The sequence below is a fragment of the Acomys russatus genome, chromosome 1, assembly GCF_903995435.1.
Source record: "Acomys russatus chromosome 1, mAcoRus1.1, whole genome shotgun sequence".
NCBI lineage: Eukaryota > Metazoa > Chordata > Mammalia > Rodentia > Muridae > Acomys > Acomys russatus.
Window position 1 is genome coordinate 94,201,576 of NC_067137.1, and position 287,234 is coordinate 94,488,809.

The 287,234-nt window shown below is 44.5% G+C and overlaps 8 protein-coding genes, 1 non-coding gene and 2 pseudogenes across 12 annotated transcripts; 7 read left to right on the top strand and 4 right to left on the bottom strand.

Annotated features, from left to right (window-relative positions):
- Positions 1-9,948: 9,948 nt before the first annotated feature.
- Positions 9,949-42,174, top strand: Bbof1 (basal body orientation factor 1). Its single transcript, XM_051149228.1, has 13 exons — positions 9,949-10,146; positions 12,374-12,391; positions 12,438-12,666; positions 15,077-15,142; positions 17,214-17,357; positions 26,702-26,782; positions 28,568-28,638; positions 30,574-30,718; positions 32,533-33,026; positions 33,960-34,061; positions 36,931-37,005; positions 37,362-37,476; positions 42,036-42,174. Exons 1-13 carry the CDS (start codon positions 10,091-10,093, stop codon positions 42,102-42,104), a joined length of 1,665 nt encoding a protein of 554 aa, XP_051005185.1. The 5' UTR covers positions 9,949-10,090; the 3' UTR covers positions 42,105-42,174.
- LOC127191831 (E3 ubiquitin-protein ligase RNF113A) lies at positions 21,997-23,249 on the top strand. The gene has a single exon (XM_051149166.1). It carries the CDS (start codon positions 21,997-21,999, stop codon positions 23,008-23,010), a length of 1,014 nt encoding a protein of 337 aa, XP_051005123.1. The 3' UTR covers positions 23,011-23,249.
- Positions 39,545-59,938, bottom strand: Aldh6a1 (aldehyde dehydrogenase 6 family member A1). The gene is made up of 12 exons (XM_051149215.1): positions 59,873-59,938; positions 50,727-50,786; positions 49,986-50,060; positions 49,654-49,815; positions 49,097-49,175; positions 48,480-48,782; positions 46,940-47,061; positions 45,534-45,723; positions 44,560-44,741; positions 42,514-42,693; positions 42,169-42,267; positions 39,545-39,767 (listed from the first exon to the last, which is right to left on the bottom strand). Exons 1-12 carry the CDS (start codon positions 59,921-59,923, stop codon positions 39,663-39,665), a joined length of 1,608 nt encoding a protein of 535 aa, XP_051005172.1. The 5' UTR covers positions 59,924-59,938; the 3' UTR covers positions 39,545-39,662.
- LOC127195392 (elongin-B-like) lies at positions 51,509-55,730 on the bottom strand (annotated as a pseudogene).
- A 197-nt stretch (positions 59,939-60,135) lies between the features above and the next one.
- Lin52 (lin-52 DREAM MuvB core complex component) lies at positions 60,136-152,888 on the top strand. 3 transcript variants are annotated; one of them, XM_051149186.1, is made up of 7 exons: positions 60,136-60,209; positions 60,403-60,483; positions 65,501-65,575; positions 67,826-67,863; positions 70,370-70,436; positions 73,861-73,944; positions 152,264-152,888. In XM_051149186.1, exons 2-7 carry the CDS (start codon positions 60,465-60,467, stop codon positions 152,317-152,319), a joined length of 339 nt encoding a protein of 112 aa, XP_051005143.1. In that variant the 5' UTR covers positions 60,136-60,209; positions 60,403-60,464; the 3' UTR covers positions 152,320-152,888. The 3 variants fall into 3 exon arrangements, with proteins under 3 accessions (XP_051005143.1, XP_051005153.1, XP_051005162.1); XM_051149196.1 differs by lacking the exon at positions 60,136-60,209 and having other exon boundaries at positions 60,268-60,483; XM_051149205.1 differs by lacking the exons at positions 60,136-60,209; positions 152,264-152,888 and adding an exon at positions 74,041-75,431 and having other exon boundaries at positions 60,453-60,483.
- LOC127191842 (60S ribosomal protein L27a-like) lies at positions 117,733-118,791 on the top strand (annotated as a pseudogene).
- Positions 152,889-194,078: 41,190 nt separating the features above from the next.
- Vsx2 (visual system homeobox 2) lies at positions 194,079-218,567 on the top strand. Of its 2 annotated transcripts, none has more exons than XM_051154149.1 (5): positions 194,079-194,448; positions 195,702-195,786; positions 199,955-200,078; positions 217,262-217,442; positions 218,185-218,567. In XM_051154149.1, exons 1-5 carry the CDS (start codon positions 194,079-194,081, stop codon positions 218,565-218,567), a joined length of 1,143 nt encoding a protein of 380 aa, XP_051010106.1. The 2 variants fall into 2 exon arrangements, with proteins under 2 accessions (XP_051010106.1, XP_051010115.1); XM_051154158.1 differs by having other exon boundaries at positions 218,242-218,567.
- An 8,870-nt stretch (positions 218,568-227,437) lies between these two features.
- On the bottom strand, positions 227,438-238,790 carry Abcd4 (ATP binding cassette subfamily D member 4). The gene is given in 16 exon segments (XM_051149239.1): positions 227,438-227,527; positions 227,659-227,774; positions 228,354-228,430; positions 228,718-228,770; positions 229,360-229,409; positions 229,687-229,723; positions 230,144-230,235; positions 230,372-230,580; positions 232,411-232,506; positions 232,647-232,738; positions 232,819-232,940; positions 233,183-233,277; positions 236,618-236,668; positions 237,185-237,305; positions 237,655-237,771; positions 238,775-238,790. Coding segments are annotated over 16 exon segments (1,413 nt in total). The 3' UTR covers positions 227,438-227,458.
- An 18,974-nt stretch (positions 238,791-257,764) lies between these two features.
- Positions 257,765-257,871, bottom strand: LOC127197871 (U6 spliceosomal RNA). Its single transcript, XR_007831803.1, has one exon. It is a non-coding gene; the product is annotated as a U6 spliceosomal RNA (small nuclear RNA).
- A 16,785-nt stretch (positions 257,872-274,656) lies between these two features.
- Positions 274,657-275,032, top strand: LOC127196462 (60S ribosomal protein L35a-like). Its single transcript, XM_051154171.1, has one exon. It carries the CDS (start codon positions 274,700-274,702, stop codon positions 275,030-275,032), a length of 333 nt encoding a protein of 110 aa, XP_051010128.1. The 5' UTR covers positions 274,657-274,699.
- A 1,652-nt stretch (positions 275,033-276,684) lies between these two features.
- Vrtn (vertebrae development associated) lies at positions 276,685-278,826 on the top strand. The gene has a single exon (XM_051154187.1). The coding sequence runs from the start codon at positions 276,685-276,687 to the stop codon at positions 278,824-278,826; it is 2,142 nt and encodes a 713-aa protein (XP_051010144.1).
- Positions 278,827-287,234: the final 8,408 nt, after the last annotated feature.

The following is a 287,234-nucleotide window of genomic DNA, read 5'->3' on the forward strand; positions in this document are numbered from 1 at the left end:
GGTACTATATCAAAATGAATCTGGCAGTGAAAGCCTTCATTCTAAAAATGAATTCTCCATTGTTTTAATCTTGCCCTAGTGAGCTACAATGATTCCCTTCCAGAGACAGCTGTTACTATTGCTCCCTCCTCCTTCACAATCACAAGGTCTTTTCTTAGCCATGCATGAAGAAGCAGTCTTTTAGATAAGAACACATTACTAATTGGAGAGCAGTTTATACTGCTCCAGTAAACAGATGTGGTAAAAATATGAAGTGATAAGCTATCTCTACCTCTAAACTATCTACTGTGGGAGGCATTTACAACAGCCCCTTTATCCATGGTTTTGCTTAGCAAAGCTTCAATTATTCAATAGTTGAATGTGGTTGAAAATACTAAAATGGAATATTCTAAAAATGAATATAAGTTTCAAATATCTTTTTATCAAAGCATAGTTATATTTCTTATCATTTATTATTATGAATTTCTTACTCTACCTTACGTATAAAACTGACAAGTACACTCAGGAGGCAGAGGCAGGTGGATCACTGTGAGTTCAAGGCCAGCCTGGTCTACAAAGTGAGTTCAGGACAGCCAAGGCTAACACAGAGAGACCCTGTCTCAAAAAACCAAAACCAAACCAAAACAAAACAAAAACCTTACAAGTAAGAGTTTAGAGGAAGCCATTACATATAGGGCTCAGTGCTTCTTAGGATATAAAGTATAGTGAGAGTTTTCATTTCTTTTGTTTGTTTGTTTGTTTGTTTTGTTTTTTTTTGTTTGTTTGTTTTGTTTTTCGAGACAGGGTTTCTCTATGTAGCCTTGGCTGTCCTGGACTCGCTTTGTAGACCAGGCTGGCCTCGAACTCACAGCGATCCGCCTGCCTCTGCCTCCCGAGTGCTGGGATTAAAGGCGTGCGCCACCACGCCCGGCTGAGTTTTCATTTCTTTAAAAACCCAGTTATCGTATGTGAATATGCTTTTGTTTTCATCCCAAGTGTAGAATATGGGGCTGCTTCAGTTTGTCCACAGCCATTAACTATGATTGTCTCTTGCTCTAGCAAGGGTGTGATCAGGGCCAGCTGCAGATAGTTTAATTCTGAGAACTTATGAGTGAGTATAAATGCCAGAACCCTGGGAGAACCCAAGAGAGCCTGTGGTGCCCGCTGCTGCCCACTGGAGCTGCTGCTGCTGCTGGTTCATCCTGCTGCTGCATTTGCTGCTGCTGGTTTGCTGGGCTGCTGGATAGTCCAACTATAAAGAATGGTCTTGCCCCAAGGAACTATTTCCCTAAACAGCAGGAAGTAGTCTAAAGAGACATACACTGCCCCTTTCCCATCTAACCTTCTTTCTCTCTTACCTAGTGTTGAGGGGCGGAGGTTGGAGAGGAGGTAAAAGTATAAGAACCCAAATAAAATAGATTAAAAATACACGCCTTACAACAAGGGCTCACTATGTAGCCTTGCAAAACAGTAATTACTAAAGATCAGTGTCCCAGTACAGCATATACTAAAATTTGACTGTGAGTGTCCACATGTGTGCACACATCTACATGTGGGTACAGATGGAAACCACAAAGTGACACATTCCACTTTATTGAGACAGGGTCTTTCATTGACTACAGAGCTCACTGTTTCAGGTAGAATGACTGGTAGCAAGTCCCTGTGTCTGCTCCACACCACTTGAAGTCAGAGTTTATCCAAACTCAGATTCTCATGTTTACACAGCAAGCACCAAGTCAGAACCTTATATACCTGAGCTCTACCTTCCAAGCCCTTCAAAGGAGGTTTTCTGACACTTTGTTGACTATAAACACTTCTCTTGGCATCCCTTAGAATCCTAGGATTCTTTAAAAACAATCACAAGATGGAGAGATGACTCAACAAATAAGAACTTTGCAGTTCTTGCAGGGGAAACAAGTGTGAGCTTGTTTCCCAGAGGCTCACAATTGCCTATAACTCCAATTGTAAGGAATTTGACATCCTTAGCTTCCTCAGGCACCTGTACTCATATGCATATGTCCACAGACAGACAGACAGACACACAGACTACACAGACTGACAGAGAGAGAGAGAGAGATCATTAAAAATTAAATTGCATATATCAAAAGATAGTGATTCAAAGCCAGAGATACTTTAAACCAGCACTTCTACAGTAACTCTTCAGCCTGATCTACCTGCACAAAGATATTAAGCAGATTCTTTTACTAATTTCCCACTTTTCCAGTGGCACCACAACGTTCTTCATAAGAAACTCAAAATGCTTATTAGTTTTTAACTTTATTCTCTCTTGCCTTCTATATTCAACATTCTCATCAATCTTCATTTGCAACGTCCTTCCCATCTCTTCCTCTTTTGTCCTAGTTCCACCAATAACTAAATTCTAGACCTTATTACTTCAGGCTTCAACTGCCATGGTCCCTAAATGGGGTCTGTCAGCCACCATTGCTGCTATTCTGAAATCCATGTACTACCATTTTCCTAACATATCCTTCATTATTCTTCCACTAAAATAGTAAACTAGTCACAGCAGGGCTCACCCATTTTTAATACTAATTACTGAGCACTGAACAACTTCACATTTGCTTAATGAACTGTTTATTGAATAAATACATAAAAACATGATTCTCTTTAAAATGTTTATCAATTTATACCTGTCTACAACAGAAGTTATAAACTCAAATACTTATGGAGACCATAAAGGAAATGTAATGAATAAAAGTATCTGTAAAATAAAAGGATGTGATGGGGACTGTGGTAAACTGGAGAGTACATATTCCCTAAAGGGGTGGGTGTTGCTGCTATTCCCGCTCACATGCACAGTAATGGAGTAGAGGCTATCTAATTCTGAGGATAAACGGGGCTGGTGACACGGCTCACTTTAGGGGCATGCTGCCAAGTCTGGCAACCTGAGTTCAATCCTTAGGCCACCCATGGCAGAATGACAGAACTGACTCCCGAAGCAATGCTTCTAACCTCCATACCCAAATCTCCCCTACTAAATGAATAAATGTAGTCTTTTAAGGATAGGCTAAAAGTACAGATTTATAAAACTTGCTGGTTTTAAAATGGTGACAACTTATTCCCCTTAAAATCTAAAAACATTATTATTCCCCTTACCAACCAACCAACAAGATAATATAAGTTAAACACACACATTTATGGACGAGGTCTAGCCCTCAAGTCACAGTTGTTAATTCCAATATGCAGGACAAGAGACAAACTTCTGACATTCTAAGTTCTCCCCCCGCCTTTCATTAATTTTAAATTTTTATTTATTTAATTATTTGAGACAGGGTCTCTACATAGACCAGGCTGGCTTAAACTCATAGAGATCCACCCTCCTCTACCTTTAAGTGCTGGGATTACAGGTGTGTGCCACTGCACCTGGATTAAAATACTCTTAAGTTTTATTTTGTGTGCCCATGTGGAAGGGGCTATGTGTCCCCATCACACAGATAGATGTCTGAGTGTGGAGGTCGAGGATAACTTGTTGGGTCTCTTTACCTGTGAATTGTTTGAAGCAGAGTCTCATGTAGCCTAGGCTGTCCTCAGTTTTCACTGTAATATGTAATTGAAGATAATTCTGAATTGCTTATCCGCCTAAATGCTAGGATTGCCAGAGTGTGACACCATAATCCTAAATCTTTTACTGTGAGTTACCAGGCTACCTTTCTAGAATGTTTTGTGTACTTCCAGACAAAAACCCACTGCTGTACTCCAGTGGCTCTCAAACTTTACCAGGTGGTTATAACTACCTGGCACCTGGGCACCATGGCACATGGCTGTAATTTTAGCACTTGGGAGGCTGAAACAGGAGAACAAAATCTTGAAGGTTCGAGTTGGAGGCAAGTTGGGCATCTCAGGACCCTGTCTCAAACACACACACCATAAACAAAGAAACCCTGAGGGCTCCTTAGTTATAGCTTTGACATTTGTTTTACTTATTTGTGGTGTGTGCGCATGTATGCATGCACCTTTATGGTGGGACTCTCAGTACCCCTCAGTCTAATAGGGAGCTTGGAATGTACTCTGTGCCCAATAAACACTTAGGTTTTTGTTTTTGAAACGAGGTCTCATAGAGCCTTCTTGTTCAGCCTCTCCAGTGCAAGTATTACGTGTATAAGCACTGTGTGAGGTAATATTTCTTTCTTTTTCTTTTTCTCTTTTTCAAGACAGGGTTTCTCTTGTAGTCCTAGTCCTGACTGTCCTGGACTCACTTTGTAGACCAGGCTGTCCTTGAACTCACACAGATCCACTTGCCTCTGCCTCCCGAGTGCTGGGATTAAAGGCATGCGCCCAGCCCAGGTAATATTTCTTAAATGGACGAATATCTTGAAGGATCTGTGACATGAAAGTAGAAACAGATTACCCTAAAATTTGTTCTCCTCCTCTTCCCCACCCCTCCTCCTCCTCCTCTTCTTCTCCATCTTCCCTCACCCCCACTCCTCTCTCTTTTGAAGATATTGTCTCACTATGTATTCCTGGCTAGCCTGAACTCCCTATGTAAACCAGGCTGGGCTTGAACTCACAAAGATCGACCTGCCTCTTCCTCCCTAGTATTGAGATTAGAGATGTGCACTCCCACACCTACCCAGGGTCATTTTTCTTAAAGAACTGACTTTTACTTTAGGTTCATGGATGTGTTGGAAGAAATAATTAATAAAAATATGATATTTTATAAAGAATTAACAGCTAATTAGCTAATAATTATCTATGAGAATGCAATATTTTTGAGACAAGGTAGCTTAGGCTGGCATTTATCCTTGTAGCTAAGGATGGCCCTGAACTTCTGATTTCCCTGCTTCTATTTCCTAAATTCTGGGACTACAGGCATGTATCACTACACCCAGTGCATGCAGTGCTGGAGATCAAAGCCAGGGATTAAAGCATGGGAGCAAGTACTCCACATCTCCCCCCAGACAGGGTCTCTCTGTGTAGCCCTGGCTGTCCTGGACTCACGTTGTAGACCAGGCTCGCCTCGAACTCACAGCAATTCCCCTGCCTCTGCCTCTCAGTGCTGGGATCAAAGGTGTGCGCCACCACACCCAGCTACTACTCTACATCTTATATACAAATAAAGCAGTGAATTTTAATTGATCTAATCAGTAAGAGTAAGTCTTGGCCTCCAGAATTCCCGATAGTGCTCCTTCAGGGAAGTGAACCAATCCCATCATAAAACAATGTCTATTTAATAGAATTCTATACACACATAGACATGAGCCCCATCCCTAGCATCCACAATAGAAGGAGAAAACCAACTCCATGTGACTAAAAAAGTAGGATAACAGAGACTCATTTCTGAGGCCAGGCAGTGGTGGCCCACACCTTTAATCCCAACACTTGGGAGGCAGAAGCAGGTGGATCACTGTGAGTTCGAGGCCAGCCTGGCCTCCAAAGTAAGTCCAGGACAGTCAAGGCTACACAGAGAAACCCTGTCTCGAAAAACCAAAGAGAGAGAGAGAGAGAGAGACTCATTTCTGTAATATTCAGAAATACTGATCAGCCCCTTCAGATATAGTTTCCATAGTAACATACTTACTCAGGATTCTAAAGGCTGCATGAAAACAAAATTAATAGCTGTTTTTAGTGCAAAACTTTCTCTCTAAAGTAAAACCCAGTAAAGTCACAGAGAATTAATGATTAAACAGTTTTGAAAACACGTGGAGAGAAGATTAGGCGTACTATTTTGATACAAAATAATCCTGGGTTAAATTTATACCTGATAATAATACAGTCATTGAGGGAAAAAAATGTATCTTTTGGTAAAAGGTAATCAAATTCAGGAAGGACATAAAACAAACAACTCCTACCCAGAAGTAAAAACATCTGAAGTACAAATTCAGCTTTAAGCTAGCAGAGATGGGGCCTATGTCCAGATAAACAGTCTACTTACCAGGGTCATAATGATCATCTCTGCTTGAAGACTCAGCCAAGATACTCCTCCTCATTTCTGTGTCAACCAAGAACTGGGAGAACTGAACATAAAAAGTCAACAAAACACTAAATGACTTACATCTTTAACATTCCCAACGAGACTAAGTAAATTCATAAAACAAAGCATTTCCCTGAAACTCAACAGTAAAGCTACCCACCATCAATTCTGGAAGGATATGATAACAGACAAGCTTCTGAACAAGAACTCCCTACTGTGTACTCTGTACTATCAGTTGCTTTTGGTCAATAGATGACTGAATAACAATATCCAGTTCTGGGCTGGAGAGATGGCTTAGAGGTTAAGAGCACTGGCTGCTCTTCCAGAGGTCTTGAGTTCAATTCCCAGCAACTACATGGTGGCTCACAACCATCTAGAATGTGATCTAATGTGTGCAGGCGTACATACAAGCAGAGCACTGTATATGTAATAAATCTTAAACACACACACACACACACACACACACACACACACACACACACACAATATCCAGTTCTTTGATGGAAAATGTGGAGGTTCAAAACACTGTAGTCTCTAGAACTACTTCTACCAGAATAAAATATTGTGGCCTTTCTCCTATGATTACTGTCATGATGCTGGCAAGATAGCCCAGTGAATAAGAGTACTCGCCATGTAAACCCCATGACCTAAGTTCAATTCCCAGAACCCAGGAAGAGAACAGACTTCATGCATACGTCATATTCATACACACCTGCACAGACATCATATTTACACACATACACAGAGTGAATTTAAAAGTTTCAAAATGCATGTTCATGTCTGACCACCTGGTACTGAACAACCAATGGAAGAGAGCTCTATCTATATGCAGATAGAGCATTAATATACATTAAATAAATAAAGGTTATTTATGCTTGATAAAGTACAATAAATTATAAAATACTTTAAAGCACTATGCGTAGCCAATGTGGTGGTGTACATCTTTAATTCCAGCACTCTGAAGGCAGAGGCAGGCAGATGAGTCCAAGGCTAGCCTGGACTATATAGTGAGTTTCAGGACAGCCAGAGCTACATATGAGACACTGACTCAAAAAAACAAAAAAACAAAAAACAAATAAAGTACTATGCTTTATATTAAGAAGCTATTTTCTGGGTTCAGTGGCCCCACTTGTAATCAGGGCAGGCAGATCTCTGTGAGTTCAAGGCCAGCCTGGTCTACAAATCCAGTCCAGGACAGCCAAGGCTACACAGAGAAACCCTGTCTTGAAAAACCAAAGAAGCGGCGGAATCACATGGGCCGGCAGGGGAAGAGTGCCGGAAGGGACCTGTGGGGCGTTTAGGGGAAAGGAAAGGAAAAGGAGGGGCAGAGAACCATGGCAGCTATGGCTGCTGTGGGCAGTGGTGTAGGGAGGAGGAGCTTGGCAGCCGCGGCTGTCTGCCTCAAGGATTGCAGAACTCCCGCGGTTACAATTCTGATGGGAAACCCCTATAAGGAGCCTCTTAAGTGTGTCTTGTGTGAGAAACGTGTAGCAGTTCTTGTCCCAGTTTATTTCTCCACTTACCGGATGCATTTACGGAAGACACATAACAGGTCTTTGTGGAAAAAAACAGAAAGAAGTAACAAAAGCCATTAAGAGAGCTCAGAAAATGGGGCTTATGCCAGTTACATACAAGGATCCTGCCTATCTCAAAGAACCTAGAGTTTGTTTTTGTTTTTGTAAAGATTTATTTATTTATTATGTATACAGCATTCTACCTGCAGGCTAGAGGAGAGCACCAGATTTCGTTACAGATGGTTATGAGCCACCCTGTGGTTGCTGGGAATTGAACTCATGACCTTTGGAAGAGCAGTCAGTGCTCTCAACCTCTGTGCCATCTCTCCAGCCCCGAACCTAGAGTTTGTAACGTCAGATACCGGGAATAAATTTTGTAAAGTTACTGTCAATAAACCTGTAAGTGGTTACATAAAAAGAAAAAAAGAAAGAAGAAAGAAAAAGAAAAACCAAAGAAGCAATCTTTCCAGGCATGGTGGTACACTTCTAGTACGTGGGAGGCAAAGAAAGGCATATCTTTGTGAGTTCTAGGCCATGGAAACACACATAGTAAAGCTCTATCTCAAAACGGTGGGAAGTGGGTCTGGAGAGATGGCTATGAGGTTAAGAGCAGGTTTGATTCTCAGTATCCACACGTTGGCTCACAACCATCTGCAATTCTATTTCCAATGACCTCTTCTGAGGCACATAAGACATATACACAAGCAGAACACTCATATACATAAAGTAAAAATAGCTGGGTGTGGTGGTGCCTTTAATCCCAGCACTTGGGAGGCAGAAGCAGGAGGATCTCTGCCTACTGGAGGCCAGCCTGGTCTACAAAATGAGTTCCAGGACAATCAGGGCTACACAGAGAAACACTGTCTCAAACAAAAAAATAGGCAAACAAACAAAAAGAAATGGAATAATAAAAAAATATAAAACAACAAAGAAGCTATCTTTTTAAAATCAGATTTATTTATTTATTTTGTTTTGTTTTGTTTTTCGAGACAGGGTTTCTCTATGTAGCCTTGGCTGTCCTGGACTCGCTTTGTAGACCATGCTGGCCTCGAACTCTGAGCGATCCGCCTGCCTCTGCCTCCCGAGTGCTGGGATTAAAGGCGTGCACCACCATGTCCGGCAAAATCAGATTTTTTTTTTTAATGTTTATGAGAATCTGTAGGCTATGTTCAAATGGTAAATTTGGGACTGGATTTTATTTACAATCAATTTTTGTAACGAAGTCTAAATATACACATGATGACAGATCTCCTATCCTTTCTGCTTTTATCAACAGGGTGGTTTATAGACTGCTTCTCAGAGGCAAGGTAAGGTGATTCTACTCATGGGTTCATTGGTGTGTCACATGTAGAGGGGAAAATGCACCGGAATTATGGTCAAAATAGGCCATAACCATGCTTGCAGAAGGTTCAAACGGTTTTCAAGGCCCCTTACCAAATCTAACTGTAAAATTTACAAACTACATAAGCCACGCCCCCTAGAGATGAGGTGGGGGTGATTAGAGAATTAGAGGTCAAAGACTTCACCTTAGAATTAGGGTGTAGTAACTAAGGCCTCCCTAGAGAAAGGGGGGGAGTGTCTAACAATGATGTTTCAAATAAATGTTAAATGTAATTTGAAATGGAAGATGATGCAGAGCTTCACTCATAAGTCTCCAATTGACTTAGCAGCCACGATACCTGTCTTCAGTAATGACTCACTGTAACTGAATGAAGGCATAATCACAGGGTTCCTCCTCTGAACAAACTAGAATACTGGAGTACTCCTTTTCCGGAGCCGGGATGCGAGGCAAGCACTTGCAACTTTATGCAACTTGCAGCAAAGAGACTAGACTCTAGTTACTAGAGGGTGTGGGCGGTATCAGGAAACAGAAACCCGGGGTCAGCTTGAGCCAAGCACCTGCCACCTCAGACACAGGGACAGACAGTCCACCCTGCCACACCGCTCAAGGCAGGGACTGGAGTCTGAGCGCCCGCCCGAGCCCGCCGACCCGCGGGGCTGACAGCCTCCCTCCAGCCACCGCCTTCGGAGAAGTCAACTGCCTCCCTGAAAGCGTTTGGCCTGGGATGTCCCCGGGTGAGCCGTCTTCTATGGAGCCCACGAGACTTTAGAAGCGAGGACGGAGGGGAGGTAAGCGTGAGTCGGATAGCTCGGACGCCGCCGAGGCAGAAGCAGGGACTCGGGCAGGACCGCCACGGTGGCCGTGCCAGAGGCGTGGAGGATCGGCCGGCCCGACTGGAAGCGCTTCAAGCCCCACAGGCACGGCTCGGACTTGCGCAGCGCGGTCGAGAGCCGCCGGGAATCGAGCCCCCTGAGGCTCTCTCCCGAGGCTAAGACGCCGCGGCCCCGCGCCCGACTGCCTCGCTCCCGTCCCTCCCGAGCTCCGGACCTCCCGCCCGGCCCCAACCCAAGGAGCGCCGCCGACGCTCGTGCACACTCACCGCGCGCGCGCGCCGCCCTGGCGCGGACGCCCGCCGGCCCGCCGCCTCGGATCGCCCTCCGCCCCGCCCCTCGCCGCGGTCACGTCACGCGCGTGCGCCCTCCGCGTGCCCTCAACGGCGCGGAGGACGTTGGCGCTTCGGCGTGGTGGTTTCCTTAGAGACAGAGTCGGCCCAGGTGGCGACCACTAGGACACCAGGACGGTGAGACTCCTGGAGAAGTCAAAATGCCTGCCAAGGACAAGAGGAAAGGCAAGAACAAAGGCAAACAAAAAGACAAAAAGTAAGAGCAGCGGCACAGAGGCCCCCTTTCCGCGCGCCTGCTCGCTCTCGGGGCATTTTGAATCTAGGGGCGTGCTAACTGGACGCCACCGCTTGCCAGGCTTTTGAGGACAGCTCCTGTTCTTTCTTGGCCCTATCCTCTGAGAGAGACTGATTAAGTGCTGTAACTCTATTCTAGCTCTAGTCTGAGTGGTTAAAGTTGTTCCTTGGACCTTTCAGAAATCCTTTTTGGATCAAAGGGACAACGCGCGAGACTTATCAGGTCCCCTTAGCTACACTGGTGCTATTTAGCACTAATACCATGGTGCCTTGGAGTTGCTGCTAGAATGTCAGTAGACCTGCTGGGCTACTGGGTGGTTCCTCAAGACTTTGAAGTTCAACACCACCATATATGGGGCCCGCAAAGGAATCCCTTGAATTTGTGATTGTAAAGTGAATTCTCTGAAGACAGATTCAGTCGCACACACCTGTGATTGCATTGCTTTGGAGGCTGAGGCAGGAAGATTACAAATTCTAGGGCAGCGGGCTACATAGGGAGACCTTGTCTTTAAAAATGAAAAAAAAAAAAAAAGCTAACTTATTTGGTCTGTGAGTGTAGCTCACTGATAGATACATGTGCAAGGTCCCACATACAGTCTCCTAGCAAAGTAACCGAAGAGAGTAATTTCACAGTACAGAAAGCTTTGGAGCTATCGAAAGCACTAAAGGAGAAAATCACCTGCCATCCCACAAACCGTAGTTAACCACTACTATCATTTTTTATATTTTTTTGCTGTGTAAAATGATACATTTGTAGGCTCCCCTACTTCTACCCCAAGAATCAAACTCAGGGCCTCCTGATAGACAAGCATTCTACCACCAACCTCTTGTATTAACATAGAAATATTAGGTGATTGAGAAAATGAAATATAACCAGCACAGCCTACAAATTGCCAAGGGCTTATCATAGTCCTTCAACTCACAGCTGTGTTTTATATTTTTGGCCCCCCATCTTCACTACATATGTGAATAAGGAGGAACAATAATGTACTTTGTATCCCTTAAATGTTCCCTGGGTCATTCCTTGAGAGACCCGACTTGGTTTCTCCAGTAACTCAGAGACATCTATTTGCTTGCATCAAGTATTCTTGATACTGTCAAGTAGCGATTGGAGACTGTAGAAAGCATTCTGTCACTAGTGCCTCAATCACACCGTCAAGGGACAGCAACTGCCAGGTCAGGCTGGAGAACTGGGAATGGAACTGGCCTGAATTTAAAGAGACCAAAAGTAAGTGTGCAAAAGGGGCTAAGAATGAGGAGTTGAGAGGATATATAAGGTGACAGCGGAAGTCAAGATCTACTTACACACTTTCAGGAGACTACTTAGGATTCAAATATAGGTAGAACTTTTAATGCATTATTTATATGGTAAATGCCTACCATAGGGCAGTGTTTTGTTCGTGTTCATACACTATTTATTTTCAAGGATTTAAACTTTTGAATCCATCCTTTTATTATTTTTTATGTTCTGGGGATCAAACCGAGGGCCTGATATATGCTCTTACATTAAAAAAATATTCTCAAAGATTTTTTTTCATCTCTGTATAAATGATTGTACTGTGTGTGACACATGCCTTTAGCCCCCGCACGCAGGAGGCAGAGGCAGTTGGATCGCTATGAGTTCGAGGCCAGCCTGGTCTACAAAGCAAGTCCAGGACTGCCAAGGCTCACAGAGAAACCCTGTCTCAAAAAACTAAAACAACAACAACAACAACAAAACAAAATGAAAAATACCACTGGAAGGCTGTAGAAATGGCTCAGAGGTTAAGAGCCAGTGCTGCTGGCTGCTCTTCTTAAAGCCTGGTATATTGTGGTACCAACAAGTAAAGGATTAAAAAAGACTTGATCCTTTGTCCAAAAAGTAGCTAAAACAAAACGAAATAACAAAAACTGGGGTGGAATGGATGTGTCTTCATGCAAAAATCTAACCATAAGGAGTGGATGGAACCCAGGTTCACAACTGAGTGAAATAATGGGCAAGACTCAGATGTGGGACTGTAGCTAAACAGAAGAATATGGAAGAGCCAAGTCAATGAGACAGAGCTCTAGGAAATGCATTTGGCCTCTTATTTCCTCTTTTGTTTTTCCCATCCTTTAAAGTCATACTTGAAAACCAACCAACCAAACAAACAAACATAGTCATGCTCCAAAGTTAATCTCTTGAGGAAGAAGCACCAATTTAAGTCAAGCAAAACAAAAGAGAAATGGTAACAGGAAGGAAGTCACGTACTGTCAATATGTCCTCTTCTGCAGGAAAGTAGCAACAGCAGAGAACGATGTGGTTGAGCAAGCCAAGGCCAACGCCTCGCTTTGGGAGGCCAGACTGGAAGTCACAGAACTCTCTAGGATTGAGTATCGTGATACTTCCCGAAGACTGGCAAAAAATAACGAAGACTTAAAGAAACAGCAATATAAACTGGAAAAAGATACTATGTCAATATTAAGCTACTTGAAGAAACAGGATCAGGAGAAAGAGAATATGGTAGGTAGATAGACAACTGTGGACCCCACAGTTCCCTCTGTGTTTATGTGACATGGTTATAATTTTGTAAGGTTTTTGTTTGTTTGTTTGAGACAGAGTATGTCCATATAGCCCTGGCTGCCCTTGAACTCACACATATATGACTGCCTCCAAGTGCTGGGATTTTTTTTTTTTTTTTAACTTGAAAGATTGTAAGACCTTGAAATCTCATCACATGGTTAGGACATTGTAGTTAACACTTAGCTATACTTGAAACAAGCTGTTATTTCAGAATGGCTTTGCTATCGTTGCTTTTTCTCTTTCTTTTTTCTTTTTTCTTTTGGTAGTGTTATTCACATTAACCAAGAAGAAAGCAACTTAAAAATATCACTGGAAGCTGGTGGTGGCACATGCCTTTAGTCCCAGCACTCAGGAGGCAGAGGCAGTTGGATCGCTATGAGTTCGAGGCCAGCCTGGTTTACAAAGCAAGTCCAGGACAGCCAAGGCTCACAGAGAAACCCTGTCTCAAAAAACTAAAACAAAAACAAACAAACAAAAAAAAAACCAAACAAACAAACAGAAAACTAAAAACAACAACAACAACAAAACAAAATGAAAAATATCATTGGAGGGCTGTAGAAATGGCTCAGAGGTTAAGAGCACTGGCTGCTCTTCCAAAGGTCATGAGTTCTATCCCCAACAACCACATAATGGCTCAGAACCATCTATACTGAGATATGGTGCCCTCTTCTGGCATGCAGGTGTTACATGCAGGCAGAGGACACTATACATAATAAATAAATCTTAAAAAAGAAAGGATTAAAAAAATATCACTGGGGCTGGAGAGCTAGCTCAGAGGTTATGGGCACTGACTGCTCCTCCAGAGGTCCCAAGTTCAATTCCCAGCAACCACATGGTGGCTCATAACCATCTATAATTGGCTCTGATGTCAGGTGCAGGCAGAGCACTGTATACGTAACAATAAATAAATAAATCTTAAAATATGGCTTAGCAGTTAAGAGTGTGCACTGTTCTTCCAGAGGACCCGAGTTTGGCTCCCAGCACCCATATCACACAGCTCATACTGCCTACAGCTCCAGGGAGAGCTGATGCTTGTTGGCCGCCAAAGGCCACACATGTGGCCATACTTCAGATACAACACATAGTTTTTAAAAAATATGAAAAAACAACTGACAACTTAAAAAAATAAACCTATTGAAAATAAATGGATAGAGAAAATCAAGTGAGGCTTGGTGTGTCTGTATACATTTTAAATCCAGTACTCCCAGGAAGCATGTGCATTCTGTGTGTTAGAGGCTAACCTAGTGTTCTACATATCCAATTCAGGACAGCCAGTGCTACAAAGAGAAACCCTGTCTCTACCCCCCACAACACCCCTCCTCAAAACAAAACAATAATCAGGTACATATATTTATGGACAATTATACAGCCTTCAGTAAGCCATGTAACATGCTCCAGTGTAGCAAACCTCCAGGATATGTTAAGTGAGATAGGCCAGTCACAAGAGGTCAAATGCTGTATGTTCAAGGCCAACTCCCAGAAAGTAGAAAGTGACTGCCAGAGGCAGAGAAGATGAAAAGGAAAATTGCAAAATGAAAAATTCTAGAGCTCTTTTGTATAACAGCATAAATATATTTAACACCACTAACCTGTACACTTAAAAATGGTTGACAGAGCTGGGGATGGTGGCGTGTGCCTGTAATCCGCACTCTGGGAGGCAGAGACAAGAAGATCTCTGTGAGTTCAAGGCCAGCCTGGTCTACAAAGTGAGTCCAGGACAGCCAAGAGTACATAGAAAAACCCTGTCATGAAAAACCAAAAACAAACAAAAATGGTTGACACAGTACATTTATTTATTTATTTATTTTTGGTTTTTCAAGACAGGGTCTTCCTGTGTTAGCCTTGGCTGTCCGGGACTTGCTTTGTAGACCATGCTGGCCTTGAACTCACAGTGAGCTGCCTGCCTCTACCTCCCAAGTGCTGGGATTAAAAGTGTGTGTCTCCACGCCTGGCCTGACAGAGTAAATTTTATGGGAGTGTGTGTGTGTGTGTATGTGTGTGTGTGTGTGTGTGTGTGTGTGTGTGCGCGCGCATCACGTGCGTGCAGGAGCCTGCACAGATATCAGAAGACATCAGATCCCCTAGAATTAGATTTATAAGCAGTGTGAGTGGCCATGTAGGTAGGAATTGAACCTGGGTCCTCTGCAAAGCAGTAAACTGTTGAGCCATCGCTCCAGTCCAATGTTGTATTTTTTACAACAACAAAAATCCTATCCCCTCTTTCTCCTAATTCACTATATTTCCTGGCTCACTTGCTTTAGTAGTATATAAAAGAATAAAGCATATGAATAGAACTAGGACACAGAGAAATTTCTACATCTTCCTTACTCTCAAATTTTATCTTTTACAGATAGAAAAACTGAAACAGCAATTGGTTGAAACAAAGGAAAAAGCCAAAGAAGAGAAGGAAAAATTGGTGAGTATCTGCGTATACTGATAATGTACTTATTAGAGAATCAGATTTCTAGTGAGTTTGGTTATTTTATATCAAATAAAAATAAGTGGAACTTATGGCTCAGAGGTAGAGTGTTGGTTTGCCTAGTATCCAAAAGGCCCTAAGACTGATCCAAGATCCTTAACAAAAAACAAATTACAAACCATGCACTTGTTTGTACAAATGTTCAAAAGTAGCATAGTATGGACGCATGTGACACACACCAGCTACTACAAAGGATAAAGTAGGAGTCCTATTTGACACCTAGAAATTTAGATGTTCTCAAGGCCAGTATTCTGGGCAACACAGCAAGATCTTGTTCCCGAACCCTCCAAAAGATACTGAGTTCCACAATCAATACTACTTGGCGTTCTGACACGGGGGTATAGGATTGGGCTATGTGCTGAAGATCAGACTAGGGCTTCTGCATGTCAGCAGGGTTCTACCTTATGTTACACACTCACACTCAAATCGGGGTTTTTATTTTGATTATAATATACCTTTATCCTTACCAAGAGTCTTGGTTTTAAATGACATCAGTATGATTACCTCATTACTTAGGCTTACTACAGTAACAATCTCAGAATACTGATACCACCATCAGTAGATTACTAGAAAGAGTTCAAAATAATTTGAAAGTTGATTTTCCTCCTAAATACATACTGATAAAGATCTTTGATTAAAATGCAAAAAATCTTTCCTCCCTGTAGTGATGAGGTTGACGGCAGGACTTCAAGCATGCTGCTCCCCAAATCAACACCACAATTTTAAAACTAAGTAAAACCAGATATAGTGGCTCATTCCTGCAATTCTAGCCTTCAGGAGGTTGAGGCAGGAGGATTGCTGAGAGTTCAAGGCCAGCCTAGGCTACATAGTGAGTTCAAGGGCAAGGTAGTAAGAAGTTAAGGAAGTTCAAGGGAAGCTAAGACTCTGTCTTAAAAATAATATGAAACTCCTTTCTATAAGATTATGTTGCCAACTACATACAAAAGCTTTGAAGCCGGGCGTGGTGGCGTACACCTTTAATCCCAGCACTTGGGAGGCAGAGGCAGGCGGATCGCTGTGAGTTTGAGGCCAGCCTGGTCTACAAAGCGAGTCCAGGACAGCCAAGGCTACATAGAGAAACCCTGTCTCGAAAAAAAAAAAAAAAAAAAAAAGGTTTGAGTTTTAGAGGTGTCTTACTTGGTTTGGGTCCTATCTATTTGTTACTAGGCACTGAACCCAGGGAGGGATTCTATACTGACCACACAGTCTACTCACTGAGCCTCACAAACAAAATAACTTCCAGAGTTTGTTTCTTTTTCTTTTTCTTTTTTTAATTTTTTATTATTAATTTATTTTTGTTACATCTCAATGGTTATCCTATCCCTTGTGTCCTCCCAGTCTTCCCTCCCTCCCCTTTTCCCCTTACTCCCCTCCCCTATGACTGTTCCTGAGGGGGATTACCTCCCCCTGTATATGCTCATAGGGTATCAAGTCTCTTCTCCGTAACCTGCTGTCCTTCCTCTGAGTGCCACCAGGTCTCCCCCTCCAGGGGACATGGTCAAATGTGAGGCACCAGAGTACGTGAGAAAGTCATATCCCACTCTCCACTCAACTGTGGAGAATGTTCTGACCATTGGCTAGATCTGGGTAGGGGTTTAAAGTTTACCACCTGTATTGTCCTTGGCTGGTGCCTTAGTTTGAGTGGGACCCCTGGGCCCAAATCTGCCTACCATAATGTTCTACTTGTAGGTTTCTAGGACCCTCTGGATCCTTCTATTTTGCCATTCTCCCATGCGTCTCTCATCTAGAGTCCCAATAGGATGTCCTCCCCTCTGTCCCAGTTTCCTGGTAAGTGAAGGCTTTCGTGGGACACAGAGTTTGTTTCTTATTTAACGCTGTTGGCATAATTTTACAGAAATTAAAATTTTATGCAAAAATTATAGCTTTATGCAAAATAAAGATAGATGCATCTTTCAAGAAGATATACAAATGGCTCAAGCCTCACATAAAGCAACGCTCTTTGGGACACTAGTTTTTCCTAACTCATTTACTTCTTTTTTGAATACAGGAACAAAGGTATACTTTGCAAATAAATGAGTTGGAGGGACAGTTTCATCAAAAAGCCAAAGAAATTGGCATGATACAGACAGAGCTAAAGACAATAAAACAATTCCAGAAGAGAAAAATCCAAGTGGAAAAAGAATTAGAAGATGTAAGTTTCTGTTTCTTTTATTTTTAAAAAAAGATTTATGTGTGTGCATGTTTTGCCTGCATGTATGTAAGTATGCTGTATTGTTTTAAAAATTATCTGTATTACCTATAGGCCCAGCTAGTAATCAATCAAGACAGAGACACTTATTATATTTTAAAACAGTCTTGGTTAACCTGGGGCAGAGCAGATATCAATCCTCTAAACTACTTTCCATAGTAGGGCCTCAGGCACGGGATCCCTGTCTCAATCCCATGCCATCTGCTTCTAATGTCTTCTATCAAGATACCTCCCATCCATAATCCCATATACTTGTTCATATTCTTTATCTGAGCTGGATTCTCCATCCACGCTGCCAGCCATGTGTTTGTCCTCTAGCTATCTCATGGCAGCCTTCCTCTCTTCACTTCAGGTCTCTCTCCTTTCTCCTCCTGGCAGTCCTCCTCCTTCCCAAAATTCCTCTCTCTCCTAGCCCCATCTATCTCCTGCCCTGCCCAGGTGGGATGGCTTTTTATTGAGCAAAAGGTAAGTCACAGGACAGTAAGCAGTAATTAGCATAAAAATACATCAGACCATCCCCCAACATCTCCCCTTTTCTGTCTAAATAAAAAAAGGCCATTTTTAAATATATAGTAAGTACAATTACAAAAAATTATAAAAACCAATAGGTTTACACATATACTTTTACACATATACTTTTTAATCAAACTGTATTTGGCAACCTTGTAGAAAAGATTATCTATTCTATTTTGGTAAATCTAAAGTTTTGAACCTAATTCAACATCTATTAAAGCTCAAATCTATCAACCTAAAAGTATCTATCTAGACTTAAAAGTATCTTTTTAATTTTTAAACAACTAAGCTTAATTTTAAAATTAACTGTCTGGTCTTTAACTCCATCAGAGACTTGAGAAGGAATACATTTAACTACCTGAGTAAAAGGGAAGTGCAGGTTAACAGTTTTAAAATGAAAAAGATGACAGAGACAGTTTACTGCCTGAGCAGTCACCCAGCACTCTTACTACGTTGGAGCATCTTCTTCAGCCTTCTGGCCCAGCCTGACAGACATATTTGTGAGGCAGGAACCATTGAGGACTTGTTTACCCTGACTTGGCAGAATCAGGCCGTCGACTCTGTCTGCATCTAAACTTGTTCATTTTTGGCAGAATTTTGTCTTTGGAAGAAACGAGGACATTTTTGTCCAGTGGCTGTTTTGTTACACTTAAAGCCATCTCTATAAGGAGGTTTTTTAATGTTCATCTTTTTTGTGTTAGGCTGGGTACTGCCAGGAGTTAACTTGTCTTATTGTCAAAGAATCTTTAAAACAATAAAAATATTTTTTAAATGTCGTATTTTGTAGGTCTCTGAGGTTTTTGAAGACTTTATCTAATATTTTATTATATCTCTCTATAGAATCATATCTGTTAAACCTGGCATGTGTATTTTTATACTTAGAGCAACAATTGACTTGTATTATTTAATCATCTTAAACAGCCTATAATAGCATAGCAACCATGTATGAATTTACAATACCTCATATTAGAGTAGAAATATAATGTGTGAAGAACAATACCAAATTTGAATTTTATTTTAATGTATCAAAATTAAACCTACTTTGTATTAATATACAACATTTTATATCAATGATTCAACATTAACTCAATTTATTGAGTAACAATTAAGGCCTCAAGTTGAAGAGTAGAGTCAATAATGATTGATATCTGCCCTGCCCCAGGTTAACCAAGACTATTTTAAAATATAACAAGTGTCTGTGTATTAATTGATTACTAGCTGGGCCTACAATGCTGCATGCATTCCTGGTGCTGAGGAGGGCAGAAAAGGATGCTAGGTCCCTTGGAACTAGATTTGACTGAAGGTTGTGAGCCTCCACATAGTGCTGGGAACTAAACCTGGGTCCTCGGTAAAAGCAGTAAGTGCTTTTAACCTCTAAATCATCTCCCCAGTCTGTCTTTAAAGGAGATTGGATTAACAATTTAACCACTGGAAAAAAAAAAAGTCTTCATGTTTATTCATGTGAGACACCAGGGCATTTTAGAGAGGAGAAAGTAAAATGTCTTGATTTTGTTTTTCAAGACAAGATTTCTCTGTGTAGCCCTGGCTGTCCTGGAACTCTCTCTGTAGATCAGGCTGGCCTCGAACTCAGAGATCTGCCTGTCTCTGCCTCCTCAGAGGGATACCACACCTGGCTGTCTTTTTCTATATGTGTGTGTGGAGTATATCCATGTGTAGATCAGAGAGGACATCTGTAGAGTCAATTCTTTCTTTCTATCATGTTCCAGGTATCAAGATCAGGTGGTCAGGCTTGGAGGCAAACACCCTTTCTGCTGAGCCAGTTCACCTGCCTGAAAATGTTCTTTTTCTAGGCATTGCTTTCTTTGTAAACTTGGCAAAGCTCACCCAGCACACCTCCCCATGTTAGTCAGCAGTTAGACCTTTGATTTGAATAAAAGTGAACAGCAGTTCTTAGCAATTATCAGTGGGAAGATAGGAGAGTTCAACAGGAACTATGTTCAGGATGATGAGCAATTTTAGGAAAATTAGAAGGCTGTCGGGGTGGATGAATGGAGTAAGAAAGACAAGTTTCCAGTAAGGCCTGTCTCCATACTATTTGCAGATTTCCATGGTATAGCTAGTGATTGAGCCATCTGAAAGCTTGATTAAAGCTTAAGATTTGTCACATGTTGTGCAGGTGTTACCAGTGATTGGTGGTAGGCCTCAGCATGATTCACCTGGGATCTCAGTTATTGTATGTCAGTGGATGACGTGGAAACTGAGTATTTCAAGAATTCAAGAGCTGTGCAGAAGCTATCTTTGGGGGCGGATGCGAGGGGAAAGGCTGTCCTCAGGGCTTCAAGCATGCTATGAAATCACTCTTCTAGTGCCCTGTATCTCTATCCCCAGTGGCTTTTTTCATGCAAGTTGCATAGCAACATATCTGCCATTTATTATTTGGAGCCAAGTCTTTAAATTTGGTCCACATTCTAGGGGTGGAAATTAGGTTCCACCATTTGAAGATAGTGTCAAAGAACTGTAAGCATATTTTAAAACCCCACACCCTTATAGCCCTAAGTATACATGGCTGCAGTAGGAATATATGTTTATTTTGGTTGCTTGAGATTCCAGCCTGTTATATAACGGCTGGCCAGGAACTTTCTGTAGACCCAGGCTGACCTCATACTTAAAGCAACACCTCTGCCTCAGTCTCCCAAGTGCTAGGATTATAGGCATAAGCTTCCCTGACTTAACTTTGTTTTTATCCCTTTTTTCCAAAGACTATATTTTTGGTTATGTTTGTTGGCATTAGGGATGGGTATACATGTGTGCATGCACTGGCAGAGGCCAGAATAGGTGTTGGGTCATCTGAAGCTGGAGTGAAAGGCAGTTGTTAGCCAACTAATGTGGGTGCTGGGAACTGAATTCTAGTCCTCTGCAGGAGTGATACATGCTCTTAACTGCTGAACCATCTCTCCAAGCCCCATCTTAATTTTATTTTGAGGAGGGTCTCATGTAGCCCAGGCTAGCTCAGAGCTTCTAATCCTCTTGCTTCTGCCGCCCAAGTGCTGGAGTTATAGGAATGCTTCGACATCCCATTAGGAATCTTTAAAATATCAGTTCTGATGATGTTCTTATCACTTCTCTCAAGAATCTTCTATAATATTTCTCAGCTGTAAACAGCATATTGTTTAGATGGTTTAGTGTATAAGTTAAGACTCTACACACATCAAATTTTAATCTTTTATAACACAACACTTACACCAATACACAGACTTTTATCCCTTTAATCTTAGCTAAATTGGATATTCACCAAACTTTGAAGTCTTCTTTATTTTCTGCGTTGGTGCTTGAACTCAGAGCCCTGAGTATGCTTGACAAGCGATCTAGAACAGAGGAACACTCCCAGCTTTTGTCTTTCTTGCTTTGTTCAGAATATTTCCTTCATCATTTATAAATATCTATCTGATAGATCTCTATCCATTAAAATTTCCCCTAGCAGCTGCGCTTGGTGGTGCATACCCGTAATCTCAGCACTCGGGGAGGGCGAGGCAGGCAGATTTCTGTGTGTTCGAGGCCAGCCTAGTCTACAAAGTCCAGGACAGCCAGAGCTACACAGAGAAAAAAACCCTATCTTGGAAAACACAAACTAATGATACTCTCTCTCTAGTCTCTCTCTCTCTCTCTCTCTCTCTCTCTCTCTCTCTGTCTCTCTCTCTCTCTCTCTTTCTCCCTTCCTTTCCCCCAGCCTTTAAAGGCTTACTTACCTTAAATGCACTTTCTCCTCGAGGCTTTCCCTCAGAGGTCTACTTAACGATTCCTTGTACCTTTCAGTGGAATTTGGTACACAACACATCTTGATTTACCTTCTCTTCCCTACTAGATAGTAAATTCTTTGAGGAGAGAAGTTTGTTTTCGTTGAAATACAAGAACCACACAGCAATACTTTACTAAAGACCTAGAGGGCGTCTTTTTCTTAAACCTTTACGGGCTGAGTGGCGCATGCGCCCTGACGTTCTTGGCGCCAGCAGAGAACACAGAGCCAGCGCCGCTCAGTAGTGACGTAGAATCCCGCGCCACTGTTCACGCCGCAGCTGCTGCCAGCCGTTTTGTCGCTCCGGGGTCGAAGATGGCCGAACAAGTTTCTCAGGGAAAGTCGGCAGACCAGGTGTGTACCTTCCTCTTCAAAAAGCCCGGACGAAAAGGGAATGCTGGCCGCCGGAAGCGTCCAGCGTGCCACCGGGACTCCGGGGAAAGCGGAAGCAGTAGTGACGAGGGCTGCACGGTGGTGCGACCAGAGAAGAAGCGGGCCGCTCACAACCCACTGATCCAAAAGACGAGCGGCAGTGGTAAACAGAAGGCGGCCTACCATGATCTGAGCAGCGAGGAAGAGGAGAAAACGGAGAATGAGAGTTTGGGCGTGGTCTACAAGTCTACGCGCTCGGCGAAACCGGTAGGGCCCGAGGATATGGGAGCGACAGCAGTCTATGAGCTGGACACAGAGAAGGAGCGAGACGCGCAGGCCATCTTTGAGCGCAGCCAGAAAATCCAGGAGGAGCTGAGAGGCAAGGAGGATGACAAAATCTATCGTGGAATTAACAATTATCAGAAATACATGAAGCCCAAGGATACGTCCATGGGCAACGCCTCCTCTGGCATGGTGAGGAAGGGCCCCATCCGAGCCCCCGAACATCTACGTGCCACCGTGCGCTGGGATTACCAGCCTGACATCTGTAAGGACTACAAGGAAACTGGCTTCTGTGGTTTTGGAGACAGCTGCAAATTCCTCCATGACCGTTCAGATTACAAGCACGGATGGCAGATAGAACGGGAGCTTGATGAGGGCCGGTACGGTGTGTATGAAGACGAAAACTACGAGGTAGAAAGTGATGATGAGGAAATACCTTTCAAATGTTTTATCTGTCGCCAAACTTTCAAAAATCCGGTTGTCACCAAGTGTAAACATTATTTCTGCGAGACCTGTGCTCTGCAGCATTTCCGCACCACTCCACGTTGCTATGTTTGTGAACAACAAACCCATGGGGTTTTCAATCCTGCGAAAGAACTGATTGCGAAACTGGAGAAGTATCGAACCGCAGAGGGTGGGGCTTCCAACACCGCAGAAGACCCTGAGGGGGTCTAATTGCCATTAGGTTTTCCATAATTGTCAAAGTACTTTTTGTTTTGGTCACCTCGGAAACCAAAGCAACCATAATTGAAGGGATTACGTTCCTAGGAAGAATATCTAAGTTTGTTTTATATGACAATGCTGCAGATGGAATCAATACAGTTAACTTAAGAAACTCTCAGACTGCCTGCCCATCTGTGTATAGTTAAACGATCTAAGGCAAAATAAAGAACTAGTTCATACTCTAGTACCCTGAGTGATTTTTCTTAAAGAACAATATCGCCACCTATTGGAGAAGTAGATTTCAGACCTTTCAAAGAGGGCTGTGGTGAACACTTCAAGGACAAAGTTACTCCCTTACTAGAAAAGGGGGAGGGGCAGTTCTGTGGAATTTCAAGTATAGAAGAAATGAGGCAGATATGAGGGCCCCGTATTCCTTTTTTTTTTTTTTTTTTTTTTAAATAGTTTTTCGAGACAGGGTTTCTCTGTGTGGCCTTGGCTGTCCTGGACTCACTTTGTGGACCAGGCTGGCCTCGATCCACCTGCCTCTGCCTCCCGAAAGGCGTGCGCCACCACCACCCGGCTGAGGGCCCCATATTCTTAAACTTGTAATGTATACATTAGGTAAGAGGTTATTTGTATAAAATTGTGCAACTTGAGTCTAAATACATTTAGCTTATACAAAGAATTCAAGTCATGAATCTTAAAGGAAAAAAAAATGAAAGCCAGATTATTGTGTGTGTTGTGTGTATGTGTATGATGTGTGTGTAAGCACCCTGCCTTTGTGTATGATGTGTGTGTGAGCACCCTGCCTTTGTGTATGATGTGTGTGTGAGCATCCTGCCTTTGTGTATGATGTGTGTGTGAGCACCCTGCCTTTGTGTATGATGTGTGTGTGAGCACCCTGCCTTTGTGTATGATGTGTGTGTGAGCATCCTGCCTTTGTGTATGATGTGTGTGTGAGCACCCTGCCTTTGTGTATGATGTGTGTGTGAGCACCCTGCCTTTGTGTATGATGTGTGTGTGAGCATCCTGCCTTTGTGTATGATGTGTGTGTGAGCACCCTGCCTTTGTGTATGATGTGTGTGTGAGCACCCTGCCTTTGTGTATGATGTGTGTGTGAGCATCCTGCCTTTGTGTATGATGTGTGTGTGAGCACCCTGCCTTTGTGCAGTTAGGGAGGTCAGGGGACAACTTTGTGGAGTTATCTCTACCCATTTTCACTTATTTATTCATTATTTATGTTATGTTTGAGTGCTTCATGCCCACCAGAAGAGGGAATCAGATTCCATTACAGATGGTTCTGAGCCACCATGTCGTTGCCGGGGTTCTCTAGAAGAGCACCCAGTGCCCTTAACTGTCAACCCATCTCTCCAGCTCCTCCACCTGCCCCTTGTTTGTGTTTTTGAGACAAAGTCTTTCTGTGTCTCAGACTGACCTGCAACACTATGTATTCCAGGCAGGTCTCAAATTTGGGTTTTTTGTTGTTGTTGTTGTTGTTTTGTTTATTTACCTCAAGCTTTCTACTGCTGGGATTATAAGTGTGAGTCACCATTCTCAGCCACTAATTTTCACCTTAACTTACTTGTGTGTGCTGTGTGTGTGTGTGTAGAAGCCAGAAGAGAGTCAGTTTTTCCTTCACTCTGTGGGTCCTGTGTACCGTTATCCATTGAGCCACTAATTATCTTTTGAGTGATTTATTGATAGATAGATTTTGGGGGGAGTCAAATGATATATCAAAAATCTATCTCCAGACACTAGGATGGAGAATATTTGTACCATACATGAACTGATACATTGACATTAATTTTGAGAAGGTGACGAAATATGCCATTTCAAAAATTAAATGTGAACAATGAAAAGAACATCTGAAAGAATAATAAAAATGGCTGGGCTGTGGTGGCGCACACCTTTAATCCCAGCACTCGGGAGACAGATTGCTGTGAGTTGGAGGCCAGCCTGGTCTACAAAGTGAGTCCAGGACAGCCAAGGCTACACAGAGAAACCCTGTCTCAACCCCTACATAATAAAAATGGAGATTTAGTATATTAGAACAGATTGTAATATAGAAAGTTAAATAATAGGTGAAAGTAATGTTATGCTGTTAAATATTTACTATGCTAAACAATTTACCTGTATTGTTTACATCTTATACCTTTCTCATTGTTGTGACAAAATACGTGAGACAAAAGCAACTTAAGGGAAATTTTGGCTCACAGTTTGAGTACAGCCCATCATGATGGGGATGTCATGGCCTCAAGAATGTGAAACAAAGGCTGGGCGTGGTGGCGCACAACTTTAATCCCAGCACTCGGGAGGCAGAGGCAGGCAGATCACTGTGAGTTCGAGGCCAGCCGGTCTACAAAGTGAGTCCAGGATGGCCAAGGCTACACAGAGAAACCCTGTCTCGAAAAACCAAAAAAACAAACAAACAAATAAATAAATGTGAAACAACTGGTCACACACACAACTAGGAAGCAAAGAATGATAAATGCTGACACTCTGTTTGCTTTCCCCTCTTATTCAGTCCTGAGCCCCAAACTATTGAATAGTGCTGCCTACATTCAGGCTGGCTCTTTCCTCTTTAGATGAACCTTTCTATTTTCAAAAGATTATAAAGTATATCTGTGTTTAGAGGCCAGACAAGGATGTGAGATCGCTTGGAGCTGGACTTACAGGCAGTTGTAAGCCGCCAAACATGGGTGCTCAGAATCAAACCACTGGAAGAACATTAAACGTTCTTAACCACTTAGCCACCTTGCCAGTCCCTGAGCTTTTCTAAAAAAATACCTTCATAGACAGTGTTTCCATGTTTTTTGTAGGGGTAGAGTTGGGGGTTTTTGCTTAAAAATTTTTTTCTGTGCACAGGTGTTTTGCCTACATGTATGTCTTTATACCATGTGCATGCCTGGTGCCCTTGGAGGTCAGAAGAGACTGTTAGATCCCTTGGAACTTGAGTTAAGGATGCTTGTGAGCCACCATGTCAGTGCTGAGGAGTGAACTCTGGTCCTTTATGAGAGCAAGAAGTATCCTTAAATGCTGAGCCATCTTCCTGGTCCACTATTCCCTTTTATATTTGGCAGACTGTATAGTCTGGTCCCTAACGTTCCTTCCAATTTAAGAATTTTATTGTTTTGTCATTCCATATTTCATAACACTTAAGAGAATATATCTGCATTACCACGTTACTCAAAAAGACTCTTTAAGAAATTCAGTACCTGTGGGGCACGTTGGTGCACACCTGTAATCCCAGCACTCAGGGAAGCAGAGGCCAGTCTATCCTACAAAGTGAGTTCAGGACAGCCAAGGCTACACAGAGAAACCCTATCTTGAAAAACAAAACAAAAAAAGGATGACTCTGGGCTAGAGAGATGACTCAGTGGTTAAGAGCACTGTCTGTTCTTTGAGATGTCCTAAGTTCAGTTCCCAGCATCCACATGGTGGCTCACAACCATCTATAATCTTCTAGTGTACAGATGTACACGAAGACAGAGCACTCATGTACATAAAATGCTTAAATAAAAATGTTTTTTAAAAAACCCTCAGTACTAAACTAGTAAATGTATAGACAGTTAATGAAAATGTACTATGGAGTGATGACATTGATTTTGTGTTTATTTTCAAGATTATATGATAGAAAATATATCTTCAGAATTGTCTTTCAATTTTTCCTTTAAATTTTTTTTTCTTTTTCTTCTTTTTTTAGCTGAAAGAAAATTTAAGGAACTCAGAGAAAAAACATCAGGAGACTCTTAGAAGACTAGAAGGCAGATTTTTTGAAGAAAAGGTATAGAATATTAGTGTTAAGAAATGACTTGGTTTTTTTGGTTTAGGTTTTGGTTTTTCAACACAGAGTTTCTCTGTGTAGCCTTGGCTGTCCTGGACTCGCTTTGTAGACCAGGCTGGCCTCGAACTCACAGCGATCCGCCTGCCTCTGCCTCCCGAGTGCTGGGATTAAAGGTGTGCGCCACAACTGCCCAGCTAGAAATGCTTTGTTTACTAGAACAAAAGTATGTTTATATGCATTTTGAGTATTCCAGCATTCCATTTGTTATCTTCCTAGAAAATATTATCAAGGGGCTGGAGAGATGGCTCAAAAGTTAAGAGTACTGACTGCTCTTCTAGCGGTCCTGAGTTCAATTCCCACCAACCACATGGTGGCTCACAGCCATCTATAATATGATCTGATGCCCTCTTCTGGCCTTCAGGTGTAATGAAGGTGGAGCACTATATACTTAATAATAAATAAATAAATCTTTAAAAAAAGAAAATGTTATCAAGTAGTCTGCACATTCCCCAATTTTATACAGAGAAACCCTGTCTTGAAAAACCAAAAAACAAACATTCCACAATTTTAAAATGAGTGACTTTCATCTTGTTTCATTTAGCAAAAGCCATGGCTCCAGCTCTGCTTTCCAAGATAGATGTCGCTCTATTTGCTCTACATACATGCCATTGTTCTAGCTTGCTTTTCTGTTGTATTAATCAGCATGACCAAAAGCAGTTGGGGAGGAAAGGGTTTATTTCAGCTTACAATTCCCAGGTCACAATCCAACATTGAGAGAAGTGAGGGCAAGAACCTAGAGTCAGAAACCGAAACAGAGACCATGGAAGACGACTTGCTGCCAGGCTCAGGTTCTGCTACCTTTCTTATTCAGCCCAGCCCCATAGGGAGCTCAGCCTTCCTACATGAGTTAGCAATCAAGAAAATGCCCTACAGACATGAGCACAGGTCAGTCAGTTGGATGGAGGCAGTTTTTCAGTTGATCCCCTGGAACTGGAGTTACAGACTGTTGTGAGCTGTCATGTTGGGTGCTGGGAATTGAACCCCCGTCCTCTGGAGCAGCCAGTGCTCTTAATCACTGAGCCTTCCCTCCAACCACATACTATCCTTTTTGCCAGCTCTTTCCTTCACTAGTACAAAAAGTCTTTGTATGGTCACGTGAAGAGTATTTTTCTTTATTATTTATACAGTATTCTACATACATGTATACCTGCATGCCAAAAGAGGGCACTAGATCTCATTATAGATGGTTGTGAGCCACCATATGGTTGCTGGGAATTGAACTCAGGACATTTGGAAGAGCAGACAGTGCTCTTAGCCTCTGAGTCATCCAGCCCCCAGGAGTACTTTTCAAATCTATGTATTTAATGTTATGTGTGTATGTGTGTGTGCCTGAATATATACATGTGCACCTTGTGCATGCAGGAACCTACGGAAAAGGTGTCAGATCCCCCGGAACTGAGTTATAGATGGGTGTGATGTGGGTGCTGGGAACTGAACCCAGTCCAGTGCAAGAGGCATCTCTCCAGCCCCAGAACCAAGTATTCTGTCTAATGCTGATGTAATTACTCTGTGATATAAATTATTTGTTGTTAGAAGTATAGTTTTGCCCAGCACTTAGGAGGAGAGGCAGGTAGATTGCTGTGAGTTTGAGGCCAGCCTGGTCTACAAAGTGAATCTAGGACAGCCAAGACTACATAGAGAAACCCTGTCTCAAAAATAAAAAAACAAAAACAAAAACAAAAGAAGTATAGCTTTGTATTAAAACATCACGCATTTTATTTTTAGCACCGCCTGGAGCAAGAGGCTGAGAAGAGGATAGTAATCCTGGCCGAGCGAGCCCACCAGGAAGCTGTGGTGTAAGAGACTACAGCCTTTGTCATGTCGTCTTGCTTGTTTGCTGTCTACTTTATTTTTAGCTTATTTTCCTCTGTCTTCTGGCAAGCTTTCTTTAATTCTTGTCTACCCTTATTCTCTCTTGTTCCCTTCCCTTCACCTTCCCCCCTTTCTGTAACAACATGGTATGGTAGCAATATCATACTCTCTGAAGAGGCTACTCTTTGACGTTAGACCCTGGCTACATACATGCATGCTGATTAACCATTAGAAAATTTATTTTTTGCCAGGCATAGTGGTGCACACCCTTAATCCCAGCACGCTGGAGGCAGAGGCAGGTGCATCTCTGTGAGTTTAAGACCAGCCTAGTCTATAAAATGAGTCCAGGACAGCCAGGACTGCAAGAGAAATCTTGTCTCAAAAAACAAAAAATCATGTTTTAATTATTGTATTTAGGTAGGTATGTATATTTGAGAGTACACTAGTGCCACAGTGTGAGTGTAGAGGTCAGATAACTTGCAGGAAGTCAGTTCTCTGTTCTACCATGTGGGTTGCAGGAACAGAACTCAGGTCATTGGGCTTGGTGGCAAGTGCCTTACCCATTGGGCCATCTCACTGGCCCTGTTGGAAGAATTCTTAATTTCCTTGAAAATAAATTTCACGAACAAAACAGGCCATCCAGGCATGGGGATAGACACTTCCTAGTGCTTGAGCTGGAGAGATAGCTCAAAGATTAGGAGCGCTGGGTGCTCTTCCAAAGGGTTCTAAGTTGTATTCCCAAAAACCACATGGTGGCTCACAACCATCAATAATGAGACCTAGTGCCTTCTTCTGGCCTGCAGGTGTACATGCAGGTGGAACACTGTATACATAATAAATAAATATGTTTAAAAAATAAGCCCAGGCCTTAGGAGGCTGAGGGAGCAGGCTCACCAGTTCTAGGCCAACCTAGACTATATAGGACCATAATAGCAACTTTGCAGGATTGTTGGAAGATATATTTGTTAATACAGGAACCCCGGGTCTCAGTGGTTTGTCTCTTGTTAATGTAACAATCTAATCTGGCAGCTTTCCTCAGATGGTGACTCGGGAACTTGGGCTGCTTCCATCTTCTCCCTCTGTCACCTTAGAGTTAGTTCTTTAGGTCCAGGCATACAGCATGAATGGAAGAGGACACGCGGAACTGGTGCCACACATCTGTGTCCGGGTGCTAGAGATTGAGAGCCTAGACTTGCATCTCCATTCCATCGCTGAGCTACACCCCCGGCCCTCTTTTTACTTTTTGAAACCCAAGGCCATTGTACATGCTATGTAGCCCAAGCAGGCCATGAACTTATGAGCCTCCTGCCTCAGTTTCCTGAATAGCTATGATTAAAGGTGTGCCACTATTCCTCGCTTTTTTTTTTTTTTTTTAAGAGAAAGGGTCTTGCTGTATAGCTTAAGTTGGCAACCAATTTGTGCCATCATAAGCAGCTAACTCATAGTTTTTCCACTTTACTGATGAGGAAGAACTTAGTCATAAGGTCTCCATCCACCCATTGAGTAGTTAATTGTATGTTAAATAGTAGTAGTGTCATGTGTTCAGCCCTTCCCCCAACTCTGGGTTCTGGGGGTTAAACCCAGGCACTTGCACATGCTAAGCAAGTATTCTCTCACTGAATTACACACCCAGCCTGGTGGTGGTCAGTGTAATGTTTGGATAAACATTGTTCCTCTTAGAAGTATTTAAAGCGTAGGCATAAGCCAGGCACGGTGATGCCTGCATTTAACTCTAGCACTCCAAAGGCAGCAGGTGGATGGATGTCTGTGATTTTGAGGCCAGTCAGGTTTAGAGTGACCCTGACTTAGACTCCCCCCCACCCCACCAACTCCACCATACCAACTTCCCCACCCAACCCCACCCTTGTCACAAGAAACTTAAAACTTAAATATATATTTAAAAAATATATATCTTTCAGGCAATTGGATACTGCTGGGAGAAATGTTTTTAAAGAGAATGTTTATCTTCACAAGGCACTTGCATACCACCTCAAGGAAGCTGAGGCTCAACAGAAAAACTCCAAGAAGTTGCAAGAAAGTCATTCCTGCCTTTTACATCAAAAGGTTCCCACTCCCGTTTCTCTCTCTCTCTCTCTCTCTCTTTCTAGGATTGTGTTTGGAAATACCAAGAATTGAACATAATTTCCCTCTATCCTGATAATTGTCTTACCTGAAAGACTAATTACTAAATGACTTTAAAGACACATGAGGCATAGCTTTACAAATATATATTTTAAAAAAGAGAGAGGTACCCTGTCTCAAAAAACCAAAACCAAACAAACAAAAAACAAAACCCTGTCTTGAAAAACAAAACAAAACAAAAAAAAGTCATTTTGCTTTGTTTCTTTTTTTTTGTTTTTAGTAAAGATTTATTTATTTATCATACACAGTGTTTTTCCTGCATGTACACCAGAAGAAGGCATCAGATCACACTATAGATGGTTGAGCCACCATGTGGTTGCTGGGAATTGAACTCAGGACCTTTGGAAGAGCAGCCAGTGCTCTTAACCTCTGAGCCATCTCTCCAGCCCCTAATTTTTTTATTTTGTTTTAGAGAGAGGGTTTCTCTGTGTAGCCCTGGCAGTCCTAGACTCACTTTGTAGACCAGGCTGGCCTTGAACTCATAGCCATCCACCTGCCTCTGTCTCCTGAGTGTTGGGATTACAGGCGTGTGCCATTGTGCCAGGCTCACGCCACTGTGCCAGGCTCACGCCACTGTGCCAGGCTCACGCCACTGTGCCAGGCTCACGCCACTGTGCCAGGCTCGCTTTGTTTTTTGTTGGACCCTAAATCATCTAGGAGTTGGTTTGGCTGTAACAGACCTGGCATTAGTGGCATTGAGATATAAATGTTTAGTCTTTTACCTAAAGGATGCTTAAAGGGAAGTAATCCAGATCAGGACTGTTTCATTAATTCTCTGTAACATATAGCTAATATCTTTAACATTTTTTTGAAGGTTTATTTTTTATTTTGTGTGTATGGGTGTTTTGTCTGTATGCATGTCTGTGCACCATGTGCATGCAGTACCTGTGGAGGCTAAAAGAGGATTTCGGATCCCCTGGAACTAGAGTTACAGAGAGTTGAGAGTCATCATGTGGGTGCTGGGATCTAAACCTAGCTCCTCTGTAAGAAAAGCAAGTGCTCTTAACTGCTGAACCATCTCTCCAGCTCTTGCCTTAAACTTTATTTATTATTTTTTTTAACTTTAGTGTTTATATATGGCATCTTATGGCCAGGGTGGCTGATGGAGATCTAAGGGTCTAAGGGTTACTCTGAATAACAGGAAGGAAAGATGAGAAAAAACAAAAACAAAACCCATAGCTCCTTTACAAATCTTCCCAGGTGTTCTGTTTCTATGTACAGCTCAGCTGGGTGGTGGTGGTGGTGGTGGCATACGCCTTTAATCCCACCATTCAGGAGGCAGAGTAGGTGAGTCTTTGAGTTCCACGCCTGCTTAGTCTATAGAGTGAGTGCCAGGACAGCTAGGGCTACACAGAGAAACCCTGTCTCTAAAAACAAATAAACAAACCCACTTATATTACCACCTGACGTTGCTGAACTGCAGGGGATCATTATAGACTTGGTAGTAGATTTTTTTTTAACAGTCTTATTGATTTTGATAATATAAAATATATAACCTTGTAAGAATTATAGAGGAAATTGAACGTTTCCTAATTAATAAAATCAGTGAATTGTCTTCACAAGCCTAGTCAAGGACCCAAAGATGTTTGCTACTTTTTCTGTCCACAGAGATATCAAAATAATTGCTTTAGCCTGACATGAAGCTCAGATCCCCTTAGGTAACAGAAATTATTGAGAGATTTTAAGTTCTAGAATATTTTAAGGGGAAAAAAAATCTCCCTTTCTTGCTTTTTTAGGAAATCAATGAGCTGTTGATTAAGGAAAAGATTATGCAACTCACCCAGCAGAGATCACAAATCCAAACTCTTCAGAAGAAGGTGGTAAACTTGGAGGATGCTCTGACTTACATGACCACAGAGTTTGAGGCTGAAGTTTTGAAACTGCAGCAAAAGGCAACGATAGAGAACCAAGCGGGCCAGGTCGAGATTGACAAGCTGCAGCAGCTTCTTCAGATGAAGGACAGGGAGATGAACCGAGTAAAGAAGCTGGCTAAGAACATACTGGATGAGAGGACAGAAGTGGAACAGTTCTTTCTAGATGCCCTGTACCAAGTGAAGGAACAGATTCTGCTCAGCAGGAAGCATTATAAGAAGATAGCACAAGCTGCTTTCAATTTAAAAATGAGAGCAGCATGTGCGGGAAGAACAGAATACCCCAAAATCAGGACCTTTGATGGCAAAGAACACAGTACCAATAGTGTGAAGCAGGATCTCATGGAGGCTGCGAAATGGTACTAATAACGCTGCGATGTGTTGTTTTTTTGTGTTCTTGCTTTTATATCCTTTAAAAAAATAAGAGCTCAGCAGGTTGTGGTGGCTCAAGCCTGTAGTCCTAGCACAGGACAGACACAAACCTATCTCAACATGTCTTCCTTCCTCTAAAAAAAAAAACATTCAGATTGTCGCATAGATTTCTTAGAGTTTACTTGAGGACAGGACCTGACTCTGTAGCTCCTGTGCATGGCATAGTAAGACTTAGTATGTCCTCTTAGTAGCCGTCTCCACTTATCTCATAAAGGACTTTGTTTAGGTGACTATTTTACCATGAAATGTCATTGTATTGTCTCTTACTTTATCTTAGTTCTTATGAACTGGAAATTTGTTGAAAAGTCTTGATTAGATTCAGGCTAAACATTTTTAAGTATACTTTTTCAGATATTTTATGGTGTCCCTTTACTATTATAAGATAAAATTAACTGGTAACCACAACAAACTATATAATTTTTTAAAACCAATATAATTCTTTATGATTGTCATGCAGAAATGTTCTGAGGGTTGGAAGGCATTCACTAGTGCCCTCTATATCACTGTATCAACCAAAAGTCTCAAAATTTCCAAAATATTTCGAGATTTACTTGTACTATGAAAAAGTGGAATGTCTGTGGCAGTTTAGTCTGTAAGGTTTCTCTGTAGCACTTTGTTGTCAGGAGTCTGCCCACTATAAACTGCAGTTCAGATCATGGTACAGGCTGGTGTTTCTCATTTCATCTTATGAGGACAGAACATTTTGGATTGGCTAGCATGCTGCTGATCTTTTTCAGATTTTATGGTTTTGTAATGTGTGGTTTGCTTTGAAATCATTATATAACATACTTTGTATTTTTAAAAAGAAGATAAGGTTACTTTGCTTACATTTTAAATATTTTTTCTTTGAAATTCTTCAGGCCAGGTACTCAAAAAAATGTGGATATTGGAGATTTGACCTGGGAGCAAAAGGAAAAAGTCTTAAGATTGCTCTTTGCAAAAATGAATGGTTTTGCTGAAAGGTAATTCTCCCCCCCCCCCCTTTTTTTTTGTCATGAAATGTCAGGTTGTCAAACCTAGAAGCCACATAGGAACAATGACTGTATTGTTATTGAGAATTAAAGGAAATACATTAAAGGCCTTAGCTACTTGCTTAGCTGTTGCAACTCTTAGAGACAAAGATTGGGAGAAGAATGAACATGGAAGTAAAAGGAGACCTGGAGGAGGCAGAGGCAGGTGGATCGCTGTGAGTTCGAGGCCAGCCTGGTCTACAAAGCGAGTCCAGGACAACCAAGACTACACAGAGAAACCCTGTCTCGAAAAACCAAAAAAAAAAAAAAAAAAAAAAAGAAAAGAAAAAAGAAAAAAAAGAAAATAAATCTCAGGTGTTTAAGGCGATGCTTCTTAAGGCTCATGATTGGCTGAATGTGCCACCTTCAGGGAAACTTAACAACATTGAGCTTGTGTTGGTTTGCAAAGATGAGCAAATAATTTTAGGCTCATTTATTTTGTAGCAGAGTTCAGATTGGCTTCTAGCCAACTGTCACAGAGGCTAGCCTTGAACTCTTGGTTTGCCTCTACCTCCCAATTAAGAATAATAATTAGGGACTTGGTAAAATTTCACAGCTGACTATATATAACTGTGAATTCAACAGTAGAGTATTTTGTAATTGACCTAAGTCAGACAAGTATAATCAGTAAACAGCTAATATAAATGACTTAGCCATCACCTAGGCACTATTAGTGTTTTACTAAGGATTTTTTCATGTGTAACTATTAGAGTTTTAATGTTTCCATCATTTGAATAGGTTTATACTGATTTCATCAGAGCTTGAAGTCAACGTTAGGAGTGGCATATGTGGCTTTCTTGGGAAGTCAACATGTGATACCATTTTTTTCTTCTTTTTGGGTGTGTGTTTGTTTTTCAAGACAGGGTTTCTCTGTGTAGCCTTGGCTGTCCTGGACTCACTTTGTAGACCAGGCTGGCCTCAAACTCACAGAGATCCTCCTGTCTTTGCTTCCCTGAGTGCTGGGATTACTGGTGTACGCCACTGCGCCTGGCTGATATTCTTTACCTCTATAAACTCATTCAGAAAAGTGAATCAATTACTTTCCTGTGTATAAACCCCATACATTCTGAAGCATACTGGGCCTGTCTCCATTGTTTACCTTTCCTATGTCCTGAGAGCCCTTTATGTGTCTGTGTTACGTGTGCACATGTGCATGTGGTACCTTGCAGATGCCAGAAGATATCTGGAGTCTCCCTCTACAGTGCTCTACCCTCTCTGTTCCTGTGACCTTAGAAATTAGCTCAGCTTTTCCTTTGCCAGAAGTCTACTGACCTTCACAACGAAGGCCTTCACACCTTTATAGAATCCCTCTTATCTCCAGAGAGGGAAGTAGGAGGATCCAGCACACAGGGTCACCCATGGAACTGCAGGCAGCTCTCCCATCTCAGAAGAACCAAAAAGCCACTTCGCTTGACATAAATTCTTTGTGGTTCCTGTTGTTTTAAGTTTAGTGTCCAGGATCTGCCTGTCTCCTCCTCCATGTATTCCTGCTTTCACAGCAAGCACTCTTACCCACTGATTGATGCTCCTAGGTCCATGAGGTTCTTCTGTGGGAAGGGAAGCTCTCTGGGTGTTTTGATCAATTCTCTCATTCAGCCTTACTGTCCACTATTAATAACTGTTCCTGAGTGCTGGGGTGATGTTTTTATACATTGTGTAAAGATCATTCAAATGTTCATTTCTGTACCAGCAGAGAGCTGAGTAACAGGCCAGACTTTGTATTGTTACTCTCTGGCTACATCATATTTTGTAAACATTCCTTTCAAGACACTTTCTGATTGGTACAATAAAGAGCTGAATGGCCAATAGCAAAGGCAAGAAAGGGAGGCAGGACTTCTGGCAGAGATAGGACTCCTGCAAAAAGAAAGAGGCGTGAAAAGATTTGCCTATGAGAGAGGCAGAGGAAGAAACAGGGAGATGGAACTGAGAAGAGATAAGGAATCATGTGGCAAAACAAATTTAAGCATAGGCTATAAGAACTCGTTGGGGGCTGGAGAGATGGCTTAGAGGTTAAGAGCACTGGCTGCTCTTCCAGAGGTCCTGAGTTCAGTTCCCAGCAACCACATGGTAGTTCATCTATAATGTGATCTAATTCCCTCTTCTAGTGTGCAGGCCTACATGTAGGCAGAGCACTGTATACATAATAAATAAATAAATCTTTAAAAAAAAAAAAGCCAGGTGGTGGTGGCACACGTCTTTAATCCCAGGACACACAAATAACTCCAAAAAACCAAAAAACAGTAAGCTAAGGCTTAAAAGTATTATAAATAAATATAGGTCTCCATGTTGTTACTCAGAGCTGGGGCAGACATAGAAAGTCCATATAACTACACTTTGTTTATTGTTGTCTCCATAAATACTTGTTTCTTTTTTTCCTTCTTCTTTTCTTTTTTTTTTTTTTTTTAGTTTTTCAAGACAGGGTCTCTCTGTGTAGTCCTGGCTGTCCTGGACTCACTTTGTAGACCAGGCTGGCCTCAAACTCATAGCGAGCTGCCTGTCTCTGCCTCCCGAGTGCTAGGATTAAAGGCGTGTGTTACCACACCCAGCTCTTTTTGTTTTTTTCAAGACTGGGTTTCTTTGTGTAGCCTTGGCTGTCCTGGATCTCCCTTTGAAATACTTGGTTCTTGAACTAAACATATTTGAGCTTTAAGCAGTTATATTTGATTACTTAGTATATCATATCTATGTGTATATAACTACTTCTGAAATTAGAAACCCTCCCCAGATGAAATTTGACATTTTTTTTATTTGACAACATTTTAAGGGTAGGAAGCACAAAGAGACATTGCCTCATTTGTTTATTGATGTTTATCCACCACAGGAAATATAATCGGAGTTCTAATCCTCCTGTTCCAGACCACATTGTTTCTGGCAGTGAAGAAATGAAAGAAACTGGGTAAGATTTCCCCTGCCGGAGTTATGAATAAGATCCTAATCCCAGCCAGGCATGGTGGCGCACACCTTTAATCCCAACCAGGATGCAGAGGCAGGTAGATCTCTGTGAGTTCGAGGCCAGCCTGGTCTCGACAAAGTAAGTCCAGGACAGCCAAGCCAAAGCTGTTACACAGAAAAATCCTATCTCGAAAAACCAAAAAAAAAAAAAAAAAAAAAAAAAAAAAAAAAAAGCCTGATCCCAGTGTCCTTTGTGGATATTTTATAGCTCAAGTTAAGTGAGAATGATATAACAAGTCTGTTGTTGTGAACCAGATTCCATGCACGGCAGTTGACACGACTATTTTGTTGTTATTGCAGGGATGAAATTAACCTCCAAGATCAAACCTTCATCACCCAGCAAGCTCAAGTATCAGACTCCAATCTAATGGTGTCGCCTGGTATTATTCCTGAAGGACCACAGGATTCTGTAAAAGTAAGGAATCTGCGATGTAATCAATACACCACTGTTAGCTTTCACTGTGCGGCGTCCTGCTAGTTCACAGCTCTCCACTACCCAAGCAGCTCTCAGGGCTGATCACAGAACATTTTATAACAATGTGCACACTGATAAGGCATATTATATATAACTGGAGAACCTATAGATTCCTTTCTGAAATAAGCAGCTTAGTCAAATGTGAATTTTGTTATTACTGTTTTTAGGGCTGGTGATTGAACCTTTTGCATCCTAGGACAAAGGGCCTCACTCAGTCCTCTTATCTTTTATAGAGGCACAAACATAATGTCCTTATAACTCTTGGCTTTGCAAATAGATCAGAAGCACAAATCACTGTAACCTAGAGAACAAAGGAAAGAAAAGACCACTTTTTCAAAACCGTATTTTTTTCCTAAGGGTTTTTTATTTGTACTTGGTTATTCATAATCAGTATAGAATCTGACAAAATTCAAATGAAGGCATATAGGAAAAAAAGAAAAATGCTGGTTTTCTGTTTTAGTGATACTAACCTGAATATAACTATAGATTTGATCTAAGAAACAAATTCTTTTGAGCACAAATAGTTGGCCAAAATCAGTTGATTCTAATTAGAGTAACACAATTCTGATTAGTCGTAATTTTTTAAAGTAACTTCCTTTATATCTAAGGAAAATATTAGGAGTCTTTATGATTAAATCCTACTTGGAAGTTAGATAATAGCCACATTTCAACCCAGCCCAAAGCTGTTGGATTGAATTAAGTATGAACTGTGATTTATGAGAAAACAAAGGGCACAGCAGCCACAAACTGTAAATGTCTACAAATCAGAGTTGTGTTTTGTTAAAGAGACCGAAGGCTCTGACTCCAGCAGCAGTGGGTACTCTAGTATCCTGTGTCCACGGAGTTGGAGTTCTCAAGGGTTTCCACCACCTTTATTCTAGCTAAGCGAATGGACTACAGCATCACTGTCCCCATGGCTGTACAGAACAGTGGAAAATAGATGACCAGTGCCACACCTCTCTAAGCACTCAACATTAAGCAGAGCCTGAAGCCATCTAGTTCAGAAAGCCAGGCTTCAGGCAGATCAAACAGACAAACTATTTTGTTTCACACATCAGCCTCTTCTGACTTAAGCTTTAGATTAGAAGCAAGTTTAAAGGCAGTTGAATAAGTGGTGGCTGAATACTGTCAAAGCATGAAAAATTGAAATTTCTTACAGCTCAATCAGTTATTCTATATGAAGAGTTCTTTTATTAAAAAAATACCAACTAGCTGGGCGCAGTGGTACACACTTATAATCCCAGCACTCAGGGAGGCAGAGGCAGGTGGAACTCTGTGAGGTTGAGACCAGCCTGCTTTATAAAGCAAGTCTAGGACAGCCAATGCTATACAGAGAAACTCTCTCTCAAAAAACCAAAACAAATGAAAAACCCCACCCAAACAACAATAAATCACCTAATGAGAAATGCAGGCAAAAGAAAGAATAACATAAAATTTGGCAAATAGGTAGGCTTACTTAAGGCAAGATTCTTGTTTACTTTCATGATTGGAGATTCTTTGATTTCTGGGTCAAAAATAACCTGTGAAATAATTTTTCTAAGGATTTATTTGCACCTGAATTAATGGCTGGAGTATTGATTTAGTGATTACTAAAGAAAACCACAAAACATGGGACATGTAACAAAAAGCTACCTTATCATTTGCATCCTGAGGTATCCTTGAGAAGTATTTTAAGAAGCAAGAACATAGACAATGATAGAATTAAATAGTGATCATGAAACATATAGAAGAAAGTGGTATTGAGCAGAAAAGCAGTTGTCACAATGTTGGGATCAGTAAAAATAGGTCACAATTGATAGAGGGCTGTGTTTGAGGGTGAAGAGTTTGAATTACTGGAAGATCTGTCCCTACACTGACACACTTCTCCAGGTTACCAGAAGAAGAGCACTCACTCTCGGTAAACCCCTCACGTGGCAGTTACTTCGAAAACAGAAGCATGAAGAACAAGTGAAGGCCTGGTGTTAGTGTTACTTGCAGTCTCCCTATGACTGGGCTGAGAGTTCTCACGAAGAGTTTAGTTGCAACATATTCCATTCTCATGGACCTGATTTGGGCAAAGATGGCAAGTGAAGGTTGCCAAGAATGGTGGGAAACGACTCAGGTTGGATTGAGTCTTGAATTTGTTTCTAACGCCCCATGGTAGGCATGACGACAGCAGGAGAGGAAAGAGTAGCGTCCTCTTCTTTCCACTGAGATGTGATAGTCTTTAGCTGAGTGTAAAACTGGATGCCCTGAAAAACCAAAGACAGAAAAAGAGTCAGCATATACTTCTGGGAATAGGGAATATACAACTTTTTCTTTTTTTGTTTTTGTTTTTCAAGCCTGGGTTTCTCTGTGTAGCCTTGGCTGTCCTGGACTCACTTTGTAGACCAGGCTGGCCTCGAACTCATAGCAATCGCCTGCCTCTGCCGGCTGAGTGCTGGGATTAAAGGCGTGTGCCACCACGCCCGGTGGGAATATACAACTTTTCAATTAGTTTCTGAAGGTGCTGTAAGCAGCACTCATGTTCCTATTTGAGTAATTGGTGCAACAAAATCCAATATTTGTTCATGAGATAGTATACCTGAAACATTTGTGGGGGTGTAGAAAGGTGGCTCACTATTGAGTGCAAGGTTTTATTCCCAGCAGCCACGTGGCATCTCACAACCAAGTGTAACTCCAGTTACAGGGGATCCAATTCCCTCCTATGGTCTCTGAGGGCATCAGTCACACATATGTGCACAGACACACATGTAGGCAAAACATATATAACTCTTCCCCAAAGCTCCCCATATCTGTGGGGCTGGGATATTGTTCAATTGGTAGAATGCTTGTTTAACATGCATGAAGCCCTGGATTCAACCTCCAATATGTCATAAAGCAGGCATGGTAATACATGCCTGTAATTCCAACACTTCAGAGGTAGAGGCAGGAGGATCAAGAGTTCAAGGTCATCCTTGACTACACAGTAAGTTAGAGACCATATTAGGATACTTAAGACATGTCTGCAAAACGTAAGTTCCGGGAGATGTCTTTGTGGGTAAAGTAGTTGCCACATGAACATTAGGACCTGAGTTGAGATTCCCAGGCCCATGTAGAAGTCAGGTGCAGCAGCGGGCTTCAGTAATCCTGACGGTGACATGGGAGGACAGAGTAGGTCTCTGGAAGCTCAAAGCCCAGCTAGTCTGACAAACAACAAGGAGTCCAGACAGAAAGGATCAACAAGGTGTCCTCTGATCTCTACATGGACGCCCCAACCCAATCTCTCACTCAAAGAATTAAATAATTTAGATGCACCAAGATAGAAAAGACATTTTCTTCAAGGCTGCCAAATACAAATAGCCAAAACACTATGAAGAATATAACATTTATATAATTCCTCATTATTTCGTGGTCTCCTTGGTGTAGGTAGTTTATTGTATGTATGTATAATAATATAAATGTATATGTAAAAAAAGATTGTAGAGCTAAAAAAAGAAATAAGTAATAAAAACAGTACAATACTGGCACATACTAAACAGTCAAACCTCAGTTATCATTAATATACTGAAGTTAGAATTTTAAGCATAGCTTATCAAAGGAAAAAAACTGAGCAATTTAATCATGTTAAAATTTCTTGCTGGGCGTGGTAGTACTTGCCTTTAATCATAGCAGTAGGGAGGCAGAGGTAGATGGATGGTTGTGAGTTCAAGGCCAGCCTGGTCTACAAAGTGAGTCCAGGACAGCCAAGGCTACACAGAGAAACCCTGTCTCAAAAAACCAAACCGAAACAAAAAAACAAAAACTAAAATGTCTGGCCACTCTACTTCAGAGCTGACAAAACAGTAAAGTCAAATCCTGCTTCTAACCTTATTTACTATAGCTTAACCTTGAGCCCTGTTTGTTTTATAAACTCATTTTTTATAACAAAGCTGTAAGGAGAAACTGAAATGACATAGCAAAGTAAGTGGTATTCAACAGTTTCTATTTCTGGTAGTCAGTGATATGGGCTGTATTATGTAAAGTGTCAGACCTAAAAGAATGTACAGATCCAATTCTGAATTACCAAAAGCAGTACAGTCAAGGCTTTGTAAGGCCCTATATTCAATTCTACCCCACAAATATATGTATAATATGTATACATACTGAAGTCATTTAAAACCAAGATACAAGATACAATAAATGATAAGAAGTCATTCAAATGAAAGGAGATGACCTATACAAAGATTTGGGTTTCTTTTTCTTTTCTAGGTTTTTTTGTTTGTTTGTTGTTGTTGGGTTTTTTTTTTTTTTTTTTTTTTTTTTTTTTTTTTTTTTTTGAGACAGGGTTTCTCTGTGTAGCCTTGGCTGTCCTGGACTCACTTTTTAGACCACTCACAGAGATCTCCCTGCTTCTGCCACCCGAGTGCTGGGATTAAAGGCGTGTGCCACCACACCCGCTAGATTTTGGGTTTCTTTGTGCTCTTCCCTTTAAACCTATTATCTTGAGTTACTCGAAGAGAGACTTGGAAAATGTTTGTTAACTTTAATATCTTTTGTAGGAGCTTAAGAAATACAGCAGAGCAACAGATGACGCCACAGCAGATACAAGTGGATCCTCTTTTATGTAATCTTGCTCTGAATATGTTCAAGAACATTTCTCAAAGGAAAAGAGAATTCCAACTCAAAAGTTACCTGTTTGCCATAGAAATTGGTGTCTCCTCTGAAGGAAGATCGAGATCCGGTGAAGGAAAACATTGGCAAAGGCACTGGAATGGGGACATTCACACCCACCTGAAGAGACAGATGCACAGCGAAGACTGATTAGGGCTCATACCACAGAGTCCGAGGAGAAGGACAAGGACATCAGACACTTATTTTTTTATTTGGTTTTTTTTTTTAGATTTTGCTTGGTTTGGGCTTTTGGAGATAGCAATTTTAAGTACTCATCTTGCACCCTGTGCTCCACCCTAAGAACTTTTATTCCAGAGAAAGAGATGGGGAATTATGGGCAATTAATAGAGCAGTGTATTCACATACCTGTCCGACATCCACCATGTGAGAGTATTTGCGAGCAGTGGCACCATTGGTGGTGAAGATAGCAGTTCCGTTTCCATATGGATTATCATTTACAATCTTGATGGCTTCATCCAGTGTTTCTGTCTCTAAAACCACAAGAACTGGACCAAAAATCTCCTCTTTGTAACAAGTCATACTTGGCTGTCAGGAGAGATGGATCCAGAAAAGAAGTCAGCTTTTTAAATTATTTTATGCTTCTTTGACACTTTCACTCACTACCCATTGTCTCCACAAGCAACTTTCAAGCTAGTAACCTTTCATCTTCTCTCATTTCTGTTCAAAAGTAGAAACCTTTAGAGCTACAACCATATAAATAACTTGGAATTCTTGCATTCTTTGCTTCTCAGTACTCAATTTCAAGTTCAAGGCCCATTACCAGCACCTGTACAACTTGTTTCATACAATTGTTAATGAAAGTTACGTGAAAAGTCATTTTTATAAATCAAATGTATATAAGTATACCAGAACTTTTCTAGAAACACTTTCCTAAATGGTCTGTAACAAAACATCCCATTCTTATTTATTCATTTGCTTCCAAATAAGTCTCCAATTTTGATAGTGGGTTCTACTGAAACATTCAAAACATCCTTCACCACTGCACCTTCCCTGCTGTGTTTGTTGCCAATAAGTTTTTCCTCTGTATTTCTGTGACAAGAAACTTCAACCCATGATATGTTAGTGAGGACATACAACAAAAAGCCTGCCTCTATCAGTCATGTTAGCTGGGAGACTGTCACACTTTGATAAATAAAAATTGATAGATGATTTTTATTTCTTTTGTTTCATTCTCGTAAAGATGAAATTAAATCTTGGGCATAGGGTAAGGTGTTCAATAAATATTGGGTCATCAATATATTGATTGGGACACTGCCCAAGTAGGAAACAAAAGTGTAAGAAAAGGGTTTTAACTGCTGTCTGTAGACCAAATGTGCTTGTTCTTACACAGCCTACAAGCTAAGAATAATTTCTACCTTTTTTTTTTTTAATGGTTAGGAAAAAAAAATCAGAAGACTATTTCATAACAAAATAACAAAATTTGGCTGGGTGGTGGTGGCGCACGCCTTTAATCCCAGCACTTGGGAGGCAGAGGCAGGCGGATCACTGTGAGTTCGAGGCCAGCCTGGTCTACAATGTGAGCCCAGGACAGCCAAGGCAACACAGAGAAACCCTGTCTCAAAAAACAAACAAACAAATTTACAAAATTCAAATGTACAATTGTACAATTGAAATTGAAAATGTACAATTCAGCTGGCACGGTGGTGCACACCTGTGATCCCAGCACTCAGGGAGGCAGTAGCAGATGGATCTCTGAGTTTGAGGCCACTGTGGTCTACAAAGGGAATACGGACAGCCAGGGCTCTATGTAACAGAGAAACCCTGTTTTGAACCCTCCCCAAACCCCCCCAACCCCCCCCCCCACAAAAAAAAAAAAGATTTTTCACTGGAACATAGCTATGTGCTTGTAGTTGATTTTATACTATACACCAGAGTCAAAGTGACAGAGACTATTTCTGCAAGGCTGAAAATTTAGCCTTCCATGGCCCTGCCTACTATGGGTGGTACCATTCCTGGGCAAGTTTTTCTGGGTTGTGTAAAAAGCAAGGTGAACTGGCCAAAGGGAGCAAGCTAGTAAGCAGCCTTCCCCCATGGTCTCTGCTTTAGTTTATGCCTCCAGGTTCCTGCCCTGACTCCCCTCAGGGATTGACTGTAATCAATTCAAACAAAAACAAAACAAAAACCCAGACACACCTCTTCTCTCCCTCAGTTGCTTTTGGTCATGTTTTATCATAGCAATAGAAAGCAAACCAGGGCATGTGCCATACAGCGAAAAGAGCTCTGGTTGTAAGCCGGGGAGATTTATCTCTTTAGCTTCCAGATAGAATAACTGAGCAATCCTTGCAGGAGTTATGGTCTTAAATATCTTCACTTACAGAGGGATGAGATTTCATAGCCTCTAAGGTGTTTTTTTTAGCTCTTGCATTTGTGAAATAATCCGCAGTTGTTTACCGTGACTTTGGAGATGATGGTTGGTCCAACAAAGTTACCGTTTTCATAGCCTTTGACTTTAATTTTTCGCCCATCTAGAAGGACGGAAGCTCCCTCTTTTGTTCCACTATCAATCAGATTGCAGACTCGCTCTTTGGCCTGAGGGGTGATCAGAGGGCCAAGATCAGCTCCAGGCTGGTCTCCTATAAAACAAGTAGGAGGATCTAAGGGTTTTTGTTTTTGTTTTTTTTTTTTACTTTATATCTTTCTTTCCCCCATCTATTTATTTAATCACTTTACAGTCTGATCGTAGCCCCTTCTCTCCTCCCATTCACACCCTTATCCCCTCACCCCTTCTTCTCAGAGAAGGGGAGCCCCCACCCCCCAGTGGGTACCAACCCACCCTATGACATCAAGTGTCAGCAGGACTAAGCGCATCCTCTCCCACTAAGGCCAGACAAGGCAGCCCAACTGGGGGAAAGGGATCCAAAGGTAGGCAACAGAGTCAGAGACGGCCCCTACTTCCATTGTTAGGGGACCCACATGATGACCAAGCTGAACATCTGCTACATATGTGTAGGGGGCCTAAGTCTAGCCTATGCATGCTCTTCAGTTTGTGGGTCAGTCTCTGTGAGCCCCCATGGGCTCAGGTTAGTTTACATGTGTCTAGGATTTTATTAACATAAAATTTGACTGTTGAAAAAAGTTTGAATGACAAGTAGAGTTAAATAGAGGTAACGGGCTGGAGAGATGGCTCGGGTTAAGAGTACTGACTGCTCTTCCAGAGGACCAGGGTTCAATTCCCAGCACCCACACGGCAGCTCACAACTGTCTGTAACTTCAAGATCTGACACTGACACACATGCAGGCAAAACACAAATGCACATAAAGGAAAGAGAGAGAGAGGGAGGTAACAGTAGGAACATACACAACTGCTCTCCATTGGCAAGACCACAAAAGCAAAGTCTAAAGTTACTTGGCAATTGCTTGATTACCTGCATTGACTCGAAGATTTTTGGCACGCTCCACCAGTTCTGGCAACCACTTCTTAGCTTCTCCTACAAGGATGGCTGTTGAAAGAGCCATGCAGCGTTGACCAGCAGCTCCAAATGCTGCCCCAACCAGCTGGTTGAGGGTACTTTCCTTATTAGCATCTGGCATGACTACCCCATGGTTTTTGGCTCCCTAAAGAAACGCAGAAAGTGCACAGACCTTCCTTCACTAAATTCAGTCAAACCAAAAAAGTAAAAGCAAATAATCTGACATATGAGAGTTCATGGAAAGAAAGAATTCATCTTTTGTTATTTTGAACAAATCTTTAAAAAAATTTTTTTTTTAGTTTTAAAATTTTGTAGTATTGGGAATTGAACCTAGACCTCATGTATGCTACATGTTAGCCTTTTATTTTGAGACAGAGTCTCACTAAGTTGCCAAAGCTAGTATTGAACTCTGTAGCAAAGGACAGAGATTATTTTTAATACTGCTGAAGTCTAAGCAATACTAAACAGGGCTCCATGTTCCTGGCTGTCCTGAAACTCACTCTGTATACCAGGCTGGCCTCAAACTCAGAGATTTGCTTGCCTGAGCCTCAATGGGATTAAAGGCATGTGCCACCCAGCTCTCTGCCATGTGTTTAAACCATAGCATTAGTAGTTAGAGTACACACACTTTTAAAAGAATCAATAAATTAGGTCTATGTGGAAGAATGCTGAGTGAATGTATCAACCGTCAATAAAGCGCTGTTTAGCCAATCAGCTGGGCAGAAGGACAGGAAAAGGGAGGCGGGACTTCCTGGAGGGGGGCAAGAAAGTTGGACAGTTGGAGGGAGACAGGGTTTTTGATGGTTGGAGGAGGACAGTGGGGACTTGACGAGGACTGGCCCAGGGGTCATAGTGTCAAGTGCTTGGAATATATGTGTGTTATAAGGTTTAGAGTAGTTTGTTTAGTTTATGAGTAGATCAGAATCAGTTCAGACTCTGCCCGGTGAAGTGCTGGCCGCTTTAAAGTACATTTATGTCTCCCTGTGTCAGTTATTTACTTTGTAGGCCTAAGGATACAAAATACTGTAACAGGTCTAAAAAAAAATGTGGAAAAAAAAAAAAAGAGAGAGAGAGAGAGAGAGAAAATGTGGCCGTTAATGCTGAAGACTAAAGAACCTGAGTAACATTCTTGAGGAGGAATATGCCCTTTGTCACCAAGATTAATTGTATATGAGAAAAGATGCTCACCATAACGGAATAAAACTTCACAAGGTTCAGAAACTAAGAAGACATTCAAGATGAAATGACAACACTGAGCCGTGAGGCGCCATGGAATGAGTGGTCTGTCTACTGAAGGACCATTCCTAGATCTTACGTATACATATAGCCAAGTTTGAGGAGCAAAAGAAATGAGAAGTCACCATGTTGGCTTGGACCCTCTTGCCATTTCTTGACCCTCTTTCAAAGATGTACTCTCCTGCCTGGTTGGATCCCACAAAGCTGATTGCTTTGATGTCTGGATGATCACAAATAAAATTTACAGCTTTAAAAAAAAAAAAAAAAAAAAAAAAAGGTTACTATGAGGAATGAATAGCCATAGGCTTGTCAACACAGCAAATCTCCCCTTCTCCATATTATAAATGGACATTTATACTTTTCCGCATGGAAGCCTGACTGTGATGTACTCTTATTCCTCCAGCCCCCCACCCCCTGCCCTTTTTTGGTTTTTCAAGACAGGGTTTCTCTCTGTAATCCTGGCTGATATGGACTTGCTTTGTTGACCAGGCTGGCCTCTAACTCACAGAGATCTGCCTGCCTCTGCCTCCCAAATGCTGGGATTAAAGGCGTGTGCCACCACGCCTGGCTCACCACAGCTGTCTAAACTACAAATTCTACTTATTAATTCTCATTAGTATTCCAGAATTTCCACTTCTACTCTCTGAAAGCCATAATTTCTTTAAACTTTATTGTTATTATTATAAGAGAGAGAGAGAGAGAGAGAGAGAGAGAGAGAGAGTGTGTGTGTGTGTGTGTGTGTGTGTGTGTGTGTGTGTGTGTGCAGACATCAGAGGACAGCTTTGTGGAACTGGTTTTTTCCTTCCACCTTTATGTGGGTTTCAGGGACCAGGCTTGTGTGACAAATGCCTTTGTATGGTGATCTATTTAGACAAAGCACAAAGCCTACAATTTTTAGTCTCCTCAAATAAAGTAACATTCCTTCAGAACTTGACCTTTTAATTTTATCCTTTAAGAATATGTCTCAGATTCTCAGATACTTACACCCTCATGCGAGAGGTGATAGGATGCACCATTTAAACATAAGAACCAAAGCTAGCCTTCCTGGATAGATGAACCCCAATTTCCCCAGTTTCTGGTAGTGTTACTTAGAGCAAATGACTTAATTGCACTCCGCCTTTATCTTCTCATCTGTAAGATGAAAAATGGCACCTCCCTTAAAAGGTTGTGGAGATACTAAACAAGAAAGTAAATGTTCTCTTTAGTCTGGTCCTAATCCATTTTCCGGGTGTCCCACAATGTAGCACAGAGTAGGAAACACTGCTACTCCCTAGTTACCTTAGCTCATCCAGGTGACAAGATGGTTAAGACACATGACCTTCAAACCTGAAGGTCACTATTAGTAAATCCTTCCTTGCTAATTTCCTCGTCCTTAAATACCGAATCATAGAGCTGGAGAAACAGCTCAGTGGCTAAGAAGGCTTCTTACTCTCCCAGAGCATATGGACTGAGTTCCCAGCACCCACACTGGGCACCTGGCAACTACCTGCAACCTCAGCCTCAGGAGACCCCAAATGCCCTGTTGTAGCCTCCATGAGTACCTATACATATGTGGCAGACACACAGAGAGTCACACGCACGTTAAATAAACATTAAAATCCCCAATCATTATCGAACACCGAAGTTTCTTTGGAGTCAGATGAAATAGCTATATAAAAAGGGTACCTTCATGCTGTCCGTGAATGATGTTCAGTGTTCCATCAGGGGCGCCAGAATCCTGGAGCAACTTAGCAAGAAGCATAGTTGCTCCAGGTACTCGCTCTGATGGCTTCATTAGGAAAGTATTCCCACAAACCATAGCCATGGGAAACATCCAAAGGGGAATCATGGCAGGAAAATTAAATGGTGCAATGCCTGCACACACCCCCAGTGGCAGACGGTAGGAATAAAGGTCCATGTCTTTGGTGATAGATGGCATGGTCTCTCCCAGCATGAGGGATGTCACACTACAGGCATGCTCGACCACCTCTGGAAGAGAAGAGACATCCGTCAGGTCGCCACCTTTCCATGCCCAATACTACTTAGCTCTATGAGGATAGGGGGTGGGTCAGGCCAGTGACTGGGATTTGTCCTTCTACGTGGGAAATTAGATAAACAGACTCTCTGAGTGGGTAAACAAGATAGTGAGATGCATATATGTTCCAAAATATTTGAGTTTAAAAAACAGAAAAAGCCAGGCGGTGGTGGCGCACGCCTTTAAAGAGTTGGCCTCCCCATTTCCGGGGTTAGCCTCCTGTCTTCTTGATCTCTCCCACAAGTCCCATGAGGGTCCCCCAGCTTACGCAGGCCTCGGAATACATCCCCTTCCGCATCAGCGAGGGTCTTCCCTTGTTCCAGCGTGATTAACCTGGCGATTTCTTTCTAGACAGGAAACATAGAAACAGAAACTAACCCAAGGATGCTCCTTTATCTACTTCCTTGCTAGATGCTGGGGATATAGCTCATGATTTTGCTGTTGCTGCTGCTGTTGATTTGTTGTTGTTATTGGTGTTGTTTTGACACAAGGTTTCATGTAGCTCAGACTAGCCTCAAACTCACTTTGTAGTTGAGTCTGGCCTTGAACTCCTGATCTTCCTGTCTCCATTTCCCAAGTGCTGGGACTAGGCCTGAACCCAGGATCTCGTTCCTGTTCACTAAGCACTAAGCACATACTATACCACTGAGCTCTCCATCCAGCCCCTGTATTTCTCCAAGGAAAAACTAAACCGAAGCAGCACTCAAATGAGGAAAAGGATCACAACCAATGTCCTGTGTTGTAGAGTTAGCACAGCTGACCAAGACTCTGTAGAGGTCACAACATACCTAGGAAACAGGCTAGGAAACTACTCAAATTTCTTACCAGGTTTTCTTTAATAAGTTGTTGATAGCGGAGCAGGACCTGCTGACGGCTTAAAATAGATGTGTCTGCCCATGCAGGGAAAGCACGTTTGCAAGCAGCAACTGCTGCGTCCATTTCAGCTTTGGTGGACTGAGGGACTCGACCAATAACCTCATTGGTGGCCTGAAAAGAAGCCCCCACATTTTGTCAGTGCCTCACTTTCCCCACGTCAACCCGCTCAGAGCAGCAGCCTTGTGCTGTGGTTGAGCTCCAACCTCACCCCACCCCCACCTTGCCCCTTGCTCCCAGATTTCTATGCTAGTAGATTTAAGCCCCAAAAACCTTTTGCTTACTGGGTTATGGATATCAATCCATTTGTCACTTTTGGATTCCACAAATTTCCCATCAATGAAGAGCTGTACGGTTGGCTAGAGAAAACACACATACACAAAGAAACTTACTATTTTGGGTTTTGTTTGTTTGTTTGTTTTTGTTTTAGTTTTTGGAGACAAGGTTTCTCTGTGTAGCCTTAGCTGTCTTGGACTCACTTTGCAGACCAGGCTGGCCTCGAACTCACAGAGATCCACCTGCCTCTGCCTCCCGAGGGCTGGAATTAAAGATGTGCGCCACCACACCCTGCCTATTTTGTTTCTTTTTCTCTTCTGAAGAAGGAATTCTGGTGGATAATTGGATCTGATGGCTGAGCCATCTTTCTAGCCCTTCCTCACCAAAAATTTAAACTTCCAGGACAATGAAAATGTTTATACTGGGGGCTGGAAACATGACTCAGCAGTTAAGAACACTGGGTACTCTTCCAGAGGACCTAGGTTCCATTCCCAGCACCCACTCACAACTGTCTCTATGACTAGTTCTAGGGTGTGAAATGCCCTCTCCTGGCCTCCGTAGGCATGAGGCACACATGATGCACAGGCATACATGCAGGCCAAGTACCGAAGAACACATAAACATTTAAACAAGAAACCATAATACTAAAAGTTACATGCATTTTGATCTCAATAATATAAAAATAGAATGCCTGGAAATTATAATGGATCCCTTCTCAGAAGTTCATCTTTAGGACCAAAATTACTCACCACTGATGATGAAGAGAAGGAGGCTGCTGGGTACCATGTGGAGTTCACTTTAGAAGACACCTATGGGGTTAAACAGCATCTGATGAATGCCAGGTTAGTGGTCCACACTCTTAAGCCCAGCACTCAGGAGGCAGGCAGACAGTCCGTCTCTGTGAGCTGGAAATGAGCTTAGTCTACATAGTGAAGTTTCAGGCCAGTCACAGCTACACACTAAAACTCTATTTCAACAAAACAAAACTTTGATAAATGAACACAGAAAAGTATATAAATCTTGGCAAGAGGGTGTTATAATGCTCTATGCCATATAGCTACCGTGATTACATAAAGGGGTTTGGTCTCAAGAACCATATAGTTTTGTTTTGAGACAGTCCCCACTCTAAGTCCAGGCTTTCCTGGAACTCATCATGTAGCTGAAGCTGGCCTTGAACCCATGATGATCCCCTATTTTAGCCTCCTAAGTATAGGATTATACGTGTAAGCCACCACATAAAGCTTAGGGTCATATGCATTTTTGTTGGTTTTTTTCAGACAAGTTCTCTCAATGTAGTCCTGGATGTCCTGGCACTCAATATGTAGACCAGACTGGCCTTGAACTCAGAGATCCACCTGCCTTTACCTCCCAAGTGCTGGGATTAAAGGTGTGCATCACCGTGAGAGGTTTTGTTTGTTTGTTTGATTTAAGTCTATTTTTAGGAAGAAGTACTTTCCCATTAGCCCCCAGGAGCTGAAGATCAAACTCCGGTCTTTTCTTCTCTCTCTCTCTCTCTCTGGGCCTGGGGCCCTCAGTGCACATCTTGTTCATTGGCACTGCCTCCAGAATCCCGTGGCTTCATCACAGCTGGAAGCTCTGGAGGGCTGGAGGAGGGCTCAATGTGCAGGGCTTTGAAAGCATCATCTGCTCTGAAGGCCAGGCCCCCTGTGACTGGGGCCTGTGGCCGTTCTGTCTGGCTAGTGTAGCCACACTCTCCAGAGATTTTCCGTCATCAAGGAACTAGTCATCCTTGTACAGCTGCTGCTCGTCCAGCGGCCATTTGAGGATGCCCTTGACAATGTGTTTCAGGTTTAACACAGTGCTTGACTCCTTGGCATCTGTAAAGATGGTGGTCTTGTGGAGCCAGATCATGAGAAACATGTCTATCCTGGGCTTCTGGCTCGATGCACCCCAAACCCAGGGTCTTAAGTATGCTAGGTGAGCATTCCATCACTGGGCAACATCCGCAGCTTTGGCTGCATAGTCTTTATAAAAAAGATAGCTAGGCTTGGTGGTGCACTCCTGTAATCCTAGCACTCAGGGTGGCAGAGGCAGGCAGATCTCTGGGAGTTCAAAGCTAGCCTGGTCTATAAAGCAAGCCCAGGACATCCAAGGCTACACAGAGAAACCCTGTGTCGGAAAAAAACAAACAAAACAACAACAACAAAAACAAAAGACAAGGCTGAGTGCTATGGCACACGCCTTTAATCCTAGTATTGGTGAGGCAGAGGCAAGCAGACCTCTGTGAATTCAAGAGTATTCTGATCTAAATGGTGAGTTGCAGGCTAGCAGGGCTATATACTGAGACAATATATATCTCAAAAAATAAAAGTGCGTGTGTGTGGAGGGAGGGAATAGGTAACCACAAACTCAAGGCTGGCTTGGTAGTCTACACAGTAAGGCTAGGAAAAAAAACTGACCAACCAACTAGATGAAAATCCTGACAAGAAACTAGGAGACACAGAAAGTATCCCGGCACTCAGGAAGATTGCTCTGAGTTCAAGGCCAGCCTGGTCTACAAAGTGAGTCTAGGACAGCCATGACTAAACAGAAAAACCCTGCCTTGAAAAAGAAAAAAAAAAAAAGAAAGAAAGAAAGAAAGAAAGGAAACAATAAATCATAAAGATCATGTCCTGGATTTCCAGAAGAGTCTTAACTTAAGGAATATTTTTAGTTATAGTATCATATTTTGTAAAATGCAGTCACCATAAATCTAACAAAAATACTAAATATGATAGCTAAAGTAAGTGTTGAAGACTATAAATCAAGTAACAAGCCATAAATAATATTGTCTACGGTCAACGTGAGTACAGATTAAGTAGTAATAAAACATAAATATATGTTCACACATACTTGAATACAACTGTTCATAGCATTTTTACTTTCATTATCCCCAAACTTGGTAATGACTCAAATGTCCACTATTAGGTAATATGACCAAAGTACATATGTATGCAATATCACAATGGAACTCATTTTTTTATAGGGTTTCTCTGTGTAGCCTTGGCTGTCCTGGACTCACTTTGTAGACCAGGCTGTCCTCAAACTCACAGAGATCCACCTGCCTCTGCCTCCCGAGTGCAGGGATTGAAGGTGTGAGTCACCACTGCCTGGCTTTTTTTTTTGAGACAGGGTTTCTGCTGTGTATTCTTGGCTGTCCTGGACTCGCTTTGTAGACCAGGCTGGCCTCGAACTCACAGCGACCCACCTGTCTCTGCCTCCGAGTGCTGGGATTAAAGGCATGCGCCACCATGCCCAGCCTGGATAAATCTTATAAATGTAATAGTTGAGTATGAAGCTGCACTTCAGGAAGCTGAAGGATCACATGTTCAAGGCCTGTCTGGGCTACCAAGTGAGACTACATTCCAAGTGGGGAAAAAAAATGAGATGAAACATTAGGTGATTTAGTTATATAAAGCGGGAAGTACAAGTTCATATGTAATACCCTCAGATTTGTAGTTACCTGTGAATGAAAGGGGCAGCAGTAAGGAGAGCTAAGAGGGAACTTTTTGGAGTGATGGACATTTTTATTATTTTGTGATACTTTCACAGGCATTAAGTCTTACCAAATTGTATATGTACATATTATTTTTGTGTCAGTTTTACTTTAATGAGGCTATTTTAAAAATGGTACATGCGGAATATGTATACCTGATAGCAGGGGAATACACTGATATTTTATATGGTAAAAAAAATATCAGGGAGTTGCGAGGAGGCTCTTGTACAATAATGTTAAATCTCATATTATATTTCTAAAAAAAATGTTCAATGTGTTACAAAAGTTGACGAGAAATATTCAAGTAAAAGATGTAAAAGAAAGCTGGAATGATGGTTTCTATGCCCACAGTTCACTCTCACCTTTTGGAATGGTGATTTATGACAATGGTTCCAACATTGTGCACGTGTGTCTCCCTTGAATTCTTTTGATGACGATCACAAGGATTGTGGAGCTAAGGGGAGCAAAGCAAAATCCCAGTAACCATTGGGATTTTTTTCTCCCTCACCTTGCGATCTTTGATATCACCAAATGGATTCCTTCCCTTAATTATCTTTACTTCCCTAACTCCCATCCATTCTTTTTTTTTTTTTTTTTTTTTTTTTATGTATTCAGTGCTCTGTTTGCATATACACTAGCAGGCCAGAAAAGGGCATCAGATCACATTATAGATGGTTGTGAGCCACCATGTGGTTTCTTGGGAGTTGAACTTGAAACCTCTGGAAGAACAGTCAGTGCTCTTAACCGCTGAGCCATCTCTTCAGTCCCTCCCGTCCACTCTTTTTTTTTTTTTTTTTTTTTAAGATTTATTTATTATGCTTACAATGTTTTGCCTGCTTGTACACCTGCCCGCTAGAAAAGGGCACCAGATTTCATTATAGATGGTTGTCAGCCACCATGTGGTTGCTGGGAATTGAACTCAGGACCTTTGGAAGAAAAGCCAGTGCTCTTAACCTCTGAGCCATCTCTCCAGCCCCCGTCCACTCTTTAATCTCCTCCAACCCTCATGATTAAGAATCAGTGACTCCTATGTCTTCCTTAGATTTGACCTCACAGGAAAGGCAGCACAGTTAATGATTCTTCCTTGAAGCCCTTTCACTTGTCTCCTATGTTGCCCTGGTGTCTTGTCTACTCCCCTCCCCCCTTTTTTTCTTTGCATCCCCTCCCTATTTGCTGGAGCATTCTCCTCTTCTGGTCATCAGTTGCCCAAGGCTTATTCCTAGGCTTAGCTTCTCACCCTGTATATTCTCCGGAAGTGATCCCATCAACTGGTGGCCTAATTAGATCCTGATGATCCCCAGGCCTGCAGTCCTCAGCCAGAATTTCTCTTCAGGCAACACCCACATAACTATTCTCACCCCTCTGCTTAGAATCATGTTGAAGAGCTGAACTCCTCCCATCAGTCTGCTTTTCTTCCTATAGCCCACCTACTCGGGGTCCCTAGCTACTGGCTGACCAAGGTGAATTCTGTTTGTTTTTTGTTTTTCAAGACATGGTTTCTCTGTGTAGCCTTGGCTATCCTGGACTCGTTCATAGTTTGCAATCTTACATGTCCTAGTTTCTATTCTGTAAACAGAAATAGAATCTTTCTAGGAGGAATTGGGCTAGACCACACCCTATGTAGAACCCTTCCATGGGGCTGGGAGTAGAGCTCAGAGGCAAAGTAACTGCTATGTACAAGTTTGTGGGTTGCATTTTTAGCAAAGAAGAACAAAGCAGTAAAAACCTCTCCAAAGGCTTTCTACTGTCTTTGAAATTAAGATGAACATCCCTGGTGTCCTTCAGATGATTCCACATAGTACTTTTGCTTCTCTGGTTTTATAGTTTGCTTGCTACTTCCTCCTTGCTCTCTGCTCCAGCTGCTCTGGAGTTGGACATTATACTGTTTTGTCCCAAGGTTGGCCCAAGACTTCTGGACATGTTTTGTCTTCTTTGCTTTTGTATATGCTGATCCATCTTGTCTGACACTGTTCCTCCTTTCCTTTTTTTTTTTTTGGTTTTTTGAGACAGAGTTTCTCTGTTACACAGAGCTCTGGCTGTCCTGGACTCACTTTGTGGACCAGGCTGGCCTCAAACTCACAGCGATCCACCTGCCTCCGCCTCCGGAGTCCTGGGATTAAAGGCGTGTGCCACCACACCCGGCTACATGGCTCACTCTTAGCTCCCTCAGGTTTCTAGCTGGCCATCATCCTCTGGGAAGTCCCAGCCTCTGGTATGGGCTCAGCACCTACGTGTGGAGTTCATCAAGCACCCACATTCCTCCGTTTTTCATTCCACATTACAGGATGATAGCTTGCTTAAATATTAAATGTCTCCCTCTTTAGATCACTAGACTATTGTGTCCTTGGCCCCTAGTCTAATCCCTCGAACAGACTGAGGATTTGTTAATATTTTGCAGAATTAAAGGATGAACACTCGCCAAGCAATAAGTTGTTACAAATGTTGTTTCATGTGTTCTCCCTTAAGGATAGAAAGTGCATGGATCAGCTAATTTAAGCATTCTGAGTCAGCGAAGCTTTGTTTTCACTTGCACACAGCCTCCCTCATGTAAAGAAGACAGACAGTACGCCCACTTTAATAGAAATAGGACTAAGTAGTTTTTGCAGAGTCGGATCTCTGATCTGTTTTGCATTTTTTTGTTGTTGTTGTTTTGTTTTGCATTTCTTAAGAAATACTCATTAGTATGATTCCTGAAGAAATTAATTACTTTCACTCTCCAGATCTGTAAATCTCAACCTTCCAAATGATGTGACCCTTTAACACAGTTCCTCATGTTGTCGTGACTCAACCATATTTATTTTTATTGCTACTTCATAACTATAATTTTGCTACTGTTATGAATTTTAACATAACTATCTGTTCAACCCTGAGGTGTCTCAGCTCATAGGCTGAGAACCACTGCTCTAAACATTGACTCCCTACCTGCTGTTTCCTTGGTCTTCTCCTCTTGGCTAATGACCTGATAATCTTGAAACATTCAAACAGAATCAGCCCTTTCAGGAGTGTGTCCTGAATTGGACAGGCTGAGTTTGGGGCTCTTTCCCTATGTCCCTTCAGTATTCTTGACACCCCCAATAGTCTAGCATGTTCATTGCACTTCAGTTGTGAATAAGTTAAAAGTCTAGGACGGTGCAGAGAAAGAAGGCATGCCGAGATCTAAGTCCTCAATTCTCTGCTCCATCAATTACAAACTAGGTGAACTTGGGTCAGGGCCCTGAAGTGTCAGCCAATTCAGTTGACTACATTTTTATTTTTGTTTGGTTGGGTTTTTGTTGTTTTGTTTGTTTTTTGTTTTTGTTTTTTGAGACAGGGTTTTTCTGTGTAGCGTTAACTGTCCTGGACTCACTTTATAGACCAGGCTGGCCTCAAATTCACAGAGATCCACCTGCATCTGCCTCCCAAGTGCTGGGATACATTTTAAAATTCTAATCTTTACAGACATTCTTAAAACTAGAAAGTATTGGAGTTAGGGCTAAATTCACAGATTTGCATTGCATCATCGAGGCAAGTCACTGGGTTTCTTTAATTCTGGCTTTCTTATCTTTGAATGGGAAAGGTTATCATATAAAGCAGAGAGAGAGAGAGAGAGAGGGGCAGAGAGGGAGGAAGAGAGGGTATGCGTGAGTCTAGGATAAATTCTTCCAATCCCAAAACAGAGACGGTAGGCTTTATACCTTAAAAAAAAAAGGGGGGGGGGGTGGTGGTGGTGGTGGAAGAAATGTACTCATTATTTTATATGCTGTCCTAAGAAATACATTAAAAAACTCTGAGCTGGGCGTGGTGGCACACACCTTTAATCCCAGCACTTGGGAGGCAGAGGCAGGTGGATCACTGTGAGTTCGAGGCCAGCCTGGTCTACAAAGTGAGTCCAGGACAGCCAGGGCTACACAGAGAAACCCTGTCTCGAAAAACCAAACCAAACAGAACCAAACCAAACAGAACCAAACAAACACACAAAAAAACCCCTCTGAAAATATGAATTTGATCGTTCATCAGTTCTTCTGATAGTCCTGTAGTATTTGCAGCTGCCAGAGTTTAGACGACTTTCTTTTTTCTATGTATTTGTGTGTACTGTGTGTAAGTGTGTGAGACAGGGGCTTACTATGTTACCCAGGTTTTCTTTTTTCTTGTGGTTTCAACTTTTGTGTATGTGTGAGTGGATGCAGCATTTTTACTGGTGCCCTTGGACACCAGAAGGCATCAGATTCCCTAAAGCTGGACTTAGAGACAGTTGTCAGCTCCCCAGTGTGGTGCTGGGAACTGACCACAGGCCTTCTGAAGAGAGGTAAGCACTCTTAACCTTAAAGCTATTTCTCCAGCTCCCAATTTTATTTTTTTATTTTGGAAACTATTTTTGTTGATTTTTTTTTTTCAGTAACCATTTACTAAGGAATAGGTTTAAGTATTTTCAGGCACGTCATTATACAACGTTGCTTCTCATTCTCCTCTTCAGCTGCCCTCTTCATTGCTCCCTCGTGCTCTCTGGCGGGTTCGCTTCACGGGCTGGTTTTGAATTAGTCTCAAGGCTTCCTGCCTCAGTTTCTCTAAGAGCTGGGCCTATATATGTGCCACCATGCCCATGTAGGCTAGCCTTTATCAAAGTGTCATGTTACACTAACTCCTAATTGTCTAAGAATTATTTCTGGTCTTTTTCCAAGTCAGCTCAGAGGTTTCTACAAAGAAAAAATAAATAAATAAAAAGAGTATTTGTTTAAGAAATAACATACATGGGAAGAGATACTCTGTTCCTTTGTGCAAAGGGCAAAGTACCTTAGGGTTCTCAGGGTAATAGTAATAATGACAAAAGGGGAAGAATTTTTTTGTTTGTTTTTTTAAGACAGAGTTTCTCTGTATAACAGAGCCTTGTCCTGGACTCATTTTATAGACCAGGCTCACCTCAAAATCACAAAGAGCCACCTCTACCTCCCTAGTACTGGGATTGAAGGCATGTGCTACCATGACCTGCCTAGGGAGAACAATTTTTATAAAGGATTTTAAGAGGTTGTTAATGGAAAATGTAAAGTGGAAATGCAGTCCCTGTTACTAGAAAAAGATACCAGAACAGAACTAGGGGAGCGAAGCCATCACACTGACGCACTAAGCCCATTCCCTACACTGTCCCGTTAAACAGCATAGTCAAACCTGAACCTTTGGAGAATACACCAAAAATCTAGCACAGGCACACATTTCTGCAGTAGAATTCCTAGAAACCTAATGAATAGAAATAGAATTTTAAGCCAGGCGTGATGGTGCACACCTTTAGTCCCAGCACCCAGGGTGGCAGAGGCAGGCAGATCAGATCGTCGATGTGAGTTCAAGGCCAGCCTGGTCTACAGTGAGTCCAAGACAGCCAGGACGTACACATAAACCCTGTCTCGAAAAACTAAAATAAATAATAAAATAAAATAAATTATATAAAAGAGCAACAGGAGAGGAGACATTCCTAGGCTGCATGAGTAAGAAAGAGACAGTGTTGCTTAATGCCTGACTATGAGTCTTGCCAGGAACACAGCAAATCTGGCCTCATATTCTAAGTTCTTGATAAGATGCAAACACACCGGAAAGGCTATCAACAAAGCTGGGGATCAAAGACATGCAGCTTCTGTAGTTTAGCAATCACTCTTGGGCTGGCTTCTGTGGGGTTCCAATCCCAGACTGGCGGAGTGCAGGGTGTGTTGGAGCTGACATTGGCCCCCATTTTCTACCACCTGTTTGGGAAATGTTTGGTCCTTTGAATTAAGTAGAATTAGCAAAAACAATGTGCCCTTATTTACCTCCAGAAGTTAACTTCATTTAACTTCGCTGAGAAAGTTTAACTTGGTCCAGAGCTCAGGAAAAACACTAAGAACCAGAATAATTTGCGAAAACAGCTAGCAAATGGTTTCCTTTGATGTGGAACGCAAGGGTACATTTCTAGGAGATTCAAAGTTCCTACGCTGACCCTCCTTCCGCGTCCCTAACGAGCTCCCATCCTCCGCTTACCTCAGATAGAGGCTGGGTGGGGGAAGGGACGGTCCTGGCAAAGGAAAGTACTCTAAGAAAGGTGGCCAATTGGGGGAGTTTCTGGGGAACAGAGGTGGCTGGTACAGAGGTGAAAAGGGAGATCGTGGGAGGAACCAAAGAGAAAGCAAGCCAGCGAGTGACAGGGATAGAGCTGGACTGGAGGTGGGTAGGTCAGAGCCAGAAAAGGAAAGGTTTAGGAGTAGAAGAGGCAGGGCCAGGCGTGACGGACCGGGGCTGGATCGCGGGCACAGACGGTACAGAGTGACGACCGGACGCACGGGTCTGGTAGAACACAAGGGTTTGCAAAGGGCCTGGGCCAAGAAGTCTGTCTGGCAGGAACTTGGCGCAAAGGGCCCATTCCTAACACCATGGTCCCACGTCGCCACCCTCACTCGCCTGAAGGATCCGGGACCGCACTGCTGCCGCTGCCGCCACCACCACCGCCATGGCTCACCACCGACTTTGGCCAGCTCCCTGCACCTTGGCTGCCAGTGCTTCCCCTAGAGCTACACCGCTAGGCCACGCCCTCCACACGGCCGAGCCTTTCTATTGGAGGGGAGAGCCACTTTTAAGAACCAATCATTTGTCAGAACTCTTGACTCCACCCATCACTCCCAGTCCTGGGGATAGGTGATTGGTCAAAAGCGGAAGCGTTCTCGCCCCCTCTCTTGGGTACTGCACATTAAGCATACAGGGAAGACGCCCCCTAACCGGGAACTCCGATTGGCTACAGGTAAGCCACCACCGAGGTCTCGCCCCTTTGCTAAGTAAAGTAAATAAGGCCCTTGGAGAATTTTGGCTACGTTCCACATCAACTACCACGCCACGGGTGGAGCTGTTGTCCAGGGTGGGGCTAGGCAAATATTACCCTATGAGGTAGGGAAACGAGACCGGGCCACGAGTTGAGGATAGGGTATCTCTGCTAGGGGCGTGGCTTGTCGATCTTCGCTTTCCCGCCGACGGTTGGTCACGTGACATGGGCTGAAAGATGGCGTCTCCCACGGACGGTAAGAGCCGGCTTGAAGATTGTTGGCTTGTAGTCTCTTTTATTTGTTTCTCTGGGAACTTTCACTGTGTTCACGCTTACGCCCTTTTCTTGGGCTCCTCTCGTTTCTCTCCCACTTCTGTTCTTTGGGGTATGTCGGATTTTCAGCTAGCAGGATTTTCACAGCGTCTCCGGAGACTGCTGGTTCCAGGTCTCCCCGCTGGGTGTTAGGTGGGTGAAGGCAGCCACCAACCAGAGACACTTTCTGGGAAAAATGACAGGGGCCTCCCGGCCCATCAGTGATACTGACGGCCCAAAAGGACCTGCCAGGGCGGGGGGAGCTTCCTTTCGGACAGGCCCATTGGAATGTTGGTTCTGGTCTCATCTCAGTACAGCTGGAACCAGCCTCCCAAGCCCTAGCTATGACTGATGGCTGACATGAGGTCCGAGGTTCATCCGTGGATCCAGCCGGAAGAGAAACATGCTTGTCTCCTTCTAGTTTAGGACCGTTGCCTTGGCAACAGGAGAAGGAGGACTTGGTTTCCTGACCCTGAGTCCCGAGGGAATGAAAATTATACTTGTTATTGTAGTTTCGCACGCGTCTCAACCCTTAACCCGTTTCTCCTCTGTTATTTCCTTGGCTGAGGGCAGGAACAGTTCTGCTTATATGTGGTCTAAGATGCAGGTCATCTCAGGCGGCAATTAGGTGTTTTTGTTATACTCGGTTCTGCTTTAGTATTTGGTATTTCCTTTCTGTCATAATTCAGTATCTTAGTATATTCGTTGTCAGCATAGTTATTTTGTTAATTTGCCCGGGCCACACCCTGTTATAAATTCCTAGTCTGTTTTATCATAAATTTAATGCCAGCTTTTAGAATGCCTGCAAAGCATTTGGCCTTAAGTTAATATTTATCAAAAAATGAAACTGGCCTTGATATGTGACCTTTAATCAGAGCTACTTGGGAGATTGAGGCAGGAGGATTGTTGCTTCAGGCTTGCCTAGGCTACAGGGGAATGGTAGGCATACTATGTCTCAAATCAAAAGTTGGGCTTTGTTTCTTTTCTAGATAGGGCTTCTCTGGCTGTCCTGGAACTTGCCCTGTAGACCAAGATGGCCTCAAACTCAGAGATCCTCCTACCCCTACCTCCCAAGTGTTGGGATTAAAGGAGCATACCACCAACTCCCAACTTCAAATGAAAGGTTATTTTAAAAAGTGAAGAAGAGGGCCTAGAGAGATGGCTGAGAGGTTAAGATCAGCAACTGTTCTTTCAGATGTCCTGAGTTCAATTCTCAGCAACCACATGGTGGCTCACAGCCATCTATAATGTGATCTGATGTACACTGTATATACATAATAAATAAACAAATCTTTTTTTAAAAAAGTGAGGAAGAGCTGACCTCGGCTGTAATCATTGCACTCAGGGAGACAGAGGCAGGTGGATCTCTGCATTGGAGGTCAGTCTGGTCTACAAATCGAGTCCAGGACAGCCAAGGCTACATAGAGAAACCCTCTCTTGAAAAACCAGAAAAAAAGCCTAGCATGGTGGCACACGCCTTTAATCCTAGCACTCGGGAGGCAGAGGCAGGTGGATTGCTGTGAGTTCGAGGCCAGCCTAGTCTACAAAATGAATCTAGCACAGCCAGAGCTATTACACAGAGAAACCCTGTCTCAAAAATCCAAAATCAAATCAAAACAAAACAAAACAAAAAAACCCTGAGAGATGGCACAGGGCTGGAGAGATGACTCAGTGTTTAAGAACACCTGCTGTTGGGGCTGGAGAGATTGCTTAAAGGTTAAGAGCACTGGCTGCTTTTCCAAAGGTCCTAAGTTCAATTCCCAGCAACCACATGAAGGCTCACAACCATCTATAATGAGTTCTAGTTCCCTCTACTGACCTGCAGGCACACATGCAGGAAGAACACTAAAATAAGTAAATAAATAAAAATAAATAAATAAGTCTTAAAAAAAAAAAAAAAAAAAAAAAAAAGCACCTGCTGCTTTTGCAAAGGACCCAGATTCTATTCCTAGTACCCATCTCACAGCCATCAGCTCTAGTGGATCTGACTTCCATGGGCATCAGGCACACATGTGGTGCACATAACATGCAGACAAAACAGTCATACACCTAAATAAATATAAAAATGAAAAATAAAAAGTGAGGATATAGTTCAGTGGTAGAGAGCTTGCTTATCATAGACAAGGTCCTAGGCTCAGGCTCCAGTACCAAAAAGAATAAATAGATTATGTGCAAAAATAATGTTACCAGATTTTTCTCCTTTCTTCCTTTTCTTTTTTGAGATAGAATCTCACCATGTAGCCTGGGTTGGCTTCAAACTCACCACCCTCCTGCTTTCCTACCTGTGCCTCCACTATGCTGGGATTAAAAGTCTGAGCTATGTCTGACCTCTTAGTTGTTTTGGAAGTTTTAGGTTCATCTGTAACTTTACGTTTTGAGCACATTCACATACCTTAAGAAATTGTGGATGTTCACAACAAAAGAGATTGTTCAGCCTTGGTGGTTTGGCTTTTTGTTGTTATTGTTTTGGTTTTGGTTTTTTGAGACAGAGTTTCTCTGTGTAGCCTTGCCTGTCCTGGACTCACTCCATAGACCAGGCTGGCCTCGAACTCACAGAGATCCACCTGCCTCTGCCTTCCAAGTGCTGGGATTAAAGGCGTGCACCACCATGCCCAGTTCTTGTTTTTTGTTTTTGTTTTTCCCCTAAAACCTCTTTTTCTTACCAGAAAAAAAAAAAAAAAAAGTTAAAAAGGGTAGGGTTTGGGGGTGGGGATGAAGGAAAATAGATTTTTGTTTTTGTTGTTGTTTTTTAAGAATGGGGGTTTATCATGGTGCTTGTGGAGGTCTCCTGGGAACAGGACTTTTAAAAGGCAGTGTTTGCAAGGCTGTGGTGCAAGGCCAATTTTGCTAGATATATGAGGTCTCTGGAACCAAAGAGAACACACAGCTTTTCTTAAAATCAAAGGTGTTCATGCCAAGATGAAACTTAATTCTACTTAGGCAAGAGATATGCTTATGTGTATAAAGTAAAAAAATAAGAGCAGTGACCAGAGTAATCTGAGGAAACATAAATTGGGCCCGTAAAAATGATTGGCAACCATTCTGCAAAGGCCAACAGACAAAGAATTCATGTAATGCTGTACCCACACAAATCTAAACTCATGAAAGGTAAATAATTAAGAAGTTTTTTGTTTTTAAGGAACAGGGGTTCATGATACTGTATTTTCTTGAGATGGAGAGGATTGGGAAGGATGTAGTCGTTTCATAAAAGCAGGGAGGAGGAGCAGAGAGCTCACCTAAGGGAAACAAGTGAGAGGGTTAGCATAGATAACCTTGCTGCAATGTATGCAGGGGCAGAAGATCTTTTCTAGATTTATTTATTTATTATTTGTACAATATTCTGCCTGCATGTGTGCCTGCAGGCCAGAGGAAAGCACCAGATCTCATTATGGATGGTTGTGAGCCACCATGTGGTTGCTGGGAATTGTACTCAGAACTTTTGGAAGAACAGACAGTGCTCTTAACCACTGAGCCATCTCTCCAGCCCCCAGAATTATGATTTTTTTTTTTTTTTAAGCTTAGGGAAAGTGTAGAGCCTGGGGAGAAGACACAGTAGTTGTCTTGCTCTGCAAATACAAGGACCTGAGTTTGAATCTCAAGCATTCACATACAAATCGAGGCATGGTTGCATGTGCTCGTGATGCCAGCATCGTTGGGAGGAGGAGGGACACACAGAAACAGCTGGATCCTGAGAGCTTGCTGGCTCACCAGTCTAGCTAGCTTCTGGTTTCGTGAGAGACTGTCTCAAGACAGTAAACCTGAGAGCGAAGTGAAGACAGTTGGCATCCTTTCTGGCCTTTATAGTCATAACCTGCTCATGCACCCATACAGTGCATGCGTGTATGTGTGTGCGCGCGCGCGCGCACACACACACACACACACACACAAACAGAATATGAAGTGAGAAAATGAGGACAACAGGAGGGAGGTTATGAATTTAAAGGCAGAGTTTGCATGTTTATATGTGTGTGTTTTTGTGTGTGTGTGCACTCAGACATGCATGTGTGTGTACACATGAAGACTTGGTTAACCTTAGATGTAGTTGTCCTGTGTCATCCCCGTCCCCTCCTCCTGCACCCCCAGTTTACTTGTTTTCTGAGACAGGGTTTCATTGTGTAGCTGTGGCTGTCCTAGAACTTACTCTGTAGACCAGGCTGGCCTTGAACTCACAGACCCACCTGCCTTTGCCTTCTGAGTCCTGAGATAAAAGGCATGCACCACCACCACCCAGCTAAGTGTCCTTTTAACAGTCAAAAAGTAGGAAAATCCTAGAGTAGGCTTGCTTGTTGAGTATGAGCCTAAGGCAGAAACTGATGGTACAAGAAGATTGTTTGAGGTGCTTGTCAGAGCAGAAGACAGTGGTCTGCAGTCTTATAGAGATTATCTTTCTTGAGAGCAGTGACACTTAGCTGATTGTACCCAGGGGAAAGGTGAAAAGTAGAAAGAACACAGGTGGATTTGCTGACACTTTTACCCAGGGTTTTGCTGTACCTTCTGGGCTGGCCTGGAACTCTTTAATGTTCCTGTCTTAGTCTGCCAAATGCCGAAATTACAGATATGAGCCATTTTTCTAAACAGTCCTTAGTTTTCTTTTTTAAAAAAATTATGTGTATGGGTATTTTGCTTGCATGTATATCTCTGTACTACATGTGTGCTAACTGGAGTTACAGACAGTTGTGAGCTTCCATGAGGTGCTGAGAATTGAACCTGGGCCCTCTGGAAGAGCAGTCAGTGCTCTTAACCACTGAGCCCTAACTTTCTTAAATACTCTTATTTGATAGAGTGGAAGACTGAGTTTTGGATGAGGAAGAACCAAATTTATTTGTATTACGTCATGCCCCAATAGCATCATTAATTCAGGTTTCTAAACTTCTAATTGAGTGTTTCAGGCTGTGTTCTTTGAGATTGAACTATAATAACATATAAATGAATGTGTTTCTCATCTCATCCTGGTGTTCTAGGGACGGATTTGGAAGCATCTTTGCTAAGTTTTGAGAAACTTGATCGTGCCTCGCCAGATCTTTGGCCGGAACAATGTAAGTTTTTACTTTTCTCGTGTTAGAATTGATGCAGAAGAGTCAGGTCAGCACTCCCTAGGGTGAAATTTTTTTGGTTTTTTTTTTTTTTTTTTTTTTTTTTTTCTTGTTGTTATTGTTGTTGTGTTGTTTTGTTTTGAGACAGGGTTTCTCTGTGTTGCTTTGGCTGTCCAGGATTTGCTTTGTAGCCCAGGCTGGCCTCAAACTTACAAAAATCCACCTGCCTTTGCCTCCCGAGTGCTAGGATTACAGGCATGTGCCACTGCACCCAGTGGCCCTTGGGAGAATTTTGAAGTGTTATCATGTATCTATGATGACTCAAGTTTTCCTTTCATTTCAAAGAGAAGAGGTTGATGTGTAATAAAAATAAGGATTTAGTGGTTTAATTTTTCAGAACATTGGGAGACAAGAAGTAATAAGGAGCTTTTAAACAATTATAATTTTAAAACTCCATCTGTAATAATTTAAGATAATAATTTTGTACAGACTGGTTTGGACTTTTTTATGCTATGTATATCACACAGGAGGTTTTGTTTTTCATAATGATAAAGTCATAGAGCCTACAGCTAAATTTATTTAAGCTAGTAATTTGATAGCTCTTTCCATGTTGATCTTTGTAGGTCTATTTCATTCTTCTGACTATTTTGTAGTGGGTAGGTATAGTCTAGTTTGTATAGTTACACTCTATTTGGACACCTAAGTTAGCTACTTTTTATTTCGCAGGCAGCATATCAATGAGTGCCCTTGCACATATGTCCTGTATGGAGAAGAGAATGGCTGCCCACTTTCTCACTTTTGTCTGTTTGGTTTTGAGACAGGGTTTCTCTGTGTAGCCCTGGCTATCCTGGACACACTCTGTAGACCAGGCTGGCTTCCAGCTCTAGAGATCCTCTTGCCTCTGCATCTCAAGTGCTGGGATTACAGGTGTGGGCCACCACCGCCTAGCTCTTTTTTTTTTTTTTTTTAAGTGTTTCTTTTTCGTTTTTTCGAGACAGGGTTTCTCTGTGTAGCCTTGGCTGTCCTGGACTTGCTTTGTAGACCAGGCTGGCCTCAAACTCACAGCGATCCACCTGCCTCTGTTTCCCGAGTGCTGGGATTAAAGGCGTGCGCTACCGCACCTGGCAAATTTTTAAATTTTTAGTTGTTAATATTTTTTGGTTTTTCGAGATAGCCTTGGCTGTCCTGGACTCACTTTGTAGACCAGGCTGGCCTTGAATTTACAGAGATCCACCTGCCTCTGCCTCTCGAGTGCTGGGATTAAAGATGTGTGCCATCACCACCCAGCTCTTTTAAAAAATTAAATGGTATTTATTTATTGGGCTGAGGGAGGCACCCATATGCCATGATGTACATGTGAAGGTCAGAGGATAGCTTGTAGGCATCAACTCTGTCCTTTTACCATAACCGTGGGAATTCACGATTCTGGTTGTTGGGCTTGCGCCTTTCCTCACTGAGCCCTAGCTCTTTTCTTAATAGAATTGAATGTTATTTCACTTTACAGATGTAATTTTTACTGTTTTGCTTTTCAGTGTAATACTATCTATGAGACGTTTGAGTAAATAATTTGATAAACCAAACAAGACAACTGAAAAGAACATTTGCTTTATTTTTATTATTTAGTTTTTTATTTGGAGCTCCAGGGCATCAAACCCAAGATGTTGGCTAAACAGGGCTAGAGATTTAGACCAATGGTCTAAATCTCGAGCCCTGGAAAGGGAGTTTACATTTTCTGGTGAGAGATAGCTCACTGGTCTGCAGGCCAAATCCTGGTCCTTTAAAGCAGGAGGCATTAGTTTCTCAGAGAAGCTTCTCCTGCCCTGTCATTCTGATTTAGAGTTCTTTTTTTTTTTTTTTTTTGTCTTTCTTTAGCACCTGGTTTATCTGAAATACTTAAAGCAATGCTGTTTATCTGTGCTTTGTCCTCTTTCCAGATTGTAAGCTCCTTGAAGGCAAGACCAGTATTTAAGGTTTTGGTTTGTTTGTTTGCTTTTGTTTTTGTTTTTGATTTTTTGGTTTTCTTTTTGTTTTTTATTTTTTTGAGACAGGGTTTCTCTGTGTAATAGAGCCCTGTCTGTCCTGGACTCCCTCTGCAGACCAGGCTGACCTCAAATTCACATAAACTCTTTGCCACTAGGTTGGTGTGGTATCACCATCCCCTCCCCCCAACAAGACTTTGTTTTTTATTATTTAAATACTCTGTGACTGAACACAAATGTTTTTTGCATGAATAACATTTTTTTTCTTTTCTAGTACCAGGTGTTGCTGAATTTGCAGCTTCTTTCAAAAGTGTAAGTAATAGCTGTGTCTATGGAAGTTTATCCAGAAGTTGCCTTTTGTTACAAAGTGCAAATCTTTATATTCCAGACTAGTGCTGTAATTTTCTAATTATTTTTTGACTGTAGACCTTTAACTATGTTTGAAGTGTCATACTCTTTACTGCTGATAATCCCTTCTTCTGTCAAAATGCTTTGTTTTGACACTCAGACCCTGGTCTGTTCGTCTTTTCTCAGGTGAAAGGGTTTATGGTTAACCCATTGAAATACTTGATATAACATTGTTCATTTTACCCCAACTATAATTTTGAAACTTCCTTTTCTTATTAATGTGGGAGTGGATTCTCTCTTTTTAGCATGTATCTCCTGGAGTTTTAATTCAGGTCATGAGGTTTGGCTGCACGCTCCCTTACCTGTTGAGCCTTCACTTTGGCCCAAGGTTCTAGAATTGAGTTTGTTTTATTCCTTAGCTCTGGTTTTTCGAGACAGGGTTTCTCTGTGTAGCCTTGGCTGTCCTGGACTCGCTCTGTAGACCAGGCTGGCCTTGAACTCACAGTGATCTGCCTGCCTCTGCCTCCCAAGTGCTGGGATTAAAGGCGTGCACCACCATGCCTGGCTAGCTGTTCTTTTTAGTAGTCCCTCTTAATGGGCAGGATTTGACTTTTGCACAGGGGTGAGCAGGGAGATGACCTCACTTGTGTAGCTGTCTCAGTCATTGTTTCACTGTGAAGAGACACCTTGACCAAGGCAACTTATAAAAGAAAGCATTTAATTGGGGGGTTGCCTATCATTCCAGTGGTCATCAAGCGGTGGGGAACATGGTGTCAGGCAGGTAGGCGTGGCACTGTAGCAGTAGTTTAGAGCTTACATCTTATCCACAAGCAGCAAGCAGATGTAGAGTGAGACCTGGTGTGGGCTTTTGAAACCTCAGAGCCCACCCCACTGACACATCTCCTCCAACAAGCCACACTTCCCAGTCCTTCCCAAACAGTCCTACCAACTGGGGACTAAGTTTTCACGTATATATGCTTATAGGGATATTCCCATCAAACCACCACAGGAACCCAGGCTGACCGTGGTTGTCCTTTTACCTCAGTCTTTGCTCAGACTGCAGTTTATCTCACTGTGTTCTTTAATATTTCTTAGAGCTATTTAGGTAATTCTTACATGCAACTAGATTTGAAAGCTATAGCTCTTAAAAATGGGCTTTCAAATTTTTAAGTTTATTTATAGAAATGAGAACATATCTAAAATGCTGAAAATTTTCAAAAACTTTCTACAATACAATTATGAAATCTGGCTGGTGAGGTAGCTGAGCAGGTAAACACAATTATCGTCAAGCCTGATAACCCAAGTTCATTCTCTGGGATCTGCATGATTAAAGGCAAGAACTAACTCCCACAGGTTGTCCTCTGACCTCCACATACCTGATTACGGCACATACATGCTCTATTTACACCCCCCACCCCCCGTCACACAAATAAATAAATGAAAAAAAATTTAATGATGAAATCTCAAGTGATGACCATTTTATTCTTTTCCCACTTGAGTTGAGGTTTCTCTTATCTATCTATCCATCCGTCCATCCATCCATCCATCCATCCATCCGTCTGTTTATTTCAAGACAGGGTTTCTCTGTAGCCTTGGCTGTCCTGGGCTCATTTTGTGTATCAGGCTTGCTTTGAACTTACAGAAAGTCACCTGCAAGTGCTGGGATTACAGGTGTGTGTCTCTACACCTATTGAAGTTTTTCTTTTCTTTTTTTTTTTTAATATTTTTATTTAATTTTTAATTTATGTGTGTTGGTGTGAGGGTGTCAGATCTTGGAGTTACAGACAGTTATGAGCTGCCAGGTGGGTGCTGGGAATTGAACCCGGGTCCTTTGGAAGAGCAGGCAGTGCTCTTAACCACTGAGCCATCTCTCCAGCCCCCCCCCCTTTTTTTAAAATATTTTTATTTAAGTTTTTCTTATTTTTTATTCCTTCTGTCAGAAACTGTTACTGATTATTGTTTCAAACAGTTCAATCGGTGTGTTTCATTAAAATGGAATTTTAAATAATTTCTTTACTGAACTAACTACATCAAAATTAGTCCAAAACTACCTTTCTGAGACCAACTTTATAATTGAGCAACAGCATTTTGTAAAATGACTTTTTGAAATGAAATCTTAACCTTGAAGCCTGTTTTTTAAATTTTATTTATTTACTTATTTCATGTATGTGGGTATTTTTCCTGTATGTATGTCTCTGTACTATATTTGTGCCTAGTGCACAAGATGACGAAAAGAGGACATCAGATCCCTTGTGACTGAGGTTACAGATGGTTGTGGGTGCCGAGAATCAGACTTGGGACCTCTGGAAGGACTGTCAGGCTTCTTGCCCAATGAGCCGTCACCCCAGCTGCAAACCTAGGTTTTTGAGCTTGCAGTTTGCTAGGATTTTCAAGTAATGTGAAGGCTTGTGACAAACTATATTCTCATAAGGAAGCTGTGCCTGAATGGCTGTGTTCTTATCTCTGACAGCCCATCACTAGCTCTCCACCCACGTGGATGGCTGAGATAGAACGCGACGACATCGACATGTTGAAAGGTATGTGAAGCTGGAGTCTACTGTCTTCGTTGTTTGCTTTGGCTTGGCTTGATTTGGCTTGGTTTGGTTTTTTGAGATAGGGTTTCTCTGTGTATCCTTGGCTGTCCTGGAACTCACTCTCTAGACCAAGCTGGCCTTGAACTCACAGCGATCCGCCTGCCTCTGCCTCCCGAGTGCTGGGATTAAAGGTGTGCGCCACCACACCTGGCTTTGTTTTTGTTTTTAATTGTGTCTCATTCTTTGCTCAGTTTGGTGTCTTGAGCTTTTGTGCCCAACTAATCCTCTTGTCTTGGCTCCTGAGTATCTGGGACTGTGAGAGGCCACTAAGCCCGGCTTTTCTTCTAACTCTTACGTTTTCATTTTTACATATACATTTATATTATTACACATATATACAATAGATTACCTATAGCAAGAAGAACCATGACACAATCAGGAGTTATATAAATGTTACATTCTTAGTGTTTTGGCTGTTTGTATTTGACAGCCTTGAAGAAGACATCTTTCCTATCTCGGTGCATCTAAATTTCTGAATGTAAATCAATCTCCATCACATATTGTCATTATCAACTTAGAACACCTATCTAGACCTAGAAACATCTTAACGCCTAAACAATTAAGTTTCATTGTAAAACTAAGCTACCTGGTCTTCAACTCCATCAGAGACTTGAGAAGGAGTAAACTTGATTACCTGAGTATGCTGGGAGTGCAGGTTAGTAGCTTTCCAAATGAGAAGATGACAGAGACAGTTTTCTAACCTGAATAGTCACCCCAAACTCTATAATGCTGGAGCGTCTTCTTCTGGCCCAATATACCTGATAGACATATTTGTGAGGCAGGAACTAATGAGGACTTACTTACCCTGTCTTGGCAAAGTTTGGCCGTTTCTTTAGGCAGAATTTTGTCTGTGGTAGAAATGAGGACCTGTTGGCCAGTGGCTAGTTTGCCACATTGGAAGCCATCTCCATGAGGAGGTTCTTTGTGCTCATCATCCTCTTTGAGGTAGGCTGGGTGTTGTCAGGAGTTAACCTGTCTCATTGTCAATGAATCTTTAAAGTAATAAAACATTTTTAAAATGCCATATTCTGCATGTCTCTGGGGTAAGTTTATAAAATTTTAATTCTGATTTTTTTTTTTTTTAAACTGAGACAGGGTTTCTTTTGTAGTCCTGGCTGTCCCTGTCCTGGACTCCCTTTGTAGACCTGGCTGGCCTTGAACTCACAGAGTTCTGCCTGCCTTTACCTCCCAAGTGCTGGAATTAAAGGTGCGCACCACCACACCCAGCTTAAATTCTGATCTTTTAAAGTCTAGACTCCACTATAATAGAAGTGCCTGAGATTTAAAGCCATATGTTGTCCTTAGTACTATTAAATAACAGCCCCTTCGTGCAATGGTTCTCAACCTGTGGGTTGAGACCCCTTTGGGAGTTGAACTACTCTTTCACAGGGGTCAAATATCAGATATACTGCACATCAGATGTTTATATTACAATTCATAACAGCAAAATTACAGTTATGAAGTAGCAATGAAAATAATTTTATGGTTGGGGATCACCACAACATGAGGGGTTGCAGCATTAGGAAGGTTGAAAACTATTGCCTTAGTGGGTTAAGACTCATCTTTTATTTCTTTTTTTTCAATTTCTTTCATCAAGAATTCTATGAGCAATGAATATTGCTGTTTTGATAAATGATGTGGAGTTCAATCTTAATGGAAATTAAAAAATTTTTAAATAATTAATTTTATGATTTTTCTCTTAAAAAAAAACAGTCTTAAGCTAGGTGTGGTGGCACATGCCTTTGATCTCAGCACTCAAGAGACAGAGGGCAAGCAGATCTCTGTGAGTTCAAGGCTAGCCTGGTCTACAAAGAGAGTCCAGGACAGCCAAGGCTACATAGAGAAACCCTGTCTCAAAAAACAACAACAAAAATCAAACAAATAAATAAAAATCACTCTTCCACTGTTAAGAATCATGATAGTCGGGCTGGAGACATGGCTCAGAGGTTAAGAGCACTGTCTGCTCTTCCAAAGGTCCTGAGTTCAATTCCCAGCAACCATGTGGTGGCTTATAACCATCTATAATGAGATCTGGTGCCCTCTTCTGGCCTGCTGACTCAAATGCAGTCCAAATACTGTATAAATAATAAATAAATCTTAAAAAAAAAAGAATCATGATGGCGGTAAAGTAATAGACTGAAATTAAGGTAAAAGTCAGAGATTCTTGAGCTGTTTAAGCAGCTGAGCCAGTCAAGAAAGTTGCACATGCAGGATGCAGGTAAGACTGCAGAACGGTAGCTGGAAGGCCAGAGCTCTATGTGGTTTCAGTAGTTCATTGTCTGCATGTTTAAATGCAGTTTAAACAAAGAAATAGGTGCTAGATAAATGAAAATCTGGGGAGTAATTGCCCTTCATTTTAAGTAGCTAAAATCTGGGAAGTAAGTATAATTAATTGTAAATAAAATAAGCAAAGCTTGAATTTGAAGGGAAAGTTTGGGTTTATAGTAGTTTTTGTTTTCTCCAGTTGGGGACATGGTGAACAGTATTTTCTTGCTGTTTTTTGCTACTATGTATGGTTGAAGTCGTGGGTCTTATAAATGGAGATATGTTTTACATGGCCAAGATGTGTCTGCAAGGTTTTATCAGTGAAGTGACTTATCATAGTGTAAGGCTGCGCATTTTAGTGTTGTGTTCATTTTGTGTGATGGGCAAAAGTGAATGCTGTAAACAGATCCCTGGACTGAAGCACTTGAGCAGGGGAGATGACTCAGCTATGGGGGCACTTGCCACCAAGCCGCACAACCTGAGTCTGCTCCCTCAAGCCCACAGGGTAAAGGGAGAAGATTGACTCCTTCAGCTTGTTTTCTGACACACATGTAATATGCACATACACACCCTAATACATTTAAAAATAAATGTAAAAAATCCACTTAAGCTGGCCGTGGTGGCCCACACCTTTAATCCCAGCACTCGGGAGGCAGAGGCAGGGAGATCACTGTGAGTTCGAGGCCAGCCTGGTTTACAAAGTGAGTCCAGGACAGTCAAGGCTACACAGAGAAACCCTGTCTCGAAAAACTAAAAAAATTAAAAGTAAAAAATTTAAAAATCCACTTAAGTTGTTAAGTATAATGCTGAGGTGTCTTTGCAGTGACAGAAATCCTCACTTTTTTGCTGAAGGGAATGTAAAATCAGAGAAGAAATACTGTTCTGTCTTGTATATTCAGTAAGGGATTTAAGCTTGAAATCCTCCCCATTCTCTGTGCTGGCCATCAGGTCCCAGGCTTCCTGCGTGCTTGGCCAGTTGTTCTGACATTCAGCTGTACCCCAGCCCAGCCTGAGATAGTTTATTACAAGACCGGCAGTCCAAGTCACTTGTTCCTGGAGACCAGTGGAGAGAAGTGATATTGAAATAAAGCTTTCTTTTCAGAGCTGGGGAGCCTCACCACGGCTAATCTGATGGAGAAGGTACGAGGCCTGCAGAACCTGGCCTATCAGCTGGGGCTGGATGAGTGTGAGTACCCAACTAATTTTATACAGGGTTACATGTGTACATTCCATTATGAGTTCTAGTTATAACTCATGAAAATATAATTTTCCTTTTACTAAGGCAAAAACAAGCCATCTGAAGGTAAGAATTTGGTGTAACTTTGTACCTTTTATGACAGAATGTGCTAGAATATTGACTGGACTTAATAGATAAAAATTCTTTGTGCAATACACATCTTTTGCTTATAAGTGATAGGACGTCAACTAAAACTCACTCAATCTAAAGCAAGACTTCATCAGTTCACTTTACTTTGTTAAAAATCCAGGGGAACAAATAGATCTGTGAGTCTTAATGATGCTATTGAGGTGTATTCTTATTTTCGCTGCTGTCTGTCTAGGCTCACTTTACACATGCCACTAGTCTTAGAGTCTTGCTGTTGCCAGGTAGCATTTTCTCAGCACTAGGGATGGTGAGCAAGAAGAGATGCAGTTAGTGATTTTGAATCTCATGTCCTTCTGGGTGTGCCAAAAGAAAGTTGCTGGAAGAGACTTTTGTGTTTGAGCCAGTCCTTTGGTGGAAGCCGTGGAGGTTCACGTTAAACTGTACACTTTCCATATCTGTGTATCTTTGGTGGTGGGTAGGAGCAAGTGTTTTTAAATTCTTAATTAATATTTATTTCATTGTGCACACATTTGTGCAGCAGTCAGAGAACAACTTGGGAGCGCCGATTCTCTCTCCAGCTTGTGATTCCAGGGAGCTGAAGTCAGGCTATTGGGATCAGCAGTGTGTTCCCTTACCCACTGAGCCATCTTTACTGCCAACTGTTTGTTTTTCTAAGAACAGGAGATGTTGGGACTGGAGTTAGTTGTAGTGAATAATTCAGTCATCCTAATCACTGAGATTTTTACTTTTTTAGTTGAGGTAAGAAAATACTTTTAAGCTAGAAATGGACATGATTACATTGATATTATATTGGACTTCTTGGATACCGTCTCTTTTGTTTTAGTGTGTAGTGTATTTGCATAAAAACATGTTTTTTTGTTCTCTTAGATTATTCATCTACTCTAGGGGTTGTCTTTCATTTGACACCTTAATCTGGTGTTTCGATGTCTCAGTATTCTTTCCTACATTAATTGAAAGGATGACATGTGTGAAAAATAAGCAGTAGGAACTGATAAATCCCTGTGGACCAGTGATACTGTTTTCATGCAAATATCTGCCCTGGTAAAGATGATGAGATGAAAAAAATGCAAAATATATTTAGCTTCAAACCATGATTGTCATTTTGCAGTATTGTTAAATGACAGTATAGGAATAACAAGAACTCTACTGCTGACGCTACCTACATTGCACCTTTTGGAAGGTGAGCCTTGCTTTACCCTTTGATTTGGTACATGCTTGTATGTCAGATAACCCTTTTGGTATACAGATTATAAAACACAAAAACATCCTTTTATAGATTTTTAAGGTACTTTTTCCATTCTTGGGAGATTTGTTATGTTTGTTTTAGTTCTTGGATTAAATGTAACTTTTCAAAATGAAAGTTTTTTGAGGCTGTCTTTGTAGTCTACGGATCAGCTGATATAATAGCAAGTTTGCAGGTGTACCGTTTGCTGGAGGATGAAGGAATGGTTGGTCAGTTATCGTTGCCCTTGGATGCCTAGTGAAGCCTTCAAGCTGAAAGGATGACAGCTTCCGAAAACCTCTAGTTTTACCTAATTGGTATTGTAGTGATGGGAAGGAATGTTTGAAGAGCCTGTGATTATTTTCTTCTCATATAGTAGATGGTTACATAGTACGTATAACACAAAGTGTGGTAATTGTTTGGCTGTATCTACTTGTATCTGCCTCATCATCATTATGTAGTTTGACTTAGTCCTGTAAATTTCAGCAGTAGGGTGTTGCCTTTATTTTTAACACCCATTTAATTGCTGTGAATCCTGCTACTGATTCTCTGCAATTTTTACCCTTTTCTGATTTTTTTCTTGTTTCTGAAGGTTATAAGGCTTTTAGTAATAATACAGTAATGTTTAATTATTATAACACAATACAGTAGTGTAACAATAAGTAATAACTTGTTGGTTAGTTTGGAAATAATTCAAAATGGGTTATAAAAATTTGGAAAACTGAGGACATCTCTTTGTAGCTAAAGCTAAACTGGGACTCTGATGCATTTGGGTTGTTGTTGTTGTAAGAGCTTTATTAAGCTGTAGTTCATATTGCCTGTAATTCACGTATTTGTACTGAACAAGTCTGTCTGCAACACAGTCAATTCCAGGATAGTTTCATCACCGCCCTAAACCCTGCGCCCGTTTGCCCTACTCCTCATTTCTCCTCAAGCTCATAGGGGCTCAGCCACTACTAAGCTGTTTTACATCAGTATGGATGTGCCTGGTTTGGAATCATGTGATATGTAGTGTTCTGTGACCGCAGTCTTGTTTTATTTCTTTCTCCTTTTCTCTCTTTTTTTTTTTTTAATTTACTTATTTATTTATTATGTATACAGTGTTCTGCCTGCATGTACACCTGCATGCCAGAAGAAGGCACCAGATCTCATTACAGATGGCTGTGAGCCACCATGTGGTTGCTGGGAATTGAACTCAGGACCTTTGGAAGAGCAGGCAGCGCTCTTAACCACTGAGCCATCTCTCCAGCCCGCTTTTCTCTTTCTTTTTCATTGTTTCTAATTCAAAGTGCTGGGTTTCAGACTCAGAGCCTGTACATTGCTAGGCAAGTGTTCTACTGCTTAATTACATAGACCTCTCCAGCCCTGAATTCCTATGCCTACATAGTGTTTTCATTGCTCATCTGTGTTATAGCATCTATCAATCCCTTTTGTATGGCTTTGGATCAAGGGGCATTTGATTGTTACTACTATTTGACTGGATGAACAATGCTGCTATGACCAATCATTATGTAAGTTTTAGTGTAGACATTCCCGTTTTGTTTTGATTTTTCAAGACAGGGTTTCTCCATGCAGTCCTGGCTGTCCTGGACTCTCTTTGTAGACCAAGCTGGCCTCAAACTCACAGAGATCCACCTGCCTCTGCCTCCCCAAGTTCTGTGATCATAGATTGTGCCACTGTGCCCGAATAGACATGCATTTTTATTCTCTTGTGTTTATACACAAATACAGTGGTAGCACTGTATTTGACTTTTTGAGGAATTGTCAGACTGTTTTCCAAGCTGGCTGAACCATTTTATACTTCACCAGCAGTAAAGGAGTTTATGCTAATACTCATTATTTCATTATTGTCCTTTAAAAATGGTTACATCTATCCTTGCAGTATAAGGTTCATGTGGTTGGGGTTTGCATTTGCCAAATGATGATGCATGTGTAACATGTTTTCATGCTTACTAGTCAGTTGTACATGCTTAGGCATGCTTAAAATTGTCTGTGTGCAAATTTATCATTTGATAATGGAGAAGACTTTGTTTCTTCCTTTCTGACCTAGATATTTTTTTATTTCATTTTCTTGCCTTAGTTAGAAATGTCACTGCAGTGGTAGACAGAAGCAGTAAGAGTAGATGTCCTTTTTTCCTCACTGATCTAGGGCAGAACGCATCTAGTACTGTGGTGTTTTCATAGATACTCTTTAATGGAAATAAAATTACATTGACTGTATTACCTCTTTAGAAAAATTTAAAGAACTTAGCTTATTTGAATAAAAATGGTTCTTTCTGTTCCTTTTTTAATCTAATCATGCATGTTCATTTAGCAGTTTGAGTAAGATTGTTATTTGGCTAGATTCTTTTTTTTAGACAGAGTTTCTTTGTGTAGCCTTGGCTGTTCTGGACTTTGTAGACTAGGCTGGCCTCAAACTCACAGCAATCCACCTGCCTCTGCCTCCCGAGTGCTGGGATTAAAGGCATGCGCCACCATGCCAGGCTTGATTCTTAGGATTTTTTAAAGCAACATTTCTGTGTAAAAAGCAATAATTGACATTCTCTATTCAAACTCTGTGAAAGATTATTTCATTTTTAATTGCATATGCATGTTTGTGAGTGCCCAAGGTAGGCTAACGGCATCTGATGCCCCAACTGCTGTTACAGGTCATTGTGAGTTACCTTCTGTGGATGCTGGGAACCAAACTCAGATCCTATACAAGAACGGAATGAATTCTTTACTGCTGAGTTCTCTCACCTGCCCACATTTAAACTTGTTACTTCACTCAATTAATTACGTTGTTGAAGTCTGTACCAATACATGGTATAAAGTGGTTGCACCAAAGAAAACACAATGCTTCCAAACATTTCTGTTAGTGCCCTGTAAGCATATGCTTTTGAAAAGTAGCTAATTAAGAAATTATTTTCCTTCCACATTTTTTGTTTATGGGAAATAATGTTGATGTATAGCCCAGGCTGGCTTCGAACTCAGGGCAATCTTCCTACTTCCTCTTCTCAGGTATTGGGATTAGAGGCATGGACCATGATGTCTAGCTCTAAGAATAGTTTGCTCTGTTGAGTTCTAATTTTAGTCTATGATTGAAGGAGAGAATTACTGTGTCTCTACACCTTCTGTCAGAGGTCTAGGGAAGGAGGAGGGAAAAAGGGAGGTACAGGTGAGGGGATAACAATCAGGATGTAATCTAAATAAATTATAAAAAAATTTTAAAAAGATTATTTGTCTGGATTTTATGACAGCCTATTCAGCACTACCTCTGTGTCTGTAACAAATTAGCAAATTTCTCTCCTTCTGTGTACAACCTCTAGATGGCAGCATAAGTCTTACAGTACTTCTGATTGTAGCCATTCTGCTACATTCTGATGTGGGTAAAAGCAATTTTTGTAGTTTTACCGGACTGTTTGCCTAACTTTTTCGCTTTATCTTTTTCTTTTCTATATTTTTTCATTGCTTCATCTTATTTGTAAAGCTCATTTTCTTTTTGAAGCAATGCATAATTTTGATGCTAAGAGCCCTTTAGTTTCTTTATTGTCCACAGTAGTGTTTTGCATTTCGTTATGGGGGTTGGATTTTTAATATTCCAAAAGTGATTGTTACTTCAGTAGCTCCCACACTTGGACATAAGATTCTCAGAATGGGTTTGGCTCTCTAACCCGAGCTATTTCCCTTACGGCAGTTTTTCTCATTCTTTGACTCTGGTGTGTTATCATGCAACATCAGGCAATGGCATATTAAATGAAAACAGGATTTTTATCTAAAACTGATAGAATAAACGTGGGCTAGTAGCCCTTTAAGAAAGATTAACTTAGGGGGCTGGAGAGATGGCTCAACGGTTAACAGCAGTGGCAGCTCTTCCAGACGTCCTCAGTTCAATTCCCGGCAACCACATAGTGGCTCACAACCATTTATAATGTGATATAATGCCCTCTTCTGGCATACAGGTGTACATGCAAATAGAGCACTCATGTACAATAAATAAATAGATTAACTTATTTTAAAATAACGCCTTTAATCCCAGCACTCGGGAGGCAGAGGCAGGTGGATCGCTGTGAGTTCGAGGCCAGCCTGGTCTACAAAGGGAGTCCAGGACAGCCAAGGCTAACATAGAGAAACTGTCTCGGAAAAATAAAATAAAATAAAATAAAGTTTTCAAACATTAGGTCATTTTGAATGATCAGATAAGAAAAGAAAGAAAAAAAAATGTGCCCTGTTCAGCAGCTATTTATCTACTTCTCACAAGGCTCTATATGTGATATGAAGTTAAGTAAATACAATTATTGAATGTACACATTAAAATCTATGAGGAAAGGGAGAGATGATAAGTAAGTAATTCTTAATAGACCGCAGAGAGATACGCTCTTTAAAAATACAAAGTGGCTGGGTATGGTGCACACACTTGTAGTCCCAGCACTCTGGGAGGCAGAGGCAAGCAGATCTCTGTGAGTTCGAAGCCAGCCTGGTCTACAAAGCTAGTCCAGGACACCCAAGGCCAAAGAGAGAAACACTATCTCAAAAATAAATAAATAAATAAGCTGCTACAGAAGAGCAGATAAGCTTCATTTTATATGTCAATATGAATTAATCAGTAAGGCCTGTCTAGAACCACTAAATTGAGAAGGATTCTATTTTCACCAAAGTCAGCTACTCAGTTACTGATGTCTGCCCTAGACAAGGGAAAGAGCATGGTACCAATTTTTGAAACATTAAAAATAACAGACTTACTGGGTGGTGATGGCCCACACCTTTACAGAACTCTGAATTTTAGGCCAGCTTGGTCCAGGACAGCCAGGGCTACACAGCGAAGCTGTTTTGGTGGGGGGTGGGGAGAAGACTTGTGGAGATGGCACAGTGGCTAAGAGCACTCATTGAATAAGCATCCCCAGCTGCGACATAAAAGGCCAGGCTACACAGAGAAAGATCAGGCTCAGCCACAAGTGTCTGTGACACCACTCTACAGTGGTAGAAACAGGAGAATATAGAGAATTCTTTGTACCCTCAATGGCCAGCTTCGTAATCAGTGAATACTGTGTCAAGAGAATAAGGTGGAGAGTGACAGAAGAGGACACCCAAAGTTTTCCCTTGCCTCTGCATGTGCACCTGTAGGTGGACACACAGACACACACACAGACACACACACCACCACCACCACCACCAACAACAACAGCAACAACATGAAGGAGAGAGAAACCTGTTTTCATTACAATTCCAAGTGTGGGATCGGAACGGTCTTGTGAGAGAACAGGTGAGGTTAATCTATTATAAGACCGACCACCTCATGCAGGAGCTTGATTGTTGCCAGCTGAAAAGATCCCGTGAACAGACTCTGGGAGGAGATATATAAATGAGCCAAAACTGGAGGCAGGGCCTTTTGGAGACTCAGGGTAGTTTGGGCTGTTCATTGCTCCACTTTGAGATGCTCCTAGACAGAACCGCTCGAGCGAAGGCTTCAGGGCTCTGGCTTCTGCTGAGGTTCTGGGTTCTGGTTACTCCAGGTTCCAGCAGAAGAAATCCTGCTGATTACGCCAGGAGAATCGTTCCTCGGAACTGATATCCTTATGGTTTTGCTATTGTGTTCCTTAATCCTCGTTTCCTATTGTTTTGGTTAATCAGGTTATAAGTGACGTATGCTCAGCTAATAAGTTCATAATAAAATATATTGGTTAAGGAAATTGAGTCTACAACAACAAGAGTGAAAATGAGCTTTAAAGAGCGTGTAGCGGGGTTGGAGAGATGGCTCAGGTCAAGAGCACTGTGAGTCCTGAGTTCAAATCCCAGCAACCACATGGTGGCTCACAACCATCTATAATGAGATTTGGTATCTTCTGGCCAACAGCATACATGTGGGCAGAACACTGTATAAATAATAAATAAATCTTAAAAAAAAAAAAAGAACATGTAGCATCTTCATGGGTGGAAGTGGGAAGGAAACATATTCCGGGTGATTTGACTATTAGGAGTTAAGTCAAATTTGGAAGCAGCAGCTGTGTTCCAGAAAATAGTATGCGTGATGGAAGCTAGTCCCCGAGGACCCCAGGTGATGTTAGGACCCATAAGAACTAGGGCTGGGAGGGTTAGACTGAGGACGACCTTGAAATCCGGAGGGCGAAGAGTAAGTGCTCTGTAAAAGGGATTATAGTGGTTAGGATGCTAGCTATATATTTATTATAGATGGCTGTAGAGATACTTGATTAAAACAACTCAGCTACATATTTTTAATTATAAAAACAGGAAAGCAAAAGATAACGACCATAGCTCTATCACTAAGCGGTAACTGCTGTAACATTTGATGTTTCTTGGCTTCTTTTATTGCCTTTGTACGTGGATTTGAATATTTGTGTTTATGCTCGTACCCATAATGATACACAGAGATGCCTTCCTAGGTTTTTGTTTGCATCTTTGTTTTGTTTTGGTTTTGATTTTTTGAGACAGGGTTTCTTTGTGTAGCCCTGGCTGTTCTGAACTCACTCTATAGACCAGGTTAGCCTCAAACTCAAAGAGATCCGCTTGCCTGTGCCTCCTGAGCACTGGGATAAAAGACGTGTCCACCTCCAGGCCTGAAATGTTTCCCTAACATAGGTGACACTATGTTTATTTTCCTCTAACTAAAATTTCTACCACTGAAGATCTTTTAATACGACAGTCACATACCTGTAGAGGCGCTGCTTAATGTAGGATAGAATGGATTTGAGACACCAGAGGCAGGAAGCCCACCCGAGAGGATGAGGCTCTGGGGGACTTGGAGGAGGGTGCATTGAGAATAGAGGGAAGTGCACATACAGAGTGTATCTTCAGGCTTTGTGATAGTCAGGAAGGGGCAGTGTTGTCTGGGTTCATGTTAGGAGATATGGTGACATTTTAAGTTATTATGCTAGAGTTTATGTTTGTTTTGTTTGAGGCAGTTTCATGTAGCCAAGGAAGATCTTGACCATCACCCTTCTGCCTCCATGTCTTGAGTACTGGCATTCCATGTGTGCACACCACGCCCGGTTAGTTGGTGTGATGCTGGAGACTGAACCCAAGGCCTTGTGCATGCTGGGCGAATGCTGTGCCAAAGGAGGCTCAGCTGGCTCCCTCCTGCTGCTTTGACTCTTGATGATAGAGAAGTCAGAAAGGGAGATGAGAAACTTTGTCAACAAGAACAAACATTATCCCATTCAGCAGGGCGTGGTGGCGCACACCTGTAATCCCAGCACTCTAGTAGGCAGAGGCAGGTGGATTGCTGTGAGTTCAAAGCCAGCCCGGTCTACAAAGCAAATCCAGGACAGCCAGGGTGACACAGAGAAACCCTGTCTCAAAAAACAAACAAACAAACAAGCAAACAAAACCAACCATCCAACCAAAAAAGTTATCCTATTCTTTTCTGTGTCTTTTTTTTTTTTTCCTTTTTTTTTTTTTCTGTGTCTTTTTATAGCAAAATACCTTTCATCTTTACTTTTTGGAAATAAGTAAAAGTCATTTTTCAGAATGAGTTTTACTTTCAGTATGATAGCAGTGCTCTTGTCTAATTCAGTGACAGAGGATATGGTAAGCTCTTTATATATGATATATATACGATAGCTAATTCTTAGCTAACTAGAAAAGACGTAGAAATTTAAATTTGAAGTAACAATAACTGGTACAGAAAGATGGCTTTTGCAGCATAGCTGTCTTTAGATTGTATTTGCTCCAGGCTAGTTCATCTTAAGAATGAAGACTGCATTTTCTTTGAGGCTGGAGAGAATACGTGGCCATCTCATTTTCCAGAAACACACTTCCCACCACTCCTTTCCTTCTGACACCAAGAATTAGAATTTTTTCATTGTCAATTTGATAGGCAAAAACAATTTCATATGTATTGGGTTTTTGTTGTTGGTTAGTTAGGTTTTTTGTTTTTGTTTTTTTGTTTTTTTTTTTCAGACAGGGTTTCTCTGTGTAGCCTTGGCTGTCCTGGACTCACTGTGTAGACCACATATGTATTGAGATTATCTACTGTTAAGGCTGGAGAATGGGGAAAGCCTAAATTTAGGTCTGGACATGGTAGTGCACATCTCTAATGACTCAAAGGCAGGAGCAGGAAGATGAGGAGTTTAAGAGCAGGCTCTACTGCCTATTGAGTTTCAGATCAGCCTGTGACCCTGTCTTGGGAGAGAAAAAAGGATAAATTTAAATTATTATAACCTAAAAAATAAATCTTGAACTTGATTCAAAGACACTGTAAAAACTACTGATTCTTGCTTTTTTAAAATGCCATTCAAAACTTGACCTGATTTCTTTGTTTAATGCATTATCATAACATCTCCTCATATTCATTATCATGGCATCCTGTTTAGATAATAATACAGTATAAAATCTAGAATCCCCACTTTGAAAGGATCAAGGTTATTTCTCATAATTAGAAATTGTCAATTTAGCTTTCAAGTATTTTGTTTAAAGATTATTATGATAATGGGAAGTAAAGCATGCCGGTATTTCTCATTTTTCTCTTGGTTAACAAATTAGGATACACAAATCCTTAAATTACCTTTAAGGCTTATAAGCATTCATATCTTTTATCCATTAGTCAAGTTATTTTATAAACCCAACATTGCCTCTGAAATGGTTTTACTCACAAAGAGGATTTTACCATAAAATGCTTCTGGTATTTTACTCCCTTCTCATTTGAGGGGCAGGGACAAGATAGAGAGAGCAGACAGCCATAAATCAATTGGGATGAGATTGCTTTCAAAGTATCATTTTGTATAATTCTACAAAATATATACTAGATAAGAAGATGTATATTTAGTTGAACGTGTGTGTATGTGTGTGTGTGTGTGTGTGTGTGTGTGTGTGTGTGTGTGTGTGTGTGTTGTATCTCATGATAGACTATGAGCTCTGGCTTTAGTCACTAGCGCTGTAATCACAGAAAGATCAAATAGGCCCATGGAAACTGGAGGGATAGCCAAGTAAACTATCATATATCTGTAAAGGGTGATGCAGCCATTAAAAACAATGCTAGAGCATTAGAGAACCTCAAATGACAGAAAATGCTCACATGTGAGGACCGTACCAAGCGTGAAAAAGCAGAACATTGGTCAGTGAGGTGGCTCAGTGGGTGTCTGTCTGTCTTTGTTGTCTGCCCTGGAGCCTGCACGGTAGATGAGAGCTGATTCCTGTCCTCTGACCTCCACACATGTATGATACACAAAACACAAAGGAAATAAATATGCCCGTGTGTGTGTGTGTGTGTGTGTGTGTGTGTGTGTGTGTGTGTGTGTAATTTTGGACAGACCTTCTTATGTAGGCCTAACTGACCTGGAATTTCCTATGTAGACCATGCGCTGGCATTGTTTATTGAGCAAACACTGGCCAACTTTGTCAAGATTTATGTGTGTGTCTTACCTATATGTGGAAAATTAAATGTTTAGTATTAACTATACAGTAGAGGCAAAGAGCCACTGAGAATGCCTGTCAGTCTGAGAGATAAAACAAGTAAGAGTTATCAGGTTTTTTAAAAACAATAATTCCAATAGGGTTCATGGATAGTGAACCCTTCCTAGGCTTTGGATTTAGGAATTATTGTGTTCATGAGGAAATAAATAGGCATATTCTGTTTTTTCTTGCTTTTTATACATTTATTTATTGATACTCTAGAGATTTCAACCTAACAGTATTTCCTGTTTTAAATAAAATATTAGTTGCTTTGTTTTACCTACTGATTTGTGTTGAAAATATAGCCTATAAGGAAGTGGCATTGCAAGAGAATGGCATTGTAAGAGGAGAGTGAGACAGACCAGGCTAACCTGGAGGAACTCACTGTAGCCCGAGCTGTCTTTCAACTCATGCAACAATCCCCCTGCCTCAGACTCCTGAGTACTGGTTTACCATGCCCAGCCCAAGAACAGATTCCTGAGAGGTCAGTTGCAAGGAGTTACCTGTATCAAAAGGACCAGAACCTTATTTACTTAGGATGAAAAAGCTTTGAGAGAGCCGGGTGGTGGTGGTGTACACCTTTAATCTCTGCAGAGGCAGGTGGATGGGTGTGAATTCGAGGCCAGCCTGGTCTACAAACCGAGTCCACGACAGCCAAGGCTACACAGAGAAACCCTGTCTCAAAAAAAGAAAGAAAAGACTTTGAAAGGGAGAGCTGTCTTACTGTAATGAGCATCTTCTAGAAATTGCTTCTTCAAAATAGAGTTTTAGAAGTGCCTCTTGGCACTAGAGAGACGACTCAACAGTAAACAGCATTTGCAAAGGACCCAGGTTCTGTTGTTAGTACCCACATCAGGTGCACAACTGCCTGTAACTACAAGTATTGGGGATATGTCGTCTGACTTCTGAGGGCATCTGCACGTATGTGGCAGGCATATGTGCAGTCAAGCACACACACATATACAACAAATAAATAAGTGAATGGGGCTGGAGATGGCTCAGTGGCAAAGAGTACTCACTATTCTTGCAGAAGACCTGGGTTCAGTTCCCAGCACCCACCTTCTAGCTCAAAGCTGTCTATAACTCCAGTTCTATGGGACTCTGTAACCCCCTTTGACTTCCTTAGGCACCAGCCATGCATGTAGTCCACGTATATACATTCATGCATGTTTAAATTTTTTCCCCAATAGATAGATAGATGTGCTTCTGAAAAAACTAAGGTGAGGAGGTCATGATGGCCTGAACGTGATACAAGGGAAGGAACAGTGACTTGGAAATAACTGACAGCCAGGTGAAGTATGGCCAGTAAGGTATATATAGAGTGGTTAAGAATAAGGCTCTAGCCGGGCATGGTGGTGTATGCCTGTAATCCCAGCACTTTAGGAGGCAGAGGCAGAGCTCTGAGTTCCAGGCCAGCCAGGTTCCACAAATTGACTGAGGCCAGGACAGCCAAGGCTAAACAGAGAAACCCTATCTTGGGGGGGGGGGGGCAAAGCAGGCTCTGGAGTCTTAACAGCTTTATTATGAGAATTTCAGTCTAGCTGGGCATGGTGGCACACACCTTTGATCCCAGCACTCAAGAGACAGAGACATTCAGTTCCCTGTGAATTCAAACCCAACCTAGACTATATAAGAAGACCCTGTCTTTAAAAAAAAAAAGGGGGGGGGGAGGAAAGAAAAAGAAAAAAAAAAATATATGGCAATTAAAATCCAAACCATACTTTCATACCTTGATATTGTGGTAAAAATTTAAGGTGAAAAAAAAAAATCTAAGGAGGTAGGGGAGATGAAAAATAACTCAGGTTGTACTGGCTGGTGTTGTGTGTCAACTTGACACAAGCTAGAATCATCAGAGAGAAAGAGCCTTAGTTGAAGAGATCTAACTGTAAGGCATTTTTTCAGTTAGTGATCAGTGAGGAAGGGCCCAGCCTATTGATGGGTGGTGCCATCCTGGGCTGGTGGTCCTGGGTTCTATAAGAAAGCAGGCTGAGCAAGCCATGAAGAACAAGCCAGTAAGTAGCAACCTTCGATGGCCTCTGCATCAGCTCCTGCCTTTGGGTTCCAGCCCTGTTTGAATTCCTGTCCTGACTTTCTCCAATGATGGAGTGGTCTGGAAGAGTAAGCCACCAAATAAACCCTTTCTTCCCCAACCTGTTTTTTGGTCATGGTGTTTCATAAGAACAATAGAAACCCTAACTAAGATAGGGGTATAGGAGTGGGAGCAGCTTCCTCTAATCCTTTGCTAAGAACCGAGTTCAAGGCCAACCTGGGCTATGTGAGAGATTCTGTCTCAAGGGGGGGAAAAAAAGCGGGGTGGTGGTTTTGAATGAATCCCTGCTGTCAGCTTAGAATTGCTAAATGCTATGATGTTTCCAATTGAGATGTCAAAAATAGCTGAGAATAAAATTTACTTGTATATAAGTGATGTTTAAAGATAGTTTTCTGAACTTAAAGTTCTAAGTTGTCTTTTTGTTTGTTTTTTTTATCAAAAGCTGTAAAAATAAGAGATATTACTTGCCTAACTGAAAAGAATTGTTAACATCAGAATCTTTGTAGTACATATTTTTATTAAAGTTAAATTTTTGTCATCATAGTGTGTATACACACACACACGCACACACACACACACACACAAACACACACACACACTAAAATAGTCAAACAAGTCACCATTAACATTTTGGTAAACATCTTGCCAAGCCCTCTAAATGACATCATATTGAAAGGTGTATACGCCAGGCGGTAGTGGTGCATGCCTTCCTTTAATGCCAGCACTGCAGAGGCGGATGAATCTCTGAGTTTGTGGTCAGCCTTTGAGTTCCAAAACAGCCAGGGCTACATAGAAAAACCTTGTCTCAAAACAAACCAAAGAATACAACTCAGCATCAGAAGAAGAAAAGAAAAAGACGTGAGTGCACACATACTCATTCATACGTGTTATTATGCAGATGTGCTGATACATAGTTTTTACATGTCTACTACTATGCTATTCCTATTCTCTCACATGCTTTCTTGATATGATGTGCTATGAACAGGCTCTAGAATAATAGGGAATAACCATTTGCAGTTTATTGGATTATTTCAGTGGTCATTTAGGTCATTTTTAACATCTCACTAATGTAAATCATGCTGCAACAGCCATCCTTTCTTAGATCAAACTAAATGTTAACATTTTTAGATATAGAGGCTGGGGTGTAGCTCTGGGAGAGTGCTCACCTCAGTTACACAAAGCCCTGGGTTTGACCCCTTGCATCGTATACCCAGTGTTGGTAGGGCATGCTTATCATCCCAGCACTTGGGAAGTAGAGGCAGGAGGATCAGAAATTCAAGGTCTTCCTGTCCTACACAGTGAATTTGAAGTCAGCCTGGGATATGTGAGACTCTATTTCTAAATAGACAAATACATAAGAGAGTTTAACCGATTTGCCCAGTGTCATGTAATTATTTGTAAATCTAGAATTAGACTCCACTCTTCGGGAGTAGGCAGGGGTAGCCTTGCCTGTCAGCAAAGGAACAGAGCTTATGTTTCTTGGCTTCACTCTTAATACTCATTTGATAAAATATGATTTCCTTCTTGTCGCTTGTAAATAAAACTGCTTCTATTTAACAGTTGCTGTTGATAGTAGATACTGATTTGATGCTTATGACACTTAGGAGCTCAAGGTACTTTTCATTAAAAAGCAAGAACAGTTCAGAGACCATGCCTTATACTCACTGAATAAATAGACTTGGGATCCATCTACTAGATAGGGCCTAAGGTTTTCTGGTAATGATTGTGTGGATTGAAACTAGTAACAGTTTCTTAGGACTACTTCACTCTAGAGAATAAAATCTTAATATATTAAATGAAAATGACATTTGGGTTCTCTGAAGTGTAAAATGGACTTGAAATCATCAAGAGGTCATATTGGAACAAAATCGAAACCATGTCAATTGCATCCTTCAAATCTTTCTTTAAAAGCCTTTATTTCTTGGTAGGGCTCATAATTCAAATCATATTGGCGTCACTTTGGCCAGCACTTTGTTTTTACGCAGATGCACGGTCTCAGTGTTGACTTGTATGCAGCTTCATTGACAATATGGTTTTTGTTCTTCACATAGAAGTTAGTCGGTAAAATCTGTCTTCTTCTTTCATCTTTTGAGGAGATCCTAATGTTTTTAAAGCCATTGTTTTGCATCTAAATAACTTGGGGGAGGTGAAGAGAGAATGCGAGTGCCAGAATCCTCCTTTTCCCTTCATTCAGGATTTTATAAAAGGCCCTAGAAGACAAAGGACCCAAAGTCAACTCTTCTCGTCTTCAGTGGTGGGGTCTCTTAAGCCTGTTGTGTAAGGAATAGGCACGACTTCCTTGGGTTTCTCTGATTTTCTTTATTGAAACAAGACTTGCACATCAATTAGCACGTCAGTCAGAACATGCAGAGATGGTTGCATAACTGTGAGCCAGAGCCATTAATTGTAGCAAAACAGGTGTCACCAGAGGTGACCCTTCTAGTATCAAACACTACAGTCCTTTAAAAACTGCTTTGGAATGTTGAAAAGAGATAAAATGAGATAAAATGAAAACTTCAGAATGGTTATTTATTGGGGAACAAGAAACCTCCAATTTTATTCACTCATTGTAGCTCTACTTTCTCATTTTAATGCTCAGTCCATGGTCAGGGTGGTAAAAGATGTCCTGCACCTACAGAGATGGCAGTAGAAGAAGGGGCATCACCTTTCTGTTTATTGCTTGTTGCAATTTGGCCTCTTTGCAGACAGAATTGCTCTGTGGGTGCTTCTAGTGGAGAGAAGAGGAAATCAAGAGAGCAACAAGAAATCAGTGTTTGCACATGACCCACGAATTAGCTAATTTTTAACATGCAGTTAGTTAAGAAATGATTGCAGCCCGAGGAGTCATGACCTCAACTTTTCATCAGCTCCATGGGATTGTGCCTCAGTTTGGAAATGAAGAGGTATATGGGAAGTTTTAATTGTACCTGTGTGATTTATCCCTAGTCAGCTCTTTAATTTCTTCTGGCTGTCTGAGGTTTCCGACATGCTGTAAATTTCCCCAACTTTTTCATTATCTGCAATTTCTTTATGACTCGTGAATCGGAGTGGAGAGAGAGTGTGGATTTACAGCAGAGATAAACACGTCCAGAAAGTCTGTATCTGTGTCAGTAATTGTACTGCTGTCAGTGACGGTCCTGTTTTACAGGCCTCTCTGGGGAAAGGCAGAGGCTGCACCAGCAGCAGCACTGAAGTGTTTGCTTTGATTTGCATTAGCTTGCTAGATTAGGTAGGGATGCTTGGCTAAGAATTGATGCTGGACCTTGGCCTCTCTTGTTTGCTCACTTGCTTGCTTGTGGTCAAAGGACTCCCTAGGATAAGGCTGTGCTGAAAATGAAACATGGACAAGTAATATTCATTCTCTAAATGCAGACCTGGCTTAGAGTGGTACTAATTTCACATTGAATGTGAAGAACCCTTCCTAACTTCATTTTATACAGTGTCTTTAAGGTGCACCTCTTACCCTGCCACTGTTGCTAACTAAACTTCCCTGCCCTAATTTTCCTTTTCCTAGCATTCTAAGATGCAGTTTCTCTTTTAGAATATTCATTTCTAGCTAAAGTTAAAATGAAGGCGGTTTCTGCTTTGTCTTCTCAACTGTTTTCCAATTGCCTAAAGTAGGTTTTCTGGCAGCCATTCATGAGAATTGCAGTCTTAAAGAAAATGTCTCAGTATTACTTCCCTTTAAGAAGGCTTTTTAGAGCCTGGTGGGGCGTGGTGAGGTAATGCACACCTGCAATCCCAGCATGTTCTTGGGAGGCAGAGGCAGGCAGATCTCAAAGAGTTAGAGCTGCCCTGGTCTAAACAGCAAATTCCAGGCAGGCTGAGGCTGCATGGTGACATACTTTCTCAAAAAAGGTGTGCTAGGGGCGGGTTCAGAATCTCTTTGGTTTTTCTTTTCTCTTTTTAATAGCGTTTGGGAAGAAACTGCAAATTAAGAGAACTTCCCCTTAAACAGGTGGCTGGAGCCACAGACCAGATGTTTTCCTTCTAGAGCACTTCACAGTTGAGCAGATCCCTTGCGTACACTGAGCCTTCTGTGAGGCTCTTTTGAAAGCCAGTGCAAGAAAGTACAAACAGGAGGTGTGTGGTTCTTGAGTTCTTCAGATCCCCGAACTCTTGGATTAAAAAGCAATTTAAAGAATACTTCCAATTACCAAGTAATTGAGTTAATGTCAGTATTACAAATAAGTCAAGAGAGAAGCCCTAAAGAAATGCCATTAAGACTGCATAAACACCCAGTGAACTGCCTCTATGCCATGCTAGTGTATTCTCTCCCTCCATAATCATTTGGAAATAAAATTTAAACACTAATGCATTTTACCTTTTCATATATATAATATATATATATTGTTGTTTTTTAAGACCGAGTTTCTCTGTGTAGCCTTGGCTGCCCTGGACCAGACTGACCTCAAACTCATATCAACCTACCTGCCTTTGCCTTTGCCTCCCAAGTGCTAGGATTAAAGCTGTGTGCTACTATACCTGGCCTTAAAAATAATTTTTTTTTTTTTAAAATAAGGCATGGGAGCTGGAGAGATGGCTCAGAGGTTAAGAGCACTCATTGACTCTCCTCCAGAGGTCCTGAATTCTATTCCCAGCAGTCACTTGGTGGCTCACAACCATCTATAATGTGATCTGATGCCCTCTTCTGGCCTGCAGGTGTACATGCGGGCAGAGTACTGCATACATAATAAGTAAATAAATAAATATTTAAAAATAAATTAATAAATAAGGCATGGTTCTCCTAAAAATAAAAAATGGTTCTGCATAAACATTATCATATCTAAGAAAAATTATTGTTCTATGTTGACTCTTGATCCTAAAAATCTTGGATTTTTTTCCATTTTTACGTTTTGACTAAGATATAATTATATCGTTTCCCCCTCTTTTTAATCCCTTACATTCTCTTCCCCTTAAATTCATGGCCTCATTATTATTATTATTATTATTATTATCATCATCATCATTATTATTATTATTTAGAAACATAGCTGCAGCCTGCTGGGTATGTTCAATTTTGCTTATATGCATGTTTTTGGGCTGATCACTTGGTATTGAATAAGCATTTAGGCGGCTCATCCCTGGGGGAGACTGATTCTCCCTCATTAATTTCCTGTAGCTCTTCATCTAGGTACGGGGGGAGGGGTCTAGTGAGACTGTGTTGCTTTTTTTTTTTTTTTTTTTTTTGTAAATCCAATATCTTTTGTAAATGCCATTGCATTGTTGATGAAACATTTTAGTACTAAATTCTGAACACCAGCTTTCTTAACTACTTGGCTACTTTTTCCTACAACAAACGTATTCACCCAACTAGCTATCATTTTCCTACAGAATATTGAGTTTCAACTTGTTCCCTGACAGCAAGCTTTATCATGGACTCTTCATTTTGGGTATTCTTCCATTCTAGCCAAATCAGCTGCAAAGGTGATCTTTTCTCCAATACCTACCACACCCTACAATTAGAGTATTTCTGAAACGCAAATGGACAGGCAACCCCATTCCCTCCGTATACGCCCTCAGTGGTTCTCTATGATTAGGATAAGCAAAATCTTTAACTTGGCCTTCTACTCTACTGCCTCTTACCTGTCTCACACCCTGGTTATCTCACACCATACTCTCTACCTCAGCATGTGTTTGCAGGTTCCAAGGGAGGGAGAGTAAGGTAAAGAGTTCAAGAACAGCTCTTGGGAGAGATGAAACTTGAAATGGTACTTGATGGCATTTGTGTATAGGTGGAGTGAGTTCAGACTGGGAAGTAAACTTTTGAAGTACTAAAAAGTGGGTTGAAGCAGCCAGGCTGTGATGGCGCACATCTTTAGTCCCAGCACTCTGGATGCAGAGGCAGGTAGGTTTCTGAGTTTAAGGCCACCCTGGTCTACAGAGCTTGTTCTAGGATAGCCAAGGCTACACAGAGAAATCCTGTCTTGAAACAACATCAGCAGCAATAACAAAAAAAAGGTGTGTTGAGAAAAGCAAGGAGGAGCCAAATTGTGAAGAACTTAAATGGCCAGGTGCTCATGTAAATATGAAAATAAATATTTTTAAAAATCTCAATTCTTTTTAGTTTTTAGGGAGCAAGGCGCTATTCCAGAAATATTCAACTCTTTAAATTACTGGGGAAAAGCCTGTGATAGATATTTCTAGCATGGAAAAGAGAAGTATTTAGTTTTCTGATTTTTGTATATTTGCCAAAGATCCTAAGATAATAGGGGAGAGGGGGTTGGTAATGCTTTGTTTTATACAATACCAGGGATTAGTGAACCAGGGGCTAGATTTTATTTTTATTGTGCTTGGCGTACATAGCCTTGTGTAGGCTTTTAGTATTATTACTGATTGAATGATTATGGAGGGTCTGTGTGAACTTTAGAAGCAGTCTTCACCACTTAACAAAATAAAATGTGATTTGTAGATGATACATTTTAAAAAGCTATCACTTTTAAAACATATAATATACATAACACTATAATATTGTATATTATAATATTAAGCTTTTAAAATAGACTTTTTAATTGCCAATAAAGCTACCAAGAACAGTTTTCAGCAAAACACTCGGAAATAGATAGCTTCACTGAGAAACATAAAAGAAACAAAAAGACAACTTTAAATGCCAAGTGAGTTTTATGTTGCTTGGGGGGGAGGGAGAATATCTTCCTCCTGGTTTTTAAAGGCAACTTCTTACCTTCTTTGTAGCATTCTGCCTGCTACACACTGTGTGTGTTTTTGTCATGCTCACAGTGACTGGATTCTCATCCTCCCAACAGGATCAATATTAAACCAGCCGTCTTTACCTCCCCGATCCATATTAAACCTGTCTTGGAGAGAGTCTGTTTATTGGATAATATAGCTACACGGGCTCTATGACAATATCTTCTGCCGCCTCATTAACTCTTGAGCTTTAGAACAAGATAAAACTGCCTTAAAGCCTCTTATCTGATGTCTGGTGTAACCTGCTGAAAGCAAGAGTGCCATTAGTTTATGTTAGAAATCAAATGGCCCTCTGCAGTGCAGGAAGTCCTGATTAAACCTGAAGTATCCCTGGGGAACGCTACAGCTGTCAGAGGGGTGGTAGCTGTCCCTCATGTAAAGGGAAATCTGGGCCAGAGGTCCCAGTGGGGCGGTGCCCTGAGAGCTGCACGTGGCTGCCCCAGCTGTTCTGCTTTGCCTAATGAATTGTTTTACAAGCAGAGGCTGGGCATTATCATCACAAGCTGCCTTCCTGGGGGACTGGAGCAGGCCACATAATAAGTAATGTTAGTGATGGTAATTGAAATGTGATGGCTCTCCTGAGATCTTCCCAGAACCGGAACTGGTTGGCACTTGTGGATTGTCTTGTCTTACCAGGTCCTATTGGAAGTGTGCCCTCTCTCCCTCCAGTTTCATGATGCTGTTGTGCGATTCATTCCCCCCCCCCCCTTCTCTCTCTCTCTCTCCTGCCCGCTATGGAAATTCATGAAGGAAGGCAGTGTTTAGAATGCTATAATGGCTTCAAGTACAAAAAGAACCACTTTGACTTCTTATTTAAATTCTCGACACTGCAACAGCAAAGAACCACATATTTCTTTTGAAGGAACCACTTTGGAGCTCTGTATGGGCTCTAAAGGGATTATTATCACAAGCTTATATGAGTAATATAAGCTCTCCCTGTGAAAAAATTTACATAGCATCGGAGAATATAAAGTCAAAAACAAAACAAAACCATTATGTGTTGAATTTATCAGAGGTGACCATTATCACCTCATTTTCTCCATGAACACTTCCAGACTCATTCTGTACTTAGTCAAGTTTATATTTGTTACTACACAGCTGTTAAGATCATAAATTATGCACCTGTTGAGACTTTTCACCCTACAGTGTCCAGGAGGGCCTCCCTCACTGTTGGTAATTGCTGCGTGGAATCTCACTGTGACTCTCACCAGGTAATTTGACTTGGACGTTATAAGTTAATGCTTGCTACATTAGGTCATATTCATGCTTTGTGCTCTAGGTTCAAATTGATTTCTCATATGATTTTCCTTTCTTCAGGAGTATTTAATTTAGGATTGTTTTAAAATGGGAAATGCTGAAGACAAAACTTTTAGGGGGTTAGCATGAGTCTTGTCATGCATCATCAGGAAGATATTTGTGTGCTGGTATGTTCCCTGCTGTGTATTTTCCATCCTTTACTTTGGTGAATGAAAAGTGTTCAGTACCAATTAGGTAGGAGAAACAACTTTGAATATAATCCAAGGCGTTGGTAGAGACGTCTTGTAAAATGTTTTCTCTCTTCATTTTCGGCCACAGAAGTCCTGTGAATCAAGTTTCTAGGTGCATTACTGAGCTTGGGAAGTTGTTAACGCATGGAAATGAGGAATTAGGCCTTTTCTGAACTAACAAAGCAAAGTTGTGTCTCACGAACTTTGAGGGCATGCCAGGGTGTGGCAGTTTAATGAGTAAATCAAAGCAAACCAATTTTCTGGGAACATTTCAGGTCAGTGATAGGAGAAATCAGTTATTTTCTTGGACTAACAAACCTAATTTTAGTAGCATATGACTTCAGTAGGAGAATCTACTTACAAATTGAAGAACAGAAAAGTTCACACCAGCTAGGCTCAGTGGCGCGTGCCTGTAATCCCAGCACTTAGCAAGCAGAGGCGGGTGGATCTCTGTGCGTTCAAGGCCAGCCTGGTCTACAAAGTGAGTCCAGGACAGCTAAGGCTACACATCAAAACCCTATCTCAAAAAAAAAAAAAAAAAGAAAGAAAGAAAAGAAAAAAGAAAGGTTCACGCCTATTAAAATTGGGGACATTGCAGATCCGTTTAAACATAAGACCTCTTAAACCCGTTCTCAAATTTCTTGTCTTAACATGACTACTTAATGCTTTTCCTGACCTTGATGCTTGCTACACATTGGAATAGTGTATAGCTTTTAGTTTAATAGTAAGATTTGTTATTTAATCTTGTCTAAGCCTTAAGGCAATTCATGAGTAACAGGTATAGAGATTTCTGAGGTTTTTCTAGGTATTGGAGGGCCTCCAAGCCTGTACTGTTCAAAATAGTCACCCCCCAGCCACATGTCTGTTCCAAGTAATGAATTAAATAAACTTGGAAATCCCCCAGCCACACTAGCAGATGCTCAGTAGCCACATGTAACTAACTAGTCAGCTACTGTATTGGACAGCACTACTTAGGTTAGCAAAATGGTCTACAAGTAGTTTTATTTTCTCTATGAGCAAAGAATGGCTTTTACATTTTTATAAGGGTGAGAAATAGGTGACTTTAACAGTCCTTCATTAAATGTAAGGCTCATAAAAATCTCCCTTTAAAATGAGCATCTGGATCTTTTGGGACAAATTAGAGAATTTACTTGTTGCTTTTTACATGGGACCTTGACATTCATCAGGTGCCTTTATGAATTCCAAAGTTTGTGATAACCCTAAACATAGAATTTTTCCTCTGGAAAAAAAAAAAAGATATAGTTAATGAAAGTTGTACCACTCATTTGGGCTTTTATGAAAATCATTCTATAACTAGAAGTAAATAAAGTGGTTTTCCCACAACTTAAAATAAATGTTTTGATAAAACACGTTGAGCTATTAGTAAAATTTTAACTTGAATTTGCCTGAATTCTTAAACTCAAGAGAGCTAGGAAGGGCTGCTGTAGGTTATCACGAGAACGGAAGAGAAAAAGCCACATCTCAACAGAGCCCAGAGAAAGAGGCAATAGGAAAGGAAGGAAGGACTATGATTGTGAAACAGTATTTCCAGAGCCATCTTCAAGAAAGTAAAAACTTCCTTCAAACAAATCTATGAATTGTAGCAGGGGTTGGTTTATCACTCAAAGCTCTGTTGGTCACAGGTGGTTACCTGTCGGCAGCTGTCATGTTGGATCTTAAACCCCCAAGGTTCTAGTCATCAGCACCACACCTCTGCCGCACTTGCCAACCTCTCAGCCCTTTTCCTGCTAGGTTCTGTCATATCGCCTTTATGTGTGTCCTTTTGCCTCACTTTTGCCTTGTCAGGGTTAAGTGTTCCCACTCAGTGTCTCATTGAGACCCTCCCGCCGTAAGGCACCATGAGTGATTTCCTTTAGATCTCCTGATCTCCAGCAAAGGATCTCATCACTGTAGGACCAGAGATGGACCTTTCCCAGTGTTGTTTACCAGGCTTTGTTCTTAGCATTTAAGGATGCTGGTGAAAAATATGCCAAAGTTGCGTGATCTTAAGTATTTGCTCTCCAGCTGACAGTTTACAAGTATTAAGGAAAAGGAACTTTACCATAGGATTTGGAGCTATAAACTATAGCTTTTAAGAAGACTTTCCCGTTGTTCATGATGGGGAGAACCTGAAATTCAAGCTTTTGAGAAATTAGACTTTTCTCCATTTCAATCTCAAAATACTTACAAAAACTGTAAAAACAAAATAGAAAACCTTGCCCTGGCATGGTGGCATATACCAAAGTCCCAGGACTTGCTTGTGAGAGCCTGGGAGGCAAGAGGTAAATCTGAGCTGGCAAGACCCTTTTTCAAGATAGCAGTGAGAAAGCTAAAGGTGTGTGGAGAGGGGCCTTGCCCTGCATCTGAGACAGTGTTTTCTCCTGAATTGGCCTATTACCTTTTGGAAAGGCATTTGCGTGCGTGTGTGCGTGCGTGCATGTGTATGTCCATACAGACTAGACTGTGTATTGCTTGCGATAGCTTTTCATTGCTGCAGGGAAATATCCCAGAGAACTTACTTAAAGGAAGAAAGTGTTATGGAAAATGATGGCAAAGGAAAGCTGCTTGTGTCGTGACAACCAGAAAGCAGAAAGATGGAGATAGACAGGAAGAATCTGGAAACAACATATCCCCTTCAAAGCCATGCCCTTGCAGACTTGCTTCCTCAGAGCCCTTTGAGCTATGATTTATCAGTATATTAAATCCTCAGTGAAGTTAAGTGCCCTGCAGTGTGGTCTTCTATCATTAGTGTCAGCTAGCTGGAGGCCAAGCTTTTTGTGTATTGGGGAAACAGTATCCAGATCATAATGTTACCACAGTGAGCTGGTTATCTGGGATTTTCACCATTAAGTTGCCAACACTTAGCATAATTGGAACATAATAGGTATCCGTTGTCTGGTACCTGCTTTTTCTCTTTCATGCTTTATGTAAATAAAGGCATTTTCATTTATTATAAGACATATTTGGACTCGGGTATATGCCTTATTAGTGGAGTGCATGTCTAGTGTGACAAAACTCCGGATTTGATCCCTTGCACTGTGCTTCCCCCCAAAAAAGAAAGAAAAGAAGGGTTGAGGGAAGGTCAGTTTTATGTTGTTGGGAAAAGAATATGATTTTTTTTTTCCCATAAATGAGATCTACTGTATTCTCTACTTCTGGTCTTAGAAACTACGTTGGTTTCTGCTTCTGTTGTTTCCTACCATTGTGTGAAATGAGTGTACGCACCATAGGCTGTTACCATCTATATGTGCTTTGGTGTTTTGTTTGATAGGTATAAACAAGAGGGAGATCATAGCAGGTTTGAAAACTGTGGACTGTCTTGTGTAAGCAAATGCCTTGGCCTTTTTGGTGTGTGTGTGTGTGTGTGTGTGTGTGTGTGTGTGTGTGTGTATGTGTAGAGAGAGAGTTACGGCATCCTTGTGGAGGTCAGAGCAATTTAGAGCCTGTTCGTTTGCATCATGTGGGTTCCGGGGACTGAGCTCCAGTCATCAGGCCTGACACAGCAAGCACTTGTACTCACCGAGCCATCTCATTGGCCTTTTTATTTTTATTTTTTATTTTTCTCTGTCCTCTAATTGTATCCAGAATGAAGCTGGTTTTGCAGAAATTGGTATACTAATCCTAGGGGTCACATTCTTATACAGCACACACAGATGGTTAAATTGTCTTACAAAAATATCAAATTGAAAGACTCATAACAAAAAAGAAAGAAAGATTCATAACGTCTAGTTTCACAACTTATTTCAAAGCTGCTGTCAGCAATGGCAAGGACAAAGAAGCACAGTGGCACACCACTCTGCTGTCACCTCCAGCAGCCTGAAGAATTCCCCTAGTCTTTTTGGGGACCTCAACTCAGATAAAAAGTCCTTGGCTTGTAGGCAGAAAAGAATTTCAGGACAAGCCAATATCAAGCAGAGTTGAAGCTTATTAAAAATAGAAAGGTACTCAAGGAAGAATAAGGCACATTCAAGAGCATGGTGTGGGTTGGTTCTCAAAGACGAGTCGCCATTAAGTGCCTTCGCTGTGCACATTATACCATTGCCATTGATGATAGCTTTCAAGTTACACTGCAAAGGGTTGTTTCTCACACATACTTTCAATAGTAATATAGGGTGTCTTCAATGGAGTTGCTTTTTAAAAAAAAAAAAAAAAAAGACAATGTCTCTCTATGTCACTGTGGCTGTCCTGGAACTCACTCTGTAGACCAGACTGGCCTTGAACTCAGAAATCCACCTGCCTCTGCCTTCCAAGTACTGGGATTAAAAGCATGTGACGCCACCTGGCAGTGGGGTTACAATTTGATAAGACTGTGGAGCCTGTAAGGTCGCACAAGGGGTCATGGCATGTCCTTTAGTAAATGGTTTTCCTGAGATTCTTAGAAAATGGTAAGTTTACAGCTTGCTGGGGAAAAAGATCATACACACTTAGCCTTTAAGCGTGGGTCATTCCTGTTAAAACATTCTTTGTGTTTGTTTATTTATTTATTTATGCTTAATTGATTTATTCAGATTCTCAGTTGTTTATCCCTGTCCTGTCTCCTTCCTGTTCTGCCCTCCCTCCCTCTTTCACCCTAGTCCCCTCCCCTAGGTCTGTGACAGGAGGGGACCTCCTCCCATACCATATGGTCACAGCCTATCAGGTCTCATCCTGGTAGTCTGCTTATCCTTTCTCTGAGTGCCACCAGGCCTCCCCACCAAGGGGTAGTGGTCAAATATGGGGCACCAGAGTTCTGTTAAAACATTTTTATATGAACTCTTTCTATATAAAGGAATGCTGTCTTATTTTAGCACTCTTTACAGCAAATATTGTTAGTTGTGTTGCATTTCTTTTTTTTTTTTTAAGATTTTATTTATTTTATGTATATGAGTGATCTAACTGCATGTACACCTGCATGTCTGAAGAGGCCATTAGAGGGTATAGATGGTTGTGAGCCACCATGTGGATGCTGGGAATTGAACTCAGGTTCTCCGGAAGAGCAGACAGTACTCTTAACCTCTGAGCCATCTCTCCAGCCCATGTTGCGTTTCTTTACTCTTGGCTGACAACAGGCTCCAGGATAAAGTATTCATTTTTTTCCTCATGCTCCCATCATTTTCCTTGTCTTTATTTCTGCCTCAGCTATAGCAATCAATGCATGTGAAAGTGGCATGGAGATACCATATAGATCAGTGGAATAGAATTGAAAACCTAGACATCAGTCTTTACACTTAGAGTCATTTCGGTTTTGATAAGACTTCAAAAACTACTTGAGGGCTGGAGAGATGGCTCAGTGGTTAAGAGCACCACCTGCTCTTTCTGAGGTCCTGAATTCAATTCCCAGCAACCGCTTGGTGGCTCACAACCATCTATAATGAGATCTAGTGCCTTCTTCTGCAGATAAAGCAATAAATAAAATAAGTAAATCTTTTTTTTAAAAACTACTTGAAAGGGGATCTATAGTCTCTTTAACAAACGATATAATGACAACTGAATATCCATTAGTAAATTTAGGCCATATCTCACTCCTCCCTCATGATATACAAAAACTAACTGAAAATAAATCATTGTCTATTAAGATCATTGCAATTTAAGAGATAGAACTTTGCTGGGCAGGGGTGGCACATGCCTTTAATCCAGGCACTTGGGAGGCAGAGGCTGGTGGATCTCTGTGAGTTCAAGGCCAGCCTGGTCTACAAAGTGAGTCCAGGACAGCCAAGGCTACACACACATACACGAGAGAGAGAGAGAGACAGAGAGAGTGAGAGAGAGAGCCAGAGAGAGCGAGAGAGAGAGACAGAGAGAGAGAGACAGGAGAGAAAGAACTTTAAAACTCTTTTTAAAAAGAAACCTAAATATTCATGACTTTGAAATTAGTGGTTGCTCCTTAGATGTGATACTGAAAGCATAAAGCGTAGAAATGGGGGACAAAGTTGATGTCCATCAAAGTTCAGAACTTTGTTCTGTAAAAGTACCATTGAGAAAGTGGGAGGAAAACAACAACAGGAAAGTAACCTGCATGCACATCGACAAATAGATGGCTAAACAAGGATTGTAGTGAGCATATACAGTGGACTGTCAGCCAACTGTGAAGAAGGAAAAGCTGACCTGTACTGCACTAACTTGGAAAAAAATAGTCACAATAAGACAAATACCATATGATTCCAGTCACTTGAGGTAATTAAAGTGACCAAATCCATAGAAACAAAAAGCAGACTAGTGGCTGCAAGCTGAGAGGAGAGAGGATGGAAAGTTGTTTTTAATTGTTATTGACTTTCATTTGTGGAGGATGAAAAGTTCTTGAGATTGGCTGTTTGATATGAATTGATCTTAATGATAGCAGATGAATTATGTATTATAAAGTGGTTAAGATGGCAAGTTTTATGTGTAGGTCACTATAACTTTACAAAGAGGGTACTATTTTTATGATATGTGAGTTATGTCTCAATTTTTAAGTTGTATGAGGAAAAAGGAAAAAATTCCTTGTCCAAGAATCACAAGGGATGTGAAGGAGTCTCTCTTATAAGCCCACTTCTAGTTGAAGGGTCTTTTTTCCCCTTTAATATATACTGATTTTATTATTCTTCAAGTCATGAGTAAGTCTCTTTCACTTGTCTTTTTCCTTGTATATGTCTCAATTTGAATTATGTCTGATCTTCCCTGGTATTATTTTAGTATCTGGGATCCTATCAAGGGTTAACATCTATTTCTTAGAATTTATATATTATAATAAGGATAATGAGTAGACTGTTTTGAGAAGCAGTGTGCTAGACCTTGGGTGTCAAACACATAAGGATCTCTCAAAGCTAATGATCTTGTTATAGAAACAAGGCAATTTATAGAAGGTTTGCTCATAGTGAAGGCAGCGTACTAAGTGTGAGCTACTTGACTTAACATAGTTTATAGTCAGAGAGATAGAATATGCCACAGGGAAAGTGAAATAAAAGAAACAAATCCTTATATTGCCAGTGATAAGTTGGTTCCCTCCTCCCTATCTGCTCTATGTAAAATGTATCATTCTGTATAGCAGTTGCTATTGCATTGACCAACTCAAATCCTCGTATTCCTATCCATTTCCCTTGCTGACAATCCAGTAAAAACTATTGCTGGTTTGTCTGTTCTCACTCATATAGGCTAGTAATTAAACAGTTAGAGAAGCAGATCATATGGCATAATTTGGCCACTGAACCTAAAAGTGCTTCTCTGTATTTGTCCTATTAAGCCTGTGAGTGGCAACAAAGGAAAGTGGGAAAGTCGCCACTGTCGTGCATCCCTGGCCTAGTGAATGGGACCTGTACCTTGACAATTATTTTGGTTATTTTTGCTTTCTGTGTAGAGTGGATTTGTCATCTATTGGAGTCTCAAAAACCCTTCTTTTAAAATAAATATTCTTTTTTAAAATGCCTTTTCCATGTCAAATGTTTACTTCTTTATGACATACAATGACGGTTTTAAATATTCATTAAGCATGACTTATTGTTAAAGCCCTGAAGCAGTTAGCTGTAGCAGCCAGTCTTTTTTTTTTTTTTAACTATTCAAGAATCTTTAAAAAAAAAGATTAGCAGGAACAGTGTTAAATTTGTAGCAGCCCTGATATATATCAGTTCTGGCTTGGCAGGTTTTGACCCAGGACTATGTAATGTTTTATTACCCTAAGCTATATAAGGACACATACTTATAGCACCACTTTTGTAGCAGATATGTTCATAACTCTACAAAATGATTAGACTGACGCAAAGCAATTCTCTAAATTCATAGGTATTAAAATATTCTGGCAGCTGTCTCCTTTTTGCCCTTAAGTTGAGACATCATGATGAGATAAGACTGTGCCGGGCCTCTCAGTGCATGAATGAGGTTAGGCACAGCATTCTCACTTTATTGCCACGCATCTCTGTTGTCACGAATAGGAGATCTCTTGTAGAGAGAGGCTCCAGTCATAGTAATTCCATTCAATTCTAGTAATATTCTTGAGTATTTAAAACACATTCCATGCGATCATATGGAATAAGGAGGAAGTTTGAGTATAAAAATGTCTTTGAATGCTAACTGAAATAAGTTACTTGATGTTGAAAACCGTATCTTCTAAATATCTCGATATGATATCTCACACACACATAAACAGCACTGGAAAGGTAGAAACAGGAAAATTATTAGTTTGAGGCCAGCCTGGGCTACCTAATGCATTTGTAGCCAGCCTAAGCTTTATAAAATGACTCTGCCTCAGAAAGCCAAAGGCTAAAGTAGCATAGGGGCTGTTGTCTGTAATCTCAGCATGTGGGAGCCTCTGGCAGGAGACTAGTGCCAGGAGCTTAAGGCCAGCCTGGGCTACATGGTAAGAGACACTGTCTGGAAAAAACAAAACAAAACAAAACAAAAAGAAAGCCAAGGGCAGGGATACACCTTAGTTGGCCTAGCATGTGCCGAGTCCTGACTTCCACCCGGAACCACAAAACAAGAAACAAGATGCACAATCTCCTTAGGAGCCAGAGTCCTGGTAAGGGCTAAGAGAGCTTGAATGGAACTTCAGGTGTGTTGACACAGGCTTTTGGCAATCCCTGGGCTCCAGATCCAGGTGGGAGCGCCAGACTCTGGGAAAGGATGGTGATCTCAGCAGCCTCTGACCTCTCTTTACCTAATCGCTTCCTGCCTGCTTCATATTTCTTCAGACCACTTCAACTTCAAGTAATTTGTAGTTTGAAATACTGTCCCTGAATTAGTAAGTGCTCAGTTACTGTTACAGAACGCTTGATGCTCCATGAACTTATAAACTTAGCTGACAGTTCTGGAGGGTTGAAGTTTAAGTTGGATATTTGCATTTGTTAAGGCCCTCATGCTGCATGATAATACAGCAGAAAAGCAAGTGAGAATGCAGAGGAGGCAAAAAATGGGGGTGGTTTCACTCTGTACCAACCCTTTGCCTTGCTGAGACATGTGAACATTCATATAACCATTTCGGAAAACTGGTAAGCAGACATATGCCCAATGACACAGCGATTCTAGTGCTAGGCGTATAGCCTAAAAATAGAAAAGTATAAATATGTATATGAAAAGACAGATACAGGGTTAGGGAGACTTAAGTGCACTGACTGTAACCTAAGTACTGTAGTGATTTGTGTGCAAGACTGTAATAGAGGATCAAGAGGTGGCTCAGCAGCTGAGCGCTTGCAAGAGACCCAGATTTTTTCCCAACACCCACATGACAGCTCACAACCAACTCTAACTCAGTTCCCAGGAATCCAAAGTCCTCTTCTGACCTTTGTGGACTCCTAAATGCATGCAGTGCACGTACATATACTCTTGAGTACATACACATTTAAACATCTTAGAAGAATGTAGCAGAATATTTATAACTATGAAAATATACAAACTGTTAAATGTATACAGTAGCACAGTCATTGCAGGGCCATTAAGTGTTAGAAAAATACAGAAGAGCCCAGGTTGTACAACCTCACTCACAGAAAGTTCAAAAACACCCTGTCAGACCAGAGTAAGGGTTGCCTTGGGATCATGGTGATGGCTGGGAGGACCCACAGGAGAGAGCTTCTGGGTGACAATACTTGTTCTCTTTATAGTTTGTTGTTTCATGAATATGTGATTTTGTAAAGTTACATATATTTATTTATTTTTCTATATATATGTTTTCCCCCTAAAATTAAAAGTTTTTAAAGACAAGAAGTGCACATTGAAATAAATTGACTGGGGTGCAATAACCAGTTTCTCCTTAGGTTGAAATGTAGCTCTTGCAGCTGGGTTGGGTTTTGAAGCTCATGAAAGAAGGATATTGAACAGCAGTGATTTTCTAGCCAGCTAGGAAGAGAGCTTGAAGACAAAGGGAGCCCATCCTCCAGATTTCAAAGTATTTTCTTAGTAGACTTACATAATGGCATAGGAATCGTGGGAATATTTCCTGGGGTTGTTTTTGTTGCTGGCAGCTATTAATATGTACAATGCTTTTGTGCCTTAAAAATTTGCTTTTGTTTGTATTTGTTTGTTTTGTCTTTTGAGACATGGTCTTGCTGTGTAGATCAGGTTGGTCTTGAACTCACAGAGACCTGCCTATCTGCTTCTCGAGGGCCTGGATTAAAGGTGTGTGTCAACATGCCTGGCTGGCTTTGCTCTTGATGTTGTTGTTGTTGTTTTTTACACAAACAACCTTAATATTAGAATTCTGCTCACAGTGCGTCATTAAGTGAGGTGCCGCTGGGTGACAGGAGGTTGATAATGAATGTGGTTCAGTAGATGGCAGCATTTCCTTTGAAGTTTTTAGTTAGTGGAGTGAATCTTAGCAACTCTTTCACTAGGAGTGAAGGGGATCCCATAAGTGGGACAAGTAAACAAGAATCTTTTTCATTTGCTATATTATTATCTTGAATGAAGCAAGAGGATTTAGAGTTAAGAGACATGTAGAAGATATAGTTTTCTGCATTACATCCTAGACTAGCCCTCAGAAGTTTGTTTACTATGGTATTACTCAGGGAGTGCTGATATATAGGAACATCTGTGTGTTCCAAGATTGAGATCATTGCTACCTGCTGTGGGCACAGATATGGGTGAAATCTACTGATAAGGAGATTGGAGTGTTGTTTGAACAGAATTGAAAGAAAAACTAGTTGATCTGTTTTGCTGTTGGATTTTTATTTTCTGTGTATAGGTATTTTGCCTGCATGTGCATATGCACATCACTTGTATTCCTGGTGCCTGCAAAGGCTAGAAAAGCTTTCCTGAAAGTGAAGCAGCAAATGATTGTGGGCCATCTTGGGGGTGCTGGGAATCAAACCCAGGTTCTCTGGAAGAGCAACAAGTGCTCTGTTTTTGTTTTTGTTTTTCAAGGCAGGGTTTCTCTGTGTAGCCTTGGCTCTCCTGGACTCACTTTGTAGTCTAGGCTGGCCTTGAACTCACAGAGATCCGCCTGCCTCCGCCTCCCGAGTGCTGGGCTTAAAGGCATGCGCTACCACCACCTGGCTCACAACAAGTGCTCTTAACCTCTGAGGCCTTTGCCATTTATATTAATACAAATAAAATGTTATTGAATAGTCTATTTTTATATTAAATTTTATCAGCTAATGACTGCTAGCCTAAACTTTCTTTTTCTTTCTTTTTTTTTAATTAATTAATGTATTTATTATGTATACAGTGTTTTGCCTGCAGGCCAGAAGAGGGCACCAGATCTCATTAGAGATGGTTGTGAGTGACCATGTGGTTGCTAGGAATTGAACTCAGGACCTTTGGAAGAGCAGTCAGTACTCTTAACCTCTGAGCCATCTCTCCAGCCCAAAATTTCTTTTTCTTGTCTATGCAGTCCAGATGGTAAATAATAATGCATTGGTGCATTATCTTTAGGGCATTGTATTGATAATGGGGGGCCCTATGGATGGGTGCTACATTGCTTTTTATACTGTTCAATTGTTTTCTGGAATTTTCCTATAGCAGAAAACTGATATCATAGCTTTAACAGCCATCATTATTTGAGTCTTTTCTAATAGGCATTGCAGGAAGTGCACTCACATGCTTTGTCTCCGAAGACTATTGGCCCCAATTAAAGATGACAAAGGTTTGGACCAGTTCTAGAGCTGTGAATCAAATCTAAGCCACTTGAGTCCATAGCCATTACTTTTAGCATATAATGCTCTGGTTACCATGATGTACTTGAAGAATCTGAGGGATTTTTGTTTGTTTATTTGTTTGTTTGTCAAGATAGGGTTTCTCAGTGTAGAACTGGCTGTCCTGGAACTTGCCAGAGTAGATGGCAAAGGCACGGCCCAGCTAATTAATTGATGGATTTAAATTACATTTTAGTCAGAGAGAGGTTGGAGGTGGGGAGATCGGAGAACAACTTAAAAGGATTCTGTTCTCTTTCCACCATGTGGGTCCTTTCCAGGCTTGGTGGTAGATAACTAACTACCTGCTGACCGGTCTTGCTGGCCCACACCGTACACTTGAGTCTTGGCTGTTCCGTGTGTAGTATTTAGAAGCCAGAGCCAAATATAGTTTTTGTTTTCTGTTTGTTTGTTTGTTTGTTTGAGACAGGGTTTCTCTGTGTAGCCTTGGCTGTCCTGCACTCACATTGTAGACCAGGCTGGCCTCGAACTATCAGTGATCCGCCTGCCTCTGCCTCCTGAGTGCTGGGATTAAAGGCGTGTGCCACCACGCCCGGCTCTAAATGTAGTATTTTTAAATGAAGACATTGGACCTTAAAGGAAAAATGTTTCACTTGGGGATTATTATCAGAATCCTAATGCATGAAGTGACTAATTTGAGAGTATAGGAAATGTATGCTTCTAACTTAAGTAGAAGTGTTTTTGTCCTTAGAGCACAGGCAAATAATTTCTAGAAGATTCAACTTAAGGAGAGGAATAAAGAGGGATATACAGTCTAGTTTAAGCATGCATGTACTATCTTTATTTACAGACACCTTCTAATAGTATGTTAATATTAGAGCTGAGTTTGCTGTCCCTTTCTTCCTACGTATTGTGCACATGCCTTTTTAAAAGCAGTTTTCTGTTTTCTATAATTTATATGATAATGTCTTTTGGGGGGGGATACACTCAAAATTGTAACTAATGTACTTTTTCTATTCCTGTTAGGCAAAAATAAGATTGCATGATTTTTTAAACTTATAAATGTGTTATCTTTTAATATTCTGGAGATAATTTTAAGTAGAAAGTGATTTTTTTTTCAGAAGTATACCTTGTTTTGTAAATACACAAAATTATTATTCATATTTTGGCTGTTTTCTGATCTAGTCTGTAAATTGTTACTATTTGTTTTAAAATAAACATTTTATTATAGTTTTATATGTAAAAGGGAGTTCTCATTCGTGTGGCATATTTGTTGGTAAGATGGCTCAGTTATTAAAACCTTGCCATGTAAGCATGATGATCTGAGTTCAATCCCTGGACCTCAAATAAAAATAGGAAATGAGGACCATCTCCACAAAAGGTATCCAATATGGCACATCTGTGTCTACACACACACAATAATAAATAAACCACTCTTAATTTAAAAATTAATATATCAGCCAGGTGTTGATGGTGTGCATATACCTTCAATCCTAGCACTTGGAAGGCAGAAGCCTTAGGATCTGAGTTCAAGGCCAGCCTGGTCTAAAGAGCAAGTTCTAGGACAGTTAGGCATACACAGAGAAAACCTGTCTGGGGTGGGGATTCGTGGGGCAGTTAATGAGTCAATAAAGTCCATAAAACTTAGGGCTTTGATTTTCTTAGTTTATTCTTAGTTTTTTAAAATATTTATTTATTATTTATACAGTATTCTGCCTGCAGGCACCTGAAGGCCAGAAGAGAGCACCAGATCTCATTATAGATGGTTGTAAGCCACCATGTGGATGCTGGGAATTGATCTCAGGACCTTTGGAAAAACAGCCAGTGCTCTTAACCTCTGAGCCATCTCTCCAGCCCTTCTTAGTTTATTCTTAATGTCAGTTTTCCAAATTACAGTTATAGTCACACCTCTTTAAGCTCTTCTCAAGTTTTCCTTGTTTTTGAAGAATGGATGGTTTTAGACGTCCTGGTCAGGGGTACTGCGGAATGTCGCTCAGCTGGAAGTCAGCTGACATGTATCTCGCTGTGTCATATGGGGGAAGGCAGAGGAGAATTTGAAAATACCAATGGTGGATAAGTAAAAATAAACAACTGTGTTCTTTGTTGACATTGAAATATTGACAATATTCCTTACATTGTTTTTATATTTTTATCATTTATCGTAAAAAATCAGTTGTAATTCTGTTGGAAGCAGAAGTTTGAGTAATAGAATCTCCTTATTCCCTAGAACATTTTCTTCTCTAATTTCACCTATTGGGGGACATTTTGGATGCATTTTGATGTTACTCCTAAGAGCTTTATTTAATCTAAACTGTCCTTTTAATCAGTAATGGGCAATTTTGTGTGAATTGTTAGTTGATTAGAATTGTGGAGATTCTATACAAAGCTATTTTGTCAAGGTAGCCTCCAGCGCTGTAAGATTAAAACAAGATCTGGTTTAGTCACTATTCTAAGATAAATGCTTGGGGAAAGAAAGTATTGTGTTAGTGGTTTTGGTTTGTATTCCAGCCTGGTTTAAACTCTGCTAAGAATTATTGTCTTTTAAATCACTGAGGTCCTCAATTCTACTCCATTAAGGGCCACTTTTCTGCCAATCAAAAAGCAGCATCCCAGAGATTGATTTTTTTTTTTTTTTTTTTTTTTGCACTGGATAGCTATGGCTGCCTAGTGACAGCATTTCCAACTCTTTTATGTAAACAGAAAGCAATCAGATAAGCACTAATCCAAGGATTATGGGGACCCAAATCTGAGGCCAGAAGAATCTCTGCAGTGTATGTCCCTGGCGCTTTGCCTTCTAGTGTCAAGCAATGTCTTTTTCCTGGAAAGCTTGCTTGCTGCTTGTGCTGCCTGTTAGATGTCTGCGCGTTAAACCCAAACACCTCGGCAAGTCCTGAATGGAATTCAAAAAGACACTTACATTTCCATAAATAAATTAGGAATTCAGCGGTTTCTTCGGGCTAATCAGGGCAGGCTGATAAACCTTGCTAGCTGTTTAATAAATGAATTGTGACTGATTACCTATTAATATGGACGCCTCAGGAATTCACCCTGGGGGAAGCAGAGCAGTGAAATAGAGAGGGGCATGGCCCCTTGGGAAATCAGGGCTTCATGTTTGCAGCTTAAATATCTCTGTGAAGTATCAATAAGGAGGTAATTGAATTTTGAACACAAACATGAGTGCTAGATGGATGAAAGGGGGAGGGGGGACCAGATCGGCTCTTCCCTGCCCCTGTGTTCTCCCCTCCCCTGTTCCTTAGAGACCACTCTAGTAAAGATAGATGCTAAATCCATTAAATAAAGATTACACTCTGTCGTTGTAGAAAATGGCAGCTTAGCTGGATCCCTGGGCAAATTGGGGCCTTTTGCAATACAGAAAATTAAAATATACATTTTTAACAAGTATGCTATCCTGCTAGTAATAATGCCAGGCTAGCTTGTGCTCTTCCTTTAGATTGGCTTTTGTTTGGACCCATCGCTTTCTCTTGTATAAATGCCAATCTTTTCTGTATTCTGTGAGCAGAAGGGGCTGGGTTTATTTATTTATTTATTTTTAAAGCTGTTGAGGCCTTTCTCTAGCATCCTGCTTGTTCCTAATCAGAGGAGTGGGAAGGAGATTACTGTCCCATGAATTGACGGTAGATAAATGTTCCCTCCCCTTAACTGGTGAGCCCAACAGAGCCCAATCACTTGTATTTCAGGGATGATTGGACACTGTACAGCTGAGCAAGAAAGCGCTAAAGACTGACATAAACATTGATGTTTGGGGTGTAATTTTACTTGGCTTTATTTCCTCTAGATAAGGTTATTGATTTGTTTTGTCTTGCTAGTTTAAGCCAGATAAAGTCATATTAACATAGAGAAAGAATTGGCATCATCTAGTTGCAGATCATATTTACTCCTTGTTAGCAATAACAAAAGCCAAGCTGTAAGTACTTTTCTTTTTTGTATGACTGGGTTTTAGATTTATGTATTTATTTAACATGTAGGTGTGTGTGCCTGAGTATATGTTTGTGCACCATGTGCTTGCAGAAGCCTGTGGACGTCAGAAGCAGGTGTTAGATCCTTTGGAACTGGAGATACAGACAATTGTAAGACACCATGTGGGTGCTGGGAACTGAACCTGGCTCTGCTGCAAGAGCAGTGGTTGCTTTGAACCCCAGTGCCATCTCTCCAACCCTTAAATACTTTTCTTAAAAAAAAAAAGTTACTACAATTTATTTATTTAGAATGTGTCTGTGTTGTTAGAAAAAACACACTTGGAAGTTGTATCTCTCCTTCCACTTTGTGGGTCCAGGGACTGAACTCAAATTGAAGATTCAGTGCCAAGCCTTTTCCCATCAAGCTGTCTCTCCAGCCTACATACTCTTCCTAATGTGAGTATCAATGTTGGCATTTTGCACTAGGGTTTTAGTTGGCCAGCATTATTACCAGCTATTAATTGAGTGTCTGTTAAGTGGCCTAGGCAATAACGAAAAATGGTCAACTTCTTCAGTCTCAGATGTTTCTTTTGAAAACAAATCATTTCATGCTGTTGCTTATAGAATTCCTTTTTCTCTTTGGATTCTACAAGATGAAATTAGTTCCCTAGGCTATCAAGAAAGTAAAGTGGCTTCTACTTATCTTCCAAAGAATTTCAAGTTTTGTCATTCACTGCAGCTTCTACGCTTGAGACTTTGAGGCCATGGAAGAGAAAATGTGCAGCTTCTTAGTTCTGGTAATCAAGGACATCATTTGCCAGATGGTGTTTTGTTCTTGTTTTGTGAGGAGTTTTGTTTGTTTGTGTTTTATTTTTAAGAGAGAATCTTACTATGGCCCTGGCTAGCCTGCAACTTACTATATAGACAAAGATAGACTCGAGTCGCAGAGGTGTGCCTGCTTTTGCCTCTGCCTCCAAAATGCTGGGATTAAAGGTGTGTACACACACCCCACAGGATCAGGCATGGTGGCACACTCCTGTAATCCCAGCACTCTGGAGGCAGAGACAGGCGGATCACTGTGAGTTTGAGGCCAGCCTGGTCTACAAAGGGAGTACAGGACAACCAGGGCTACATAGAGAAACCCTGTCTAGAAAAACAAACAAACAAAAATATGCCCACCATGCTTTCTCTGGACTTTGTTAATTATCTTTTCCTTGAGCTTCCTGGGGATTTTTAGCATAGGTCTCATTCAATAAGATATCTCTTGGCTTTGTGTATTCATAACCAGAAAACTATTTGCAGTATAATATTGCTTCTTTTTCCTCCTTGTATTGAAAAAAGCTTTTTTGCTCACATAATATATCCTGGTTACTGTTTCCCTTCTCTACTCCTCCTGGCTCCTCCCCACCTCCCATTCCATCCAGATCCACTTCCTTTCTGTCTCATTAGAAAACAAACAGGCCTTGAAGAAATAACAATAAAATAAGGTAAAACAAAATTAATAAATGCATCAGAATAGGACAAAACAAACAGAAGGAAAAGAGCCCAAGAAAAGGCACATGAAATAGATAGATACAGATGTCGAGACCCATTGATTTGTACTCTCTGGAATCCCATAAAAACACTAAGCTGGAAGCCATAATACATCCACAAAGGACACTCTTTCTGATTCCTCTTCTGCAGAGTTCCCTGAACCCTGAAGGGCAGGATTTGGTAGAGACATTCTATTTAAGCTGAATGTTAAAATGTCTCTCATTCTCTGCATGTCTGGCTGTGGGCCTTTGTATTTCTTCCTATCTGCTTCAGGAGAAACTTTCTCTGGTGATGGCTGTGCAAGGCGCAGATCTATGAATATAGCCATATGTCATTAGAAGTAATTTTGTTGCTGTTTTTTGTTTGTTTGTTTTAGAACAGTAGTATTTGGTTTTACCCTAGATCTTTAGGCTATTTAATTGTGGGTTCTTGGTCACCGAAGCAGTGTCAGATATGGGTTCTATCTCCTAGAGTAGGCCTTAAGTAAATCAGATATTGGTTGGTTACTCCCACAAGCTTTGTGCCAGCATTGCACTGACATATCTTGTAGGCAGGACATCACTGTAGATGAAAGAGTTAAAACATAGCTTCTTAAAGTCATTGATTTAAGTTTGGCTGTCTGGATAGTGCTCAAGAGTATCTTGTTTAAGTAATTTCAAAATGATTTAACCTAAAGTGTATGTATGTATTTGTAGGGAATTCATAGCTGTTACCAGGTTCTTAAAAAAGTTACGTTCCCCACAACAGCCTAGTATCTTAGTATGTGTCCTTATTTGGAAATAGAGTCTTTGCAAATATAATCAAATTAAAACAAGGTCTTTAGTGTAAGACCTAATCCAACTCTGTTTATGGAAGGGAAAGTGAACACAGAGGACATGCACTGTAAAAGAGATACAGGGTTATCTGCAAGCCAAGGAGAGAGGCAGGACAGATGCTTCCTTCAAATCCCTCAGGAGAAACCAACCGTGCCAATCTCCTGATCATAGCTTTTGATCTTGGACTTCTAACCTACTGGAAGACTTTGTCAATTATCTTTTTCTTGAGCTTTTGGGGGATTTTAACAAAGCTCTTGTTCAATAAGATATAGCTTGGCTTTGTGTATTCATAACCAGAAAATTATCTGCAGTACAGCGTTGCTATTTTTTTTTTCCTTACATATATATCCTGATTACAGTTTTCCTTCCTTCTACTCTTTCTGGTTCCTCTTCCATCCAGTTCCACCCCCTTTTTGTTCCTTTCCAAAACAAATAAACTTCTAAGAGATAGTATAAGATAAAGTAAAATTAATACATCAGAATAGGACAAATAGAATGAAAAAATAAAAAAATAGAAGTCTCATATTTAATCCACGGACTGTGTTGTTTGTTGTGGTAGCCATAGCTAGTTGATGCAGTCTCTTAGCTGTTAAGGTGCTTATTGCTGCAAATTACAGGCAGCAGCTACTGTTGACTGCAGACTGAAATGTTCCAGGGGACTTCATTTCCAAGACTGGCTCTCAGTACCTCAGCACTGCAGCCTCCTCATGAGTCTCACCTTCAGTGTGCTCAGTTCCTTCTTGGATTGGCTTCTCTCATTTTCTATCATATGCTGACAATAGTACCCTAAGAAGAAAGATGTCTCCTCTCTCGGAATTCTTTTTATCAGTGAAAAAATTCTTATCAGCAAGAGGATATCAGAAGCTTTCAGGCAGATTCTCCTTATATGCCATTGAGCAGTGTTAGTCACATTCCTATGCCCAGATCTTTCCCTGTCAAGGAAGTGAGATGGCCATGATTGACTCAGATGGACAGTAAAAGCCTTCACCCTTGGTATCGGAAGGACCCTCCCCTCCCCTAAGTGTCCCATTACCACACTCTGTATTTGAATAAAACCACAGTTTTGCTGAGGGTGTAGCTTAGATGGGATAGTGCTTGCCTAGCACAGAAAAAAGCCTGGGTTCACTTCCCCAGGCAAAAGGATCAAAACTTCACAAAGTCATCCTTCAATGTATAGCAAGGCCGAAGCATGACACCCTGTCTCAAAATATAAATAAATGAATAAATAAATAAATGTATGCTGGCTGGACAAGATGTGTGGTGGCAGATTTCTGAAATCATAGCACTCAGGGGGCACAGATAGTAAGATCATGAATTAGAGACCTATGTAGACTATATGGCAAAACTTTGTCTATAAAAAAAAACAAAACAAAACAAGAAATAGGAAATGTTGGCTGGAGAGGTGGCCCAGCAGTTAAGAGCATTGCTCTGCCACAGGACCAGGGTTCAATTCCTAGTACCCACATACAAACACACAACTGTCTGTAACTCCAATCTCAAGGGACCTGATGCCCTCTTCTATATTCCTTCGGTACCAGGCAGGCAGGTGGTGCCCAGACAGACATGCAAACAAAACACCCATGAACATAAAATAAAAGGAAATGCTGACATTAATGAGAGCTGTTGTATGCTATAGATGGACATAAGATTATTGGGTTTTTTGCTTTGTTTTTATGTTTTTTGGTTTTGGTTTTTGTTTGTTTGGTTGGTTGTTGTTTTCTTTTTCTTTTTCTTTTTCTTTTTTTTTTTTCTTTTTTTTTTTTTTTTTTTTGAGGCAGAGTTTCTTTGTGCAGCCCTGGCTGTCCTGGAACTCACGCTATAAACCAGGCTGGCCTTGAACTCAGAGAGATTAGACTGCCTTTGCCTCCCAAGTGCTGGATTTTAGACACGTGCTACCACTGCCCAGCACAATTATTGTATTCATTTTTGGTTTTGAAGACTTATTTTTATTTTATTGTATGAAGGGTTTCCCCCAAATAAATATATATCACATGTGAGCCTCATCCCTATAGAGGCCAGAAGAGAGTGTGGAATCCCTGGAATTAGAGTTTCAGATGATTGTGAGCCAGGCAGTGCTGGGAACTGAACCTTCTGGGTCCTCTGCAAGAGCAGTAAGCACTTGCAATCACTGTGCTATCTCTCTAGCCCTGCATAGGACTAATAAAGATCCACACACTCATCATTCTGTTAGTTTATACATTTCTATAATTTGTAAGTATAGATGAAGAGGCATTAGGTTTCCTGGGGTGGCTGATGTGCTTCCCCATCAGCTTTACATGTATATATAGGACTTGGTAAAAATTCACTTTGTATTAATTATTTGTAATAAAAGGAAACAATTTAGCTTTTTAAAGTTTTTTTGCATATATTTTCTACCTTAAAAAATGCTTTATACCATAGGTAATGCTAGTTTTCAGAGATAGCTTCTAGTTAATGTGTACTCAACATTAATTAACTTACTCTTTACTTTCCCAAGCGCTAATGGAAATACTAGATTATAACCAATCTAATACTCTGTGGACATTCTCCCAGACACTTTGCTTAATGTGATTTAAGGCAGTGTGTAATCACTCCTTGCAGTCTTAAGGCCAGTCTTCAATTCATGAGACTCGTATATCCTGTCTGGTTTTAATTAATTTTGCAAGGAAGATGCCAGGAGAAACAGTATTAAGTGCTTTCATATAATCAGGTTATTTCATCTATTGGGTTCTTGTCAGCCACTAATCTTGTAACTTTATCATAACAAAACTTTATCATAAAGGGTTTCTGATATGGTTTGTGGTCTTGTTCCTCAGCTGAGGTGCATGATTAGAATAGCCTTATACTTATGAGTGTCTTATTCGGATACCTGAGAATTTCTTGGAGTAATTGCTGGGTTTGTTTGTTTGGGCTTGGGTGTTTTGTTTGTTTGTTTGTTTGTTTTTAACACTAGGATTTAGAGACCAGCTTTAATTGGCATCAAGTGCACCACAGTGGAGTTGGTAGGACAAGCATAATATATAACAACTGAAGAATACTTAAATGGTTATAAATTAAAAGAAGACAGGAACATGAGAGTTCAAAATAGAAAAAAAAAGTTGGCAGAGAACAACAGTTCAAGAAACATAAAACAGAAGAGAAAACTGTTCACAAAAGAAATTAATACAACTCAATGTACTTAAGGGATTGGGAAAGTCATCATTTGTTATTAACATTTTTTGTTTTGATGCCTTCCAGTTACTATTATATTTTCTTTTTCATTTGTTAAAACCTATTCTTGAAGGCTGGGAAGATAGTTCATTAGTGTTTGTCTTACAAGCACAAGGAGCTGAGTTCAATACCCAGAACTTACATTTAAGGAAAAAAATAAAAAGCCAAGTGTGGTGGCATACCCTATGATTCCAGTCCTGTGGGAAAGGAATCAGGAGGCTGCCATGTCTAGAGCTTGCCTGCCTCAAAAATTAAGGTGGTTGAGCCAATGTGGTGGGTCAGCACAGGCTTATATGCAGGCAAACAGTCATAGACATTAAATAAGTAGATTATTTTTTGAAAGCACTTCTATGGAAACCTGATTACCCAAGCTTGATCTTCAGAACTGTCATAAAGGTGGGAAGAGAGAATAACCTGCACAAAGCCGTCCTTTGACCAAGGCATGCCTGTTTCTGCATACATCACATACCCATCATGATGATGATGATGATGATGATGATTAAGATCTTAAAAGTTGAGACAACCTGATATCAGCCACTAGCCTTCCCATACACAGACATGCACATACATGTGTTAGTACACATGCCAGGACTGGAATCCGTACTGGGATAGTGTAAATTATGCACACTGCATGGGAGTCTTCCCCTGCCCCGGCTAGGATTTACCTGCTTAGAAGAGACTTTCAGGGAATCTGACCAGCCCAAGGACAGTAGTGACTGTCGTTCAAACTTCTCCAACTAACCAATGTAATCACAGTCAACAAACCCAAATCCTATCCTTAAGAGTTTGGAGGTAGTGTCTTGGCTGGTTTGTTTGTCTATTTATTTGTTTTGGATTACAAATAAATTAATTAAACTCCTTAATATAAAAACTAAAGAGCAAAGAAACAACAATGAATAAAAACACCTTGGAGAAAGTAGAGTATGCTTTCGGGAAGGTGACATTAAATTCCATGATACATCTTGATATATTTTAAAGGTTTAGACAGATAGACTTAGATTCCATGAATTAGAAGTAAATATATAACACAACAGAAAGGTGAGCAAAATCCCAGAGAAACATACATATATGTCTGAAAGGAAAAGAAAGTATAGCTTTATTTTACTGTGTGGCATGGCTATGATAGCATTTATATAAAAATGTTCTACCATATGTCAGCCTTTAGGTAGGTCAATAATGTACAGTGTATTCAACTGATTGCATAAGAGTACAGTAGAACTGAAAGTTTCCTATTGCCTAGTTACATGAGCGCTATCGTAATGCCATAATCATATGTGTTGTTCCTGTGCTTACGTGCATGCTGCTATAACAAGTTTGCATGTCCAGTAATGAAAATACAGCAATGAGCAGCCAGCTTGCCAGTTCTGCAAGTAGAAGTGCTTACTGTGCAGGTCTGACTACCTGAGCTCAATCTCTGGAACCCAGGTAAGGAGGGGGAAAAAAAAGAGTGAAGGAGGGAACTGACTCCCCAAAGTTGCCCTCTGACCTCCATATTTGCACCATGGCACATATGCACCCACATACAAACATCATACACACAACAGTAATAATAGTGATTAAGTGTGGTTAAGTGTAGAAATAGTACTGTAACTGTAATAAATGATTATGTTATATATGTATTTACTAAATTAAGTTGATGGTTTAAGAATATGCTCTTATAAGGTATACCATGTTATGCCAGCATTGCCCATATATCTTGTGTTTACTTTGTCTCTGATTATATTTGTGCTTGGTTTAATTGTATTATTTCATTCATCACAGCTGAAAGCAATACCATGCACCATTTAGCCCTAGTATATAGTAGGCTGGATACAATGTTTGTATAACTATACTCTAATAATTACACAAAGACAAAAACCACCCAAATGAAGCATTTCTTTGAATATGTCACTGCCACTAAGTGGCAGAAGGCTGCAGAACTCTAAGAAGACAGAATATTTGCATATATAGTATTGGAATTATAAGTGGGAGAATATGTGGAAAATAGTGAAAATCACCACTGTCTTTATTGTCACCAAATCAATAGGATAGATAAGGTGTCAAATTGACAGGGAAAAAAAAAACCCCAAGAAATAATATAGCATATTATTTATTACTAAGAGACATTGAGGTAATATAAAATAATGCACTGAACAGATGAAAGCAGTTGCCATTGGGAAGTAGTTAATGGGAGCTGTGGTTTTTCTTTTAAAATTATTTAGACTTATTTGACTTTTGAAATATGTACACACGTAACTTTGTGGATGGAAATAGGTGAAATTGCCAGATATGATGGTCCTAGCACTGAGGAGGCAGAGGCAGGCAGATCTCTGGGATTTGAAAGCCAGCTTGGTCTACAGAACAAGTTCCAGGCCAGCCAAAGCTACACAGTAAGACCCTAGCTCAAAAACAAACAAGCTCTTTCCTTTCTGCCGCCACCATGCTATCCAGACTGAGGAAGACCCAGAAACTCGGGCCACGTAAGCCATAGTCATGGCCACATCAGTAAGTGTCACAGGCACCCTGGAGGCCGTGGGAATGCTGGAGGCATGCATCACCACAGGATCAACTTCAACAAATATCATCCAGGTGGCTTTGGGAAAGTTGGTATGAGGCATTACCACTTAAAGAGGAACCAGAGCTTTGCCCAACTGTCAACCTGGATAAGCTGTGGACACTGGTCAGTGAGCAGACCCGGATCAGTGCTGCAAAAACCAAGACTGGAGCTGCTCCCATCATTGATGTTGTGCGATCAGGTTACTACAGAGTTCTGGGGAAGGGCAAGCTCCCCAAATTCTTTAGCAGAAGAACTGAAGAGAAGATTAAGGGTGTTGGAGATGCCTGTGTCCTGGTAGCTTAAAGCTGCCTAGGGAAGTTAATTAAATGCTAACATTTTCCATATGGAAAAAAACCAAATAGGCAAAATTGGCTGTAGGGAGGACAGAGGCTAGATATTATAACATTTAGATATATAGGCTAAGCAACATTTAATAGCAAAAATTGGGAACTAAAATAAGCGAAGAACATATGATTGAGAAAAAAATAAAAGAAGGCCATCTCGTTTTGTTTATGAAAAAGGAGGCTAATTACTTTGAATTAAAATGTGGTTGTTTATGGGGTTTGGCTTTTGTGACCAAATATCACTATAATCCAAAATAAATATTTCACAGTTTCTGGATGAGAGACAACTATTTCCATCCAGGGATGTGGAAATGAAGCTCAAAATTTAAGTCATTGGCAAGATGTTGGTGACAGATTCGAGTAAGACATTTTATTCTTTTCTGTCTTTCCTGCCTTCATGTAAGTGATACTGTCCCATTGTTAGTGCAGTTAGAGAAGTAAAATCATATAATCCCCATTAATACAGTGTTTTAAATGATTTGACCTCTGGGAGCTGATGGGTGCTGATGGGCAGCATCACACTGAATTAAGCATTGGGTCTGGGTGATCTCTCAGGGGAAGGTGAAATTGATGGATCCTTTCTCAGTCCCAGGTGGCTGCTCAGGAGAGCAGGTGTTGCTGGGATGCTGCATGTATTCTGCAGTCAGAGTGCAAGTCTGGTCAAGGCGCAAATTCCCAAAACCACTCAGGCTGCGTCTCCTGGGGAAGAAGCCAACAGTGGCCTCTAGGCTTTTTTGTTTTGTTTTGTTTTTAAGAAAGAAAGAAAAATTAATTATCAGCCAAAGCGTATGTCATTCACTCAAACCCCTGAGGGATAAAGGCATAGGTGACAAATGTTTCTGGAAAGAGGGTTGAACTGTCACTAGTCTTTCTAAGGGTCATCCGTGTTTGGATATAGCATTGCATCCTGTTTGCCCTGCTGTGTTTCCTCTAAAGAAGGACTTAGTGTCTTTAATCATGAAAGACTTGTACAGTTTCTAGAGACCTTTCTGGATTGCAGCAGCATCCTAGCATCGAGTATGAGAAGGGTTGATTTCATTGCTCTTAAAGTGTTGAGGGTTTGCCCATTAGCTTGGCTGTTGCTAAGATTTCACCTATTTCCCTTTGCTTTTGATTAGAGTTCTTACATCCCCTTTCTTTTCCCTCAACTAATTGAGCTTTGATCCGTGCTCTGTCCCAGAGTACAGAATTAGGCACAATGAGAAGTTGTAGAACAGTTGAGTGTTTCCTTTCCTATTTGCCACACCGTTATAAAGAACTTTCAAGCCAGGATTGGTAGTGACTGTCTTAAATCCCAGTACTTGGGAGGGTGAGTGAGGCAAGTGGGATGCTGTAAGTTTGAGGCCAGCCTAGATTGCATAGCAAGTAGCAGGCCAACTAAGGTTACATCGCAAAACCTGTCTCAAAAGGAAAAACAAATTAACTCAGTAGATAGTTGGCCATCCTAATGTATAAAAACTAAATGGGCTTCAAGAAGAACACAGTCCCTCTTCAGTAAATGCTCGGGCGGAACACTGGGACCAGCTGTTAGGATCAGATCAGAGCACAGATGAGCTGGTCGCAAGTACTCTTTATTTATATGTAATCAAAGAATCCATGTTTTTTGCTTTTAAAGATCTTCACAATAAGCTGTCTCTGTTGCATTGCTCCCTTTTTTACAATGTACTGCTTATATCTAATCTTCAGTCCTCTGTGCTACAACAGTTACTTGTTAAGGCCTCTTGTTACTCAGTGTTACTAGCTTTGGGCTTGAATTAGCAGTGTTCTGATCAAAACAAAAATCAGGGAGTATTTTTAAACATCATTTAAAGTAAAAGGAAACATATTTAGTCTGAAGCCTGAATGACTTAGACAATAGTGAAATTTTCTTCTAGATGCAGAAGGCTGTTGTGATTTGGATGAAACTGTAAAATTGCTGCTAAGCTTTTGAAAGGTGTGTGTGTGTGTGTGTGTGTGTGTGTGTGTTTGTACGGACAGTGATCATGGCTAGTGTCCTCAGAGGCCAGATGAGGGTGTCAATACTCTAGAACTGGACGTATGTAGTGTTGTGAGCCACAATGTTGCTAGGAATCGACCCTGGCTCTTCTAGAAGAGCAGACAGTGCTCTTAATCATAGCTGTCTCTCCAGCCTAGCTTTTCTTTTTGAGAGAGAAAAATCTTGCTATGCTTCCCAGGCCAGCCTTGAATTCCTCGGCTCAGTCGACCCCAGTGGCTGCCATACCACCTAGCTTGAATTTGTGAAATCTTTTTATCAGCTGTGCATTCTTTTTTTTTTTTTTTAAAGGTTTATTTTATTGTTATGTATCCAGTGCTCTGCCTTCATGTACACTGGCAGGCCAGAAGAGGGCATCAGATCACATTGCGGATGGTTGTGAGCCACCATGTGGTTGCTGGGGATTGAACTCAGGACCTCTGGAAGAGCAGGCAGTGCTCTTAACCGCTGAGCCATCTCTCCAGCCCCCAGCTATGCATTCTTAAGGTTTTTGTACATGGCCTCAATAATTGTATGATAGCTTGAAATCCCAACATACTTTTAAAAATAGGACTTTGAAGAAACTAGAAGACTTCTTGCTGCCCTCTTGTGAAAAATGAGGTCATATTGCCAGTTCACAATGAACAATTAGGTGATTTCCATCTAAGCTACACTAAGATTGCTCCTCGTCACACTGTTGGTTCTTGGCATCTTCTAAAGCCTCTCAAGCCTCGTTGCTGTGGACATTTCTTCTTAAAGCATTGCTGAACTAAATATACCAGTTGACTTGATTACCTCCTAGAACTTGCTAGGCTGTATTTTACCAAATAACCTTAAAGCAAAAAATATAAAAATATACTTGGTGAGGCGGAACTGTAGTGTCTTACTTTTTAGAAGTTGGCTTAGAGTTTAAGTGCTCCATTTTTATCTCTTAAAAGTAAAAGAAATTGAAATTTACATTTTCCTTCTCAATTTGATACTTGATCATAAAAATAAATGATGCATAGATGGCTCAGTGGTTAAGAGCACTGCCTGCTCTTCCAGAGGTCCTGAGTTCAATTCCCAGCAACCACATGGTGGCTCACAGCCATCTATAATGAGATCTGGTGCCCTCTTCTGCCCAGCGGGTGTACATGCAGACAGAGCACTGTATACATAATAAATAAATGCGTCTTTAAAAAAAAAATAGATGATGCATACTTCATCTCATAGCCTCTCCTCCTCCTCCTCTCAGACTGTGACCGAGTATCATGGTTACTCCTTGGTCTCTTTCCTTTTCTGAAAGTGCACTCTTCCAACTAAAGACTATAGGAAGACTGTTACTAAACTCATAATGGTATACATAAAATCAAAATGAAACTTAGCTTATTTAAAAGTTAATTAGTTGGTTCAACTTGAACCAATGAAATGAATCGCAATGAAAACCATAAAAAACTATCCAAAATAAAGCACAAGAGAATAATACTAAAAATGGAATTAGTAGAGCCTAATAGAGCAACTCAATGCTCTGGAGAAAAGAGGCCTCCCTATAGGGCCTGTCTTCCCACAGGGCATACTTTCACTCAGAGCTAGCATTACCCTTATGTGGAGAAGGCCTCTGCCTCCACCCACAGGGCCCCCCTGCCAGCCTGAGGAGTCCAAGGGTCAGTTGTGATGAGAGCTCTGCAGTCAGCACTGGCCAGCTGCTCTGGCTGGGGCCACAGTAAGGAGGCACAATGGCCAGAACTGCACCTGGAGGCTCTAGTCCACCAAAACCTCAAAATCTAGTGACAGCTAAAGCAGTGGAGGAGGCCTCATGGAGGACATGAGCAAAGTTCTGGTGAAGAGGAAAGAAGCAGCCTCCCATAGGAGCCCCTTGCCAGAAAGAAAGATGAAAGTCAGCCGGGGGTTGTGGTGCTCGCCTTTAATCCTGGCACTCGGGAGGCAGAGGCAGGGGGATTGCTGTTAGAGGCCAGCCTGGTCTACAAAGCGAGTCTACAACAAAGGTTACATAGAGAAACCCTGTCTCAGAAAAAAAAAAGAAAGAAAGAAAGTCAAACATGGCTGCTGCTTGTGCATCCTAGCCTCCGCTCCTAAGAACCCCAAGGATTCTGAAAGTAAAACACATCTGTGAACCTTCAACCTAGGGTGGAGCACTCTTCCTCATGCCCTGTCGTGTCCCGTACACCCCTCCTCCTACACCCCACCTGTGGGGGGGCGGCGTGCCCTTCCTTTTTATCTTCTGAGGAAGGAGTCTTGCTGTTGTTGCCCAGTGTTGTTCCCCTCTCTATGCCTCCATGTGCCACCACACCCCAAGCTTCCTCCTCCTTTTTAATAGACTCTGGTCACGGCTAGCTCTTGTCTGAGCCCTTCTCACTCTAGAACTAGTCTCTAAAACAGGGCGCAGAAGCTCCACATTGGTGCAATGTACCCACATGCTGATGACCCTTATGTGTTTATTATTTTTCAGTGCTTTCCAAATTATCTTAAGTGAGGATGTACTCTAAATAGCTATCCCTGGGTAGGTGGTTCTGGATGCTATCAATGAAGAATGTTATTTCAAAGAGGAAAACCAACCAACCAAATACACAAAATCCCCAAATTGGAACCAGATGATTCAGATGGGCGTTCTCCCACTTCCTGGGTATGACCAATTATGTAACCTCTCTAGAGACAACACCTTACTTGGCTTTCAGTCTCAGGCCACATGACTGACAGGAGGTATGTGAGGAAGCTCTGTCCCAGCCTGAAAGTGACATTGATATGTGGTCACTTCCATACAATGACATAGGCGTACAGTCACTTTCATACAGGAGGGTTTTTAAAAAATAATAATTTAACAACATGAAGGAAACTTCTTACTTTTCAATGACTGTCAATTGATTCATGACAGCTTTTGTTGGTTTTTGTGGGCCCCAGCATGTGTTCATATGATCTATTATTCAACACATTCCTTTCCCTCCTACTAGAGACTTTCCATCACAAGTAGCATGGGTTCCTGACAGATGCTAGACCTGCTCTCAGTGTAGGGGACAGAAATGAGCAAATGTGGCCTTCCCTGAGCTCCTGTTAGGACGGGGGTATAGGCACTGCCCTGGCTAGTTTTTATGTCAACTTGACACAGGCTAGGGTCATTAGAAGGGAAAAAATATGTTTGTTTGTTTTTCCAGACACGGTTTCTCTGTGTAGCCTTGGCTGTCCTGGACTCGCTTTGTAGGCCAGGCTGGCCTTGAACTCATAGCGATCCTCCTGCCTCTGCCTCCCCAAGTGCTGGGATTACAGACGTGTGCCACCATGCCCAGCTAAGAAGAAAGAAATCTTAATCAATAAAGTGTCCCCATAGGATTAGTCCAAAAGCAAGTCTTTGGAGATTTTCATAATTGGTGATTGATGTGGGAGGGCCCAGACTCCTGTGAGTGTTGTCATCACTGGGCAGGTGGTCCTGGGTGCTATAAGATAATAGGCTAATGGGGCTGGGGAGATGGGTCAGTGGTTAAGAGCATTTGCTGTTCTTCCAGAGGAGGTCTACATGGTAGCTCACAACCATTATAACTCCAACCCTAGATCTAATACCCTCTTCTGGCCTCTGTAGGCACTAGGTACACATGAGATACACAGACATAGCAGTCATCTTGGAAAGGTTTGGCAGCTTGTGGCATAAAGTTAGCAAGTGCCACATACCTAAAACTCCTAATTTTTTGTTCAAGATGTGTGAAACATACTTTACACAAAGACATAAAGTAATTGAGACTTCTGTTTATAATAATTTTAAGTTAGAAACATCTCAAATTTGTGGTATAGCCACACAACAGAATGACACAAAAAGGTTATGAACTACTGATACGTGCAATAAAATGGATAAATACTCAAAATGCTATGCTGAAGAGTATGTGCTATGAAGTTATTGTAGAAAGTTCTAGAAAAGACAAATCTGTTGCATAGGCTAGAGATAAAGTGAAATCCATTGCAGAATGACAAAGGGAGTGATTTGGGTTGATAGAATAACTTAAGGCACACAGCTTCTATTAGTGCCACAGGGTACAGCTTGTTTTGAATAAGATATAAGAAGCATAATGTCAAGCCAGCAGCTAAAGAAGATAGCACTTAATGGAACAAGTGAGAATTTTGAGTCATAAATAAGAATGTAAGAATATGGCCAGTTGTCTGCATGCACTAACGTTTGGCCTCTACATGTGCCTTCTCTCATACACACACACACACACACACACACACACACACACACACACACACATACAACACACACACACAGCCACATATGTATACCACATACACACAAAAAAATTTAGTCTATTTTATGGATTTTGATGTTTAGATAAACATATTAAATGTTTTGCATTTAATACATTTGCTTTAATAATAATTTAATCTACTCACATTAAATCTATTTGTGTCCTGATTTTCTAGGCTATATACCTAGCCCTTAAACAGGAAGAACATTTTTCCAGCAATTACTCATAGTATCCAAATAATTGAAATGTTATACTTATTTTAATTTAAAGTATAACGTCTTTTTAAAAAAAAAATGCATCAAGCCGGATATGGTGACACATACCTATTATCACAGTACTCAGGGAGGCAGAAGCAAGTGGATCTCTGTGGGTTCGAGGCCGGCCTGCGAGTCCAGGACAACTAAGACTACACAGAAAAACCCTGTCTTGAAAAACTAAATACAATAATAACAATAATAGTAGTGGTAGTGGTGGTGCTGCTGTGCCATAAGTATAAATTTGATATTGCTTGAATTTAGACAAAATTAAATTAAGTGTCTTCTTTTTTTAATGTGTAAGGGTGTTTTGCCTATGTGTATATATGTGCAGTACATGGATGTCTGGTGCCCTTGGATACCAGAAGGAACCAAATTCTCCTGAAACCATAGTTACAGACCATTGTGAGCCATTGTGTGGGTGCTAGAAATGGAGCCTGAAACAGCAACAAGTGCCATTAACTTAGCAGCTCAGCCATCTCTTCAGCCCCACATATTTATTAGGATATTCTTTTTCTAAACTTAAATATGTATGTATTTTTATTTTATGAGTTTTGTGTGTGTGTGTGTGTGTGTGTGTGTGTGTGTTTATGCCACATGTGTGCCTGCAGAAGTCAGAAGAGGCCATTGGATCCCTTTGAACTGCACTTACTGATGGTTGTGAGCCATCAATTTAGGGCTGAAGACTAAACTTGAGTCTTCTGCAAAGCAGCAGTACTTTTAGCCACCAAGACTCCAGGCCTTGTGTGTGTGTGGCAGTCATGTGACAGCACCCACATTAACACTGATCAGGCTGTGGACTTGCACACATGCACGTATAACACACATACTCTTTCTTTCTTTTTTTACTGAAAAGAAGGAAGAACATTGATTATTTAGACTTGCCAGTCAGTTCTTCAGGCAAGAAGAAATCCTAAACAAACAACAAGCTTTGAGGCCAGGTGCAGCATCACACGCCAGTAATCCCAGCTCCCAGGATGCAGAGGTAGAACGGGTTTGAGGATAGCCCAGACTAGCAAAGCCATGTCTCACAAAACAAAGTATACCTGTTAGTGATGTTTTAGTGTGATCTCAAAAATGTGCAACTATCACCACAGTCTAATTTTGCAACGTTTCCATTATCCCAAAGAAACCCCATACCCATTCATTGTCACTCACTTGCCCTGATTCCTTCTACCCTGGCCTGCCAGCCCTTTCTCTGGATTGTATTTCTTTATATTGCCAAATAACATTGTAGATAATACCACATTTTATTTATTTAGTCATCAGTTGGTGGACATTTGAGTTCTTTCGAAATTTTGGTATCACCATTCTTAACCTTTTTATTTGTTTGTTTTGGTTTTGGTTTGGGTTTGGGTTTTCCAGAGAGGGTTTCGCTGTGTCTCCCTGCCTGTCCTGGACTGGCTGTGTAGACCAAGCTGGCCTCGAACTCACAGAGATCTGCCTGCCTCTGCCCCCAGGAGTGCTGGGATTCAAGGCATGTGCCACTACGCTGGGCTTTAACCTTCTTTTGCCCTGAGGGGTGATGGTTAGTTTTAATTGTCAGGTTAACATACTGAGAATCATCTGGCTTGAGTCTCACTGAGAAACCATCTGCATTTGGTTAGCCTATGGGCATGTCTATGAGACCTTGTCTTGATTTTTGTCCATTGATTTGGGAAAACCTACCCCGAATGTAGGCAGCACAGTTCATGTCAGTATGTTAGAAACTGTTTTGCTTAGAGTGAAACTTCACAAGAAAGAATACTCTTAAAATGATGAACAGTTTCTGACATGAAGAAATAAATTTCTCTATTGATACTAACTTTATCATTGATTGTACTGCCGAATATACCAGTGGCTCAGGTTGAGCTTGTGCAATTTCTAGTTGCTCTTCCAAAGGACCCAGGTTCAATTCCTAGCATCCACCTGTCTGTACTCCAATCCCAGGGGATCCAGAACCCTGTCTCTGGGCGTCATGGGCACCAGGCATGTGCAGGGTACACAGACATACATATAAAGTAACTTCTTTTAATTAAAAGAAGAAGAAAAAAGGCATCCAAACAGAGGTTAATGAACGGAGCTTTTAAGTTTTATTCATCTTGTCTTTGGCTACCAACTTTGGATTTGGGAGGGGTTGAAGATTTATTAGAAAAAAGACCCCTTAATCAAATCAGAGCTAGATTAGTGAGGAGTTAATAGTCTATTAAGTGAACCTTCGAACAAATTCTGAAAACTGCTCTTATAGTTTCTATATCATTAAAAAAAAATTTAGTGGGGAACTGTCAGGATGATATGCTTAGTTATGGGAATATTTGTTTATTGCTGTCAGTGTGAACTGATTTTAAGGTTTGGCTATTTGGAAGTTGGAGAGATGGCTTTGCCAGTAAAGATGTATCCTGTGCAAGCCTAATGTTGACCCAAGTTAAACCCCTGGGCCCTACATAAAAGTGCACGTAAAAAGCCTATTCTACAAACTGTCTTCTGACCTCCATATGTGTATTATGACATGTGTGCCTACACACCAGTCATGTACAGACATACAGTAATAAATATTTAAAAGTGTTAAGCACAGTAATAGTTTAAAGTTTAGGATAACATCTCCAGCCTGGATTTTAGAAGTCATCTATTCTAAGTTTTGACAAGGTGTGCATGTGGGAGGCAAGAGGTCCACCTTAGGGCTGGTTGCTCGGAAGCCATCTGCCTTGCTTTTATAAACAGAGTCTTTCACTCAGTCAAGAGTTTTCCATTTGGCTAGAGTGGCTGGTTGGCCACTGAGCTTGAGGTCTACCTGTCTATTTCCCTGAGTGCTGGAATTTAAAGATCCTAGCATGCCCCACTTTTCACATGGGTCCTGGGGATCAAACTCAAATCCTCAGGCTTAATGTGGGTAAGCGTTTTACCAGCATGCTATCTCCCTAGTCCTCTGCTTGTGGCTTAGTTTCTTAAAAGCCCGACCTTGTCTTATACTATGTAGTATCCACAAAAACCCTGGAGGGCGTGTGACTCGGGCGTGTGCCTTAGGCTTCTATTGAGACTCCGTTTCATGATGTTCGCTTACATTTTACACTGGTGGCCTAGTGGAGAGCTGTTCAAAAGGAGCTGCCTTTTGCTTGCCTGGGTATTCCCTGTACTTTTCCTAAAGGTTCCCTTTCTAAAACTTTTCCTACCCATCCAATCTAACTCTGTTGCAGAATTTTCTCCATATCTGTCCTCAGATTCTGTGCTGTATTCCTCTTGAAGCTTTTAGGCCATTGTTTGATAATTATCTATTTCCCAGGTTGTCTTCTGCCAGGATTCTCAAGGTTAAGAATTGTATTAGAGGAGCTGGAGAGATAGCTCAGGGGTTAAGAACACTGACTGCTCTTCCAAAGGTCCTGAGTTCAATTCCCAGCAACCACATGGTAGCTCACAACCATCCTAAATGAAATCTAGTGCCCTCTTCTGGCATGCAGGCACACATACAGGCAGAATACTTTATAAATAACACATAATAAATAAATAATTTTTAAAAAAAGAATTGTATTAGAGAGCCAGGTGGTGGTGGCACACGCCTTTAATCCCAGCACTCAGGAGGCAGAGACAAGTGGATCACTGTGAGTTCGAGGCCAGTCTGCTCTACAAAGTGAGTCTAGGACAGCCAAGGCTACACAGAGAAACCCTGTCTCAGGTTGGGGGGAGAATTGTATTAGAGGCTTAATATTAAACACATGGATGACAATAGAGATGGAGCTTAAATTTGGTAAAAATTTTTATCCTGAGCCAGAAATGCAGCTTAGGGATAGAGCTCTTGCCAAGCACATGTGAGGCTCTGGTTCTATCATCAGCACTGGGGGGAAAAAAATCAATGAAAATCTAATTATTTGACTAAATACAGCACCCCTTTGTTGCTATGTTTTCTGGACAATAGTGCCTCTCTTTCTCCTTTATTGCTTTATGGTAAGAGTATGCTTTTATGGTAGCTAGGAATGTAGTTCAGTTGGTATTTACCTGATCTGAATGAAGCCCTGGGTCCATCCTTAATACCATATAAACCAGCATGGTAGTGCATGCCAGAAATCCCAGGAGGGAATTGGATACAAATGTCAAGGTCATCCTTGGCTACATAAGCATGTTCGAGGCCAGTCTGGGCTACAAGAGACTATCTCAAAAAGAAAGTGCTTTGTGATCGTAATACTGACAAAGTAAAACCTTGCTTCTTTTAGTAATGAATTCTAGCCACAGGGAACTGAGAACAAAATGAAAAATCCTGGGTGATATGGGCTAGTGGTTCTCGAGTACTAGCTTGCATTAGAATTACCTCTGGAGCTTACTAAAGTATGGATTCCTGGGCTTAGTCTAGAGTTTCCCACTGATCCAAATGAAGGCTTAATAATGTATATGTCTTAACAAGTTTCAGGTAGTGTTGATTGTTGGTCCAGGAACAACATTTTGAGAATAATTAACATAGCTTAAAATGCTAACCGACAGCCAGGCATGGTGGTGTACAAGTCAGATGTTAACATGGAGCCCCCAAATGCCAAGAAAATCAGTCTATATAAGACCATTACCAGCTGGGTGTGGTAGCACACTCCCAGCACTCCAGAGGCAGAGGCAGCAGATCACTGTGAGTTTGAGGCCAGCTTGGTCGACAAAGTGAGTCCAGGACAGCCAAGGCTACACAGAGAAACCCTGTCTCGAAAAACAAACAAACAAAAAAAGCTAACATAGCTGTTGGTGCTACTTTTTAAACTATTTTATTTTGGTTTTTTATACTTCTTTCTTTCTTCCTTCTCCACCTCTTATCCCTCTTAATACCTTCCAAACCCCCAACACTAGGTAGGAGAGAAAGAAGGTTAGTGGGAAAGCAGGGGCAGAGTTGTCTTTAGCTACTTCCAGCTGTTTAGGGTCATTGGATTCTTTGGGGCAATATCAATCTTAGTCATCAGGATGTCCGGCAGTCCAGCTGACCAGTAAACAGCAAACAAATCAGCAGCCTTCTTCCTCCTCTGACAGTCTCCTCGAGCCTTCCTCAAAGTGTTCCTTTCCTTTTTCTGGGCTCTGCTATTTATACCGTCCTCTCTGAATCCTCAGAATTCAACTAACTCTAGCTGGCAAAGACAACACCCCTTTCTGAGTTGCATGAGGCTGTTACCAGCTGACAAAGACCTTACCCATCTCTAAGCCACACGAAGCAATTATCAGCTGTAGATAAACTAAGGCCCCATATCCCACAGTTGGGATTAAAACAAAAACACATTTACACAACATAACTGAGTTTTTAAAGAAACCAAAACTTCCACTATATCACCTCCTTTTTGTCTTAAAGGGGGGGCTATTCTCTAACATTAATAAACTATACAATTATGAGAATTATCAAGTAAGAATTAAATTTACAATGTCTGGCCCATTTGGAAAAAGCATTCCATTATCTATCCTATCCTGGTGAGTCCAAAGTTCTGTACCTAAATCACTTTCTTATCATAACTTGCATTTGTCACCCCAAAAACATCTTTTTAGACCTAAAGCATTGTCTTAGTTCCTAAACAACTAAGCTTAGTTGTAGTAAGACCATGACTGTCTACTCTTCAACCCCATCAGAGATTTTAGAAGGAAAATAATATTACCTAAGTATGTAGGAAGCACAGAGCAAGCAGCTTCCAGAACTATAGGAATGACAGACGGCTGACGGCCTAGACCGTCACCAGGGATTCCCTGTGTCCTTGGTGCATCCAGTCTTCAGCCTACCAGCCCAGATTATCTGACAGCAGGAATTTTGAAGGACTGGCCTACCCTGATTCTACAAAGTTAGCAGTCAATTTCCCAGTGTCCCAGCCCATTGTCAGCAATTGAAGTAAGGACAATTTTTTGTCCAATAGGTATCTTACCACATTTGTTTCTTTAATGTTCATCATCTTCTTTGAAGTAGATTAGGAGTACTACCAGGAGCAGATGTGGCTCTATGTCAGAAAAGCCCTTTTATTGTTTTAAAAAAAAATCTTTAAATGTCATATTTTGTAGCTCTCTGAAGTGTTTGAAGACTGCCTATCTATATCAGTATATCTAAATAGACAAACATTGCTTGTTTCTAGCTATGTTCTATCTGCCTAACTTTAAAAGCATATGCAAGAGTCTAAATAAAACTTATTTGTGTAATTAACTAAACTAGTATCTGACAAGGCTACAATTAAGATTATTTATAGGTGATGAACTACTAACTTGCCTCTCCAGTTATCCTGAACAGTTCACAATAGTTAGCTTTCATAAGACTAGAACTTTACATCACATTTTCAGATGAGTTGCATATGTACAATACATTAAGCAAAAGTTGAACAAAATAACCCTAGATTCCTATCAATATACAATAAATGAGTTGCATATGTATTAAATATTAAGCAAGAGTTGAACAAAATAGGACTAGAGAGATGGCTCAACAGTTAAGAGCACTGCCTGTTCTTCCAGAGGACCCTGGTTAATTCCCACCACCAATATGGCAGCTCACATCTGTCTATAGCTTCAACTCCAGGGGATGTGGCATCTTCACAGACATACATGCAGGCAAAACACCAGTGCACATAAAATAAAAATAAATCTTTAAAAAAAGAGTTAAACAAAATAAACTTCTATCAATATACAATAATCCATACCAATATAAAATATTTGAGACTAGTAGATTCAATAATCTACCTTTCATCCTGTATCCCTTCCTCTACCTTTTTTGTTCCATGCCCTTTCCCCCTCCTTTTCCCCTAGTACTAGAAAGAGATAGAAGAAAAAGCAGGATAGAGGGGAGAAAGAAAAATCCCTGATTCTAACCTTTACTTTGTTTCCTCCCTGACCACAACCAATAACAACTTATAGCCAACTCCCCTAGGCAACAACAAGCATCCATAACCCACCAAACAACCAAAAACATCATCCACCCCACCTCTTGGAAATAGGGACACCAGGTTCTTTAAATTTACTTTTTGCTGTCTGGGACAAAGACATCTTTTGGGTACCCTAAGAAAATGAGGATGTTGGCCAAATGCTGGACGAGCTAACTGTATCTTTTTCTGTTCCGTCTCTGTGGGTTCATTTAGTTGACCTGAATTCAAATTCTTGAGAAAACAGTAACTGAGGCAGTCTATGAGGGTGAATCATCTGGGATATTTTATCTTTCAACTCTCAAGTCACACTCTTCATCACTAAAGGAAATAAGGACAGAAACTTAAGGCAGGAACACATGCAGAGACCACGGGAGGAGTACAGTGTTCTGGTGGCTTGTTACGGAACAAGCCCTCCCACATCAATCAAGAACGTATGCCACAGGTCAACCTGGTAGGGCACTTTCTCAGTGACCTTCCTTCTTTCAAAGCTATTCTAGCTGGAGTCAGACACACACGGTGTACTGAAATGAGATCATTTTCTGATCTTTCAACCTGATTCCTCAAGGTATTGGAGGAAAGGCTATTCCATAGTCATTAAGCTCCCTATGGTTATCATGTTTGTACAGATCACCAACTCCTGAGTAAATGCTGATGCCCAAAAAAGTAGAGAGCCCCTTTCTAAGGAAGAATGTTAGCTTCTTTTGGTATCTTACCATCTACAGTCAAACAAATATGATGAACATGAAGTTAGAGCATGTTAGATAATTAGAGTAGTTTCCAATTACTTTTTATTTTGAGACCAATGGTCTAACATCTATAAAAGTGCTTCTTTTTACTCTCACTTGTATATTAGTTTGAATGTAAATAAAATTAATAAAATAGAAGTTTAAATTTAATTAAAAGTTATAATAATAATAAATGTCTGTATAAAATCTGATTAACATTTCCCTTCTAGTCTGTTTTGCCATATTGATTACCTACAAGCAACTCTTAAGACCCTAAATTATTAAAATATAAAAAATCCTAAATGATGATCTTCACTATCACCGAAGAGTATTTTTTTCTCTCATTTCACAGCATATATTAACTAGGTACAGACTAAGCTGTAGAGTTGAGTGATGTTAAGAATATTTTTGTGTTCTAATTATTTCAAACTCATAATTTATGAATATTATAAGGTTACTCAGAAACATCAAAACAGGATATTGTGGAGGGGGTAACACAAGTTTAACTAGCTATTGTTTCTAATCACAAGGAAAGTAACCTCCTCTTACCTGATTGTAATTCAGCTTTAAATGAAATTCATAAATACTGAAGATGGAAAGTGTTATGCCTTTTATACCGTGACATAATTTTTCTATGCTACATAGTTTTATGAAGAAATGTTTTTAAATTAAAGCTTGCTAGGTAGCTACTGTACATCTTGTATCTTTTCAAGTTCAATCAACTCTAAAAACTCTCTCATCAGTGAATTTATTTTAGTCAATTTAATTTAGTCAGTTTGGACAAATCTCTGTGTGTGTGAGAGAGAGGGGAGGGTGAGGGGAGAGGGGGGAGAGGGGAGAGAAGAGAGAGAAATCTGTTTTAAATTAGATCATTGGAGCTGGAGGGTGGCTCTGCAGTTAAGAGCAGTTGTTGCTCTTGTAGAGGACCTGGGATTTCTTCCCAGCACCCACATGGAGCATCTAACAACCACCCCAGCTCCAAGGAATCTAATGCCCTCTTCTGGCCTCTGTGGGCTCCTGCACCCACGTAGTACACATATGTCCTGGTTAGCTTTTTTTGTCAGCTTGACACAAGCTAAAGTCATTTGAGAAGAGGGAACCTTAACTGAGAAAATGCCTCCACCAAATTAGCCTGTAGGCAAGCCTATGGTGTGTGTTTTTGTTTTTGTTTTTGTTTTTTATTAATGATTTATGTGAAAGGGCCCAGCCTACTAGGAGCAATGCCACCCTTGGCAGGTAGGTGGTCCAGGGTGGTATAAGAAAACAGGCTGAGTAAGCCATTAGGAGCAAACCAATAAGCAGCACTCTTCATGGCCTCTGCTTCAGTTCCTGCCCTCACGTTCCTTCCCTGCTTCAGTTCCAGCCTTGACTTCCCCTCCAGTTCCCCAGAACTATAAAGCTGAAATAAATACTTTTCCTCTTGACTTGCTTTTGGTCATGGTATTATATCACAGCAATAGAAACCCTAAGACACCACACACACACATACACACAAAGTAAAATAAATAGATCTTTTTAAAATTGGATAAATTATGAAGTAAAAAAATGGTCAAAGTAAAGTAGAATTAGAGAGGTCATAGTTTATATACGTAGTTGTCAACAGTTTGAGATTAAGTTGTTGAAAAACACTTTGGCTAGTGAAGCTGGGCAGTGGTGTCTCATACCTTTAAATCCAAGCACTCGGGCAGAGGCAGGCAGATGTCTGAGTTTGAAGCCAGCCTGGTCTACAGAGTGAGTTCCTCAGCTAGGGTTGCCTAGAGAAACTCTGTCTCAACAAAACAAAACAAACAAAACAAAATGGCTGGTGAAAGTTTTAAGTTAAGCTAGTCAGTTTTGTATCTTGCTAAATTAGTCTTATCTGCTGTAGCCTCTTCTAAGAAGATTCAATAAATACATAGCCAAGGACTCTTTTTTTTTTCTTCCTACCTCCCAAGAATCTTGTAGAGACGTGCTAACCCAGTGGGCTTCTTTCATAGCCATGTTATGGACAGAGAGAAATATTATGCTATTTATCTGTGTGATTTCTTAAGTAAGAAAGAGATGGGCTGGAAAGTAGCAGTTATTACTAGACCTACCCAGTGTCCAATGTGATTTAAAAAATAAGTAATCTGCTTTTGACCATTGAATATATGTGATTTGTTTCTCATCTGAAGATTTTAATGATGAAAATAAATATTCATGACATGAGAAGTTATCTTACCCCTTTCTAACAGTTTTTCTGTCTAACTATCTCCAAGCTGTGTGCAGAATTCATTACCCTGTCTCTTGTCCTTGGCCTTCTCTGAATGCTCATAGAGCCTCTAGAATTAGAGTGTGCTTTGAGTTATACTGCGATGTGTAGTGATGAGAGAAGTGTTTGGTGAGGTTTTCTTTTAAAGCATATTCTAACTAAAGTGAATGCTTTATTGAACCCCATACTCATCCCCACATCCCAAAATGGTAAGCCTTCTGCTGTTATAGATCTCACCCTCTTCTATCACACTTTTTGTCGTGCTTATGTTCACTGAAACCTCTTAGATTTCATGCCATTCCTTCCATTATGCTTTTGTGTGTCATTTTAAATGACAAGATTATCACTCTGAACAAAATAATATAGCTCCTTAATATCTTCTATAGTCCATGTCCAATTCTGCTCAAAGTTGTGTCTTTTTACTTTCTTTTCTTTTCTTTTCTTTTCTTTTCTTTCTTTTTTTTTTTTTTTACAATTGTGTTGTTTGAATCAGTATTCAAATATTATGTTTCATTGACAGGAATCATCCATTTTACTCTTCCCTACAACTACACACAGTGGACATGTGCACACACTTACACAATCTCTTCGGTGTTTTCTTGTTTCACATCAGGATGCATAGAAGGTGCATTGTGTATTTGTTCCAGGTTAAGTGAAGAGTAATGTGTTTCTGTGCTATCAACCCTATCTTTTTTCAAAATATAGAGATGACTGCTGTTCTTTTTATCCTATTAACTGTGTATTTATTGGGCTTCCTGAAATTCATTTCAAAATGAGAAAATACTTAGGGTGTGAGTGTGTGTGTGTGTGTGTGTGTGTGTGTGTGTGTGTGTGTGTGTGTGTGTGTGTGTGTGAGTTTTCAGAATAATAAACCAAAATTACCAATGGACTATATTTAACATTATAGATTCAGTAGGTTTTGTTTTTTATATTTATTTGTCCATTGGAGGGGAGGCATGTGTGTGGAGCTCAGAGGACACGTGTAGGAGTTGTTTCTCACCTTCCACTACATGGGCGCAAGGATCAAACGCAGGTGGTCAGGTTTGGTCATAGACACCATTAGTGCTGAGCCATTTCACCTGGACTTCAGTATATTTTGATCTGCTGTGGCCATTACTATTTTTTGTTCTAACTACACCATCTTTAGTGGATATCTCTTTGAGTTGGCTCCTGTGTTTTTGACACTGTGTTGACATTTGTCTGTAGTAATATTTGATAGCTTCCATGCTTTCAGCCATGTCATTTACTTCTCCAGACCTGAAATCTCTTCCATTCCTTCAAGGAAACTTGATTTCTTCCAGTAGAAACTGAAGCAGTAGTCATATTGGTCTTGTGTGGTCGTTCTTCCTAGGCCGCCTTCAGGAAGAGTCTTGGCAACTGTGTTTGTGGTTTTGGTCTAGTTTGTTGTGATCTAGTTTGGGTTTTTGTTGTTGTTTTGAGACAAGTTCTCATTGCATATCTTAAGCTGCCTAGAACTCTTCTGTGTGTGAGTGGTTATATATGTATAGCCTATGGAAATGTGTGTGGTCCATGCATACATACAGCCATCAGATGGCCTGATCAATCAGTTTCTGCCTTATTCCTGTGAGGCAGGGTCTCTGGATGAAACTGGAGCTAGGATAGTGACCAGCAAACTCCTCATCCTCTGGTGTCAACCGCACTAGAAATAATAGTGCATGCAGCCATATCCAGCTTTCTCCCCCCTCCCCTTTGGTTTCTTGAGACAGGGTTTCTCTTATAGTCCTGGCTGTCCTGACTCACTTTATAAACCAGGCTGGCTTTGAACTCACAGAGATCCTCCTGTCTCTGCCTCCTGAGTACTGGAATCAAATGCGTGCTATCCCAGCTTCTTATATGCATACTTAGGATTTGAACTCAAGTCCTCATGCTTGCAGAGCAAGCACTCTTACCTGCTGAGTATCTTTCCAGCTCCAAAACTCCTGAGCTTCCTGCTTTTGCTCCCAAGTTGCTAGGATTGCAGATAACCTACAAGTTTTTATTACATTATTTATTTACATGTGTTTACACATATGCATACCACAGTGCGCTGTGGAGGTCAGAGAATAACTTGTGAGAGTCAGTTCTTTCCTTCTACCTGAGGATTGAACACGTCATCAGGCTTGGAGCCCAAATCCTTTGTTTATCTACTGAGCCATCTCTTTTGAAAAAAGAAGAAAAAGTTAAATGTCCAGCCAAATTCAGGGTGTTTTACTTAGTGTGTCTTACTTAATAATGATCTCTGTATGAGAGTCTTGGTTCCTAATAATTAATGTAATCATTTTCTTTAACTTACAGTGAAAAGTAGCCCCCAAAGCACTAACTATATGTAATAAGAAGACTGCTGGTACAGTTTAAGTTGCCTGTGGGTTTTTTTTATACTCTTTTGTTGTTGTTGTTTGTTTGTTTTTGTTTTTTGAGACAGGGTTTTTCTGTGTGTAGCCCTGGCTGTCCTGGAACTCACTCTGTAGACTAGGCTAGCTTCAAACTCAAAAATATCCGCCTCCTTCTGCCTCCCAAGTGCTGTGATTAAAACCATGTGCCACTACCTCCCAGCTCTTTTATTTTAGCAATTTTACTGTGCTTTGTAAATATTACTTTGTATTGTATAGTTATACCTTTTACAAATTTGTTACTCCATTTATTTCAAGTTTTAAAGATTTTTCTATTTAATGGAATTTGTTCTTTAATATAATAAATAATTTCAAATCAAAGAGTAAAACTTAGAGATTAGATCTATTCAAGTCAAACTCTTCCCTCTCTGTATCCCTCCCCTAGTAGCTAGCTATCCTTGGAATGTTTTCCAAGGATAATTAATTAGACATATTGTATTCAAATACCACCTTCCTGAACTTGCATGTAAGGTAACAAGGCCAAGTGTGGTGACATGTGAAGGTAACATTTTATATACATGATGTACCTTATTTTTACTATCTAGCAGTGTGTTCTAGAGTTCTAGGCCTGATAGTAAGTGGGTATTTTCCTCATTCCAATGCACAGTTGAGCAGTATTTCACAACATGGTATGTTATAGTCCATTTCCTGTTGGTAGGTGCTTGGGCTGTTTCTTGGTTTAGATTTATTTTATTCATATGAGTATGTGTGTCTGTGAGCCACATGCATGCCTGGTACCTGAGGAAGTGGTGAGCCTACAAATTAGTGCTGGGAATCAAATCTAGGTCCTTCATGAGAACCAAGTGCTCTTACCCACTGAGCCAGTTCTCCAGCTCCACTGGGTTGTTTCTTCATTATTATAGATACTACTGAAGTGAGGAGACCTACAAATGCCCTATAGTAGAATACTGGCTCAAGAACAAAATGTGTAAGTAATTTTACATGTGTAGACTTTTGTTTTTAATGTACAATCTTTTGGAGAAGGGGGTTTCTCTGTGTAGCCTTGGCTGCCCTGGACTCGCTTTGTACACTAGGCTGGACTCAAATTCAGAGTTTCACCTGCCTCTGCCTCCCCGAGTGCTGGGATTACAGTCATGTGCCACCACACCTGGCTTGATGCAATCTTTAATTACAAATTAAGGCTGTTAGTTAGCCAGGTGGTATACACCTGCAACCCCAGCACTTAGAGTTAGAAACAGGAAAGTCCTGAGGTGCATGATGACCTCAAGGCATCTGAGCTATATGAGACTGTCTCAGGCAACACAAAAGTCATTGAAAAGGAGGGTTGGAGAAATGGCTCAGTTGCTAAGAGCACTGGCTACTTTTCCAGAGGACCGGTTTGGATTCCTAGCACCCACTTGGCAGCTCATATCTGTTTTAACTCCAATGTCAGGGGATCCAATGCCCTCTTCTGATGTCTGTGGATGCCAGGGACACATGTGTTGCACAGACATACACACAAGCAAATTATTCATACACATTAAATAAATTCTAAAAATAATATAATTGAAAAGGATGTAGAATTCTTTCCTTACAAATGAATAAATGTTGACCAGCTACTCTATGTCTGCGGTTGTGCTCTTTGGTTTGGTTGTTGTTTTGAGATCGGGTCTGTCTGTATAGCTCCAGCTGTCCTAGAGCTACATAGACCAGGCCTTGAACTCACACAGATCTCCCTGCCTCTGTCTTAGTGCTGTGATTAAAAGTGTATGCCACTGCAGATGAAACAAGAGAGATAAAGTTCATTTCAGATTTTGTAAGTGCTGTGGAAGAAGTAAATAGGTTGAAATGAGAATGAGTACAGTGGAAGGGTCTTGTTTCAGTTACACTTATCAAGGAAGCCACTCTGGTTGAGGGCATTTGGACTGCCACATACGGGACAGAATGATCAAATGATAAATGGGCAAATGGTTAAAAAGTGACTTGCCAAGCAGTATTTTTTTCTTTCTTTTGTTTGTTTGGTGGGAGTTGGTTTTTCAAGACAAGTTTTTTTTTTTTTTTTTGGTGTTTTTTGTGTTTGTTTTGTTGTTGTTGTTTTAGATTTAGTTATTTATTATTATCTATATAGTGCTTTGCCTGCATGTACACCTGCAGGCCAGAAGAAGACATCAGATCCACATGGTTGCTGGGAATTGAACTTAGGACCTATGGAGGAGCAGTTAGTGCCCTTAACCTCTGAGTCATCTCTCTAGCCTGAGACAGGGTTTCTCCGTGTAGCTTTGGCTGTCCTAGAACTTACTCTGTAAACCAGCCTGACCTCAAACTCACAGATCTGCCTGCCTCTGCCTTCCCAGTGCTGGGATTAAAGGTGTGTGCTACCGCTGTCTGGTTTTCTTTAAGTTTTTGGAAATAAGATCTTGGCATCCATACCTGGATGGCTTAGTACTCTTATGTATTCCCCTGACTTCCCTTGAGCTTGTGATGATCTTTGGCTTTAACCTCCTAAGTACTGAGATTACAGACTGGGGTTGTCACAGTGTCCAACTTCATTTTTCTAAGAATCCATTTAAAACTAGTTTCCAGTTTACAGACAAGAAAACTGATGCTCAGGTATATTGCGTACTTGCTTGTGCTCATTTGGTTTTTTGAGCCAGGGCTTCATACAGCCCACTGGCCCAGAACTGGCTGTGCAGGTAAGGATGGCCCTGAATGCATGGTCTTCTTGCCATCCCCTTTGAGTGCTAGAACTATTCATGTAAGCCACCATTGCTGGCTGCTTATGCTCTTAAAGTTTTAAGATCAGGACTGTAGTCAGTTCAAGGCCAATAAGCCTATTTCTATAATAAATGTAAACTATACCTATCCAACTCCAAATATAGACAAAATAAGCTATTTTCCCTACATTACCTTGACTGTCTAAATCAGGAAAAAGACCAGAGAGTGTTGAATTAACAGAGAGAGAAGAATTTCCTAACCACAGCACCCATATCATCATCATCATTATTTTACTCTTTTAATTGGCAGTAGCATTTGCCTTGGTATTTTTATTAAAGTGCTGTTCAAAATTGTTACAAATTATAAACTCAAATATATGGGCTTGGTTTGTTTAATAATACTTACATAGAAAAGTAGAGAGGGCCTATAGAGATGGCTCAGAAGTTAGGAGCACTTACTGATCTGGCAGAGGACCCAGGTTTAGTTTCCAGCATCCACAGGATGCCTCATAACCATCTATAACTCTAGGTCCAACGGATCCAACATCTAATCTCTGAGGGCATCAGGCATGCACATACATGATGGACATACATACATGCAGGAAAACACATACACATAATTTTTTTAATCTTTAAAAAGAGTAAAAAGAGAAATGTACCTGTTGTTCAAACTAAATAAAGCAATTTCAATATCGACTTTTATTTAATAGTTCTGCCTTTAAAATTCCCTAGCAGAAATATCCTCTAGATTTTTTAAATTACATATCAAGTAGTCTGTGTATATATTTCATTTTTTTTTTTTAAATTCTAGATGCACGGTACCTTACAAATGTTTGTTTGATTAACTTAAGTAAACGCAGTGACCAAAACATTGTACAGGGCTCTGTGGACATTACAGAGTCAGCCTTAGAGACACATCACCTTTGTGTTTTGTTATTTGTCTATTTTCTTGTGCCAGCACTTACTGAATACCTGTGTGGTTTTGTGCGCGCGCGCGCGCACACACACACAAGCACACCTCAGTTTACAGATGAAAGAAGTGAGGTACAGAGAAACTACATGACTTCTCTGCAAAACCATCTAGTAAGTTCTAGATTTAGAACCAGGTTTTAAATCCTGTGCAATCAAAAGTTTTCTGTCCTAAGTGTTAAAAAGCTCTTATCAGGCAGCAGAAATTTTATAGGAAATAGTGTTTTGTTCTTCCCTGCTAGTGTCTTAAGAAAACACCAGATCTAGCCAAGGGACAGAACATTCTCTGCAGTTAAGTGGAGACTGGGGACTGACTTTCACACGATCTCTGGTACCCCATATTTGGCCATGTCCCTTTGTTGGGGAGGCCCAATGGCACTCGGAGGAAGGATAGCAGACTACCAAGAAGAGACTTGATACCCTAGCACCATATTCAGGGGGAAGAGGTCCCCCTCAGTCAAAGTCATAGGGAAGGGGGCTTGGGCTGAAAGTGGGAAGGAGGGAGGAATGGGAGGATGCATGGGATGGGATAGAAAATGAGATGTAATATGAATTATTTTATTTTTTAATAAAAATGTGTTAAAAAAAAAAAAAAAGAAAACACCATAATGTTGTCCAATGAACATATTTGAGATTCATAGGCATCTATTTTCTTTGTCCTCTTAAACTCAAACTACTTTCACTTAAAATTCAGGTTATAAATTTATAAGCAAGGACACTTATAACAATGTTAAAACGAAATTATATTTTCTGTGTAAAGAAATCTTTAGTAACCATAGAACCCTTGTGGCGTAAAGGAAAACAGCATCTTATGTCTCTGCAAGTCATGTACATAGTGTTACTGCAGAAAAGAGCAGTGGTGTGAATATCTGCTCACAGTCCTACACACCTGATATGTCTTAGGCTTGATGTTTGCTGGATTTTGCAATTTCATGAGCAAGATTTTCATTTTTTAAGTTACATGTTTTTGTGCTTTGCACTTGATATCAAATCTGTATTCTTGGGTTGTAAGGTCCCATTAAAATAAATAAATAATTTCAGCCTCTCCTTCCTCCACCTCCCCGTGCTCATTTTGTATAATATGGTAATGATATCACCGTAGCAGTAATTACGGGTCATCTTCATTTCTTTCATCTCTGCCTGTTCTGATGGCTTCATTCCTTTGACGGAAAAGATTTGGCTCTGGGCGCTATGATTATTTTGTTAAGCGTTATTCGAATAGACAGGAGTGAGAGAAATTAATCAATCCAAATGCAATTAGCATCATGTTTAACCCAGTGATGGACGTCTCAAGGTGAAACAGCCAGGGGAGTTTCAGACATTATTATTCAATCTAGTGGTTCTTATCTAAATTATAATCAAGAGAGGTTTTATTGGCTGCTCAGTGTGAGAATGTAACTCTTTCCCTGCCCCAGGGGTCAAGAAGGCTGGTCCTTCTTTCTCCCAGACTTAAGCAGCACTTAGAAGTGGCATGGACCGAGAAGGAAAGTTGTCGGAGCACTCAAGCTGTGTGGAACGCTCTGCACTGTGATCTTGGCCTGTTTCCCCGAGGGCAGAATATAGCACATGAATACGTTATTCTAACTAGAGCAGAATGTTGTGTGTACTGATGAGGCCCTTTGACTCGCTGTTCTGTCTTAACGATAGGTACTACTGTTCTTACTTTATTAGAGAGAATATTAACTGTTACTAGACTTTGGTCCTCGTGTTTCTGTAAAGCTCAAAAACCATGAGTATTCTGCACAAATTCACAATTATTTAATAAAAGTTCTAACTCCCAGATTATTAATTCATTGCTTTGCTCTCATTGTTTTTCACACAGTTGAGCTTTACACTTGAGAGGAGCCAAGTGAGCAGAGTATGATGGCACCTCTATAGTCCCACAGCCGCACCCCTATAGTCCCACAGCCGCACCCCTATAGTCCCACAGCCGCACCCCTATAGTCCCACAGCCGCACCCCTATAGTCCCACAGCTGCACCCCTATAGTCCCACAGCAGCACCCCTATAGTCCCACAGCCGCACCTCTATAGTCCCACAGCAGCACCCCTATAGTCCCACAGCCGCACCCCTATAGTCCCACAGCCGCACCCCTATAGTCCCACAGCCGCACCTCTATAGTCCCACAGCAGCACCCCTGTAGTCCCACAGCCGCACCCCTATAGTCCCACAGCCGCACCCCTATAGTCCCACAGCCGCACCCCTATAGTCCCACAGTAGCACCCCTATAGTCCCACAGCAGCACCTCTATAGTCCCACAGCCGCACCCCTATAGTCCCACAGCCGCACCCCTATAGTCCCACAGCCGCACCCCTATAGTCCCACAGCCGCACCCCTATAGTCCCACAGCTGCACCCCTATAGTCCCACAGCAGCACCCCTATAGTCCCACAGCAGCACCCCTATAGTTACACAGCAGCACCCAGAAGGCAGAGACAGAAGGACCAGGTTTGTTATCCATGGCTCTTGGCTGCTACCTAGACCACCCTAACCTGTATGCACCCCTATTTGAAACAAAGGGAGTGCTGGGGATACAGCTTAGTTCCTATAGTGCTTGCTTAGCATACATGCAGCCCTGGGTTCAGTCCTCAGCACTGCAGAAAACACTCATGATATAGCACGCACTTGTCATCCCAGCATTGTGGAGGTAGAAACAAGAGGATCAGGATTCCTCGGCTAACTAACAAATTTGAAGGTAGCCTGGGCTACATGAGACCTAGTCCCAAAGCATACTAAGAAGCAGTTAGTTTTCATTTTTAGAATGGAAAATTTTAAGATTCTTTGTTTGGGAGGAGGGTGGCAAGATTGCATATTTGAAATCTAGTCTTGCTTTGCTCTTAAAAGAGTTCTGAGCAGGGAGAGTTGATAGACAAACACAGACACTCTTCGCCTGAAGACAGCATTTTTCAACACCTGACAATTAAGATTCTTCTGCATCTGCCTTCAATCTCTAGGCATCATGGCTGACACTTCTCGTATTTTATGTTCCTGCTTGGTGTTTTATATTCTGAAAATAAATCTGTTAGCTGGATATTTCTGTTCTTTTTTTTTTTCCCCCTCCTTCTGCTATGAAACACCATTAAAATGATTTTCCATATTGGAAGTGTCCAAATTTGTTTACCTGTTCGTCAAGTCCTGACTTTCCTCTCTGCTATCACTTCTTGAATTAAATTGGGTTACTCATCTCTTGATGTTCTTCTCTGTCCAGAGGATCTCAGGCTGGCAAGCTGCCTTGGAACTGCCCTGCCACATGCACACCATTACAGCAGGAACGCTCTCCAGTTCCCCCAAACCAAAATCAGCACTGTACATCACCTTGGCATCGGTTGTTTTCCTGCTGTGCCAGAGTATCTGTTAACACCTGGCTTCCCCCGCAAGACAGCAGGGCTTCAGAACAGTCTCATAAGAAAACATGTGGCACATGCATAGTTGGCGCACTGACTGACTTTACTGATGAACACTCCTTCGTGCTTTTTGTATAGAACGCACTGGTGGTCAATGAGCAGACTCTCTCTTATCTTAACTTAGAGAAGATTCAACGTTGAAGACTCAATAATTAGTAACAAACAGAACCATATCCACAAAACATCTTTACTAAGCTAGTTAAGTAAACAGCTTTTTGGCACAATGCGTTAAACTGTTAGCCAGGCTTTTCTCTGTTCCTGCTGTGAGTACATCTTAGTGTAGCTAAAGAAGGGAACTGCCTCTAACTGCAGTGGCAGATGTAGGATTGGGGTTTTGTATTTGCTTTTTTCTGTTCCTATCATGTATGCTTATTATGATAGAAGAGATGGAATCAAAATTTGGCAGACAGCTAAGAATTAGTGTTTTTTAAGAAGAGCCTTGAGCACCCTGATTTTGCCAGGAATATTCTAACCCTTCTTTGACTTTGGAGAGCTGTAAAGTGGGCCCTAGAGTGTCCCTGGAAACTTCTCCTCAGGATTCTTGAAGTCATAAGCTCATCAGAGGTCACCAACAGCTTTGCTCAAGAGGCTTGCTTCCAGTGGGGTTCAGTCTTCCAGAGTTTATGTGCAAGGTGTGCCCGTGACTATTTTACAGCTGAAGATCTCTTAAGGATAATAAATAGGAGCCAGGTGATGGCTCCGCAGTTAACAGAGCGTGTTGCTATTGCAGAGGACCAAGGTTTGATTCCCAACACCCACATGTGATCCATAACCGTCCATAAATCTAGCCCTGGGGGATCTGATGCCCTCTGCTGGCCTCCACAGCACCGACCACAGACATGGTGACCAGACTGATGTGCAGGTAAAACACTCACACCTAAAATAAAATAATTTTGAAGTAAAGATTTATGCTGAGCAGTGGTGGCACACACCTTTAATCCCAGGACCCGAGAGGTAGGTAGATCTCTGAGTTGAAGGCCAACCTGGTCTACAGAGTGAGTTCCAAGACAGCCAGGGCTACACAGAGAAACCCTGTCTCAGGGGGGAAAAAAAAACCAATTTTTTAAAGTAATAAATAATAAGCTTCCTTTTACCAGTCCTCATGCTGTGTGTTTGTTTATTTAGTACAGACATTCTACCTCTTGTTGGTGGGTGGCTAAAGAAACTCCAGTACTTGCCAGGACTGACCAAAATCCTAGGGAAGGAATTCCAACTGAGAACAACGGTCATATGAGTTGAAGATGGTAGATCAGAAGACGGAGGCACAAGAAAGACATGGTGGCAGTAGGTAGCACTTACGAATGCCTGTGTGACCTTTGTATTATTTTTTTATTTATAATAAACTACATACAGTAAGAACAGTTCTGAATCAATCAGGAAAGCCATGTGTAAGAGGTACATTCAAATCTTTAGACCTTTGCTTTGTTAATCCGACCTTGAACAGATGAGGGATCTGAAGCTCCAAGAGGTAGGCTGGGGGCTTGCCAGGAGTCAAGGTTCACGGTGGGAACTGAGTTCAAGTCTAAGCCTGCTAAGTGCAGAAGTGCCCTGCCCTGCCACCCGTTTATGCTGTCTCTCCTTTGTTTCCTCGGCTGCTCATAGTAGAATCTCCTAAAAGCGGCAAGTTGTTACTCTTCTGGATGAGGGTTTGGGGGACAGGGACAAGAGGAGTAAGGGATAACTCTTCTCCACCTTGCAAATGTTTTTAATTACATTGCAGCACCAAAATATTTAGAGTAGATTGAAATTGAAACCCAAGCCTTTTATGAGTTTCTTCTATTTCATTAAAAAGTTACTGAGTCTTTACTGCATTGTTCCCTGCATAAAAGTCAAGCAGAGTTTTATCAGGCAATTGCCTCAAAGTTATAATCTAAAAAATCTTTCTGTAATGAACTCCGTATGTCATGGGCAAAAGGTACAAAGCTCTGGCAGAGGGGGCTGGTCTCGAGAGATTCTGCACCCAATCTCGTTAGCCAGGGGCCTCTGGTAATCCCTCATTCCCTCTCCGGTAAGAAATCAATCTGTACTACTGAATCTTCTCACCCAGCCACCAGAAAATTTACTGCCGAGAAGGCAGCCTGGGGCTAGTCACTGTGGACTGGGAACTAGAGGCAAGGCTAAATGGAAGATGGAGGGATTGGAGGGTCTGTGGAAGAGATTATATCAGCCCCACACTTCTTCCAGAGTGAGCAGGATAGCATCCTCCCTTCAGCCATGACCTCTCTACATATACCCAGCTGTTGACATCTGCTATGAACCTGACAGCCCGAGAGAAACTACAAAGGGGAATGGAAGCATCTTAAACCTGAGTTGACTGTGGTCCAGCCAGGTGCTGGCTTTCTGCATGTACCCCACACTCTGCAGCCGCTCACATGTTAACCCTGCAGTGACAGCCTCTGTTGTGCTTTTCTCCACTTGTGGTCTATAGACTCTCTGTAAATCATGATGTGACACGGTGCCATGCTTCTCATCTGCACATCACATGTTCTAGCAGCATAGTTATTAGGATGTTGGTAGTATTGCCTTTCCATTCGAGCTGATAGTCCCAGACAATAGACCCCAAAGCAAAAATAGCAAATTTCACCAACTAGATAAAACTCTCTGTGGCCACTTTTGTCTTGGCCCTTTTTTCTCTCCCTCTCCCCTTTTCCTTTTTGTTTTTGTTTTGTTTGTTTTTGTTTTGTTTTTTTGAGACAGGGTTTCTCTGGGTAGCCTTATTGTCCTGGACTCACTTTGTAGACCAGGCTGGCCTTGAACTCCCAATGATCTGCCTGCCTCTGCCTCCTGAGTGCTGGGATTACAGGCGTGCGCCACCACCGCCCTGCTCCTCTTTTTCTTATATGTGTGTGGTACCAGGGATCAAACCTGCTAGGCAAGCAGTCTACCATTGAGCAATACCGCTAGTTCTTAGGGTTGCTTCCTGTGTGTGTTGAGCATATGTGGGAGTGTGCGTGTACATACATGCATGTGGAAGCCAGAGGAGAACATCAGTGTCCTTTCTCAAACACTGTCCACCTTATTTTGTGAGACAGTTCTCACAAACTGTCTAGAACTCAGATGATGCTAGGCTGCTTAACTACCCAGTCCCAGGGTCTACCTCTGTCCACCCCTTACACTGGGATTACAAACAAGCACCACCACTCCCAGCTTTTGTAGGTGGGTTCTGAGGACCAAACAGGTCCTTGTGTTCACACAGCAAGCATCTTGTGGACTGTGCCATCGCCCAGATGGGAAGGAACTAGAAGTGCCAAGCTCAGGAACATATAATCTTACTTTAGCCATTTTATCCGGGGGTGGGGGGGAGGGGACAAGCCTGTAACTACTGTGAAGAAGAATGGGTAGAGCAAGGCAGGAGAGGACAGACAGCTTCCTGCCCCCTGGCATCAAGCAGCAGCTCTGAAGGCTCTTCCCAAGAGAGAATTGAAATCCTTTGGGGAGAATACATTAGCAAAATATATTTACATATATAACCCCTCCTAGAAGTGTGTGTGTGTGTGTGTGTGTGTGTGTGTGTGTGTAAGGAATATGGAACAGTAGCAGAAGGCTGTCTCCTTATTCCTAATGGGATTTTGTAACAGCATGTGTGAGTTTGTTTCAGAAGTCAAAAATGAACAGATGTTGGTATAAATTACCTCTGTGTCTGATGTCTTGCAAATTAAAAGCACGGTTGGCATCACTAAACAATTTCACTAGGTTTAGGGGGGGGTGTAGTGTGCGGGTGGTGATTACTGTAGAAGGTTGGGTAAGAATTTTCACACTGCAACAGATCAAGAGAGCAAGGATAAAGAAACCAGGAATAAAATAAGGGCTATATGAATTAATCAGAAATGTTAACATTCCTGATGACAAGTGAACAGGAGGGCACTTGCTCTGGAGCAGCCCCTGACCCATAGCAATTTCCCTGTGCACAGAAAGGGGTTGGTGCTTAGGATCTGATTTATAGGACACAGCCCTCTTTTAGGGAGCGGCGATGTCATGCATTCGTATATCTCCTATATGGGACTGGCAAGAAGGGAAACTTTCTCCCCTCCCATGTAGAAGATGATGTCTTTTGAATTACTTCTGCTTTTATGGTGGTTTTCTGCAGCTCTGTATACTTGGATTAGGTTGAAGGGGGAGGAATGATTGAGTGGAAAGGAAGTTGTTAAAAAGGATTGGTTAAATTCAAGGAAAACTTACCACTGAGGGACTTCAGAATCTCTGCTTATTTTTCCTTTTAAAACTCAAATATTTGAGTCCTTTTATAATACTAAATATTAACATATCCAGATCATTATTTTCACTTTAGGGGGGAGGACAGTAAGAAGAGCCTGAAGGGATGGCTCAGGGGTTAAGAATACTTTCTGCTCTTATACAGGATCTGGGTTCGGTTCCCAGCACCCACATGGGAGGTTATAACCATCTGTAACACCAGCTCCAGGAAATCTGACACCCTCTTCTGTCCTCTGTTGACACTAAACACGCATACATACAGGCAAAACACTCACATGCCTAAAAAATGAAACCCTGTTGAATAACAGTAAAGATTGGGAGATCTGAGGACAACAGGCAGAAGTCACCTGTGAAAGCAGGGCGTGTCTGGGGGTCAGAACAGGGCTCTCTTCCAGCTAGCAGAGTTGTTACCCATATCTGGTTCTCACACTTGCTTCTAGCTGTGTTGCAGGCTGGTGTGGTGCTGTTTGGGCTTAAAGGCCTCAGACTTTACACTCAAGAGTAGGCAGTTGACCCGTGTAGCCACTATACCTAAAAGTGTAAGTACATTTGTGAAGGACCAGATTAAGGATAAAGATTCCAGTCAGTGGAGTTGCTGAGGTTTCTGGCCTCCCTTATCGTCATTCGTTCATTTATTCACTCAGAAAATGTGGAGGGTAACAAAAGTAGTTACTTTGTCGGTGTCTAAAATGGTTGTGCTAGTGACTGCCACTAGACCGATACTATCCAAGAGAAGGTAGAGCAGATGGGCTCTGCCTGTGCCTGTCGTACAGATGCAGAAGGTGAGGATTAGACATTGTCCAGCCTGAGGCTTGTGCCTCCTCCCTCAGGGCTGGGATTTTAGACATGCACCACAGTGCTCAGGTTATGTAATGCCAAACAAGCAGTCACCAGCCGAGCTGCATCCCCAGCCCCAATCCGCCATTCTCTGTGTTTAAAAAAAACAAAACAAAACAAAAAAGTCCCTGCTGTCCCCATGGATAAACAGTTGATTTCCAATCAACTACACTAGTCCTTGACCCCTGATCTCTGTTAACTTGGCATTACTTCTTTCAAATGGCTCAGCCAGTAAGGGTACTTGCTGCCAAGCCTACAATCAGTTCAGTCATCAGTTCAGTCCCCTAAACCCCATGATGAAAGAGAGACCTAATCCCCACAACCTCTTCCCTTCCCTCCCTCCCCCTTCTCTCTCTCTCTCTTCTCCCTCTTCCTCCTCTCCCTCCCTCCCCCCTCTCTCTCTCCCTCTCTCTCTCCCTCTCCTCTCTCCTCCCTCTCTCCTCTCTCTCTCTCTCTCTCTCTCTCTCTCTCTCTCTCTCTCTCTCTCTCTCTCTCTCACACACACACACACACACACACACACACACACACACACACACACACACACACACACATTTAAATTATTATTTTGCTGTGCCTGGTAGGTAATACATGCCTTGCTGACAGCACCTTTAATCTCAGCACTTGGGAGACAGAGGCAAGTGGATCTCTGAGTTTGAGGCCATCCTGATCTGGTCTACATAGTGAGTTCCAGGCCAAACAAGGCTATATAGAGACCTCATCTCAAGAAAATAAGGAGAAATAAATTGTTTTTCAGGCTGGAGAGATGGCTCAGGTGTTAAGAGCACTGGCTGCTCTTCCAGAGGACCTGGGTTCAATTCTCAGCACCCACATGGCAGCTCGTAAACTGTCTATAACTCCAGTTCCAGAGGGTCTGACACTCTCACACAGACATACATGCAGGCAAGACACCAATGTACATAAATTAAAAATAAATAAATTTTTAAAAGACATTGTTTTTCTTGGGGAAATAAACAAAAACAAAAATACATTTTTTAAAAACCTGCCATATAGAGAAAATGGTTCCCTGGATCCCACTGGCTGGTCTTAGTTGACTATAAAGGAAGCATTAGCTCTTGCTGTGCTCCTGCTTACGGTTTTGTTTACTTTTGTTTGTGTGAGCAGCATCTATTCAGTAGGCCTGCTCTCAGTACTGACATTTGAATGGAGGAAGACATGTACGAAGGATCAGATTTTGGCCTAGGCAGGGTTGACGACACTGAGGAACCCAACCCTGAGCTTGATAACCTAGCTGATAGAATTTCCTCCTCTTTTTCTTGGGACTCGGAAGCTCATGAGCCCTGGGAAGTGTAGACTGATGACACTGAAAGCCTCCCTGTGATGACCATTTGTACATATACCGAACTAGGGTGCAGGCAGGAAGGCTGGGGAGCCGTGTGCGTTGCTGATGCTTGAGCCTAGAGCCCCACACTCTAGGTGGGCATTCTACCAACTGAGCTCCATCCGCAGGCCTTCATGTTATTTTAAGACTGGGTCTTATTAAGTTATTTAGCCCCCAGAGGGATTACAGGCTCTTACCACCAGGCCTGGGAAATAAGCAGCTAAGTTTAGATTCACTGGAGTGGAGGCTCTGTCCATTGGTAAAGATAACAAGAAGGTCGGAGCAAACATCTTTTCCGTTACTGCACTTACCTCTCCCACCACTTCCTTTCTTTGACCAAGATGGACATGTTCTTGTGAGGCCGTAGGACACTGCCTACCCTGTATCCACTGTGTAGTTGTAGAAGACTTCTTGTTTCCCAGCCTAACCATCAGAAACTTTCACAACTGTTAAGTGCTCTTGAGAGCTCTAACAAGATGGCTCTGTGGAATGAAGATGGGGCGGGGCTATACTACACATGCTTATTGAAAATGTGGTTGACAGAACTATAATGGGGGGCTTCTAGAGTGCCCCCTTGTAATTGGGAAATGGTTTACTTTTACTTTGGAGCCTCGCATATAGGAAAGTAGCTGAATAAACCCAGCGGTAACTAGGTTTCAAAGATTGATGGTACTGAAAGTCAGAGAAAGACACATAAACCTTGCCTGGCTATATTAAATACCTACGGACTGACAATGCCAAGAGAGAGAAGACCAAAGCTCTATAAACCCTGCTTTATTACACCATCGCAGGATGAGCTGCACTGAGGGAATATAAACCCTGTTATATTACAGCACACACAGCCTCCCAGTGCTCACAGTGGGGTGCTTGATCGCTGATTTTGAGTTTATAAATGTGCAGAAACCAACAGTCCCGAGAAGAGTCTAGTCTTCGTTGGATTTGAGCCTCCCAGAACAAGCTGCATAAGATAGTGAATGGGTATTAGAGTTGAGAGACAGAGAAACAGGGACGCAGACCCTTCCTGGAACCCCTGATGATTTTTGTAAGGATAACTGAGAATCTTCCCCCGTTCACCTGCACCTTATACAGTTGCCAACTTCAGATTTGCTGTCTAGTTTTAATTGTCAGTGTAGTCTGTTTTCCTCTTTTAGAACACTAGTGGTAATTGAATTTGTTGGGGTACCAGTTTGGTATAGAATTTATTTAAGTATATACCAACTGATTGAATTACCAATATACTTTTTATATTTACATATATTTATAAGTACAGGCACACATGACAAAGATGTGGAAGTCAGACTACAACTTTGGGGAAGTTGAGTCTATTGTGCATATCTGCATCCCTTTTCTCTATTTTAGATTTTCATTGATATTTTGTTTACTTTGTGATTTCAGCCAGAGAAATGACAAGGGGAAAATTCCTGAACATTCTAGAAAAGCCTAAGAAGTAGCAACTGCCCATGGACTGGTGTTCTGAAGACTGTAACCAAGTTCCCTTCCCAGTGAAGCCCTGATGAGTCCCACCACGTGCTTCTAGGACTGCCTCCTCCCCTGCTCCTGGCACTCTGCACCTCTGAGGACATTTGGTAGTAAGAGAAGAATCAGGATCGTCGCTGTTTACTGAGTCGGCTTCGTAGCTCTGGATATTGGTTACCAGTATCCAGAGGTCCTGTCATTCTGAAAGGTCGTTTCCAGGAGCTCTGGGATTGACTCTGTAATGGCAAAGTCAGTGGTGACATGCTGGTTGAATGGGCCCTGTTGAGTCGTACTTGATCTCTTAAGGAGCGTTCATGATGAGAACATCAGAGACCAACTACATTCTGGACCAGACTATGCATCCTGACCTGTGAACTCTAAGATCTGATGCGTTCTATGACTTCCATTCTGGAGGGAACAGAATCTTCTTGAAATGTGCATCTGCTTTTTTAAGTCTATACCTCCAATGACACTCTCACCCTTAGCACTGTCCGTTCCCCACCCCCGGTCCCACCTTGCACGTCTGACTCCAGACAAGTGGAACTCTAGTAGTGCCTCTCCTGGGACTAGCTTGTAGAGTGAAAGGCTCATGCTGGGTCACCTCGGTTCTGGACCTCCAGACCAGTATGACGGTAACAGAAGGAACTCTGGTTAGTCTGTTAAATTTGTAAGTGAAAAAGTAAGTATGACTGGATAGTGGGAGGGCATGGTTGTGAGAGTTCCCATTTGAGTGAAAACTAGAAGCCCTGGCTGACTTAGTGTGTGTTGGCAAACGAACGGTAGCCGTGTTTTGTCCCCTTTTTCCTCCTTAGCCACGTATCAGACACTTCGCTTCTATGATAAAAGCACACCCACATGAAATTGTCCTAGCTTAAATACAGCTCCTGCAGGTTTTTTGCTAGTTGTGTCTGCTAAAATTTGAAAATTTTGTCCATTGGTAAAATCAATTAGACACAGTCTCTCACATTTTAAAAAGTGCAGAGAGTTCCCCGAGCGGTATAGGAAGGAGAAGGCTCTGTGGCCACGTTTGTGGTCTTGTACCTGCTAGGGCACAGTACACGTCGGGTTCTCAGCCGGTTCCTTGACCGTTTTTGACATTTGTGCCTAATGCTAGAATTGATGTCGGATTCTCCCCTCATTACTGCTACTGGATCAACACAATTTTTACTTTTGAAAGGAAAAAGAATGAAATATGTACACAAAATATGAGTATGAGAAGAACAGCATTCTGCTGGGTACTCCCTACAAGGGCCAGTTGATTTTAAGCTTAAGTCTATGATTGACACTTTTTAATCTCACTAAATGCAGTTAAAGTGAGTGTGTGCAAGTGATCGGAAAATAATGCCGTAATGTCAGGTTGTTTTCTTGTCACTCTGTTTTTGAGAGTTGATGACATCAGGCACTTTTCATAGTTTGGGGAAATTGAAAGTATGTGGAGAATACTGGGCTAGCTCCCCCAGACTAACTCCAGTCTGCAATGGGAAGCCAGGGGCTGGTGTTTGAGCTGCTATGGCCTTCTTTACTCTCATCCTATTCACCAGCACTTAAGCAAGTAGACGTTTTAGAATTGTGATATTTATTGGTTTTTTATTGTCATCCTTAGAAATGTTAATGATGTATTTTTATATTGATAATATAAATTTATGTACAGTATGTATATGTATTTTAGAATGTTAGAGGATACTTTGTGAATAATAATGTGTCTTCCTAATAAATATGTCCCTTGTATAGGAGGTTGAGTTTGTCCTTAAAGGGCTAAGCTGCATATTTAAAGCATAGACTCATCAAAAGTACAACTGCAATGACAAGTCAGCTGTCCCACCAGCCATCTGCCTGTCACTGCTAAAGTCTGTGTCCCAGGAGGAACCTTTAGTAACCTCTGTACCACCTTATGGATGCTGTCAGAGGTCCCCCCTCCCTCCTCCATACCTTTTAAAATGACATCCTAGTTGATCCTTCAGTTTAGATTATTCTCCCATATAAAATCCTCTAGGGCCTGGACAGGTGGCTCCATGGTGAGGAACACTGGCTGTGTTTCCAGAGGACCAGATTCAGTCTCCAGCACCCATATGGCGGCTCACACCTGCCTGCGACTTCAGTACCAGTTGATCTGACAACCTCACACTGACACATGCAGGCAAAACACCAATGCACAGAAAATAAAAATAAATACACATTGAAAATACACTATGAATAGTTCCCAGTGTGCTACTTGCCCATACCACTGAAGTTTCAGAAAGTCTCTGCTGCATTTTGCTCATCCCATTCCTGCTCTTCCTGAAAGCCCTTGATGACCCCACTGGAGATGACACCCCACCCCACCCCCGGCCACATCCTTTGTTCCTTTCAGCATGTAAGTGTGCCATTCCTGTGACTGATCACGTACCACCTCAAACCTAAGTTCATCTGAGTCCAGATCTTATGACCATCACAAGCTCCCTGACATTATGTCCACCACGTACGTGTCTAGTTCCTCCGTGTCTTCATGGAAGGCATTTCCGTCTGCTTTAGTGTGAGCCCCTGAACAGTTTTGAGACCTAGAAAAGTACTCAGGCCACTCTGTTGCCTGTTGGTGGTGGATTTGTCTCTACCAGAGCATGTCCTTCTAGAGATGGCATGCCATTTTAAGGAAAATTGCTATATAACTCATATAGAATATTAATTTTTTAATTACAAAGCACCCTCATTTCCTTTATCTTTTTATTATCAAACATATTTTCCATAACTTAAAACTTTTTGGACAGTCATTGTGTTTGCATGCACAAATATGTGGGGAGAGGGTCAAAGGGCAACTTTTGGGAGTCAATTCTCTCCTACTTTTTAAGTCCGGGGAATTGAACTCAGATCATCAGGCTTAGCAGCAAGTGCTTTTACCTTTTACCTACTGAGCCACCATCTCACCAACTCTTAGATTTTTTTTTTTTAAGACAGGGTCTCATCATGTAGCCTTGGCTGGCCTAGAGTTCACAAGACCAGGCTGGCCTCGAACTCACAGAGATCAGCTTGCCTTTGCCTCCTGAGTCCTGAGATTCATAGACTGCACCATCATGGCTGGCCCTTGTTATATTTTTAAGTAGATGTTTGCTAACTCTCCTTGATGTTGGTGTTCAGGTTTCTTGTGGGTTCGTTCAAATCAGGGCAGTGCAAGTGCAACTGGGAAAAGCCATTCCGCCATCTCTGCAGTCTCAGAACAGCATTTGAGCTACCCATGATGCTTTGCAATAAAGTCCATACCCTCCAGTATTAAGGCATTGCAGGAAGATGGACTGCAAGTTGGAAAGGAGACAGGTAGGTCAAGGTAGATGGCTCCCAGGAGTCAAATATGTAGTTTCTTAGCAGCTAAAACTTGGCCTAACTTTATCTCCAAGCATGAGGTCATGTTCTCCATTTTCTATCATCTCCATCCCTTGAGAGGTCCAAGACCACCATATTCCAGCAGCCTACTGAATGGGCAAGCACAGGTCTCCAAGTTGAGTTCCTAAATTCTGACTAGCCTGTAACTGGCTGTTGCTATCTGTTTAGACCTTTGCCACTTTGGAAGTGTGTCCCTGTGTCTGAAAAGGCCATCGACCTTTCCACCTTTTTGTCTGGCACTTTTTCTTTTATACCAAGGACAGTTGGAGACTTCAGGTGATACCAGGTACAACTGTGAGGCCACTGTTTGGCACGAGTGCTGTCAGAGCCTGTTAATTAGCACAAGAACACCCCAATGCTCCATTAGCCAGGCCAAGCATTAGGAACTTCCCCTCCTGGGGCCTCTTCCTCCTAATGAGAACAGGAGAAGGGCTCTTACAAAACATTGCCTCAGAATAATATTCTGCTTTGTCCCCAGCAGTAACCAGGGCTGACAAGATCACTCCGTCCATTTGTCTTCTAATTACCACAGTTCTAGCATGGCCTGAGCCAGCAAATGGAGAAAAGCGATCAAAAGCGATCGGACAACCGTACCGAATCACAAACACAAAGAGACCCATTCCCTGTAATTAGGCGAGACAATCCCTCAGTCCTTTCTCCGCTGGAGTTTGCTGCTAAGACTCTTGCTGTTTGGGTCCCAGCAGCACAAGTTACATGTTTCCCTGGGACACTAATAAGCCCCAAATTGTCTTCCGCTTCATACAACTCTAACTAGAGGACAGATGCCGGGAGGGGGGAGCAGCACACTGAGGATGGGGGACAGTCTCTAAACAAAGCAACCTGTGAGAGGTTTCCCAACCCCAAAAGGCAGGGGCTGCACAGGGGAGAGCTGCACAGCCTGGCCTCTATCCCTTCGGCAGAGGCTGAAGCACTCAGTAAGGCCCTGACCTCCTAAGACTGCTATAGCCAAGGTCTGCTATCTGACCTTGCTCTATTTATTCACCTTCTCTCCTCACTCTTTGACACTGCATGCAATGTGACTGTGTACCATTCCCGAACCTTCTCTGAGGTTCTTACAACCATGTCAAAGAGAATGTACACAGAGCCTGCATAGAGACTCTACCATCCAAGAGCACATGGCCTGCCAGGGCCGCTACTCACTCCTCAGCCTCCCTGCATTTCTAGCCCCTTTCGCCTTCATGTCCCTAACTCTGTCCCTGCCTCTGTCTCTACTCTCTCTTGGATGATCTCTTTAAAAAAACAAAAATGTAGCCTATTTGCCAATGCAAGCTATCAAAATTGACTGCATTCTACATGACTCAGAAGTTGGCTGGTTGATGAAGAGATTTCTTTTGTTGTTGTTGGTTTGTTTTGTTTTTTGAGACAGGGTTTCTCAGTGTAACTTTGGCTGTCCTAGACTCACTTTGTAGACCAGGCTGTCCTTAAATTCACAGAGATCCACCTGCCTCTGCCTCCTGAGTGCTGGGATTAAAGGTGTGCGCCACCGCCAGGCTCGGTGGTTGATGCAGAGAAATGCACCCCCAGGACTGCAGCCCATTACAGAAATATAGTAGTAAAGCACAGAGCGATGCAGTGGTAGACTTAATAGTCGCCAGGGACAGAGGATCTGAGGAGAGTTGCCATAGGAATCTGAAGCTCAAGTTCTAAGCAGACTTGGCTTACTTTTTAAAATCTGTATTTTGATCTACACCTGATTTTTTGGAAGTAACCTCCAATAACCAGAAAGTACTCAATTATATAGAATCAAAGGAGCTAAAATCTCAGGATGACTGTTTTCCCATCTCCCATGTGTAAGACACAGTGATAATGTAAGGCCCAAGTTGTAAAAGCCCCAAAGACCACCAGGAATCAGCCAGATGCAAATTACACAGGGTCTTGTTTATTAGTCAAGCTCAGAGCTTGGACCGTCAGCCCCTCATGAGAAGGGAAGATGGTGGCCCCTAATGCTAGGGGAATAGGGTTTTTAAAGGAAAAAACTGCAGGCTTGGGGAGGGTAGTTGGGGGGTAGGGGTGGGTTCCAAGCAGTTTCATAGCCTTGCTGTTACATGATAGGTTAGAGGAGTACAGGAAAGTTGCCCTTTAAGCTGATTGTTGGGGGGACCAGGGCCAAACCGCAGGAGGGAATTTTTCGTTTGTTCTGGTCACTGTGACCTATAGCTCTGATTGCTTGGCCCCAGCTGCAAGCTCCTAGGAATGGTTACTAGCTGTATGTTTGTGGCTCTCCCTGGAAACTGTGGGGGGGGGGGGGGGAACACAAGTTCTCAGACCCTGAACACAAAATGTCATTGGTTTGGTCTCCACAATAACAAAACCTGACCTTTAAATACCTTTTTGGGAGATATCAAAGTAAGTCCAAATGTGTTAAGTCTCCTACAGTTCCTTTGGTAAACAGAATGCAAGACATCACAAGGCAAATAGCATTTACAAGTCAGTGAGGTGGCCCAACAGGTACTTGCTGTCAAGCCTAAAGAGTCTGAACCGTGGGACCTACATGTGGAAGGCAAGCACTGTCTCTTGTGAATTGTCTTCTCATCACTACACAAGCACTCTCTCTCTCTCTCTCTCTCTCTCTCTCTCTCTCTCTCTCTCTCTCTCTCTCTCTCTCTCTCTCGGACAGGATCACAAGTTCAAGGACAGGCAGAGCTGCACAGTAAGACTGTCAGGAACGAATTAATTAATTAATTAATAATTCCTTACATTTCTAGAAAGGCAGAGATGGTTCAGCAAGTCACTACTCTCTGCCTGTTTCCTTAGAAACTTTCCCACTTCAAAGAAACATCCCAGTGGCGTAACAGATTCAAGTCAAGTCAGAGTGACAAGGTGCAGCTCTGCTCTGGCTGTCTACTAGGAGTGTGACTTTGGGTAGACTAGGTCTCTGTACCTTATTGACTGTCAGTGACTGATAGTAGCCGCTAACTCCTAGAGCAATTGTAGCAATTAAGTGTGTCTAGCAAGATGTGAGAAACAGAGCAGGGCATAGCTTACCCTACTGTGACTACTGGGCAGGGCTATTAAAGACTGACTCGGTGTCCTTCATTGTTTTCTACTCACATTTGTTAAAATTCTTGACACTTTCAGGGGAAATATGGTAACCTTGGAGTAATTAGCACAGAGTAGCATCTCTGCCCTGTCCCTCCAGCCTTCCACTTTATGGAGTAACCCTGGCTAGCATATGCAGTTGGTATATTCAGTTGTTGACTCTGCAGACAGTGGCACGGACGACCATCCGTAGCTGAGAAGCACTTCGCAGTGTTCTCCACACCACTGGCAGGTGTCTGAGCTAACGATGTGTATCGGATCACCGTGCCCCACCAGTTTTCACCCTCATAGTTAACCCAGGCACCACCCAGGAAGTCTTTCCTGCTTTATTTTTTCTGTCCTGCTTCCCGCCTTTGCTCTATATCTCCCGCCTTCCTCCCAGTGCTTTTCCAGATTTGAGGTTGGTTCTCCTTCCCTTTCCAGGGCTGAACAGGACCCCCTGGGGCCTCAGCTCTTTCTCCCCCACAGCCTGGCCTGACCAGCCTGAGGTCTCAGATCAGATAAGGCTGACGGTCATATCCTGGGGCCTTTCCTGGATGCAGCCAAGCTCCAGGAGCCACAGTGGCCTGAGCCCTGGACAACTACACACAAGGGAACAGCAGGGAAGAATCAAGTTAGAGGAGTGAGTGGACGTGAGGTGGGATGGGAATGAGCAGCGCTGGCTGCGATGGCCAGGCGAGCCTCTGTTCTGGGACCAGAACCAGAAATAGTCTACAGAAATGGCATGGCTCAGAGGAAAGCAAACTCAAGAGCTCTTTTTTATAATTTTTTAAAAATTATTTTATTTTATTTTTCTATGCATTAGTGTGAAGGTATCGGATCCCTTGAACCTGGAGTTATAGACAGTTTCGAGCTGCCATGTAGGTGCTGGGAATTGAACCCGGGTCCTTTGGAAGAGTAGACAATGTTCTTAACCACTGAGCCATCTCTCCAGCCCCTAAGAGCTGTTTTTTAATCCTGGCCTCCTGTCCCTCATCTGTCACTGCTGCTTTGCCTCCACCTGAGGAGAGAGAGAGAGAGAGAGAGAGAGAGAGAGAGAGAGAGAGAGAGAGAGAGAGAGAGAGAGAGAGAGAGAAAGTGGTTATGATCATGTATGGCAGTGCATAGGTCAAAGAGCAGTGTTGGGTGTCTCTCTCCATTGCTTCTCCGAGTTACTTTTTGAGAGAGTTCTCACTGGCCTTAGACCTGACCAATTAATTCAACTAGGTGGGCTGGCCAACAAGGCCTGAGGAATCCTCCTGTCTCCACCTCCCAGTGCTAAGATTGCAGCATGCCCTGCTAGGCCTGGACTTTTACATGGGTACTGGGAACCAAACTCAGGTCCTCCCTGCAAGATAAGGTGGCTGGTAGAGAAGACAGAAAAGCACCAGGGCCAGAGATGGGAGAAAATAATAGGAAGAATGGGCCTTGTCCTGAGAAGTGACTCAGCCACCCCAACCTGAGGCGTCAAGCCCAGACACCTGTGTAGGACCTGGAGGGTCCTAAGGAGTTCTTCCCCATGTGTCAGTAGGCATAGATAATGTGATGAGAAAGCTAAGTCCTGAGGTGGCCACACCCAATCCCTCCTCTGCCAGGATATGCTGTTCATTTTGTTTACCAGCTCAAGACACAAAGAGGGGAACATGGCAGATGCGCGTGTGACCCCGAGTCCTGCCTGGCCATCACCACAGCTCTGAGGCTTTCTGCCAGAGGAGAGGAGACGGGGCAGCGCTCAAGAATGACAGCTGAGGCAGTTGTGACTACAAGGAGAGTCCGTAGCGCAGGCGGCACTTCCCGATATCACCAAAGATTGATGCAAATTGGTTTGGCTCTGACCCTGTCACACCAGGAAGGATAATGATTCCAGCACAGGCAAGGGAGGGGCACGTGGTGGGGGCCTCGAGGATTGGTGGCTCACTTCACGTCTTCATTAATGATCTGAAAGACTCGGGTAAACAGCATGCTAATGAAACCTGCAGATGATTGGTGTTACAAGCCCCAGAGAGGACAGGGAAGCCGCACAGCAAGACCCAGCGAGCTTAGAAATATGAGCAGGCGATTGTCAAGTGATTCGTCCTAGGAAAATGAAAGTAGACATGTCAAGAAGAAATGATGAAGGCGCCCCTGAGTGTAGGGAGGGCTGTGAGCCTGGAAAGCAGAGATGGGTGTCAGGGTTGGAAGGTTAAGTCAGGGGACAGATGCTCAGGAAAGCATGGAGGAGCTGGCCTTGAGGACCCAGGAACAGCCACAGTGGGCGCTCCTAGACCCAATTGTGCACCTGAAGGCCACACAGGTTCTACTTGCCCATTAGACTGTGTTGGCTCCTGGATCCTTCTACAAGGCTGGGCTGTGACCAACCTTATTAACTCACCTTATTGACAAGTAAGCTGTAAAGGGGATTAGGGCACTAAGGAGCCATTTTGACCCATTTGAGGAAATAATTGCCCATCTTCATTGGCCTCCTGAGCATATAGAGTTTCTGTCCTCTGGTTTTATTTCTAAGCTTTTTTTTTTTTTTTTTTTTTTTTTTTTTTTTGGTTTTCCAAGATAGGATTTCTCTGTGTAGCCTTGGCTGTCCTGGACTAGCTTTGTAGACCAGGCTGGCCTCGAACTCACATCAATTCACCTTCCTCTGCCTCCCGAGTGCTGGGATTAAAATTGTACACCACCAGGACTGGCTCTTATTTCTAAGCTTTAATATTTACTTTTCAAGTAAATTATCTCCAGCTTCCTTTTGAGACAACACTGTAGACCTGGCTGTCCTAGAACTCACAGACATATGTCTGCCTTTGCCTCCTGAGTGTTGGGATTAAAGGCGTGTGCCATTGGGGAAATGGCTCAGCCTTTAAGAGAACTTGTTGCTCTTCCAGAGGACCTGAGTTCCATCCCCAGCACACATATCAGGAACTGCCTGTGTGTAACTGCAGCTCCAACTGATCTGATGCCCTAACCTAGCCTCCGTGAGCACCCACATCCATGCACCATTCATTTATGCAGACATACACACTTACACATAAAATACAAATAAATCACGAGAGCCGGGCGTGGTGGTGCATGCCTTTAATCCCAGCACTCAGAGAGGCAGAGGAAGGCAGATCGTTGTGCGTTCCAAGCCAGCCTGGTCTACAAAGTGAGTCCAGGACAGCCAAGGCTACACAGAGAAACCCTGTCTTTCAAAAAACATCATCATCATCATCATCATCATCATTAACAATAAACCATCTTGAGGACCTGGAGAGATGGCTCAGTGGTTAAGTGCACTGGCTGCTCTTCCAGAGGACCAGGTTCAATTCCCAGCACCCACATGGTGGCTCACAACTGTCTGTAAGTCCAGTTCTAGGATTTCCACTACCCTCACACAGATACATGCAAGCAAAACACCAATGCACATTAAAAAAAAATTATAAAAGTAAATAAATCTTGAAAGGTGTTTGTCGCCATAGCCAGTCTACTTTCAACCACTTTTTTTTTTTTTTTCAGAGTAACAGAAACAAAACTCTGATATCAGAGATTTGGGGAAATAAACCACTGTGCATTTGATGAAACTTCCATCCAAAGGAATCTCCAGACTGAGGCCTAAGAAGCCAACTTTTCACTGTTTGCAGGGAGACATGCCTTTTTTTCTTTCTTTTCTTTCTTTTGTGTGTGTGTGTTTGTTTTTGTTTTTGTTTTTGTTTTGTTTTAAGACAGGGTCTCTCTGTGTTAGCCTTGGCTGTCCTGGACTCGCTTTGTAGACCAGGCTGGCCTCGAACTCACAGCGATCCGCTGGCCTCTGCCTCCCGAGTTCTGAGATTAAAGGCGTGTGCCACTACCGCCCGGCGTTTCTTTCTTTTCTACTTCTTTCTTCTTTTCCTCCTTCCCTTCTTTTTACCTCCTCCTTTCTTCTCCTTCTCCTCCATTTTCTCCTCCTCCTTTTTTTTTTTTTTTTTTTTTGAGGCAAGGTCTTATGTATTGCAGGCAAGACCCAAACTCTGTAACAAAGACTAACTTGGAACTCCTGGCTCCCTTGCCCTTAACCTCCTGAGCACTGGAGTTCCAGATGTGCCTCACCCTGCCTCCAGCCTCCTGTATGCTGGGCTATCACTCTACAGCTGATATTGAATTAGGGTAACAAACTGTTGGGTTTGTTATAAACCCAACAGTTTACTAAGATGGAGGACAATCCTGCAAATAAGACATTTGACTATTTTTATCTACATTCTGCTTTTTTGGGGGGGGTGGAGGGGTCAGGACAGGGTTTTTCAATACAGCCCTGGCTGTCCTGGAACTCATGTATGTAGATCAGGTTGGCCTTGAACTCGCAGAGATGTGCTGCCTCTGCCTTTCATGTGCTGGGTTTAAAGGTGTACACCACCGTACCAGACCCACATTCTGTGTGTTGATGGTTTGGGGAGCCAAGCGTGGTAATGCAGTCCTGTTCTAACCTGAGGAATGCTGAGGTAGGGAATGGTGAGACTGGGGCCAGACTGGACTGAATAAGACCTTATCTCAAAAGAAAAGTTTTGGCCTGGCACATACCTTTAATCCCAGCACTCGGGAGGCAGAGGCAAGTGGATCTCTGAGTTTGCATTCAGGCTGGTCTATAAAGCAAGTTCCAGGAGAGCCAGGGTCACACAGAAAAGCCCTGTCTCAAAAAAATAAGAAAAATCTTAGTGCAACATTTGTCAATTCTACTTCTAGGTATATGCCTAGAAATCAGTGCCCACTAGCAGACACTGGCAAGAATACTGGTAGCTACCTCATTCATGTAAAATTTTAAAAATGACACAAAATTTTAAGCAAATGGATGAATTTCTAAATCTTATATTACATGTTGTGTGCTGTATATAAGCAGCCTGACGGCATAGGACAGTGTTTCTCAGCCTTCTGAGTGCTGCAACCCTTTAATACAGTTCCTCATGTTGTCCTAACCTCCAACTATAAAAATGATTTCTGTTGCTACTTCATAACTGAAATTTTGCTACCGTTATGACTTGTAATACAAATATCCAATATATGATGCCAGGGGGTCGCGACCCACAGGTTGAGAACCACTGGCTTAGGCGTTAAAACACACATTTGGCCAGGTGTAGTGGCACATGCCTTCAATCACAGCACTCCAGAGGCAGAGGCAGGCAAATCTTGGTGAGTTTGAGGCCAGCCTGGTCTATAAAGAGTACACAGAGAAACCCTATCTTGAAAAAACCAAAAAACGAAACAAAACAAAGAAACAAAAAGCACATTTGGGCTGGGCTCACGGCTCAGTGTGTAAAGTGGTTGGGGCACAAGTGTGAGCATCTGAGCTACTGCCCCAGAACCCATGTAAAGCTGGGCAGGGCAGTGTGCACCTGTACCTCCAGCACTCCTGGGAGGCGGAGACCAGAGAATCCCAGAAGCTCCTGGGCCAGCCAGCTGAGCACAGGCAGCAGGGAGCAGCAAAGCGGCCCTGTCCAAAGTGAACTGCCCTCCCCCATGACTACTGTGGTGTGCACAGGACTATACTCACACACGTAAACATGTGCTCGCAGACACACTTTATACACTGAGCCATCAGCCCAGCCCAAATGTGTGGTTTTTTAAAATGCCTAAGCCAATGGTTCTCAACCTGTGGGTCACGACCCCCTGACATCATATATTGAATATTTGTATTACAAGTCATAACAGTAACAAAAACACAATATGAAGTAGCAACAGAAAAACCATTGAGATGCTCCTTCCTAGGAAAGCAGAGCTGTCAGCATCTCTGATGAACCTCCTCATCCAATACAGTCCGTGCTGGATGGGAGCTCCAGGTCTTCTGGGAACCCAGACTTCTGAGACTTCTACTCTGAGTAGGGAATTCCCTCAGAGGGAAGTGAAGGGCCACTGGCTTATCTCTTAAGCATATCCCTGTGCTATACACATTTGTGGCCATTAGCCTCAAGTAGCTATCAAATTTGAAAGTAAGTAAAAAAATACTCAGCTCTAGCAGAAATACATGTGTGCCTACCATGATGTGACTCAGCCAAACGACAACATTGTAAGATCCCGCACCTTGCTGTTTGGACTTACACCTTCCAAAACTGTGATCTAATGAAAATCCTTCCTCCTTCCCTCCCTCCCTTCCTTCCTTGCTTGCTTCCTTCCTCCTTGTCTTTCCTTCCTTTCTTTTTTTAAATTTAATGATGTCAGTATGTCAGTATGGGGGTGGGGTGGGGTGCATGTTGGTGTAATACCTGTGGAGACCAGAAGAGGGCGTCAGATCCTCAGGAGTGGGAGTTACAGGCAGTTGTGAGCTGCCTGATATGGGTGCTAGGAACTAAATTTGTCCTCTGCAAGAGCAGCACTTGCTCTTAACCAATGAGCCACCTCTCCGGCTTCTTTTCTTTAAAGGCGGGGGGGGGGGGGGGGGGTGGGGGTGGGGAGGGGAACCACATTCAAGGGCTCAATATTTGTCGATACAGAACCACATACTGCTCTCTATGATCAGAGGACACCAGCAGCATCTAGGTGATCCTTGAGGCCTCTGACAACCTTGAGGAGACAGACAAGGGGAAGGAAGCAGGTGGCTAGGACTGGGCCATTAGTCCTCATCCACGGAGCAGGTGTTGAGTTAGGGCTTATTTGCGGGAGAGGGCTGGCTTTTTAACTGCAAACTGCTTTTTGAAAAGGTAACAAAGATGAAGCATATTTCAGATGAGCAGATTATGAACTACACATCTCCTTCCATTTCCTAGACCTCAGGCCACCGACCGACCTGTGGGAACCACACATCATTACATACTTGACTTTGTTTTTTTTTTTTTTTTTTTTATTTAATGCATTTTGGATCTTGATCATATTGGTATATAGATTCAATAGCAACATGCTATTCTACTATGGACATGCCATTATTTACTCAGTCAATGCTGGGCTTTTAGGGCTATTTCCAGTCTTCTGCCAACTGGGATATGCAGGGAGGTGCTGCGGGCTGCGGTGTGATGTCCTTGTGCATACATTTAAATCCTCAAGGTACGCTAACAGTGGAGAACTGTTGGGTCAAAAACAACGTAATACAAATCACTAAGCCAGACCCTAAAGAGGTTGCAACAAGAAGGTGGTTTCCCCACAAACACAGCTGCAGTTAGGAATGCGGATGTCCACAAGGTAACGCTGCTTCTCCAAGGGAGGCGCCTCCTGTTGCCCCTGATGGCCCCAAGGCTCACCTGCCCTCTTAGACTGCCTCCACGGCATGTCTTCCTGCTGCCGAGGATAGTTAACATGTTTTAAGTTTTACCTGCTATTTGTGTGTGTGTGTGAGAACAGAAAGGTCTTTCCACAGCACACACGTGGAGGTGGGGGGGGGGGGGGACCGTCCAGAATCAGTTCTCTCCTTCCACCATGGGTTCCAGGATCACACTCAGGTGAGACCTCTCACCAGACCAAGAGTTAACATTTAATTGAAGGCTTCGTAGGTCCCCAAGTAATGGTCTGAACCCCTTCCTTGGCTTCAGTGTCCCAAGAATTGTTCACGGTAATCTCATGAAGTAGACAATTCCTGTATTACAAACAAGGGGCCCAAGGCTTAGAGATTGAATAGCTCAAGTGTAGTCACTTGGCTTTAGTGGCAGCTTGGGATTCACCCTCGAGTAGGCCTCTTCAAAGCCTAGACCTGTTACCAACAGGCCTCCTGACTCACCTGCTCCGCCTAGCCCCTGGGTGTAATATGCCCTCCACTCTGGTTCAGTCTCCTTCCTAGAGCCTGGGCAGACATCTTCGTTTAGGACTCCGTATCCTTTACTGCCACGGTTTCTCTACTCTTGACCTTGAGGTTGCCTTACCTGCCCTGCCCCGCCCTCTGCCCCCCCCCCACCCTCACCCCCCCCAGGGTCTGCCCAGCCTTCCCCCTAGGTGCTGTCTCAGACTTTGGGGTTGAAGATCTGGGGAGGGAAGCAACGGCTCCCATCACCTGACCATTCTCAGCCAATTCACAGAGACAAGATGTCAAGTTAATGAGCCCGTGGGCCTCTAATTAGCTGTCAATTACCTCAAATTAATCAACTCCTCGCCTAATTAAGCATTATCGGCAGGTGGGCACAAAGCAGACCATTGTGTGGGTGCCCTGAGAAAAGCTGGGCTGGCAAACTTGGTTAGGATCAGCCCTGTGCACTGCACCAGCCTCCCTACAGCTCTGAGCTACCAGTCCAGCTAAGAGGCACCGGGGCCCTCTGTCCCCAACATGGGGGTCCCCAGGACCTCTTGGGAAGCTGGCTGGGTGATGAGAGAGAGAGAGCTTAGAGGCAGGTAGGTCTTGAGGGGAATGGAATGGGGGTCCCTCATGGACAGCTCCTCATGGACAGCCTCTGACACCTGAAGTCCTGGGCAGAAGTGGAGCCAAGAGTGGACAGGCAGGAGGTTGGGGGTTGAGGCTTCTGGTTGATGTGAGCTCTGTGACACAGGAAATGCCTTTGTTTCTTTGAACTGCTTTTCCATTCTAAAAATGGAGGATAACTCTTAAGGCCTTCCTGGGTCTCTGAAGCTCTCTCTGGGTGAAGGGCCTGCCACGTGCTGGGTGGTGCATTCCGTGGTGGTGAGTGAGTCAAGACTCAGAGGGGCTTCACCTAAGGGCTGTTCAAGGTATAGAGAACCCCCCAAGTCTGAACTCCCAGGCTCCTGACAGTCCCCAGGTTTTGGGGCACTCCTGAAGAACGTGAGATGGGTGGTCAAGAATGTGCCAGGTGCTGGAGGCTGAGCTGTGTTGGCTACCACATCTGCATGCCTTCGGGCTCCCAGGTGTCCCTCTCCACTCACGAAGAGCCCTTGGTGCTATGTATCGCTCATCACATGAGTTCAACACTGTCTCCAACGAAAGGACTGGAAGAAAAGGGCAGATCAGGACCCTCTCCAACTTCCAGGTTAGGGGTGCAGGTCTAAGGTGACAGGGCCTCAGGACAGACCTCGGGTACTGAGATCACATTTCTGACATGGTCCCGTCAGCTGAATAGCTCCTGCCCTCCTGTGTAGGACAAGGTGAATGTGACAGCTATGGCTGCAGGAATGGTGAGATTCCAACAACGCCCCTGTAGACTTTTACCCCCACCTCACCGCAGCCACCCTTGGAATGTGTATTCACTACCTCCACTGTGGCATAGGACATCGTCCTCCCTTTGGGGGGCAACGGAGGCCACTTGTCTTCACTTCTGTGAAAGCTTGGAAAGAGCACCACCCCACCCCTAGTTTAAATCAGTCACTAGGCGAACATTTATTGTGCCTGCGGATCAAAGCTCACCATGAAAAGGAAGAGGGCTGGGTAAACACAACTGTTAATGTGTGCTCTGGGGATGTGAGGAACATGAGGCGCTTAGTAAGTGCCTACTGTATGCTGGCAGGAATGGCATGTAAAAATTCATGAACATATTACTTGTGTATATGGTTATGTTTAATGCGTTGCTTGTCCACTTCAGCCTGGTATATATACAAGTTTGGTTTCCTTTTCGTCTTCTGGTTTTTGTAGGGCACTGTAACCCAGGCTGGTCTGGGATTCACTCTACAGCCCAGACTGGCCTCACATGTTCTGCAGCCGCCTGCCCTAGCCTCCCGAGTGTTGGCGTTTCGGGTGTGGGAAACCATGCTCAACTACATAAAGTTATGCTTTCTTTCAGATGTATTTATTTTGCCCTATGAATATGAGTGTCTTGTCTGCATGTGTGTACGTGTACCACACATGTGCCTGTTGGGTTCCCCTAGAACTAGGTTTATGCACGGTTGTGAGTTGCCACATGGGTGCTGGGAATCAAACCCTTGTCCTCTGGGAGAGCAGCAAGGCTGTTAACCACTGCATCTGTTAACCATCTCTCTAAGCCCTGAAATCAGTTTCTGTATCTTTGATTGTTTTGTTTTAGACAAAGCCTCAGTGTGCACTAGTAGCTGGCCTAGGACTCACCATGCGGGTTGGGCTAGCCAAGAACTCCGAGCTCTGCCTGCCCCTGCCTTCTAAGTGCTGGGATTAAAGGAGTGTGCCAGCACACCTGACAGTTTTTGAAACTCCTTAGTACAAAAGGTATATAATAACCTCCTGTAACCACCCTCTAGATATTTCTTTCCACACAACCAGTTTCCCCACACCCTATAAAAGATTAAAAGACATTTACATAGAGCCTAGCGCTCAGGAGGCAGAAGCAGGCAGATCTCTGAGTCTGAGGCCAGCTTGGACTACATAGTGAGACCTTGTCTCAAAAGAAAAAGAAAAAAGAAATGAAAATATGGGTTAATGGTGAGGAGCTTTCACAGAGGACCTACCTTCTGTAAATTCAGCTCTCGGGAATCCAACGCCCTCTTCTGGTCTCCACGGGCACCCACATGCGTGTGCACAGACATCCTACACACGACACACGTGGTCTCCACGGGCACCCACATGCGTGTGCACGGACATCCTTCTAAACACAACACACACGTGATTTAAAATAATAAAAAAAATGTTAAATTATATCCACACATCTTTTATTTTTTATGAGTAAAGAAAACAAAATATGCCATTTCTATCTTTTTAAAACTAATGCTGCCTTGAGATTGTCCCAAATCGGACTGTAAGGTTGCAACAGCCCAGAATATCCCATTTCTTGGTGTGTACTTTTTTCTTCTTCTGTAATATTGGGCTGAAATATGGTTCTGTGGGTAGAGCATAACACAAGCACTGGTTATAGGCCCTGGTACCCACCAAAAAAAAAAAAAAAAAAAAGTGCAGTGGTGGATGCCTGATGCCTAGGAGCAGAAGTATAAAGGTCAAAGGTCAAGGTCATCAGTTATATAAGGAATTTGAGACCATCCTGAGCTACTTGAGATTCTGCCTTTTTTTAAAAACTTTTTTTTCTTTGGTTCTGGGTGTTTGTTTGTTTTTCCGAGACTGGGTTTCTCTGTGGAGCCCTGCCTGTTCTAGAACTTGGTCTGTAGACCAGGCTGTCCTCAAACTTACAGAAATCTACCTGCTTCTGCCTCCCAAGAGCTGGGATTAAAAGTGCATGCCACAATCGCTTCTTGGCCTTTTGGCTAAGATCAAGAGTAAAAGTGCAGGCCACCACACCTGGCTTTCAAAACAAAAACAACAACAACAAATTTAAATAAAGCACGGACTTTTGTTAGGACTTATGTGTTTTATTTTGTGTGTGTATGAAACTTGTTCTATTTTTCCTCATGAGTCATAACAAAGATAACCACAATAATAATAAATAACATGGAAACATGGTGCATGATGTATTCTTTTTACTATATTTAAATTTTAAAAATTGTTTCTTGAGCCAGGTGTGGTGGCACACGCCTTTAATCTCAGCACTCAGGAGGCAGAGGCAGGTGGATCGCTGTGAGTTAGAGGCCAGCCTGGTCTACAAAGAGAGTCCAGGACAGCCAAGATAACATAGAGAAACCCTGTCTCAAAAAAAAAAAAATGTTCTTGAATAATTTTTGTTTTTTGGTTTTTCGAGGACAGGGTTTCTCTGTGTAGCCTTGGCCATCCTGGACTCACTTTGTAGACCAGGCTGGCCTCGAACTCACAGCGATCCGCCTGCCTCTGCCTCCCGAGTGCTGGGATTAAAGGCGTGCGCCACCACGCCCGGCTCTTGAATAATTTTAAAACATACAGATACTGAGGTTAATAAAGCCTCAACTTGTGTAAACGCACTAGTAATTTGGAGGTGATTACGCAGGCGCTTAACTCAAACGTGAGAGGTGAAGCACTAGACGTCTGGGTTTTCGTTGAAAATGTTTGTTTGGACTGAAAAGTTGAAACTGCCGCCCTAGTCCTGCCTGTCAGCAGACCACGACGAAAATGCTCTGGTTTGACAGTGACCGACTTACCTGTGGTCCTTTACTCCCACCCCGGGTTCTTCCAGATGATGCCTTGGGCTCACAGCAGATTGGCATCAGCTGTCCCCACAGCTGGCTCCCTCCTCCTTCCCGCGGGGCTTTGAGCTGCGCACCGGGTAAGATGTTCCTGATGATTGACCTCTGCTTGGAGGTACTTTCTTTTAACATTTAACCGACACACAGTGGAAAGAAAGATTGTCCTCTGATGGATGTCAGCACTGGTTAAGAGGGAAAGCATTTTTGGTACCCCTTGCCCTCGTAAGGACGCGGGCATCACCAGCCAGAATCCCCCGCAGCCCGGGCTCTAAATCTGGCCCTAGCCGGCGTGCCTGCGCCCTGCTATGCGCTCTATCACCACTAGAGGGAGCCAGGAGCGGCTCTGAGCGGCTTCTTCCCGGTATTCTGCCCTTTGCCTAGGAAAGAAAGGTCCCTCCACGTCAAAGTGGGAGGAGGACTAATTGGGAAGATGAACATTGGGAGTGCGTAAGGGGACAAGTGAGATAATGGAAAGATGGATATGATAAAAATATATATTACACATATATGAATATCTCGTAGTATATATGAATAAGATATAATGAAAGACATGTATAGTTTAATAATAATAATAATAATGATGATGATGATGATGATGATGATGATGATAATAATAATAATAATAAACATTCTAAGAATAAAGAATTTGAGACCCAGGCCTGTGACCTCAACCTTGGAGTGTACCTGGCACTAAAGGCCCCACACTGCCCTCTCCTGCGAAAACCATGCCATGGTTGCTCCCATTTTGTTAATTAGAACACAGGGGCCAACAAACCTATCCAGGGCCACACAGGGGTCAAACACAGGGACCTGGCTCCAGAATCCCCTGCCTCTGGAAGTTTTCCCTCAGAGGTGCTGAAGGATCATCACGGTAACCTTCTACCCTGGGAAACCAAGTTCCAGGGCAATGCCAGAACACAGTGTGTGGGTGGCCCCATCTGTCAAGGGTGGGCAGAAGGCTAAGCTTCAGAGGCCAGACCCTTGGCAGATGACTACAGCAGGAATGCCAGGGGGCTATAGAGAGAGGCAGAGGGTGCCAGCCTGCCCTCATGAGAATAGGGAACTGCTGGTAACTCTCTCCCAGGCATGGGTGACAGCTGCAGTCTAGGGCAGGACAGGCGCCCCACATGGTAACAACTTTCACTAACACTGTCTGGAGCCTAATCTCATTACTTTACATGGAGCCTCCGGGACCACCCTCCCTAGTCCCCTTTTTAATCCTTTTCCTCCCTCTGGGGATAGTCCAGTGCCTGCCAGTGCAGGCACATGCAGACCCCATTCTTCAGTCTTTGTCAGACCACCTGTGCCCCATTTCTGGGGTCCCCAAGGAAGGGCCAGGAAGGCTGAAGGTCCAGTTTCTCTCACCTGCCTGCTCTCTGGCCCTGTCTCCCAGTCCCACACACCTTCCTAAAGTGGCCTTCTCTGGGTTCCCCATTTCATGAGCCTCTTGTTTATTTTTTCCCCATGGCCTGGGAATGGAACCCAGAGCCTTGCGTGTGCTAGGCAAATGTTCTTCCTCCCACTCCTTTCTAAGTTTTTGTTTGGATTTCTTTTCAGGATGGATGGAAAGAGAACCCTGTGTCCACAGTAAAACAGAGACACCAGCTCCCACCTTAAACTGCTGCTCTGGAGCTAAGAGACACTGTGCGTCGTGTGCTTAGCGCAGCGCCTGGCAGAGGGACCCTCAAGGTGTCGGCACCATGTGGCTATTGTCGGCAGAATAGGTTGTCAACTTGACATATGCCAAAGACGGCTCCTGGCTGAAGGCAGATGTGGGAGGAAGGTTTGGGCTCGGTGTTTACAGCCCTCCTAAGAGTGTTGGGTGCTCCTGGCTTTGTGCCGGGTTCCTCAGTACCGGGGTCTTGAGTTTCACGGCGCTCCTACAAGACAAGTCCTGTAATCACTTCCATTTTCAGATGTGAGAACTGAGGCTAATGGACAGCTTGTGTGGAGACACAGCTGCAAACTCCAGAGTTCTCCAAAGAATTCTGTTGCAAGGGATTCAGGACGCACTGAGGAGCAGTGCTGACCCCCAAAATAACTCTTCCCCCTTCGTCACGTGTTCCCCGTTCTCCGGAAGTGTCCAGTGTGATGCAGCCCAAGAGTGGGCCGGCTCCGACCCTCATCTCGGCCAAACGAGGTGCAGCGCTGTCCCCTCCTCACCCTGGGCATCCGAGGGGTCCTCTTGGCTCTGGGCCTCGCTCTACCCCACCTTCTGCTGCTGCTGCTCATTTACATAAATTATCTCTTCCCCAATTATCCATCCAGCTGTCCCAACGGTGATCTGTGAATGAATTAAAAACGGAATATAATTTAATAATGGCTGATTAGAAGAAGATTAGTTGTTATATAAAAAGGAAAAGCCAAGAGCCAGCTAGTTGCCCTTAATCCGAGCCAATACCATCGTTATTCCGGAAAGCTGCCCTCACCACCATCGGGCAAAACAGACATGGGGCCCAGGGTAAGAAGAGCTCAGGGGTGGGTGGCAGACCACCCCAGAGACAAGATCCTGAGGGTTGATTCCCACCTCAGCTCAGAGACCCGGTGGCTGCTGTGACTCCCTTCTGGGCGGTTTTAGCGGTATCCAGAGGTCTATTCAGGCCCCGAATTCTAAGCACCCTGAAACAAAACCACTGGGTTCTCCCAAGAGAACCACTGCACCCGTAAGATCCCCTACCAGATTTTTACTGAGTCTAGGATACAGGGCTCTCAGAGCACACAGTAAGTTTGGGTACACAGATCTCCCCACAAAGGAATCTGCCTCTCTGAGGTAGGTGGTCAGACAAAGAATCAGATGGGTTAGCCTCGGAAGGCTCCATGGAGGGACTGGCCCAGAGAAGGGAACTGGAGTTCCCGTCTACAGTTTCAGCTGCAGCTCACGCGTACCTTCGGCAGGAAGCCTGGGTGGCTCCCCCAGCCTCCCATGAGGTTCACGTTCTCCATCAATACCTGGTGCCACATCTATGTGGGAGCCTTACAGTCCCGTATGTTAAGGCTTGCTTGAGGGAAGGGACCATGATTTCTTTTCACCTACACGTCGGCAGGGCTCTGTGCATCAATCAACACTTAAAAGATACCAAAGCCCCTTCTGTGGTTACCTTCATGCCCTCCTCACTGTTCTCCCAAAACACCACCCTCAAAAATATAGGCGGAGCTCTGTGAGGCCAGCATGTTCTACAAAGTGAGTCCACGACAGCCAAGGCTACACAGAGAAACCTTGTCTCAAAAAAAAAAAAAAAAAAAAAAAAAAAAAAAAAAAAAGCAGATCAGGATGACAAGACAGTTCAGCAGGTAAAGACATTTCCCACCCATTCTAATAACCCAAGTTCGATCTCAAGGGCTCCACATGGAGAAAGGAGGGAACTGACTCAGAAGTTGTCTACTGAGGCCGGGCAGTGGTGGCACATGCCCTTAGTTCCAGCACTGGGGAGGGAGGCAGAGGCAGGTGGATCTCTGAGTTTGAGGCCAACCTGCTCTACAGAGTGAGTTCCAGAACAGCTAAGGCTACAGAGAAACCCTGTCTCAGAAAATCAAATAAAAAATTAAAATATGTTTTAAAAACGTTTTAAAATACAGCAAGTCCAAGCTGTTCAGAATGTCTGTCCACCGCTCTGTCCATTGGTCTGACTAAATAGTTTTAGGTAAGATGGGTGGACGGTGCCATGGAAAGGGGTTATGAGGACAGAGTAGGGCCTGACTACATGGGGATAAGCCTCAGCTTCCTGTGTGGCCTGGGGCATATTACTAATCTCTCTGTGACTCAGTTTACTCTTCTATAAAGTGGGTCTTCATCATAGCGGTCCCCATCTCCAAGGGTTCTGTGAGGAGTAAACACAAGAACAGAGGAAAAAGCCGGGCATGGTGGCGCACGCCTTTAATACCAGCACTCGGGAGGCAGAGGCAGGCGGATTGCTGTGAGTTTGAGGCCAGCCTGGTCTACAAAGTGAGTCCAGGACAGCCAAGGCCACATAGAGAAATCCTGTCTCGAAAAACCAAAAAAAAAAAAAAAAAAAAAAAAAAAGAACAGAGGAAAAGCACTCAGTACTATGTGCATGTAGAGTGAGCGCTAGGTCAGCACTGTGGTTTCACAGTACTTGTCACCTGTGTGCCTCAGTCTCTCTGTGTCTGTCCCCCTGTCTGACTGCTTCCAGACAAAAGTGCCTAGAGCTCAGGGAATGGCTTCTTTCCCAACCCCCCCCCTCCTCCTCCTTCTTTCTCCTCTTCTTCTTCCTCCTCTACCCCCTCCTCCTCTTCCTCTTCTTCCTCTGAGACAGATTCTCACTTTGTAGCCTGGGCTAGCCCAGAGCTTGATATGTAGATCAGGCTGGCATTGCACTCACAGAAACCCTCCTTCCTCTGCCTCCCGAGTATTGGGATTAAAGGCGTGTGCCACTCACCGCACCTAGCTAGCTTCTCTCGGTATTGGGTGGGCAGACAGGCCTACATAGGACTCTCTCAGTTCTAGCTGTCACACCAAAGGGCCCAAAGAAGCAGGACTAGCATAGTTTATTTAAGACTTGCCCTCCTTGAAAGGCCCACATCCCACAGGTTGTGACAGGCCCATGAGAAGGGTATGACTCTGGCACTCAGGTCTGAGCAGTGCACCCCATGTGTGGGCCCAAGTGGACATCTTCCAGGCCTAAGTACATACCAAGAATCAAGAGGTGGGTTTCCAGAGGAAACAAGACTGACAAGGAAAGCCAAAGAGGTATAGTGGCTGCCTTGGGTAATCGGAGCAAAGGAGATGGTGTGCAGGACCGAGGGTGGGATCTCGCCTAAACACTGGGAGAGACGAAGAATGTACACAGTGCCTGTTGATTAGCCGGCTGAGATATGTCCAATCGTTCCTAGTCATAAAATAAATAAATAAATAAATAAATAAATAAATAAATAAATAAATAAATAAATAAATGTCTTCTGAGCCAGTCAGTGGTGGTGCACGACTTTAATCCTAGCACTTGAGAGGCAGAGGCAGGTGTATCTTTATGAGTTAGAGGTCTGCCTGGTCTACAGAGCAAGTTCCTGGACAGCCAGGGCTACACAGAGAAGCCCTGTGGGGGGGGTGGGGGGGGAGGAGATGGCAGAATATTTGCATGTAACTGGTGACTGTCCTTCAGGGCACACCTCAGCTCCTCTTGTGATTACTTACCGACTACAATGTGAGCACTGTGTACACTGTGTGGTAGTGTGAGCACTGTGTACACTGTGTGGTAGTGTGAGCACTGTGTACACTGGGTGGTAGTGTGAGCACTGTGTACACTGTGTGGTAGTGTGAGCACTGTGTACACTGTGTGGTAGTGTGAGCACTGTGTACACTGTGTGGTAGTGTGAGCACTGTGTACACTGGGTGGTAGTGTGAGCACTGTGTACACTGGGTGGTAGTGTGAGCACTGTGTACACTGGGTGGTAGCATCATTATTCTGTTATACTGAATGATTAAATGATAAGAAAAATCTGTTCATGTTCTGTGAAGGTGCATGTTTTTCTGAAGATTGTTCATGCTTGAATTCATGAATGCAGAACTTGTGGCTATGGAGGTCAATATATTGACAAGGACGCTAGGTCAGTCTCCTAAACATGAGGTTTCTGTCCCCACTCTGTCCTCCCACTCAGGCCAAGCGAGTGGCAGTGGTTTATAAGAATGGGGCTGGCTGGTGACTCCCATCTTCCCCAGCACCCCTAATATCCCTCAGCGTCTTCTGGCTCAGTCCAGTCGCTTGTGTCCCTCATAGATCCCAGAACACGCCCGTTCATATTGCAAGGGGTTAGGGGTAGGAGAAGCTCCCGAGCCAGCCCAGGCTATGGGATAATTTGATATTCAAATCCTGGCAAAGACCTGCTTCAAATTGTTACAAATTAAGCTGATTTTGGCCCTCTGGATGAGGGATTTGCTCCTGTGGATCAGCCTTCCCAGGACTTGATGAGGTCAGATTACAGAAAGACGGAGACAAGAGCTGGGAGGGCTGGGAAATTGAGGGGAGGGGCAGCTGAGACCTTGTAGTTAGGGAAGATTCTGAAGACCTCAAAAATCGGCTCTACCCTGGGGTGGCTGGGCATCTGGCCCCAAATGGGTCAGAAGCATCCCACAGATTTCTAGGAAAAGGCCAGCTTTCTGTACTTTTCACAAGGCAATCAGTTTAAGGCCATCCAAGTCGGGGCAGAACCAATCACCCCATTTCAGTGGTAAAGAAATAGAGGCTCTATGGGTTGAGCTCCAGCTGGCTCCTGAGACCAAACAAACTGGACTCAATGGCTGCCACCAACTTGCTGTGTGACCTTGAGCCAATAACCCTTCGTAGACGGAGTATTGGCAGTGTACACACAGTGGCGGAAGGCACTGGCCAAGGTTCTAGGCAAAGCCTGCAGATCAAAGTGACTGAATAGGAACCAGGACATGAAACACTCTGGGTCTCACTCAGTCCCTGAGGGAAGAGTCCGTTTCCTGCCTTCCCCTCACTCTACCTCCCTCCAGACAAGACATCCCCCCTACACCCCCCCTTTGACTCCCACAGAACCTCATTTCCATCTGCTTGATCAGGGCCTGTACTGTATATTGCAGCAATTTCAAATTGCACCATTAAAGATTTTATGTTGGAGACGTTAAAATTAAAAAGATCTATGTGCAAAGAGTCACAACGAATTTAATCAACTTGATTTAATAGAAAACAGCAAATGGAATTTATGATGCTTCGAAAGACAAGGGAATTTTTTTCCCACAAAAAAAAAAAAAATAATAAAAAGCACTTTGTAGAAAACAGAAAGTGGAGTGTGGAGGGGGGCACTCCCCATCTGAGAGTTTATCAGAACCTAATCCTGGGAGAACAACTCTGGCTGGGGCTGTTTGCCTGCTAATCCCAGCTGCCATTAAAATATTAAAGATAAATCTAATCGTCTCTTTATCCAAAATAAGCGACTTTTGTGTGGGGAGAAAACGTCTAACCCCTTAGGAGGAGAATTAGTCCTAATGCATCAAATGGAATTCGGTCCAGGCTGAGGCGAAATAGGGTTTAAGAGGCAAATGAGACGGTAATAGAACTAAAACCCGGAATAACAAATTAAAAACCCTCATTTACACGAATTAAAACAGCTCACAAAAGGGATAGAAACCCAGCTCTGCCCTCCTCAGCCCCCCAGGCTACCTCATCACCATCCTGTGGCCCCCATGGTCTCACCACCTAGCTCATCCTCACCCGCCCCCAGGTCCCCTGCAGAAGCTCCAACATGACCTCATCCTGTCCACCTCTGCCACCCTGGATGCTTCCAGCCCAAAGTGCACAGCATGCCCTGTCCAAGCCCAGACCCTCAGTTTCTAGATCCTTTGAGATGCCCACAAGGCTCCTGCCTCTCCCCACAGCTCCTATGGGGGCTCCGGGGACAGACAGTACCCCATTCCTGTCCTCATCTGTCCTAAGTACTGGTCCAGTTTTGTTTGATAGGGTCTCTCTATGGATATAGACCACACTAGCCTCAGACTCATGATCCTCCTGCCTCAGCCCCCTGAGTGTCTGTATTTATAGGCATGTGCCACCATCTTGTCCTGGACTTCTTAAATCCCAGCAGCCCCTGAAGGCTTGGGGAAACAGGGTTCAGAGCCACTGTCCTTACATAGCTTGCATCCCTCCCCAGCCTTGACTCCTTAGGGTAACCTAGCCTGGCGCCACTGGACTCCACGAGGCGATACCATATGGAAAGTTCTAGAGCATGCCTGGTCCCTGGCTCCCTTCAATTCCTCACAGCTAGCTCTGACACTGAGGCACCTGGGAAGCTAGGCCTCTGCCCTCCCCGACCTCTTACCCACCAGCCCTTGCTGAGAAGAGAGACCTTTGAGCAGGGATTCCACGGGCTCGGGAGGGGGTGGGGGAGTAGGAGTGTGGAGGGTCTGAAGCCAGCAGCCAATCTTAATACCAGGTTGGGTCACCCCTGGGTTGTCTATATTCAGGCCTCTCATCAAGCAGCCCCCAGTCTCAGCATTGGCACTGTGGCTCCCGCTTCATGCCTCATCTCTATGGAACCTCAAATGCTCACCTTCCAGGTCAAGCTCTGAAGTTCCCTCACTTTAAAACAGAATCCTGCTTTTGTGTATCTCTGGGGAGACACAGTACGCCCTAGAAGGCTCAAGGGACCCGTCACGGATTCATGGAACCTGGGTACACACAGTCTACAAATGAACCTGTTTGAACTGCAGGGGGGAGAGAGTGAGGAAGGGGCCCATGTACCCCATGCCAGGAGGGCCAGAAAGCACCTCTGACCTCCCTCAGCCTTCTTAGCAAATCCCCTTGAACAGGAAACTCATGTTGACAGCACCTTATTATGGGATATTAAGGGGAACTGGATTGTGAGGCCAAACCCTCCCCTGGCTGTTTCTTCACTCAATTGACCTCCTCCCTTCCACAGGTCCCCACAGTTGTTCCTCACTGCAGGGGAGTGCTGCAAGGTGCAGGGGGGGGGGGCAGACAAGGATGGGCGGGGCGAGCATGGACTTAGTTTCTCTCCTTCCACTGTCTTCAGTATTGCAGGCAAACAACCCTGGCCCTTGCTTGTGACAAGGCCCTTGCTTCAAGGTCAAGAGAAAAAAAAATGAGATGGGGTGGAGATGTCCCAGGCCCCAGGGCCTGGCAACCACTCCAGGGTGGCTGAGGATAACCATGAGGAGGAGGTCTGCTGAGTGGGAGAGATTTTATCCCTTTATATCTTAGTTCATGGAAAGGCTCTGAGAGATAGTCTGTCACAGGTAAAAGCAGTTGACGGTGTCTTGGTGTCTTAGCTTCAGACCAAGCAGGAGGGAGTCCTTGTAAGCATTAGAACCAGCGTGTCTATCACTCTAGGTACTTGGGAATGGGAGGCAGGAAAATTGCAAGTTCAAGGCCATATGGGACAACTTACTAAGACCTTGCTTCAAGGGTTTAAAAACAAAAACAAAAAAGGGCGGGAGGCCGAGCAGGATGGCTCAGCAGGTAGACACTTGCTGCAGAGTCTGGCAACATGACAATCCCCAGGACCTTTGTAAAAGCGGAGGGAGAGAACCGACTCCTGCAAGTTGCCCTCTTACCTCCATGTATGAGCTGTGGAAAGTGATGAAGATAAGTAAATAAAATGTAAAAACAGAAATAAGAAAGGAAAAAAGGAGAGGACACTGAGGCACTGGAAAGGCTAAATTCCTAGGCTGCCAGATGGGAGCTGGGTTGCCCAGTGGTGGAGCATTTTCTTAGCGTGCTCAGGGCTCTATGCTCAATACCCAGTAACTTATTTCAAGACCAGCACCCTCAGCTGCGCCTCGTTTGTGACTTCTTCCTGGGGAGGTGAGGGCATCTGGATGTGCAAAGGACTTTGTGTGCATGTCAGCTGCATGGCTGTCTTGAACTCTCTCAATCCTGTTTCAGGCTAGGTTCTCACACCACAGTCTCTGTCCCACATTCTAAAAACACCAACAACCTTCAAGAGCTTGGCTGAAGGGCTCCTTTTTGAAATGCCTTTGCCCACGTAGCTCTCTCCCCCCTTCCCCCACCTCATTCCTTGGGTCTTCACACGCATTGACTACAAGAGGAGGCCCCTTTCTCGCCTCAGTCCTCTAGGGAGCTAAGATTACAAGCCTGGCAATAGCTTTCCTTGTACAAGTAATTTCTTTTTTTTTTTTTTTTTCTTTTTAAAGATTTATTTATTTATTATTATGTATACAGTGCTCTGCTTGCATGTACCGCTGCAAGCCAGAAGAGGGCGCCATATCACATTACAGATGGTTATGAGCCACCATGTGGTTGCTGGGAATTGAACTCAGGACCTTTGGAAGAGCAGGCAGCACTCTTAACCACTGAGCCATCTCTCCAGCCCCTTTCCTTCTTTTTGTTTGCTTGTTTGCTTTGCGGATCTGGGTCTCCCTGTGTAGCCCTGGCTGTCCTGGAACAAGATCTCAGACCAGGCTGGCCTCGAACTCAGGAGATCCGCCTGCCTCTGCCTCCCAAGAGCTGGGATTGAAGACACGTGTGCCACCACCTGGCAGTTTCTTATTTTTCACCATAGACACGTGTGGTAGCTTTGCTTCCCGTGAGATTTTTCTGGCCACGAAACTGTCAAATTCCCATGTCTCATCTCAGTCACAGGCAAGGAGCCTGGTGTACCAGCACCATCTATCTGACTGCCATCAGGGTTGGATTCCCATGAGCCTCAGCAGGCTGGAGGCAAGAACGAAGTAACCTGTGACTATCCATACTCAGCGAGGGTGAGTAGAGGGTCTGCAAGGCTCTGGACCTAGTGCTAAGGGTGGGTGTGGGATTAACAAAGCCCAAGGCCCGGAACACCTGTGAGGGTTTTTTCTTGACTGAATTATTTGAAGCAAGAAGACCCACATTCAATCTGGACCACACCTTTCACTAGCAGCCTATAGAAAAGCCGTGGAAGAAGAAAGCTTCCTCTCTTCACCAGCTTGGTCTCCCTCTCTCTCTGGCAAGTCCCTTCCTGCACTGGCATAGGAGACCACTTCGTCAGGATTCTGGTGTAAACTGAAGACCAGCTGAGACATCCAGCCTTGTGGACTGAACAACTACTGGGTTCTTGAACCGTCTGTTGGTAGACAGCCATTGTTGGACTAGCTGGACCACAGCCTGTAAGCCGCTCTAATAATTCGTGTGTGTGTGTGTGTGTGTGTGTGTGTGTGTGTGTGTGTGTGTTCATTCTATTTGTTCTGTTCCTCTAGAGAACCCTGACTAAATCAGTGAAAGGGTATTAATGAAAATAATAAAAAGAGGCCCTGGAAAATCAAGTATACATAGAGGTGCTTCATTACTCTGAGTTCTATAGAGAAACAGAATTTATAGAATAGATGTGTGTGTGTGTGTGTGTGTGTGTGTGTGTGTGTACATACATATATGTCTATATATAACATATATATAATAAATCCTAATAAATTAATAAATAAAGTTTTAAAAACCCATATAAATATATGCACATGTATATATAGATGGGGTTTATTAGAATGACTTACAGGCTGCAGCCCAGCTAATCCAACAATGGTTGCGTATGAATGGAAGGTCCAAGAATCCAGTAGTTGTTCAGTTCATGAGGCTGGATGTCACTTCAGTATACACCAGAAACCCAAAGGAACAAGCTCTAATGCCAGTGCAGGAATGGACTTGCTAGTGAGGGCAGGAGCAAGCGGGCAAGAGAGAACATCCTTCCTCCTTTACATAGGCTGCCAGCAGAAGGTGTGGCCTAGATTAAAGGTGGGCCTTCCGGCCTCAAAAGATCTGGATTACAGGTTTGTCTTTGCCTCAAAGATCAGCATTAAAAGTGAGCTCATCCCACTGCAAATGATTTACTTAAAAAAAAAAACATCCCCCACAGATGTGCCCAGCTATGTGGGTTTTAGCTCACTCCAGATGTAGTCAACTTGACAACCAACAATAGCCATCCCAGGTGCCCTCTGAGAGAAGGCAGGAATGAACCCATGGGCAGGTAGCCAGGGACCTTGGCACAAGGACTGAGGCTTGGTGAGAAAGGGAATGACTCTGAAATGCCGGAAGGCCAGGGCCCAGAACAAATGGGCTCTTATAGCTGGAGCTACAGAGATGACCATTCTAGAGGCTACATGGGAGAGGAGACTCACAGAGCTGGTGTGGGGCTTAGTGACAGGGCACTGGCCTAGCACACCAGTGTCTCTGCTCTCCTTCTCCAGCATAAACAGAAGAGAGAGGAAGAAAGTGTTGCAAGCAGCCCATCAGCTGTGTGGAGGTAGGTAGGTGGGTTCTTCTTACTGCTATTCTGAGTTGTTTTTATTCCAATATCTACATTTTCTTCTAATTTATTTTTAATTTATATATTCACTTTCCATGCCAATCATAGCCCCCTCTCTCCTCCCCTCCCAGTCCCTCCCACCCCAATGTCTACATCTTTTTTAACTTTCTTTCTTTGGGGGGTGGGGGCCGGGGGGTGTGGGAGAAGTTCGAGACAGGGTTTCTCTGTGTAGCCCTGGCTTTCCTGGAGTCGATTTGTAGACCAGGCTGGTATCAAACACACACCCATCCACCTGCCTCTGCCTCCCCAGTGCTGGGATTAAAGGCGTGCACCACCACCTCCGGGCTCTTTTTTAATTTTAATTTTCATTCCCCTAGAGCAAACCTTCAAGGGAGTCTCTTTCCACACCCCTCCCCCACCTTTCAGTGTCTTCATGACATCCTGGGAACAGAGGAGGGGCTGTTGAGGTGACCAGATTGGCAGAAGAAACTGCTGCAACAAAGAAGGCCACAAAACCCGCGACTTTCAGAGTCCCCTGTGCCTCAATTTAAAACCCATCTCTGCCACTCACTTCCCAGTGTCCTTAGACAAGCCTCTGCCTGACCCTTCTCTCAAAGTGGGAGTTAGGACAGACAACACACACAGTGTCTTAGCAAAGATTTCCTTTAGCTGCAGGTGACAGAAGCTAACTGACAGAGAATGCTGGAGCTTTGAACAATCTCCAGTATGGTGGAAGAGATACCGTGAGCCTCAGCAGCAACAGGACAAATGAGTCACGTGGTGTCCTACTTCCCTGGTATGGGGGTGGGGAGAGGGTTAGGAACCTAGCACAGTACTCTATTGTTTTGGGGAAGGACCATGTGACTACCTTCGACAACCTTCATCCAGTAGGACACACGCTGACCCAACTCATCCGGAGGACCTAACAGGATCTTTACGGTTTGGCTCAGCCTCCAGTCATCTTGACTTCCGCTGTGAGAAGGGCCCACTTTGGATGTTATCAGTTCCAGAATGAGCTACGTGAAGTTAACCTTGAACCAGTTTGAGCAAGGCCAGATCGACCCAGGAACCGCGAGGAAAAGAGAACACCCCCAAGGTGTAGAAACCATTTGCTGTGTAGTATTTGTAGAAGCCCTGGGGTTGCTGTACGCAGATACAGTCTTCTTGCCGTACAACCCAACCCCATATTCAAATGCCAGTGACACAGCTACATAGCTGCCTGATGGTGGCCACACTGTGACTCGGTTTCCTCATCTGTGAAAGTAAGAAGCAGAAGCTTCCATCTCTGAAATTCCTCTGTGAGCATCAAATAAGGTAATCCGTGTATTAACGTCACACAAAATGGCCCCGGGCCTAGTAAGCACTCAATAAATATTTACTGAGATTGAGGAGCGGCTGTAAATCTCAACAGATAGGTGCAAGCTCTATGTAAAAGCTACGTAGCAAAATACCAAGTCAAGGGGAATAAATCGCAGGTGAACTTTTACAAGACTGGAGCTGAGAAAGGCGGGCACAGGAGCTGCAAATGTGGACAAAAACAAGGCAGAAAAAATACTGTGCATGGGTAGAGGGCTGACACCATCTGAGCCATCCTTTGTGGTCAAGAAGCAGAGGAAGGGATTTCTAAATGATCCTTTCCCCTCTTGTGGGCTCTTTCATGCGTTTTTGGCTCCCAGAGTCCCCTAAGAAAGCCAGGGCCAGCATCAATGCCCCCATTTTACAGATCAGGGAATTGAGGCACAGAGGAGCTACAGGACTCCCCACCTGGAAGGACACCACAAGTAAATCTGGATCAGAACCATGTCAGTAGCTCCCGCTGGGTAGAGGATGCTGGCGCCCCCTCTAAAGAAAAACGGGGTCCAAGGTAGGTGGGGCCTGGGGCTTACCCCTACAATAATAGAATACATCATAAGACTTGACCACAGTGTGCCGAACAATAACCCAGTAAAGGAGGTTGTAGCATCCCACTGAGCCGGGTGTGAAGGCGCACGCCTGGAGGAGTGCCCTCTGTCCCTCGTCAGACCCTCAGTGGCAATGGCACTGCACTGCTCTCAGCCCTCCCCTCTGACCTCTTTACCTCTGATTATTCCTAAGAAAAACCCACATGGCCTATCCCCAAAGCCTATACACTCGCACTAAGATCTGGATAGCGTTCACGTTTTTGGTTGTGCGCTTGGTCCCTCACGCTGCCATGCTGGGGTGTAGTGGGACCTTTCAGAGATGGATAAACAGGTCACTGGAGCTTTGCCCCCAGAAGGAAACGTGACAGACCTGTCATCAAAAGAAACTGTGAAGTGCTGTCCTCTTCTTTCTTTCTCTCACTTCCTGACCATTGTGAAGTAAGCAAATTCTTCAATTACATATTGCCCCCAGGGTGTACTGCCTCATCCTAATTCTAAAATCAATAGGCCAACCAATGGGACCTCTAAACTGGAGCCAGAACAATCCTTTTCTTTTTCTAAGTTCATTATCTTGGGTTGGTTTGTTTGTTTGTTTAAATAGGATCTCGCTACGTAATCAAAGCTGTCCTGGAACTCACTGTGTAGACAAGGCTGGCTTCAAACTCACAGACTTCCTCCTTCAACTGCCTCCCTCAGTGCCACCATGCCCAGTAATGGAGAAGAAGTTAACGACAGGAGGTTTGCTTTCTTTTATATTTTATTACTGTCCTTTTGTGAGACGAGGCCTTGCCATGTAGCCTAGGCTGACTCAGAACTCACTATCTTGGTTAGGCTGGCCTTGGGTTCATGACACTCTTACCTCAACTTCTTGAATTCTGGAATTACAGACATTAAACCTGGCTACACCACAGTTTTCTTTCCAACAAAAATAGTATCTTGGGGAGGAGAGAAGGCTCAGTGGTGAAGAGAACTGGCTGCTCTTCAGAGGACCTTGGGTCAATTCCCAGCACCCACATGACAGTTTAGAACCATCTATAACTCCTATCCCATGTGATGCCCCCTGAATGGCCTCCTTGGGCACTGAATGTACATGGTGCACATAACACATAAAATAAAAATAAATAAGCCTTGTTGGGCAGTGGTGGCACATGCTGTTAATTTCAGCAGCCCAGGAGGCAAAGGCAGGAAGATCTCTGAGTTTGAGGCCAGCCTGGTCTGCAGAGTGAGCTCTAGGATAGCCAGGGCCACACAGTGAAACCTTGTTTCAAAAAAACAAAATAAATAAATAATCAAGTAGATAGATAGATAGATAGATAGATAGATAGATAGATAGATAGATAGAATAAAGCCCTAAAATAAAAAACATTATGTCACAGATAGTAGATACTCAATATTTGTTGAAAGAACAATCACTTGGCAGGCATGGTGGCACACACCCTTATGATCCTGTGATCCCATCACTTTGGAGGCCAAGGCAGAAAGGTCTTGAATTAGAGGCACCCTGGATTACATAGTGAGTTCCAGGTTAGCCAGGTCTATATAGTGAGGCCCTGTCTCAATAAATAATGAAAGATACTTGACTGTTTTGTCTTATAACAGAAAGACAGAGTAAACCAAACTCTACCTCTAGAAGCTTCCATTGCATCCTGGCATTGCCACTCTAGGGCCTGCTTTTCTTCATAGTCCCATCTGTAGGCAGACAGGGCAGAAGACACAGTGTGGACAGGGGCCTTTTCTTTTTCCTAGAGGGGTAAGGAAGGGCACAGGGGGTTGTGGGCAGCTGATGAGGCCCTCACGTCAATTATTGGCTGATGGTGGGTGCTGACTGTCAATTTGACAGGGTCTGGAATCACCTAGTGGAAAACCTGCAGGCACGCCTGTCCTGTTACCTTGATTAAATAAGTCTCTGGCCCTGCTTGTGAGGGGTTGTCTTGATTGGGAGAGTACTACTTTCTGGCTTGGATCTTGGGTTCCATGGCTGAGCATGAGCACCTGTAACTCTCTGCCTCTTAGGTATGGACACAACTAGATCGTGCCACATGCTCCTGTCCCCAGCACGTCCCTGCTGTGATGGACTGTGCCCTTAAGTTGCTTCTGTCAGGGGTTTGTTTTTGTTTTTGTTTTTGTTTTTGTTTTTGTTTTTCAAGACAAAGGTTTCTCTGTGTAGCCCTGCTGTCCTGGAACTCACTCTGTAGACCAGGCTGGCCTCGAACTCAGAGATCTGCCTGTTTCTGCCTCCCGAGTGCTGGTATTAAAGGCGTGCTCCACCACATGGGCCACCACAGCCCACTCACTGTCAGGGAGAGCATTTTTATCACAACAACAGGAAAAGAAACTCAGATGGTGACTGATAGGAGTCAAATTTTCTTGGGACCAGTTTAAGGCATCACCTGTTTGCTTCCTAAACCCTAAAGAGTAAATACCACCTGTGCCCTTGGGGAGAAAGGAAAGAAAGCTGGGCTGTGTTTAAGGTAAGACGCTCTTAGCAGCCCTAGGCTATGGAGAAGGGTGGGACTGCAAGCATTCTGGGGCCACGGCCTGCCTGCCTACATCCAGTATTCCTGTCTTGACTCTGTCTTCAAGAAAACAAGTAGTGGCACACACCTTTAATCCCAGTAGTCAGGGAAGCAGAGGCAGGTGGATCACTGTGAGTTCGAGGCCAGCCTGATCTACAAAGTGAGTCCAGGGCAGCCAAGATAACAGAAAAACCCTGTCTCAAAAAACTAATTAAAAAAAAGAAAAGTATTGGGACTGGAGACGTGGCTCAGAGGTTAAGAGCACTGGCTGTTCTTCCAAAGGTCCTCAGTTCAATTCCCAGCAACCACATGGTGGCTCATAACCATCTAAAATGAGATCTGGTGCCCTCTTCTGGCCTGTTGGCTCATATACAAGCAGAATACTGTATGAATTAAAAAAAAAAAAAAAAAAAAAAAAAAAAAAAACGTGTTGTACAGTCCTGGGAGGCAGATTTATAATGGTATTGATGGTTTAAAATCAGCTCCTTCCCTTCCCTTCCTGCAGTGTCCAACCAAACACATTGCTGAGTGAGGGCTACATAGTGACTCCAGAGCCAGGAAGCTGGGGGGAGGATTTTGTTTCATCAAGGGTTAGCAAGAAGACAGGCAAGAGGGCACACACACTGACACAGCAGACTCTCTCCCCCCAGCTTTCACCCTCTGAGTTTTATTTGCACCAAGTGGGACAGAACTCCTAAACTCTCAGCACAGTTCAGTGGATTAAACATGTTAAGAGGGCTGGCAGCCATGATTGACAGCAAGAAGGACTATTGATGCATTGAGCCCCCAAAGCCAGGTACCATGCTAAGTGCTTCAAGACCACCCACTCTGGGCCAGGAGCGATGGCTCAGCACTTGAGAGCACTTGTGTTGCGGGGGGGGGGGGGGGGGGGGGGCAGCGCGTTTTGTTCCAAGAACCTTCATGGCAGCACACAACCATCTATAACTCCAGTTCCCTATTTTACCTTCTTCTGGCACCAAGCCTGTATGTAACACACACACACACACACACAGAGAGAGAGGTGCAAGCAAACACTCTTACATAAACATTATTTTAAAATTTAAAAACCACCACCACCTTCAATCACAGACTCAGGTTCTATGAGGACTGGAGCTAGCTCTCCACCTGTGCCACATCACCAGTCTCAAGCAGCTTCTTCCCACACGGTGTAGTCACAGTGTTTTCTCCCTGCAGCCTTATTTTGCAGTCCTTTTATGTTGAGTGTTTCAGCGAGCAGACATCTAATCACTATGATGCTTCTGAAGGATCGGTTTTTATTGCTGCTCCCTGTTTTGTGGGTGAAGAAACTAAAGGCACAGAGACGACTTCCCCAAATCTACTAAAGCAAATTCTAGAGCAGAGGTCAAAATTCAGGCAGCCTTACTCTATAGCCCATGCCCTTGACCTCTGTGGACTCGGGGTCAGGGGATGTACTCAGCTCGGGTGTTGTCTGGTTGGTCGGTCAGTTGTGTTGTTGGGTTGTTCTGTTTGGGCGAAGCAGGTTCCTGCACTAAAGCCCAAACTGACCTTGAATTTGCGGCAACTCTCTTGCCTCGGCTTCCTGGGTACTGAGATTACAGGCCTGCCGCCATGCCTGAATATAGCTCTGCCGTAGGTTGTTTTCCAGATTAATCAACTGAGGCTTTGGGGGGAATTTAAATGACTGGATCCAAACAGAGCCAGGATTTGAACTCACTATCATCAGATTACATGTCTCTGAAAGGGCACGCTTTACTTCTCCCAAGACCACGTCCTAAGCTTTGCAGACAGTCTTTCTGTATAGATGTCCTCAGTAATGACTTTTTATCTGCAAGGGTCGAAACAGAGTCTCATATGGCACAGCCTGGCCTCAAACTTGCTGTGTAGCCAGAAAATGGCCGCGACTTTGTAATCTTCCTACCTCTGCCTCCTGAGTTCTGGGATTACAGACCTGCACCACCACACCAAGCTCCACAGATGCTTTGAGGCAGAGTCTAGCCCAAACCTGGCAGGAGGGGGTATGGGGGGGCAGTGTGTGCCAGTAAATGAGACAGCTCCCACCCCTATCCTGCACCCTGAAATCAATCAAGGCTTCCAGTCTCCAGGATACCTTTGGCTGTCAGCTAATGCTGGTCCCTCCATCTACCTCAAGCCTCTGGCTAGGGTGTTTCTCAGACAATCAGAAGCTACCCCTGTTTTTAACTTCCTGGAACTGAGTAGTCCCTGTCACCTTGGCGTTGGGACCTGGCAGCTTTGGGGAAAGGGAATGGTCAAGAGATTTTTTTTTTACCCTCATCTCCTGGCAGAAGCCAACCTCATCCTTTACCCTCTCCTTCTCAATCACTCACGTCCTTGCCCATCGGGTGGCATCTGGCTCACCGTGACTGTCTCATGATAAGTTAGAGATATGACAGATGCCATTAATATAACATTGCCAGCTATCCTCCCGGAGCAGGCTGACATGGAGAGGAGGCCGAGAGGGGTATGGAATCTAGAGAAAATGCTTTCCTTTTTGTTTGGGGTTTGTTGGTTTGGGGTTTTTTTTTTTTTTTTGTTTTGTTTTTTGTTTTCCCGAGACAGGGTTTCTCTGTGCAGTCCTGGCTGTCCTGGAACTCATTCTGTAGACCAGCCACGCTGACATCGAACTCAGATCCGCCTGTTCCTGCCTCCTCTAAGTGCTAGTATTAAAAGGTGTGTGCCACCACTGCCCAGCTAGAGAGAATGATTTCTGACTACGGATGTTGGAGGCTAAGTCTGGCCTTTGCAGCTCACTCTCCAGCTTGGGGAATCCAAGTTTCCATCTCCACAGAAAGGAGGTGGAAGTTCCTCTAGCAGGCCAGCACAGCAGTTAACACAGCCCCAGGAGCTCTGTTTACAGTATTGTCCAGTTACGTGAGTGGCGCCATTTAGAAGCCAGCTGCATAGAACACAAGGGAGAAGGTGCTTTGAAATTGCAGATCTAATCCAACTTCCACATGTGGTAAACCAGGTGTTTAGGGAGATATATATGACCCCAAATGGAGGCAGGAGTGTAGGAGTTCAAGTCCAACCTTGGGTACATCAAGAAACTGGAGGCCATGAGGATACACAAGGCCCATCTCAAAAAAGCCTCAAAACAACAATAAATCCCTCTGCAAAACCAAAATCCAAATCAAAACACGCTCCCTCATAGGGATGTAGTAGGGACCGGAGGCTGTACTAAGGGGCCAGGAAGGTGTTTATGCACAGCACACACAACAACACAGTGGGCTATAATGTAATGCCCTGGGAGTGTCTGGCATAAGTCTCCCAGATGCCTCCTGCCCAGTGAGATGCCCCTGCCTAACTCTAGCTCTTGTGTTCCATAGCGGAGTGATAAGAGGAAGGAGACACATCTCACAATTCTGTTAGCAAGGGCCAGCTGCTTATCTTTTTTCTTTTCTGCAGGTGCATGAATTTGCATGTGCATATTTCAACATATGTGCATATGTGCATGCATGGCAGTGCACAGGCATCTGGAGAACACAGAACCTAGGGTGCTCTTTCGCTAGACACCTGGGGCTTTTGTTGCTGTTGCTGTGTTTGTTTGTTTTAGACCAAATCTCTCTCCGAGACAGAGCGGGTAACTAATTAGGCTAGCCTGGAAATTTGGTTTCTTTTCCTATTGTTGAGATAAAGACCTTGACAAAAGCAACTAAATACAGCAAGAGTTAATTCTGTCTCAGGGATTAAAGGCGCAGGCCACCTCTGCATGGAATTCAGGGTAGCAGGAGCTTGAGACATCTGATCAGACTGAACCCAAAATCAGGGAGCAGAGAACTGATAAATGTGTCTTGCAGCTTAGCTCCTTCCCTTTTTTATTTTAGTTTGCATGTGTATATATGTTTTTGCCTTCATGTAGGTCACTGCCCAGAAAAGGGCATTGATCCTCTGGAACTGGACTTACAGACAGTTGTTAGCCACCATATGGATGCTAGGAGTCACACTCAGGTCCTCTGGAAGAGCAGTAAGTACTCTGAACTGCTCAGCCGCCTATCCAGCTCAGCTTCCTTCCTAACAGAGTCCAGGATATCGGCTAGGACTTGGTACCACTCAAAGTGGGAGGGTCTTTCCACCTCAACTAATGCAATCAAGAAAATTTTCCACGGCTTGAACAGACAGATGGCTCAGCAGTTAAGACCACTTGCTGTGCTGAAGAGATGGCTCAGAGGTTAAGAGCACTGGCTCCTCTTCCAAAGATTCTGAGTTCAATTCCCAGCAACCACATGGTGGCTCACAACCATCTTCACTGAGATCTGGTGCCCTCTTTAGGAGTACAGGCATACTTGCAGGTAAAACACCGTATATGTAATAAATAAATCTTTAAAAATATATATTTTAGCTGGGTGTGATGGCACACACCTATAATTCCAGCACTCATGAGGCAGACAGAAGCAGGTGGATTGCTGTGAGTTCGAGGCCAGCCTGGTCTACATAGCGAGTCCAGGACAGCCAAGGCTAAACAGAGAAAGCCTGTCTTGAAAAGAAGAGAAAAGAAAAGAAAAGAAAAGAAAAGAAAAAAAAATATATATATATATATCACTTGCTGCTATTACAGATACCTGAGCTTGGTTTCCAATACTTCCATCAGGCAGCTCATAACTGCTTACAACTCCAGCTCCAGGGAATCTGGTAGTCTTCTGGCCTCCAGGGGGCACCTGCACTCACATGTGTAATGCCACTATATAGATACATATAAATAAAAAGAAACACATGCACACAAATAAGAAACATTTTGAAAGGAAAATCCTCCATAGACATGTTTAGAGGCCTATCTCCCAGGTGAGTCTAGACTCTGTTAAATGGCAACTATCACGATCATCACAGCTGGCTAACATCAGCAAGGCCCAGAGCCCTGCCTGCACTGGCATGGGCCGCCATGCCCAGATTTTTACCTAGGTGCTAGGGGTTGAACTCAGATACTCATTTTTGTTTTTGTTTTTTGAGACAGGGTTTCTCTGTGTAGTCTTGACTCTGACTGTCCTGGACTCACTTTGTAGACCACGCTGGCCTTGAACTCACAGAAATCCGTCTGCCTCTGCCTCCCCGAGTGCTGGGATCACAGGCATGCACCACCACCACCTGGCCAGAGCCTCATTCTTGCACTGAAAGCATTTTACCAACTGAGCCATATCCTCAGATCCTATTTTGTTGCTTTGAGAACAGGGTTGTAGGTAGCCTAGGCTGGTCTTGAACTCACCACCCAGGTGCTCAGATTACAGTATGTGCTACTGTACCCAGCTCGTCAAAGCCTAATTTTCATATCCTTTCTGGTGTCTCTTGCCTTTCAATCGGTCCCTATAGAGGCGACAGAGAATACCGGACACCATAGTAGCTGACAGGATGGCCAGAGCATCCCCCTTTCTTTGGAGGTTTGCAGCTAACAAGCCAAGCCTTCCTGAGTGAAATTTCCTAGCAGTCTGATTTTCCATTTTCTGCCCAAAGCAACTGACTCTGTCTTTACCTTTCTTCCAAAGGTGTCTTTGAATCAAAGAAACACATATTAAAACTTATGCCAGGCAGTGGTGGCCCACACCTTTAATCCCAACACTCAGGAGGCAGAGGTAGGCAGATCTCTGTGAGTTGGAGGCCAGCCTGGTCCAGATCCAGTTTCCGGATGGCCAAAGCTTCACAGAGAAACCTTCTCTCAAAAAACCAAACCAAAACCAACTAACCACACAACCTCATCATATGTCTGGACAGTGGCTAGAAGAGTCCCAAAATAAATAAGATTATCTCCAGTTATGGGAAGGTGGCAAAGGACTGAAAGGTCTATTGCGTGTATGGACACAAGTTCACCTTGGCTAGTGACACTTGGCCCATGCTCAGGCCTGAAACCTGAAGCAGGAGGATTGTGAGAAAACAGTAGCCAGGTCTCCAACTCAGGAATCCTTGCTCTCCAGGAAAAGCTCCCAGCCTTGCCTGGCATGGTAGTGCACACCTTTAATCGCAGTACTCGGGAGGTAGAGGCAGGTGGATCGCTGTGAGTTTGAGGCCAGCCTGGTCATCAAAGTGAGTCCAGGACAGCCAAGGCTACGAACTCCCAGCCTTCCTGAACATCCCAGTCTGGATGCTCCTCCTTACAGCTCAGCGGACACCACTACTGACCTTTTGTAGCTAGCTTCTGGAGAAGGAGATGGTCAAAGGGCCCCCACCAACTGAGAAAAAACTGTTCCCCTTTTAGTTACCTCCCCCTCCTGTCCTTTTCTCAAATGGGCAATGCCAGCTTGGGAAGGCTAGAAAGGGCCCCTGGTCTTGCTTGTCTGGTTCGCTACAGAAACCAATGCTTTGGGGCTCACAGCTGCTAGCTAGGTACTTGATACTTACTAGCTGGGTAACTGGAAGACAGAGTAAATACAATCTGTGAGTGAAGCTAGGCACACCTCATGCTTATTCTATGAAGATGTTCGGAAACACATAGCTGGCTGGTCAAGTCGGGGCCCCAGATGATGAGACCCCAGCACTTAGGAAGACGACGCAGGAGAATGTTGAGTTTGAGAACAACCTGGAATATATATATATATTCCCGTCTTAAAACACCCAGAAGACTGGAAGCGGGGAGGGGAGCGCCAGGAGGATGGGATAAGGAGAATAGGCGAGGAGAAGAAGTCCCCATATTTGTTGTCAAAGAAAATCCTCACTGTTCCTCTTCCCCACCAGGCCTTGATTTTATCCCTGACCCCTGTGACATGGGCCACCATTTATTGAGCCCCTCTTCTGAGTTGGATATTGCGTCCCGTGCTGGAGAGACGAGCCATACCCATATCCTCCACACGACTAAGCCCCTTCCTGTATCCCCATTCCCACCACACAGACTTCCTTGTCCCAGATCTGAGTCTGTTTAAGGCTGCTGAGTTAAGGGAGGGAGGGAGGAGGTCTCCTAGCCTCTAGTCTCTGCCCATCCCAACAGCCCATCCCAAGACCCCAAGGCTACCCCAGGAATCTGTCCCAGCTAACCTCCGCACTGGTCCCAATCAGGTTATACAACTCAAAGCCCCTATCGACTGTGTCTTCTGGAACAACCTCAGACCTGGCTCTTTCACCTCCGCCTCCCGGATCCCTGCCCAATGGCACCCTGCAGAGCCCACTACACTTGGGTCTGCAGCGCCCTGGCCCCTCGGTGCCGGTGGCGACTGGAGCTGCCAGCTTTTTGGAATTCCTAATCGCTCCTGGCCCCGGTGATTGGCTGTTCAGCTCTGACCCCACTTGGGCTGCCGCCTGGTTGGATAAAAAGGGAATCTCCTTGGGGCTCCAGAGCATTAGACACCGGAGGGGGCACCTGGGACCAACTTCGCGAAGCGGGGAGCCCGGCGGGGGGGTTGGGGGGAGCAAAAGACCCGGGCCTCAGCCCCTCCAAAAAACCAGGAGATGACGGGGAAAGCCGGGGAAGCGCTGAGCAAGCCCAAATCCGAGACAGTGGCCAAGAGTACTTCGGGGGGCACCCCGGCCAGGTGCACAGGGTTCGGCATCCAGGAGATCCTAGGCTTGAACAAGGAGCCTCCCAGCTCCCACCCGCGGGCTGCCCTCGACGGCCTAGCCCCCGGGCATTTGCTAGCTGCGCGCTCGGTGCTCAGCCCGGCGGGAGTGGGCAGCATGGGGTTGCTGGGGCCCGGGGGGCTTCCCGGCTTCTACGCGCAGCCCACCTTCCTGGAAGTGCTGTCCGACCCTCAGAGCGTCCACTTGCAGCCACTAGGCAGAGCGTCGGGGCCGCTGGACACCAGCCAGACGGCCAGCTCCGGTAGGTGAGGGGCAAGGCTGCTGGCCTGCCACACGGCTTGGGAAAGTCGCAGCCCTGAGCCGTCCGGCTCTCGCCTGCGGGCCCGACCTCCCCCGGGAAGAAAAGTTCGTGCAGGCCAAGGGATCTCAGCCTAGGCCTAAAGTCAGCCGGCCCCAGCCAGCGATACGGACCACGAGGGTTTTCAGATTAAGCTTGTCCGACCCCTACTCAGTTCCTGTGACCTAGTGTCTGGCCGAGCTCGGTCGCCATCTCTGGGTTGGAGCCCCAGTGGATGCTAGCTCCCGGTGGCTGAGTCCTTGTCGCAGCATCTCCTAGGGAACTAACTGGAGGGCCCCAGCTCCACTGCCCCATCACGGCTTGGGCCTTGGGAGAGGATCTGTTTTCCTGAAGCCCGATACAGGAAAGAGAGTCCGGCCCTGCCTCTTGCCCCTGTATCCAAAGTTGTTCCTTTTCTCTCCTAGCTTCTTCGTTCTAAACCCCTGTATTGCTCAGCTGAGGTTCGATTTCCTCCCCATACGAACTGGGGAAATAAAGCCACCACGGCAACCAAAGGGCAGTCATCAGATCCAACCTAGGCTGCACCAAGCATTGGATCCCGATTTTTCTCTGGCTCAGGGACCCTGTATAAGCAAGCTTCTCTTCGCCCTCCAGGGCCACTTTCCTAGCCGTGTGTTCAAACTCGCTGGCTCTCAGTAGTTCCCCCAGATTTTTCGTGCCATTGTTTATTATATATTAAATGTAGAGGGACAACGAAAAGTGGTCCGTCGCTGGCTCTCCGACCTCGAACAGAAAACCATCTTGTGGGTGCCAGAAAAGAGACAGCAAACCCGCAGTCTCCAGACCTTTCCAGAGCCCCTGCAACCAGGGTCAACTTTTGGATATGGGACTTGGGGGCTTGTTGGGGCAGGGCAGAGCTCGGATCTGGGAGCATCGCCGGGAGGATTGGGGGAGCCCTGCAACCTCAGAGCCTGCCTCATTCTCCCACGTCCCCGCCTGGCAGCGCGCTCGGGCCTTTGCCTCTCTTGCAACGAAATTTGTTCAAAAAATCTCTGGGTTCAGGAGCAGACCAGGGGAGGATCAGCCTGGGCTTAGGGATGGGGTCGGTCGCCGGGACGCGGGCACCGGAAGGCTTCGGTGGAGACCACAGGTCCGCGAGGCTCGCAGAGGCTGCAGAAGGTGGGATCCTCACCGGTTTTGCAGCTCTGCGGAGCGCACTGCCCATTCTGCCTCCTGCCTCTCCGCTCGCTTTTCAGATTCCGAAGATGTTTCCTCTAGTGATCGAAAATTGTCCAAATCGGCTTTAAACCAGACCAAGAAACGCAAGAAGCGGCGTCACAGGTAAGGGACGAACGTTCCTTTCCTGTCCTCATTGCCAGGCTCCTGGTTCCGGGCCGGGTCACCCAGATCTTGGTCTCTCAGAATCGCCGATGTGAGGGCTCCCGCGGCTGCACCAGGGCAAAGACACCTACGTGGTTTGCAGGAGCCTGCACAGGGGCCGTGGCACCCAGTGAGGGCGACTGAGTGTCATCCGGAGCAGCCGCACCATTTTGGGCTTTTCTCCTTGTGCTGGAGAAAGGAAAGGCCCAGCTGTTCACCAACCGAGTCCGAGAGAGCCACACAGACCCCGTGGAGCGCAGATAGGCTGTCACCTCCGGCTGAAGCCAGATCTGTGCCCTTGGCCCTAGGAACCCGTTCCTCTTACACTCTGCCCCTGCCCTGTTAACTCTCACCCAAAACTCCAGTGTCAGCTGCCGGGATGTCTCCACTCGTTTGTGCTACTGAAGGGGTTGCTACCTCAGTGAGCCTCAGTTTTCTAGTCTGGAAAATGGGGAAGGAACTGGCCTGTCTGGTTAAACCAGCCGAGACCGAAGTATTTGTGTTCAGACTAGGGAGAGTTGGCCAGCTGCAGGGGATCCATGCATTCTTCTGGCCTCCTGGGGCACCACGTGCACATACTAATAAACAGACACATACACATATTTTTAATGTGGGGGGGGAAAGCCTTTAAATAGACTTTCCCTGTCCAAAGTTACAATTCAATGAGTTTGTCCCAAGAAGTATGCTCCTTCGCCCCTCCCTCTCACCGGGTGGTGGTTTAGACCAGTCATCCATTTCCGCGTCAAAACTAATCCGTTCCTAGTTGAAATCTTTGAGGAAATTTTTTAGGCAAAGAGGGACAAAAAACTGAATTTCTGGGAGTGCTGTTCCTAGGTGCTGTCCTCAGCACCTCAGCAGGCCAGTTTCCTCACTTTTCTCTCTGTCCCAAACCAAGTAGGGCTGCCAAGGGGACATTTCCCACTGCCGCGCACCCTAGCTTGTGGTCCCACCGCAACCTCTTTTCTCTCTCCGGTTTGATCTCAGACTGGTCTCTCTGTCTCTATCTCTGTCTCTCTCCGTCTCTGTCTCTGTCTGTCTATCTGTCTGTCTGTCTGTCTCTTTCTCTCTCTCTCCCCTCGGGTGGGGACCCCCTCCCCCAAAGTCATTATTGAGCTCAGAACAGGTTCTGGCTTAAGGGAAGTCTCACGGGGACCTCAGAACATTCCCTGAAGGCAGTTGCTTGCTTTAGTTCAGTTTGTTTGTTTGTTTTTTAATTTATATTTGCTACTATTGTGTGTGTGGGTGATGTGCAGGTGGGGATGTTCGCTTGCTCCGTGGAGATGTACCGGGTGGTCCGGGGACAACTTTCTGGAGCTGATTCCCTTTTTTTTTTTTTTTTTTTTTTTTGGTGGGTTCCAGGGAATCTACTCAGGTCTCTAAGATTGCACTGAAAGCTCCTTTACCTGAGTATTTAGCCATCTTGCCAGCCCAGTTTATTTTAAACAGAAAAAATTAATCCGCTCACTGGTCATTACCTATGCGTCTATGCCTTCCCTAGCTAGGGCAAAGTCAACTGTGGTGAGAGTGGAGAGAGCTCCTGCCTTGGGGTGAGCGGCATCGAAAGCCCTGGAAAGAGCCTCTCCCCCAAATCAGCTCCCTTAAAATCAGTACTGACCGCTCACTCACTGTGCAGTCCCTCCTTCATCTGCCACCTTTTCTGACAGAGAACCGGTTTGGGTTTCGGCAGGTCAGGTCGGGGTGGGGTGGGGTGGGGTGGGTGGGTAGAATAGTTACCAGCATCAGAGAACTAACTAGCTATCCTGGTTTCTATCTATTTTTGCTGCATGAAGATGGCACATAATTGAAAAAAGAATGGTTACAGATTGCCCGGGTGGAGGGTGGGGGTAGAAAAACAAGACAAAACACATTTCCCTGAGCTTCTGTCGTTTGAGGATATTGAGGCAGAGACCCTGGACTCCTGTGATGAGGAGAAAGCTGGGGCTTCTTTTTGCCTCCAGAAAATAAACCAGTTTCAGCAGGACTTAAGGGTAGATGAGGGATGCTGCGGTAGTGGTGACCTGGCTCTGGGATTTTGCTCTTTGCGGGGAAACTGCAGATCCTCTTGTAAGAGTTCCTGGGCTCTGCCTCAGCCAGGGGTAGAGTTTGGGTCCCTGGGTGGGGGAAGGGGACCCTCCTGAAGAATGCGTGGTGCTCAGTAGGAGGACCAACTCTGAGGTAGGAAGAGGGAGAACATGGAGAATTTAGAGTTTGCTTCTTTTGTCCCTCCCTCCCTCCCTCCCTCCCTTCTTTGCTTCCTTTTCTTGGATTTTAGTTTGTTTTGTCTTTCTTCTTGCAATGTAGTTCTGACTGGCCCGACCGATGTTGATCACACTGGCCTTGAGCTTGCTGTGATGGTCCCACCCTATTCTCCAGTCCAGTAGCGGGGATCAGTCCCCACCACATCCGATTTCTGATTCTTTTTTTGGAGGAGACTCTTTCCAAATTCAGGAAAGCCCCTGAGTAACACTAAATGACCTACAGCCAGCTCCCTTCTTGGGCTTTGGCCAGGCCATACTAACTGCGTTCCTCAGTTTCCCAAATCTTAACAGGCACTTGCATATTTTGATTGTTTATTTTGATTATCTGCCCTAAGAATTTTCAGCAAGTGGCAAGAGAGAAACAGAGGGCAGGAGATCTTCAAAATCCTGAATAATTAACTTTTTTTCCTCTCTTTTTTCGTTTTATTTTGTTTTGAGACAGGGTCTCACTGTGTCCTAGGATTAAAGGCATCACTACCAAACCCAGCCTATGAATTAACTTTCTATGGACATAAGAATTCCACATATTGCCCTCAAGAGAGCATACAAAATAGTTTAAAAACCAAACTAGCCATTTTCTATAAAGAGCACAAGCTTCTCTCTCATACAATCTTTGTAATATCCCTGGAGATATTAAAGTCCATATTAGCACAAGAAATGAAGGTCACATGTACACTTTTTCTGCGCTCTGGGAGAAGGTGAGGACACAGCAGGGAGACACTCTACTAACAAACCGGGTGCTGGGCCCAGGGTCCAAATCTCAGAGGATCAAGGAGGGACATGCCACGTTTTACAAGTTCTGTTTGTAGAAACTGAACCTGCCATCTTGTTGATGAGGGTGTAAAATAAAGGTCAGGTAAATGCAGGGAACATGAAATCCAAGAAGAGAGAGTTTGCATCTGTAAGTGGGTGGTTCCTACTTTACTTTAGAAGGTGGGTTAGGAAACCAATAATGCTAAAGGCTTGTTATTTGCACATTTTCCTGGGGTGAGTTAATGTGGGTGGTTTTGGTTTGGTTTGTTTGTTTGCTTTCCTTTTCTTTTTTCTTTTTTTCTTTTTCTTTTTCTTTTCTTTTCTTTTTTTTTTTTTTTTTTTTTTTTTTTTTTTTTTTTTTTTTTTTGAGACAGGATCTCTCTACCTAGGCTGTCCTGAAACTCACTATGTACCTCTGGCCTTGAACTCACAGAGATCCATCTGCTTCTGCCTTCCAAGTGATCAGAGGTTTTAATTAAAGGTTCACCAGTTATTTAAATGAGTCGTTGTGAACGATTCCAAGGGTAGGAGAGAAAATGGTACATCCTCACACATACCTGGCAACAATTGAATCTGGGTGGCAGAGTCTGGGTGGTACAGAGAAAGGGCAGGTGTGGGGGGATGGAGGGACAGCATGTCACAGGCGTGTGTGACTCCAGTCTCACTAGACACATGCTGAAACTGAAGCTGCATTTAGCCTTTAAGGGTGGCAGAATCTTTACATTTGTCTGGGGTGCAAGGGGCGGAGAAGGTTGGGTGGGGGGTAAGACAGGAAGCAGATCCAGTGGCCAAAACTTTACTCATTTGATGAGACCTCCTCTTTGGCTTGCAGGAGAGGAAGACTGGCTTTTAATCTTCTAGAATTTTTCTTCTTAACAACCCCCCCAACCCTGTGTGTTTCCAGAAAGATTCTGAGTGACTCATCACTGAAGTAGTGCTCACCACCAGGATAATATGGGACCTCTGCCCCCATAAAGAAGAGTCTAGAATGTGAATGTGCATTCATGTGGTGTGTGTGTGGGGGGGGGATTATGACCAAGGCACAGGAGAGAAATAGTCTGTATTCTCCGAGGCAGGCGCTTTCCCAGGGTTCTGAGTTCTGATCTTGCTCTCCTCAGGACAATCTTTACTTCCTATCAGCTAGAGGAGCTGGAGAAGGCATTCAACGAAGCTCACTACCCAGATGTGTATGCCCGGGAGATGTTGGCCATGAAAACGGAGCTGCCCGAAGACAGGATACAGGTAACTGCTGCTAGCCCCTCCAGCCACCTGGAGACACCTCTATCCCTAAGGGCAGGTACTCCACCTCTCACAGCCTGTGCCTTTCCCTGGAGGTGGAGTCATTTGCCAGTGACCCTATCCTCGGTAAACAAACAAACAAACAAACCAGTTTATTTAAGCCTATTAAGCTGACAGGTATTTGCTGAATACCCACCATGTAAGCAGGCGGTTGGAGGAGGACACACTGTCCTGCCGGCTCTTCTAAGCTGTAGGCTTCCTGTGCAGGGGGCAAAGTTTAGTAGTGGAGTGCTTTGCCTAGCATGAGTGAGGTCTTCCGGTCTATTCCCAGCAACTGCAACAACCAAACCAAACCCAGAACACAAATGAACAAAAGCAGATGGTGGGCTTCCTGGGAACACCTTGTAGAGGGCATGAGGAGCTTGGTGATGAACGAGAGAGCTGATTGGTGGGGGTGTGAGGGAGGGGCATCCTGAGCAGCCTGTTAGTGTAAGGCTGTTCTAAGACCAGAGGTAGGAGCTGTAGGTGCCTGAGAAGTGGGAGCTGGCTTTTGCCCCTAACCCTGGTTGCCTTCCCCTCCTCATCTCTCCTCTCAACGAAGAAACATCGCCCCCCCCCACTTCCAATTCCCCACTCCCTCATCCAGCTGTATCTCATGACTAGTTAGGTGTTTCTTTTTTCTTCTTTCTTTCTTTTTTTTTTTTTTTTTTTTTTTTTTTTTCTTTCTTTTTTGTTTGTTTGGTTTTTCAAGACAGGGTTTCTCTGTGTAGCCTTGGCTGTCCTGGACTCACTTTGTAGATCAGGCTGGCCTCGAACTCACGGGAATCCGATTGCCTCCGCCTCCCGAGTGCTGGGATTAAAGGTGTGTGCCACCATGCCCAGCTTAAATAGCTGTTTCTACACAGTGCTTCTTCGTGGTTTTCCCTTCGTGGTACACATTCTGTGCCCTCTAGTGGGACTCGCCGAGCTTGTCTCCTCTCCTGAATAGTCGTTGGCATAACCAGACACTTTCCCAGGCTGGCATGCCCTCCTGTGGTAGCAATGGAGGTGGTGTGGGGCCTCGCAGCTGAAACATCCTCCCCAGTCTAGAACCCACAGGATATAGGTGCATCGTGAGGCCAGAGAATTGAGTGGGACGGGGAGATTATTTCCAGAAACTGAGTCCAGTTAGATTTTGACCTCAAATAGAAGTTGCTCCAGGATGGTCCAAAAGGTGGATTCCTGCTGCTACAGAATGGCGTTGGGGGTGGGGGGTAGGGGGTGGGGGGGGGCAGGTCCTGATGCAGCAGAGGCTGCATTTCCTGGAGGCACTTTCTGTCAGCAGGTACTTGGTGGAGGAGCGCATCCCTGGTGTGCTAGAGAAGGAAGCAAAGGTTGTGAGGAGTTCAGCCTCTCTGACCGGAGAACCACCAGAGGGTGGAAATGAGGCCAGGGGCTGGGTATCCAAAAGCGATTTCCTTTCCCTAGAGGTTGATTTGGAATTTCAGCCTCAAGGCTTTAGACAGTGACACTAACAATAAGCTCAATTATTCATAAGCAGATTATGCTTGTCTACGGAGACCTGGGACCATGTATTCTCACCCAGTTGAGTTCTAGTCGGGGAATGATCTGGCTGTTGACTCTGAGGTGTTTGTGTGTGCGTGGAGGAAGGGCTGTCCTGTAAGCCAAGCCCAGGTTTGTTCACTCATCTTCTTCTGGTCTTCGTTAGCCTGAAGTTGGCCATTGCCAAGAGGGGCACATTTGTAGTGCTTGTTAATGAGAAGGCGCCTCTGTCTCTCTTCGTTATGCTGGCTAATCTCTGTTTAGCTGCGGTGAGGCAGGCAGGGCTGTCAGGCGCTGGGACCTCCCCTGTAACTGCACTGCAAAAGCCCCAGCAGCCCCATGGTGGACTTTAGTAAGTCACCTGGAGGTTGTCTATAGGGAGGCCTTGGAAGTGACCATAACCAGCAATGGCTCCGGGACTGTGCGAGCTGACGATGGGTGCGGGCTGACGATGGGTGGGTGGATATAGGACAGATGAGGGCAGAGTCTTGCCTGTCTTCCAGGCACCACATAGCTAAGTGCTGCCCCCTGCCAGTGTTGGTGAGTGATTAAGTGGTCCTGCCCTGCCCCTCTCCCCCCCCCCCCCAGGCCTGAAGAGGCTTGGGAAAGGTCTTGGTGTGTATTGGTAACAATTCCAGGTATTTCAGAGAAGTGTTCATGTGCCAAGGGTGTATATTGGCAAGGCAAGGTGAGGTACTGGCTGGTGACACTGATTCCAGAGCCAGACTGCTGGGTTCAAAACCTGGTGTCTCCTCCTAGAGCCTCCTTGTACTCATGGGATTAGGATGGACCTCGCCCCATGTGCAGATGCACAGGCTGTGAGAGTGGTCCCCACCCCATGTGCAGATGCACAGGCTGTGAGAGTGGTCCCCACCCCATGTGCAGATGCACAGGCTGTGAGAGTGGTCCCCACCCCATGTGCAGATGCACAGGCTGTGAGAGTGGTCCCCACCCCATGTGCAGATGCACAGGCTGTGAGAGTGGTCCCCACCCCATGTGCAGATGCACAGGCTGTGAGAGTGGTCCCCACCCCATGTGCAGATGCACAGGCTGTGAGAGTGGTCCCCACCCCATGTGCAGATGCACAGGCTGTGAGAGTGGTCCCCACCCCATGTGCAGATGCACAGGCTGTGAGAGTGGTCCCCACCCCATGTGCAGATGCACAGGCTGTGAGAGTGGTCCCCACCCCATGTGCAGATGCAACAGGCTGTGAGAGTGGTCCCCACCCCATGTGCAGATGCACAGGCTGTGAGAGTGGTCCCCACCCCATGTGCAGATGCAACAGGCTGCATGTGAACAGAGCTCAGAGCAGTGATGGACTTGTGTCCCACACTCAGTCAGCTGTGCTCTCCTGACAAGTGGCAGAGTAGAGACTAGTTACCTCCTTTAGAACTGTGGAAATAAAACTCAATAGCTAGTGCATTGAAGACTGGAAGACGGAAGACCGGAAACTGGGTCTGTGCTCCAAGCCCACCTTTCTGCCTCGGACTTCCTGGGTTTGAGGAAGCTGAGCCCAAATCAGGAAGAACAAAATGTGGTTAGAAGCTAGGAATAGGGTCTGGGCAGGCGGATTAGATGGATGGAGTGTAACTCTACCACCGTCCTTTGCCTGTGTCGACACTGGGTCAACAGTGTGTTGTGTGAGTGTGTGTGTGCGTGCGCCTGCGCGCGCCGCTGGGACATAGGTGGTGGTATGGGGCGAACTCATCCTCTTGCATACTTGGCCAGCACCAGCTACTAGAGCAAGAGCGAGCGGCCACACACCAGGACCACCTGCCTTCACCAGGCTTTAAGCTGCCGTCTCTGGGATGGGAGTGCGGGCCAACTACCCTTTAGCTGTCCTAAGTAGGCAGTTGGAAAGCTTCGTCTCTGTTTACCCAAGCCAAGTAACCTCCTGGTAGAGATGAGCCTCCTGCCTAAGGTCTAATGACCCACAGCACACACACAAAAGCTAGGCACACCTACTTCCGTCTTTGCTTCACTGCCAGCAAGTCACAGGCTGAGCTTCTGATGACTCCTTTGTAAAAAATAACAATATTTTCCCAAACTCCTAACTTGTTAAAAGTACTGTGATTTGGGGCATTTACTATGTACTCACCACTGCCCTAGACAGCAGTACCTTTCATGCCTTGTGGAATTTCACGGTTCAGCACCTGATGAGTCTGGTGCTAATGTCATACCCATCTTCTGAATGAAGAAACTGAGCGGTAGAGTATGTAAGAGACCAGGGTTCGAGCCCAGTTTAACTGCTATCACATGAGATAAAATGACACTATCTATACAAACTGTTACACTCAGGGCAAATGGCAGTGACAGTGGGCCAGGCCTTACTGGACAGCTCTGAGCTGGGAATGGAGCGATATGGTGCATGCTGGGAAAGAAGAGATGCTAAATCACCATGGTAGATTCGGCTACACAGGGTTCGTCTTATGTATGGAATTTAGGATGTACGTCTGGAAGTCTCCTCTAGATGTCAGTCCTGAGGAACAGGAAATGGATTTCCACACTAATTTTATTTTCTCTGAGGATGCTGGCTCCTAGAACTGTAGGAGGGGGCTATCTATGTCCATGGTTTGGCTTGGGGTTCGGTTCTGTTTTGTTTTCTGTTCTAGGGAAACTAGGGCCATGCCAGCATTTGGCAAGCATTCTGTTATTTATGCTCCCAGCCCTACATTTTCTTTTTAGATTTGTATTTTATTTTATAAGTTTATCAACTATGTGCATGATGACTGAAGACGGTGTTGGATCCCCTGGAACTGGAGTTACAGACGGTTGTGAGCCACCATGAGGGTGCTGGACACTGGACCTGGGTCTTCTACAAGAGCAGCAAGTGCCCTTAGCCACTGAGCCATCTTCCACCTCTCATCCCTTGGCCCTCTTTTAAAATATATCTTTTTTTTTTTTCCTATTTTAAAATTTAATTTTTATTTTCAACTTTCGTATGTGTTTGAGTGTGCTCGTGGTAGAGATGCATGTGGGGGTGGTACATAGGCTGAGGCCTATTCCTAGAGACCAGAAGGGATGTCAGGTGTCCCACCCTGCCACTCCATGTCTTATTCTCCTGAGACGGGGCCTTTCCCTGAATTTAGAGCTAGGCTGGCAACCAACGAGCCTTGGGCATCCTCTTACTGCAGTCTCCCAAGTGCTAGGATTATAGACAAGAGCTGCACCAGGTCTGTTTTTTTTTTTTTTTTTTTTTTTTAATGTTTATTTTATTTATTTTATTTTTATTATTATTATTTTTTTTTTTTTTTTTGATTTTTCAAGACAGGGTTTCTGTGTCTGTGTAGTCTTGGCTGTCCTGGACTCACTTTGTAGACCAGGCTGGTTTCTTTTCTTTTTTTCTTCTTCCTTTTTTTTGGGGGGGTGGGGTAGGGAGGAGTTGAGGCAAGATTTCTCTGTGTAATCCTGGCTGTCCCGCAACTCCCTCTGTAGACTAGGCTAGCCTTGAACTCATTGAGACCCACCTGTCTCATTCATCTGTTTATTTATTGTGTGTATGGGTGTTTTGCCTGTATGTGAGTCTGTATGCAGTGTCCTTGGAGGCCAGCCAGAGGAGGACATCAGATCCCCTGGGGTTGGAGTTACAGTTACAGATAGCTGTGAGCTATCATGTGGTACTGAGGATCGAACCGGGGTCTTCTGGGAAAGTAGCCACCGCCCTTAACCACTGAGCCACCTCTCCAGGCCCCTTCTGTTTCCTAACGAAAGATACCCTTGTTAGAAAAAAAGCAAACACGTAAAGTGAATGATACACTGACATGTTGCCCTTAGCATCTTTAGTGTGTGAGGAAGGGTAGGTATGGGTTATCTGGCTAGCATTATTACACTTTGGCATTTCTGTTTTCTTTTTATCTTGGAACCAGCTCTTGCTACGTAGCCCTAGCTGGCCTGGAACTTGGTGTCCCTTTGTTTCACTTCCTAAGTGCTGGGATTTTAAAGATGTATCACCAACCCAGCTGCCACCTAATACTTTTAATACTCCTTTGACTGGAAGCCACTTTAAAACAGGCACAGTTGAAGCTAAGCATGGTGGCCCATCTGTGGTGCCAGCGTTTGGAAGGCTAGGGGAACTAGAGTTCCCTTGTAGCCTAGATTCCATTCTCAATGCCAGCCTTGAAGACAGTGTGGCTGTTCATGCCGCCCCCAAAGCTCTAGTCTAGAAATTCAAAGGTAGTTGTCCTGGTGGGACAGGCTTTGCAGGCTCCTGGCTTAGTATGCTTATTAGCTTCTCAGGGCAACTTCGTTTTTTGTTTTGTTTTGTTTTTGTTTTTCAAGACAGGGTTTCTCTGTGTTAGTTAGCCTTGGCTGTCTTGGACTCACTTTGTAGACCAGGTTGGCCTCAAACTCACAGCCATCCGCCTGCCTCTGCTTCCCAAGTGCTGGGATTAAAGGCGTGGATTTATTTATTTTATGTATAGGAATGTTTTGACTTCATGTATGTCTGTGCACCGTGTGCATGCCTGGTGTCCTCGGAGGTGTGAAGGGAGTCAGAACTGGAGTTGCAGATGGTTGGGAGCCACTATGTGGTCGCTGGGAACTGAACCCAGGTCCTCTGCAAGAACAACACATGCCCTTAACTTCTGAGCCATGGAGCCAGTTCCTTATTTGTGATTTTTACAGTGCTGGGGGTTGAACCCAGGGCCTTGTGTATTTACAGACAACCCTTTAGAATACTCTTGTGGCATTCTTACACCCATCGATGCAGATTCAACTGGTCTGCAGCAGAGCCTGGTACTACAGGTTGTTGCTTCTGTGTGCAGACAGCATAAAAACATCAACTCTCGGGTTTAGGATATGGTTGAAAGCAGGTTGACAGGAGTGGAAGAAAATGTAGTTTGGGGTGACAAAGGTGGAGAGAAAAGAAAATCACTTGTCATGGTACACAAGGACGCTGCACGCAGACGTCCAGAAATGTGGGTAGAGCTGCCCCCTAGTGGGTGTCAGAGACCATAACAATCAATTGGGGGGGCGGGGTTGGGTTTGGGTTTGGTTTTTTTGTCTTGGCTGTCCTGGATTCGCTTTGTAGACCAGGCTGGCCTTGAACTCACAATGATCCGCTGCCTCTGCCTCCTGAGCGCTGGGATTACAGGTGTGCGCCACCACGTCTGGAAGGACAATCTTGATCTTTGAGCCTTAAACTGGATGGGATGGAAAAACACCATCCATGGATACGTACCACATCTCAAAAAGCAGATGATAGATAGATAGATAGATAGATAGATAGATAGATAGATAAATAGATAGATGAGAGATAGGTAGATGATAGATAGATATATAGATAGACAAAAGACAGATAGATGATAGATAGAGAGATAGATAGATGATAGATAGATACATAGATGAGAGATAGGTAGATATAGATAGATGATAGATAGATAACAGACAGATAGATAGACGATCAAAAGATAGATAATAGATAGACAAACAGATAATAGATGATAGATAGACAAACAGATGATAGACAGACAGATAGTTAGATAGATGTGTGGTGCCATACAACCTTAGGTCCAGGGCTCAGAGAAGAGGCAAGTGGATCTCTAGGAGTTCCACGCCAACCTGCTCTATGTAGAAACTTTTAGGTCTGGGGCTGGAGAAATCCATCAGTGGTTAAGAGCACTGACTGCTCTTCAGAGGACCGGGGTTCCCAGCAGTCACATGGCAGCTTACAACTGTCTGTAACTCCAAGATCTGACACTCTCACACAGACATAAATGCAGGCAAAACACAAATGCACATTACGTAAAAATAAATTATTTTTAGAAAAAGAAAGTTTCAGATCAGCCATGCTGCAAAAAAAGAAAAGAAAAGAAAGAAAGAAAGAAAAAAAGAAAAGAAAACCAACACACCTTTAATCCCAGCACTTGGGAGGCAGAGGCAGGTAAGTGGATCTCTGAGACTGAGGCCAACTTGGTCTACAGACCAAGTTTCAGGACAGCCAGGCATACATAGAGAAACCCTGCTTGTTTTTTGAAAAATAAAAACAAACAAACAAACAGAAACTAAAAGTTCAAGGATGGTCTAGGTTGGGACCCTATCTCAAAATAACTCACACACACACACATACACACACACACACACACACACACACACAGAGGAATGCATGCACGCACACATTCATGTATACAGAAATGCTGAGTAGAATGTTAGATCATGTCTGAAGTGATCACATGTTCATCAACTTCTAATCAGAGAAGAGGAAAGAGGCTGGGTGAGTGTGACCGAAAGACAGAAGTGAAGGCAGGTTTCCAGCCTGGAAGGCAGACAGCTGGGTGTGGTGGTCCATGGCTACAAGCCAGGCGCTTGGAGGCTGAGGCCAGAAGATAAGAGTTTAAAGCCTTGGGTTGGAAATGTTGCTCAGCTGGCAGAGTGCTTGCCTAATTTGCACAGGCCTGGGTTCAATCCCCAACTTGACCAGGCCTTGGATTTTGCGACTGTAATCCTAGCCCTGGGTAGGCAAAGGCAGGATAGTCAGAAGTTCAAGGTCATCCTCAGCTACATCAAGAGTTTGAGATCATCCAGGGATGACATGAGACCTGGTCTCGAGTAACAGTAAAAATCAGTCATGAGCCTGGAGACTTGGCTCAGCAGTCAAGAGCACTTACTGCTAGCCAGGAGGTGGTGGCACACACCTTTCTTGCCCACACTCAGGAGGCAGAGGTACGCAGCTCTTTGAGTTAGAGGCCAGCCTGGTCTACAGAGAAAGAGAGAGAGGGAGTTCTAGGATGGCCAGGGCTACACAAAGAAATCCTGTCTCAAAAACCAAACCAAACCAAAGAACACTTGCTGCCTTTTCAGAGGACCCAGGTTTGGTTCAGAGGACCCAGGTCCAGTTCGGAGCACCCACATGGTGACTCCTAACTGCCTGTTATTCCAGTTTCAGGGGATCTGACTTACTCTTCTGGAATCTTCTGACCTTGAAGGACATATCACATACTTGCATTCGGGCACTCACAGGTACACATAAAATAAAAACATAATAATAAATCTTAAAACACAAAGCAGAATTATTTGACGTCAACCTGAGCTACATAGCAAAAACATCTTTCAAAAACAAAAACAAAAACACTTGCATACTGTGGTAGCTCATGCCTTTAATTGCAACAGCTGGTGTCTAGAGACAGAAGGATCAACAGTTCAAGGTTAGCCTCAGCTACCTAAGGCGGTCAAGGCCCACTTGGGCTACCAGAGTCTTATCTAAAACAAAAAGGGTAGGTTTTGCTGGGGACTCCAAATTTGGGAGCTATTTGTGTCACGTTGGGACCCTTGACAGGTTCTCTGTGAGGCACTAGACCAGACTTCTATGATAGAGGGGCCACATTTTTTACAAAGTAGAATATCAGGAAAACGAGAAAGGCCTCCAGGGATTCTTATTTGTTTTGTTTTGTTTGTTTGTTTGCTTGCTTGCTTTTTTTGGTTTTTTTCAAGACAGGGTCTCTCTGTGTAGCCTTGGCTGTCTTGGACTCACTTTGTAGACCAAGTTGGCCTCAAACTCACAGCGATCTCCCTGCCTCTGCCTCCCGATTGCTGGGATTAAAGGTGTGCGCCACCACGCCCAGCTTCATTTTAGTTCTTGCTACAGGCCAGGTATCCCCCACATGCTACTTTGTAGGATCTTCCCCACAAGCTCGCCAGTAGGTGGGAACATAGAGCAGCTAAGAAGCCAGCAGTTCTCAGAGTCTAGGAGGGGAGGAGATGTGTTGGCCTCAGCAACAGCCGCAGACAAAGAAGCAATCTCTAATGTATCTGAACCAGCTCTGGTCAGGACAGACATTGAGGCTTTGCGGGCATTTGAGCCTGGACTATGTTGGAAATGTAGAGTTTCAACACGATCTGCTTGGATCTTCAGATGACAAGAAGGGAAACTAGAGGGCTGGAGAGATGGCTCAGTGGTTAAGAGCCCTGTCTGCTCTTCCAGAGATCCTGAGTTCAGTTCCTAGCAACTGCATGGTGGCTCACAATCACCTATACTGATATCTGGTGCCCTCTACTGTCGTGCAAGCTCACATGCAGGCAGAACACTGTATAAATAAATCATAAAAAGAGGAGGAGGAAGAAGAGAAACTAGAAGCAGCAAGGCTGTAGTGGTAGCAGGCAGATGTCTGAGTTTGAGGTCAACCTGGTCTACAGAGCGAGTTCGAGGACAGCCAAGGCTACACAGAGAATCCATGTCTGGAAAACAACAATGGAGGGGGGGGATAAGGAGGGAGGGAGGCAGGGAGAGAGGCTGTGGTATTAAAACATGAAAGCCCAGCCAGGGAGATGGCTCAGCAGTTAAGAGCATTTGCTTTTGCCAGGAGGCCTGGGTTCAGTGCCCACATCAGATAGCTCTCAGCCACCTGTAACTCCAGTTCCTGGGAATCAGGTATCTTCTGCCGATCTCTATGGGCACCTGCAGGCACAGGCGCATATGATATGCAGACAAGCACACACACACATACGTGTAAATTAAAAAAGGAAAAGAAAAAAAAGAAGAAGAAGAAGAAGAAGAAAGCCTAGGGAGTGTGTAAGGCTCAGGTTTCACCCCTGTGTGGGGCAGGCAGATTGAAGCCTGCACGTGAGTTAACCCTTGCCTTCTGCCTTCTATTGCACTCGCTGTCCTCTGAAGTCCAGCTTGGCTAAAGGACAAGTGTAGGAGGCCAGAGGGACAGGCAGCGTCATTGATGAAGCTGCCCTTTAGGCAGAGCGGCATTGATTTTCTGTGTGTCTCCTTTGAAGGAATAATAGCTAGCAATTATTGAGCACCATGTGTATGACAAGCACTGATTTTAGGCACTTTCACTTATTTCATTTAATCTTCAAAGATTAAATGTGCCTGCCCTGCAGCGCAGGCACAGTTGTCCTTCATTGTTGGAGGGGGTCGGTTCGAGCCTTTCTCCTCAGGAGTGCATAAGTCCCTTATATAAAGTGACAGAGGTGGTGATGTAGTTGGCAGAGCACCTGCCTAGTATGTGTAAGTCTCTGGTTTCCATTAGTACCATGGCAAAAAAAAAAAAAAAAAAAAAAGCATAGAATTTGTACATAACATATACATCCTCATGGATGCTTTAAATCATCTGTTAATTACAATATCTAATTGATGTAAATTCCATATTTGTATGCATATATGTAACAACTACTTAGTTGTTACACCATGTTACTTTGGGACTAATGGTGCACACACACACACAAGCATCTGTAGGACTAGGAGGACAGCTCAGTGGGTAAAGTGTTGGCTGTGCAAGTAAGTCTGAGGACCTGAGTTCCGGTCCCCAGCACCCGTGTAAAAAGCCAGATGTGGTGGCATGCACCCATGATCCTAGTTTTAAGAGGTGGAGACTGGAGGATTGTACAGTTTACTGGCCAACCAGTGTAGACAAGCAGTGAGCTCCAGGTTCAGTGACAGACCCTGTGTCAAAAAATAAGGTGCTAGAGAAAGGCACATGACATCAACCTCCTGGCCTGTCACATGTGCATACATGGGAGCTTGCACACACACACACACACACACACACACACACACACACACATACACACATACACACATACACGTGTCTGTACATGTTTTTTCAAATATTTTTGTCCATGGTTGTTGAGCCCACTGTCATGGATACAGATGGCCAGTTGCTTTTTTTTTTTTTTTTTTTTTTTTGGTCTAAAGAAACTCAGATTACACAGCACTTTCTAGTTCCAATTGCTTTTGGCTTAACTCAAATGTAGTTTTTTTTTTAAACATTTATTTATTTATGTATATGAGCATTATATTTGCATGTATGCACGCATGACAGGAAAGGACATCAGATCCCATGATGTCCCATGATGGTTGTGAGGCATCATGTGGGTCCTGGGAATTGAACTCAGGACCTCTGGAAGAACAGCCAGTGCTCTTAACCTCTGAGCCATCTCTCTAGCCCAAATATAGTGATTTTTAAAAAAAATTTTTAAATTAACTTATGTGCTTGGGTGTTTCACCTCCTTGTATATCTGTGCACCACATGTGAGCCTGGTGCCAACAGAGGCCAGAAGAGGGCTCTAGGATCCCTGGGAGTGAAGTTACAGAAAGGAACCTGGGTCCCCTGGAAGAGCAGGCACGTCCCTAGCCACAAGTGTAGTGACGTTTAAGGTCCATACACATGCTGGTAGCTTCCATCAAGACTAGAGGGGAGGAGCTATGGAAACGGCTCACCAATCGCCTGTCTGCCTTCTTCCGAGGCGGTTATGGTTCTGATGCCAGCCGCCCTAAAACAAAATCGTTTTGGCCCTCCAGGTTTCCTCCATAAATTGGAGGCGCATCTGGTCTTCATGGAGAGCCAGGCATTCCAGGAACTCATAATTGAGGTCCCGGGTTTGAGCCACCAGCTGGTGCATGCTCCCCTGGGAGAGTGTCATGGGAAAAGCTAGCCTTCACACCAGCAATTCATTTGTCAGAGAAGAACCAGAAAAGGGGGTTCTGTTTATGGGCCCAGAACAGATATACAAGCCCGTACCCCTTTAGTTCCTACAATGTCATTCCTCACATGCCTCACAGACCTGCCGCATCTGCAGCACCCCTGGAATTCCTCGACCATCTTGGGGGATACACCTTCCATGGACAGCAGGCAGGGCCTTCTGGCATTTTCACAATCCACAACGTCTTCTCCAGAATCCCTAAATCCAAACTGCCCTGGAAATGGCAAGGTCTTTAATCACTTCAGCATCCAAACTCACTTGGTGTCATGAGCAGACTAGACCTTACACAGTTCATGTGTGTCTCTTAGTGTGGGTGTGTGGGCTGCAGAAACTGAGGTTGGCAGAGGTTATTACCAGGTGCTCCTGGGGCAGAGTGGCATAAACTGTGATATGCGTATTCTTCCTTCCTTCCTTCTTGATTTTTGAGGCAAGCTCTCATTTGGCCCTGGCTGGTCTTAAACATTTTATGTAGCCAAGGATGGCCTCGAACTCCTTTTCTTTCTAGCTCTACCTCCCAAATGCTGGGATTGCAGCCTCCATGACTGGCTACATATACTTTCTTCAAAGATCTGTTTTTATTTCTCTCTCTCTCTCTCTCTCTCTCTCTCTCTCTCTCTCTCTCTCTCTCGTGTATGTGTGTGTGTGTGTGTGTGTGTGTAAGCACACGTGCGTGCTGGTGCCTGCGTAGGCAACAAATGAGCATTGGACACCTCTGGAGCTGGAGTTACAGTAGGTTGTGAGCCACCATGTGGGTGCTAAGAAACTCAGGTCCTCTGAGGGAGCATCGCATGCTCTTAACTGACCAGCCATCTCAGCAGCACTCAGGGAGGCAGAGGCAGGTGGATATCTGTGAGTTCGAGGCCAGCCAGGTCTACTGTGATAGCCCCAGGGCAGCCAGGGCTACACAACACAGAAACCCTGTCTGGAAAAACCAAACCAAACAAACAACCCCCCCCCAAAAAACCCAAAACACTACTAGCAATTCCTTCAGCCCATGCTATGTATACTTTCTAAAATCCTAGATGCCCTCTGGCTGCAGGGGTTCTGCCTAAGGAATTGTGGGTTCCTGCTGACAGGACAGGTCATCCATCTCCCGGCGGAGGGGCATGTGTCTGGTCCCATCTAGTCTACATTGCCTTGTCTGGGGGGGCTGAGGAACTCAGGAGTCACTTAAATTTGTGTCCTTTTAGATTTTTGTCTCTGGGACTCTAAAGATGGCTCAGTGGTTAAGAGCACTGTCTGCTCATCCAGAGGTCCTGAGTTCAATTCCCAGCAACCACACGGTGGCTCACAACCATCTGTAATGTGATCTGGTACCCTCTTCTGGCCTGCAGGTGTACATGCAGGTAGAGCACTCATACATAGAATAGATTTTGACTCTGTTGGGAGAGGGTAGTTTTAAACAAGTGGGTACTTTGTAGAGGGGAACCAAAGTGTTAGTAGGAGGGCCGTGGGACAAGACCAGCCCTAGACAAAGCAAGCCCAGATGGAGCAGACAGTGGGCCAGGCACCCTGGGGAATGGTGTGTTTAGGAGGACCTAAACACAGAGTGAGGCCAGGGCAGGACAAGCAGGCCATCTTGGTGGCTCACAACTCTGTTTCACAGAGGACAGGCATCTAGTGGTCATCACTTTATAAATAAACTCTTTTTTCCTGGCACTTTCCCAAAGCCTTGGGGTACAAGGAGGAGGTCTTGTGTCTTTGCTTCCTGACTCCCCAGATTGAAACAGGGAACTGCAGATTCCAACAGTGATGTGTGGCACAAAGGCGGCTCTCTGTCAGGTGTTCCCACCCAGGGAGGGTCCAGTGATGGCTGTCTAATGCTTTTGGTCACTGTGTGCCTGGGGAGAATCATGAATTCTGAGGCAGAGATGTTCTTTTTTTTTTTTTTTTTTTTCTTTTTCTTCTTCTTCTTCTTCCTTCTTCTTCTCCTTCTCCTTCTCCTTCTCCTTCTCCTTCTCCTTCTCCTTCTCCTTCTTCTTCTTCTTCTTCTTCTTCTTCTTCTTCTTCTTCTTCTTCTTCTTCTTCTTCTTCTTCTTCTTCTTCTTCTTCTTCTTCGAGACAAGATTTCTCTGTGTAGCCCTGGCTGTCCTGGACTCGCTGGCCTTGGACTCACGGTTTGAGGGGCCCTCTGCCTCCCAAGTGCTGGGATTAAAGGTGTGTGCCACCACACCCGGCTGACATTCCTATTTGTTTGTTTGTTTGTTTGTTTGTTTATAAACAGTCTCACTATGTAACCATGGCTGGCCTGGAACTCACCAAGCACACCAGGCTGGCCTCAATTTCACAGCGATCCACTAGCTTTTCTCCCCCATATTGGGATTAAAAGCATGTGCCACTGCACCCCTTTCCTATCTTTAGAGGCTCCTGGTTACTTGCAAAGAAAGAGATCCCCAAACATGACTTAATTTAAAGATGTTGCCAAAGGTGCGGTCTTTCCCAACAGGAACAGAGTATTCCCTTGGCTCACCTGTCTGGGTAGCGCCAGGCGCGCCCCCTGCTGGGTGTGGCCGGCCCTACTCCAGACTATGGCTGCCAAGGAACGATCAGTGCTCATTGCGCCACCTCGTGGCAATTGCGGGAAGCGCCAGTGAGCGCGGCCTCGGGAGGCCCGCATGCCAGCCTTGGCTCCTGGGTGCCCAGGCAGCAAAGGGTTAAGCTGTCAGCCGCGCGAAGTTAAACAGGTGTCAAAGGCGCCCCATATATCTGCAGATTGAAATCAAATTCTTTGCCGTATAAAAAGATAAATTACCCAGGCGCTGCCGCGCGTCCCACTCATCACGCCAGCACCAGACGGCAAGCAATTTTTTTTTTTTAATGTGCTAACGACCTAATCAAGCAATCAAGTCGGAGAAGATTGCAGAGTGACCGGGGCAGCCATCTGCCGGCGAGCCCCGCATTCATTTCCGCGCCCCCGCACCGGGCGGGGGCCGGGAAGGGAGCTGCCGAGGGGAAGAGGGGAAAAAAATCCTAAACAAATTAACACCCAATTTTCCCCGTCTAATTAGTTAAATGAGAAGTGTTTGGGGTCCCTCGGGGAGGGGGAGCAGCTCGCGGTGAGGTGATCGCTGCCTCCCCAGCATTAATTAGTGCGGGTCAATGCCGTGGCTCCCGGGAGAGAAGCCGCTTTAATTTCCCGTGATATTTCAGTGCCTGAGGCCCATCGATTCAAACTGAAATTAACTTATTTTTCAATCAGCCCAGGGCTGCCCCTGGGGGTGACTCTTCTTTTGCCGCCTCCTGAATAGGGCTGGAGCAATTTTTCATCAAAAGCTGATACCTTGGCGATCCAGGGCGGGGGAGGGGCCCTCAGGGAAGAGCGGGGGGGGGGGGGGGCGCCAGAGGCGAGAGTGGGTGGAAAGCGCCCAGGAAACTGGTTTTCTGTTTCTAGCATCTTACCCTGCTGTGAAGATGGGACCAGAAGCTCCCCGGGGCCTTCCAGGCCCACCAGTTTCCTCGAGGGCATTAGCTTTCCTTGAGGACAAGGCTGGGGGAAACTGGGCTCTGTCAGCAGCTGGTCTCAGGAAGGCTGTTTGGGGCGGGGAGACTAAGACATCTGGTCCTCTGAATAGACCCCCACCCCACCCCCCGTGCATGGATTTCCTCCTGGAAGCTGCAGACACTTGAGGATGTAGTAGCTCTGTGACAGAATGCTCGAGAAGCGTGTAGCGTAGACAAGTCCCTGGGTTCCATCTCCAGAACTGCAGATGATGATAGTGATGGTGATGATGATGATGGTGATGATAATGATAACTATGACAACGATGATGATGGTGATGATGAAGCTGCAAGCTTGCAGACACCCCCAATGTCCTTCGGACTCAGTCCATACAAAGCAACCCAGGGCCAGATGTGTAGTCTCTAAGGTGTCACCACCTACCAAGCTCTACTCCTAGGTCCCTACTCTTCCCTGCCCTAGCTCTCTAGAGAATTTTATGCTCCTTACCTGACCCAGGACTGTCACCCGCCTCTCCAGAATTCCATTCAAAGTTAGGCCTGGAATGGTAGGCAGCAAAGTATGTGGGGGGAGGGGGGCTATGGTGGCTCAGCTGAGAAAGGTCAGGACAGTGTGGCAGAGGAGTGTTCAAGGAGAGTCTGCTACCTGCAAGGGGTACCTCCAAGTGCACCCACTATTCCGGACTCCACACCCACACATAATCTCTCTTGTGCTCTTCCTGTACTGTGGCAAAGAACAGAGCCGGAGAATTTCCTTTTTAAAAAAAATTTTTTTTTTTGTTTGTTTTTGAGACAGGGTTTCTCTGTGTAGTCTTGGCTGTCCTGGATTCACTTTGTAGACCAGGCTGGCCTCGATTTCACTGAGATCCGCCTGCCTCTGCCTCCCAAGTGCTGGGATTAAAGGTATGCGCCACCACACTCAGCTTTAAAAAGAAAACTCTTATTTCATTTTATGTGTGTGGATGTTTCACCTGTGTGTATGTCTGTGCACTTTGTGTGGGTATGGTATCTGCAGAGGCCAGAAGAGATCCCCAGAGGCCTGGAGCTGGACTTGCAGAAGGTTGTGAACTCCCTCGGGTACTGGGAATCAATCCTGGGTCCTCTGGAAGAGGACCAGTGTTCCTAACCGCTGAGCTCTCTCTCTCTCTCTCCAGCCCCCCTGGAATTTGTCCTTTTGCAAACCAGAGGGTCTGTTACAAGGCATTGGCTGTGGGGATGGATAGCTGTGAATGTGGCCCGACACAAAATTGTAAACTTCGTTAGAACATGATACGGTTTGGGCCATTTATTTATTTATTTATTTATTTAAACTTGGTTGTGTGGTGCTCAAGCCAGAGCTCCACAGATGACAAGGTCCTGTTGCCAGTGTCAAGAGGCAGGACACAGCTGTGCACTGAAGGTGTGAGCACCTGCAAGACCCTCCTCACTTTCACGGGCATCTCAGCCGCAAACTGAGAACTGTACTGCATGCTGCCCACCTGCAGAGCCTCGTCTGAAAGCACCCCTAGTCTATCTCCCTAGAATGGCTTTCATCTAGAACAACAAATGGACCCATTTTGCCCATGGTAGTCTCAGGGTCTGGGGGCCGCCGTCACTCTGAGCACCCTCTGGGTCTGAGATACTTCAGGGAATCACTCCGTGGGGGGGGGGGGCGCTAGGGGAGCTGAGTTCAGAACCCCCTCCGAGGCAGACACGCGGGGAAGGGCCTTGGGGCTGGAGTTTCTCAGAGCACAGCGCTGACCGTCTGTCTGCACTGCCAGGTGTGGTTCCAAAACCGCAGAGCCAAGTGGAGGAAGAGGGAGAAGTGTTGGGGCCGGAGCAGCGTCATGGCTGAGTACGGGCTCTATGGGGCCATGGTACGACACTCCATCCCCCTGCCTGAGTCCATCCTCAAATCTGCCAAGGATGGTGTCATGGATTCCTGTGCTCCGTGGCTATTGGGTAAGAGCCTGCTCGCACGCACGCTCCTGGGGACCCTGCCCCTGTGGCGAGGAGAGCGGACTCCCTGAGGGAGGGAAGGGAACACTGGGTAAAGAGACCTGGGCCACAGCGACCCAGTGGCAGAGAGGTCCTCCAGACAGGCCACCCCGTCTTTCTGGGGCCATCCTTTGCACTTAACTACCGTGTATCAAGACTTCCATTTAAGAGTCACTGGCTCCTTTTGTCCTGTGAGGAGGATATGGCCTTTGCCATCCTATCTCCCTGACGAGAGATGGCCTTATAGTTAAATGAAACAACCCCTTTTGTGGGTTGAGGGGGGACTCCTATGTCCCTTTGGCCACCTTTCTAGCTTTCCCCAAGATTTTCTTTGCCGCAAACCTCCCCACCTGCCAAACTCTCTCACTTGCCATCCAGGCTGGTGAGAACAGCATCAGCTTATCCAGGGGCCCTAAGGCCTGGGAATCTTATGACAGGGCGGGATAGGGAGGTGCCCTGAAAGTACAGGACAAGTTGCAGAGGTTGGGGGATGCAAGCCCAAGGGTTTGATATAGGGAACTCCGCTGCAAGGCCTGGTTCCCAACTGTTGGCCTGCAATTTTACCCTCACCCCCCCCACCCTGCTCCCACCAGGCACCCTCCCACCTCCTGACCCTGGTCCAGTTGTGGGGCTTGACTGTGGTATATGAAGAAAGGCTTCCTGCTCCTCCTTAATTCTGGCCTCTCTCTATCTTTGCTGTTTTCAGTTCAAGATGGCTTTCCCAGGCGCTTTTCTAAACCCGAATACCAACAATTCTTTTTAGGGATGCACAAAAAGTCACTGGAGGCCGCAGCAGAGTCGGGAAGGAAGCCGGAGGTGGAGCGCCCGGCCCTGCCCAAGCTCGACAAGACGGAGCAAGAGGAACGGGCCCCAGATGCCCAGGCAGCCATCTCCCAGGAGGAACTCAGAGAGAACAGTATTGCAGTCCTCCGAGCCAAAGCTCAGGAGCACAGCACCAAGGTTCTGGGGACTGTGTCAGGGCCTGACGGCCTCACCAGGAACGCTGAGAAGCCGGAAGAGGAGGAAGCCGTAGAGGAAGACCGGCCAGTGGAGATGCTTAGCCCACCACAGCTAGAGGACATGGCTTAGGTCAAGGGGTGCTGGCCCTGGAACCCTGAGACACTGCTCCTCTCAGGGCCTGTGGCGCTGGGGATTCTCTCTGAGGCAAGGTCAGGCCAGGCTTCTGCCACTTTTCCCTACATCCCAGGCCCTCAGTTACCCTGTCAACTCTAGGCATAGGCCAGTTCCGGCCATAGCTTCAGACCATGCTGCGACATCTGGACCTACTCCCAACTTCCCTGCCTCTGAAGTCTTCTTGCTACCCCCAACATTGAGGCCCTGCTACTCCGACCATGGGTGACTGTTGGCTGTCCGAATCTACCCTTATTCTCTACTCTCTAGAGCCTTCCTTCCCAGCTCATTCCCCCCTCCCCTGCGCCTTGTGGACTCCAGCAGCCTGTGGCTGTAAGCCCACAACCTGGCACAGCTGTGACTTGGATTGAGGACCTGCACACCGGCTCTGGTGTCCTGAGTACCTCAGGACTCAGCAGGCCCATTCCCTCCCCACCTGGTCCTTCTCGCAGACCTGGACCTTGGGTCCTGCTGTGTCCATACAGTCCTCTGCTGGTCCGTGTGGAACCTCTGCATTCTCACCCTTACCCACTGATGGCCAAGTTCAAGAAGACTACACAGGACCAGTCTGAGACTGAGTCCTTCCCCAACCCTGTCTCCCACCGTGCTGTAGAGCATCCTCAAGCCTTTTCCATACCCGGCCTGCCCTATAGGTTCCTCTTATGCAGAGGTAGGCAACACTACATGTGTCAATGTATAGGCCCTGTACCATGAGGGAGGGGCCACTTCTCAAACTGTACTGTGGCTCACTGTACTGCTGGGGAGCCCCAAACTCCTTCCCAACGCTCTTGGGGCCCAGGGCCTGTGTTTCTGAAGCATTTTGATGCTTCTGCCTGTGACTTCAACTTGCTGTTTAAGGCTTCCATCCCCTAGAGCTTCATGTAGCCCAGTGGTTCTCAACCTTCCTCACGCTGTGCCCCTTTAATATATCTCCTCGTGTCGTGGTGACCCCCAGCCATAAAATTATTCATTGCTACTTCATAACTGTAACTTTGCTGCTGTTATGAATCATAATGTGAATATCTGAGATGCAGGAGATCTGATACACGATCCCCCAGAGGGGTTGTGACCCACAGGTTGAGAACCATTTATAGTAGCCTATTGGTTCACATGTGCCTGCTTTGGAGAAACCTGGTACAGCTTGGAAGCCACAGGCATGACCTCACCTTGACCTAGGCATTCCTAAAAGGCCAAGCCTAAAGCGGGCCTGTGCACATATACACACCATATATATGTATACACACACACACACACACACACACACACACGTGTGTGTGTAATCAAGGATGTATGACAAGGAAGGTACAGAGAAAAACTCAAAGGAAAAGAAGGCAGGTGCTTAGTGGAAAACCTACACTAAGCTACAGGCACTCAGAGCTCCATGCTGGCTGTATGCCCAGAGCATGTCCATAGATATGGAGCCGTGCTGGGCTGAGGGACTTATGCCTGCAGGAGGAGTGGGACTGCCCATACTGACGGTCTCTTTGCAGAGGTCCCTCCCACCTGCTTTTATACTTGTAATGGGGGTAGAGAGCCTTAAGGAGTCCTTTGCCCCTGGATTTCCAGGCCAACCACAAGACCCCTTCATTCTGTGAAGTGAGGTACCCCACTCCCTTTTGCCAGGACCGCTTCACAAGAGAGGCCTGAGACAGCCAGTTGCAGTTTTAAATCTGTTTTGACAGCTCATTTCTTCTTCATTCTGTTTGTAGAACCTTCCCGCTTTCCAAGTTCTTGTCTTCTTCCGGGTTGAGATGCAAGATTCAGTCCTGGTGTGTAAACAGTGCACACAGTGTGAGAAGGGAGAAACTGGATACTATGGGGTTTGAAACACTGGGCTGCCATAACTTTTAGGTACTCAAAGCATAATTTCTGTGCTGTTTTCTGTAAAGACACAAGCAAGAATAAAATTCATGCAAAGACTGCTGGAAATGGACCAGGAGCCCTCTCTAGGTGGGGTCAGTGGCTTGTGTGTCACGTGTGGATAGGTGACATAAAAAGTAAATCTACAAAGATTTTTAGGTCCAAACTAAGTTCCCTCTTCCAAAGTTACTCCAGACTTTGGCCAGGCATGGTGGCACACACCTTTAATCCAGGCACTTGGGAGGCAGAGGCAGGAGGATCTCTGTGAGTTCTAGGCCAGCTTAGCTTACATGGTGAGTTCCAGGACAGCCAAGGCTACATAGAGAGACACTGTTTCAAGACAAAACCAGAACAAAACAAATTACTCCAAGCTAGGCATAGTGGTGCACACCTTTAATCCCAGCACTTGGGAGGCAGAGGCAGGAGGATCGCTGTGAGTTTGAAGCCAGTCTGGTCTACGAAGAGAGTTCCAGGACAGCTAGGGCTATTACACAGAGAAACCCTGTCTCAGAAAAACAAACACAAAACAAAACAAAACCAAATTACACCAGGCTTCAATGAATAACTGGCTTGTCTATTTATGGTCATACCACATTTGAGTGACAGTTGTCACTGTATTGGGGACTATTCTCTATTGCAAGCCTAATTTACATCTCCTGGGCTTATAATCCCCCTGCTATTCCCCACAAAGAAACAAGAAATCTTTCCCCTCTGGCACTTCTTTCTATTCAAGCCAATTTCTCTGGAGACTCCCCACAATCTACAGCCCCTCTTCATTTGTGATTGTAATGTCTCATCTTTAACCTACACAACAGCAAATAGGAAAAGTGGATGCATCCGATGATGCTAAGTCCCTGCCAAGGGGAAGGGGGACCAGAAAGATGACTTGGCCATTGAAAGCGTTTGCCACTCAGTTCTGAGGACCAGAGTTCAGAAGCCAGCAGCCAGCCATATAACAAGCCAGGTGTCCTGCAAAATACCTGTAACTCTAGCTCTGAGCCATTTGGCACTCTCTTCTGGCCTCTGTGCCCAAAGGATATGAGCACACACATACACACACACACCTTTAAAAGAAGAGGAGGGGAGTGAAGAAGAAACAGCTTCTAGAAGGTGCATGAAATTGCCTGTAGACAGCTGTGCCCACACCTTGATGATGTCTTGGACGGAATTACAAGATGAGAGAGCACAGCGAGCAGCCTAGATGAGGTGGTGTTTGGGCTCAAGAAATCTCATAAGATTGTTTCAAATTGGCTCAAGCCGTGGAACTCCCTGGCAGGAGAGACTGCTGACAGCCCATCAAGATGAATGACAGGAGCGGGAAGTCTTCATAGCCCAAGCAGCCCCAGATGTGATCCTCCCCAACCTGGAGCCTGGGGATGCGCAGGAGTGTCAAGTTGTCAGACAGGCTATGCAGATCTTGTCTGCTGGACTGGGATCAGAAGACCAGAAAGAATGGGGGCGCACTGGAGTCTGATGCTGTAGACAGTTTTACTTTCGTTTCAGTGTGCATAACAAAGAAAGCAGTGATCCAAGGAAGGTTGTTTGAGTTTGGAAAAAACAGGATCTGGGGCTGGAGGGATGGCTCAGTGGTTAAGAGCACTGTCTGCTCTTCCAGAAGTCCTGAGTTCAATTCCCAGCAACCACATGGTGGCTCACAACCATCTATAACAAGATCTGGTGCCCTCTTCTGGTCTGCAGGGAACATTGTATATATAACAAATAAACAAATCTTTAAAAAAAAAAAAAAAAAAAAAAAAAAAAAACAAAAAAACAAGCACGATCAGGGGAAAAAAAAAACATGTAAATAAGTGCCAGAAAAGCACAGACTAAATATTAACAGAGCGGGCCTTTCCCAGAACGTTCTTAGAAACCCACTTGCCTGCCATGTACTATAGCTTATATCTGAGAAAGCACAAAAGCGAGGCAGAAGGCCATATGCAGATTCAAGGCACACTGACCAGATTGGGTTCCATAGCTATGTTCTGATATCCAACAAGAATAAACATGTCTTACAAACGGAATGTTCTGGGAGGAAGAAGAAAGAACACTGGGGAAAGTCCCACAAAACCAGCATGCCAAGGTCTGAGCTCTGAGGGCACCCTTGGCAGCCGCTCCACCCCTAGGTGGATCTGGGTGACAGACAACTGGGACACTCTTGATTCTTGGGTTACTCACACCCCGGGCCTGGGGAAAAGGCAGGGGCTTGGATACTAACAACCAACAGGAGACAGGAGGCAGGAGGCTGGCTATTGATCTCCAGATAATCAGTGGCGGCAAAGCTGGGCAGGAAGGGCAGAATGACCAGACCCAATCAGGACCGCGAGAACTGCGGTTCTGGTGCAGACTCTCTAAGCCCGCCCTTGGAGGGGGTAAGGCAGTGGGGCCACAGTCCCACTGGTTACCCATAGAAAGCCGCATACTTCAGGAAGCGCAGTGATAAAAAGAGCAGGAGGGACTGATTGATGAGGGCTGTCCGGAGCTGCTGCACAGGCCTGGCAGGGATCGATGAGGAGGAGGCTCGCTGGGGTGTGGGAGAGATGCAAGAGGGCACGGGGCGGATAGGGATGAGGTGGGAACTCCTGAGGCCAGGGCCTGTGCCATGGTGAAAGCCGCAGGTGTCTGAGACCACTGGGAGGACCTGGCCTCCACTCCGTGCTGGCTGGCCTCTCCAGTCTCCTGAGTCACCTGCAACCCCACCCCACCCCACTGTGGCCTTGGGGATCTTTCTTTTGCGCCAGGAAGGGCTCAGTGCTCTGCCTTCCCAGACACACTGCGTGGTGCTGCACCTGGCTCACCGGTTATTACTAAGTAGGCAGGCAAATACCAGCTGCTAATAACCGGAAATAGTTGTGAGGAGAGTGTAAAGCCAGGTGTGATGGAGAACACCTGTCACCCAGCACTCGGAAGGTGGCATCTTTGGGTCAGAACCTGTCCCCTACCCTGCCTCAAATTCCTAAGTCTCTGGTTACCAAATTAGTCACGTGGGATCCTCTGGTCAGTGGCCTCTTCACCACCCTGCTCCTCCCCATGCTGTTCCTCATCCCAGGCAGCAATGCAGTCTGCTGGTCACGGCTGAGCAGAACCAAGAATGACTCTCTCATTAATTTCCCACTTCCGCTCTGTCGCTCCGAGGCTAACGGTTCCCGCTGATTGGCAGCCTCACACCCCTCCCTCCCTACTCCTCACCACGGTGCCTGGGACCCCTCCCATTAATCTCCATGGCTTTGCTCCCGTGAGCTAGGCTGTGTGTGGATCTCGTGGAGTCTCTGCCACAGGAAGAGGGTCGGGAATGTTGAGGTAGGTGGCTTTGTGTTCAGCTGCAAAGGACACAAGCTGTTCTGAAGTGCGGCAGGTGGTATTTTGAATAAGAATGGACCCCATCGGAACATATATTTGGATGCTTGGTCCCCAGTTGGTGAAACTGCTTTGGGTTAGGAGGTGTGGCCTTGTTGGAGGAGGTGTGTTCTAAGGTTTCAAAAGCCCATGCCAGGCCCTGTCTGTCTGTGGATCAGATGTAAACGCTCAGCTCCAGCGCCATGCCTGCCTGCTAACATGTTCCCTGCCATGAAACTTGTTCTCTGAAACTGTAAACAAGCCCCCAATTAAATGCTTTCTTTTATGAGTTGCTTTGGTTTGGTGTCTCTTCACAGCAACAGAAAGGTAACTAAAACACCCTCCTACTCTTTCTTTTTTTCCTCTGTGTAGCTCTGGCTCTCCTGGAACTCACTCTGTAGACCAGGCTGGCCTCAAACTCAGAGATCTGTCTCCCTCTACCTCCTGAGTGCTGGGATTAAAGGCGTGTGACACCACTGCCCAACATCCACTTGCTGTTTTTTTTTTGTTTTTTTTTTTTTAAAGATTTATTTATGGGCTAGAGAGATGGCTTAGAGGTTAAGGGTACTGACTGCTGTTCAAAAGGTCCTGAGTTCAATTCCCAACAAACACATGGTGGCCCACAACCATTCTATAATATGATCTGATGCCCTCTTCTGATCTGTAGGTGTACATGCAGGCAGAGTACTGTATAAAAAAAACACATTTATTTATTACATATACAGTGTTCTGCCTACATGTATGCCTGCATACCAGAAGAGGGCATCAGATCTTATTATAGATGGCTGTGAACTACCATGTGGTTGCTAGGAATTGAACTAAGGACCTCTGGAAGAGCAGACAGTGTTCTTAACCTCTGAACCATCTCTCCAGGCCCTGTCTTACTCTTGCTTGGGGATTCTCCAAGCCCAGGAGGGGAGAGTTGGGCAGGCGGTCATGGTGGGCTCAGAGGCAAAGGGGCGTTTATTCCCCATCCTGATGGGTGAAGCAGGCCAGGTTTGTGTATAATGCCAGGGATCCAATTCAGGGCTGGAACCTGCTCAGAAGCTGACATGATTCATGAAAAGGAGCTTAGTGGCCTGGAGAGATGGCTCAGTGGTCAAGAGCGCCTGCTGTTTTTCTAGAGGACCTAGTTCAATTCCTAGCATAATCTCCTGTCACTCCAGCTCCAGGGGATCTGGTGTCCACTTCTGGACTCCGAGGTTACCATTTACACATGGCATACAGTCATCAACACACACACACACCTTTAAAAAATGGCGCAGTTCATACAAATCGCAGTTAGATGGATAAAACAAGAAATTCTTAAGACAGTGCTGAGTTGAACAGTGAGACATAGAATATATTCAAAGGACCACATTCTTGGGGCTGGAGAGATACCTCAGAGGTTAAGAGCACTGACTGTTCTTCCAGAGGTGCAGAGTTCAACTCCCAGAAACCACATGGTAGTTCATAACCATCTAAATTGAGATCTGGTGCCCTCTTCTGGCTTGCAGGCATACATGCAGGCAGAACAGTGTGTACATGATAAATCTTTTTTCCTTAAGACCACATTCTCCTTCAAAGGGCCTCTTTCACCATATCCCATGGCTTTGTTCCCATAATGTGCTATGGTTCAGCAATGACTCTGACCATGGTCTCCATGTGTACAAAAGGAGCAAGTGTCAGAAGGGGTGGGTGGGTGCAGAGCAGCAAGAAAGACAAAACCGGAACAGACCTTTGAGGCAGGCACGGAGTCCTTCCTCACCTGGGGATTCCTAAGCCTATGCCCAGGGGTAACAGTCTTCCATGAAATCTGTGCTGCCCAAAGATGGGAAGAATGTCAGCGTAGACGCAAAAGATGCGGGCTTAATAGGTGCAAACTCTTACCTTCCACTCATCTGCCATGTTGCCACCTCACAGGGCCCTTGCAAAGGCCAAGGAGATGCTGAGAAATGATTTGCAATAAACTCCTTCCCCTTGAGTATGTTTTGAGTTTTGCTGATTGATTTTTAAAAATGATTTATTTATTTTTATGTGCATTGGTGTTTTGACTGCATGTATGTCTGTATGAGGGTGTCAGATCCCCTGGAACTGGAGTTACAAACAGTGGTGAGCCACCATGTGGTTGCTGGAAATTGAACTGAGGACCTGTGGAAGAGCAGCCAGTGCTCTTCACCACTGAACCATCTCTCCAGCCCCAGGTACAGTTAAAAGCTTGTTGCTGGAGGTGGGGGGTTGGGGTGGGAAGGTGCTGGAGAGATGGCTCAGAGGTTAAGAGCACTGGCTGCTTTTCCAAAGGCCCTGAGTTCAATTCCCAGCAACCGCATGGTGGCCAACAAACATCTATGTGAAATCTGGTGCACTCTTTTGGTGTGCAAGTGTACATGTACTTGTACATCATACATAATAAGGAATGCATAATAAATATTTTTTTTAAAACTTATTGCTCTAGCAGAGAATCTGAGTTCAGTTCCGGCACTCACATGGTAGCTTACAACCATCCCTAAATTCAGTTCAACAGAGTCTGACCCTATTTCCTGACCTCCAAAGGCACCAGGCACACATGTGGTGCAGACAAACATATAAGGAAAACACTCATGTACATAAAAATAAAATTAATAAATCTTTTTTGTTGTTTTTGTTTTGTTTTTTGAGACAGGGTTTCCCTGTATAGCCTTGGCTGTCCTAGACTCGCTTTGTAGACCAGGCTGGCCTTGAACTCACAGTGATTCACCTGCCTCTGCCTCCCGAGTGTTGGGATGAAAGGCGTGTGACACCACACCCGGCAAATTAATAAATCTTAAAAAAAAAAAAACAAAAAAAAACCACTCATTACACAGAGAAACCCTGTCTTGGGGAAAAAAAATAAAAGACTAACATTTTGGGCTGGAAGTTAAGAGCACTGTCCACTCTTTCAGAGGTCCTGAGTTCAATTCCCAGCAACCACATGGTGACTCATAACCATCTATTATGTGATCTGGTGTCCTCTTCTGGACTGCAGATGTACATGGAGGCAAAGCACTGCACACATAATAAATAAATAAATCCTTTTTAAAAATGACTCAATCGAAAAGATTACTCTACATAGAAGAAAAAACACATTTTAAATGTTTGTCCTTTATTTAAAAACATATAAAATTTAAATGGTTAATTAAAGTTAAAAACAAACCTATCAGGGTGGAATTTCGCCAGCTTTCTTGATCCCATACCCGTCTCACTCTGGCCCTTCGCTTCTTACAGTTCACCCAGTTTTTCTTCAGCAAACATCATCTTAAGTATTTTCTAAGAAATCATGGGAGTACCATGTGGTGGTGGTGCACACCTTTAATCCCAGCACATGGGAGGCAGAAACAGTCAGATCTCTGTGAGTTCAAGGCCAGCCTGGTCTAGAGAGGGAGTTCCAGGACAGCCAGGGGTACAACAGAGAAACCCTATATGAACCCCCTCCTGTTCCTCACCCCCCCCCCCAAAAAAGAAAAAGAAAATCATGGGAGCTGCGCTGGGGAGAATTCAGTGTCCCTGAAAGGCCACCCCTGGGCAGGGCCTGAGGCTGCTAGGGTTCCTGTATAGGGCTGAGGTGAATCTGAGAATCCTACTGCCTCTCCCCTTGTCTGCTCTGGGCGCTGCAGGCCAGCTCAGGGCTCAGCTGTCTCGGCGTACCCACAGGCTTGGCTTCATTCCACTTTGATTCTGGTCAGTTCCCACCTTCCTCCTCCACAGAGTTTCAGAACCCAGGAGTGAAACTGCAAGAGACCGTTACCCCAGTGAGGTCAGATGGCCGCCGGAGCAGTCCCTCCACTCCCTCTGCCACTCGATGCCTCATGTCTGAGGGGCCTCTGGGCCTGGCCAGGCCCAGCCTTTGTGCCACGGGTACCTTCTCAAGGCTGGCCCGATGTCCCACGCTGATAAATGTCATCCCCAGTTGCTGGCCAATTCGATAGAGCTCACCCTCTACTTCTTCGGTCAGGGCACTGGTGGCTTCATCAAGCACTGATGGCATGTGGTGACAAGGGATCACAGACCAGCCCTTGCCCTCTGTCATTCCTCCAACCCATAATCACACTCAGGTATGGAGGAACTGCCAGCTACCCTGATGTACAGAACCCCTGCCTCAGGGAGACAATTATGCAAGAGAGCCATGCCAGGATGGAAAAGATACCTGTGAGCATGGCTCGGGTCTCTCGGCTTCCTATAGCTAAATAACACTGTGCCCCAAGACTGTACAGCCCAGGATTCCCAATTCACCTAAGGATGTGTCTTTGGAAGAGTCCAGACCCACCACACAGACATACCCTTGCCAGGCAGAGCTCGGGGGATACCCCTCATCTGTGACGGAACCCGAAGAGTTAAATGACAACACCCCTTACTGAGGCTACCATGGCAGGGAACTTAATGATGAGTGTTTACATTCTCAGGACTACACCAAGGGCCCAAGCTCTGCTCATCACAGGGACAGAACACAAGGTGCCCAGCCATGGGCAGGCATGCATAGGTGGCTGTGAACACATGCTGTGGGTGTCTGTGAGTACACACAGCACCTGGCATGTGCACCCACGGTGTGCACCTCACCTGCGTACTTTGGCTGCAGGTAGAAGAGTCGGGCAAAGGACAGTCTTTGCATCTCCCCTGGGGACAGGACATCATACCTAGAGAAGGCCATGAGAAGTGAGCCCTGAAAGAAGGTGACAGTTTGGCTTTTGCCAAGAATAGGTTCCTTAAAAAAGCAAGTTTGTTGCAGATGTTGGCCCCGGGACAGAGGCCCTCCCCCTTAGCCACATGATAAGCCCAAACTACATGTGAGATACAGATCTTGAACTGGAGGACCACCCCAACACCCGGCTGTTGGCATCAGGAGCCATTCTATCCCTTTATAGGGCTGCTGGGGTCCTGCAAAGGGCTCACAGGGGAGCTGCCAGGAATAGCTCATCCTTACCAGTTCCAATCCACCTGCTGGTCCAGACCTCCTGTCCTGGCCACCAAGCTGGACTGTAACAGACAGAGGGCACAAAGTCCATACAAGTGTCCATTTGTGTTTTCTGCAGCCCTAGCTCCCCACCTCAAATGTTCCTGAGATGGACACCACATTGGTGTACCTTAGTGGGTGTTATCACCTATGCTGCTTAGGCTGGCTGGAGTATGGTGACAAGAAAATGCAGACAGATCCCATCAGCTTTATTACTGTTATAAGATTTCCCACAGAGGTGAGATGGCTCAGCGGGTAGAGTGTGCTTGCCACATCAGCCTGGCAACCTGAGCCCTGATCTCTGGAACCCACACAAAGGTGGAAGGAGAGACCCGCTTCAAAGTTGTCCTCTGACCTCCACATATACAATGATGTGGCATGCGTACCTACAGACGTGTAACACACACACACACACACACACACACACACACATCTCGACAGGGCAAGAGCACAGCTCACTACAGCCTGTAGCCATCTTCAACCCCACTGCCAACTTGTACTGCCACTGCCCTGGTCTTGGGCCCAGAAATGGCAGTGGCTCTGCTGGCCAGCAACTACCGGTGGTCAGTGCTCTCAGGTGGGCCTGAGTTCGCAGGGCCCCGCCTCACTCACCAGACCTGCCAACTCCAAGAACCTCATGATTCTCTCATCATCAGCAGAACCTGCAAAACAGAGGCTTCCTGAGCACGCCAGGGCCTCGGACCAGCCGGGATGGATGGCATGTGCTACGGGAGGGTCAGACTCCCAGAACAAATCTGACAACATAAGGGCCGGAGAAAGGACAGAACAAGAAAACAAAATACTGAGCAGCTAAGGATAAGACCCAACCTGAAACCAGTGGCCTCACTAGATACTCTTCCAGTGGGCACAGGGGAGGCCAGTCAGGAAAAGCAGGAACAGCTGGGATGAGAAGCCAGGAGCTGGGGAGGGACAGCTCACCTGAGTCAGGGTAGATCTCCTTCAGGGGATAGATCACCTGAAAGCAAAAACATCTCTGTGGTGAGGCGGGTAATGAGAGACTGGGTCCCACCCTCCATTAGCATCCTTAGGACCCACCCACAGAAGGCAGGCTCCTCCCCACCTAAGCAATTGGGACCAGCCCAAGGGTCTAGTGGGAGAGATAGGTGCAACCAGCAGGAGGCAGCAGCAACCTTCAGAAGCGTGTCTTAGAGGCAAGAGTCTTGGAGCCCAACAAACACATGGGGTACCCGGCTAGTCACCCCAGGAAGTGGCTCTGGGTTCAGTCCATAAACACTGCATAGTATGTTCTCAGAACCTAGGAGTTCCTAAGCATGGGTCCCTGTCTCCCTAGGGCCTGAGGCCTGTCACGCTGTTAGAAGTCCTAGATGTAAGTAGGTGGCGCAAGGCTGGAGGAGCGGAGCCCTGACCCGCTGACCTGCTCCCGAAGTGTCCCATCAGTGAAGAACGGCTTCTGTGGCAGGAACAGCACCCCGTGGGGCCCAAAATCAGCCAGCATCTGCACTGAGCCTGCAGGGCCCACAGAAGCCTCCATTGGGAGACCTCGCAGAGGAGGTCACTGCCTCTTCTCTCCGCCTCACCCTCTTCCCACCACACTGCCCACCCAGGGCCAAGGCTGCATGGGAGGCAGGGGGGACTGGCTCACCCTTCACGCTCTCCCACAGGCCTCCCAGCACCCGGAGCAGGGAGGTCTTGCCGGTGCCCGTGTTGCCCGTGATGAGCAGGCTCTGGCCCTCACAGATCTTCAAGCTCAGGTCCTTGACCAGGGGCTTGTCAGAGGAGGGGGCCAAGATGGAAACCCGGTCAAGCAGAAAAGCCGTATCTGATGGCTCTGCTGTCGGCCGCCCCGGGGCCCTAAGGGCAGAGAAAGGAGGTGGCAAGACAGGCCCTGTGAATAGTACAAGGGAAGTGCCCGGCCTAGAGGCCCTTGAAAGGCATACGCTGAGGTTCCAACCCCCATGCCTTGGAGTGTAGAAGCAGGCTGTTAGAGTGGACCCCAAGGGTAGGGCATGTACAGAGACCAAGTGAGGAGAAACATGAAAGTGCTGTGAGCCAAGGAAAGCCGCCTTGGGAGAACCGCCCTGCCAACTCGAACCTACACCTTGAGTTCCTGGTTTGCAGACCTGTGAGGCGCTTTCTGTCATTTAAGCCAGTCTATGGGCTATTGTCACATGGCAGCCTAGGCATTAACATGGTAATGGAGCTGCAGCATTAACCTATGACCCACCGAGTGAAGTCTCTACACCACTGATCCTGATCCCTCTTGGCACCCAGGAACGATAAATGTTGCCCAGCTTGGCAGATAAAGGAAACCCGCTCAGCGGCTAAGTGGCTTGTCCAGGACCACACAGCTTCACTCTAGTATTAGTGGAGGTTTTGTCTTGTTGTTTTTGAGACAGGATCTCGCTGAATAGCTATGGCTGTCCTGGACCTTGCTATGTGGACCAGGCTGGGCTCTGTCCTGTGAGTGCTGGGACTGGAGGCATGGGTCACGCTCAGCCATATTCCATTTTTGAAAGCTTCCTAAGTGGCAACCATCTAAACATTTCCAAGGATGACAGCTAATCTTGACTTAAAGAGGAAGATCTTATTACTACCCTTTTTAGAAACAAAGAAAATGATAATACTCAGAACAGTTAGTTAAGTAATTTGAGATGGAGCAGGATGCCTGGTGTAGTGGCACATGTCTTTAATCCAACCCACCACTGGGGAGGCAGAGGCAGGCGGATCTCTGTGAGTTTGAGGCCAGCCTGGTCTACATAGTAAGCACCAGGACAGCTAGAGCTACACAGAGAAACCCTGCCTCGAAAAAACAAACAAACAAAAAACAAGGGGGGGGCGGGACGGGCAGGAAAATCAGAAACATTGAAGGACCCCAAAGATACACAAATAAAGACATCTCTGGGTCTGAGGGAGACATGGGAGACAAAAGACACAGCCGGAAAGGGGCAGTGGCGGGATTCAGCAAAAGAGATAAGGAGTGTACCATTTAGACTTTTTAATATATATTTTATTTTTCCCCTGTGCATGCAAGTGTATGTACATATGTGTGCACACATGTGTGACAGAGGTCATGTCAGATGTGTCCCTTCTTTCTGAAGGGGTCTCTCACTGAACCCAGAGTTTACCCAGAGTTCTAAGGTTGACTAGATATTATCGGACCCTTGGGTGATCTGCCTGTGCCCAACCACCCTGTCCTAGTATTATGGCCACACACTGCAATACTTGGCTTCTGCGTAGTTACAACAGACTTGAACTTAGATCCTCAAGCCCTTTGCCCACTGAGCCATCTCCCCAGGCCCTCTTTTCTTTTCCCTCTTTCTTTCTTTAAATTTATTTTGAGGCAAGGTCTCATTGTATAGTTCAGGGTCAGGGTAGCCTTAAAAGCACGACAGTCCTCCTACCTCAGCCTCCTAAGTTCTGAGATCGAAAGTGTGAGCCACCATGCCTGGCTTTTTATTTTGCTATGGTGCCAGGCAGAGGTGTGTGCACTTGCTTGCACTGGCTGGGGCATGATATACGTCTACACGACGGGTGCCAGGATGAAGGTGCCAGCCCAAAACACACTTACAATGCACTGCACACAACATGGAGATTACTTCCACCTTCTTATAACCCCGCTATCTAGCTGGGAGGGGCTCCAAGCTCAAACCAGCTGGTGATTACTGTATCTGTGGTACTCACTTTTCCTTGTTCAAATCCCACTCACTCTCGCCTGGGGTCTCACAGTCCTGTGATTTTCGGGACATGTCCAGCAGGGCCTCCTGAAGCTCTCCAATCCTGGGCAAGAAGGAAGAACCTAAGGTTGGCTCTGGATGCCAGGTGATGGGGAGCCTCCTTCCTGTCTTACACACACTAGCACAGTGCGATTCTGTCCTTTTTCCATCTCAATGTTTCCTAGTGGCGCACACTCTGCTCACCTGTGTGTGTACCCAGCAACATCTGAGACTGTGGTGGACAGGTCAATGAGCTTGGTGAAGCAACTGATGAGGTAGATGCACACAAAGGCATTCTGGTGAGGACAGAGATGGGTTAGGGCAGGCCCCAGGCCCTGGGCCGCAGTCTAAGGGTTTATCAAGAGGGACTTCTCACCTTGCTGACCAGGGTGCTAAGCTCCGTGGAACTCAGGTCTCCATAGAGGCCACTGAAAATGGGGATCGCAATGACTATGTAACTGAGAATGCTGCCCAGATAGTCAAAGGTGTTGATGCCAACTGTAGGAAACAGACTGCGTGAGACTGGGAGACATTCATGTATTCTGCAGGGCACACAACCCTCAATATGGGGAAGATGCCACTCCGTCCAGATATTCATCCCCCTAGGAAACCCACAGCAACAGCAATGGCTCCCCTAGTTAATCTTTTGACCAGGGCAGGCAGACAGTAGGGCAATGTTAAACTGAAGTGCTAACTGGACCACCTCTCCTGGTGCCACCTCCCAGGACCCCTTTGCTTACTGTACAGCCAGAGCTCCCTGGACATCAGGTCTCTCTGGGTCTGAAGGAGTCTCTGCAGCCTGCGGTCTGTCCTCATGTGCTCTACAAGCCCAGCTCTGACAAAAAAGGATGAGGTGTCTACAGGCCTGCAGGGACTCAGAGAGCTGGGGCATCTTCATCCCCACCACAGCCTCCTTTAGAGACCACACCCATCCAAAGGATCTTAGCCTCAGACGCTTTCTTTCACCAGCACCTTCCCACAGCCTGAGCCCCATGACCCTGTGGAGTTCCTGTGGTCAGGAAGTCCAGCTGGCCAGGGCTGATTCAGATCCAAAGCTCTGGCTGGTTTCTACTAAAATAACAATTATTTGAGCTTTTAACACCCTTTTTTTACTTTACAATTGAACTAGCAGCACCTACATGGTAAGTTAGAATGCAATTTAAGAGTTCTGTCAAAGAGTGCTGAAGAGATGGCTCAGCACTTGTTGCTCTTACAGAGGACCTGGGTTCAATTCCCAGCATGCACACGGCAGTTCACAACTGCTTGGAACTCCAGCTCCACGAGACCTGACAGCCTCTTCTGACCTCAGTGGGCACCAGGCACTCACCGGTGCAAAGACATACACACAAGCAAAGCGCTCATAAGCATAAAATAAGTAAACCCTAAAAAGCTTTAAGCCAGCACATTGGTGCATGCCTGTAATTACAGCATTTGGGAAGCCGAGGCAAGAAGATCTCTGTGAGTTCAAGACCAGCCTGTTTACAGAACGAGTTCAGGACAGCCAGGGACACATAGTGAGACACTGTTTGGTTTGCTTCTTTTTTAGAAACAAAAACCAAACCAAACCAAACCAGCAAGCAACAAGTGCTCTTTTTTTGTTTGTTTGTTTGTTGTTTTTTGAGACAGGGTTTCTCTGTGTAGCTTTGACTGTCCTGGACTCACTTTGTAGACCAGGCTGGCCTCGAACTCACAGTGATCCGCCTGCCTCTGCCTCCTGAGTGCTGGGATTAAAGGCGTGTGCCACCACTGTCCGGCTGCAACAGGTGCACCTAACCACCAAGCCAGGGCCTGGAGAACTGGCTCAGTGATGGAGTGCACTTGTGGCTCTTCCAGAGGATGCTGTTCCAGTCCCAGCACCCACATCAGGCAGTTCACAACTGCCTGTAACTCCAGCTGCAGGGATCCAATGCTCCCTTCTGCCCCCTGATCACACACACACACACACACACACACACACACACAGAGAGAGAGAGAGAGAGAGAGAGAGAGAGAGAGAGAGAGAGAGAGAGAGAGAGAGAAATTAAAAATAAATAAATAAATTTAAAAGTAAAGGTAATTGCATTTAAAAGGGGGGTAGGTTCTGCTTCTCTTTTGTTTTCTTTTGTTTTCGAGACAGAGTATCATGCAACCAGGCCAGCTTCTAACTTGCCATGAAGTAAAGAATGATCTTGAATTCCTGATCCTCGCTGCCTTTACTTCCTAAATGTTAGGACTACACACATGTGCTACCACACGGGTTTTATGTGGTGCTGGGATCGAACCTAGGGATTCAGGCATGCTAGGCAAGCATCCTACAAACTGAATGATACCTCTATCCCTAGAACTTCTTAATATAAGGTACTATGCACAGGGGGACCCTCAGTAAATAAGATCTATTACTATTGTTGTTGTTATTGTTACTATTATAGTGCTGAGGACTATAGAATTCAGAAAAGTGTGCATGTTAGGCAAATGTTCTACCACTGAGCTACAACCCCAAGATCAAGAGCTATTGTTTTTAAAAGATTTATTTATTTATTATGTATACAATGTCCTGCCTGCCCGCCAGAAGAGGGCACCAGATTTCCATCAAATCATAGATGGTTGTGAGCCACCATGTAGTTGCTGGGAATTGAACTCAGGACCTCTGGAAGAACAGACAGTGCTCTTAACCTCTGAGCCATCTGTCCAAGCTTTTTTTTTTTTTTTTTTTTTTTTTGAGACAGGGTCTCTCTGTGTAGGAGCTACTATTATTAAACACATGAAATGGAGCATTCACTCTGGCCCGGACTCCACGCTGGCTGTGAGCCAGCAACCACGTAGATAGACAGGACAGTTCTGTCTTTAAGAACCCAGAGGCCAGGTGGCCTCACCACATTCTTCACTAATCACTAGGAATATGGGGGTCAGATATGTCCTTGGGACTATGGCAACAAGTAGGCATGTCCACTATGGGAATCTAGGACAGCTCTCCAGAGGTGCTTACTTAAGGCTTCAGGACACGCAGACATTCTCTAAAAGCAAAGCTAGAGGGGCCGGGCATGGTGGCACACACCTTAAATCCCAGCACTTAGGAGGCAGAGGCAGGAGGATCGCTATGAGTTCCAATGAGTCCTGGACAGCCAGGACTACAAGACAAACCAAACAAAACAAAGCAAAAAAGAAAAGCTAGAGGGGCCGGGTATGGCAGTGCACACCTTTAATCCCAGTGATTGGGAGGCAGAGGCAGGAGGATCGCTGTTGAGTTCTAGGCCAGCCTGGTCTACAAAGTGAGTTCAGGACAGCCAAGGCTACACAGAGAAACCCTGTCTCGAAAATCCAAAAAATTAAAGAGGGAGGGTGTGTGGGGGGTTGGGGGTGGGGAAGGTAGAAGGAAGAAGGGTACTGTATTTTAAATTATTTGGAGTCGGCAAAAGAATCTGTCTGTAGCTCTAAAAGCTGCAGAATCCATAACAAATGTGTCACTGCATGCATCCAGCCACCAGACTCCTCCTCTTCAGATAGGGTCTCACTGTGTAGCCCTGGCTGGCCTGAACTCACTACGAACTCACAGAGATGTGCCTGCTTCTGTCTCCTGAGTGCTGGGATTACAGGAGTGCGACACCACGCCCAGCTCCTCTCAGATTCTCAGTGTTCCTGTTGTCCCAGTGTGGGCTGATGCAGAGCAAAGATTCTAAGGCTGTTAAATTCACCCAGGGAACAGGTCCTCCAAGGACTAATTCAACTTCTTAAACACAGCCTATGCTGCCAGCCCACACACCGACACCAGGACCTACCCTGGTCCAGGAGAGGAGAGACCTTGCAACGCTGCTGCCAGCAAGTCGCCAGGCTCTCGGCTCCAGCGAGTGCGGGGAGCAGATGTGACCTTCTGTGTGGAGCCTATCCCCCAACCCCACCCCGCCATGTTACAGAGATAAAAAGAAGCTGTTTCGGACAGGAAAAGAGACTAAGGCAACGGCTCAATCAAGACGAAGCCACCCACTCATTTTATTCCTTGGCCATTCTAGGCGCTGGGCTAGACCCCTAAGCCTGGGCGTCAGAAGCACTCCCCGTAACTAAGGACAGCAGCTAAGGATGGGAGCGCATCAAACTAAGCGTGACAAGCTCCACAGCGCCACCAACAGGGCTGCAGACTCCACGTCTTCTTTCCTACAACCGCCAGTGGGAACAGGGGGTACTTTCTCCACGAGACTCACCGGTAGAAAGCGGCAGGCTCAGCGTTCACTCGAAGCTGCATATGTTTGAACCTGCACAAACACGGGGGGGGGGGGGGAATTGTGTGCTGACGACGGGGAGTCCACTCCCACGGATCAGAGCCCAGATCCATCTCAACACTGAGGCTGCCTTTCCCTGGGGCTTGGGTGGGGCAGCAGAAGCTGTACAAACAGCACTGACCTCAGCTTTCTGGGGTGGGACAGGTGTATTCTTGCCTACAGGACCACCTCCCCCAAGGCCCAGCTTAACCAAGGCAAAAAGCACAGTGCAGAGGTGGGCTTTGGATCAGCTGCTGTGCCAACAGACAGGGCAATTAGACCCTGACCATGTGAAAGGGCCCCCAGAAGAGGCTGGGGACGGCCGGCTCATACCTTCCTCACTGTTTTATATGCACGATCTCCTAATTCTTACGGCTCTCTCAATAGACAAATGACACCTGTTTCTCCCATGAGATGACATATAAGTAGTAGCTGTCACAGCTAGGACTTTTACACTTAGGCAGTCTTACCCCCCCCCCCGCACCCCCCCATCCCTCAACCAAGACACACCTAAAATCCCCCTCCAGCTTCTCCTGCTGTACCAGCTTCGTCACGATGGGCCCCATCAATGTTTTGTTCACCATGGTCCCCAGGATGAAATATCCGAAGATGCTCACAGGCCCAAGCCAGCCTGTGCTGAAAGGCACAGGGAGAGGGAGGGCGAGAAAGGATGTGGGGTGTCACATACACACACAGCTCCGTGAACCTCATTCCTGCCCCATCCCTCTCAAGGAGCCCCTGCTCAGCCTCGGCATCACTGTGACACCTGACAGCTGGCCAAAGTTATCAGAGCCAGGATTGCTGACGATGAAATAGCACAGGACCAGAGGGGGCAGGGTTATAGGCCTAGGAGCTGGGAAGGCTCCCTGGGTGTCAGGTGGTAAAGCTGAGCCTCCCTTGGACCCTGACCTGCCCTCTGTGTGGGAGGCTCTGGTCAACACCAGGCTGGGGAGGAGGGCCCCCAGAGGAGGAGGCTGCACCTTCGGAAGCACTGGTAAGTGTAGTAGGCCAGAGTAAAGGGGGAGGTGATGAGCTTGCTGGTCATGCTGCTGAGCTGCCGGCAGAACCGCTCCACGTCCTGGCTGATACGCTGGTCCCTGCAGCCAACAACACGGAGGAGTTGAGCCCAGTGAGCCAGACAGACATAGACAAATAGGCCTTGGGTTCCAAGCGGGATTCTAAAGGACTGCCTCAATTTACCCTACAGGAGGGAAATGCCACCAGAAGACCTGAGGGCCTGAGCCAACTCTCCAGAGAGCCAAAGGGAAAACTGAGGGTATAGCTGTCTTTCTGGATGGTCAGGAACACGGTATCCTTAATCTCAATCTTCCCCATCGCTCTATGGACCCGAGACTCCTCCAGGTCAGGGTCTGGCTGTGAAAGCTTCACCAGCCATCATGAAGAGGTGCCCATCTTCTTAGGGCCTTCACGGGAAGCTCAGCTCGAGTAGAGGGAAAGTCACCCCAGGCAGGCAGCAAAAGTACCTGCTGTGGTGCAGTGACTAGGAAGGCCTAAGAGTGACAGAGAGATTCCACAGGTCCCACCCCACCACCAGGGCCACACTGATCCCTATTCCCAGTGAGAGACGTTGGACAGGCTGCTTACAATTTCTCACGTCTAAAATTACAGCCTACACTGAACCACCTAACATCAGGCACCATGTGGTACCTGACAGGAACGGTGTTATCCTCCCTACGTCCTTTGAGACAGGAAGTGTTATGATCTTCATTGTACAGGAGATGAACATAAGAGCCAAAGGCAGGGAGGTGACAGAATGAGGACCGGAATCCCAGACAGCAATAGTAATTTTCTTTTCCTTCTGCCTCACCTCCCTTGCCGCATAAGCAAGAACTTGCTTCCTGGTAAGGATGCTTTCTTCACTTGCCTCATTTCAACTCAAGATATGAAATGAACTAACGAGAACTGCTCCTGGCTGCTTTCTCTTAGCTCTTTACTCTCAGTCCCACACCCTCTGTCACAGCTCTGGGCAGCTCCTCCTGCAGCTGAGTGTGGCCAGGAGTCTGCAGTGCTAAGGTATTCAGATGGGGTGGGTGTGGGGGTGGGGCTCAGCAGGCAGCCAGGACAGAGAGGGATGCCTACGGATTATCGATGTCATCCCGCAGCACGTTGAGGGTGTAGTACACTCGGGCCCGGAAATACAGGTGGTGCAGGTGCTCCGTGAGATCCTTCCTCCAGCTCACATACAGCAGGTTGCAGGTGAACTGGTCAAAGCTCTTCAGCTGTGCGTTGGGGAGGCAGGACAAAGGGAGGGGAGGAAGAGATGGCTTGCTTGCAAGTTCAGGTTCAAAGCTCAGAGCTGGCAGGGCAGCTTGCTGATGCCGCAGGATCCACTCCGATCACTTCAGTGCAGTTCCCTTTTAAGGCTTCAAATCACCAGATTTCCCTTCCCCCATTCGCTCACGTGCCTATTTCTTCAACATTCCCAAAGAGCTTACCAAAGGCAGGCCCCTCAAGTCCCTTCCTGCAGTGTATGTCTCACACTGAGAGCAGAGGAGTCGCTGGAGACAGCGAACCATATGGTCTCCTCTGTTTATGATTTCTTCCTCTTTGCCCAAGGCATGAAGAGGCCTCCACACATCTTAGGTCTTATTGACTAGAAAGCACACACAGGTGGCCATGTTAGGACAAGAAAGGACAGCCCCAAGAAACTCTTAGCCTAGCCTGACAGAGGGCATCAGGCTGGGTCATGGTAGAGCCTTGCCTCATCAATCACCTGCTATTGCTTTTTCTTTTCTTTCTTTCTTTTTATTTTCTTTTTTGAGACAGGGTTTCTCTGTATAGCCTTGGCTATCCTGGACTTGCTTTGTAGACCAGGCTGGCCTCGAACTCACAGCGATCCACCTGCCTCTGCCTCCCAAGTGCTGAGATTAAAGGCACCTGCTATTTCCGAAGAGCCGCACGCTAGGCATTAAGGGAATGAAATGACAAGGAGTTCCCAAATCCAGCCAGGGATGCAAGGGTTTGAGAAGTGCAGCAGCGACTGGCATAGGACACACAGAAAGGGTTGACATTCATGGAGGAAACCAGAAGGAAGTTGAGCAAGACTCAAGAGAGGTGCCAATAAAGGTACCGTGAAACACACATAGGCCGCTGCCAACTCAAGTAGAGGCAGGCAGCTACTGGACAAGAAAGAAGCAGATGAGAAGGCTGGCAGTATGGCACCACTCGGGGCTGAGTCACAGCCTCAGCTGCCAGAGCAGAGCTCTGGGAAGGGAAGGGACCTTGACTATTTCTACTGAATGTTGAATGACAAAGTTCATCCCCAGTAAGCCAACAGCAAGATCAAGGCTCTGACCTTCAAGGAAACCGTAGCTCCGATTCCCAGAAAGCAGCAGAAGCACACCCAGGGCTCCGTTTCTGCTGCCTGAGTCCCAGCAGGCACCCCACTAGACTAGAGAAAGGTGGGCCACAGGGAGAAGGCCAGTCTTTACCGTGGAGTTGAGGACGATGAGCACCACGGCCAGGAAAGTCAGTGCCTTAAATCCAGCCAGATCTTTGTTTCCCAAGACTCCGTAATACTGACTGGGGATCAAGCCAACTTGGTAGATCACCAGCTGCTCTGTGGGGAGGGACAGGAGCCAGAAGTCAACCGCGGAAAGGAACGACACTTCCTCCTGCCAGCGACAGGGAAGGAATCCCGGACCCAGGCTCTTCCCCAGGCCCCAAAACCCATGCGCTCACCCAGGAGAGTCACACACAAGAGTGTCATGAACATCAAGACGTTCTGTGATGACCAAGAAGGGAAGAAAACCTTCTGTATCCTCAGGAACCGCTGGATAAGTTGTAGATCTAACCTGGGCCTGCAAAAGTCAGGGCGTGGAGAGAAGGCTCAGGGCACAGTTAAGCCTCACAGGAAGTAGTGAGCTGAGCCCCCTTACTCTGCAGAGGGTCCAGGCTTTGCACAAAGAATGATTTATGAATGCTGAAGATGATAGGATAGAGGGTACCAGTGCAAAAGCGATACTAATGACCTAACAGAAACAAATGTTTAAATATATTTACTATAATATGATTGGGTGGGAAGACACTTCTCAAATAAGACCCCCAACCTACAAAACTATACAGAGTAAAACTGGTGGGCTTACCTTAGAACTAAGTTTTTTTTTTTTTTTCTCAACACAGTACCATGGAATTTGGTTAAATGAGAAAAGGCATTTACAGGAATTACACTCTGGAGCATGCAAGGAATTTCTGCAATTCAGAATACTTTTGTTTGTTTGTTTCTTTTGTTTCGAGAGAGGGTTTCTTTGGGTAATAGCCCTGGCTGTCCTGGACTCACTTTGTAGACCAGGCTGGCCTCAAACTCAGAGATCTACCTGCCTCTGCCTCCCAAATGTTGGGATTAAAGGCGTGCACCACCACAGTCCAGCAAGTCAGGATACTTATTTATTATTATTTTTTATTTTATTTTATTTTTGGTATTTTGAGACAGGGTTTCTCTGTGTAACCTTGGCTATCCTCGACTCACTTTGTAGACCAGGCTGGCCTCGAACTCAGAGCGATCCACCTGCCTGTGTGTCCCAAGTGCTGGGATTATAGGTGTGCGCTACCACACCCAGCTGAGGATATTTCATAGGAAAGTGGGGAAAGGATATTAACAGGCAGTCTATGAAAGGGACAATCCATAAATGCATTAAATTAGCACAACGTGGTTGACAAGATTTCTCAGCCAGTAAAAGTACAAAGTGTTTGTCTCTAAGATCTGATTTCCACCCCCCAGATCCCACTGTGGAAAGAATCACCTAAAATTTGTTTCCTGGCGACTAGAGAGATGGCTCAGAGGTTAAGAGCACAGACTGCCCTTCTAAAGGAGGGTCCTGAGTTCAATTCCCAGCAGCCAGCCACATGGTGGCTCAGAGCTATCTATGTGATCTGGTGCCCTCTTCTGGCCTGCAGGTTACATACAGGCAAAGCAATATACACATAATAAATAAATCTTTTTTTTAATTGTTCCCTGACCGTCATACCTGTGTCATAGGGACATACATCATACACGCATGCCCAAGCACGCACAGCAGAATACTATCTTGCACACATCAGACTAATACATATTAGGGGGGAAAAAACAAAACAATACCAAATGTTAGGGATGGGTATAAGGGAAACTAGGACCTTTACATACTGCCATCAGGAAGTATAAACTGGTTGTGACCACTCCAAACCTTGTAGAATTAAGTACGGGTCAGCATCCTATTCTCGACAGCCTAGAGAAAAATCACCAATATCTAGACAACTGACGGAATATTCATTATAGTATATTGTGTGGTGCTTTAAATACTGGAAATAATCTCGGTGCCCATTTCTTGGGAAATAAACAAAGTTGAGTCTAAATATCCAGGATGACACCAGGCAACATTCAGGAGTGAAAATTCATATAGCATGGATGACCTAAAAAAACAATGCTCAGTTTAAAAGCCCCCCCCCCCCGTTTTAATAATCACAATTTATGGCCGTGGGTGGTGGCGCACGCCTTTAATCCCAGCACTCGGGAGGCAGAGGCAGGCGGATCGCTGTGAGTTCGAGGCCAGCCTGGTCTACACGGCGAGTCCAAGGCTAGCACAGAGAGACCCTGTCTCGAAAAACCAAAAAAAGAAAAAAATCACAACTTACTACTTACATGAAATAAAAATCAGTATGTATTTTAAGGTAAAGTGACAATTAAAGTAAGGAGACCTGAAAAAAAAAATAATGCACAGAGGAGGGTATGAAGAAGCGGATTAGAATTGAGAATGCGAACCAAGGGAGGAAGATGCCGCCAGAAGAAGGGGCACACAGTCAAAACCATTCTGTGCGTCAGGGGTTCCAAAGAGCGAGAACTGAAGGGACAGTTGCGAGGAAGGACCCGGCGGGGGCGCCAGAGCAGCAACCTGTTCCTCACTGCCTAGGCAGGGCGTCCCTTCCAACCCGCCGTCCTCACTAGACCTACTTACCTGGTGCCAGTTCGGGCCGTGGAGCCCGGGACCGCCATGACCCGGGATGCGACCGACCGACGAGGCAACCGAACCAGCCTGCTGTCCGCCCCGGGCAGAGTCCACAGAGCTCCGGGCCCCGCCCGGGAACAAAGGGGAGAGACTCCAAAGACCACAGAGACGCGGTGACTAGAGAGGACAGCTGGGGGCGCGGCCGCAGATCCCGGAAGTGCACGCTTTCCCGAAAGAACAAGAGAGTAACCAGAGTTTATAGAGCTGGCCCGGCGGCTAGAGCGTCCCCTCTGGGTCTGGGAGGTTTCTTTTGACAACCGGTAGTTCGTAAAGTAACTTTCTCCACTAGAAGCCAGCGTGATCTTTAATTTTTTTAATTAATTAATTAATTTAAAAATTACATATTTGCCGGGCGTGGTGGCGCACGACTGTGATTCCAGCACTTTGGGGAAATAGAGGCAGGATCTCTGTGAATTCGAGGCAAGCCTGGTCTACAAAGCGAGCCCAGGACAGTCAGGGCTGCACAGAGAATTCCTGTCTTGAAAAACAAACGAGCAGCCGGGCGTGGTGGCACATGCCTTTAATCCCAGCAGTCGGGAGGCAGAGGCAGGCGAACCGCTGTGAGTTCAAGGCCAGCCTGGTCTACAAAGCGAGTCCAGGACAGTCAAGGCTACATGGAGAAACCTGTCTCAAAAAATCATGTCCCAGCATGATTTACACCTGCACGTCAGAAGAGGGCATCAGATCACATTTATAGGTGGTTGTGAGCCACCACGTGGTTGCTGGGAATTGAACTCAGGACTTCTGGGAGAGCAGACAGTGCTTTTAACCACTGAGTCATCTCTCCAGCCCTATAAGATTTGTATTTAATTTAATTAATTAATGTATTTATTTATTCATTTTTGGTTTTTCAAGACAGGGTTTCTCTGTGTAGCCTTGGCTGTCCTGGACTCTCTTTGTAGACCAGGCTGGCCTCGAACTCACAGCGATTCACCTGCCTCTGCCTCCCGAAAGATTTGTATTTTAAAATAAAAAATAAAGAAAGCAACCAAACAAGAACAGCCAGACACATCAAGATACAAATATTGAAAATTAATAGGGCATGGGTGGAGAGATGGCCTAACAGGAACACTGGCTTCCAGGGGCCTGAGTTTGCTTCCCAGTACCCTAAAGGAAGTTCACAACTGTCTCTTCAGTTCCTGGGCAGTTTGAGGCCTTCCTTTGGCCTCCACAGGCACTGCACAAGTATGGCACACAGACATACATGCAGGTAAAACACCTAAACACATATCGATAATAAATACAATAAAATGAAAAATAAAAGGAATAAACAACAGAGGAAAAGACACCTGACCATGCTTACCCATACCGGTTAGTGTATATATTCCACACACACCACACATGTACATGCACTCACACACAAACACACAGGCACGAACGCATGCACTGGAGCACAAAAGGTGATGACAGTGACAGTTCGTTCAGCAGTCAACTGACAGTCGCCGAGCAGAGCGGCTGCTCTGCTGTGTCAGGCCTGATTCTGGGCGTTGGTGATAACAGCAGCTTCAGCATTGTCTCTGTCTGGTTGTGGTGAGATACACCTGTACTCGCAGCTTTGGGGAAGCAGAGTAAGAGTTCAAGGCTAGCCTGAGCTACTTAAGACCTGTTTCAAAGCCAAAACAAACCAAAAATAAATAAATAAGTATAAAACAACCTCAGGGGCTGGAGAGATGGCTTAATGCTTATGAGTACTTGCCACGTATGCAGAGGACCCAGATTTGGTTCCCAGCACTCACGCCAGGTGGCTCACACTTTCATGTAACTTCAGTTCTAGAGAATCTGGTGCTCTCTGGTACACATATTTACCCTTAGGCACACCTCCCCCCGCCCCCCGAAACAGGGTATCTCTGTGTAGCCTTGACTGTACTGGACTCGCTTTGTACGCCAGGTTGGCCTCAAACTCACAGTGATCTGCCTGCCTCTGCCTCCTAAGTGCTGGGATTAAAGGCGTGCACCACCACCGCCTGGATCTTTTCTTTTTCTTTAAGATTTATTTATATGTATACAGTGCTCTGCCTGCCTGTACACCTGCATGACAGAAGAGGGCATCCGACCACATTTTAAATGGATGTGAGCCACATTGTGGTTGCTGAGAGACTTGAACTCAGGACCTCTGGTGGAACAGTCAGTGCTCTTAACCTCTGAACCATCTCTCCAGTCCCAAGACAGGGTTTCTTTGTGTAACAGCCCTTGGCTTTCCTGGAACTCACTCTGTAGACCCGGCTGGCCTCAAACTCATAGAGATCCGCCTGCCTCTGCCTCCCAAGTGCTGGGATTAAACGTGTATGCCACCCACCTTTCAGCTATTATTATTTTAAATAATAAATCTTTTTAAAATTTTCTCTACTTTTAGAACTGCATTAATCCTTAAGCCCATACAAACAATAAACAAATGAAATGATATACAGATCAGATGATGCTAAGAAAACCACAGCAAGGTGTCACATGTTGGGTCCACTGGGTCCGCCCCAAGATGCTTCTTAGTCTGTATAATGGTCTTTTGATTGGTTGGTTCGGTTTTGTTTTTGTAGGCTTGGCTGTCCTGAACTTGATTTGTAAACCAGGCTGGCCTCGAACTCACAGAGATCCACCTGTCTCTGCCTCCCCAGTGCTGGGATTTTAGGCAGCCACCACCTTGCCTGGCTTGTGTTGGGCAATTTTTTTTAATCATTTACTTTAATCTTCAAACCCAACTTGTAAGACCTGTTATTTTGTTATCCCATTTCATGTGGAGAAAGTGGTTCCATGACCTCAGTCATTGCCTCTCAGTGAGGGAACGGGGACATTACCAAGACTTCTGGCACTGGAGCCCATAGTCTCACTTTCATTTTTCACCTGAGTTATCTCTTACTCTAAATTTTAATTCCTGGCTACCATTTATGTCTATTACTCTTTTTTCCTCCACTGGTAGGAAAACATAACTCCTGGTCTTTCAAGATTCAACTGAAAGCCACGTGTGTGGTGCATACCTATTGGAAGACAGAGGCAAGAGGATCTCTGTGAGTTCAAGGCCAGTATGGTCTACATAGTGAGTTCTAGGACAGCTGGGGATATATAATAGAGAGCACCTGTCTCAAAACAAATAAATAAAACCAATACACCATAGGAGGGACTTGAAAACACACAGATGGTATATACACAGTTGGTATTCTGGGGAGAAGAGGATTCTGGAACCAATTCCTGCCTTATACCAAGAGACAACATGCTGAGAACTTTGGAAGCCACACACAGTTAAGTATGGGTGACATTTTAGCCAGCTGAAAACAATCACTATTCAGTACAATAGCCAGGCACAGTGGTGTGTGTCTGTCAACATCTAGGAGGCTGAGCAAGTAAAAATTCTAGTGGATTTGTGTCGGCGCCGCACCGTCCAGCGGAAATAAGACACCGACAACCAGATTTCTTCTCTAGATCTTTACTCAGGATTTTGTTAAACAGGAATAGCCCCAAAAAAGAAAAGGACAGAGCTTAAGTAAGAACCAAGTACCAATCAGCTTTTGCCAGGTGCTAACTCCTCATAGGTCAAAGTCAGAGCAAGGCCTCTTGTCACAAGATCGTCCGTTACCCCTGCACAGCCCTTCGCCATATGAGGACTTGTTTATCCTGGAAAACACTCGCCAGTGAAAAGGCGGAAGGCGGAAACCGGCGCCATGTCAGGGCACGGCACTTCACAGATTTGGTACACATCCATGGAATCCTTGACACTTGAAAAGTAAAAGGGGCAAGACTATGAGTTCAAGGCAAGCTTTAGCCATAGTGAGTTTGAAGCCAGCCTGGGCATTATGTAAGACGCTGTCTTAGCCAAGCATGGTGGTGCACATGTTTAATCCCAGCACTCGGGAGGCAGAGGCAGGCAGATCACTGTGAGTTCAAGGCCAGCCTGGTCTACAGAGTGAGTCCAGGACAGCCAAGGCTACACAGAGGAACCCTGTCTCGAAAAACCAACCAACCAAACAAAAACAAAAAACCAAAACCAAATAAATAAAACAGATGGATGGGGTGCCGGGCTTGCAGCTCAGTAGTAGAGAACATGCCTAACATGTTTGAGGCCCTACGGTCTATTGTCAGTGTTGTCAGGGCCAAAAGTACAGATTCCTGAGTGTAGCATGTGCTGGTAGAGCATGTGTGGTAGAGGCTGGGTCAGGTCTCCAGCACTATAAAGAAGAAACATACAAACAAGCAAGCAAGCAAAGGAAAGTGTAAAGTCTTTTTTTTTATTAGTATCATTTTTTATTAATTCATTCATATTACATTTCAATTGTTATCCCATCCCTTGTATTCTCCCATTCTTCCCTCCCTCCCACTTACCCCCTACTCACCTTCTCTATGACTGTGATTGGGGGAGGGGACTTCCTCCCCCTGTATATGCTGGTGGGGTATCAAGTCTCTTCTTGGTAGCCTGTAATCCTTCCTGTGAGGGCCACCAGGCCTCCCCATCAAGGGGACGTGGTCAAATATGGTGTACCCAAGTCTGTATGAAAGTCAGTCCCCACTCTCCACTCAACTATGGAGAATGTCCTGTCCATTGGTTAGATCTGGTTCAGGGTTCGAAGTTTACTGCATGTATTGTCCTTGGCTGGTGCCATACTTTGAGCAGGACGCCTGGGCCCAAATCCACCTGTCATAATGTTCTTCTTGTAGGTTTCTAGGTTCCTCAGAAAGTGTAAAGTCTTCAACTTACTTCCCCAGACTTTTTTCAGTGTGTCTGAGGTAGGGTTTTGCATTAGTGGTTAGGTTTCACTTCTGTCTTTGCAAAGAGTCCCATATTCCCAGCACTTGGGAGACTGCGGCAGGAAAATCACTGCAAGTTAGTTAGAGGCCAGGCAGCTGGGGCCACAGAGTTAGATCCTCTCTCAAAAACCAAACAAATATGGCAGGAGAGATGGCTCAGTAAATCAAGGTGACAAGCCCGGCAATCCGGGCTTGATTGACAACACCCATATGGTGGGAGAGGACCAACTCCTGTAGGCTGTGCCCTGACTCCACATTTGCATAGTGGCAAGTTAACACCCACACAGATGCATGCATGTATACATACATACATAAATACATACTCACATACACATATACACACATAAATGTAATAAAAATGAAAAAAACAAACAATCCCATGCAAGAACTCCAGGGTCCTAACATGGGAGCTCAGGGCATCAGGAGACTTGGAATTCTATCATATTCCATCACTGGCCCAACAGGTAGGGCTCCCAATAAAATGCTTTGTGAAATGTTTGGGACATGCTACCCTAAAACATTAGTTCAGTTCAAAATGTAATGGGCGGCCTACATGTTCCCTTAGCTCGGTCTGGTGGCCTTTCAGCTGGGAGATCTTGGCCAAGCTGCACAGCTCCTTGAACTTCTTATCTACAAAGTGGAGAAGTTGAGACACTCCTCTCCGCAGTGAGAGTCACAGAGGGTCTTCATGTAAGGTGCTGAGCTCAGCAAAGGCACATGGTGAGTTCTCAGTAATGAGCAATTACGATTCATAACTTTCATCTCTCATTTCTGTAGCTCCTAGAGCATTTAAATATAACCTATAACATTAGATTTACATCAGCTTTCCAGAAATACATCGGTTAACAGTGAATTAACATGAGTCTGGCCTGGCTGGCAGCTGGCTGGGAGCTTAAGTCAGCCCTGGGCCCCAAAGAGAAGATTAATGACACTAATTTATCAACCAGGAATTTCCTTAAAGTGGGCAAACCAGGAAAAAACAAAACAAAACAAAAACAACAGTGTGCTTCTTTAAGAAGCCACTAGGGGGAGGGTGTGCATTTCAGACCAGTCCTGGGACACTTTGCAAACTGCGAGCTTTCCATACTTTGAGAACAAAGCAAGGGTTAAGAAAGCACTGGGAGGCCCTGGCATGGTAGCACAAGCCTTCAGTCCCAGCTCTCCAGAGGCAGGCAGATCCAGAGGTGGATCTTAGTGAGTTCAAAGCCAGCCTGGTGTACAATGTGAGTCCAGGACAGCTAGGGCTCTGTTAAACAGAGAAATCCTGTCTCGAAAAACAAAAAACAACGACAAAAAAGAAAGCCTTGGGAGGTTCCAGGTTTTAGAGGGCGTGTACAATTAACATGGAGCTAAGAAAATCAATCTATATTAAGACCATTACCAGGCAGGCATGGTGGCGCATGCCTTTATTACTTTTTTAAAAAATTTTATTAATTTATTCAGATTACAACTCAATAGTTATCCCATCACTTGTATTTTCCCATTCCTCCCTCCCTCCCACTTTCACCCTATTCCCCTCCCCTAGGTTTAAGACTGAGGGGGACCTCCTCCGCCACTATATGGTTCCAGTTCACTGGAAAAGCACTTGCCTCCAATGTGTCAGGCCCTAGGCCTCACAAAAGAGAATAAATTAAATTAACGATCTCAATGGGGGGGGGGAATGCAGAGTTAGATTGGGCTGTTTATGTGATGGGACTCTGGGGGGCTGAGGAGATAGCAGAGGGCTGGGATATTCCTGGTACAGTCCTTGCCCAGAGCGAGAGGCTCTGAGATTGGTATAATTCAAGGATTTTAGCAGCTGCAATGAAGTTGCTCAGTGGGGTTTTAAGGGGCTCCTTCTACTCTGTTCCCCTTTTCAGTAATTGAGGGAGGCTGTAGACATGCCTTAGGTGGGGTTTCAATCTGATAAGCAAATGTATAGGGGCCCCAGGGTTTGCATATGGGGTTTAGGACATGCCGTTTTGTTTTGTTTTTGGAGACAGGGTCTCTCTGTGTTAGTCTTGGCTGTCCTGAAGTTGCTTTGTAGACCAGGCTGGCCTTGAACTCACAGTGATCTGCCTGCCTCTGCCTCCCCAGGGCTGGGATTACAGGCGTGCGCCACCACGCCCACCGGTTTAGGACCTGTCTTTAAACGGGGTTTCTGGTGAGAGTCCTAAAAAAATTTCCAAGTTGCAACTGGGAAGGAGAAAAGGTAAATGTTATTAACTGCGAGGGAATTCTTGGTTCTCAGCTGGTGAGAAACATCAATCAAACTCTGGGATGAGAGTCTCCTTCCCTTCCCATGTCTCAACAAATTTCTCCATCTGTCTGTCCTGTCCTATTAGTTCTCCAGGGCTGAAGAAGGAGAATCGGGAGTTTGAAGCCAGCCTGGAAACAATGAGCTAGGCGTGGGCTCAGCAGTGACGGGCTTGCCTAGCACACAAGGCCCCCAGCTTGGTGTCTGAATGGCAGAAAAGTGAAATGAACCGTGTGGAGGTAAACACCTACAATCCAAGGGAGACTGAGGCTGGAGGATCAGGAAGGGAGGGTCCTCTACTACCCAGAGACGCAAGCTCCTTGAGATCCTATCTCAAGAAAACCAAACCAGGGCAGAAGAAATGGCTCAGCGGTTAAGAAAGTTTGCTGCCCTTGCAGAGGACCACAGTTTGGGTTCTGGCACCCACATTCCTGGGGAATGTGACGCCCTCTTCCGACCTCTGTGGGCAGGGAATGCACATGGTACACAAACACACATGCAGGCAAAACACATTAAAAAAAAAAAAAGGCCTGCCTTTCCAGTGCGGACAGCCTCCCTAAAGGAACATCCTAATCGCAAATGATCTGCCTCCTCCCTCCCTATACAGAGAAGAGGAAAATACCAGAAGTGCAGTGACCACACAGAGCCCAATCCTTATATCATGGGTGCTATAAATCATCACGGTCTTTAGCCATGCACAAACCACCTTAGTCTGTATGTTGGCTGCTCCGCTGTCCAGTTAGCCCTCAGGTGGGAAAGCAAGGGGAAGAGGAGGGCACCCAGAGGACCAGTGGCCAGTTAGCCCAGACAGCAAATTCCAGATTCAGGGAGAGACTGTCTCAGAAAATATGGAGGGAGGGCTGATGGGATATTTCAGCTGGTAAAGTCACACCTTGAAGCTTGAAAAGCAGATTTCAAGCTCCAGGACCCACATAAAGGCAGAAGGAGAACTGAATCCACAAAGCTGTCCTTTCACACCTACACATGCGTGCTGATGAATAGCACACACATACACTCACTCTCAGGCACACTCATGCTTGCACGCATGCACACACACACACACACACACACACACACACACACACACACACACACACTCTTTCTAAAAGGTAGAGAACTGGCATGGTTGCATACCTTTACTCCTAGCACTTTGGTGGCAAAGGAAAGCCTATATAGAGAGTTGCAGGCCAGGCAGGGTTCATAGCGAGACCTTGTCTCAAACAAAATAAAAATTAAACTAAAAGCCATATAAATAAAAATAAAAATAAAAAACTAAAATTGGTAGAGAACAATTGAGGAAGATCTCCACCATTGATCCCCAGCCTGTAAATAAGAATGTAGGGATGTGCACACCACAAACTTACAAGCAGATGTGCATATAACATATACACACAAATATTATATAATATATATCATAGTTTTATATATATGTATTTGTTGTTGTTGTTGTTGTTGTTGTTTTGGTTTTTGAGACAGAGTCTCTCTGTGTAGCCTTGGCTGTCCTGGATATGCTTTGTAGACCAGGCTGGCCTTGAACTCACAATGATCTGCCTGCCTTTACCTCCTGAGTGCTGGGATTAAAGGCTTATGTATATATATATATATTTTTTTTTATTTATTTATTTTTAAACCCACCATTGCTGGAGTTTGTGTGTCATGTCCCCATGGTTATTAAGGGAAGTGAAAGTCAGCAACTGCTGATTCTGCTGTACCAAGAACTTTCTAAACATTAACTCAATGCCTGAGTAGTGCCTCATGCCTATAACCTCAGCACTCAAGAGACTGACATAGGAGGCTTAGGTGAGTGTGATACCAGCCCAGGCTACACAGTGACTTTCAGGCCGGTCTGGGCTACAGAGTGAGATCTTGTTCCAAGAATCAAAACTCAAGACATGGATCCAGCAATTACTCTGTACAAACCCTCTGAGGAGCAGGAAAAGCATGTTTACCTGGGGAACTCTGACCGGCTTTTGAGTCCTGGACCTGTCCAGGCTCCCTAACCCACTTCCATTTTCGGAAGTGCTTCCTCTTCTTTCATAGCCACCTCTGTTTCTATCGCTGAGGTAAAGAATTATAAAAGAGCCATGCATGGTGGCCCACGCCTTTAATCTCAGCGCTGGGGAGGCAGAGGCAGGTTGGATTGCTGTGAGTTTGAGGCCAGCCTGGTCTACAAAGTGAGTCCAGGACAGCTAAGGCGACATAGAGAAACCCTGTCTCGGGGCGGGGGGGGGGGGGGGAGAGAACAAAACAAAAGAATTATAAAAGAAAGGGAGGAAAGAGGAAAAGAAAGGAAGGATGAATGGAAAAGAAGGAAGAAAGGAAAGTCGAGTTGTTATCTTGTCTGGGGTTCATCCCCCTGAAAAGAGGATGTGGGACTGAGGTCCAAGCCCATCTACTCCCCAACAGTGGTTTGTCTAGGACCACAGTTAGCTTGTCCAGTCAGCCTCTAGTTGCTGGAGTTGTGAATCCCAACCAAGAGAAGAAGCCTGGAAAAACAAAAACAAGACAATTCCCAAACGTCGGAAAATCCAGCAGCCTTAGTTATGGGCCTGCGGGAAGCTTCAGCGGATTTGGGGACTGGAGAGAGAGGGGCCTGGCATGACAATTGAGGAGTGGGGGGATTCAGTTGGTGACCAAATTCTAATAAGCAGGATGGAGTCCGACTGGCTTGGCAGTTCACAGGCTGGGTGGGGGAGCGAGGAAGCTGTGGAATCTGTTTGTCTGGTCCAGCACACGCTGAGTCTTCTTTTCTCATTTTCTAACCCTGCAAGGCCCTCCCCCATTGTCACACCTGCTGGCAGCGGGGGGGGGGGGGGGGCTCCAGTGAATGGACAAGTTCCAAGAATTCTTGCCCCCTTCCCCCACCTTTTACATAGCCAAGCCCTGAGACAAAAGGCGTCCAGAGTCTAGAGCCTCACCGTCATCCTCTGCCAGCTCCAGGGAGCGCCAGACAGCTGGAGCCGAGCCCCAGCCACACCATTTACACCTTTTACCGCCTGCCCCCGCTTACTCCCTCCTCTCCACCCATGGCCTGGAGATCCTAGCATCCTCCTCCTAACTCCCTGGAGGCTGAGGGTGGCTACCTGTGAAATGGACTAGGAGACCAGCGCATATGAGCATTCATGGCGCAGACTGCAGATGCAGATCTTTTGTACAGGGCAGCACAGCCGCAGCAGCAGGAGTGCCCGGTAATGCGAAGCTTCTTACCTGGCCCCACACCGCCCGGATTTCTGGCCTTGGTAACTTCCCTGAAAGACATGGGTCCCTCTCTTTCTCAGATAGTTCCTTTATCCGCTAATAAATGTAACCTAGTCATTGCGCCAGGGCAAAGAGCTTCTGAATTTGTTCTCTCGTTTCCTTCCGTCGCATGCCTGCCCAAGCCGACCCCATGGAGGAAGTGGCTCCGTTCTGGTCTGCTCAATGTCGGCAGTACAGTAAAAGAACCAAGATATTAAGCCGGGTCTTCCACACCTTAATTGCAAGACTAGGACTGGTGCCTTGTCCAAATTCTCCTTGCCCGCTGTTTACCTGTTCATCCATATTGTCAGATGTGTGGACAAGTATAGGTCTGCCTTTTCCTGGTCCTCAGGGCTGGCCCAATCTGCACCCCCACCCCATCCTCCATCCTACCCCTCACCCCGACTCTACCCCCCACCCCCACCCCAACCCTACCCTTCCACCCCACCTTTTTTTTTTTTTTTAAAGTTTTTCGAACCAGCATTTTTTTGTGTAGCCTTGGCTATCCTGGACTCCTTTTGTAGGCCAGACTGGCCTCAAACTTCCTGCCTCTGCCTCCCAAGTGCTGGGATTAAAGGCGTGGACCACCAAGCCCGGCTTAGTCTGTCCCTTCTCAACCTCTGAAATGTACATACATGTGTTTTCACGGCAGGCTGGGAAAGGGGACACTTACCTCTCAGTTCTGGCTGGCTTGGATCAGATGCCACACATTTGACTCCCACTCTTGCAAGTCCTGTCCCACTGGATTAGCCCCTACTCCCCCAGAGATTTCAGAGTAGAGGTTGAGGTATGCCAGCCATGTCCAGTAACACGTAGGGACTGAGGGATGCTGGGAGAACCTGGTAATAAAAGGTACCTCAGCCACTTGTCCTGGGTCTGAAGCCTAACAATCTCTGTGAGTTCGAGGCCAGCCTGGTCTACAGAGCGAATTCCAGTATAGCCAGGGCTACACAGAGAAACCCTGTTTAGGAAAAACAAAAACAACAAAAGCTCCAAGACAAACAAGCAAAAAGAAAATAGCAAAGAAAAAAATGGAGAGTTATTCATTCCCTTGAACCTCCTCCTGGACATGCTTTTTCACTATCCCTTAATAAATCTGTTTGCTTTGCTAAAATACACATACATTAATAATGATAAAGAAATAAAAAAATAATAATAAATGATCCACCCACAATAAGCCAACTGCTTGCAACTTTTTGTGAATGCAAGTCTGAGAAAAGCTTGCAAAACCACTGTTTTCCAAACCTAAAAGGAGCTGGGCATGGTGGCGCATGCCTTTAATCCCAGCACTCGGGAGGCAGAGGCAGGCGGATCGCTGTGAGTTTGAGGCCAGCCTGGTCTACAAAGCTAGTCCAGGACAGCCAAGGCTACACAGAGAAACCCTGTCTCAAAAAACAAAAAACAAACAAACCTACAAAAAAAGAGATGTGCTTGTTTCCAAGCGCTATGAACACATTGCTAACTGTATTTAAAAGCACACACAAAACAATAAAAGCCGAAAAGATCGAGATCTGAGAAATACACCTGTGGTGCATACCAGTTAGATCCCTACCCCTTGCCGCTGAGGCCTTCCCTCCTTGCTAGGCAGAGTGTGTGGTGTTCGGGACTAGATCCTGGCACTAGTCAACAGCGTCCCATCACCATTTCTCAGAACCACCCTCACCTGAGGGCCAAAGCCTAACACAGGAAATAGTATCTGGCTACAGACACCTATCCAGTGCAGACACACATCTCTGCTGGTTTGCTGTATTTCTTTATGTTTTTGTTTTTGTTTTGCTTGTTTGCTCTCTCTCTCTCACCTTTCTCTCCCTCTTAACCCCTCTCTTGCCTCTCTCTTTCATCCTTTCTCTCTCTCTCTTTCTCTCTCTCTGGGGTACCTCTCTCCCTATGCTCATTTAATAAACTTCTCCATCTAATAGGTGTTGCCTGTCATCTTATTTTTAATTATTAAAGTCTTGCTATCTAGTCCTGACTGACCTGGAACTCCCAGTGATCTCTTGTTTGCTGCCTCTGCCTTGTTTGGAGTGGTAGAATTATGGGATGTCCCACTGCTCACAGCCAGCTAGTTTGGTTTAAGAATAACTATTTCACAAGCGGACCCAAAGTGAGTCTTTTCTCTGTGACAGTCATGGTATAAATTCTTTCTTTGCATTTTATTATTTAATTGTAAGGGTTTTTGTTTTTTATTTTATTCTTTTTACTTTTTTACATTTATTTACTTATTTGTGTGTGTTGAGAAGAGGTGCACACCACAGCTGGCAGAGAAGACAGCTTTAGAGTGTCCTTGCCTTCCATCTTGTAGGCCACCCCCTTTCCTTATCTAATCTTTTTCAGAATCCAAGAAGGTAATAATAATAATAATAATAATAATAATAATAATAATAATAATGATGATGATGATGATGATGACCATTTTCTTCTCAGAGGAAGAAATTAAAGCTCTGCGAGTTTAATTGTTCCTGGTATTATGTGTAGCTCGAGGCTAGCTTTGAATTTCTGATGCTTCAGCCTCCACAGCCCTGCAGGGTTACAGAGAAGCACCACACCACCTACCTTGGAGCTGAGACTTAAAACTTGAGTTTAGACTGGATGTGATGAAGCACGCCTTTAACCCCAGCGCTCTGGAGGCAGAAGTAGGTGGGTCTCTGTAAGACCAGCCTGGTCTACATTGCAAGTTCTAGGACAGCCAAGACCACAAAGAGATTGTCTCAAAACAATAACCCCCCCCCAAAAAAAACCCCAAAAACCAAAACAAAAAAACCAATACCAACAACAACAACAAAAAAAACCCAAACAAGCAAACAAAACCCCCAGAGTTTTTCAATTCTGAAGCTAATACTATGCAATTTTGAATTTTTTGTTGTTGTGTTTTTGATCTTGAGACAGGGTTTCTCTGTGTAGCCCTGGTCATCTTGGAACCCATTGTGTAGACCAGGCCAGCATTGAACTCAGCAATCTGCCTGCCTCTGTGTCCTGGGTAGTGGGATTGAAGGCATATGCCCTGTGAGGAGAAACATTAATTGCATTTATTCCTGAACCTAAGACCCAGGGGACATCTTGGAGAAGAAATGGGAAGACTGGAAGAGCCAGAGTACCAGTAGATCTACAGTAGACTGGGTCTCCTGGAAATGACAGGGAAGCTACAACAGCACAGCTGCCTAAACAGGCCCTGAACAGAGACACCCACAGACACGTGCTGTTGTGAAAGGGGGGGTTTCATGGGGTCCCAGCCCTAGGCAAAGACCCCAACTGAGGACTGCTGGGAAAGAAAGAATTAGTGAGTTATCCCTAGCGATGAACTCCTTTATGGTTAAAGTGGTCAGCCCTGGAATCACACAAATACTAAACAGACTCTGCAGCTTGTATTAATATATTTATGCATGCATATATATGCACACATATATGTGTATACATGTAATAATAACAAAGCAAAAGAGGCCATGAATTTAAGAAGGGGTGAAGGCATGGGAAGGAGAAAAGGGCAGAAGGTAGCAGCCATCTGGAAAGAAAGACTTTCTTTTGGCTTTAAGAATGTTGTGTGGCAGCCAGGTGGTACACGCCTGTAATCCCAGAGAAACCCTGTCTCAAAAAAAAAAAACAAAAACCAAAACCCAAACAGTGTTTGTGTGGTGGTCTCTGGGCTTACCTCACAACCTTAGGCTCCTCAAATATCTGCCCATTTAATATCTAGACATAAATGACTGAATAGTTTTCTTAATAAATGAGTGGTGAAAAGATTAATAGTGTATATTACATAATATTATTTATTTATTTATTTATTTATTTATTTATTTTTAGCAAATCACTGAGTGGCTGAAGCAATGCAAAGGAAAAATGGATAAGTTCTTTGTTTTCTCTCTTCTTTTTTCTTTTTTGTCTTTTCCTCTTCTTTCCTCCTCCTCCTTTTTCCATAGCCTCTCATCACTATGTCCAGTAACAGAGAGGATTAAATTCGTTAAATCTACCTAGAGCCAGCTGTGGTAGCAATCACCTGCAGCCGCATACTCAGGAGGCAAGCGGAGGCAGGAAGACCGACACAAGGCCGAGGCCAGCCTCCTCTGTAGAGTCAGCTCTAGGTTAGGCAGGGCTACAAACTGAGAACCTGTCTTAAAACAATAAACTGGGGGCATAAGGGATATGGCTCAGTAGTTAAGAATACTTCTTGTTCTTGCAGAGAATCTGGGTTCAGTTCCTCACAGGGATTGGGTGGCCCCAGAGGACCCATCATCCTCTTCCGGCCTCCTCAGGGCCCTGTACTCACATGTATACACATCTACACACAGACACAAATACTTACACATAAAAGAAAAAAAAGATAGTGAGTAGGAAAGAGAATTAGCTTATAAGCAGAACTGAGCATCTTGGCCTTGGACCAGTGCTATACACCTCATCATCAGTCTGTTTACAACTCAGAGCAACCTCTCATTTGCTAATGAGAAATTGGTCCCTGGGGTTTAAAGAAAGCTTTGTCACACAGGGCAAAGTAGGAACTGATACTATCATTTTACTCCACAGCTGGGGCTTCTAACCACTTATTGACACCCAGTGCTCATCACAACTGTGGTTTAGGTAGGTGATGGGAGAACAGATGAACTGTGAATGCCCCCTAAGCTATGCCCTTGGAAGCTGTTAACTTCAGTTAATTTCCTAGCTCTGTTCATCATTTAAAGGAAGCATTTCTTCTGCATGTCCCTTTATGAGTGACAGATTACTTTTGGCTTATCTATTTCCTCAATCTGGATTTTGTTTAAAGCCAGGTCTATATTTAGTAAAGATGTCTACTTGTAGAAGCTGGCTTAATTATTGGCTTTAGGCTCTTCTTCACTTTTGTGAAACCTCACTATCTGGGTTTTTTGTTTGTTTGTTTGTTTGTTTGTTTGTTTTTATAATATGGAACACTTCATGAATTTGTGTGTCATTCTTGCGCAGGGGCCATGCTAATCTTCTCGGTATCATGCCAATTTTAGTGTATGTGCTGCCGAAGTGAGCACTCATTATCTGTTTTTGTGTCTGTTTGAGAAAGGGTGTTGCTATGTAGCCCAGGGTGGCCTACAACTCACTGGAATCTTCCTCAACCTCCCAAGTGCTCAGATTTACAAGTATGCATCACTACACTGGTCTTTGTTGTTGTTGTTGTCCTGGGGATTTGGTAAACATAGTCTATACTATTGATCTCTGTCTCTGTCTATCTGTGTGTCTGTCTGTCTGTCTGTCTGTCTCTCTCTCTCTCTCTCTCTCTCTCTCTCTCTCTGTGTTTTATGTAGCCTAGGATGTTCTTGGCCTGAGGGACAAAGGGACACATTTTCTGCCTATTAGATTGACAAACATGACAAAAAGTTTTTGTTGGGCATGGTGGTGATGTGCACCTCCAACCTTGCACGTAGGAGAGTGCAGCAGGAGGATTGCCACCAGTGAGGCCAGCCTGAGCTAAGCAATGAAGTTCTAGGACAGTTTGGGCTGCAGAGAGAAAATGTTAAAGAACAAACAAAAACAAAGAAGAGTTATTCATTGAAGTTCACTTTAGCATAGTTTTGTTTTTTGTTTTTTGTTTTTGTTTTTTCCTGATAGGGTTTCTCTGTGTAGCCTTGGCTGTCCTGGACTCGCTTTGTAGACCAGACTGGCCTTGAACTCACATGGATCCACCTGCCTCTGCTGAGTGCTGGGATTAAAGGCGTGTGGGCCATGCCCGGCCGCATCTTAACCTTTTCTAATACCTTAAGAGCCGCACTGATTCATGCTCAGTTCATGCTGTGTGTACAATGTGGTCACATACAAGCCATTGGCTTAGGAAAGGTGGCTTGTCCTACTACTTGAAATCTTCTCAGCCTCTCCTCTCTTCGTGTTGAACTGAACCCAGTGCTTCTCACATTGAGAGTATTTTAAGCATGACACCTCCCCACCTGACCCCGACTCCCACCCCAATAGGACCCGCTGGTCCAGATCTGTAATCTCCGAACTCCAGCGATGGAAGTGGAGGATCTGGAGTTCCAGACCAGCCAGGGCTAGGAGGCTTTGTCTCAAAAGCCAAAACCAGCCGCTGGTAAGTGCAAGTCTTTAATCTCAGCACTTGGAAGGCAGAGGCAGAGGCAGGAGGATCTCTGTGAGTTTGAGGCCAGCCTAGTCTACAAATCAAGTTCCAGGACAGCCAGGGCCATTACACAGAGAAACCCTATCTTGAAAAAACAAAGCAAAACAGAACAAACAAACAAACAAAAACCAAACCAAACCAAAATAAAACTAAGCAAAAACACACCAGATTTTGAAGACTAGGTATAGAGAGCAGGGAGCTAGGTATCATAATGTAAACCCTGACCCTAACACTTGCAAAGTGGAGGGAGTTGAAGAACATCATCAACCTAATGGTGAGTTCAAGGACAGTTACGAGGAACATCACCTTTTTAAAAAAAGGGAGTGGGGTGGGGTTGGGGGCTGGAGAGATGGCTCAATGGTTAAGAGCACTGTCTGCTCTTCCAGAGGTCCTGAGTTCAATTCCCAGCAACCACATGGTGACTCACACCCATCTATAAGGTGATCTGATGTCCTCTTCTGGCCTGCAGGTGTATATGAAGATAGAGCACTCATACGTGTAAGGCAAATAAATCAATCTTAAAAAAAAAAAAAAAAAAAAAAAAAAAAAATCCAGCAGGGTGCTGGTGGCACACCCTTTTAATCCCAGCACTTTGGAGGCAGAGGCAGGTGGATCATTGTGAACTCCAGGTGAGCTTGGTCTACAAAGGACAATCAAGGCTACATAGAGAAACCCTATCTCGAAAAACAAAAACAAAAAACAAACAAACATTGGGTATGTGGCTACCTTGGTACAATTCTTGCCTAATATGAATGAATAAAATCTTGTTTTTATTCCTAGCACCTCATATACCTATGTGACCCACAGATATAATCCAAGCTCTTTTTGGTAGAAGCAGGAGGAACAGAAGGGAAGGGTCTTCCCCAGCTACAAAACATCTCAAAATAGAAATAAAAAGAATCAACTAAAGAAATGGAATCTGTGTGTGTGTGTGTGTGTGTGTGTGTGTGTGTGTGTGTGTCTGTCTGTCTGTCTGTCTGTCTGTCCGTCTGTCTGTCTCATTCCATCACTATGACAGACCAAAGTAACTCCATTTTGCCTAAAACTTCCATTTTTGTATTTGGGTGACCTTGGCCTGAACTCTGAATCCAGGAAAAGCCACAGAAGATACTCTTGGTGCAGAGACACAGAAAAACCAATCAGCTGGAAAACAGGAATGTACTCAAAGTCCAGACCCTTCCTCAGACCTTCCAAAAAGTTATTCCCTAGGTCTTCTAAAAAGCTGGTCATTTGTGGTCTGGCACCAGACTTGTACCAATCAGTTTAAAGGGCAATATTCTGTTTGTCTTGATGTGAGCAAGTGGACTCATATTACTGCTGTCATGCCTTCCTTGATGCAAGGGACTGTATATTTAAACCATGAGCCCAGATAATATATATATATATATACAGTGTGTGTGTGTGTGTGTGTGTGTGTGTGTGTGTGTGTGTGTGCTGTGCCATGTGTTTGTGAGCATGCTGCAACATGCAGGAAGAGCTCAGTTCAGAGCACAACTTTGTAGAGTTGGTTGTCCCTTTCTATTGTACTTTAAACGGAGGGAACGCAGGTTTCCAGGCTCACACAGGAAGTCCCTTTACCTGCTGAGCCATCTTACCAGACAATATTCTTTTGCTGTTCCTCTTTTTTCTTCCTCCCTGACGTGTGAAGTATGTGCCACACAACATGCATGGTATGCGATTTATTGCAGAAACATGGGAGAGGAGGAAATGGGAAAGGTGCATCCCAGGGGGGCAGAGAAACAGACAGACAGAGAGGGCAAGAGAGTGAGAGAAGGTGTATTTACCCGTTTATATCCTGGGAAGGGGCACACACCTGGTGCCCCTGTGATGATGTCATAGGTTGCTAGGCAGCCTGGAGGCAGGCTTGTGAAGCTTCTTATATGCTAACACTCTTCAAGACAGGGTTTCTCTGTGTAGCCTTGGCTGTTCTGGAACTAGCTCTATAGACTAGATTGATGTCAAATTTATAGAGATCTGTCTGCCTCTGCCTCCCAAATGCCCTGCTTTATTTCTGTTTTATAAAGTGGGCAAATAATATGTAATCAGCACATATTATTTAGTGTGGTTTTTATCCAATTTCAATGGGTGGTGTTGGCTCTGGGTAAAAATAAGTAGAAAAAAATGAGGTGCATAAGAGCGCTTAGTGCATTGTGCTTTAAAGAAAGGGCCAAGGGCTGAGTGTGTTTCAGGACAGCCAGGGTTATACAGAGGAACCTTGTCTCAAAAACGAAAACAATTATAAAAAATTAGAAGGGGGGCTTTCTATCTGTTCCTACTCTCTTTTTGAAATGTTTTTTGGTTTTTGAGACACTATCTAAGGAACTTTTTTAAAAAGACTGAGTTCAAGGCCAGCCTGGTTTACAGATTGAGTCCAGGACAGCCAAGGCTACACAGAGAAACCCTGTCTCCAAAGGAAAAAAAACTTTTTTATTTATATTTTCTGTATATAAATGTTCTATCTGAATGTACACCTGCATGGCAGAAGAGGGCACCAGATCACATTATAGATGGTTGTGAGGCACCATGTAGTTTCTGGGAATTGAACTCAGGACCTCTGGAAGAAGAGCCAGTGCTCTTAATTTCTGAACCATCTCTCCTGCTTTTTTGTTTTTGTTTTTGTTTGGTTTGGGTTTTTTGTTTATTTGCTTTGTTTTTCTTTCTTTTTTTAAAAAATTTTTTATTATTCTTGTTACATCTCAATGGTTATCCCATCCCTTGTATCCTCCCATTCTTCCCTCCTTCCCATTTTCCCCTTATTCCCCTCCCCTATGACTGTTCCTGAGGGGGATTTCCTCCCCCTGTATATGCTCATAGGGTATCAAGTCTCTTCTTGGATTTGCTTTGTTTTTCGAGATAGGGTTTCTCTGTGTAGCCTTGGATGTACTGGACTTGCTTTGTAGACCAGGCTGGCCTTGAACTCCCAGCGATCTGCCTGCCTCTGCCTCCCGAGTGCTGGGATTAAAGGTGTGTGCTACCACACTTGGCTTTGTTTTTTGTTTTTAAATTTGGGGTTTCCGTCTATACCCTCGACCATCCTGGAGCTCACTTTGTAGGTCAGGCTGGCCCCGAACTCACAAAGATCCACCTGCCTCTGCCTCCCATATGTTGGAATTAAAGGCAGTGCCACCACTGCCTGGTTTCTAAAGAGCTTTTTATCCTCCAGCTCACAGCTGCACCTCCCACGTGTTATGATTCCAGGAGTGTACCCCTGAGCCCAGGCTTGGTGCATACTGGAGATGGAGCCACATACCCCCATCCATTGCCTTGCTTTTTAAAGCCACCTCTGGAACAATACACTAAAAACAGTATTAGGTGGTATGTTAGGTTTCTATTGCTGTGATAAAAACCAGGTCCAAAAACAACTCAAGGAAGAGAGAGTTCATTTTATCTTACACTTCCAAGTATCCATTCATCACAGAGGGAAATTGGCAGGAACTAAAGCGTGCAGGAACCTGGAGGCAGGAACTGAGGTAGAGGCCGCAGAAGGATGCTACTTTTGGCTTGCTCCTATGGCTCATATGTTTTGAGATAGGTTTTCTCGGTGTAGCCTTGGCTGTCCTGGAGCTCACTCTGTAGACCAGGCTGGCCTCAAACTCACAGAGATTGGCCTGCCTCTGCCTCCCGAGTGCTGAAATTAAAGCCATGCTCCACCAAGGACCACCAGCCCAGGCCACCCACAGTAAGCTGGTCCTCCCCCATCAATCATCAACTAAGAAAATGAAGGGGCTGGGCATGGTGTCCCACGCCTTTAATCCCAGCACTCGGGAAGCAGAAGCAGGCAGATCACTGAGTTCGAGGCCAGCCTGGTCTAGGGTGTCCAGGACAGCCGAGGCTACACAGACAGAGCCTGTCTCAAAAAACCAAACCAAACCAAAACAAAACAAAAGTACAGCCTTGCCAACATGCCAATCTAGTGGGGTATTTTCTCAACTGAGATGTCCTCTTTTAAAAGGACTCTAGCTTGTGTCAAGTTGACTAGCCAGGACAGGTGGTGTTTATTTAGAGAGATAAACTATTGCCAGAGAACAGGATTAATATTTGAATTTTAAATCTTTTCATAAAGTTTGTGCCAAGCTGTATAAGCATATTGAATATTATTATGTTTATATATATGTGTGTATAAGTTAAAGATTATGTGTATTTATGTGTGTTTGTGTGAGTACATGCCACATGTAAATAAGTACCCGAGGAGGCCAGAAGAGAGTGTCAGATCCCTGGTGTTGGATTACAGGTGGTTGTGAGCCATCTGATCATTCAGGCACTGGGACCCAATCAAGCTCAGATCCTCTGAAAGAACAGGAAACAATCTTGATCACTGAGCCATCCATCTCTCAGCATGCATATATAAATATATGCATGCAAATATATATATATATTTGAGTTAGGATTTCTCTGTGTATCCTTGGCTGTCTTGCAACTCACTCTGTAGATCAGGCTGGCCTAGAACTAACAGAGATACCTCTGCCTCCCAAGTACTGGGATTAAAGGCATGTGCCACCACCTCCTGTCTTTAGCTTCTATATATTTTTAAAATGTATTTATTTTTTAATGTATATGAGTATACTGTTTTCATGCACACCAGAAGAGAGCATCAGATCTTATTACAGATGGTTTTGAGCCACCATGTGGTTGCTGGGAATTGAACTCAGGACCTCTGGAAGAACCGCCAGTACTCTTAACTGTTGAGCCATCTCTCCAGCTCCCAAGCCTCTATATTTTAATGATTTACTTATTGTATGTATGTGTGTGTTAATGTGAGGCATGCACCCAGGCACACATGTGAAGATCAGAGGACAGCTTTCAGCAGCCAGTTCCTGCATTCCACTTTGTTGAGCCAGAGGCTCTATTGTTTCTGCTTTTGCATGGCTTACTCCAGGCAAGCAGGCTAGCTGGCCCACCACACCAGGCTTTTTACATATGATCTGCGATCAAGATGATTAGGGTTGTCGGGCCAGAGGTTTTAAAGGCTGAGCTATCTCCCTCCTCTGCTTTATTATGTATATAACAACAACAACAACTATAATTTTTTATTATGACTATTATTATGATCATTATTATTATTGTTTTGTTTTGTTTTGTTTTTCGAGACAGGGTTTCTCTGGCTGTCCTAGACCCGCTTTGTAGACCAGGCTGGCCTTGAATTCATAGAAGTCCACCTGCCTTTGCCTCCCAAGTGCTGAGATTACAGGCCTGCACCACCACGCCCAACTATTATGTATATTTTATACAGATGATTTTGTTTGTTTTTTTCCATACAGGCTCTTGAGATGTAGGTCTGGCTGTTTTGGAACTCACTATAGATCAGGCTGGCCTTGAACTCACAGAGATCTGCTTGCTTCTGCCTCACGAGTGCTGGGATTAAAAGCCCGTGCCCCTACGCCCATGCATTTTATGCATATAATGCATCTGATCACAATTTTAAAATCTTAGCCGGGTCTGATACTACTTGGGAGGCTGAAGCAGAAAGCTTCTACTTTGATTGAAAGCTTAAGGTCTTGTCTAGGTTACAGAGTGAGTTCAGGATCAGTTTGGGCAATGTAGTAAGAGCCTGTCTCAAAATGAAAAATGAAGAGGCTGGTGCTGCCCTTCATGGTTAAGTAATTGCCTACCACAAATGAAGCCCTAAGTTGAGGTACCAGTATTGAAAAAAAAAAAAAGTAAATCCCTAACATAGTACAAAAATACCATCCTCAGATGGGAATGCACAGAGAAGGCACTGGCAGATAGGGACCGTGTGGTAAGCTGAGTGTGGGAAAAGAGTCTGTTCAACTTACTCTGTTTTTGTTTTTGTTTTCAAGACAAAGTTTCTCTGTGTAATAGAGCCCTGGCTGTCCTGGACTCGCTTTGTAGACCAGGCTGGCCTCGAACTCAGAGATCCGGCTGCCTCTGCCTCCAAGTGCTGGGAATAAAGGCATGTGCCTTGAAGCCTGTCTCAATTCATACTGTTTTTCAAAATTCATTTTGTTAATACCCTTATTGATTTGTGTGTGTGTGTGTGTGTGTGTGTGTGTGTGTGTGTTTGGGAGTGCACTTACCACAGCACCCAGGTGGAGTTTAGAGGACAATTGTTGAAGTCATTTCTCTCTGTTTACTATGCGTTTCCCAGGGACTGAACTCCTGTTTTGTTGGCCTTTTCTGGCTTTTATTGTCTTTATTTATTTATTTACTATGTGCCATTTCAATTTTTTAAGAAGAGAATGCTAGCCGGGCTTGGTGGCGCATGCCTTTAATCCCATCACTCGGGAGGCAGAGGCAGGTGGATCGCTGTGAGTTCGAGGCCAGCCTGGTCTACAAAGCAAGTCTAGGACAGCCAAGGCTACACAGAGAAACCCTGTCTCGAAACCCCGCCCAGCCCCCCAAAAAGAATAAGAATAAGAATAAGAAGAATGCTTAAATTGTGTGATCATAAGGAGAAAAACTAGATTAGGAACAAAATATACCAAGATGTTCAAAATAGCTGTCTTTAGATAATAAAATTACATGCAATTTTTTTTCTCTAACATTTTTGTCATGGAACAGCCCTCAAGTTCTTTTTTTCCACTAAAGCTCCTAAAATAAAAAAAATAAAAAATAAAAAGAAACCTTAAAAGATTCCATTAGCCTTTTAAAAAGGATTTTCAATTATCCTCATTGCTTAAAAAAAAAAAAAAAAGATAGCAACTAATGCAACCCCTTATAAAATGTCAAACAGTACAGGAAGATATGTGGAAAAGTTTCCTGCAATTTTATCTCCACTACTCTCTCAAACTTTAAAAATGCTGCAAACGTACATTAAGAACATAAAAAGAAATTTCAAATCACCAGAGGGCTTGAGAGTTCAAATACACTCCTTCTGTGCCTTGCAGAACCTAAAATGCTTTCAGTTGATGAAACACTGCCCCAGTCACCAAGAAGTCAGACTTTGTGGGCTTCACAATTTTCTCCAGGCTGGTATTCAAATCCAGGATGGAGAGCCTGGGCTACACCACAGCCTCAGGCCATTACCAGCACTGTGGGTGGTGATGCTAAGAGCCCTTCAGCAGAATGGATGTCTAAGAAGGGAGGTTTAAGTGCCAAGAGAGCCCAGAGTTGGGACTGGGAAAAATGATAACAGTGCCTTTGCGTGTAAAGGTAGACCTGGAAGCTTCTGAAAGATATCAGCCAGTCACAGCACTCCAAAGGGTTAAAGCCAGGCAGGAAAACTCCCGGAGGGAAGACACTTGCAAAGGCGGCCATTGGAGCCCTTCACCTCCCCCACCGCTAAAGACTAGACAGCAGTTGGGTTGGATCCCTCGGACTTATTTAAAACCCTTAGGGCCCTAGGAGCACCTCGGGGGAGGGATTAAAGCCCTTGGTACAGTACAACCCCTCCTTCCTGTGAGTCCAGAGTTAAGGTGAGCTAGGCTCCTGACACTTGCAGCTTAGGCCCTGACAAAGCTCTGGGAGGAAGAGATGTTTAGCTCCAAGCCTGAGGAATGAGGAAAAAATGGCGGGACACATAAGACGTTGTGAAAAACAGACCTGCACCAGATGGGGGCGGGGACCTGTTTCCACTGCCTCACTGTTCTAGTCTTGTAGGGCCTCCTTAGGCAAGCGGCCTCAGGTAGAGTTGCATTTTAGAGGCAGGAAAACCACCAACGTCTTACTCTACTCAATTATCCATGACACTTTTGGGGCGACACCAAGCTGTCCACCCCAACCCTCAAGCCTAACTACAAACTTTTCTCTGCCCTCTATCTAGCCACAACCTTCTTTCCCCCTCTGCTCCCCTCCCCCCCCCCCCCAAACTCTTAGGAAATCTTTCAATTTTCTTTTAAGTTTTCCCTGGGCCCGCGAGGGGTCTGTTTCAGAGCTAGGTCAGGGCACTTTAACACTCCCAGCGGGGGACAGTGGATAAGACAACAATAGCTGCCTCGCTTTACCATTGGAAGTGACCCCCGAATTTGCACTTCTTTCATCTTGGGACCAGAGCCCTGGAGGTGGGCGATTTCCTGGGGGGGCGTGGCTTAAACCACTCCCCCCCCCCACCTCCACCAACCAGTTGGCTGTAGACCGTCCATGCTCAATGGTCCACTACAGATATGAGACTGGTGTGGCCGTGAGAGATGAGCTCAGCAAAGGACGCTCTCCGAGAAGGCCTCTCCCTGTAGGGTGCCTTAAATGACCCAGGCTGGAAGAGAAGAGTGGATGCCCCCCCACCCCCCAGGGCTCTGGACCACCCTCGAGGTCAGTAAAAATAGAAAATGTTCCCAAAATTAGAAGGGGTCAGTGCGTGGACAGGGACGCTAGGCATTGTTTTAAGTTCTCCCTACCCCCCACACCTCCAGTCCCTTCCCCACCCCCACCGACTATCCTATCTTCCCTTCTCCACCAGGCGTGCACAGTGAGTGCTATGGCCTCAGGCTCCTCCCCAGACCGCCAGAGCCTCTCAGGTTAGGTGCCTGGCTTCTGCAGCTCCAGGTGGGCCAGCTCCCACAGTCTCCTGGCGCTGGTTTCCCGTGTGGACTTCCTTCACTCTTCTCTCTCCCTTTCAGACACAGGGCCTATTAAAGCAACTGAACTTCGTAACCCCTGATGGGGTGGCCTCAGGTGCACCCGTTGGTTATACCCTTGGTGGTGAGAGTTTTGTTGTGCAGCCACGTCTAAAGAACCCGCCAATGAGTTCCCAGTAGCTTCCTATGCCTAGTTTGGTCTCCAGGACACAGAGGAGGGAACTAAGATGGCTGGCAGTCCCTTGCTCACGCAGCTTGGGCCCCCAACCCAGTGTGCCCTGGTGACTCCAGCCAGGCTGGCTGTCCTGCGTGGGAGTCTGTGGGGCCCACGTGCTTGTGGGTTTATTAGATTACAGAGTGCAGGGTATGCTTTGAGAAGCACACAAGGCAAGGCGGAGGGGAGGTTTCCAGAGAGCACTGGATTTGCAGCTGTGTTCCTTGGGGCCCAGGATACAGTTGGTAGGAAAGGAGTTTGTTCTACAGACAGTCCCTCCAACCTTTCCCTTCCTGGTCCTATGCCCCCTCCTAAAATGCGTGACTCCGGAGTCCTTTCCAGGAGCTAAGACGCTGTTTAGAGACTGATGCCCCAGCATTGCTCCCTCCCCTCCAACTTGAAACCTGTATCCTGGGGGGGTGGGGGGGGCGGGAGGGGGAGGAGCCTCTTTGGCTTAGTACTTTTTCCCGACCCTTTCCTGGAGCTATGTGGGGTTTCCGGGGGGGGGGGGCAGCTATAGACTGGACTCATTCCTTCAGTGCACCTGGCAGAAGTCACGTCGGTCCTGCGTACAGTTCAGGAACGGGGCCATTGCCAAAGTGCCGCACCTGAATTCCATCACCTTTTACCTACTTAAGGGCCTCCTCCTGCAACCCCCTACCCTTTCCACCCTGGCTGGCTTTGGGTGGTCCAGCCCTGTTTTGTTTGGCTGAGGGCCGGGGCGATTGTAGGCTCTTCCTATGTAAGTAGGCTAGACTTGAACTCAAGAAATAGCCTCGGCAAGTGCTGGGAGTACAGGCGTGTGCCACTAGACCTTGCAAGCGTTTGAGGAAGGCAGAAGTAGCATAGTACCTACTTAGGGAAAGAAAAGGAGGAAAGAGATAGGGGAGTCAGGTGTGACAAGGCTAGAGGAGATGAGGTAGGGAAGGCCCAGTAGGGTGGGAAGAGGCAAGGTCGGTGCACAGGAAGTGTGCGGCATCTGGACGCCGTGTTGGATACTACTGGAGGAATTCAGGCAAGTCAGCTTTACTCTCTCTCTGTATCTCCGTTTCCTTGTCTACGAAGTGCATCTCAAAATGTTAAGAAAATCTCTTGCTCATTTAAACAAATGCTCTGGGAAGTTTTTGTTGTTGTTTGTTTTGTTTTGGGTGATGAATTGCAATGGTTTGGAGATCGCCGGAGTGAGCCTGAGAAGGTTTTGCAGTTTTTAATAGCTGGATGTTCTTTCTCTTTCTTTCTTTCTTTTTTTTTGGATATTCTTTCTTAACTCCCGCTGAGCTCCCCCTTCTCCAGGTGTGAGCTAGGAATGTTGATGCCTGGGATGGGGTGGGTAGGTGTGATAGAGTTGTGGTGTTCTCGGATCGAAGGCGACACCCACGAAGTAATAAAATTACCTCTGAAAAACCTGGAGTCAGATGTTCACCCCCACAAAAGCCCACCCGGGACTTGAGATCACCCAGGGAACATCGTGCTCCACTTCTGAGCAGGCTCACGGACTGCAAGCAGCAAGAATCACCTGCATAGTTTAAACTGTTCTTTCTGAGACTTTGGCTGAATTACCTGAGTTAAATGCGCTTAGAGCAGAGTCAGTTCCGTAATGGCAGCTATTTTCCTAATTTTGTTGGCAAAGTTTCTCAAAGCACTCATTTGCATGCAGCTGTATAGCACCACTTAAGAAGTGACGTCATGTAAGAAAAGCAGAGGGAACATTATCCTGTTTCTTGGGATGATTTTTTCACAGAAAAAACTCTTTGTCTTTAGAGCTTGCCTTAAGCGGGGGCGGGAGGGGGTGTTCAGTTTTTTTGTTTTGTTTTGTTTTTTTTGTTTTTTTTTTTTGTTTTTTTTTTTGGTTTTTTCGAGACAGGGTTTCTCTGTGTAGCCTTGGCCATCCTGGACTCACTTTGTAGACCAGGCTGGCCTCGAACTCACAGCGATCCGCCTGCCTCTGTCTCCCGAGTGCTGGGATCAAAGGCGTGCGTCACCACGTCCGGCTCAGTTTTTTTTTTTTTTTAATTGTGTATATTTAGTGTTCTTTCTACTAAAGATTGGAATGAAGTTTATCTCCCAAGTCCAAAGAAAAATATATTTAAAATGTAAATTTTATTGTTATTATTAATGTGTGTTGTGTGTATGACATGTATTTGTGGGCATGTGTGTCACAGCACACGTGGCAGCTAGAAGGACAATTCTCCCACATGGATGTGGGTCCCAGGGATGGACTCCAAGTTGCCAGACCTGGGCAGAAAGCCCCTTTACCTGCTAAGCCATCTCACTAGTCCAGAGACAGCATTATTCAAAAATGTAAAATGCATAAAAGATAAGATTCAAAGGCCAGTTCCTGTTGATGTTGGGAGTTTGAGGGGACACTTCTATAATCCCAGCATTTAGGAAGCTGAGGTAAGATTATCTCAAATTAAAGGCCAGTTTGGGCTACATAATGAGACCCTATTTCAAAGACCAACAAAAACCTATCACCTGACCCCTCCCCTCAAAAAAGGGAGACAATCCAAATCTAGATTAAATGACATTGTACAGGTAGAAATTTGGTTAGAGTTTATGCCAGATTATTCCTCATATCTTTTTTTTTTTTTTCTTGCCTAGTTATTTATTTACTTACTTAGGTTTTTTCAAGTCAGGGTTTCTCTGTGTAGCTTTAGCTGTTCTGGAACTTACTCTGTAGACCAGGCTGGCCTGAAACTCACAGAAATCCACCTGCCTCTGTCTCCTGAGTGCTGGGATTAAAGGTGTGTCTATAGCACTACCGCACAGCTGTCTTTTCTTAATTATACACATTTTGAAGATGTTTGCAGTTTAGAATGTTAACCAAGGGTGATTCGATTATCACTGTCTGTAAGGCTCTCCTTTTTTGCCATCAAGTAAAATGTGGCAGTTCCATCAATGCCTTTTTTGGTTTTTCGAGACAGGGTTTTTCTCTTTGTAGTCTTGGCTGTGCTGGACTAATTTTGTAGACCAGGCTAGCCTCAAACTCACAGAGATCCACCTGCCTTTGCCTCCTGGAGTGCTGGGATTACATGCTGCCTGGTTCATCAATGCTTTAAGATTCCTTTTTCCCCACCTTTACCCAATCCTAATTTATATTCCAATACCCCCCCCCCTCTCTCTCTCTCCCTCGATTTATTTATTTATTAATTATGCAGTGCTCTGTCTTCATGTATACCTGCAGGCCAGAAGAGGGCACTAGAGCTCATTATAGATGGTTGTGAGCCACCATGTGGTTGCTGGGAATTGAACTCAGGACCTTTGGAAGAGCAGTCAGTGCTCTTAACCTCTGAGCCATCTCTCCAGCCCCCAGTGCATCTCTTTTAAGTGTACAGTGTGATAAGCTGAAGCATGTACACTCAAACACCTTTTAAAATGAAGGCTAATTAAAGCAATGTTTTAATTTCTAAGAACCAGATCTCAGAAGCCAGAAAAGAAAACATTCTCTTTTCTAATTAAGAAGTTGTCCATAGGCTGGATGGATGGCTCATAAGTTAAGAGCACTGTCTGTTCTTCGAAAGGTCCTGAGTTCAATTCCCAGCAACCAAATGGTGGCCCATAACCATCTATAATGAGATCTGATGCCCTCTTCTGGCCTGCAGGCACATATGCTGGCATAATACTGTATAAATAATAAATACATAAATCTTTTTTGTTTGTTTGTTTGTTTTTTGGTTTTTGTTTTTTCTGAGACAGGGTTTCTCTGTGTAGTCTTGGCTGTCCTGGACTCACTTTGTAGACCAGGCTGGCCTTGAACTCACAGAGATCTGCGTTCTAAATGCTGGAACTAAAGGTGTGCGCCACCATGCCTAGCTACATAAATCTTAAAAAAACAAAAAAGCTGTCCATAAATTAGGTGTAGTGGCCCACTCCTGTAATCCTAGCAGAGGCAGGCGATCTCTATGAGTTCAAGGACAGCCAAGGCTACACAGAGAAACCCTGTCTCGAGAAACCAAAAGCAAACAAAACAAACAAAAAGCTGTCCACAAAGGAATGCCTCTGCTTGCCTGTTATTGAAGTTAGGTAGATTGACCTGTGTTGGAAGGGAATCTAGCTGGTTAGCTCATTCACTTGTGATACCTTTGACAAATTAGGCTCCTGTCAATTGCCTCAGTTTCTCCACCTGTGTATTGGGGCTAAAGATAGTGCCAACTTTTTTCTTTCTTTTTGAAATATCCCAGACCAATTTCACAAACCTTGGACATTGATCCTCCTGCCTCTACTTCCCATGTTTTGTTTTTTGTTGTTGTTGTTGTTTGGTTGTTTTTTGAGACGGGGTTTCTCTGTGTAGCCTTGGATGTCCTAGACTCACTTTATGACCATGCTGGCCTTGAACTCACAGAGATCCACCTGCTTCTGCCTCCCGACATTTATTAATTTTTGAATTTTGTTTTATGTATATGATTGTTTTACTTGAATGTGTGTCTGTGCATCGCATGCATATCTGGTGCCCTGTGGAAGTCAGAAGAGGGTGTAGGATTCCCTGAAACTGGTGTTATGGGGAGAATGCACTGCCATGTGGGTGGTAGGATTTGGTCCTCGGTTATTGGTGAGAACAAGTGCTCTTAACCGATGAGCCCAGGACTCATTTTTTTAAAATGCTATTACATTTATTTATTTTGTATATAATGGGCATACACGCTATAGCACACATGTGGTGGTCAAGCATAGTTCCTAGAGTCTGTTCTCTCCTGCCATGTGGCTCCCGGGAACTGAACTCAGATCATCAGGCTTGGCGATAAGCTCCTTTACTCCTTGAGCCATTCTTTGTGTGAGGCTGTCAGGAGTTGGTGCTGGGTGTCTTTCCCGCGTTGCTCAACAGCTTCCTTTTGAGATAGGTTCTCTGATTGAACCTGGAGGTCGGTGATTCAGCTGGCTGGCCAGCAAGCCCCAGGGACTCTCCTGGCTCTGCAGGTGTGTGGTGGCTGGCCAGCAAGCCCCAGGGACTTTCCTGGCTCTGCAGGTGTGTGGTGGCTGGCCAGCAAGCCCCAGGGATGCTCCTAGCTCTGTAGATGTGCTGCTTCCCCTGCCTTTTAACTTGGATTCTGATGATCTGAGTCCAGGCCTTCCTGGTTTCTGGACCAACTGGGCTCTCCCCTCCTGTTTTCTTTTTTGCAGTACTGAAGGTTCAATATAAAGACTCCTGCATGCTAGCTAGGCAAGTGCTCTACCTCAGAGCTATACCCAGTAGTCCAGCAGGTTTAGAATACAAGCAGTCTCCATTCAACAGTCCTCTGTACCAGACTGTCTTCCTTGTTGCTTCTGTGAAAGACTATTACAGATAGCAGTCCTCAATTTCTTTCTTTTTTATTATTTATTTTTTGTTTTTGAAGACAGGGTTTCCTGTGTAGCCTTGGCTGTCCTGGAATCACTTTGTAGACCAGGCTGGCCTCGAACTCACAGCAATCCGCCTGCCTCTGCCTCCCAAGTGCTGGGATTAAAGTCGTGCACCACCACTGCTCGGCTTATTTTATTTTATTTTTTTTGGTTGCAGGATCTCTGTTAGCTCTTTTTGTTTCTTGTTTTCTTGTTTTGTTTTGTTCTTTTCAAGATAAGGTTTCTCTGTGTAGGCCTGACTGTCCTGGAACTGTAGACCAGGCAGGTCTCAAATTTACAGAGATTCACCTGCCTCTGCCTCCCAAGTGCTGGGATTAAAGGTGTGTGCCACCATCTCCCAGCTTCGATAGCTCCTTAAATGTGAGGAGCTTCAAGACTTGTTTATATAAGGAATGTCTCAGTGTCTACTATATACAAAGCTAAAGGGGCAGAGAATATTGGTCTTGCATGTTTGAGGTCCTGGGTTCAACAGCTAATACTGAAGAAAAAAAATAAGAATGAAATAGTAGGGGCTGGAGAGATGGCTCAGAGGTTAAGAGCACTGTCTGTTCTTCCAGAGGTCCTGAGTTCAATTCCCAGCAACCACATGGTGGCTCACAACCATCTACAACGAGATCTGGTGCCCTCTTCTGGCGGGCAGGCACACATGCAAGCAGAATATGTATAAATAACAAATAAATAAGTATTTTTAAAAAAAGAATGAAATAGTAATAGCTAGTCAGTGATAAGAAAAGTAACTCCTGGGGCTGGGGACACAGCTCAATGATGGTGGTGGTGGGATCACCGATGGTGTGTTCAAGGCCCTACATTTGTTCCCTAGCACTAATTTAAAAAAGGGGAAAACAAACAAATCAAAAGCCCCCCCCCAAAAAAAAAAACCATGGTAAAGAGAAAAAGTAAGAATCATTATATTTTTCTCTGTGACACTAGTTTAGTAGGTTCTCCCCAGTCTGTCTTCATAAATTGTTTTGTTGGGGGGAAAATTAGGAAAATCTGACTTTAATCCCTGTTTGAAGGGCCTTGGATGACTGGATGTTTTTGCTGCTCTATTTAAACTGCATGGCAGTTGGTCGAAGCTTAGCTAGAGTTCAGGTTTCCATACTGTACCTATTTCCAGCTCTCTGTGGAGGCTGAGGCAGGAGGATCAGGAGACCCTATTTAAAGAAAAGTAAATCAAGAAACTATTCTGAAAAAGTTGTATCTTGCTGTATCCAAGCCAAATGATGTTATATTTCACATATTTTACAAAGTGCATGACTTTGTAAGGTCATCCCTTAGTTATGTGCTACTATAGATTCTTTTTGGTAATATAACTTTTTAATTAAAAAAAATTTTTTTTTAAGTTTATTTAGTGTATGAGTGCTCTATCTGCATGTACACTTGCAGGCCAGAAGAGGGCACCAGATCCCATTATAGATGGTTGTGAGCCATCTTGTGGTGGCTGGGAATTGAACTCAGGACCTCTGGAAGAGCAGGCAGCGCTCTTAACCACTGAGCCATCTCTCCAGCACCCTCTTTAATAGAAATGTTGACAATCTGATTATACAGTATAAAAACCGTTTAGGCATTGAGAAGTTGTCAAGGTTATGTGAACTGTGGTAGATAAGCCTTTTTCTGGGGAAAAAAAGTTGGAGGAGGAGTTTTTTTGCTTCCGATCTTCGGGTCCGATTTCTGGGGCCTGCTGGGAACAGGGCTTCTAAAACACGACTATGTCTGGGAGGCTGTGGTGCAAAACCATTTTTGCTGGCTGCAAACGAGGTCTCCGGAACCAAAGAGAGCACACAGCTCTTCTTAAAATTGAAGGTGTTTATGCCCGGGATGAAACTGAATTCTACTTAGGCAAGAGATGTGCTTACGTGTGTAAAGCAAAAAACAGCACAGTGACTCCTGGAGGCAAACCAAACAAAACCAGAGTGACCTGGGGAAAAGTAACCCGGGCCCATGGAAACAGTGGCATGGTTTGTGTCAAATTACGAAGCAACCATCCTGCGAAGGCCATTGGACACAGAATCCGTGTGATGCTGCACCCTTCTCGGATTTAAACTAATGAAAAGTAAATAATTAAAAGTGGATTTGTGCTCTTGTAAAAAAAAAAAAAAGTTGGAGGAGTTTCTAACTGGGTGGTCTTAAACTTACGATACAGCCCAACCTACCCTTCAACTCCATCTTCCAAGTGCTAGGATGACAGGTGTGCAACTTGTGCCTGGCTTTATAATTATCTTTTGAGATCGAGTCCTCTTTTTGTTTTGCTTTGTTGTTGTTGTTTTGTTTTGTTCTTTTGAGACAGGGTTTTTCTCTGTGTAGTCTTGGCTGTCCTGGAACTCTCTTTGTAGACCAGGCTGGCCTCAACTCACAGAGATCTGCCTGCCTCTGCCTCCCAAGTGCTGGGCTTAAAGATGTGCGCCACCACTGCCAAGGCTATAGAGTTCTTTCTTAATAAACTCTAAACTGTGCTTTAAAAAACAAGTTGCTCTTCGGGGCATGGTGCACACTTTTGATCCCTGAACAGGGAGACAGACGCAGACTTGAGTTTGAGGCAAGCCTGGTCTACATAAAAATGTTCCATGTTAAAAGCAGCTGGTTTATCACATGCCTTTAAACAATAAAAGTCCAAAGGAGGCATTCAGCCTGCTCAGCATGAGGAAAGGCCCATTTCCAATTCTGGAAACACATGGGTGCTCTTCTGCTTAATAAAATGTGTTCTCAAGGGCACTCTTCAAGGACATGGAGGACTTGACTTCATAATTAGATGCTGTTGCCTTTATTCCTGATGGGAAAGATAAGTCCTCTCCATAGCTCAGGCTGTGCTGGCCTCAACTTCCTGGCAGTTATTCTCCGTCAGCCTTCAGAGTGCTGGGATCCTAGGAGTGAACTATCACTCCCCATCATAAAATAATATCATTTTCTTCAAATGATAAGAAAGCAAATTACAGCCGGGCATGGTGGTGCACGCCTTTAATCTCATCACTCTGGAGGCAGAGGCAGGCAGATCGACCTGAGTTCAAGGCCAGCCTGGTCTACAAAGTGATGCCAGGATAGCCAAGGCTACACAGAGAAACCCTGTCTCAAAAAACAAAAAAACAAAAAACAGAGAGAGCAAATTACATCATTGTGTTAAATTATTGCTGCGTGTCTAAGTAGTATTCTCAAAATAATTTACGAGGGACCTGGGACTGCAGTCTGAGAACCACTGTCCTCTGTCTTTAACCACCGCAGAGATAATTGTGTGCTTGTTTGTTTGCTTTTAAGGCAGAATCTCGCTATGTAGCTCGGGCTGGCCTGGAACTGGAAGAGATCTGGCTGTTATTCAAAGCAGCCAGTTCCAGAGACCATGCTTTTCTTCAGAACCGCTGAGTGACTAAGGAAAGCCAAGGCAGCCATGGCTGTTACCTCCTCCGGGGAAACAGTAAAGGACTCTAGGACAGTGGTTCTCAACTTTCCTAACGTTGCTAAATTTTAATACAGTTCCTCATGTTGTGGTGACCCCATAAATTTTTTTCTTGCTACTTCATAACTGTAGTCTTGCTGTTGTTATGAATAGTGATATAAAAATCTGATATACAGAATATCTAATAACCGACCCTTACTGATGAGTCGCGACCCACAGGTTGAGAACTCCTGCTCTAGGGCGGAGCCACCGGAATTCACTCTCCTTTGTTCTGACCTCCGACCCTCTCTCCTTTGCCCTGTCAGGATGACTTCGCGGGATCAGCTGGTACAGCAGGTGCTGCGGGATCTGCAAGAGGCAGTGGAGTCTGAGGGCCTGGAAGGTCTCATCAGTGCCGCCCTGGAGGCCAAGCAGGTCCTATCTTCCTTCACCCTTCCCATCTGCCAGAAGGGTGGCCGTGGGCCCCAGGTGCTGGAGGTGGACTCTGTGGCCCTCAGCCTGTACCCAGAGGATGCTCCTCGGAACATGCTGCCCATGGTGTGCAAGGGCGAGGGTAGTTTGTTGTTTGAAGCAGCCAGCATGTTGCTATGGGGGCACACCGGTCTCAGCCTGGAGCTGCGCGCCCGTACTGTGGTGGAGATGCTGCTGCACAGGCGCTATTATCTCCAGGGGATGATCGACTCCAAGGTGATGCTACAGGCCGTGCGCTACTCCCTGTGCTCTGAGGAGTCCCCCGAGATGACCAGCCTGTCTTCTGCCACGCTGGAGGCCATCTTTGACGCCGACGTCAAGGCTACGTGCTTCCCTAGCAGCTTCTCCAATGTGTGGCACTTGTACGCCCTGGCCTCCATCCTTCAGCGCAATATCTACTCCATCTACCCCATGCGCAACGTCAAGATCCGACCCTATTTTAACCGTGTTATCAGGCCTCGCCGCTGCACCCACGTGACCTCCATGCTGCACATCATGTGGGCTGGCCAGCCCCTCACTAGCCACCTCTTCCGTCACCAGTATTTTGCCCCTGTGGTTGGCCTGGAGGAGGTGGAGGCTGATGGTACCGCTAGCCTCGGTCCTGCTCTTCCAAGTGTCGGTACTCTCCTACCACCAACCAAAACCTTGGAACTGCTCAACCGGGAACCTGGCCTGAGCTACTCCCACCTCTGTGACCGCTCCAGCATCACCAAGAGCACCTTCTACCGCTGGCGGCGGCAGACCCAGGAGCACCGGCAGAAGGTAGCCACCCGCTTCTCCGCCAAGCACTTTCTGCAGGACAGCTTCTACCGTGGAGGCCTTGTGCCGTTACAGCAGTTCCTGCAGAGATTCCCTGAGATCTCCCGTTCTACTTACTATTCCTGGAAGCATGAGCTGCTGGGTTCTGGTGCCTACTCGGCTCTGGTCCCAGCTGCTCCACTCAGGGAGGCACTAGCTATGCCAGAGGTGGAGAGGCGGCCAGGGAAGAAGGCTGCAGGAGGGCTGGGGTGCTCCCCACTGGCAGCGTCATCGTCAAGCCCTAGTATAATCTTAATGCAGCGCGCCAAGTCGTACCTGGAGCACTGCATCTCCCTGAACAAAGTGGTACCCTATCGCTGCTTCAAATGCAAGTTCCCTGGCATCTCGAGGTCCACCTACTACAACTGGAGGCGAAAGGCCCTCAAGAGGAGCCCCAGTTTCAAGGTGGCCCCATCCGTTGCAACCGCTGATTCTCCCCAGCCGTTAGATGCTGAGAAAGGGGCCCTGCTGTCTTTGAAGAGTGAGGTGGGAGAGGAGGAGACAGGGAAGGCAATAGGTGCAGGTCTTCCTACTTCCCAGGGGCTTATATCCCCAAGGATGCCCTTGTCCCGTTGGCAGAGGCGACTACGCAGGGCAGCGCGCAAGCAGGTGCTAAGTGGGCACCTGCCCTTCTGCCGCTTCCGCCTCCGGTACCCTAGCCTGTCACCCTCCACTTTTTGGGTCTGGAAAAGTCTTTCCCGGGGATGGCCCAGGGTGCAGGGTCCGTCTTTGGGTAAAAGGAGGCAGGAGCCAGAGGATCGGCAGAAGCCAGATGAACGGCAGAATATGGAAGCTGTTGTAACGGGAACAGCTGTGAGGGTCCCTCTAGTGAAAACACTGCCAGCGGTCGCTTCTCCGGAAGATGCCCAAGGAGGACTTTCCAGAGAAGGGGTCATTCAAGGGGTAGCTATGGCCCAGGGCCAGCCCCACAGTGGATCCCTGCCAAGTCAGGCTGTGGCGGTGGCAGCTGGTGGCAGCGATGGGCAGGTGTTGATGATGGACATGCTCACCAGCACCAAGTTCAAGGCCCAAGCCAAGCTGTTCTTGCAGAAGCGCTTCCAGTCTAAGACTTTCCCCTCCTACAAGGAGTTCCAAGCTCTCTTCCCCCTCACTGCCCGCTCTACCTACTACATGTGGAAGCGGGCACTCTACGAAGGCCTCACGCTGGTTGATGGCTGATGGGGAGATGGCAGAAAGCATGGGAAGAAGGGACACCTGAGTTGCTCCCTGACTTGGATGCCCTTTTGCTCTGTCTTCCCTTAATTTCTAGGCTCAAGGTAGAGAGAGGCTGAAATCAGCCGCCTGCTCTGGTGAAAGCTTCAGGAGTACCAGTTGTCTCTTTGGTTGTTGGCTGGCCATATGTTTTTTTATTGTGTTTGGTTTTTTTTTTTTTTGTTTTTTTGGTTTTTTTTGTTTTGTTTTTTTTTTTGTTTTGTTTTGTTTTGTTTTTCATGAAGGAGGGCTGGCAGGACCCTCTTGCCGGGGTTAGAGCTCTATGTGTGGGCCGGGGGCTGCCCTTCAGCGTTTCCTGGACTGTTATCTCCTGTCAAGCAGAATATATGTCCTTTTTTCCTCCCAGGGCTGTGTCTTTTTTTTTTTTTTTTCCTCAAAGATGTCTTTAAAAAAAAAAAAAAGTCTTCCAAAGGAACAATGGGGATTGACTGTGAGACAGATGTGTGGCTTCTGGTTCATGCTCTCAGTGGAGAAGGACAAAACTGCACAGGACAAGGCATGGTGGCCTCTACGCCAGGAAGACTCTAGGCACTGGAGACCCAAAAGAGGAAGTCCTGCTTTGGCATCTGGGCATCTCTGCCAGTCTCTGCTAGCCTGGCTGCCTATTGGGAGCCTGCCTTTCTGCTGAGTTTCCTCAAATGCTCAGCCACATCGTTGGCAAGGAGCCACAAGGTTACAAGGCTGGTGGGAGACTGAATTTTCATTGCCCAACAGCGAAAGTTGGAAAACCAAAGAAATAAAGTGATGTCTTGCCTACAACACCGCCTGTGGCCTCTGAGATTTGTTTGGCTAACGTGTGACTGTCGATTCCCAGGGTCCCAAAAGGGTTTAAGGGTATAAGGGGGCTTGGGAGACCATTTCTGTCTTCTGGTAGTACATGTGTAGGACCAGGGCTTACCTGGTGGAACGCTAGCTATTAGGAGCTGGGGAGAAGTGACAATTGGGTCACTAAAACTCTTCCTCCACACACGAAGTGTGCCCAGCAGGCTCAGCCCAGCTGCAGATAAGGGCTTTTGTCTATTGAGATGACTCATCAATGGGGAAGAGACTCCCTTAGGTCTATTCTCCTGTCGTGGTTTCCTGTTATTTTTGTCCATCTCCTTGGCAAGTCCTGGTGACTCTGTAGTGCTGGGGGTGGAATCCAGCGCCCGGTGCATACTGGTCAGATCACTGAGGAAGATCCTCAACCCTCTTTTACTTTAATTTCAAGTTGTATCCGGAGTCTTCCTTCCGTTATGCTGCCCACTTCTCCTTCTCACTCCCTTTTGATCCCATCTCCAGAGAGAGTTCGATGAAAGTGGGATCCTGTCACTTTTCCTGCTCTAAGAAGTGTCTGTGGCTTCCTTTTACTCAGGAATTCCTTCCTTAAGAAGGGCGGTAGCTGGTGGTGGTGGTGGTGGAGGCTGCACGCCTTTAATCCCAAGAGGCAGGCAGGCGGACCTTTTGTGAGTTGAAGGCCAGCTGAGCTGGCTATGTAAAGTGGTCCCCACTCACTCTCCCCTCTTTTCACCGTGCTTACCTTGCCTACTCTGTTCCAGCCACACTGGCTGCCTGAGTGTATGTGCTCCTTTCTACACTGGGAGTTTACATACTTGTTACCTTGATCTAAAATGCTTTCTCAGCACTTGGGAGGCAGAGGCAGGTGGATTGCTGTGAGTTCCAGGCCACCCTGGTCTACAGAACAGGTTCCAGGACAGCCAAGGCTACACAGAGAAACCTTGCCTCGAAAAACCAAATAAAATAAAAAACCAAAATTAAAAAAAAAATCCTCTTTCTCCCTCCCTCTTCTTCGTTTCTTCCTCTATTCACCCCCTCCCCCACCTCCCTTCTCTTTCTCCTTTTCTTTTAAAGTTAACTAATTTTAGATGAGGTCTCACTGTGTGGTCTGTGTAGACCAGCTTGACTCTGAACTCACAGAGATCTGCTAGCTTCTGCCTCCTGGGTGCTGGATTAAAGTTATATATCACCAGTTTTGGCTTTCCTCTCAGTTTTAAGGCGGGGTGGGTGGTGGTTAGTGTGTGGCCCATGCTGACCATGAACCTCAGATCTGAGCGCTGGGGTTACAGGTGTGCACCCCCACAGCCAGGTGCAATGGTTTCCCTGTCACTTTATGTAGCAGACTGTGTCTCTGAGTCACCTACTACATCACCCTTTTGAATCTTCTCCTGGCTTCTTGTTTCTATTTGTTGCTTTCTTGTTTGGTTTTCCCCTTTAGAATACTGGCTGTATGAAAAGCTCCCTGTCCCACTTTTGCTTAAAGCACTGAATTCCATAGATGACAGATTAATTCTAGACACACAGTAGGGGCTGCTAATGTTTGTTGAAAAGAGAAAGAATGTGAGACCTGGTTTTTAAATATTTCTCACAAGCCAACGCCCTCCCCCCCCCCAACTCTCCTCCCATCCATCCCTCCAGTCCCCCATCCCCACCTTAACAGCCACCCAAAATCTACCAGCAGCAGCTAATACTGTATTCTTTTTTTATACCGACTCTGCCTCCACCGGATCTATCGCTTCTTCCTGACAAGGTCCAGAGTGATTTTACCTGAATCTGTTTCACGGTTGGCGGTCCCATTGCCTTCAGCACAAATTCCAAACTAGTGAGTAAGGCCCGCCCAGTCCAGGCCCCACCTGCCACTGAGCTTATTTCTCACACCCATCACCCAGACTGCCTTCCTTCCTCCTGTATGCTTCCCCCTCTTCCCATAGGGCCCTCTTTTTTATGATTGTTGTTTTTATGCCCTGGACTGAGCTCTGGGATCTTCACAATACAGGAAATGGACCAGGGGATTTTAATCTAACTAGCAGTGGCAACCTCTAGCCAGCAGGTGGCAGTCCAGTGCAATAAGACTTCCACTGGGCGTACCAGCTCGGTTCCAATGCCTTTCCATTTTGGCCATGAATAGACTCAGGGTCCCTCCTGAAAACATGTGACTGCAACTCTACATTTTCTTGCATATACTCAGCACCAGAGCAGGCCCTGCCAGGCTTGGAGCAGAGTCTCCTAGTGCAACCTAAAAGCCATCATGGGGTTTTGGATGCAGCTCAGTAGATAACAACTTGGCCAGTATGGATGATGCCGTGTGTTCAAGTTTTGGTATTGCAAAACCAAAACACATCTATGGACTGCTGGCTGGAGGATGGAAAGGGGGCGGGGCTTGTTAGGGATGTGGATTCCAGGGTCCTGCCCAGGTTTACCAATTTCCACCTTAGACGTTTGTGTGCCTGCCTTTTCCCATTTGAAGGCAGGATCACAGCTGTACCCATGGTACGGTAAGCACCCATCTTCCCATAGTAGGAGTTAGGTGAGTGAGTGTTGGGGGATGGGGAGAGTCTGGTTCTGCTTGAGGAGTGGAGGGTGAGCCAAATATAATATGCTGGAGCAGATGCTTGCTCAAGGTTTCTGTCCAGTAAAGCCCACCCTGGTCCTGAAGTGGAAAGAAAGTTTCATCTAAGACTGTTGAGGAGCCTTAAACCTGCAGCAGAAATTTTAGCTTCTGTGAGAAAAAAAAAAATTCAAATAATGTGTCAGTTTGTTAGTGTTCCGAAGAGATCTTTCCTTTATAATTTGCCTAGAAAGGCAAAGGCACCTAAACTGTGTTCATACCTGTCAATCATGCTTCCTGCTGAGGTCTCCCAATGCAGTCCTGACTGTCCTGGGACTCTGTAGACCAGGCTGGCCTCCAACTCACAGAGATCAGCCTGCTTCTGCTTCCCGAGTGCTGTGATAAAGGCATGTACCACCAGCTTCATGCTGGTTTTGAGGTTGACATTTATTTTTTAAGATTTATTTATTGACTTCACGTATTTAAGTGCTCTATCTGCAGGTCACCTGCATACCAGAAGAGGGCATCAGATCCCAGTATAGAAGGTTGTAGCCACCATGTGGTTGCTGGGAATTGAACTCAGGACCTCTTGTAGAGCAGACAGAGCTCTTAACTGCTGAGCCATCTCTCTTTTGGTGCTACTTTCCACCCTGGATACCTGGGGGGAGGGGTGGTAGAAAATCCAGTGCAATGAGATGTAAATCAAGGAGGGAAATGTGTGAGTTTACTTTTAGCTCTTCTAGCAACATTCTGTGTGGCTTTAAAGGAAAGTTTTATATATTTAAGTTTATTATTTTATATGTTTGCTCAGCCACTGCTCTTAACTGTTGAGCCATCTCTCCAGCTACCTAGAGAGATTATTTTAAGTATAAAAGTTTCATTCTAGAGGGCTTGGTATGGTGGTGACATCCCCCTTTAATCCTAGCACTGGAGAGGCAGAGGCAGGTGGATTGGAGTGTAAGGATGAGGCTTTCAAGTGGATCCATAGCCAGAGCTATGGAATAAGACCATGTCTGAAAAAAAAAACCTTTCAAGCCGGGGGTGGTGGCGCACGCCTTTAATCCCAGCACTCAGGAGGCAGAGGCAGGCGGATTGCTGTGAGTTCGAGGACAGCCTGGTCTACAAAGTGAGTCCAGGATAGCCAAGGCTACACAGAGAGATCCTGTCTCGAACAAACAAACAAAACAAGGAAGAAAACCCCTAACTTATGTGATGGCTCAGTAAAGGGCGCTTGTGGTGAATCCTGAGGACCTGTTTAATCCCTGGGACCCAAATGATGGAAAGAACTGACTCCTACAAATTGTCCTCTGGTCTACACATGCACGCTGTGGTACATACCAATCAATAAATAAGTAAATGTAATGTAAAATAAATAAATAAAAGCCATGCTTAAGAAACACTAGTTTTGGGGGGCTGGAGAGATGCCTCAGAGGTTAAGAGTACTGGCTTACTCTTCCAGAGGTCCTGAGTTCAATTCCCAGCAACCACATGGTGGCTCACAACCATCTATAATGAGATCTGGTGCCCTCTTCTGGCCTGCAGGTGTTACATGCAGGCAGAACACTGTATGCATAATAAATAAAAAAAATTTAAAAAGGAGCAAGGAGCTAGCAAAACCAATGAACATAAAACTAAAATTATAAAAAAATTAAAAATAAACAGTTTTCCCTTTTAGGTCTACATTTCCCACTTTTTTTTTTTTTTTTTTTTTTTTTGGAGACTTTTGGCTATTGTGGCACCTGATTTAATTGCTCAAATGTTTCTTGAGAATGAGCTGGGTGTGGTGGTATATGTCTGTAATGTTAATCAGTCTATGGGAGGCTGAGGAGGAGGCCAGCCTGGGCTACATAGACAAGGATATTCCATCTAAAAACAACAAAAGCCAGTTGTGCTGCACACCTTTAATCCCAGCACTCAGGAGGCAGAGGCAGTCAGATCTCTGAGTTCGAGGACAGCTAGGGCTTGATACACAGAGAAACCCTGTCTCTAAAATAACAACAAACCCAACAAACATACAAACAAAAATCAAAACCAAGAAAGCCTCTCGCTGGGGTTTAGCACTCGTGTGCCCCTGGATTAATTGCCCTCAGGCCCTGACTTCCCAATTACCCCTCAGTGGTGCCTCAACCCCATCAGCACTACTCTGGGTTCATCCTCCCAGTCCCCACTAACCCACTCTTTGGGTACCCTGCTTTCTATGGCGTCCAGCTATTAGTTGAGCTGGCCAGAGGCTAAATTAACCTAGCATATTCTCAGCCAGGAGCAGTGGCTATAATCCCAGCACTCAGGGAGGCAGGGACAGGCAGATCTTTGTGAGTTCAAGGCCAAGCCTGGTTGGGAAGTGAGTCCAGGACAGCCAAGGCGACACAGAAAAACCCAATTTAAGGGAGAAAAAAACCAAAACCCCAAAACCTAGCATGTTCTCTCCTACTTCTTCATTCCGTCAGGTCTGTGGGAACACCACAGGCTTTGCAAGACTGTACTGCTGGGCTGTGACCCCAGAGAATCATCCATTTAGTCCAACCCTGCCTTCTCCACTGAGCAAAGCTCGCACACCAGGTCACACCTGTGGCCACTGGCCAGCCTGCCAAGTCCTATCATCTGTGCCTGAGGTGCAGGCCCAGTCTCTTCTGCAGAGGGAGCTGGCAGATATAATACATTCTCTCCCAGGGACCTTTGATAGCCACATGGTAAGGAGAGTCACTTGGCTTCAACTTCTCCAAGGCCAGGCCACTGTGGTTGGCTTGTCACAAAGGTTTCTAGATGACACCACAAAGTGGGTGGGCTCGCCAGGAAGCAGGAGCTGGCTTTGCAGGGCCTCTCGGCTCATCCTGATGATCTGACCTGTAGTTGCTTAGGGGACAGTGGCGGGGGGGGGGGTGTCCAGTGTTGGGGGGTGCTTGCCTAGTACATGCAAAGCGCTGAGCTTGGTCCCTCCTCAAAAGACTTCAGTTTGCTGAGTACACAGGAGGCTACTAACCTGAGGGACGATTCTGGTAGAGCAGTCAAGTTAGGAAGGATCCGGAAGCAAGGCTTAGCACATGCAGAGAGAGGAGGCTGCTGCAGCCCTGTGTGCTGTCTGCCTCAGTTCTCATAGGACATCTGGGCTACCTATAGGGTGTCTCTAGCAGGTGCCTAAGTGTTCCCATGGCAGTTTACCTCATGGAAGAGGAGGAGTGTAGCTTTTAGGGAAATACAGAGCAGCAGAAATTAGGTTTAGCGGTGTGAAAAAAAAATTCCACGGAAGATGACTTTGAAAATAGCATGAAATCCGCTTAACTCTGGCAGTGCCTCTGTGCTGAGCAATGCTGGGGGAACCGAAGGCAGCCAGGAAGAGACTCAGCAGGAGATGCTCACTCAGAAAGTAATCGCTTTCTGCCTGGGGTAACCACTGGGATGGCCACAGAGGGTGGAAAGGACACACGCTGAGTTCCTCTGCAGTGCCTCACCCATGGTTCCAGACATCAGCCCTTGGTATTGGGATAGTGGCTGGAAGGAGGAAAAGCCAAATTAGGAATGAGTGGCTTTGGGTTCCTTCTCATAACCAACACCCCCCCCCCCACCCCGCTCCTGACCCCCAGGCCAGCCTGGCTCAGAGCAGGGCCTCTGCCCTCTGTGGCTTGTGAATATTGACAGCAGTATCCATGGCAGGTGCTGTGGTTTTGTACTGATCTTCAGAGCTCAGTTCTGCTATCTGTGAAATAGTGGATGTGTCATTCAGTCCATATCTATGGCTACTGCCTTCGTTAGGGCTTTATTGCTGCGAAGAGACACCATGGCCACGGCAACTCCTATAAAGGAGAAGAACATTTGATTGGAGTCTAGAGGTTTAGTCCATTATCGTCATGGCAGGAAGCATGGAGGCGTGCAGGCAGACATGGCGCTGGAGAGGTAGTTGAGAGCTCGCCTGTAACCCAGCACTCAGGGAGGCAGAGGCAGGCAGCTCGCTGTGAGTTTGAGGCCAGCCTGGTCTACAAAGCGAGGCCAGGGCAGCCAAGGCTACACAGAGAAACACTGTCCAAAAAAAATCTACATCTGGATTCACAGGCAGGAAGAGCGCCAGTGAGACAATGGCCTGGCTTGAGCGTCTGAGATCTGGAAGCCTGCCTCCCCCCCCCCATCCCCCCACTTCCTCCAGCAAGGCCACACCTCCTAATAGGTGTTAGGACACTGGGGTGTAGCTCAGATGGTGGAGTGCTTGCTTGCCTAGCATGCCCAAAGCCTGGGCTTCATCTTCAGTTCTGTATAAGTTATAGAAATGTGACACTGCATTCCTACAGCTCAGCACCCAGGACTCGGGGAGTGGAGGCAGGAGGATCAGGAGTTCAAGGTCATTTTCAGCTACACGGCAAGTTTGAGTGGAGGCCAGCCTGGGATAGATGAGGGAGGCCCTGTCTCAAAAACAGGGTCAGTGAAATGGCTCAGTGGGGTTTTTTTGGTTTTTGGTTTTTTTTTTTTTTTGTACAGGGTCTCACTATGTAGACCTGGCTGGCCTGGAACTTGCTATGTAGGCCATCTTGGCCTCAAACTCTCAGAAATCCTCCTGCCTCAGCCCCCCAAGTGCTGGGGTTAAAGGTGTGATTCACCACTGCTCAGTGGTAGTGCTCTTAACCACTGAGCCATCTCTCCAGCCCTGGCCATGATGCATTCATACCGTAGAAATTGGCAGACTTGGGCCTGGAGAGATGGCTCAGTGGTTAAGAGCACTATCTGCTCTTCCAGAAGTCCTGAGTTCAATTCCCAGCCAAGCACAGGGTGCCTCACAACCATCCTTGGTGTGATCTGGTGCCCTCTTCTGGTTAGTAGGTGTACATGCAAGTAGATGACTTACATACCTAAAATAAACAACTTTAAAAAAAAAAGAAAAAAGAAAAGAAAAGAAAAAGAAATTGGCAAACTTTACAAACCAGTCAGATATGGAGGCTTTCCTTCATTTTTACACAGCTGTTTGTCAATCTTTTGAGGCAAAGCCATGTTACCCACCCAGGCTGAATCCTGTCTTAAGTGACCACCACACCTGTCATTGCTC

Bases quoted from the DNA above. Each gene is read 5' to 3' on its own strand.
- Bbof1 (XM_051149228.1), top strand. From the start codon at position 10,091: ATGCCTGCCAAGGACAAGAGGAAAGGCAAGAACAAAGGCAAACAAAAA. The intron at 15,143-17,213 runs GTGAGTATCTGC...TTTTGAATACAG, and splicing joins AAGAAGAGAAGGAAAAATTG to GAACAAAGGTATACTTTGCA. The intron at 34,062-36,930 runs GTAATTCTCCCC...TATCCACCACAG, and splicing joins ATGAATGGTTTTGCTGAAAG to GAAATATAATCGGAGTTCTA.
- LOC127191831 (XM_051149166.1), top strand. From the start codon at position 21,997: ATGGCCGAACAAGTTTCTCAGGGAAAGTCGGCAGACCAGGTGTGTACC.
- Aldh6a1 (XM_051149215.1), bottom strand. From the start codon at position 59,923: ATGGCGGTGGTGGTGGCGGCAGCGGCAGCAGTGCGGTCCCGGATCCTT. The intron at 50,061-50,726 runs GTGAGTAATTTT...TGTTTTCTCTAG, and splicing joins CCTTCTCTTCATCATCAGTG to CCAACCGTACAGCTCTTCAT. The intron at 45,724-46,939 runs GTGACTTCTCAT...GCGTTTCTTTAG, and splicing joins AGAGGGTCCAAGCCAACATG to GGAGCCAAAAACCATGGGGT.
- Lin52 (XM_051149186.1), top strand. The intron at 67,864-70,369 runs GTAAGTAATAGC...TATCTCTGACAG, and splicing joins TTGCAGCTTCTTTCAAAAGT to CCCATCACTAGCTCTCCACC. The intron at 73,945-152,263 runs GTGAGTACCCAA...TTGTGATTTCAG, and splicing joins TCAGCTGGGGCTGGATGAGT to CCAGAGAAATGACAAGGGGA.
- Vsx2 (XM_051154149.1), top strand. From the start codon at position 194,079: ATGACGGGGAAAGCCGGGGAAGCGCTGAGCAAGCCCAAATCCGAGACA. The intron at 194,449-195,701 runs GTAGGTGAGGGG...CTCGCTTTTCAG, and splicing joins CAGCCAGACGGCCAGCTCCG to ATTCCGAAGATGTTTCCTCT. The intron at 200,079-217,261 runs GTAACTGCTGCT...CTGCACTGCCAG, and splicing joins TGCCCGAAGACAGGATACAG to GTGTGGTTCCAAAACCGCAG.
- LOC127196462 (XM_051154171.1), top strand. From the start codon at position 274,700: ATGTCTGGGAGGCTGTGGTGCAAAACCATTTTTGCTGGCTGCAAACGA.
- Vrtn (XM_051154187.1), top strand. From the start codon at position 276,685: ATGACTTCGCGGGATCAGCTGGTACAGCAGGTGCTGCGGGATCTGCAA.